The 288358-nt window shown below is 43.6% G+C and overlaps 1 protein-coding gene across 3 annotated transcripts; it reads left to right on the forward strand.

Moving 5' to 3' along the window:
- The first annotated feature begins 18252 nt into the window (after window positions 1-18252).
- MYZAP (myocardial zonula adherens protein) lies at window positions 18253-172754 on the forward strand. 3 transcript variants are annotated; one of them, XM_077473102.1, is made up of 17 exons: window positions 18253-18396; window positions 77388-77477; window positions 131102-131185; window positions 133576-133737; window positions 137219-137311; window positions 137818-137931; window positions 141118-141270; window positions 143891-144016; window positions 146535-146663; window positions 146812-146906; window positions 148355-148460; window positions 150192-150275; window positions 150898-150998; window positions 163003-163050; window positions 164223-164261; window positions 169300-169387; window positions 169467-172754. In XM_077473102.1, exons 1-17 carry the CDS (start codon window positions 18331-18333, stop codon window positions 169470-169472), a joined length of 1584 nt encoding a protein of 527 aa, XP_077329228.1. In that variant the 5' UTR covers window positions 18253-18330; the 3' UTR covers window positions 169473-172754. The 3 variants fall into 3 exon arrangements, with proteins under 3 accessions (XP_077329228.1, XP_077329227.1, XP_077329229.1); XM_077473101.1 differs by lacking the exon at window positions 169300-169387; XM_077473103.1 differs by lacking the exons at window positions 77388-77477; window positions 169300-169387 and having other exon boundaries at window positions 18261-18396.
- Window positions 172755-288358: the final 115604 nt, after the last annotated feature.

Here is a 288358-nt window from a genome sequence, read left to right on the forward strand (position 1 = left end):
GTACCACTTTCCCATGTATATTAAGTCCACAGCATTTAGCTTCCATCACCAAGTAGGATCAAGGTGCCCTCATTAGTATACACATAGTATATATCTTCTATAGCTCAGCCTAGCCGAGCACGCCCTCAGATGGCACACTCATCCCCAGGCTTCCACCATTACTCACATCAAAGGATTCTGTGCAGACCTCCCAGCCCTTAAACAGCTCCCTGCAGGATCCAAACAAGATAGTGAGAAGAGACAGAGCTATTCCTCCCATGTTATGTACCACCTAGCCTGGAACTTCAGCCCCTGCACAGGGCCCATTATTTCAGCTCTGCAGGAGACTACATCTTAGAAGCTCTGGGCATTTTGCTCCCATGCCCAGACTACTGAGTACTCCCACAGCTGGCCTTAATATGGGCACTCGCTATACCACTAGAGGAGGGACTTCTCCAAAAAGAGAGCCATTACCTGCTTATAACTTTACCCTTTCTTTAGATGGCAACAGAGCAATCTAGTGGCAGGCAAGCTAACTGTACTTGCCAACACACGCTCATTCTTGTCCTTGCACATCTTGTTAAGCTTATAATCACATACCTGCACATGTGCATGAACATGAGATCTTGCTACATGGGAATAAGCATTTACTGTATGAGGTTCCTGAAACTTAGGCACAATCAACATTTCTACATGTTCCCTATAAGGTAGCAGATCAGTTCAGTTCCAATCTAGCCTGTAAGTATACGCTTAGAAGTCAGACTTCTGTAATGTCTGGAAGAGACCAAGGGGGAACTACCAGAGTCGTGTTCCACCATGGGGTCCTCAAGACAGTATGAAGGGGGCCTGCTGCAGAACATGGACTCAGTTCACAGTGTTGTGACCCTAAAGTCAAGCAAATTGCTTGTGATTTCCTAGCGACTTTCTTGTGATTTTCTTGTAACTACTTTGATTTAACATTTGCAATCAATGGCACTCAAATCGCACCAAAGTCGCACAAAAAAAGGTCCCCACAATGGGAGTAAAGGGCCCCGGAATCAGTGGGAAGGGCCTTCATTCTTTCTTGCACTGGAGTCCTGAAGGTTCTAGTTATGACTCTGAGCAGATAGCTTCTGAGGCCGCGTACACACGGGCGGACTGTTCGTCCAACTTTGTCCGCTGAACAGTGTTTGGGCGGACAGTCCGCTCGTGTGTGGGCTTTCAGCGGACAGTTTCAGCGGACAGTTGGACGGACAAGGTTTTTCGGAAATTCCGTAAAACTGTCCGCTGAAACCTTGTTTCAGCGAACAGTCCGCTCGTGTGTAGGCTTGTTCGTCAAACAAAGTTGCGCGCATGCTCAGAAAGGATTTTCACGCCGAAAGCTATAATGCAGTGTATAGGACGTCGTATTTTTCGTCCCGTCGTACGTGCCGTTCACGTCATCGCGCACGGTTTCAGCAAACTGTTCGTCCGTCGTGTGTGGCCATGTCCGTCCATGCTAAGTTTGAGCGGACTGTTTGCCGAAACTGTTGGACGGACAAAGTTGGGCGAACAGTCCGCGCGTGTGTACGCGGCCTGAAGATGTATCCAATGATTGTCATATTCTGGCAGGTATTTTCTAACCATATAGTGGATTGCCTGATTTCTGGTACAACCTAGGTGGGTAACAAAGAACATAGTTTATCATTGCTTGTGTTCATATGGATTTGAATTTCACCTGACCTTCCCTCCATCTAAACAGATGTAAACAGATATAGAATGTCTATACTGTCTCATAGACAAGGCTAAGTGAAATACACAATACTGCACTAAATAGTTGATGTGCATGTTGGATGTATAGAATATCAATTGGAGTAGCTTGTACTTGCACGTGGGTATTTAAAATGTCCAGTTGAAGATTTAGGGCTGTTTTCATAAAAAAATTGCATGCAAAACTACATGTACATTTGTTATGTGGGAATGCTGATTAAATCAAATGCTACTAAGCTTTTTCACTCAAGCTACAATGTTATTAACACTTGACCTCCGGAAGATTTACCCCCTTCATGACCAGCCATTTTCTGCAATACAGCATTCAGTTACTTTAACTGACAATTGTACAGTCATTTAATGCTGTACCCAAATAATATTCACACAAATAGAGCTTTCTTTTTGTTGTATTTTATCAACTCTGCATTTTTTTTGCGCTATAAACAAAAAAGCCCAACAATTTGGGGAAAAAAACAAACAACATTTTTTTACTTTGTGCTATAAAACCTATCAAATACATTTTTTTTTTAATTTAAAAATAGGCCAATATGTATTTTGCTACATATTTTTGGTAAAAAAAATCCCAATAAGCCTATTTTGATTGGTTTGCGCAAATGTTATAGCATCTACAAACTATGAAATATTTTTATTTATTTATTTATTACTAGTAATGACGGCGATCGGCGACTTATATCGAGACTGCGATATTGCGGCAGACATTCTGACACTTTTGACACTTTGTGGGAACCAGTGACACTAATCCAGTGATCAGTGCTAAAAAATGTGCATCGTCACTGGCTGGGAAGGGGTTAAGATCAGAGGCGATCAAAGGGTTAACTGTGTGCCTAGCCTGTGTTTTACTACAGTGTGGGAGGTGCTTTTACTAGGGGATTCCCTGCATTTCCCTTTGCAGGGCCACAAACTCCATGGGCAGCATGCACGTCTACAGAACTTTTTCTGGGGGGGGAGGGGGGAGCAGCATTTTAAGGTTACCCATTCTCTGCCCCTTTTTTACAGTGTCATGAAGGGGAGGTGCTTAGTCCCATTATCACATAAAGCGCAGGTCAGGGCCCCCCATATAGATCCCCTTTAGAGCAGGCCAGGGCAGGTCCCCCATAGAATAAACCCCTCTTTACTTAATCTTCTTACTCTTACCTTTTTTCACCACTCCGCATTACATGGTGGGCACAGTACATTACACAATGGGATCATCACACCACATGTGGGCACAGCACACCACATTACATATGGGTACACCACACCACATGATATGGTGGGCACAGCACATTTCATATGGGTACACCACACCACATGACATGGTAGATACAGCACATTACACAGAAGGCACACTACAACACAGCACATGACATAGTGGGCACCAAACATTACACAGAGGGCACACTACTCCGCATTACATGGTGGGCACTGTACAGCATAGCAGATGACATGGTGGGCACAGCACATTACACAGATGGCACTCTACTCCGCATTACATGGTGGGCACAGCACATTACACAGAGGACACTCTACTCCGCATTATATGGTGGGCACAGCACATTAAACAGAGGGCACACGACTCCGCATTACATGGTGGGCACTGTACAGCACAGCAGATGACATAGTGGGCACAGCACATTACACGGAGGGCACACCACCCTGCATTACATGGTGAGGACCGCCCATTACATGAAGGGCATACCACTCCACATTACATGGTACGAACAGCACATTATATGGAGGGCACACCACTCTGCATTACATAGTGGGCACTGCACTACACATGGTGGGCACAATACATCACATGGTGGTCACTGCACATGGTGGGCACAATACATCACATGGTGGTCACTGCATTGCACATGGTGGGCACAATACATCACATGGTGGTTACTGCACATGATGGTCACTGCACATGGTGGGCATAATACATCACATGGTAGTCACTGCACTTGTTGAGCACAATACATAACATGGTGTTCACAATACATCACATGGTTGTCACTGAACATGGTGGTCACTGCACCTGGTGGGCACATTAAATCAGATGGTGGTCTCTGCACATGGTGGGCACAATATATCACATGGTGGTCACTGCACATGGTGGTCACTGCATATGGTGGTCACAATACATCATATGGTGGTCACTGCATATGGTGGTCACAATACATCACATGGTGATCACTGCACTGCATATGACATGGGGGGGAGCAGCAGCCTGCCCCCCAGTACAATCATTTCACCCCCAAAGGTCAGTTTCTGCACAATCCCTCCTGCTTACTGAGCTCTTTTTAGGTACATCTTCTTTCTCCCAGACTCCTGCAGGATGACATCAGTGCCCCTCCCCCACACAGCTGCCTGAAGCTCCTGAAGACTGAGAGGATCTGTATGTGCAGATCCTGTGATAGGATCCGGGCAGCACTGACAGCTTCAGCGCCCCTCCTCTGCCTCAGATTGTGGCGCCTGGGTGTAGTGCACATGCTTTCAGGGGGGCACTTGCCCCCTCTTGCCCCCTCTTTCAGACGCCCATGATAGGCAGATCACAGTCCTGTGTCTCTGCCTGACAATCAGCACTTTGTGTAACCACAGTGGAAGCTAGCTACCAGTGGTTTGCATGCGTGTCCCCTATCCGGAAGTGTTGGATCTCTCTGGATTTTATTTCCATCATTTACACTTTCAAAATTACAGAAAACAAAAAAATGGCATCTGCAAAAGTTTTGGCACTCTGCAGAATTTATAGCATGCACTGCCCCCCTTTGCAAATCTGAGACCTGCCAGTGTCATGGATTGTTCTCAATCATCGTCTGGGAAGACCAGGTGATGTCAATCTAAAAGGTTTTAAATGGCCAGACTCATCTGACCTTGCCCCATCAATCAGCACCATGGGTTCTTCTAAGCAGTTGTCTAGAAAACTGAAACTGAAAATAGTTGATGCTCACAAAGCTGGAGAAGGCTATAAGAAGATAGCAAAGCGTTTTCAGATGTCAATATCCTCTGTTCAGAATGTAATTAAGAAATGGCAGTCATCAGGAACAGTGGAAGTTAAAGCAAGATCTGGAAGACCAAGAAAAATATCAGACAGAACAGCTCGCAGGATTGTGAGAAAAGCAATTCAAAACCCACGTTTGACTGCACGATCCCCCCAGAAAGATCTGGCAGACACTGGAGTTGTGGTACACTATTCCACTATAAAGAGATACTTGTACAAATATGGTCTTCATGGAAGAGTCATCAGAAGAAAACCTCTTCTACGTCCTCACCACAAAAATCAGCATTTGAACTTTGCAAATGAACATATAGACAAGCCTGAGGCATTTTGAAAACAAGTTCTGTGGACCGATGAGGTTAAAATAGAACTTTTTGGCCGGAATGAGCAAAGGTAAGTTTGGAGAATAAAGGGCACCGAATTTAATGAAAAGAACCTCTGTCCAACTGTTAAGCATGGGGGTGGATCAATCATGCTTTGGGGTTGTATTGCAGCCAGTGGCACAGGGAACATTTCACGGGTAGAAGGAAAAATGGATTCAATAAAATTTCAGCAAATTTTGGATGGTAACTTGATGCCATCTGTGAAAAAGCTAAAGTTAAAGAGAGCATGGCTTCTACAAATGGATAATGATCCTAAACACACCTCAAAATCTATGGGGGATTACATCAAGAGGCGTAAACTGAAGGTTTTGCAATGGCCTTCACAATCTCCTGACCTCAACATTATTGAAAATCTATGGATAGACCTTAAAAGAGCAGTGTGTGACAGACTGCCCAGAAATCTCAAAGAACTGGAACACTTTTGTAAGGAGGAATGGGCAAAGATACCTCAAACAAGAATTGAAAGACCCTTGGCTGGCTACAAAAAGCGTTTATAAGCTATGATACTTGCCAAAGGGGGCAGTATAAGATATTAACTCTGCAGGGTGCCCAAACTTTTACAGACACAATTTTTTTGTTTTCTGTAATTTTGAAAGTGTAAATGATAGAAATAAAATCTAACTTTTTTGACATATTATAAGAATGTCTAATCTGTAATTTGATGCCATTTGGAGATTTTTCCATCTTTCCTTGGCTTCGTTATGCACATTAATACACATTTTTACCTGGGGTGCCCAAACTTTCGATCCCCACTGTATATATATATATATATCTATATATATATATATAGATATATACAAACACATGTGATCCAGTGCACAGGTGTTGCCCTGTAGCAGTAAAACTGCTAAAGGGCGGACTTAAAGCAGGAGTCCGCCGGGAGTGTGCCGTTTAAAAAAAAAAAAGCCAGCAGCTACAAATACTGCAGCTGCTGACTTTAAAATAATGACACTTACCCGCCCAGCGCGCCCGCGATGTCGGCACCCGAAGCCAATCTCTCGATCGTCTCTCGGGTGCTGCCGCCACCATCTTGGGTATGGGAATCAGGAAGTGGAACCTTTCGGCTTCATTTCCCGGTTCCCTACTGCGCATGCGCGAGTCGCACTGCGGAATAAGGATGGTTCCCGCTGTCTCTGGGATCCATGTGTTTCCCAGCAGGCAGCGGGGGACCTTCGGAAAGGGGCGTAGATTCTGCGGAAAGGGGCGTACCTTCTGCAGAATCTACGCCGGAAGTGGGTGCAGATACCTGTACTGTAAAGGTACCTGCACCCCCCTCCCCCCTGAAAGGTGCCAATTGTGGCGCCGGAGGGGGGGAGGGTTCCAATGAGCGGAAGGTCCACTTTAGGGTGGACCTCCGCTTAAGGCCCGGTTCACACCACTGCGGGGGGAGATCCGGATGTGATTCGCACAGCAAATCACATCCGATCTCCGTAGCGATGCGAGTTCAGCCATACAGATAGTATGGCTGAATTCACAGCGCTCCCGCAGCAAACTCGCACGGGACCCTTTTTTGGGTCCGCAACAGAATCGGATCGCATGGGGATTCACACCATGCGATCCGATTCCTGTGCGAGTCGGCTGATCGCACTGCGATATGCGGACGGATCTGGGGGTGTCATTAACATAACATTGACACTCCCAGCCGTCCGCATAGGGCAGTGTGAACTGCCGGCGGGAGGTGTGCGATGCGGGTAAACGCCGCAGATTCGCGGCGTTCCCGCATCGCAGCGGTGTGAACCCAGCCTTAAAGTAGTTAATTCATGAGAATAGCATAAATCAGTAAATATTTATTTACTACGATTGTTAGCTCCATCTAGTGGCAATAATGCATCAAACCTGGAGAGAGAATAGCCTAGAAAGATTTTATTCAATACACCTCTTAGTGCAAATCAGCTTAATACATTTCAAATGCATATCAGGGCCTTGCAGAGAGACCTCTGCTTCCACACACAGAGCAAGGGTCCTTCTATGTAGTATGCTGGCAGGGGCCAGGCTTTTATGCTATGGCTTGAGCTGCTTTATAAAGGAAACATACTGTAATGGCGCATACACACGACCGGACTTTCCGGCAGACTAGGTCCGACGGTCTTCCCGACAGATTTTCGGCGGAGTTCCGACGTACTTTCCGAACGAACGGACTTGGCCACACACGAACGGACTAAGTTCTTTCGAAAGTCCGTTCATTTTGAACGTGATGATGTAAGACGGGACTAAAAAAGGAAGTTCAATAGCCAGTAGCCAATAACTTCTCTTACGTCGTATTTCCATCGGACCAGCATACAGACGAACAGTTTTCCCGATAAGAATTGAGTCCGTCGGACAGATTTGAAACATGTTCTATTTCTAGTGATTGAAGACCTACAGTTGGATACTGTGAGATAAGAGAAAAACTATTCTGTGTTACCAAGAATTATGTAGGATTACCTTTAGTGACTGTTACAAGTTCAGTTTCATAGGAGACAGCGGTACTACCTATACAGATATGGCATCCAGCTGGAGGCCTTTCCCTGTATAGCTGTCTACCTATAGTGTCTCTGACTCTGCGAATTAACATTACATCTACCTAAGGGTGTCCTGGCCCTAACCCGCTCTCCCCCAGTTCTTGCTAACCCACTCTACAAGGAAGGACTTCAGCTCTCCATAACTCTTGGGGTCACCATCAGGCTCCTAGAGGTTTGGGATTTTGCTACACTTTCTGAAAATACAGACTTCAGTAGTACCTCTGGGAGTATTGGAATTGAAACTGACACACATGTTGTGGATCCCTATGCTGTAGACAATGTCGCTCATGTGTCAACAACACAATTAATAATTGAGCGAGTCACTATTATGTCTTGTCCGTAATTTGTCATGCATATGGTTTAGCTTGCAGTTGACCATAATTAATGCAAGCTGTCCTGAAACTCAATCATATAAAAATAAATATTTTGTGTTTGAATAGTTACATCATGTCAGCAGTGACTGTACACATACACAAAATTTCTAGTAATCCAGGCGAATGTTCTTATGTGTCCGAGTTTGAGAAAATCTTAATTACTGAAATTATCTTTCCTATGCTCTGCATTAAGAGGCATACAAGATGATTAATGTAGGATGATCATCATGGAAGTCAAATAAATTATTAAGTTATATAATTATAAGAAGCAAAATTGTCAGAACGAACTACAAACTGGCCCTTGAGGGGAATGCTTGCTGGGGGGGGGTTTACCGCATGCTGGAGATCAGGCTGGCCTGGGAGGATTCTGGCAGCATCATGGTCCGGAAGGAATCTTGCCTAGGAAGCAGCAAGAGCAAAGAGGGCAGTGTGAGACTGAGTACATCAGCACAGTCAGTACCTTACAAGGGGAAAGACTGTCACATATAGCAAGCCTTTCTGGTAGACAGCATTGGGCTTGTATCTTTCCTTTTATCCTAGGGGCGTGTTTCTAACTGTGGGGGGCGTGACTGTGATTTACAGATCACTGATCTCTGCTTCAATCACCATTCTCCCTCCCCGTGAGACGATCGCAGGTATTCCCACGGCGATCGGGACCCGCGGTCAGACTCACGGGGGTCCCGACCGGCATGCGTGCACACTGCCGGTGGCACTCACAGAATGGCATGGCAGCAATTTTAAATAGATGTACCTGTACGCCAATTTGCCTGTCCATGCCATTCTGCTGACGTACATCGTCGTGCGCCGGTCGGGAGGCGGTTAAGGGGCTTTTGCTTTTCTATAAGAGTTTGTCGGGAGTGAGATCAATCAGAGTTGTACATAGGGAGGAAGTTGTCACTGATTTTGTTGCTATCAAGTTGGGCATCCGATAATTCATATTCCCCATCCAAGGCATTACACCTAATACAACACAAAAACCAAGCTCAAAGACTGTTCCTTGTATCTGAAGAAAGCGTCTAGAATACTTGTTGCCTGGCTAGGCAGGAGTGGGGAACCAGTGGCTCATTCGGGGGTGAGCGCTACACTCAGGTTGTCCAGAGGGGAAGACTAATTTCCTCAAGTTGCTACTACAAAGCCCAGTCCACTCTTTACTTGTAAAAGGGCTTGGATCACAATTTTATAAGAGAAAGAGGAATAAGTCCTCTATTTTTTTTGCTAGGGGTTACTGGAATATCCTAATATAGCCCACTACCTATCCAAGTTCTTAATATAGCATCAGAAAAAAACTGCTCCTGTACTGGTTGGTGAGCCTGAACAGTGATTGGAACTATGTGTTTTGCTGCATGTAAACTACTGGGAAAAGGATCTGGGCAATCTACTTACCGGCTCCTATGGGGGTAGCATTACAAACAAGAAAACTGACACAACAAAATATCTGAATACTCAGCCATTTGGGCAGCTTGGTACACCTACCGAGAATCCCAAGCCTACCAAGAGCTGATACAACATAGCAAGTGACATGTCCCATGAGTAGCAAAGGATCCTCCTGACCACTCGCCATGAGCCGTAAGATATGAATTGACATGTTAGAGATGGAAAGGGTAGTTGGTGGTGGCCCCCTCTCCCCCCTCTTCTTCTGTACTCCTACCCCCCTGCTCCGCTCCCCCCCCCTTTTTTCTCTCTCTGCTCTTTCTCACTCTTTCTCCCCCGCCCTTCCCCCCTTACCCTTCCCAGCGCAACATGAAAGGGGAAGACGGGTCCAGTACCAAAAAAAGTGTTGACCGATTTTGCTTCCACTCCCCTTTGGGATATCTCAAACGACCTAACCAGTAGTGCTCCTATGTACCTTGTTCTTACATTTTGGACAGCTTATGGCTACTCCCTACAATAACCTTGAATGAAGGATACAATAGTGGGAATAGCTACCCAAACATTACAGGGACAGGATGACTCCCTCAGATCTTAATGTATATTTTAGGCTTTAGGCAGAGTTGTTTTTGTATGCCATATTTGTTACATTTTCTGTATGTACTAGTATACCTGCAGTGCTGTCTATGAAACCATTTACTATATTGTACGTGAAAAACTTTAATAAAATCTGTATGAAACCAAAAAAAAAAGAAAACTGACACAAGTTTGGCCAGACTTAGCCCCTGTACACACGGTCGGACATTCCGACAACAAAATCCATCTGATTTTGTCCAACAGATTTTGTCCGAAACTGGTGTTGCATACACACGGTCAGACAAAGTTGTCGGAATATCCGATCGTTCGTAACGTGATGACGTTGTTTCGTTACGACGGGACTACGTTCAGGCTAGTAGCCAATAGATTTGGTCTCGTAATTTGATCTGAGCATGCGTGGCACTTTGATCGGAATTCTCTACAAACGATCAGACAAAGGCTGCGTACACACGGGCGGATTGTCTGCCCAACTTAGTCCGCTGAAACGTGTTTCAGCGGACAATCCGCTCGTGTGTGGGCTTCAGCGGACTTTTTCAGCGGACAGTCTGGCGGACTAAGTCTTTCGGAATTTCCGTAATTTTGTCCGTCCAAACTTGGTTTCAGCGGACAGTCCGCTTGTGAGTAGGCAAGTTGGACGGACTAAGTATGGCGCATGCTCAGAAAGGATTTACACGGCCGAAGGTTGCATTGCAGTGTATTGGACGTCGTATTTCTAGTCCCGTCATACGTGCTGTACACGTCATCGCGCAAGCTTTCAACGGACTGTCTGTTCGTCGTGTGTGGTCAAGTCCGTTCATTTAAAAGTTGGACGGACTGTCTGTCGGATTGTCTGACGAACTTAGTTGGGCAGACAATCCGCCCGTGTGTACGCGGCCATAGTCTGATCGGATCATGTTGTTGGAAAATTTTATAGCCCAGCTCTAAAACTTTGTTGGCCGGATATTCCGACGGAAACAGTCCAATGGAGCCCACACACGGTCGGATTATCTGACAACACGGTCCGATCGGACATTTTCCGTCGGAATGTCCGACCGTGTGTACAAGGGCTTAGAGAACCTGGGCAGTATTGGAGCTGGCCACGACCTGGTGGCTGAAAACCACTTGTACAAATGAATGCACTAGGTAAGTCTTGTTCACATGACTGTTTAGCTACAGCCCATCTGTTTTTATAGTCAGATTTCATTCTGGCAAGCAAACAGGGCCTGTTGATATCATACTCCAGTACCCCTCCTTATTACTACACAGAGGTGCTGCAATCTAGTAAACAATTTCCCAATTTACATAACAGATGTAAATCTATTTTTAAATATGGTAGCATTAAAAAGATTATAATTTTCTTAATATATAGCTACTAACATAATAAATAGGTGTGTTCTTTTACTGTGAGCCCAGAAACAATATACTGTATGTTTCATGTAATTCCTATACTGATAATAAAATTCTATTCTTCTAAATTGAAACCCTATCATTTTGCAACAGGTTGTTGTATGCCCACATTAGTGTCACAATTATTATTATTCAGTTTTTCTGGTTGTTTTTATGCTTATATAATAACATGATAGAATACATTACGTCCTGTCACTTAATTTAATAATTAGAGAATTGTGGAATGAATAGAATGACAGCGTTCTCTATTTTCCATTATGAATCATCCTTTTTTTTTAAATACAGTGGATAATTGTGCCAGGAACTCAGTAACAGCGATCAGCCATGCACTTGCCCCTGGCATAGAAAGGGTTTGGCCAATGTGTCAGCTGTATGAACTCCTCCTTGTATGAAAGGGAAGAGCTCAGTAACAGGAGCTGGCCGCACTATCAGCTGTCACTGTGTATTGTGTGTTTGCTCTTTAGTGCAGCATGCACGCTCAGGATCCCATGTCAATAACTTTAATAAGGGCGTGTATGTTTAAAGTGGTGGTGATGCTTCAAAAGCTCAATTTGTCACGATGAAATGTTGATCATTCCTATTAATATACATTAATCACTTGTAAACGTAAAAAATTAATAATGTAATGCCGTTAAAAATTTTTTGGAAGCAACTTCTACGTAATGTCATAAAAACACATAATTTTTATAAACAATCATTCAAAGAATGTTAATATTCACTATACAGTAAAATGCAGTCAGTGCTTTAACAATGGTGTTAAATTCTATTATGCTGGAGTGTTAAATACAAGCAATCTGCAATAATCTGAGTGCTGCACCTGCCAGGTATCAACAGTACTTATAAAATAGGATATGAGGTGCAAAATTTAGCAAAATATATAAAAAGGGTATTTGCTATCTAGGGAATTTTATCTGATAGGTCAATTGCACCATCATCCCTAATGATGTGAATTACACAACCAAGAAAGAAAAGACTGGAGACTTTAAAGATGCCAAGTAATATATATATATTGTATAAACATAACATAAATATGGAAAAAAAGAGAGAATATTTATTCAACAACATTTTCCATCAATAAAAGCAGTATTTATTGCTAAATATTAATCCTTTTTTTTAATGATTGATGGGAAATATTGTTGAATATATAACAAAGGAGAAAACTTTTATAAGAGCTAAAATACTGAAAAGAACTTTTTGCGCCACATCCCGTTGTCCATCCAATAAATACCACATTTTTATGGGACTTTTAAAGCGCAACTACACCAAATTATATAAAAAATATATAAATTTGAATATAAATTACAGAATTGAAATTTGAAACGACATATATTTAGATTGGGTACTACCCTACATAAAATTCAAACCCCAAGATCACGAGGGATTAAATGGCATTGTTACCTGGAAAAATCCTGTTCACCGCACCCCTAATCCAAGGGGAGGTCCGAAATGAGGGGGGAGCCTGCCAATATGAACATACCGGGGTACCCACACTAAAAATAAAAAATGAAAGGAGACCAATCCATTGTATAAAAAATGTAGGTGTACTAAAGATGGCGAAACATGTTGAGATATATCCGCATTGCAATTGTATATATCGATTCTGTGCTATATTGTTGTATCAAATTTCAATTATGTATTCTGTAATTTATATTAAAATGTATATATTTTTATATAATTTGGTGTAGTTGCGCTTTAAAAATCCCATAAAAATGTGTTATTTATTGTTGAATATATAGTTTTTATTTTTTGCTTATTATTATGTTGTACACTATATTTTTAAAAGTATTGGAACGCCTGCCTTTACACGCACATTAACTTTAATGCCATCCCAGTCTTAGTCCATAGGGTTCAATATTAAGTTGGCCCACCCTTTGCAGCTATAACAGCTTCAACTCTTCCTGAAGAAGCCTTATGATGTACGGTGAAACATGTTGAGATATATCCGAATTGCAATTGTATATACTGATTCTGTGCTATATTGTTGTATCAAATTTCAATTATGTATTCTGTAATTTATATTAAAATGTATATATTTTTATATAGTTTGGTGTAGTTGCGCTTTAAAAGTCCCATAAAAATTTGGTATTTATTGTTGAATAAGTAGTTTTTATTTTTTGCTTATTATTATGTTGTACACTATATTGTTAAAAGTATTGGGACGCCTGCCTTTACATGCACATGAACTTTAATGCCATCCCAGTCTTAGTCCATAGGGTTCAATATTAAGTTGGCCCACCCTTTGCAGCTATAACAGCTTCAACTCTTCTGGGAAGGCTGTCCACAAGATTTAGGAGTGTGTCTATGGGAATGTTTGACCAGTCTTCCAAAGGCGCATTTGTGAGGTCAGGCACTGATGTTGGACGAGAAGGCCTGGTCTCCGCTCTAATTAGTCCACTCCAAAGACATGCTGGTAGGTTGATTGGCTTCTGTCAAAAAATTAGCCCTAGTGAATGAATGTGAGTTGGGGGACTTTGGATTGTGGGCTCCTTGAGGGAGGGTAGGGACCGACGTGAGTGTGCGATGTATGTGTGGAGCGCTACGTAAAACATTGATGGCACTATATTGGTAACTTAAAGCGGGAGTCCGCCGGGACTCCGCGTTTTTTTTTTTTTTTAAAGTCAGCAGCTTCAAATACTGCAGCTGCTGACTTTTAAAATAGTGACACTTACCTGTCCAGCGCGCCCGCGATGTCGGCACCCGAAGCCGATCTCTAGATCGACACTCGAGTGCTGCCGCCGCCATCTTGGGTATGGGAATCAGGAAATGGAGCCTTTCGGCTTCATTTCCCGGTTCCCTACTGCGCATGCGCGAGCCGCGCTGCGCAATGAGGACGGTCCCAGCTGCCTCTGGGATCTGTGTGTTTCCCAGCAGGCAGCGGGGCACTTGCGGAAGGGGGCGGGCACTTGCGGAAAGGGGCGTAATGTACGCCCCTTTCCACAGAGAGCTAGCCCGGAAGTGGGTGCAGTTACCTGGATTATCCAGGTAACTGCACCCCCCTCCCCCCTGAAAGGTGCCAATTGTGGCGCCGGAGGGGGGGAGGAATCCGATGAGCGGAAGGTCCATTTTAGGGTGGACCTCCGCTTTAAATAAATAATAATATAGATGAGCATCTTAATGAGACACAAAGTACAGGTATAGGGGAAATTGTAGACACGCATCCACATTCACTCAGGTTGAACTGGATGGACTGGTGTCTTTTTTTTAACCTTAATAACTATGTAACAGCTGTTATAGCTGCATAGGGTGGGCCAACTCAATATTGAACCCTAGTGACTAAGACTGGGATACCATTAAAGTTCATGTGCGTGTAAAGGCAGGTGTCACAATACTTTTTTGGCGCGTTCCAGTGCTTTTTTGATGCGTTTCTGATATGTTTCCGGATACATTCCTGATGCTTTTTTATATTATTTTTTCACTATACCGGTGTCCAGTGTGTTTTGGATGCATTTCAGTACATTCTTGTGTGTTTTTTATGCGTTTTACTGAGTTCCAGTACAGTCCTCTACAGGAAAAATGCAGCATGTTCTACGTTTTTTTCCTGGAACTGGAAAGCACTGGAACTGACCACACTGGTGTGAGTTATGCCATTGGAAACCATAGAACCTACTTTAGATACTTTTTTGATGCAGAAAAAAACCCGTACTGGAGTGCATGTGGTGAACTGGCTAGATTTAGATATGTGGGCAGCCCTTGATGCGCCTCTGAAAAGTGATTTGCACTGGATCATTTTTAAGAGGCATTTGACAAGCAGTGAAAGAGGTGATATATCTCCTCGGTTCCTGTTTCAATCCTGGAAATCACAAATACAAGAGAAACTGGCACTCCTGCTTGAACTTTTTTTTGGTTCTCCTTCCGTTGTAGGTGCCAGCTCCTCCAAGGGCATGTTTCAATCCCAACAGAAAACTTAGGGGAACACTCAACTACAATCAGCTGCATCCACTGGTAAACACACAAAGACTGTAGCTACAGTCCCTGCATCTTGGTCATGCTCTTGAGTAGGGATGAGCTCAGGCGTGTTCGCATGGACCACATCCAGAGCCCGCCAGGAAGTTGGTGCAGCTCTGCGCTAATCACAGGCACTGAGACATTGCCCGATCTCTGCAGCCGCGCATTGGGGCAATGTCTCACTGCCTGTGATTAGCGCAGCACTGTGCTCACTTCCTGGTGGGCTCTGCGCGTGGTCCATGCGAACACGCCTGAGCTCATCCTTACTCTTGAGCTCTGTGATTAAGCCCAATCATGATGAAACCCATCAGAGGGATATGGCCAAGATGTGGGGACTGTAGCTAAAGCCTCTTTTTTTTTTTCCAGTCAGTGACGTTGGAGTTTGGGGGGGGAGGACTTCACCCGAGTGACACCCTCAAGAAGGGTGACCCCAGTAGGGACCCACTCATTAGGGGTGCAGGGGTGCTAATCCATGCATACGGCCCCTAATCTTCATGCAGGGCACTGGATGCATGGATTTCATTGTGAGTTTTTTTTCTTTGAAGCACATGATTAGAGCCTGAGGCTCTAATTGGATTAAAAAAGGGTGTGCTCGGGGCGCAGAGCCCACCCACTTATGTGACAGTAGCAAGTTAACATTCACTAATGTATTTTTGCTTCTCTTCCCGGGCAATCAGGAAGCGGGTCCCAAGACCCCATTCACCAGGGAGTCTTAGGACTTGCCATTATTTGAATTCAGCGCAGCTGTGCGTGGCTCCTCCCATCATTTGTTCCTAGAGACTGTGAATTAAAAAAACACCCCCATGGTAGAGGAACTATACATGTCAATGGAACACAAGTGCGGTTACATCACTTGTCCATTGATACTTCCTCCCGCCCTGTAACTGTGATGTCTGTGTGATGCAAATTCAGCCAGACAATATGTGTGGCTGAAATCGCATCACATACGCACCAAAATGGTGCTGGACCCTTTTTTAGTCTGCACTGGAATCAAATTGCATGAGTGCTCACTGCAGCTGGAGGAATAGTCTTCAGGAGCAAGAGTATTGCATCCACGGTCCACTGATTATGGTTGGAATGCTTTGCTGGCAGGCATAAAATTAAATAAATGCACTTTTTTTTTAAATAAGCATTTTTTTGCATTTCTTTATTTTTCCATTTATTATATATATTTTTTTTCCATTTACAATACAATTTTATTTATTCATTTTATTTGTTTTTTTTGCATTTAATACTTTTGTATTGTATATATTTATTTTGCTTTCTTGTGCAATTATTATTATAATTTATTTTTTTGCAAATGGTGGACAGTTATACTAACTACTACTAATTAAGCTTTAAAAAATCCCCCATGCACAAACTTGCATTGCTGGTCTTTCACTGAGCTGCTTTCTAACTCCGCCAGGCTGTTTCCCAACATGTGGAGAGTGACAGGTTAACCTGGGCCAGGTCTCTGTTGTCACATTGAAGAATGACAGACACCACCCTCCTAGCTGTGACGGGTTGGGAGGGAGTTGCCTGACGTGCTTTCATGCTTCTGTCCAGGTAAGCAGCACAAATATCTGCCATGAATGCTGCCTGACAAGTCTAGTAGGAAGCTACAGGTGAGATGAGCCAGAGAAGAAGCTGCACCTGAGTTTGTCCTTGTGTTGGGTTAGTGCAGGCAATCAGAAGAGAGCTGCCATCCAGAGAGGAAATCAGAGGGGGGGCTGTCATCCAGAGAGCAGAGTAAAGGGGAGCTGTCACTCACAGAGCAGAGTAAAGGGGAGCTGTCACTCACAGAGCAGAGTAAAGGGGAGCTGTCATCCAGAGAGCAGAGTAAAGAGGAACTGTCACCCACAGAGCAGAGTAAAGGGGAACTGTCACTCACAGAGCAGAGTAAAGGGGAGCTGTCACTCACAGAGCAGAGTAAAGGGGAGCTGTCATCCAGAGAGCAGAGTAAAGAGGAACTGTCACCCACAGAGCAGAGTAAAGGGGAACTGTCACTCACAGAGCAGAGTAAAGGGGAGCTGTCATCCAGAGAGCAGAGTAAAGGGGAGCTGTCACCCACAGAGCAGAGTAAAGGGGAGCTGTCATCCAGAGAGCAGAGTAAAGGGGAGCTGTCATCCAGAGAGCAGAGTAAAGGGGAGCTGTCACCCACAGAGCAGAGTAAAGGGGAGCTGTCACTCACAGAGCAGAGTAAAGGGGAGCTGTCACTCACAGAGCAGAGTAAAGGGGAGCTGTCATCCAGAGAGCAGAGTAAAGGGGAGCTGTCACCCACAGAGCAGAGTAAAGGGGAGCTGTCATCCAGAGAGCAGAGTAAAGGGGAGCTGTCATCCAGAGAGCAGAGTAAAGGGGAACTGTCACCCACAGAGCAGAGTAAAGGGGAGCTGTCACTCACAGAGCAGAGTAAAGGGGAGCTGTCACTCACAGAGCAGAGTAAAGGGGAGCTGTCACTCACAGAGCAGAGTAAAGGGGAGCTGTCTTTCACAGAGCAGAGTAAAGGGGAGCTGTCATCCAGAGAGCAGAGTAAAGGGGAGCTGTCACCCAGAGAGCAGAGTAAAGGGGAACTGTCACCCAGAGAGCAGAGTAAAGGGGAACTGTCACCCAGAGAGCAGAGTAAAGGGGAACTGTCACCCAGAGAGCAGAGTAAAGGGGAACTGTCACCCAGAGAGCAGAGTAAAGGGGAACTGTCACCCAGAGAGCAGAGTAAAGGGGAACTGTCACCCAGAGAGCAGAGTAAAGGGAACTGTCATCCAGAGAGCAGAGTAAAGGGGAGCTGTCACCCCCAGAGCAGAGTAAAGAGGAGCTGTCATCCAGAGAACAGAGCAGAAGGAAGCTGTCATCCAGCTCTTCTGACACTTGTGGACAAAGAAGGATTACTCCACCAGGATATCTCCAGCTACAGGAAAAGGGAGGAGAGATTTAACAGCACTTCCACTGTCAGATCATCAGAGCTTAAACCCCTTCTTAGTCTGTCTCAGGGACATGTGTGCGAATGAGTAATCTTACTACATGGAGCAAGCCAACTGACTGAGTTCAACAAGAAGAGACTGGAGGAGCATACATTTCTGTAATCCACAGACAGATCTCTGCTGAATGACAAGATGATGAGATACAAAACTGCGTCCACCGTCACAACAACATCAGAGCCAAGCGCTGCCCCGAAATCTGTAAGTACAAAGTCAACCGCCACAAAGTTTTTCTTCACTATTTCTATTTTCAGTTTAGCAAATCACCTATCATTTCCCAGAGCTGAGACTGTTCCCAAGCTTTTGTATCAGATTAGCAGGCTGTGTTATGGCTGTTTTCTCTTTACATATATATTTGACCTTTTTTTTTATTTTTGTTTGTTTTTAAATTAAGGATACAAAATCATTTTATTCTTGTCCTGTATATATGTATGTTTGAAACAATTGTACTTCAGCTTTACATTTTATTAATAAAATGAGATAAAAATGAATAGTACTTTTTTTTAGATCTACTACCCACGTGTCTCTAAAGTCCATCTTGTTTTGCATCAAAATTTTTAAGGATAAGAAATAAAATTGCATGCATTACCTTCCAGTTAAGGTAAAAAAACTGAAGAAAAATACAGCAGTATGTTCTATAGCTTTTTAGCGTGCATTGTAAACCTGTTGTGTCTAGTCGATAATGGGTTAAGAGGGATGTAGGTTAACCCTTAATCTTCTGTTCATCATTATATATATATATATATATATATATATATATATATATATATATATATATATATATATATATATATATATAAATTGTGTGTGTGTCATTTATACAATTTTTTTTTTGTCTGATTGGAAAAGACAAGAATTTGGAGTATGGTTTTATGCACTTTAAATCCTTAAGCATGATTGTATTGAACCAAGCAGCTAAATGCATAGTAAATGATTGATTAGTTATATGGTGTCGTCATAAAAGCAGACTTCCTGTTTATTCCTCAATATTGGTGATTAGGGATGAGCCGAACATACCTGGCTTCATCTCGGGGTGTGTTAAACATTACTTAAGTTTTAATGCAGAACTCCACTGAAGGTAAAGCGAGCCAAATATAAAAAACAAAAAATAAACTCAGTAAGGGTAATTTTCTAGGTTAAGGCAGGCCATGGTGAAAGGAAAGAAAATTGCTTGATTTTTTTTTTTCCCCCCATCAAAACAGTGTACGGCTGGGTTCACACAAACGATGCGAGAACCAGCGCTATTTCTGTGCGGGTTCCCGCATCACATGTCACTCACAGGCAGTTTACACTTCCCTCTGTGAACCGCGGCGGGTGTCAATAGAAAGGAAATGGTACAGGAATCAGATCACATGGGTGTGCGGACCGTAAAAAGGGTCTTACACCATTTTGGTGCGAATGACTGAATTTGCATCGCATAGAAATCGCCTGTGATCTGCACAGCAATGCGAATCCCATGCAATGTCTGTGGTTGCACCAGTGTGAATCCAGCCTCAGTGTTGACAGGGGGATTCCCTCCCGCAGTGCTATTGCTCTCTGCCTTTAGGGAAAGTGGGAGCCTTCCCCACCTGCAGAATACACTGATCACTGCTGGCAGTGATTGGGCAATTGGAAAAAAAAAAATTTGGCTGGTTCCTGCTGAACTTAACAGGCAAGAAATTGGGATCTTAATAATGCAGTGATCTTAATGCTTAAAAGGTCAACAATAAAAATGCAACATTTCTTAAAAGAACATGTCTGGGGGTGCCCTTAACCTGCATGTGAAGTGCCACATCTGTACATAAACAACCTACGACCTCTGATAGGTTTTACCCCCTATAACCAGGCCATTGTTTTTCTATTTAATACTGTGCTACTTTAATTGGTAGTTGCACGATCATGCAACGCTGATTGCAAATTGAATTGATATAATTTTTCCACGCAAATAGAGCTTTCTTTTGGTGGTTATTGATTGCCGCTGTTTTTTTTTAATTTTTGTTATTTAATTTTTTTATATAAATAAGAAAAGGTCATAAATATGGAAAAAAAACTTTTTTTTTTTTTTCTACTTTCTGTATTTTGTATACTTGTAATGGCGGAGATCAGCGACTTATAGTGGGACTGTGATGTCAGCGGACAATCTGACACTAACTGACGCTGCGTGGGAACTGACATCACCAGTGACACTAAGACCCCTTTCAGAATGGAGGTGTTTTTCAGGCGCTAAAGGGCTAAAAATAGTGCCTGAAAAATTCCTTCCCTGCAGCCCCAGTGTGAAAGCCCAAGTACTTTCCCACTGGGGCGATGTGCTTTCAGGACGTTAGAAAAAGTCCTGCAAGCAGCATCTTTGGAGCGGTGTATACACCGTTCCTCCACTGCCCCTGTCCATTGAAATGAATGGGCATCAGCGCCAAAGCACCTGCAAAGCGTTTCGGCAGAAACGCTTTTCGGGCACGTTTAACCCTTTCTTCAGCTGCTAGTGAGGGCTAAAAGCGCTCTGCTAGAGGCTGAAGAGCGGCTCTTTACTGCTAACACGGCCATACTGTGGGTTGAAAGGGGTCTAATGCAGTGCACTGTCTCTGTACTAATGACACTGGCTTGGAAGGGGTTAACATCTTGGGGGGGGATAAAGGGGTTAATTGTGTGCCTAACATGTGTTGATGTGTGTATTATGTGCTTTTTTATTTATTTATAAATTTTTTGTTTTTTTTATAAAAATTAGCTTTCTCTTTGCTAAGAAAAAAATAGATTGTTCCCTGCACAGAGATCTGTGTTGTTTGTCAACACAGGGTTCTGTGCAAAGATTGGACACAGCCGATCAGCATGTCTCAGCCATGAATCATTGGTCAGGGCCTACTGACAAAGTCCTGCTGTGTCCAATCACAGCTAGAGTGGGGGGGGGGGGAGGAGGACTCGGAAGCAGTGATGCATAAGTACATCACTGTGCCTGTAGGAGTCATCTGTCCGCAGTACAATACGGGAGGGCAATCCTGAATGCTTAAATTGCCAGCAAATGACAGCTAGCGGCAGCTTTGTTCTGTTTGTTGACAAAGCGCCTGGGAATGCCCTTCATCTATACCAGCCCCATATTCTAATTGAGGGTCTGGCATAGCTTTTAGGGGGAACCCCATATAAAAATCAAGGCATAACAAGTGTGGGGTTCCCCTTAAATATCCATAGTGTAGGCCAGGAAAGAAGGAAAAGAGTGCCTCAAATATCCATAGTGTAGGCCAGGAAAGAAGGAAAAGAGTGCCTCAAATATTCATAGTGTAGGCCAGGAAAGAAGGAAAAGAATGTGGGCCCCCCCCCACCTTTCCTGAACCAACACTGGGGGGGTTGGGTGGTTTCTGCAAGGGGGGACCCCCTGGGAAAGCACCCAATGTTGATGAGGACATAGGGCCTCAGCCCCACAACCCTAGCCCAGTGGCTGTGGGGTTCTGCAGATGGGGGGCTTATCAGAATCTGGAGCATCCAGATATGCCCCCCCCTCCCCATATGAGTAAGGGGTACGTTTTTTTTTAATTTTAAAAAATGTCCCATGCCAATAGGTGATGTCACTGGTTGTGAAGGAAAACCACTGACAACAGAGGACAGAAACTGTTATATATATGAGGGAGAAAACCTCACTATTGTATACTATATGATGAAAACAGGATAAAAGTCCGGTGATCAGACAAACTCGGAACTAAATTCAATACAGACTTGTGTTTGGACTGAACTGAGAGCTCAACCCTTGCTGATACCTAGCCGTTTACAAAAAAAAACAAAAAAACATTTGGATGGCATTATCCCAAAGGATTGTCACTTAAAGGTGTAAAGACTGGCTTGGAATGGATTATTTGCATGATATATAGGTCTGTACGTGACCTGTGGCTACCATACCTTATGACAGGTACATCATCCTAAAGGGAAACTGTCATGACAAAATAATGATTGCCATTCATGACCTCTGTATTTAGGAATGCTAGTTCCAGCCATGATGATGCATTGGCTTCATAATGATACTGTCTATAAAAAGAGATAAGGAATACAGAGACTCGTTTACAGTTTTCATGTATGTGGCATTTACAAGAGGTCTCACTCATCCTGTTGAATATTCATGTTGAATGCAACAGTTTTATGACTGTTCTTTCTGCTAAAGCAGGAGGAGTGAGACTCCTTGATCTTGGTATTAAAAACCATAGGAGATGCTCTATAATAGAATTGGTTCTCAACCTTAGTGACACCAGGGTCCGGTAACATTTTCTAAAACTTTCCATTTCTCTCTCTTTCTCGCGCCCTGTCTCACGCTCGCTCTCTTTCGCGCTCGCTCTCTTTCGCGCTCGCTCTCTTTCGCGCTCGCTCTCTTTCTCGCACTCTCTTTCTCTCGCTTGCTCTCTCTTTCGCTTGCTCGCGCTCTTTCTCTCTCGCGCTCTTTCTCTCTCTCGCGCTCTTTCTCTCTCTCGCGCTCTTTCTCTCTCTCGCGCTCTTTCTCTCTCTCGCGCTCTTTCTCTCTCTCGCGCTCTTTCTCTCTCTCGCGCTCTTTCTCTCTCTCGCGCTCTTTCTCTCTCTCGCGCTCTCTCTCTCTCGCGCTCTTTCTCTCTCTCGCGCTCTCTCTCTCTCGCGCTCTTTCTCTCTCTCGCGCTCTTTCTCTCTCTCGCGCTCTTTCTCTCTCGCGCTCTCTCTCTCTCGCGCTCTTTCTCTCTCTCGCGCTCTTTCTCTCTCTCGTGCTCTTTCTCTCTCTCGCGCTCTTTCTCTCTCTCGCGCTCTTTCTCTCTCTCGCGCTCTTTCTCTCTCTCGCGCTCTTTCTCTCTCTCGCGCTCTTTCTCTCTCTCGCGCTCTTTCTCTCTCTCGCGCTCTCTCTCTCTCGCGCTCTTTCTCTCTCTCGCTCTCTCTCTCTCGCGCTCTCTCTCTCTCGCGCTCTCTCTCTCTCGCGCTCTCTCTCTCTCGCGCTCTTTCTCTCTCTCGCGCTCTTTCTCTCTCTCGCGCTCTTTCTCTCTCTCGCGCTCTTTCTCTCTCTCGCGCTCTTTCTCTCTCTCGCGCTCTTTCTCTCTCTCGCGCTCTTTCTCTCTCTCGCGCTCGCTCTCTCTCTCGCGCTCGCTCTCTCTCTCGCGCTCGCTCTCTCTCTCGCGCTCGCTCTCTCTCTCGCGCTCGCTCTCTCTCTCGCGCTCGCTCTCTCTCTCGCGCTCTTTCTCTCTCTCGCGCTTTCTCTCTCTCTCGCGCTCTTTCTCTCTCTCGCGCGTTCTTTCTCTCTCGCGCTCTCTCTCTCTCGCGCTCTTTCTCTCTCTCGCGCTCTTTCTCTCTCTCGCGCTCTTTCTCTCTCTCGCGCTCTTTCTCTCTCTCGCGCTCTTTCTCTCTCTCGCGCTCTTTCTCTCTCGCGCGCTCTTTCTCTCTCGCGCGCTCTTTCTCTCTCGCGCGCTCTTTCTCTCTCGCGCGCTCTTTCTCTCTCGCGCGCTCTTTCTCTCTCGCGCGCTCTCTCTCTCGCGCACTCTCTTTCGATCGCTCGCGCACTCTTTCGCTCGCTCGCGCTCTTTTTCTTTCTCTTTTTCTTTATTCTTTCTCTCATTTCTCTCTATCCATTTTTCTTTTTTCTGGTTCCATCCATTGGTGTGCACCCCAAAGCTCAAATTCTCTCAGTTTTGAGACAGTGAAATGGACTGAGAACAGAGATTCCCCAGTCCCTTTCTCTGTTGCCTCAGCTGCACTGGACAGGGAAGGCACGTGAAGTGCTCTGTGCTAAGCAGCTTCCTGTTTATTCGCAAACTGAAGCGTAGTAAACACAGTTTCTTATGCTTCAGCACACGCTTCAGCTTCGGACACATAGAACACTGCAATAAAAGGAATAACAGAAATGTTTACAAGTTCTGTGAAGACTTATTCTTATTCTGTTCTTCTTGATGCTAACATAAGAAAGTACACCATAAAATGTCCAACAAGCATTATTGGAATGTATGATGTATTGGAGTTCTCCACAGCAACATCAGGCCTTAATATAGCCATGTATATGTATTCCTAATGGAAAGTTCATCACAAGGAATACATCTGTTTAGATTACATCGCTATATGCAATTCTTTACCAGTGCAGACTTTTCTTGCTAAATGTAAGCAAATAATTCAGAGCCTATTCAGAGACAGCTAAGGAACAGGAAGGAAACCCTGTTTAATATATGTGTGCACCAGTAATTCAATGTCTTTTCATTTGGTATACTGCTAAATTTTCATAAAGTTATTTTCTGTTTAAAGCGGAGTTCCGACTAAACAAAAAAAAAGTCAGCAGCTACAAATACTGCAGCTGCTGACTTTTTATAATCGGACACTTACCTGCTCCAGGGTCCAGCGATGCGGAGGAACGAAACCCCATTCATCTCCTCCTCCTCTCTGCAGCGCCGGCATTGTGGCTTCACAGCCAGGCACCTACTGCGCATGCGCTTGCCGTGCTGTTACTGGCCGGGCAATCATCTGGGACCTGTGACGTGTCCCAGATGATAGCCGAGAGGGAGGGGGGAAAGGTGAACTTGCTAATGCGCAGCGGTGCCCTGGGAGGAAGTGGGAGCTGGGTCCCTCTAAAAAGAGGGTTTTCACCCACCCCCCAAAAAAATAACATGCCAAATGTGGCATGTCAGGGGGTCACCTTCCCTTAAAGCGGAAGTTCCATTTTTGGCTGAAACTCTGCTTTAAAGTCTTCTACATCTGCCACCCTAGCGACATGCCATCATTTTTACAATTTTCTTATTAAATTTCCTTTAGATTTACCATCAACCAGGGCTCGAGTCCTGCGGGAACGCATTGGGAACGGCGTCCCTGCACTTTTTTCACAGCAGGAACGACGTTCCCTTTGCAGGACTAGAGCCACCCGACTCAGGGCCAGATTCCCCACAAGGCCACCGAGGCCAGGCTTAGGGGCGGCAGTGGTGCAGGGGTGGCCCCGCTTCTGCGGCGACTTCTCGGCTTTTGCGGTAAACTTCCGCCCGCTAGCCAGCCCGTTTCATCAGCACTGCTGCTTATTTCACGGGGACTGTTTGAGCTAGTGTACTCCCACTGGTGACTGGAACACACGATACTGTGGATGTGACGTCATCAGCCGGAAATGATGGGCGCGTTGCCTCCCATGTCTTGCATCATTTCCAGCTGATGACATAGTCCGCCCTATCGCAGGTTCCACCGCTACCAGGAAGTGGGAGTACACAAGCCCGATCGGTCCCCATGAAATAAGCAGCGGTGCCAGCGAAATGGGCTTGCTAGCGGTTTGCCGCCCCCCTGAATGTCCCCTGTCTACAGAGTTCCTTCTTGGTCCAGACATAACAGCCACTAAAGTGGGCATCAGGGCTGCTGTTTGAAATCACTTTTCTACCACTATGTGGCCGGGTAATTGGTAGTACTAGATATGAGAAGGGAACACAAGGTCAGGTTATGGGTATATGGGGTATCTCAGCCAATGGGCAGTGGTTTTCTTGCATCCCTTGGCCTGCTGGGAAAGCCTGTATATATTTGGAGTCAGGCGATCTGTGTTCTTTGCCACCTAGGCATCTGTCTGGGTGTACATGTGTCGTGTGCCCCAGCTGCTAGGCTGGAGATTGGGCCTATCCCGGGGGGCGTCTGGCTACCGGAGAACCTGTCAGTGGTCGGCAGTAGAAGTGAAGCTGTCACCACTAAGGGACTAACCACCTTATTACCAGGGACCACAGTGAGTAACTGAAGCAAGTAACAGAGCAGTATTCTCACCGAATGGGCACGGTGGAGAATCTGGAAACTTCAGGTGATTATCAAGTCAGGGACCCAGCTAGTGGAGGTGACACTTGCAGAGCAGCCTTGTGTGTCAAGCCAGGGACCGAGCAGGCCAGTGGGGTGAAACTTGAGCGGTATCTTGAGTACCAAGCTAAGGACCCAACCGAGAAGCGGAGGTGACGCTTGAGGAAGATGCCACCATGAAGATTGGAGGAGCTCAAGGGATTCAGTGACAGTGAATAAGTGGGTCTAGTGAGAGGCTGGGAGCTCAGCAGGCTGAAGAACTGCAAGGAGAAGTTGTAGTGAAGGTGAAAGAACTGTTACGCTTTTTGTTAAGAACTGTTAAAGACTATTGCCATAGGAGACAGCATTGCTGCGCGTGCAGATGTGGCTTCTCGCTGGAGGCCTTTTCCTGCATGGCTGTCCTCTTATTGAAGTCTCAGAGTCTGCTAATTGAATTTGCAACTACTCAAGGGTGTCCTGACCCTAACCCTCTTTTCCCTAAAAAAAAAAAAATGTTAAGAGAAATAAACTTTCTTTTGCATTCAAGAACTGTCTGGCACCCAATAACTTTACTCTGCAACCACCATGCCTCACAACCCACTACATTCAGAAGGATGTCGGCTATCCCTGGCCCTAGAGGTTCTCTCAGACCTGGGACCTTGCTACATTAATATAGACCAAAATCTCTGAGAAATGCTTCAAACACTTTGTTGAATCTACGCCATGAAGAATTAAGGCAATTCTGTTTTGTGTGTGTGTGTGTGTGTGTGTGTGTGTGTGTGTGTATAAGAGAATATTAATATTGTTTTGATGGTGCACAATGGGAGCAATTGATGAGCACAGTGGCAGCAATTGATGGGCACAGTGGCTTCATTTTATGGGGCACGGTGGCTGCGTTTGATGGGCACACTGGCTGTGATTGATGGTACAGTGAGGTTGCAGGTGATGGGGGTTTTTTCTAAACTTTTCAGTTTGTTTGCAACCCCCCCCCCCCCCCCCCAGAAAAAAAAAATATTGAGCACCAGCCGCCGCTGCAATGGATTGTTTGTTCAGGAACGCAACTGAGCCTGTCTCTGCTTCTGTGGCTGGGAGCTTATCCATTGCAAATAGCTTCAAGGTATGCCCCCAATGAGCACAGGGGCAACAGAGTGGCCTGTAGCAGTAGCCATTCCTTCCTCGGTATTTACGTGAGATGTATATCATAGCTTGATGTAAAAACCAGATTGTCTTTCATCACTACTTGTATCCTAAGATCCTGGATGGGGATATGTATACGATTGAGACATTAGACAGCCACAGTGTTTAAATTTGTTTGTTTTGAATTGATATTAATATAACTGTCATTTTTTTTAAGACCTCTATAAGTCTTTGGGCACCTGAAAAGTCCTTTTTCCTCATTCAAAATATTTTTATTGTTTTCACAAGACAATAAAAAGCATTTGCAAGTCAGCATAGCACAGATAGAATCATCTGTCTTGGCGTGAAATGCATTAAAGAGGAAGTAAACCCTCCTAAACATGTTTAGCTTGTTAGATAATACTTTTCTCAGGCAGCTGATCGCTGCCTGAGAAAGTGAACTTACTTGTCACATTTTCGTAAAAACCGCCGTTTACATTTCCGTGACGTCAGCCGCGCTTGCGCAGTGTGGTCGTGCGAATGCGGCGTACACTGTATTGCCGACTTTCATCTTCCTGCCTCTCTGCCTTTTTTTAATACGAGGCATTCTCCTCATTGCGGCAGAGGAGAAGTCTCGCGTTGTAAAGCTATCCCTGCTCTTCCTGACACTCCCCCTTGTGACTGAAGACGTCACGCAGGGGAATAAATCATAGAGCAGAGGAGAGGAGAGCAGAGCAGAGCTTGTTGTGACTGTTTACTATATTGGTCACATGCTTTGTTGCCTTAGTAACGGCAACCGAGATCGAGGCTTGGTTAGTATTTCTATTGACGCTACGGCGCATGCGCGAGATTTCTGGAGTGAAATCTAACTAAGGGCGGAAATGACGTCCGGAAAGGACGTCAAAACCAGAATTTGAAATGGCGCGGGCGATACCGGGAAGGGAGATAGTTTGGAAACGATAAAAAAAGGTATTTACAGCGCTCGTTTTGAGAAATAACATATATAGGATGAAGGCTGATGTACAGTATTAGAGTAACAGTAGAAAATTGGAATTTTTTTGGGCGGGTTTACTTCCTCTTTAAGTAGAAACATTGACAACAGCATCAAAGCTCCATAACATAGGGCAGTGGAGGATGAGCAGGTTTACTGCAAAGGTGTTAGATTAAACAGTAGCCATGGTAGAAAGCAGGAGTTAATAAAACAGTAAAGAGTCGGTATGGAGAGAGAAGGGAGGATAGGGAGGAAAGAGAGTCCTGAGGGTATGCCCCGGAGGGGTAAAATGGGTGAGCCAAAGGCATCATACCATGGTATATTTGCGCACCCTATTTTGTAGTGTGGCCATGGCTTGGGTGTTCCTGTTTTTTGGCCTCCTCCATAAGGCAAAGCCTAGTGGTCTTCCTGACTTTGGATACGGTTTGTTTTACATCAGTTACTTGAAGAAGCAACTTAAATTGTGTTGACGTGAGTTCTGGAGTTGCCTGTAAAGGAGAGCTACAGTAGGGTGAGGGATAAAAGGCTTATCAAACAAATTTGAGAGGATGTAGAAAATTTCCATCCAGAATTTACTAACCATAGGGCAGAACCACCAAATATGATGGTGCATCTTTGGAGTCCTGAAAGGAAGCTAGTGAGTAAGTAGATACAAACGTATTGATCCTAGCAGGAACTAAATACCATTGCAAAAAGACCTCAACAGGCAGTTCAAACTGCCCTCTGTGAATCGCTGCAGGTGTCAATACACCAGATCTTTAACAGGTCGCAGTACAACCTGTGAACTTACACAGGATTTGGATCACATGGGTGAGAAAACCCATTCAATCTGATTTCAGTGTGGGGAAAAAAAAAGCCCCTGCACTATTTTCCTACGAATCCAATGCAAGTTCAGCCATACAGTGTGAACCCAGGCTCAAGGTCATTTCCAGGGCTGCTGCACTCTGAGAGCAGGATTTGGTTGCTATCCTATGTCTCAAAAATGAAACAGTCAGTCATTTTTCATGTCTTCTCATTCTTGGTAAACAACGTCATATGACGTCTGGTCAGGATATCGCAACCACTTTGCCAACGTAATTTTGTTATATAGCGGGCGGCAAGTGGTTGAATGCAATTCCAGGACCTTCAGTACTGAACGTACTGTATGTAATGGCAAGAGGTGCTGGGGTGTGCTGGAGGGTCTATTAATGCAGACTGCTGGGGATTTATTGTTGCTGGAGAAGATATATTTTTACATTGTGGTCTATTGTTGCTGGGGAGCTAGGCCAGAAGAAGGAGCTGAAGCTCCCAGTGCGTAGCCTGCCTATTCAGTACAGTGTTCCCAGCTATCTCTCCACTTCCAGTGATGCCATTTCCGTGTGTTCCATGATGCATCAGTTTGACTTCCTGGTGGCCCCAGGGGTGCTACAGACCTTTCTCTACCCCAGCGGCCCATGGATGTAGTTTGAAAGACACAAGGAGAGACCAGAGTGATGCTAGCCTGTGAGTGTTCTGCAATTTGCTATTAAACATTTTACACTAATACTACACCCAGGTGGCACTTCCTGTGTTTTTCCTTTCTTGCTTCATCCCGCAGAGCCGACTTTCCCTGAGGATAGCTGTCACAATTACACATTATACAATAATTTAAAAAATAAATTTTTAAAAAAAATATTTTATTGACAAAAAGTAAATGTACAGACAATAGTCCGAAAGATACTGTACATGAACCTAACAAATTGTGCAAAATCAAGAAGAGAATAAAACCTTTGGTGTAGGAGGGCCATCCTCCTAACAGGCCGAGAAGGGTGGGCAAATTCCAGAGCATATTGAACAAAATAACAAAAGTGATAAAAAGTTTGGAGGCTGATGCCATGTACACACGACCAGACTTTCCGTCAGACTAGGTCCAACGGTCTTCCCGACTGACTTTTCAGCGGAGTTCCGACTGACTTTCCGAACGAACGGACTTGGCCACATAATCAAACCAAAGTCTGAGGGATTCGAACACGATGACATACAACCGGACTAGAATAAGAAAGTTCATAGCCAGTAGCCAATAGCTGCCCTAGTGTCGGTTTTTCGTCCGTCGGATTGGCATACAGACAAAGGGATTTTTCGAACGGACTGGAGTCCGTCGGAAAGATTTGAAATATGTTCTAAATCTAAAATCCGTCTGATTTTTAGACGGCAAAGGTCCAATGGAGCGCACACACGATCGAATTGTCCGGCAGATTCCTTTCCGTCATATCTTTGCTATCAAAGTCTGGTCCTGTGTATACGGCATAAGCGGTGTATAGGTACAGGGACACCCCAAAACAAGCTCTAAAGAAATTTAGTAGCGGCTGTTTGGCACATCAACATGGTTGTGTACCAAAAAGAATACTGGGAGACTGTAGTTTGGGTGGATGGTGGCATCTTGCGTAAGGGCTGGCCTATAAAAAAAAATAAAAATGTGTGTGTGTGTGTGTATATATGTATATATATGTGTGTGTGTGTGTGTGTATATATATATATATATATATATATATATATATATATTTATTAATATAAAATACAGGGCTTTTTTCTCAGAGAATAGGTGCAGGTACTCCCTTCTTCCAAGTCACCCCTAACCACCTCTGAGCATCCTCCCTTGGAACCACGTGGTGCTAAGTAATTTGTATACAATGTGGTGATGATAACAATAAAATAGATCCCCTGCAGCCAGCAACAACAGCCCCCCCAGCAGCAATGGACCCCTGCCAGTAACAATAGATTCCCCAGCAGCCAGCATCAATAGACCCCTCCCTCAACAGTAGATCACTCCCAGCAACAACTGACCCCCCATCCCCAGCAACCTAAGACGCTCCCGGAAACATTAGATCTCCACTGGCCACAATAGACACCCCTGCAACAAGAGATCCCCCAGCAGCCAGCAACAATATTACAACATTATAATATAGACATCCCAGCACCCCTTGCCATTGCATACATTCAATGCTGGAGGTGCCAGAACTGCGTTCCTCCATGTTCCCGCTGAAAAAAGGCCCTGTATATATGTGTGTGTATATTATATTTTATATTTTTATATATAATATTAATATAATATAATTATTATTTTTTTTGTCATATGGACTTGTGGACTTTGAACTCTATTTGCATTGCCTATGGACTTTATTATTTCTTGTTTTATATTTTTATATGTGTCTTATTATTCACGATTGCACCAGTAATCACTGTAATTATTGTTGCTGGGAGATCTGTTGTTGCTGCTCAGGGTCTTTGTTGCTGGGGTGGTATTTTTTTGCAGGGGTCCATTGTTTCTGGGGTAAATCTATTGTTGCTAAGGAGTCCATTGTTGCTGGCTGCAGGGGATCTATTTTACGGCTTTTCTTGTTTTCATTAACAAATTCCATACAAATTACTTAGTACCACAAAATGCAACTTGGCTCCGTATTTTCTAAAAGGGGCAGCACTGAGAGGTAGGAGGGGGGTGGGATTAATAAAGGGTGCTCAGAGGTGGGTAGGGGGCAGAGACATGAATTGCCTAACAAAGGGGGAGTTCCTGCACCTATTCTCTGAGAAAAAAAGCCCTATTAGTGTCTATGCAGAGCTGCACTAGATTTTTCACTCTTCCGTTTTAGTAAATCAACCGTACATTGAATCTAACCAAGGATATATTTCATAAGTACATGTATATCTGTTTTGTGTACCTTTATTATTGACAATGTAGCCATACCCATTAAATTTTTGCGGTTCAACAATGCCTTAGCCTCTTTTTGTATGCTTTTTTTTTTTTTTTTTTTTCTAATTTTGAAAAACACATTTAATAAACATTGATTACATGTAAAATTGCCCATGTAGTTTAGCTTTTAATGTGTCTGTAACAAAGGCCCACTGTGATTCTGCTGCCAGGTTCAGCTAGTGGTTGATAGCATTATCGGAGTCCCATCACTTGTCATCTCCAGTGATCGTCCTTACAGGAGTGGCACATTTTTACAGTAGTAAAATAACTACTTGCGAAGACATTACCGATCATTTTTGCTCTACATTTGTACACAAAATGCCACATGCCAAACACAAGTACTATGCTCTCCGACCTTTGTCAGTAAATTTATGTTGGCAAAGACCGTTTGAGAATGTGACTTTAACACCTGTTTTCAAGTAGTTCTGCATGCACAGGTCTGGCAAAAGCCTCTACTGAGAAGCAGAAGTTGGGTGTTAGCTCAGCATTGTCTAATTTTTGTATTCTTGTCAGTAATAGTACTGTATATTATCCTGGATTAGTTGCAGTTTAATGTGGATGATGAAATTGAAGTGTTAAGAGTGGGACACAGTGTAGCAGCATAGGTATTTTACATAGTGAGTTGTTTGTTGTGTGCTACACCAGTTATGCCTGAGGCAGTGCATGATGAATGCAGACTTACAAGCTTGTACAAAGCAGTTATTTTAGTATTATTCAATGTAAGTGATTTTGTGTTTTCCTACTTAAGAGTTTAACTCACAGAATTTACCTTTTTTTTGAAGTTCGGATATAATATCATGGCAAATGTTAGCTTAAGTTACTGTATATACAGTATGTTAGGCCACTATACACACCAATGCCTTTCAACTTTCTGAGATGGAAAAGAGGAACATAATATAACAACGTATGTGTAGGCAAATGATACACCCCTGACAAGCCTCCTATACACAGACCATGACAAAAAATGATATTCAATAAATGACTGGTTACACTCACAAGTGCATTTTTGATGTAGAGATATGGACTGTTACCAGAAAGCTTCATAACTTTCATTGTTCTAAACATTTTTTGTCCTCGATTATTCGTGCAGCCAGTGACCTCCTATCTGTGTACTAACAGAGTGAGTTATGGGGCATATAGTCCCTCTTTTTATCTGCTGCTATGCATCCATGTACCCTAAGACTACAAATTCCAGGGACCCTTGCAGTGGCCTGAAGGTTGCTGGGAGAGATGATAAAAGGATCCGAGAAGCCCGCACACAATCTCTTCCTCCTGGGCCTGATGCAAAATGGACGGAACGATACTCCCACCACGAGGCCTAAGAGGCCTACTCCTGTTACCCGCTGTCAGACATCCTGTTACTAGCATCACTTATAGTGCCTACCCATCGGTGCGGATGTGTGGGGAAAGTCACTACAGAAGGCCAAGACAGAGAATCAATTTCCGGAGTGTTTCCATCCGTGTTTCTGTCTAGAAGACCTTGGATGGATTTTGGGTCATTGGTGAGAGAGCAAGCTGCATAATCTTTATCTATTCATTACCACCAGAACAGAACACCGTGCAAACACAACTCTATCCAAGAACAATTTACTACATTGCTGGAAGACTGTGCTCAGATGCCTTAGGCCTTCACCACTTGGAACCTATTGTTTCATCAACATCCAAATAGATTACAGTTAACGAGCTCCAACTAGCTAGCGAAGTATGAGGCCGCGTACACACGGGCGGATTGTCTGCCCAACTTAGTCCGCTGAACCGTGTTTCAGTGGACAATCCGCTCGTGTGTGGGCTTCAGCGGACTTTTTCAGCGGACAGTCTGACGGACTAAGTCTTTCGGAATTTCCGTAATTTTGTCCGTCCAAACTTGGTTTTGTCCGTCCAAACTTGGTTTCAGCGGACAGTCCGCTCGTGTGTAGGCAAGTTGGACGGACTAAGTATGGCGCATGCTCAGAAAGGATTTACACGGCCGAAGGTTGCATTGCAGTGTATTGGACGTCGTATTTCTAGTCCCGTCGTACGTGCTGTATACGTCATCGCGCAAGTTTTCAGCGGACTGTCTGTTCATCGTGTGTGGTCAAGTCCGTTCATTCAAAAGTTGAACGGACTGTCTGTCGGATTGTCTGACGAACTTAGTTGGGCAGACAATCCGCCCGTGTGTACGCGGCCTAACAGATCTGCAACGTGGAATTCTACTCCCATTACTTATAGGAAGCATATATATATATATCTATATAATATATATATATATATATTATATGTGTGTGTGTGTGTGTGTGTGTGTGTGTGGGGGGGGGGGGGTCTTTAGGTGGATGCTAGTAGCAGGAGGTATGTGCTGATCTTACACCTACCTCAGGTCTAGTGCAGGGGTCTCCAAACTTTCTAAACAAACGGCTAGTTTACTGTCCTCCAGACTTTAGATAGCCCAGACTATGGCCAGCGGGAGTAGAAAATGCCCTAGTGCAAGTGGGAATAAACAATGCCCTATCATTGGTTTTATTGGGTTAGAAATAGAACCTCATCATTGGTGTCTGTGGGAGGAACAATGCCCCACCACTGGTGTCAGTGGAAAGAATGGTGCCCCATTTTTAGTGTCAGTTGTGAATGGAATAGTGCCCCAAGGGCCATATAGAGGCAAGCAAAGAGCCACATCCAGCCCCAGGGCCACAGTTTGGAGACCACTTGTCTAGAGCAAAGGAAGGGAGCCTCTGTCTTTATGGTGGCTGGCTTAGCAAACATCTGCAGGTGTCTGTGGGTCCAGTGTTGCTAGGCTTTGTGGTGATGGCAAATTTGCTAAAGACAAGGAAAAAAAAAAAGGGGGGGGGGGGGATGAGGTGGTGGACGGGAGGCAAGCCTTACTATTCTATACAGTAAGCACTGCTGCTATGATCTCCTCTGCAGGTAATGCAGCCATCTTGGTGCCAGCCTGTGCACATGGGTGTCTTGAAGAAAAAGGGCCTTAATGGAATTCGGGGGCTCCTTGAGCTTCCTGCTCCTCACAGGAGCTCAGAAAAGCTATTGTTCTTCTGAGGCCATCTAAGCCTTTTCCCTGGAAAATGTAAAGGGAGCAAAGGATGGTGAGCGTAAGTCTTTTTTAATGGGGTCATTTTATCGAGATTTCCTCTCCCTTTCGGTTGCATTTGAAATCAATGAAGGAAAATCTCCACAGCAGGACACAGACAGCAAAAAACTGTTATATTACACAATTTATATTATATGTTTGAAGTCGCAAAGAGGGACAAGTGAGGAGGAAAGAGGGACAAAGGGAATTGGTTCCAAAGCCAAGATAATGCCTCAAAATGAAGGACAAGGTGCTATGTGCACATTGGTTATTGTAGGTTGGCCTCCACCATAGGTAAGCACTACAGTGCTTAAGCGGAAGCAAAGTTTTCAATGTAAACTAACAACTACAGTCACAATAGTCACAGTAGGGTTGATTGACTAAAACAGTAGAATGCAAAATCTGGTGCAGCTGTGCATTGTAGACAATCGGCTTTTAACTTCAGCTTGCTCAATTAAGCTTTGACAAAAAAAAAAAATGGAAGATGATTAGTTTCTATGCAGAGCTATACCAGATTTTACTCTCTCTCTCTCTCTCTCTCTCTCTCTCTCTCTTTCTCTCTCTTTCTCTCTCGCTCTCTCGCTCTCTCGCTCTCTCTCTCTCTCTCTCTCTCTTTCTCTTTCTTTTTCTTTCTTTCTTTCTTTCTTTCTCTCTCTCTCTCTCTCTCTTTCTTTCTCTCTCTCTCTCTCTCTCTCTCTCTCTCTCTTCTCTCTCTCTCTCTCTCTCTCTCTCTCTTTTTCTCTCTCTCTCTCTTTCTTTCTCTTTCTCTCTCTCTCTCTCTCTCTCTCTCTCTCTCTCTCTTTCTTTCTCTTTCTCTCTCTTTTTCTCTCTCTTTTTCTCTCTCTTTTTCTCTCTCTCTCTCTCTCTCTCTCTCTCTTTCTCTCTCCATGTAAAAATGAACACGTATTCAACAGCTAAAGTTTACAGAATTATAAAATCTCCAGTAATGCCTTTTCTTAGATTTTAGGGGACAAAATGTAAAACACTTGCAGTTAATACAGTTCTCTAGGCATTAGGAAACACAACAGTGATCCTTTGTTTTGTAGCATTAGAGTTGCACGGACAAGGTCACATACTTTGTAAAGTTAGACAGTCATGTTAAGATTTTAGCTACATAAACACTGTAGCATGGAATGATGGTTCAATCCAAATAAGTTGGTTAATGCAGAAATCCAGACATTTAAAAAATCACTATTGCAGTTATGTATTGTATATTCTTTAACTATATTATACTGTACATATTCCTAAATTCAGATATCATAGGTTTTTTACTTTGTTTTGATACTGGTTTCTTATATGCCCCTGCACAACAGGAAGCTGGAAGAGGGAATGTTGGCAATAGAAGCCGGTCAAGCTCTGTTGCAATGCAAATTATGTGAGACAGTCGGTGAGAACATTCTGACAGGAGGAGAGAGCAGAATGATGACCCATGATGGTGCAGCTGCTCTATCTCTGACCAGATAGCAGATTAGGGAATTCCTAACCTAGCTTTGCTGCTGTAGTGGAGGTCATGGTGCTTTCTCTGCTGTTTTGCAAAGATGTCTGGATCATGATTGCTAAAAAAATGTTTTGGTGGGGTGCTTGGCCCAGATGTTTATGAGCGCAGGTATGAACTCCACCTTTTGGAGGCTGCCCAGGGTGCTCCTGGAGGTTCCTGGAGCAGTCTAAAGCTGATGATGATCTATATATAAGGATGTGTGCGCCGCAGTAAACATTTATTATCCACAACAAGGGATTTTTTTTAGGGGACTCACAAATGCCCCTTTATCAGAGCTTGTATGCTGCCAATGATTGACACTATTACTGGACAGGTAATTATAGAACAAGCAACTTGTGCTGTGATTAATCATCTGCATTTCTCATAATTCCCAGCATTATCGCCCATTACCAGCATACAAGCCCTTATGAAGGAGGATTTGCGAGCCCCTGAAATGCACTAGCTATACTTTCCGGCCTCTGGCCCTGGAACTATGCAGGCACCAACAAATCGGAGGTAAATCCAGCACAGCTCAAGAAACCCCCAATATTCTCTGGAGTCTTATAGAACTCTGGCTGATAGTGGCTATTATAAATCAATTGTGCCAAAGCACAAACACATTGTTTTGGCGTGTTTTATATAGTGTAACTACTTTTGGTGACAGGCCAACACTTTTGTGTGATTCCACCAAATTCCTGTGTATTTCAAGGATTTTATAAAGCATGATTTGATTCAAGGGCATAGTGCATCCATGTTTTCTCTGATTCCCAAAGCCTATTGCTATGCTTACTTGTTAAATAGAAAGATCTTGCATGGATGTAAAGTTTAGGAAATATTGCATGGGGTGTTGGTTCTGATTTTTGAAAGTTTATGGTTTTGTAATATATCCATGGGCTCCCAGTGGTGTAAGAATTGTGATAAGCCAAGGCAAGCAAAGAGCTTTGTTAGTCACCTTTTACATGAATAAAGGTAAACTAATCACCTTTACTTGGTCCAGCTGCACTAAGCTGAGATGAATATGCTTGCTTTGGATTAACAAACTTTATCATTGTTGATTACTACTTAAAGTATTACTAAAACCAGGACCTTGCATTCACTATATCTGGTATCCCACAGTATACAGAACATGGAAATGCAATTATTTTAGAAAATCTAAACTGCTTTAATACCCTTTCTTATCAGCAGTAATACAGTGCCTTGAAAAAGTATTCACACCTCTTGCAATTTTCCAAATTTTTGTCATGCTACAACCAAAGATGTAACTGTATTTTATTGGGCTTTTATAGACCAACACAAAGTGATACATTATAGTGAACTGGAAGTATAATGATAAATGGTTTTACAAATTTTTTACAAATAAATATCTGAAAAGTGTGGTGTACATTTGTATTCAGCCTCCTTTACTCTGTTACCCCTAACTAAAATCTAGTGGAACCAATTGTCTTCAGAAGTCACCTAATTGGTAACTAGAGTTCACCTGTGCTGTTCTGCGAAGACCTCAGAGGTTTGTTAGAGAACCTTGGTGAACAAACGGCATCATGAAGGCCAAGGAACACACCAGACAGGTCAGGGATAAAGTTGTGGAAAAGTTTAAAGCAGAGTTAGGTTAGGTTATAAAGAAATATCCCAAGCTTTGAACATCTCGCGAAGCACTGTTTAATTCATCATCCAGAAATTGGAAATAGTATAGCACAACTGCAAACCTACCAAGACATGGCCGTCCACCTAAACTGACAGGTTGAACAAGGAGAGCATTAATGAGAGAATCAGCCAAAAGGCCCATGGCAACTCTGGAGGCGCTGCAGAGATATACAGCTCAGGTGTCAGAATCTGTCCACAGGATAACTATTATGCCGCGTACACACGACCGGACTTTCCGGCAGACTAGGTCCAAAGGAATCATTCCGTTGAATAGTCCGATCGTGTGTGGGATAGTCTGGTCATTTTTCTTAAAAAAAAATCAGATGGACCTAGAAACAGAACGTTTCAAATCTGTCCGACAGACTCAATTCCTATCGGGAAAACTGCTATTGGCTACTGGCTATTGAACTTCCTTTTCTAGTCCCGTCATACATCATCACGTTCATAATGAACAGACTTTCAAATGGACTTTAGTCTGCTCGTGTGTGGGCAAGTCCGTTTGTTCGGAAGTCCATCGTAACTCCGTCGAAAGTCTGTCGGCAAGACCGGCGGACCTTTTCTGCCGGAAAGTCCAGTTGTGTGTACGCTGAATTAGTCATGCACTCCACAAATCTGGCCTTTATGTAAGCGTGGCAAGAAGAAAGCCATTCCTGAAAGAAAGCCATATAAAGTCTCATTTGTGAGAAGCCATGTGGGGGACACAGAAATCATGTAGAAGAAGGTACTCTGGTCAGATAAGACCCAAATTGAACTCTTTGGCCTAAATGTGTGTGGAAAACTAACACTGCACATTACCCTGAAACATGGTGGTGGCAGCTTCATGTTGTGGGGATACCTTTCTTCAGCAGGGATCTGGAAGCCGGTCAGAGTTGATGGGAAGATGGATGGAGCCAAATGCAGCATATTCATTTATTAGAATGGCTCAGTCAAAGTCCAGACCTAAATCCAATTGAGAATCTGTGGCAAGACTTGAATATTGCTGTTCACAGACGCTCTCCATCCAATCTGACAGAGCTTGAGCTATTTTGCAAAGAAGAATGGGCAAAAATGTCACTCTAGATGTGCAAAGCTGGTAGAAACATCCCCAAAAAGACTTAGGCCGCGTACACACGAGAGGATTGTCCGTCCAACTTAGTCCGCTGAAACGTGTTTCAGCGGACAGTCCGCTCGTATGTGGGCTTCAGCTGACTTTTTCAGCGGACAGTCTGGCGGACTAAGGCCGCGTACACACGCGCGGACTGTTCGCCCAACCTTGTCCACTGAACAGTGTATGGGCGGACAGTCCGCTCGTGTGTGGGGCTTCAGCGGACAGTTTCAGCGGACAGTTGGCCGAACAAGGTCTTACGGAAATTCCGAAAAACTGTCCGCTGAAACAAGGTTTCAGCGGACTGTTCGCTCGTGTGTAGGCTTGTTCGGCCAACTAAGTCTCGCGCATGCTCAGAAAGGATTTCCACGTCGGAAGGTTGCATTGCAGTGTATAGGACGTCGTATTTTTCGTCCCGTCGTACGTGCCGTTCACGTCATCGCGCACGGTTTCAGCAAACTGTTCGTCCGTCGTGTGTGGCCATGTCCGTCCATGCTAAGTTTGAGCGGACTGTTCGCTCAAACTGTTGGACGGACAAAGTTGGGCCAACAGTCCGCGCGTGTGTACGCGGCCTAAGTCTTTCGGAATTTCCGTAATATTGTCCGTCCAACTTTGGTTTCAGCGGACAGTCCGCTCGTGAGTAGGCTAGTTGGACGGACTAAGTATGGCGCATGCTCAGAAAGGATTTACACGGCCGAAGGTTGCATTGCAGTGTATTGGACGTCGTATTTCTAGTCCCGTCGTACGTGCTGTACACGTCATCGCGCAAGCTTTCAGCGGACTGCCTGTTCATCGTGTGTGGTCAAGTCCGTTCATTCAAAAGTAGGACGGACTGTCTGTCGGATTGTCTGACGGACTTAGTTGGACGGACAATCCTCTCGTGTGTACGCGGCCTTACAGCTGTAATTGCAGCAAAAGGTAGTTCCACAAAGTATTGACTCAGGGGCTGAATACAAATGCACGCTACAAAAAATTTAAAACCATTTATAATTTTTCTTCTACTTCACAATTATGTACCACTTTGTGTTAGTCTATTACATAAAAGCCTAATAAAATACATTTACATTTTTGTAACATGAAAAAATGTGGAACATTTCAAGGGGTATGAATACATTTTCAAGGCAATGTTGCAGTATTGTGACTACTATCAGTGTCTGATTAAAACTTTAACGAGGAGTTTTCATTCTCCCCTGATTGTCCTATGAGGCTGCAGGACCCCTGACCCTCTGGACAGTGCCGATTGGCCCTGTACCGATCATATGCACTCTCCCAAGAAAAAAAAAAAACTCTCTAGTAATGCGCACCAAACTGAGCATATGCAGAGTGCCCCAAGACTCGGGGACAGTGGAAGAAGGGGATGATCAGAGAAGACAGGATCAAACAGCCTTTTCACACAATGTGCAGGATTAACCCCTTAGGTTCCACACTGAGTATAAGAAGCATTCTTTACTGCAAATACAGACTGATTTTACTGTTGTGGGTTTAGTAACACATTACGTCTGTCTACTGCAAAGTACTGTATAGTCTGGTACATTCTCAGATGCAGTTACAACTGGTGGGATAGTTTTGCAAAATCAGGGGAATTCATTAACACTCTTTAGAATTCTTATGTGCCTTTTATGTGACACATGGTGTTTTAGACAGGCATCTGAATCTGGATCATACATCAAGTATGGAGTAACAGCAGGCAGTGGGTGGATCCTTAGATTGCCTATAGATTCTGCCCCCTATTTGCTATCAATTACAAGGCGGGAGCAGACCTGATGGGGAACTAGCCATCTCAGCTTCCCCATTGGGCTCCACTCACTGCAGCATCCATGGTTGCCAGGGGGCTGCTGGCTATGAAGCCAACAACAACATCCTTACCAACCAGTGGCAGGGAGAGGTCCTTACCAACCAGTGGCAGGGAGAGGTCCTTAACAACCAGTGGCAGGGAGAGGTCCTTAACAACCAGTGGCAGGGAGAGGTCCTTACCAGCCAGTGGCAGGGAGAGGTCCTTACCAACCAGAGAGAGGGTAGCAGGCACAAATCTGCCACTGCACTACACTGCATACAGACGCAGGTAAGTCAGGCCTACACTAACTTGGCGTGCAGAGACAGCCAGAGGAACTATTTTGAATTGGGTGCATTAATAGCGCCCAAAAGTGGCTCTATTAAGAGCTACCTGAATCTGCTGCGCGGTTTGTCAAAGTTACTGAAACAAACAGGATTTTGGAATCTGATGAAGGCCATTTTAAAGGATCAAAGCACTAGAAAACCTTCCAGTAACGCTTTATTGAATTCCTCTGAATATTCTTTCCAGTTATAATATGGTAACTTTCAGTAATGTCTTTCCTAGTAAGTAACATGAAAAGACGTCAGTCACAGATAACCAGATCTTTATTCTATCAATTTCCTCCAATTAGCTTTAGACGTAAAACTTGTTACAGTTTATAGACTTTTTAAACTGTGCAAATATAACTACTGAGGGAACAGAAGGAAACTTGTGATTGTTAATCTAATAATGTGCAAGTCAGCTGCTGTGATCATCTGCTCTGAGTTGTAGCTGTTTACATGATAGATTTCCCATCTAGACAGATAGAGCCTCAGTGAGTAACTGGATGAGAACCTCAATTGTCTGCAATGTATTTCAGCATTCTAGGGTAATGTGATTTCTGTCACAAGCCAGAATAATCATGTATTTTATTGTTACAATAAAAATGCAATTAAAGAGGGGTTCCGTCTGGGGAAAAATACTGTAGTTGCTGACTTTTTATATATGGACACTTACCTGTCCAGGGAGCCCGTGATGTGGGTACCCGAGCCGATTTTCAGACCGACTATTGGGTACTGCCGCCATTCCTGGTGAGGGAAACTGACAATGAAGCCTTTCTAACTATCCCAGTGTTGGAGGTGAGGGGCTGAACTTCCAAGGAACCGTGCCATGGTGCCGTCTCCCAGAACTTCGGAAGGGTGCCTCATCTATGCCCTGCATTTCCACCTTGTCCAGTCAGAGAACCCATTGCATTGTGCACCTGGTTGAGTAGATTGTCCTTCTCTTTCTGTTCTAGAGTCACCAGAAACCTATTATTAGGAAAGGTGTCCCCATTAGAAGGTTTCGCCTCTCGTCTTGTATGAGTAAAAAATGTAAAATAAATTGTTCACTTTCCCATCACAAATGTCAATGGCTAGCAGGAAGAAGACCTCTTGATCCCCTTTAGGGAAAGAGAGCCTGATGGAGGCATGGCCAGGAGCTGGCAGTATACTGTATAGAAGTGGCCAAAGGATTGGTGTAAGTGCAGGATGATGGGGTTGGGCCTGAGCTCAATAAAAGAACTTCCCCCAGGGAATCCTTTTTTGAAGAGCACGTGGCTAGAAGAGCTGCCCACCCCCCGCCCCCCCTTTTTTGGATAGTCTGTCACAGCTTTAGCCACTTTTTTTGACCTCGCCAGCATTTAAAGTTGCTGTAATAGGCTAAGTCCTTAATGAGAAATTGGAAATAGTCTGTCTGTCCAGCACTTATGGTAAGGACAGACCCCTCTTTGGAATTTGACTTGTTAATGGTAAAGCGTGCTCACAGTACAACTGTGACTGGCACTGGTTTAAAGTGTTTACATGTTCTGTGTTGGAAAATTCAATAAAGCTTGCCCCTTTTCCAACTTAACGGTTGTAAGTGTAGTTTCTTATACGGGGGCCAAGGGGTTGTACTTATGTTAATAGTTGACTTTATGCCTAGGCCTATGTGCCTCAGCAGTCATGACTAGAGGCGGGCACATGTCTACCTATTTGAAGCAAACTCATTACAGGGAAACGAGTTAAAAATATTTATTCAGTATTGTTATAGATTTCAACTTCCCAGTGTCCTGCTTTTCATTGAGACCTGAGTTCTTTAAATGTTGTCAGACACACGGCCAACATATTTTCCAATGTCCTATGTATTATCCTTATGGACTTGTACAAGGGAAGTAGTCTCTGTTTCCTACATGTAAACAGTACCAAGGATCAAAGAGAATGAGATGTTGTGGTAAGATGACAGAGGAACAGCAGTTCCACCCTAGCTAGCATGTGTATGCCTAAATAATAATATTTAGTTTACTGATTTTAAACATAAACAATACAATTGTATCTCATATATATTAGATAAAATATAAAATTGTATATGTTTAAAATCAGTAATATAAATATTTAGGCATACACGTGCCAACTAGGGTGGAACTGCTGTTCCTCTGTCATCTTACCACAACATCTCATTCTTTTTGATCCTTGGTGTGTATGTATGTGTATATATATGTGTATATGTGTGTGTGTATATATATATATATATATATATATATATATATATATATATATATATATATATAATCACACATATATGTGTGTGTGTGTGTGTGTGTGTATATATTATATAAACTATATTCTAATGTAAAAATTGGAATTTAGGTCTATCAGTGTTGGCATAAAATGTATTATTCTAGTGTATCAGCTTAGGGCTCAACTCTAGGTATGATCTTTATTGCTTATTACATTGGTTTAGCTAGGCACAATGTATGTACGGTATATTCTATAACTGATGGACTGCTGGGAAAGCTGACAATCACTGCAATGCTGACACATTGATAACCACAATCTTCCTGGTACAGTACCGAGTAGCTTGCCCTCTGTACACTGACCATAGGGCCGCTCACTTGGCAGTGCTGCCATTCATAGAATACCTTGACGCTGCATTTTTTTTCAAAGCGTACAAAGAATTCCTTGATTAGATGAGGTGGAGATTGCGATGTCGCTACCCTCATCTCCACCATGCAATCAGATAATGCTTGTATTCATTAAAGAAATACAAGGCATTCTGTGAATGGTGGTGGTGCCAACCGAGTGCCCTCCCTCTGGTCAGCACAAACAAACAAGTCTCCCAGCACACTTACCAGCCAGCCTGCAAATATATGTGGAAGCTGCAGTGCCCACATCAAGGCTTCTCTGTATACTACGGTCCTAACGCTATAGTTTTGATATATGAGATATTTGTGAGATATGCATACTTACATTGTGCCAAGCTAGACTAATGTATTTATACAATAGAGACCATTCTTGAAGTTCAACTTTCAATTTCTGACAGTGATAGAATACTTCTCTGTATCATTTTACAAGATTCTGCACCAGGATTAATGTGCAAGAGCATTATGGTTACAATAGAAGGCAGTGGAGGAATTCTGGTGGGAGTGATCCTACTGGAATGCTAAGGAATTGTAGAGCGAGCCATACACAACTTTAATGGCTATAAAGGCTCAAGCTTTTTTACCGTCATGCATTCTATGCATGAAGGTAAAAAACCTTCTATGTGCAGTGTCCCCCCCCCCCAACACTCACCTAAGCCCCCTCTCTATCCAGTGATGTGCACGAGAGCTAAGCCTCATTGGCTGAGACAGCCAGCAGCAGGAGCCATTGGTGTCCACAGCATGTGCCCAGAGCCGATGCGTAAACACACAAATCCCGGTATTAAATATTGTATGTCAGGGGAGTAGAGAGAGTAGAGAGAGTATGAAAATCTCTCTCTCTCTCTTCCCACCCCCCTACAGTTAGAACACACCTAGGGAACACATTTAACCCCTTCCCTGCCAGTGACATTTACACAGTAATCAACGCTTTTTTATAGCACTGATCGCTGTATAATTGTCAATGGTCCCAAAATTGTGTCAAAAGTGTCCAATTTTTCCACTGCAATATCACAGTCCCGATAAAAATCGCAGATTGCCACCATTACTAGTAAAAATAATAATAATAAATGCAATAAATCTATTCCCTATTTTGTAGATACTATAACTTTTGCACAAACCATTCAATATACGCTTATTGCAATTTTTTTCTTTTTCTTTTTTTTTCCAACAAAAATATGTAAAAGAATACATATCAGCCTAAACTGAGGAAAAAAAGTGGGATATTTATTATAGCAAAGTAAAAGATATTAGTAGTTTTTTTTTTTAATTGTCACTCTTCTTTTGTTTATAGCGCAACAAATAAAAAAATGCAGAGGTGATCAAATACCACCAAAAGAAAGCTCTATTTGTGGGAAAAAAGGAAGTCAATTTTGTTTGGGTACATCGTCGCATGACCGTGCAACTGTTAAACGGACGCAGTGCCGTATCGCAAAAAATAGCCTGCTCATTGAGCAGCCAAATCTTCCGGGGCTGAAGTGGTTAAAAAAAATTAAGCCTTTTAATGTCACTTTACTTGTTGGCCGGTTCCTGAAGAATTGACCAAAATTCAAGCTGCGGGTGGCCTTGTTGGCACCACCTGACTCGACAAAGTTGATTTACAAATCCGCTAGAAAATGTCAGCCAAATATTGATTGTGTTCTACCAGATCATTGTATTCTGCCAGCAGGGAGAGAACACAATCGCGCCGCAGGAGAGATTCCCCCATCAGAAAAACAAGAGAAAAAAAAATCTACATGCCAAATATCTGATGTCCGCTGTGGTCCTAAAGGCAGAATAAAAAATGACATATATCATACAGTCTGATATGTAGCATTAACACTGCAGTCTTTTTTTTCTGCTTTTATGCCGTAACATAGTTTATTATTATTACCTGTTGATCCAAAAGTTAGATAGATGAGCTACCCTAAGACAGCAAGTGTGTTACTGGCCTGACTACAAGGTGAAATAAAAATAAAAACAAAAGAAAACGAATGCAGCCACCACATGTAAGGATTGGTAAGCTGTAATATATAACTTTTTTTGTTTTGGGGTTTACATACACTTTAAAGTGGTTGTAAAATCAGAAGGTTTTTTTTATCTTAATGCATTAACCACTTAAGGACCGAGCCTCTTTTTTTAGATATGTTGTTTACAAGTTAGAAACTGTTTTTTTTTGCTAGAAAATCACTTAGAACCCCCAAACATTATATCTTTTTTTTTTCTAACACCCTAGAGAATAAAATGGCGGTCGTTGCAATACTTTCTGTCACACCGTATTTGCACAGCAGTGTTACAAGCACACTTCTTGAAAAAATACACTTTTTTGAGTTAGAAAATAAGACAACAGTAAAGTTAGCCCAATTTTTTTATATTCTGATAATGTTATGCCGAGTAAATTGATACCCAACATGTCATGCTTCAAAATTGCACCTGCAACATGGCGACAAATTTTCACCCTTAAAAATTTCCATAGGCGACGTTTAAAAAATTCTACAGGTTGCATGTTTTGAGTTACAGAGGAGGTCTAGGGCTAAAATTATTGCTCTCACTCTACCGATCGCGACGATGCCTTACATGGGTGGTTGTAACACTGTTTTCATATGCGTTTGTTTCTGCATGCGAGCTTGGCGGGATGGGGTGCATTTAAAACATTTTGTTTCCTTATTTATTTTACCTTTTTTATTTTTTTATTTTTACACAGTTTTTTTTTTAATAAAATGGTGTCACTTTTATTCCTATTACAAGGAATGCAAACATCCCTTGTAATAGAAAAAAAAGCATTGAAGAACCTCTTAAATATGAGATCTGGGGTTAAAAAGACCTCCACTGCCGACTGCTCCGGTAAGCAGCAGAGGGCACCGAAAAAGTGATCTTGCGGCAAATCTGCCACAGAGACCACTTTTATCTTGAAGTGGACTGCTGGTCGAACAAGAGGATACCGGGGTTATGGTAACTAGCTGCTGTCATAACAATGATATCCTCCTTAAGTAAGGACATAGATCGGCGTGCGGCTGTCCGGAAGTGGTTAACCCCTTGCTTACTGGGCACTTAAACCCCCCTCCTGTCCAGACCAATTTTCAGCTTTCAACGCTGATGCACTTTGAATGACAATTGCGCAGTCATGCTACTCTGTACTCAAATGAATATCATTTTTTCCCACAAATAAAGCTTTCTTTTGGTGGTATTTGATAACCTCTGTGGTTTTTATCTTTTGTTAATTTTTTTTTTAAAAAGACCGAATTATTATTATCATTATTAATTTTTTTTTTTTTTTTTTTTATATTTTGTTATAATATTTTGCAAACAGGTAATTTTTCTCCTTCAGTGATGTACGCTGATGAGGCGGCCCTGATGTGCACCGATAGTTGGCAGTGATGGGCACTGATTGGTTACACTGATAGGCAGCACTGCTAGGTGGCACTGATTGGCACCACTGGTGGGCATTGATAGGTGGCACTCATGGGCATTGATAGGTGACACTGTGGGCACTAACAGGAGGCAATGGCAGGGTGTACTGGTGGCATAGATGAGGCATAATTGCCTCTTCCTCTTTGGGACCAATGTCCCTTTCAGATAAGACAGTAAACGGCTTTTTTTTATTCTCACGCTGTCAGCTTGAGGAGAAAAAAAAGCAATTACCGCGCTTTTGTTTACACATGTGATCAGCTGTCATTGGCTGACAGCTGATCACATGGTAAGGGGCCGGGACCAGCCCCTTACTCAGATCTGTGATCACCTGAGTCTCAGTGACTCGTGATCACAGCGCGCGCCGCGCACACCCTACAGGGTGTGCGCAGGGAGCATGCAAAGGGGAGGCAGGCATATGATGGCCTCCTGGAAATTGAGGTCCGCGCTGTGGCCGTCATTCGGCTATAGCTTGGACGGCAAGTGGTTAAAGTGGATGTAAACCTGATTCATGAAATTTTGAAATGGGCACATACATCTGCAGTGTTTTTTTTATCTCTCTTCAAAGCACTAAGTCCTGTGTCTGTCTCCTTCTCTTTTCTTCTGTTATCAGCATGATAACTTCTGACAAGCTCTCTGACACGTGTATTAAAACCAGCCTGAAATTGGTGTCAGGGCAGGTGCTATAAATCGTTTTGCAAATAGCTGGTTAGTTCACAACACAGTTCTGCAAGTCTCTCCCTATGAGGAGAGGGGGTGAGTGCCTTTCCTCCAATCAGCTGTCTTACAGTGTATGCCAAGACTTTCTGTGTACAGCAGCCCCTACCCCCCCTAATACTTACCTGAGCCAGATCTTCCTCCAGCGATGTGCACGGGTGCTTTGGCCGTCCCTCCTGATTGGCTGAGACACAGCAGCAGTGCCATTGGCTCCCGCTGCTGTCAATCAAAGTCAGTTAGCCAATAAGGAGAGAGAGGAGGCAAGGCCAAACCGCAGCTCTGTGTCCGACTGGACACAATGATCTGCAGCTCGGCCTGGGTGCCCCCATAGCAAGATATTTGCTGTGGGGGCACTTGACAGGAGGGAGGTGCCAGGAGTGCCAGCGAGGGACTACTATATGATTCCCAACCCTCTGATTTCTTGTTCTCAGGGTCATGTAAACCATTGTGCTATGCGGTTTAGAGAAGCCAGGATAGGGGATATCAGAGTAGTGTTAGTGGGTCCTGGATTGCTGTGTAAACTTTTTTTTTTTGTTCTATAACATGGTTAGGGATGAGCTTCGAGTTCGGTGAACAGTGAACAATTTGGGGTGTTCGCAGAAAATTTGAAAAGCTGTGGAACACCCTGTACAAGTCTATGGGAGAAATCTAAAGTGATAATTTTAAAGGCTAATATGCAAGTTACTGTCCTAAAAAGTGTTTGGGGACCTGGGTCCTGCCCCAGGGGACAAGTATCAATGCAAAAAAAAGTTTTAAAAACTGCATTTTTTTCGGAAGCAGTGTTTTTAATAATGATTAAAGTGAAACAATAAAAGTGTAATATTCCTTTAAATTTCGGACCTGGGGGGTGTCTATAGTATGCCTGTGAAGGGGCACATGTTTCCCATGCTTAGAACTGCCCCTGCACAAAGTGTAATTTCTGCAGAAAAAAAAGTAATTTAAAATCACTCGCGGCTATAATGAATTGTCGGCTCCCGTAATACAGAGAACACTCATTGAAAATCGTTGATATAAAAAAAAACGTGGGGTTCCCCCAAATTTAATTACCAGGCCCTTCAGGTCTGGTATGGATATTAAGGGGAACCCCGCGTCAAAAAAAAAAAAAAATTGATGTGGGGGTCCCCCTAAAAATTCATACCAGACCCTTTATCCGAGCACGCAACCTGGCAGGCCGCAGGAAAAGAGGGGGGGGACAAGAGAGCGCCCCCCCTGAACCGTACTAGGCCACATGCCCTCAACATTGGGAGGATGCTTTGGGGTCCCCCCCCAAAGCACCATGTCCCCATGTTGATGGGGACAAGGGCCTCATCCCCACAACCCTGGTCGGTGGTTGTGGGGGTCTGCGGGCAGGGGGCTTATCAGAATCTGAAAGCTCCCTTTAACAAGGGGACCCCCAGATCCCGCCCCCCCTGTTTGAAATGGTAAGGGGGTACAAAAGTACCCCTACCATTTCACAAAGAAAGTGTAAAAAATTGTTAAATAAGGCAAACACGCTTTTGAAAAATTCCTTTATTAAAAATAAAAAAAAAGATTCCAGCGGTGGTAATCCACTCTTGCGTGGCACTTTGTCCGTCGGAATTGTGTACACACGATTGGAATTTAAGCGATCGGATTTTGTTGTCAGAAAATTTAAGATCCTGCTCACAAACTTTTTCCGTCTGAATTTCCAACACACAAAGGGGGATATTTACGAAAAGCAAATCTACTTTGCACTGCAAGTGCACTTGGAAGTGCAGTCGCTCTAAATCTAAGGGGTAAATCTGAAATGAGTGGAAGCTCTGCTGATTTTATCATCCAATCATGTGCAAGCTAAAATGCTGTTTTTTATTTTCCTTGCATGTCCCCCTCAGATTTACAGTGACTTTACTTCCAAGTGCACTTGCAGTGCAAAGTGAATTTTCCTTTAGTAAATAACCCCTAAAGTCCGATGGAGCCCACAGACGATCGGATTTTCCAACACGATCTGAACGCACATTTTCCATCGGAAAGTCCGACCGTGTGTACAGGGCATAACAGCATAACAGTGACAATAATATGCATCATTACGACTAAGCTTTATAGGCCAGCAAATTCCTAAACACAAGAAAAACATCTAAGTAAATTACACAGAAATATACTTGAAAGAATACAAAGCATATTTAAGATTTCTCTCTCTTTAGTTGTCATTTCTTTGAAAGAAGCCTATATTTATAGAAATTGGTAAGCTGACATTCCTAACCTGTGTTTTTGAAGCTTTCATTTGATTTGTTATTTTGACCCCACGGGCTTCAATACTTTCAGATCTACTGACACAGGTAGCAGGTATGGGGTTCGGATGTCTTAAGCTTACTGAAAAGCCCCACACACACTATCAGATTTTCTGCTGAGTTTTTCCTTCATATTTACCAAAATCATATAATATGAGGTCAAACCTTAGGAGTTTCAATGTGTATGCAGTCAGGCAGGTCCTTGCACTACATGATTTTGGTAAATCTGAAGACAAAAATCTGCAGAAAATCTGATAGTGTGTATGGGGCTGAAGTCTACATTCACACGGCTGCACAGCTGCATCCAAAGGTGGCCACTGGCAAGAATCGGTAGACTGTTGCTGGAGGTTATAAATGCTGCCTACACATACTGTAGCTGTCAGATATGTACTCTGTACTAATCAATGGCTGGCGTTGCTGCTGTTTGTGCGTAATCCACACATCGGAGTGGATACATGGGAATAGAGCCTTTGATCGACTCTGGGTGCAGAGAGTGTGTGTCCGGGGGGCGGCGTTTCTGCTGAGCTTTGGCTGCACATAAAATTCAAAACTATCCTTGCAGTGGGGTGCTGATCCCAACCACCCCCTTTTTCACTGTACTCGGACAAATGCTTGCTTTTGCCTAGGGTACCTTACCTTTTAAACAAAGTTTTATTAACCACTTAAGGACGGAGCCTCTTTTTGAGATTTGTTGTTTACAAGTTAAAAACAGATTTATTTATTTTTTGCTAGAAAATTACTTCGAACCCCCAAACATTATCCATTTTTTTTTCTAACATCCTAGGATATAAAATGACGGTCATTGCAATACTTTATGTCGCACCGTATCTGCGCAGTGGTCTTACAAGCACACTTTTTTTTGGTAAAAATACATTTTTTGAATTTAAAAAATAGGACAACAAAAGTTAGCACAATTTTTTATTTTTATTTTACATTTTGAAAGATAATGTTACGCCGAGTAAATTGATACTCAACATGTCACGCTTCAAAATTGCGCCTGCTGGTGGAATGGTGACAAACTTTTACCCTTAAAAAAACTCCATAGGCAATGTTTACAAATTTTTACAGGTTGCATGTTTTGAGTTGCAGAGGAGGTCAAGGGCTAGAATTATTGCTCTCACTCTACCAATTGTGGCGATACCTCACATGTGTGGTTTGAACACTGTTTTCATATGCGGGCGAGCTTGGCGGGACGTTTTAAACATATTTTTTTTTTCTTCTTAATTTTACCTTTTTTATTTTTTATTTTTACACTGCTCTTTTAAAAAAAAAAAGTGTAACTTTTATTCCTATTACAAGGAATGTAAACACCTCTTAAATATGAGATCTGGGGTCAAAAAGACCTCAGATCTCATATTTACACTAAAATGCAATAAAAAGAAAAAAAACAAAAACAAAAGACAAAAGCAAGCATTCAACCCTTGCCATGCAGAGGAAACCCCACTGCCAGGGTAGTTTTGAATTGAAAATCTGGCTGAAAACGGGTAACAGAAGTACAGAACAAAATGCACTTTAAATGAAATCTGGAGTCCAGACACCTAGTAATTGCGGCTTAGAGGTATCAGTCAGATCCAGAGGACGAGCAGCTGCACAGACTGGATCCAGCAATCGCCGGATAGGCCCCTCTCACTTGACCTAGCAGCCGATGAGATGCTCAACAAAGTTTCTGCCACAGACTTGTCAATTGAACTTAGAGATTTTGAGAGTTTTAGGAAGAACTACCATACAGTACCAGATTCTTTCAGCCAACCCGGCGATACTGTAAGGGTATTGATCCGGGTTGTGTCCTCCAACTGAGTTTCCAGGCTCCTCCCAGAGACACCAGCCTAGCGCTCAGTCTTCCACCTGAGAAGTCCAGTTTTCTTGGCTTCTCCCCGCAGGCAAGACAGCACAGGACCACCCCTGGATCAGCAGGCCCCAGGATATTCCTGGGCCTACCCTCTTAGTTGCAAAACCTCAGGCCAGCCAGCCCCGAGGCGCAGAACCATGCGACACAGGCCCCAGGCCAGGAGGGCCATGAGATCGGGATAGCAGACCCCAAGACAGGGACCCGGAAACAGAACCATAAAAATGGTGTCCGTACCTTAAATACCCTCTCCCAGAATGCACAGTAGGGAAACCACACCCACTGAGCTATATGCAAGCAAGAGGTGACATTCAATGCATCCAGCCTGCTGCTGTTCCACACCTGGCGGTGACAGCGACACCCACGATCAAGTGGGAATCAGTGCAACCCAGCTGGACTGGTACAGAAGCCAGAACTTTTAAAGCGAATAAGTCTGAGCCAAACTACAGCTTCAGACAATTTAATTTGAAAAAAATAATAGCGTCTGCCCATCAGGAGCAGGGCGATATATATATATATATATATATATATATATATATATATATATATATATATATATATATATATATATATATATATATATATATATATATATATATATATATATATATATATATATATAAATAAATATAAATTCATTTTAATATATTTTTTTTCTTTCGTTCATATCACAAAAAACCCAGTGATCAAATATCACCAAAAGAAAGCTTTTTTTTTATTATTTATTTTTTATTTTGTGTAAAAAAAAATGTGTATAAATTTTGTGTGGGTACAGTGTTGCATGACCACTCAATTAGCAGTTAAATAAGTGCAGTACTGAGTAGCCAAAAATGACCTGGTCATGGAGGAGGTATAATCTTCTGGAGCTCAGGTTGAAGGCTTAGTCCACCTTTAAAAAAAATTATAAATGCAAATATTTTTGCAGGAATTCATTTTTTTTCACAGGAGCATGCAAAGTATTGTAACCACAATCAATGGTGCAATGCCATGCTCCTGGAGACTCTTTCTCTCGCTATATAGCTAGCTATAGATGGATCGAAATTTGGCCAGCTCAGCACGGACTGGCCAAACTTCAATCCATTTGTAGCTGTTCCCATTCAACAGCAGTTAATTGTTAGATTGACTTCTAGCGAGCAGACAAGCTGGAAAACCTTTATCGATCAGCTCTTGAAGCTGCTGATCAGTGCATTCTGACAGCCGAGAGTCCCCGCTGCCAGAATACAATGTCCCGGAGAGGAAGATTCCTCCAGCCACCATGCTTGCTTGGATGGAGGAATCTGCATTTTTTTTTTTCATTCAGCTTACTGGCTGAACATAAAGGAAAAAAAATGAACCATGCATGGCCAGCTTTAGTCTGTACCAAGGTACAGGTTTGAGTTGGAAAGATGAAGGAAGGGTCAATGGTCTGCAGCTGCTGTGATCAGTGCACTTGTATTCTGTTAAGAACTACAAGTCCATCATCCATGGTGGGAGATCCCTTGAATGATGTGGCTGTGATGGTGGAGGGGGGGTTCTGGGAAAGGAAGGTGTCTGTTTGGGATAATGATACAAGGTAGTTTCTAAATACTGGTGTAATATGATGTAAAAGATGGAATTCGCCTTTAATTTTCCATGGCCACGTTCTCCTTTCTACAAAGAAAATTGTGGCTCTATTTATAATGTACAGTGTTAGGTATATTGGAACAAGCTGGTTGTATGTCTGGAAACCGCTTCCTCTTTGTGTACTGATTAGAGTAGAGGTGAAATCCTGGGTGTGGAATGGAAACACTACAAAAGGCTTAACAAGCCACAAGTAAAGAATGAACAGAACTGATAGAAATTAAAACCTACATACATACATATACACATTATATATATATATATATATATATATATATATATATATATATATATATATATATATATAATTATTATTATTATTATTATTATTATTATTATTATTATTATTATTATTATTTTTTTTTTAAGTCATAACAATAAATAACATTTTCTTGCACCACACAGTATTAATACCCAACTATAGCTACATGCAATAAAATAATGTTGTACAATAGATCGCATGAAGAGAAGTTATTGGGAAAAAAAAGAAACTTGGAGGAGTATAACATTGTCTAGGCAGTATGAGAAAATGGATTATAATTATGATCATTACATTTGCTTTGTACCACTTTTTTTTTTTGATCTTTTAATAAAAAACTTTTGTAAACAAAAAAAAAAAAAAAACCCCAACTATAGCCTAAGCATTTTTGTTGTGTCTTTTTTTTTTTTCTTTTTTTTTTCCATTGCCACCTCAGTAAACTCGTTCTGGGAACACAAATCAACTCTAATGTTCATCGTTGTCCCAACTCGTTACAACACCATTGTAGCATTCTTCTCTCCAGTAATTGTAATATATATATATATATATATATAGAAAGGCCAGTATGGTGGCCTGAAATTATGGGTGGAGCCCGGTGGTATATAAGCAGCCGTTCGCCCATCCTTCCTCGTCGGTTCCAGTGCGCGATATCTGATACGTCAGATATCAAGGGCCGACTATCCAGACCAGACGCAGTGAGCCTGTTCGTCAGCTCCCGCGTTATTCGTCTCCAATTTTTGACAAACCGTCTCTCATCCATCAGCACCCGTAGGTTTTCGCCGTCGGAGTATCGTTGTACCCGTCGAATTTGTCGCTACGCCTCGGGCCGGCTGTCGCAGGTAGGGCTTCGGCACCCTCTTTTCATTATGTTTTCGATGTACCGTCATCATGCTTATACTCACGAGCCGCTCGGTCCTTTCATATCGAATGTTTTCGGTGGCCTCGTACGCATGTCACTATGTTCTACTTTCGATGTAGTCGTTATCATCATTCGACACGTTCGATTTTGCCACGTCAGGCGATTCATTCGCAGGTACGGCAGTCGAAATCGTTCGACTGCCCGAGCATTTCTATTTGTAGCGGTCGAATCGTTCGACTCACAGCCGACTGCTTGTCACGACAAGGCAAACAGTCCGCACGTTTCGCTTGGTCCACTCCAGTTCGAATATGTCTCTTCATTTATGCAATTGTGTTATGTGTCTCATTTGTCATCTCGTTTCATTCATTTCAGTCCCAGTCATTTCTACTGTCTCAAAATCATTTCTGTCACTAGTCGCGCTCCGGCGCGAATCCTGTCGCACCTCCGGTGCACCGATTCGCTTTGAAGTGCCCCAGGGTTCGGCCTCATTTCTGTACATGCTCCAGAGACTGAATCACTCGCAGGATCACGCACGGTCCCCGATTCTTGTCTTTGTCATGGCATACCATTTCTGTCACTTATTACGCTCCAAATCGAGTCTTGTCGCATTTCTCTATGCACTGATTCGTCCTGGTGCGCCCAGCTGCTACGCCTCATTTCGGTACATGCCCCAGAGACGGATTCTCTTGTAAACCTACAGATCAGTCCTTGAATCCTGTCTCTGTCATGGGACAGCATTTCTGTCACTTATTACACTCCAATTTGAATCCTGTCGCATATTGTTATGCACCGATTCATTCTGGTGTGCCCAGCTGCTACGCCTCATTTCAGTACATGCGCCAGAGACGGATTCTTTGTTGCTACCATCAGTCCAGTCGTTGATTCCTGTCTCTGTCATGGGATATCATTTCTGTCACTTATTACGCTCCGATTCGAATCTTGTTGCATTTATTGGATGCACCGATTCGTCCCGGTGTGCCCAGCTGCTACGCCTCATTTCAGTACATGCTCCAAAGACAGGATTCATCTGTTAGGTGCATGGGCTCGTCTTCTGACTCCAGTCTTTGTCATGGGTTTCATTTCATTTCACCTATCACGTTCCGGTACGAATTAATCACATTTTCGATCCAATTCGTCCCGGCGTGCCCCAGGATTGGCCTCATTTCAGTACATGCTCCAGTTTCCGTTTCGTGCTCGGTCGCAAGTCTGTGGCATGGCGATTCGGATCTCTGTCATGGCAGATTTACTCATTTCACGGTCACGTATCGCTTCCCGCTTCGAGTCCAGTTGATTCTTCAATGTTGGATTCCTATCGGGGGGCCCTTGCTCGTCAGCCTCATTTCACAGAAAAAAAAAAAAAAAAAAGGAAAAGAGGGGGGAAAATATATATATAATAAAGGGGGTAGGGGGAAAGAGAAGAGAAATTTCATCTGTTTCTTTCATTGGTGTCATTTTCCATCTCATGTCTGAAGTCTCACCTCCACTGTTAGCTAGCCTTCATCAAGTGCGAGTCTCAAACAAAAAAATTCACCTTCATCTCCTCAGGTCAGTCGAGTTCAGTAGGTCCAGCCTGCACCTGGTCGGACGGTGCCTCCTTCGGTAAGCATAAATCATCTAGGGGGAAAAAACGCCCTTCAGCAAGCATCCTTCCTTAAAACAGGTATTTTTGTAGGAGTCTCCAACCAGTTATAATCCATGTCACCCCTTGTAGGTCCGTATTAGGAGAAAACCCGGATCAGAGGGCGTAGCCTCATCAGACCCACGTTCTGTTACCATGTCCCAGGCTGACAGCGAGGACCTCACGGCTCCATTATCCCCATCCGTTTCAGAAAACGGCAGTCAAAGGGCCTTCAGAGCATGGACCATTCCCAGGCTGACAGCCGAGCTGAGACGCAGGGGCGTCCCCTTTCCAGCAACAGCCAGAAAGGCAGAGCTTTTCCGGCTCCTGTTTCCTCCCCCCGCGGTGGTGGAGGCTTCGGCTCAGCAGGCCTCATTGGGCTCCATCGCCTCCTCTATCTCGCAGCTCCACACCCTGGTGTCGTCCCTCACTACCTCGATGTCTGATCTACAGGGCCGAGTGGCCCTCCTCGAGACCCACCCCTCTGTTTCTCCGCCAGAGCCAGCATCCCAGCCAGCTGTTAGTCTTCCCGCAGGTATCTCCGGAGGTGCACCAATAGTGTACCCATCTCATTTGGTGTCAGCAAACATCAGAAAAGATATATTAGAGGGCAAGGACGTCAACTTGGCTTCTCTTCTGATCTCGATTCACGAGCTGGCAGAGAATAAGGCATATACTTGGGGGGACGTATCAGTGGTCCTCAAGGCCAAGGATCCCAGACTAGACAGGAAACTCTCTATCACCGAGTTTTCCCTGGCCTTCGGCATGATGAGGGATATCATTTGCTCAGCCTCCCCTGGCAGAAGGGAGGAGCTAGATCGGTACCTCCATGTGGTAGTTGACCTGGGGTACAAGTACGGTGGGTTTTCATTCTATGACTATCACCGCTCCTTCTCCGCTAGAGCAGCTGCCAGGCTCTCCCAGTTCCAGACCCCTACGGACTGGAGCACCATGGACACCGAACTGTTTTGCCGCCACTTCGCGGGGCTACGGTCTCCTCTGTGTGCAATATGCCAGTCAGCAACACATACTGCGGCCTGGTGCGCTACCTCAGTGGCAGCCTCTCCCTTCGACGGTCCATCTACCTCGGGTACCGCTCAGAGCCTGCAAGCACCAACTCGCCCGCCACAGACCGATAAGCTAGGGCGCCCAGTTAAGACCATGGGCGGTGCTCCGATCTGCAACAACTACAACAGCGGGTCGTGTAACTTCAGTCAGTGTAGGCTGCTCCATGTGTGCACCCAGTGCCATAGAGCTCACCCCCGGCTCATGTGTGAGGTCAAGCAGCTCAAAAGGTCCTGACTGAGCCGGCTCAATGTCGCATGGCTTAGTGTCTACCTTTCCAGTCATCCTACCCCCTCACTGTCCACCTTCCTCGTCCAGGGCTTCACAGACGGCTTTCACACTGGACTTGTCTCTCTCCCTCACTGCACGCATGAATGCCAGAACCTACGGTCAGCAGCCACGGATGAACTAGCCATCGACCAACTACTGCAATCTGAGCTAGATCAGGACTTTGTCATCGGCCCTTTTGAACAGCCCCCTTTCAGCACCTGGCGAGTCAGCCCTATTGGGCTTGTCAAGGGCAAGTTCTCTAATAAACTCAGATTGGTTTATGATTTGTCAGCGCCTCATTCCTCCACGGTTCCCAGCCTCAATTCCCTTATTCCCTCTGAGGAATTCTCCCTTAAATATGCATCAGTAGACATGGCCATCCAGGCCATTCTTAAAACAGGCACAGGTACCTGGCTTTCCAAAGCCGACATCTCAAACGCTTTTAAACTTCTTCCCATCCATCCGTCCCTCTGGTGCTGGCATGGAATCAAGTGGAGGCAGCGGTACTACTTTGCCACTAAACTCACGTTCGGGTCCAAAAGTAGTCCTTGGCTCTTCGACACCTTCGCGCAGGCTCTTGCTTGGATCCTGTTACACGTAGCCCAGTGTCAGGAAGTCATTCATTATCTGGATGACTTCCTGCTGATAGAGCCACCCGGCTCTCCTCCACGAGATCTGGGTAAGTTGAGGGTAGTCTTCAATAATCTTAATGTCCCCATCGCCGAGCACAAGGTGGAGGGTCCGTCGCAGGCTATCACCTTCCTCGGGGTCAGCCTAGACACCAACACTATGCAGGCCAGCCTTCCCCCGGATAAACTGACCCGCATCAGGATGGTCCTGAGGGACTTCACTCATGCCAGAACTTGTACCAAGAGACAACTTCAGTCCCTTCTTGGTATGCTTAATTTTGCTATGCGCATCATCCCCCAGGGGCGCTCGTTCGTGTCACGCCTGTTAGCCTTGTTATCCCACTCTCAGGACCCGGAGCAAGTACTCAGCCTGGATTCCGCGGCTATGGCAGACCTAGCCATGTGGGAGGAATTCTTATCTTCTTGGAACGGAGTGTCCCTGTTCGTCCCCTCCGTGTCCGCCCTTTCACCTCGGGTGGTGACCGACGCGGCGGCCTCCACGGGCTTTGCAGCGATCTTTGGCAACCTCTGGCTCGCAGCCCCCTGGCCTCCACAGATACTGGCTATTCCTGGCTTCACTGAGACGTCCTCCCTGTTTGAGCTATATCCCATTGTAGCCGCTGCACACACCTGGGGCCGCAGCTGGTCGGGCCAGACGGTGGTCTTTTCTACAGATAACCTGGCCACTGCGGAGATTGTTAATAAAGGCAGGTCCAGGTCTCTACAGATTATGTCCTTCCTGCGGCGACTGACTCAGCTCTCATTATTGTTTCAGTTCAACCTTCATTGTTCCTTTGTTCCCGGCAAATTTAATCAGGCGGCGGATGCTCTCTCCCGCTTTAACTTTGTTTCATTTTTTAATCAGGTACCCGGAGCCGAACTAACATCAGCAGCTATCCCGGACTGGTCTCAACTGATCTTGGATTAGCCCCACACTTGTCAGCAGCAACGCAACTCATCGATCACTCCCTCTCAGACAATACCCGCAAGGCCTATCAGTCGGCCTGGAGGGCCTTTAGTCGCTTCACATCATCTCACAATACAGAGTCCTCCCGGGTCAAACAAGTCCTTGCCTTCCTTTCCTACTGCCATTCGGACTTGGCATTATCCTTCAACACAATCCGGTTGTACTTGGCCGGGGTACAACACTTCACGTCCCTCCAGGACCCTACCAAACCCTCCTTATTTACCTTTCACGCCGTCCGGGCTCTCATGCGCGGCATTCAGAAACGTCGGCCAGTTTCCAGCGTCAAACGGCTGCCCATCACAGGCGAAGTGTTCAGGGACATGTCAGACATTTTGGCCTCTTCACCTTTCGGTCTCCATGTCAGTGTCGTCCTGCAAGCAGCCATACATCTGGCCTTCTACGGCTTCCTGCGCCCAGGCGAGTTTACCTGCAGTAGCCCCTCGGCACGTATGCTGTGCAAGCACCATCTAGTCAGGTTCGAGGACCACTTCATCTTGCACTTAGCGGTTTCCAAGACACAGCAGCTTGGCCCAGGGACGGACATACATTTCTATAAGACCTACAACCGCTGGTGTCCGGTTACTGTCCTCTCCCGCTTGTTGACCCTTTTGGCCGATCAACCAGGGACTGGCCCACTTCTACCCTTTCACTCAAAACCTCTCAACGCAGCCCAGTTCATGGAGCATGTCAGGATACTCCTGGGCATCCTTCACCTCAATCCTGCGCACTACTCAGGACATTCGTTTCGCATCGGGGCAGCTTCAACAGCCTCCCGCCAAGGGGTCCCGGTCCATGTTATTAAAAAGTTGGGTAGATGGAAGTCCTCCTGTTTTGCACGTTACGTACCCAATCCGCAGATTGAGATGGCCCAGGCCTTTGTCAAGCTTACCCAGTAACAGTCTGTGTTCAATAAAATGCTTCCCCTACCTGAGTGTTTTGCCCCCTTATTTTGGTATACCGTACGTTAGACCAAGGCACACTTTCAGGTCCATTTCAAGTAAGCGAGTTTATGTTATCCTTGTCTGTCATCCTTATCCGTATCGGTCAGAGGGCTCTACACCATAAATAGAAAGGCCAGTATGGTGGCCTGAAATTATGGGTGGAGCCCGGTGGTATATAAGCAGCCGTTCGCCCATCCTTCCTCGTCGGTTCCAGTGCGCGATACCCGCCCACCCGCCCCTTTTATCAGGCCTTTACTCCAGCACACTCCTCATATGAGTACTCATTTCACCCATTTCATATTTATTTCATTTTAAGGTATGCCCCCTTATTTTGGTATACCGTACGTTAGACCAAGGCACACTTTCAGGTCCATTTCAAGTAAGCGAGTTTATGTTATCCTTGTCTGTCATCCTTATCCATATCAGTCAGAGGGCTCTACACCATAAATATATATATATATATATATATATATATATATATATATATATATATATATATATATATATATATATATATATATATATATATATATATATATTTTCTGCCCCACAAGGAGCGTTATTCTTCTTTCTTTAAACATATCTTAATAAATCTTACCAAAATTTTCTCCCATCTACCACCAAACCCCAACAACAGCCCCCCACCCCCTCCCCCCTGTGGTCTCTCCTCTATATCCAGTAACCGACATAATCCGCCTATATGCAATCTATAATACTTCTGCCATCCTAACGAGATATCTTGGTGTTAGTTTTGTGTTAAAGTGTTGGTGTTAAATTGGTGTTAAATTTTTGTTGTTTTTCTATACAGTGAGAAAGGGCTAGAAAGTCTGCCAGGTTTTCAAACATAATATTGTCATTTTCAAGCAATACAAAGTAGGTTGAACATTGCAACATTGTAGCATAGGACAAACAGTAAAATACAAAGTGACTGCATAATCGCTTGTTGTGCTTAGGAGTATCAATCAAAACCAACCAAAATGTAGAAGGGTGGGTGAAAATTACTCAAAATACATAGTGAGGTGTAGATGTTAACCATGTAAATTCAAGCTCTGGATAGTAGCTCAGACACCTGGCCCAGAAGAGCGTACTCTCGTGGGACTAGCAACTTGGGATATAAATACAAAGCTTCCAGCAGTAAGCATGGAGATGCTTAAGCATCGTCTGTTAGGCTGGGTTCACACCGGAGCGATGCGGGAACGCCGCGAATCCGAAGCGTTTTCCCGCATCGCATGCCTCCCGCCGGCATTTCACACTGCCCTATGCGGACTGCTGGGAGTGTCAGTGAAATGTTAATGACACCCCCAGATCAGTCCGCATATCACAGTGCGATCTGCAAACTCGGACAGGAATCGGATCGCATGGTGTGAACACTCATGCGATCCGATTCTGCTGCGGACCAAAAAAAGGGTCCCGTGTGAGTTTGCGGCGGGTGCGATGCAAATTCAGCCATACTATCTGTATGGCTGAACTCGCATTGCACAGAGATCGGATGTGATTTGCTCTGCAGTGTGGTGCGAATCACATCCAGTTCTCGCTTCCGCAGCGGTGTGAACCCAGCCTTAAGGCTGGGTTCACACTGGAGCGATGCGGGAACGCCGCAAATCCGCGGCGTTTTCCTGCATCGCATGCCTTCCGCCGGCAGTTCACACTGCCCTATGCGGACTGCTGGGAGTGTCAGTGAAATGTTAATGACACCCCCAGATCAGTTCGCATATCGCAGTGCGATCTGCAAACTCGGACAGGAATCGGATCGCATGGTGTGAACACTCATGCGATCCGATTCTGCTGCGGACCAAAAAAAGGGTCCTGTGTGAGTTTGCGGCGGGTGCGATGCGAATTCAGCCATACTATCTGTATGGCTGAACTCGCATCGCACAGAGATCAGATGTGATTTGCACTGCAGTGCGGTGCGAATCACATCCGGGTCTCCCAGCCGCAGCAGTGTGAACCCAGCCTAAACTAGAATATACTTGTTCAGGTTTGGGGCCTGAGCTACAATCTAGTGACCCCAATCTCTATGGAATTGGCTTAGCCTTCCAAATTGGAGAGCTCAGCACTGCTCGTGGGTGGCTGTAAGGTCCATCTGAAACTTAACATCTGAAATATTGGGAACCAAGGAGCCTCTCCACTATCTAAATATTAGCAATCTAGCAGTGAATAGAATGTGGAGGACCAAGGACCTGTACAGTGTTGGAAAGCCATCTACTCCTATACTGATCAATGCCAGTGCAGTGTTGGGTTTGGTCAAACACCCTGCGACCTCAGAAATGAGAGTGGATGTCTTGTTCCAGAAGTTTTTCAGGTGCGGACAGTCACACAAGGTATGTATCAGGGAACCCACTCTTTGACAGCCAGGTTGTTATCTGTGTCCCATCTGGGGAGATTTCCCCTCACTTCTTGTTCCAAAATTAAAAACATGTAGTTGTTTGAAGGCTCAGATGCTGAAACTTGTGGGCACTAAAGGAAAAAAAAATTGGAGGTGCTTCTAAGTACAGTAATAAGAGTATTCATAAAAAGTGGTTAAAAACACTTACAATGTATTAGATCAAATGAGCATATCGGTCAGCATAATAGGCATCCTGTAGACTTCTTCACCTCTAGGGGGAGGGAGAGCTGACCTGCAGCTGTGACAGGAGAGGGAGAAGCGAGGAAGCAAGATGGCCGATGGACTTGCGCAACCACGCTGGAACGTATAGACCGGAGTTGACGTCAAGGGGGTGGTAACGCATTTCGGACCATGCACAATTCGCTCCTTCGTCAGCTATTTGTTGGCAAAATACAAATAATAATTATCATTATAACTGTATAAACCAGGAGTAAAAATATATGAAGTGAGATTGTCCCAAGGCTGCCCATACACAAATAGACTTTTTTCTTTCAGCCTGCAGGCTGAATGAATGTATATATAGCACCTACTGTGGCTCTTGTGGTACTTTACTTGAGGGAATACAACATACAGTCCTCCAGGTTTACACCTATCGACCCTCAGTGGGTCTTAAGCCCTTGTACACACGGTCGGAGAATCCGTCGGAATGTGTCCTATCGGACCGTGTCGTCGGATAATCCGACTGTGTGTGGTATGCATCGGACTGATTCCGTCGGAATATCCGTCGGACCAATTTTCCAACATGTTGGAAATATTTACCGACCAACTGGGCCGATCAGACATACTCCGATCATGTGCAGAGAATTTTGATCGGACCAAGTGCCACGCATGCTCAGATCAAATTCCTACATCAAAGCTATTGGCTACTAGCCTGAACGTAGTCCCATCGTAACGAAATTACGTCATCACGTTCTGAAAGATCGGATTTTTCGCCAACTTTGTCCGACCGTGTATGCAACAATTTCAGAAAAGATCCAACGGACAAAATCCGACGGGCAAAATCCGACGGATTTGGTTGTGGAAATCTCCGACCGTGTGTACAGGGGCTTACTCATTGCCAATCCGAGCCTGTGGGCTGACCCCCCCAAAAAAATCTATGTGATTCTTCCAGGCACAGTATACAGTAGAGGAATCTCCCGCTGTGGCTGTCAGAACCCTCGAACAGGACTGCAGTTGAATGGATGCAGCTGCTGTTTGGAAGATGGTTTTCTGCCTTGCTTCTTCACTTTTCAACTGAAGGTAGTCGGGCAGAAAGGTGCCAACAGGGTTGCCTACAAAGCAAATTTCATCCAATTCATCTGGAACTAGACAAAATGTGAGCAGTGTATGGCTTGCATAATTGCCGGCCAGTCTTTAGGTAAGCACCAATAGATGAATGATATTGATCAGAGCAATATGACTAGAGGGATGCTTATTTTTTATAACTTCATAACTTGAAGACCAGTAGACCTGGGTTGGTGAAATGCTACCCCATTTATGATTTATACAGGTATTTTATATAGCACCAACATCATGTAGGGCTTTACATATTGAATATTCCCACCAGTCCCTACCCTCAAGGAGCATACGATCTAAAGTCCCTACTTCACATATGACATACACAATTTTTGTTGAAAAAATATACTTTATTTTATATAGAATATATAAAAAATAGACTTTATTGGGGTACATTCCACCCTGTACTGCAACGTAGCTCATGAATACATTACAATACAGTGCCAATCGCACAATAAGATGCATTCACTCTGCAGTATGATGACTAACGTGTTGTGTGGAGCAAAGTTCCCCAAACCATCATGTTATGCATTACCCTGAAAACATAGTGTGTCCCCCTAGGTACCACCGAAATACCTAGCGGCATAATGTCAGACGTGCAGTTCCTGAGTTAGACCCCTGTCCCACACATCCTACATGGCACCGCAACTAAAACAAACCATGCAACATTTCAAAAACAGATCTGGTTCAATAATTCTTAATGCGGATATAGCATTGAAACATACAATAATGTTGGAGGCACTTAGGCTACCCACGCAGGGGCTAGGAGGGACACATGGAAAATATGGAACATACAACATAAACAGTGGAGGGAAGCCTCCTAACTGAATGATCACAGAAAACCTGAATGCAACATTTTGTATATTTGGGGGTTAACTCAAAAACAGTTCAATAAGCAACGAGTGTGATGGGGGATAGGGAAGGGGGAAAGAGTCCACAGGCTCCAAGTTTTATTGAGAAGACAAAGACACATAAGGGAAAGTGGGGAAGTCTGCAGAGATCTCCTCTTCCTCCATAAAGCCCATAAGATTATAGTCTCTGAGCAGACTGTGGACCAGTCTGCAACAGTCTTCAGTGAACATCCTCTCCCTCTGGTGGATGAGGCACTTTTCTGGTGCACCACAAAGCGATCTTATCCCCTTCAGCCCCGGAAGATTTTACCCCCTTCCTGACCAGAGCACTTTTTGCGATTTGGCACTGCGTTGTTTTAACTGACAATTGCGCGCCGGTCGTGTGCGATGTTGCACCCAGACAAAATTGACGTTCTTTTTTTCCCACAAATAGAGCTTTCTTTTGCTGGTACTTGATCTGCAGTGTTTATTTTTTGCTCTATAAACAAAAAAAGCTACAATTTTGAAAAAAACAATATTTTTAACTTTTTGCTTTACTAACTATCCCCCAAAAATATATTTTAAAAAAACGCAATAAGCATATATTGATTGCTTTGCACAAAAGTTATATCGTCTACAAAAAAGGCAATAGTTTTATGGCATTTTTATTATTATTTTTTTTTTTTCATTAGTAATGGTGGTGATCTGCGATAATTATCATGACTGCGACATTATGGCGGACACATCGGACACTTTTGACACTATTTTGGGACCATTGTCATTTATACAGCGATCAGTGCTATAAAAATGCACTGATTACTGTGTAAATGACACTGGCAGGGAAGGGGTTAACCACTAGGGGGTGATCAAGGGGTTAAGTGTGCCCTAGGGAGATCTTCTAACTGTAGGGAGGATGGGCTACCACTGACATGACAGCAATCACTTCTCCCGATCACTGGGAGCAGTAGATCCCTGTCATGTCACTAGGTAAAACAGGAAAATGTCTTGTTTACAAAGGCATCTCTCTGTTCTTCCAATCCGTGACACGATCGCAGGACACCAGCGGACGTCGAGTCCGCGGGGACCCGTGAGCACAGTTACGGAGTATGCGGCAGGTGCGTGCCCACCATGCCATGATTTAAAGGGGGCGTACCTGTATGGCAATTTGCCCAGCCATACCATTGTGCCGACGTACATCGTCATGCCATGGTCGGCTAATGGTTATACTTACCTGAGCCCTCACTCCATACAGCACTATGCCCATCTGTAGTGGCTCTCCCTGCTCTCACAGGCTTGGCTCTCGTTGCCGTCAATCAAATGCTGCCAAAGGAGAGGGAAGCAGGGCCCAGCCATGCTGTCTGTGTCTATGGACGCAGGCAGCATGGCTCAGGGCTGAGCCCGCAAGTGTGCGACAATAGGAAATGGCTTCTTTTGATGGCACACCAGGCAGAGGAGGAGCCAAGAGCACCAGTGGGGGACCCCCAAAGAGGAGTTTTGGGCCGCTTGTGCCATGTATACAAATGAATGGCTGCACATGGCTTTGCGCAAGTAAAAGCTGATGGCTTCTGCTTTGGCGTTTACCCACGTAAGTGCATATGGCACTTTTTCCTGCATGCGCCACTTTTGAATTCAGGGAGAAGTGCTGTATTTGCATGCCTGTATAGGCAGGTTGAATAATGTGTACAGTTTAATTATCCACCAGCTGGCCACATCATGTTCAGGTACAGCGGAGTTCCATGCAAAAGTGGAACTTCCGCTTATCTGTCTCCTCCCCCACCCCCCTCCAGTGCCACATTCGGCACCTTTCGGGGGGGAATGGGTACTTTTTTCGAGCCTGGTCTGAAGTTACTCAGAGGGGTGCATGTTGGTTCTGGCGTATTCCAAAAGAACCTGGGTCTGTAAAGCACAACAAGGTATGAAGTAACACTGCTATGAATGGTTAACTCGGCAAGACAAGTAGAGGAGTGTAGTTGCTATGGGTAACCAAGTAAAGGAACAAGCTGCAATCAACCAGTTGTTAAACATGGTAACTGATAAAGGTGAAAGGTGCTCCGGTAGCGAGGGGGTTGATGTTCTGGCTCCCTCCCTAGCGGGTAGTATCCAATAGCAACCAAAACCGAACCCACATTATGGAGATCTGTGGCCTGGTCACGAGGTACGAGAAAAGAAGAATTAAGTGAAAGCACGCATGAGGTCCGCTCTATGCGCTCAGCGGGACCCCATTCTGATACTGGGACTGAGGTAACAGAGGTACACTGGATTGGTGGAGTGAGCACAGGCTCTGCACATCCCTCCTTATGCAAAGTAAGTTACAGTGTGGACAAATCGCTTTTTAGAGGAACTCTGTACGTTTATTACCGCACACAGTGAAGGTTCATCTTTAAGTTTAGCAACTGTTATGCCGTGCACACGAGCGGAATGTCCGACAGAAAAAGTCAGACGGAAACTTTTCATCGTATATTCCGATCGTGTGTATACCTCATCTGACTTTTTTTTTTTTTTAAATTCTGATGGACCTAGAAATAGAACATGTTCTAATTATTTCCGACGGAACCAATTCTTATCGGGAAAACCGCTCGTCTGTATGCTGTTCCGAAGGACCCAAAACGACGCATGCTCTGAAGAAAGTACGAGACAGAGGCTATTGGCTACTGAACTTCGTTTTTCTAGTCCCGCTGTATGTCACCGCGTTCTTGACGATCGGACTTTGGTGTGATCGTGTGTACGCAAGACAATTTCAGCGGAACTCCGTTGGAAAAACCTTCAGAGTTTATTCTGATGGGAAAACCGGTCGTGTGTACAGGGCATTCGATTTTTCACACTATGGCAGTCTCTGCTTTGCCCCAAGCATTGATGAGCATGCTCTGCATGAGAGGTAAACCCACTTGCATGGGCACAGTTGGCCCTGCCCACACACTTGGCATAGGCCTGCCAACACATGGATAAAAGTTGATGCGGAAGCCACTGGCATTTACCCGAGCACATCCCCGTACAGCAGCTGTCTGTGGCATGTGAGGCTCCCCCATTGCCGGAGATCTCACATCTCAGCACAGGAACTCCTAATCATCCGTGGGTACGAGGCCTTACTACTGTGTCCACAGTGACTGCACCTCTATCAAGTTAGCTGTTGTAAAAAAGAGAAATGTATTACCTTGTGTTATAACATACAATTTAAAATTATATAAGATCTTAATAAGAAGCATAATGTTCAGGTTCAGGTAATTTATTCCTGGGTTATATTAGTTGTCACCTTTTATTAGATCACATTTTGATATATGCGGTTTTTATTTTTGAATGTACCTGTCATAATCTGTATTAGTCATGTGTGGTATGCAGCTCTTGGAACCAAGTTCACACCCTGGAATGTCCTGCTTACATAATTGTTCTTGTGGCAAACTTCACATTTCTTCCTGATTTAAAGCTGGCACTCCTGAATTCTTGGTTGTGCCCGATCTGATTTCAGTGGCTTCATTTTCTTACAGTTCCCATTGACATTTACTTGAGGATTATATTCTTAGAAATTTAGCTGGTTTGAGAGGCTATTAATTTTCCCCCATATTGACATTTTCTATGGTTGTAGCTTTTGTTAAACGCTGAAAGGCAAAACACAATACATGCACCATGTGAATGTCTCCTTTGCAGTGTGTGATTATTATTTCTGAATACATTGTGTTCCTGTAGGACCCTTCCACATTCCTACATGCTACTGGTTGTTAAAAGCTGAACATCAGACAAATGGCTAAATACACAGTTAAAATACATATACAATATGTTAATGAGCATGTAGGCAGGTGCTTAAATGTTGCTGGTGTTTTCCACTAAGGGTTAAAGTGTGGTTATTTGGGGGTTAATTGTGTTCTATGGTGTAACTTCCCCAGGGGCGGACTGACCATTGGGGCACTCGGGCACTGCCCGAGGGCCCCGAGCCACTAGGGGGCCCCATCAGGGTTGCCAGCCTCAGTAAAACCAGGGACAGTATGCAAAAAATCTGTGTTTTTTTTTTTTTTTTTTTTTTTTTTTTACATTTGTCTCTGAAATATCCCTTACCGACATCCTTTTGGTCTAAAAATCCTGAGATTATAGCTGCCCCACCTCTCCAATACCTTCTCAGCCAATAGAAACATGTCTGTGTATACTGCGTGATTGTATACTGTGTGTGTGTGTTTATACTGTGTGGCCTCATAATCTCGGATTGCCTGGGGGCCCCATAATCTCCTATTGCCTGGGGGCCCCATGAGTCCGCCCCTGAACTTCCCCTTGCATGGAGATGGCGGTGAAAGGTGACAGAGGTTCCGTAGGTAAGGGTGGCTTGATCTTGGTGCACCCCACCGAGCGGCTGGGTCTTTATCTTGGAAACCTTCTATGGACTGGCCCTGGAAGTCCTTGGGATGTAAGTGCGTTGGCGCCACTCTTTGCCTTTGGACTGGGCACAATAAAGTGTACACCATGAGAAGAGCTGGTGTAGGAAAATCGGTGCTCAACGCTATATCCCTTAAAGTGTCTATGTAGTAGTTGTTGGGACAAGTGTCACTGACAAGTGTAAAGGATGTTATCCTTATTTTGTATGTGGGTCCCGGTAAAGTTATTCAACCTCTGACCATGAGATGGTGCTAACCTACATGTGAATCTCACTAGACTGGAGGAGAACCTCTGGGGGAATCTAGGATTGCATCTAATAGATGACAGGCTCAGCAATGGCATGCAATGCCAAGCTGTTTCAAGCAAAGAAAAACAGAAAATTGGCATGCATGAAAAAGGGGATTAACTCCAGAGATAAAATTTATAATTCTCCCTCTCTACAAGACTCTGGTCCAGCCGCACCTGGAGTATGCCGTCCAGTTCTGGGCTCCAGTCATCAAGAAGGATGTGATGGATCTGGAGAGAGTCCAGAGAAGGGCAACAAAGTTAATAAAGGCACTGAAGAACCTTTGTTATGAGGAAAATAATGAGCACTTAACTTCTCTCTGGAGAAGAGACGCTTGAGGTCGGGATATGATTTCAATGTACAAATACCATACTGGTGACCCCACAATAGGGATAAAGCAAAAGGGAATTTTAAAAAGACATGCGGCCATTTACTAAAACTAGAAGAAGGGCAGTTTAACCTTAAACTGTGTAGAGGGTTCTTTACTGTAAGAGTGGTAAGCAGGGATTTTTTTCAGCGGGGCAATGCATTTCCAGCACCTCCAGCACTGAATGTATGTAATAGAATGGGGTGTGGGGTGTGCTGGATGGTCTATTGATGTTGGCTGCTGGGGGATCTATTGTCACTATGATTTTGTGTGAGGGTCTATTGTTGCTGATGGGGAATATGTTGTTGCTGGGGGGTCTTATGTTGCTGGAAGGGATCTTCTGTTGAGGGAGAGGTCTATTTTTACTGGCTGCTGGAGGATCCATTGATGCTGGCTGCTGGGAGATCTGTTGTTGTTGCTGGGGGTCTAATGTTGCTTGGGTGGATATTTTGTTACTGAGTGTGATATTTTGTTGTGGGTAGTTCACTGTTACTTCACTGGGAATCTATTGTTGTTGGGGTGGAGTCCATTGTTGCTGGGGGAGTCTATCGTTGTGTGGGGATCTTTTGCTGGGATTCTATTGTTGCTGGCTGCAGGGGATCTATTTTACTGCTTTTCTTTTTATCAACAACATGCTCCATACAAATGATTTGGCACCACAAAATTATACTTTGTTCTGTATTCTCGGGGCAGTACTGGTAGGTGGGTAGGGGGTGGAATCAAGGGATGGTGGTCAGAGGTGGGTAGGGGACAGAGACAAGGGGTGACTCAGACGGAGGGCGTTCCTGCACCTATTCTCCAAGGAAAAAAAGCCCTGGTGGTACGGATGTGGAAATCTCTTCCACAAGCAGTGGTTTCAGCGGGAAGCATCGATAGTTTTAAAAAACTATTAGATAGGCACCTAAACGACTACAACTTACAGGGGAATGCAATGTAATACTGACATAAAAGCGCACACACACACACACACACACACACACACACACACACACACACACACACACACACACGTTGGACTTGATGGGCTTGTGCCTTTTTTCAACCTCACCTACTATGTAACTATGAAACAGAAGTCTATCAGCATACAGTTCCCCCTATGTAATCAAGTGGACCTACCAGAGGATTTTTAATTCTATTCAAACAGTATTGTTATCCAGAGCTCTGGTTTTTTATCTGAGCATCTAGAGGGCACTCTAGAAGTTCTTTTCCACTCAACCCAGCGGGCTGAAAAAAAAACAAAAACTGAGAGATCACCTTACTAACAGATGCAATGTGGATGCGGCAATTCCCGCCCCCACTGTGCCTTTGTGTTCTGACAGGGGAACCCCCCCTCCAATCAGAACACACTGATCAGTGCTTGCAGCCATTGTCTGCCAGTGCTGATTGGCTGCTGGCTTTCCAGCATGTCCGTTCGGCAGAATCTGGTTGTGAGACCAGCTTCTGTAGAACAGACAGAACACGGGCTCAAAGTTGGATTTGTAAAAGGCTTTAGAAGCAGAAACTACCAGCATGTCTTTGGAGTTTGGGTAGAAAATAGAGTACCCAGAGGAAACCCACACAAGCACAGGGAGAAGATGCAAACGCCATGCAGATAGTATTCTGCCTAGTATTTGAACCAGGGACCCCTTATAAGGTGCTCACGTTACACACCCAAGCGTGTACTAGCAAAAAACACCACACTTTGATTGGATATTAAAAGTAAACAGAGCTACACCTGCTAACATCCATTTTGCAAGGTAAACATGCACTTCCCTGAGTAAGCATTAAAGTGTTCCTAAACCCAGGAACCTGCATTCGCTAAATCTGGTTTCCCACAGTAAAAAAAACATGGAAATGCAATTATTTTAGTAAATAAATTGCTACATTTTATCAGCAGTATATAGCAGTCTTGTGACTTGACTATCAGCTCCCGGCCAAGCACTGGTTAAAGCTTGTAGGAGGAGTTTTTGTTCTGCTTTGACTGTCTTATGAGGCTGCATGCTGATTGGCCCTGTGCTGATCACATGCATCCTCCCAAGAAAAAAGAAAATCTATCTAGCAATACACCTCAAACTGAGCATGTGCAGAGTGACTCCAAGGCTCTGTTCTATTAGGAGATGGATTGGAGACAGTGGAAGAAAGGGAGAATCAAACATCCTTTTGTCACAATGCAGAGGATTAACTCCTTAGGTTCCACAGTGAGTAAAACAAGTATGCTTTACTGCATATACACACTGATTCTACTGTTGTGGGTTTAGTAACACTTTAACAGCACTAGAATGCATAAGTACATTTTACATATATTAAAGCTGGTCTCCAGGCATAAATACTTTTACGCAATGTTTTCCTCAATAGCAGGACTGCTGTTAGAAACCACGGTGCCCCATATAGACAAACTTACAGCCCCCCCCCCCCAAATAAACACCAGTTACTATGCTGGAGTTATGAATGAACACAGTGAGTGATCAGTACTGATCACTCATTGTGTTTATTTAGGAAAAGAAGGGGCTGGTAAATATGATATATTTACTGGAACCTTCTCCCATTCTCCATCCTGAAGGACCCAATTGTGTGCTTGCAGCTGCAGGAGAGAAGGATAGCGGGGAAACCAGCAGCACTGTGAATGAGGGGAACAGGTAACGGGGAAAGGTATGGTACTCAGGGAGGGTGATCGGTGTAGGAATCAATTCCCTTTATGGCTCTCGCTGTAGCAGCAGAAAGCTGGTGGGAGTGAGCGTTGAAGAAGCCAGCTTTCAGCTGCTGCAGAAAGAGCCATATAGGGGGTCAGTTCCAGTAACTGCCTGCCTGCCCATATCCAATTCATCCTGCTGCCTGGACCCCCTTGCTTGCCTGGACAGGAGGACCAATGGTACCCCCATATCCATGGCCCTGCTCAAACTCCCAATAGCCTTTGTAAAAGTAGTGGTGACAATATCTTGTGACTACCAAATACTACAGACTGTCTGTTAAAAACTTCAGGAGGAGCAGAGACAAGACCAGTCATACTTGCAAAAGGAGAGAGCAGCAGTGACTGGTCCTTATTTTAGGAAGCTCGTGCAGAGAGGTAAGGTTTCACAGCGCATTATCGTACAGACCTAGAATAAATGCACAAAGCAAGTCAAGATTCAAGTAAGAATACACAGACCCTTTGCATTTAGACCCCTTTCACACTGGGGTGTTTTTCAGGCGCTTTAGCATTAAAAAAAGTGCATATAAAGCGCTCGAAAAGAAGCCTCATCTGCAATCCCAATATGAAAGCCTTGTAAAGCGCAGCTTAAACTAGCAGCGCTTTACCAGCGTTTTTCGAGCGCTATTGGGGCGTTTTTAACCCCTGCCAGTGGCCAAATAAAGGGTTAAAAGCGCTGCTGCCAAAAGCGCTTTGCAGGCGCTTTTTTCAGGCATTTTGCAGGTGCTTCCCTTTGATTTCAATGGGAAGGGGTGGCGCTTTTGGAGTGGTGTATTCACCGCTCCAAAAGCGCTGCAAAGAAGCTGCTTGCAGGAATTTTTTTGACGCCCTGCCAACGCAGCGCCTCAGTGTGAAAGCACTCGGGCTTTCACATTGGGATTGCAGATGAGGCTTCTTTCAGGCTCTTTACAGGCGCTTTTTTTTAACGCTAAAGCGCCTGAAAAACGCCCCAGTGTAAAAAGGGTCTTAGACAAAATTTGCTTATCGCGTAGATCAGCCTTAATTAAAAAATGTCTGCTTATAAAATTGCTGTTTACTGAGAAACATTTTGAAGTTCGCTGTCAGGTTTGTTTGGAATTATAATTAGTGTAAAGAAACAAGTTTATTTAGAAGGGCTGAGTAAAACGTTGGTGAAAAGGTGGATAAAGAGGGTGCACTGGCTCCAAGCTATGGAGGTGACATAAAATTGTAGGCGGAGTGTCTACCAGAGAGTGTTCTCCTATTCATACTCTTAGCTCTATTTCCTGACTGTCCTTGTGTGATTATAACTAGTATGTCTTCAAATATGTCAACGGGGTTGTACTAACTACTGTTTAACAAATGTGCAACTGTACAACATTTCTAGGAATCAAAGTCCTGTATATGCTAGAACATCTAGGGATCATGCTAAATATTTGTAGCTCGTCAGTGAACCATGACATCTAAGTACATGCAGCAGATTCTTAAAGGGCTTCTTCAACGAATTTCACTGTTTAATAGAAACTTCATGACCACTTAAGTCTCTTATACCTCTGGTGAGGTCACTCTGCTGGAATTCCTGGCCCTGTAACCCCTACCACCGCCATCATTCAAGGGCCTACTGTCCTTGTTGAATTTTTATGACACTGGGGGGGCGATTAAAGTGGAGGTCCACCCTAAAGTGGACCTTCCGCTCATTGGAATCCTCCCCCCTCCGGCGCCACAATTGGCACCTTTCAGGGGGGAGGGGGGTGCAGGTACCTGTACAGTACAGGTATCTGCATCCACTTCCGGCGTAGATTCTGCAGAAGGTACGCCCCTTTCCGCAGAATCTACGCCCCTTTCCGAAGGTCCCCCACTGCCTGCTGGGAAACACACGGATCCCAGAGACAGCGGGGACCATCCTTATTGTGCAGCGCGACTCGCACATGCGTAGTAGGGAACTGGGAAATTAAGCCGAAAGGCTCCACTTCCTGATTCCCATACCCAAGATGGCAGCGGCAGCACCCGAGAGACGATCGAGAGATCTGGGCGGGTAAGTGTCACTATTTTAAAAGTCAGCAGCTGCAGTATTTGTAGCTGCTGGCTTTTAAAAAAAAAAAACGACGGAACTCCCGGCGGAACTCCCGGCGGACTCCCGCTTTAAGGAGTTAAGTGTGTCCTAGGGAGTGATTCTAACTGTGGAGTGGATGGGCTTTAACTCACATGACAGCAATCACTGCTCCCGATGACAGGGAGCAGTAATCTCTGTCATGTTACAAGGCTGAATGGGGAAATGCCTTGTTCACATAGGCATCTCCCTGTTCTCCGGCTCTGTGACACGATCGCCGGGAGACCAGCGGACATAGACTGCGGGTCCTGAGGGCACGGTCATGATGTATACACCGGGCATCACGCACGCACGCGCTAACCCCGCCAATTAAAGGGGACGTACGGGTATGCCCATTTGCTGCCATTGTGCCGACGTAAATCCGAGTCCATCGGTCGGCAAGTGGTTAAGCCACAAAGGCAGAGGATGTGGGTCTACACATGCTGCGGCTGTGATGCTTTGTAATGTGACACAGCAAAGATGATCCCCCAATTGCATTTCAGCAGGTGGTACTGAATGGGGCCATGCCAACATATTGCCTCCTCAACACCTGTCAAACACTCTCTGAACTTTGGAAATACTAATACGAATGTATACATTTATTTTATAAAGCTTGCTTGATAACATACCAAAATATATTTTCCATTTTTAAAATGCTAATCAGATAAAATCTTAAGTTAATACACAGTATAACACCAATATCTGCACCACTCATTTCTATTAGGTTCCACTATTTTGGGCATTTTTGGTGGTTAGGTTTGTCAGCTTTATTATTGCTTTCTCTGTCCTCAACAGGGACATTTGCCCTATCAGTCATGGTGGTCATTGTCTGAACAGTTGGGGGGAGATATTCCAATGGTGACAATTTTCCCAGTGAAAATTAAGAGGAGATTTTCTCTTATTTTGGATACATTTCCTATTAATTCCTGTACTGTCTCTTGGACGAAACGTGAAGGGAAACCTCTCTACAGCAAAATACAGAGGGGTTTTAAAGTGGAACTAAACTTTCTCAATCAACATGAACTATTTTTAATTCTTTTCCTGCTAGCATTAGTAAATAGATAGGAAGGTATACTATATTCACTGGTTTTAAACTTTTCTTCCTGGTTTGTGGCCTAGGCCAAAATGATGTCAAAATGATGTCATACATCCCTGGAGTCTTCATGGGCAATTTAGAGGAGGGGCTTTCTCAGCTAAGCACCCCCCCCAGACTGAAAGCCTGAGCTAAGGGCAGGTGGCCTGAGCTATTCCAGGAAGTAAATGCTACATGAATTATCTGCCCTTCAACATGGCTGCGGTTGGGATGCCAGGGGGTGTTTTTAAATTATGAATTTTTTAACAAAATAAAAGCATAGAGACTTGGATGGATGAGTTTTCTGCAAATATTAAATATGAACTACCATATTACCATACCATATTACCATACTACCATACCGTATAACACACACTTTTTCCCCCTGAAAATCAGGGGGAAATCGTGTGTGCGTGTTATACACCGATCCCTGCTACTCGGAGTGGAAGGAGGGGGCGAGCGCTGCTGGATGACAAAGAACCGCGATCTCCTGTGTATCCAGCACTGTCGCACACAGTCCCGCCCCCCTGGCCCGGCATTGGACCATTGCTCTGTCCATATGAGCCGGGCGGGACTGTGAGTGACTGAGCGCCGTATACACAGGAGATCGCGGATCTGTGTCATCCAGCACTGGCGCGGCTGCAGTCATCTGCAAAGGCAAGTCTGCAGATGTATACCATAGAGGCCTCAATCATGGACATGTTAGAGGCTGCAGATAGGCACTAAACAGGGTGCATTAATGGGCATATTAGAGGCTGCAGATGGGCATAGATCAGGCTGCATTGATGAGACTGCAGAGCACTGACCCTTATATTAAAATGTAAGTTTTTTTTCTGAACCTTCCCTCTTAAAGTTAAGGTGCGTGTTATACGCCGATAAATACTGTAAATAGCTTTTTCAGTTTGCCGTCCTCAAATACAGTTTTTTTTTTTTTCTAAATTATTTATTTATAACAGGGACAGGGCCCAATCGACCCGGCAGGTTACATGGTATCACATGAGGCAGACAACGAGAGAAAGGATGAACATACAAGAGAAAGGATAAAACGATATAAAACAAGAACCAGATATGACAAAGTAGGACAAGGGAGCAATATGTGTAAAAGTCCAACAAATCGCCTTATGACAAAACATACATAATTGTAGTCGTAGCCTTCCATCTACTTGTCATGAGGCAGACTCAAATATTCCTTGCTCCGCGCAACTCTTATCCTAGGTCTGGTGTTTGCATGTTCTGCTCGTTCTTCGTCCAACGTGTGTCTATACCCACGGGCGCACTTCCCTCACGGAGAGGGCGTCTGTACTCAAGTGTGCTGCATGGCATATCGACGGGGGCGTGTGCCCGGTCCCAACTTTTCATTTTATCTGCCCTCCCTACTCCCATCGGAGGGAATCCTCCAGCATGAGGGGGAGAGCGTGGTTAGAGAGAACAGTAAGACAAAGCAAGAAAAAGAAAAAGGTGGGGGAAGGGGGGAAGGAGGGAAGGGGGGGATGGGTGGGGTCCCATGAACATGGGGTGTCGGAAGGCGTACATGCTACTCACATTCGTGTATGCGTGGGGGGGGTCAGCCCCGTGCGTTTGCGGTGGTCTCCCTCAGAGCTTGGCCCTCCACTGAGTATATAAAAGTGATCCACAACTGCCATGTGTTGGAAAATGTTTCCTGTCTCTGTTGCGCCGTGAGGACAAGGTCCTCCATGCGTCTTATGTCCTCTACCTTAGAAATCCATGAGGCTATAGTCGGTGGGGTAGTAGACTTCCATTGAAGTGGTATGCAGGCTTTGGCTGCGTCCAGCAAGTGTCTAATTACAGATTTTTTGTATACTTTCTGTGGGGTGTTGGATGCGTGTAGAAGGAAGTACGCAGGGTCCTCAGCTCAAATACAGTTTAAGCTTTAGATATACTTTACTAAAAAAATACTTCATACTAATGAAATTCCTAACTAGCTATGTAAAGAGTTTTGTAGGCTAACAATATTTTAACAGCAAGCTGGTATAAGCTATTTTTTCTTTCCTTAACATATAATCTACTAACATAGTAATTTTATTTTCTCTCTAGGGGAACATTTGTCGGCTGAGACTCACTTTGCCCGCTGATGGCAATGTACGATCAGAGCAGAAAGAAACCAAGAATGAAAATCAAATACATGTAAGTGGAAGACTTAAATGGTAATGCGTTTCGGGGAGCGCACCCCCTTCCTCAGATCTAGGCTAGGTAGAAGACGTGTTGCAGAAGCCTAGATTTAATTTTGTCCTAAAATCTAGTATAGTCATTGTTTGCAGTTTTATTCTGCATCTCTCTATAGAGTATAATTAACCAGTAATTTGTATGGCCAACCACTGATACAGAATGACATACAGTATACGACTAAAACTGGAGAGTGCAAAATCAGGTGCAGCCAATCAGCTTCTAATTTCAGCTTGTTCAACTAAGGTTTGACAATAAAACCTGGAAGCTTTCTCTGCAGAACTGCACCAGATTTTGTACTCCTCAAGTTTTTGTAAGAGTCCATTCACACAGGGGCAACTTTGGACCCGACTTCAAGTCGTGCTACATGAAAAAATGAATGTAAGTGAATGGATCCGTCTTAATGCACACTACTGCAGTTGCTATGACTTCAGAAAAGATTCCTGTACTACTTCTAGGCGACTTGTACCCATAGAATTCAATGGAAGTCTAATCCAAGTTGGATCTCCATCTATATTGAAGCGACTTTACAGGAAAAGTCGCCTCTCTAATAATGAAAACTGGCATGGGTTCCCCTTCAGGGGCAAACCAGGCCTTTAGGTCTGGTATGGATTTTAAGGGGAACCCCCTACGCTGAAAAAACGGCGTGGGGTCCCCCCAAAATCCATACCAGACCGCTATCCGAGCATGCAGCCTGGCCGGTCAGGAAAGGGGATGGGGACGAGCGAGCACCCCCCGAACCATACCAAGCCGCATGCCCTCAACATGGGGGGTGGGTGCTTTGGGGAAGGGGGGCGCCCTGCAGCCCCCCACCCCAAATCACCTTGTCCCCATGTTGATGAGGACAAGGGCCTCTTCCCGACAACCTTGGCCGTTGGTTGCTGGGGTCTGCAGGTGGGGTCTTATCGAAATCTGGGAGCCCTCTTTAATAAGGGGGCCCCCAGATCCTGGCCCCCCACCCTATGTGAATGAGTATGGCGTACCCTTACCCACTCACCTGATGGGGAAAAAAAGTGTCAATAAAAAACACACTACACAGGTTTTAAAAGTAATTTATTAGGCAGCTCTGGGGGGTCTTCTTCCGATTTTGGGGGGTCTCTTCTGACTTCTCTGCTCTCTTGGGCCTCTTCTCCCGGTGTCCGGTTCTTCTGCCGGGCTCCTCTGCTATCTTCTTCCAGCTCTTTTGCTAGCGTTGGCCCTGTCTTCTGCGTCGTCTTCTTCCCTCTTCTCTGCCTCCAATGTTGACATGGTGCTCTCTCCCGCTGTAATGCTGAGTAAGCGGTGCGCAGCGACTTATATAGGCATGGGACGTGGTCACCGGGTGATGTCGCCCGGTGACCCCGTCCCTTATGACGTCCCAGTCCCAGCATGCCTCGGGACTGTGACATAAGGGGCGGGGACACTGGGTGACATCACCCGGTGACCACACCCCATGCCTATATAAGTCGGCGCACACCGCTCACGCGGCATTACAGCAGTAGAGAGCATCGTGTCAACATCAGGGGAAGAGAAGAGGGAAGAAGACAACGTAGAAGACCGGGCCAACGCTAGCAAAAGAGATGGAAGAAGATAGTGGAGGAGCCCGGGAGAAGAACCGGAAGAACCCTCAGGTGAATGGGTAGGGGTACGATGTACCCCACACTCATTAACATAGGGTGGGGGGTCGGGATCTGGGGGCCCCCTCATTAAATGGGGATCCCGAATTCCGATAAGCCCCCCGACCGCAGACCCCGACAACCAACGGCCAGGGTTGTCGGGAAGAGGCCCTTGTCCTCATCAACATGGGGACAAGGTGCAAAGCACCCACCCCCCCATGTTGAGGGCATGCGGCCTGGTACGGTTCGGGGGGGCTTGCTTGTCCCCACCCCCTATCCTGACTGGCCGGGCTGCGTGCTCAGATAAGGATACTGTATACGTCATTTCCAACACCCATGTCCCTGAAATGCCTATAAAATTGGAAGGTTCACACAATTGCGCTGTCACAAACGTGTTCCTATAACATATCTATAGCTTGGTTGCTTAATGTTTTTTTTTTTTGTATTTATTTGTATTTGTGTTTTGTTTTTATTTGGGCTAAAATTGATTTAATTGTCATGAAGTATCAGTTGGCGTCTTCATCAGGAACTGTTTTCCCATATCTATTTCCTTGAATCTATTTTTATAGACTGTTTAAGTAACATTTCACACCCACCAGTGTTTTCAGACACAATATTGATGCAAGTGCAGAGTGAGAAATAACACATAAATACAACAACCCATAATAAACCATTCCACAGTCATGCGGAACCATTCCTCAGCACGTGGTACCTACTGGATTATGATGCCAACCAGTATTGCACCAGTTATTATTATTATTAATATTATTTTGCAATAATTTATTGATATATTTTACATCAGAGGGGAAAGGAACAATGCCCCTTTCTACAGAATCCACGAAAAAATGCAGATACACTCGTACATATAGCTTTTGGACTCATTGGATTATAGAGTCTAACACAGGTCCCTGCCATGGTCCTGATTTAATGGGCCACAAAGATCTAATATGCAAAAAATGATTGGCTTTTTGACCTCTATTTTTCCTTTTATATTTTATTATCTTTTATATTTATATTTTTTACTTCCTAATTTTCCTTTAAATTTACTGTTTTTTAAATAACACATGCAGTACTATAGAGGTATAACTGAGGCTGCATTAGGAACAGAAAGTTATGGTCCCAAAAAAAGGGACTGTCCTTCCAAATGAGGGAAAGTTGGGAGCTTTGCCATAGCGGCAGACGTATTTTGTGCCAGATCCTGCACCAGAGAGCTATGATGTTTGCAGTAACCAGCAGTGATCCAAACCTAGGACAGCCTTAATTAAAGGTAATGTCGCTCATCTACTGGGCACCTTTACCCCCTTCCTTGCCCAGGCCAATTTTCAGCTTTCGGTGCTTTTGCACTTTGATGACAATTGCGTAGTCATCCAGCGCTCTACCCATATGACATTTTTTTACATTTTTTTCACACAAATAGAGCTTTCTTTTGGATGTATTTAGTCACCACTGTGTTTGTTTTTTATTTTTTGCTAAACAAACGAAATTAGACCTTCACTGATGTGCGCTGATGAAGCTGCACTGACGGGCACTGATAGGTGCCACTGGTGGGCACTGATGAGGCGGCACTAGTGGGCAATGATGAGGAGGCACCAATGAGGCTGCAATAATAGACAGCACTGAAGGGCATTGATAGGCGGCACTGAGGGGCACTGATATGTGGCACTGATTGGCAGCATTGATTGGCACAGATTTGCAGCACTGATTGGCATCTCTGATGGCCACTGATTGGCACTGATAGGTAATACTAATGGGCACTGTTGGGGCGGAACTGATAATCGGGACACTGTCAGTGCAGATGTCCCCTTTCACACTAACCAGTTACCGACTCTCTCCTCTCCCTATGCTGTGACAGCGTGAGGAAAGGAATGCCAATATCCGGCAAGTGTGTTTACATCGTGATCAGCTGTAATTAGACACAGCTGATCATGTGGTAAAGAGCCGCTGTGATTGGCTCTTTATTCCGATCTGTGATCAGCTGTGTCTGGAGGACGTATCGATCACAGAGCTCGTCACACGCACGCTGCATATGACGCCGTCCCTGAAATGGCTGACCGTGCTGTATCAGTGATTTTGCTAAAGTGCGGTCTGCAAGTGGTTAAAAAACATTTCAGCTTTTATGTCCTGTTTATGATAAGAGTTGGGAGGGCAGTAAAACTCTGTGGTTGAGCTATAGTGTTTACCACCCCCCCCCCCCCCCCCCAAAACTGCTCCCCTGTATACTGCAAAGGCAACAGCTGGCGGTAAACACATGTTTTGACCACGATGCTTTGCAAAAATGATCCCCTACCCTACCTCTTTCAATTGAATAGGAGTGCCCCATAAATTATCCCCACATTTGCGTTCCAACAGTCAGTACCACCTGTGGAATGCAACTCATTCTATGGAATGGAAGCACCCCAAAAACCTTTGCTTACCATCTTGTTTAGCAGGCAGTACAAGTGGTTGCAGTGTTCTAGTGTAAGGAGGTGATATAAAACCACCTCGCTGCTTGTCAACTGCCCTCTGAAGAGCGATCAGAAAGCAGATCACTCTTTAGGGAGCACTGCTAGTGTAGACAAGGCCATATGTTAACACTACAGCCAAAACTTTTTTTTTAAAATGTGCCCTATTGGTGAAATTTCCCTTCCCTTTCTGCACCACAGCCAATAAAGGAAATACCTGGTTGCCACTATAAATAGTGCCCCCCACTGGAAGATTTCTGAAGATCTGACAGGAGTTACAATCTCTCCCCATTCTGTCCAAACTTAAAAAAAAAAAGTGTTGCCTTTAGTTTTACTTTAATTGACAGAATGATGATCTTTGGGGTGCCTGTGTATCCACTTTTGCACTGAAATAGTATGTGCTAATCAGCTTGTTGAGCAGAAAATGTATGATACGCTCTACTTAAAGAGGAACTGCAGTCTGCTCACATAATTTGTAATAAAAACACCTTTGCCATTCTGAAGCTTCCCTCCAACCACTTTGCATATTATTTAATATACTGTGATTTTGTACTTGCCAAATATGCTGCAGAAATCTCCCTCCACCTTGCAACCATTTTAACTGTGGGCAGCTGAAGCTGCTGTCTGTTCACTTCCTGGATTTACACAGACACACACACACACACACACACACACACACACATACAGAAGAACAACTCCTGCATACCTCCCAACATTATGAGATGGGAATGAGGGACACCTACTAACAAACCTATGTAGGCATAGGACACACCCCCTGTCACACCCCCTTAAATGAGAATTAACCCAAAAAAAAGGTTCATTAAATCCACAAAGGCTTTTTTTCACCACTACTATTCCTTTATATTGGCCTTTAAAATGTACAAATGTAGCAATTTAGAAATTGGATAAGAGGTTTAGTACTGGGAAACACCTTTTGAAAGATATAAAGTGCATTTTATATATAACTATATGGATCAGACCAAAATGAGAGACAAATGAGGGGGGACAGGGGGACATTGCTCCAAATCAGGGACAGTCCCTCAAAATCAGGGACAGTTGAGAGCAATTGTCCAGCTCTGCAGCCCTGCAGCTCTTATTGGCCCTCCTATGACTCATCCCCCCTCCCTTCCTGGCAAACTCTCAGGAGAGTGAGAGAGAGCTGTGCATGATGTCATAAGCCTAGACTAATGACCGGACAAGACACAGGAAGTGGGCTGTATAAGGGATTTACTGGCAGAAAATATTTTTTTACTATCCAAAGTTAAAACAACAAGGGCAGAAGATTTAATAAAGGGAAAGTTGAAAAAATAACTGAAGGTCCGCTTTAAGGTGCTTCCAAACATGACAAGAGATTTCTACTGGAATTTCAAGCTGCTGTGTGGATACGTTTTCATGTACCGAAGCTGGAATAGTGTCATCACAATGTGTGCGCTGTAAGCTAAAGTCTCACAATGAAATTCTCATGCAAGCACTTTTAACTGATAGTTAAAGCAGCTAAAATGCAAGGTGAAGCTAAACTAAAAATAACCTCCCAAACCAAGAACAAAACCTGCATTTAACCCTGCTGTAATTATACAACTTCTCATCGTGTCACACTGTCAGCATATAAAACATTTACAAGTTAATAACACATTTCCCAGTTATGCCGCCAACAGTTTTATTGAAATATTCAGCTTCTGGTCAACGCAAAGAGGTTTGATGACTTGCATGCCATTGTTGGTTCAGCAGTGAAAGAAGCCAAGTACACATATTTACGTACAGTATTTACGAAAGGCAACTCCACTTTGCACTGAAAGTGCACTTGGAAGTGCAGTAGCTCTAAATCTAAGGGATAGATCTGAAATGAGGGGAAGCTCTGCTGATTTTATCATCCAATCATGTGCAAGCTAAAATACTGTTTTTTATTTTCCTTGCATGTCCTCCTTGGATCTACAGCAACTGCACTTCCAAGTGCACTTTCAATGCAAAGTGGATTTTCCTTAAGTAAATAACCCCCTATATTACCAAAAGTATTGAGACACCTACCTTTACGTGCACATGAACTTTAATAGCATCCCAGTCTTGGTCCGTAGGGTTCAATATTGAGTTGGCCCACCCTTTGGGGCTATAACAGCTTCAACTCTTCTGGGAAAGCTGTCCACAAGGCTTAGGAGTGTGTCTATGGGAATATTAGACCATTCTTCCAGAAGCGCATTTGTGAGGTCAGGCACTGATGTTGGACAAGAAGGCCTGGATTACAGTCTCTGCTCTAATTCATCCCAAAGGTGTTCTATCAGGTTGAGATTAGGATTCAGTGCAGGCCAGCCAAGTTCCTCCACCCCAATCTTGCTCATCCATGTCTTTATGGACCTTGCTTTGTGCACTGGTCTAAATCATTTGGTGGAGGGGGGATTATGGTGTGGGGTTGTTGTCCAGGGGTTGGGCTTGGCCCCTTAGTTCCAGTGAAGGGAACTCCTTAAGGTGTCAGCAGACCAAGACATTTTGGACAATTTCATGCTCCCAACTGTGTGGGAACAATTTGTGGACATGACTGCACACCAATGACAGTAGTATGAGGAGAAATTCCCGTATTAGCTGTCTCTTTTTGAAATCAGTGTGACCTTGCGGGAAAGAACTACAAGACCCGACACCCTTTGTTTCCTGTGGGCTTGTAGTTTTCATTGAGCTACCACGGCACTGCGGAGCGCTGTGGTAGTTTATTGATTAATCCTGCCAGTGTATGAGCTTACACGGATTTACAGGCACACAAATACACTGACAGATCTGCTAATCATTGGTGCAGTGCTTTACAGGCTCAAAAAATAAAAATAAAATATATGTATATGTGGTGTGTGTATGTGTGTGTGTGTGTGTATGCATGTATATATGTATATGTATATATATATATATATATATATATATATATATATATATATATATAAAATATATATATAGTTGTGCTCATAAGTTTACATACCCTGGCAGATTTTGATTTCTTGGCCATTTTTCAGAGCATATGAATGATAAAACAAAAAGTTTTCTTTCACTCATGGTTAGCGTTTGACTAATAATGGCAACAGAAACTACCCAACCAAGATGACCCTGATCAAAAGTTTATTACCCCAGTTCTTAATATTGTGTATTGACCCCTCTAACATCAATGACAGCTTGAAGTGTTTTGTGGTATTTGTGGATGGGGCTCTTTATCTTCTCAGATGGTAAAGCTGCCCATTCCTCTTGGCAAAAAGCCTCCAGTTCCTGTTAATTCTTGGGCTGTCTTGCATGAACTGCACGTTTGAGATCTCCCCAGAGTGGCTCAATGATATTGAGGTCAGGAGACTGAGATGAACACTCCAGAACCTTCACTTTATTCTGCTGTAGCCAATGACAGGTCAACTTGGCCTTGTGTTTTGAATCATTGTCATGTTAGAATGTCCAAGTACGTCCCATGCGCAGCTTCCTGGCTGATGAATGCAAATGTTCCTCCAGTATTTTTTGATAACATACTGCATTCATCTTGCCATCATTTTGACCAAATTTCCTGTGCCTTTGTAGCTCACACATCTCCAAAACATCAGCTGTTCACCTTCGTGTTTCACATTAGGAATGGTGTACCTTTCATCATGGGCCTTGTTGACTCCTCTCCAAATGAAGCATTTATGGTTGTGGCCAAAAAGCTCAATTTTGGTCTCATCACTCCAAATGACTTTGTGCCAGAAGATTTGAGCCTTGTCTCTGTGCTGTTTGGTGTATTGTAAGCGGAAGCGGGATAATTTGTGGCATATTTCGTAGTAATGGCTTCTTCTGGCGACTCGACCATGCAGCCCATCTTTCTTCAAGTCCCTCCTTATTGTGCATCTTGAAACAGCCACACTGCATTTATTTAGAAAGTCCTGTATTTCACCTGAAATTATTTGTGGATTTTTCTTTGCATCCCGAACAATTTTCCTGGCAGTTGTGGCTGAAATTTTAGTTGCTCTACATGACCATGGTTTGGTTTCAACAGAACCCGTCATTTTCCATTTCTTGATTAGAGTTTGAACACTGCTGATTGGCCTTCGCAATTCCTTGGATATCTTTTTATATTCCGTTCCTGTTTTTCCCTGTTTGTGTCAACTTGTGTTCATGTTATCAGGCCAAAATCACAAAACTTTTGATCAGGGTTATTTGAGTAGTTTCTGTTGTGATTATGATTTTAAAAAAGAGTAAACACAGCTGATTGATAATAAATGGCTTCAGCCAAACACTAACCATGAGTGAAAGAAATGTTTTTTTTATCATTCATATTCTCTGAAAAATGGCCAAGAAATAATAAATTCTGCCAGGGTATATAAACTTATGAGCACAACTGTTTGTGTGTGTATATGTATAATATAATATATAAACTATATAATATATTAGGGCTGTGGAAATTAAAGATTAATTCCTCCATTAATTTTTTTGATTGATCAAAATTCTTTCGATTGGTACTCACCTCTCCACCGGCTTCCGGGTTGTCAGAGATCCGGCGACGTCACGGGCATCAACGTCACTGGACTCCTCCCTCCTTCCCCAAGTGCCTCCGTCTGCTAACAAAGGGAAGGGGGGGAGGAGTCCGGTGACGTTGAAGTTCTGATTGAACGTAACAGGTACGGGGGAGGAGCTATGCATGACGTCACCCGCTGCTGCCCTGCAGAACTAACACGGTTGTCGGCTTTACACGCTGAGTAGTTTGTGTTTGAACACAAAAATTAAATCTTATACTTAAGCGGTGAGCACTTGGATCTTTTCTTTCTACCCATGACCTGGCGTCCTTGCTGAGATCTAAGGAGACGTGAGAGAAGTTTATGGTCCGTGTTAACCCTTTTGATACCTGCTTGCATGACCACCTGTTTGCACAGGGGTCCATGCCATAAGGTGTGTGGGATTAGTTAGACCGGAGGTGGAGGGATTGTCGTGCTACTGTGTAAAAAAAAAAAGAAAAAAGACTTGCGTCAGTGCTGCAGTTTGAATTTAAACGTATTTGTGTGAACTGTGAAGTTAAGTCATGGATTGTGGAAACTAACTAGTGTTACATGATTGTATATAGTGTATACCACATTTACCACTGACTAATGCAGAGTTGCAATGCAATGAGATCAGATAAAAGTAGTTGGATCTGTATGTGCATTATAATTGATCAAAATTGGTCAATTAATCGATTTAAAAAAACGATTAATCGAACACGAAAATTAATCAGTAACCGCCCAAATTATATATATATATATATATATATATATATATATATATATATATATATATATATATATATATATATATATATATATACAATTACACACACTTTTTTTTTTTACCTGGAAAAAAAAATGTGCATTTATCTATTTTAAAGTGAACTTTTCCTTAAAAGTGAAGCAGGTTTACAGGGTTGTAGAACGATTTGTAATCTTATGGGAATTTCCTTTACTTAATTTATGTGCTTGTTGCTGCCTTTACTATAAATCTACAAACTTTTCACAGAATGCTCCCCTGAGCGTAGACATTTCAAATTATCATTCAAAATGGTAGTCTCCTCACCGTCAGAACACAATGGCACAGCGGGAGGATTCGAAAATGTGGATGGGGGGATCGGATCATTTTTTTTTGTTCAACCCGCTGGGCTGCTTTAAAGAGAGCAAAAAAAAAAAAAAACAGACGGTGGTTCCAATCTTTCTCCATTCAATCCTACAATAAAAAAAAATATTGGCTGGACATACATTCTTATTTACATCTCTATAGAGGGACTGCAGGTTAATTACTTACAGCTTTTGTAGGGTTGGATGTGGATTATAGGCTAGTCTTTATTATGTAAATCGTGGCATACACAGAAGCCTTTGTTTCATTTTTGGCATTACGGTGTTTTGCTTTTCTACAGTTTTCTTCCTGTGAAATATTTGCTTGTCCTTGCTGCATTGTTTGCTATTGTTGGCATCTATTGTATTTGATAAATTACTATGAAGAGAGAAGGATCCTTCCATTTTCTTAGGTAATGTGGATATCTGAACTCTTTAGATGGATTACCATTATATATACACCAAACCATATATAATTTATTGTGGCGTTGGCGCTTCACAAATCTATAAATACTAACAATAAACCAGTTCTTTACTCCTGAATATACATCATCTGATATATACATTTTAATCTATCTCCATTGGTCAAGGTCTGGCCCCTCTAGTAATAGGCTAGTTGTGAGGTTCAGGAGGCAAAGCCAGGTGCTCGGTCATGGGAAATAAAATGAATTTTGCATAATACGGCACTTCAGGTATTGGGGGTTCCAGGGATTGTAGGGCCCTTTAACAGTGGGTCCCATCTTGGTGGTTGCTCAGTGTCCATCTTTTTTGTTTACTTGGGGTAGTTTAAAGCATAACTAAAGCAAAAGCTTTTTTGTTTTTGTTTTGGATAGAGTGAAAAGGAATTAGAACACCTGAATATAAGAACAGTAAAAAAAAAAAAAAAAAAAAACACATTTTGGGCTGTCCCCAGAACTGTAATGAAAGGGAAATCGTCCAATGGTGACACAAGTTCTGGTGACTCTGAAGGGATTGCCTCACTTCCTGTTTTGGCTATGGGACAGGAAATGAAGGGAAGCCTCCCCAATGGGACACAGATGGCAAAAAAACATGACAGGGTTTATAACCCATCTCTTACTGTATCTAAAATGGGGGGGAAAAAAAGCTTTGCTTTTACTTCTACTTTAAGTTTGTTGGGAGTGGTCTGGGTTGGTTAGACAACCGTTTTGAGCCCTATGAGCAGTTTAGGGCAAGATTTTTACTTTCTTGCATCCTATCATGCAAATAAGATGTGGGCTGGGGGGTATACTCCCTGTGGACCTAAATGCTTTGGATCTGAGACTTTGATTTAAGGACATTTATGCCGCATACACACGATCGGAATTCCCGTCGGAAAAAGTTCTGATGGTTTTCTCGACGGAATTCCGACGGAATTCCGATGGAATTCGGCTCAAGCTGTCTTGCCTACACACGGTCACATCAAATTCTGATCGTTTATAACGCGGTGACGTACAACACGTACGACGTGACTAGAAAAAGGAAGTTCAATAGCCAGTAGCCAATAGCTTCTGTCTTGTAGTTGAATCTGAGCATGCGTGATTTTTGGCGTGTCGGAATTGCATACACACGATCGGAATTACCGATAGAAAGTTTTTCTGTCTGGAAAATTGAGAACATGCTATCAATTTTTTGGCTGGTGGAAATTCGGACAGCTAAATTTCCGATGGAGCATACAAACGGTCGCATTTTCCGATGAAAAGCTCTCATCGGTCTTTTTCTGGCCGGAATTCCGATCGTGTGTACGTGGCATTACGGTACCTTCAGTTCAGGCTTTAGTGTTTCCCATGGAGGAGAAATAAGCTATTTTTGATATGGAGACAAGACGGTTACAGTTAACAAAGTTGTCTCCTTGAATGGACCGAGCAGTTTCCTTTAGGTTGGAGTAAAAGTTAATGGTTTCAAGACTAATCCAGTAAGTAAAATATGCTTCTTTCTAAGAAATATGCGAGTGTGCTGATTGCTAGACTGAAGTGAGAAGAGAGAGGGCTCTAGAAGAAATTTAAAGCTAACTGACCTGTTACACTCCACAAAATTGCAGTGGACATACAGTATGGCTGTCCCATCCCCCGTCCGGTGACCTTAGTCCTCAGACTTGGGCATAATTTTAGGAGTTCAGATTTTCGGCCTGGGGACTACCTGTACGTGAGTGGCCTGTCATGGGAAGGTGTCCTTCCTTGGGACAGTGGCTGAACAGGAACCATCAGGACAGGATCAGAATGCATTATATATTGAAAGCACCAGGTTTAAAAATAACAAATGACTTTTCATATGACATTAACACGCTACTTCTTATATGAGATTTTAGCAATTAGGTTTTGATCTTGTATTTGTGTGATACAGACTGAGTCTTATCAAGAACACTATGTTAATTTACTCTTGTCCAAGTTGGGCCTACTATGTATTCATGTGTGTATACTGTGGTACAGCTTTTCGCCAGAATGTTCACGTTCAACAACTATGGTGAATCACATAAAAGTGCTGAAAATCATCCTAAAAAAAAATCACATTGGTTAGTGAAAATTACCCTTTCAAAATAATGTTGGATAAAAATACCAATTCTACAGGTGACCTATGTGTACAGTGCCCTTGTCATTTCATACGTACGATCGTCTCAACCCCCAGCTCTTGCCTATGAGCATCATCTGTAGTTCTCTGATGCCCGTTCAACCAGCTAATTTCCATACTGTAGCTAAATTTATATGAATAATTCAATGTAACGCAAATTAAAACGTTGGCACTGGCTCCAGATAAGGTCACAGTCAGTCAAATGAGGAAGTATTCATTACACATTCAATATCCATGATACAAAATAAGCTCTTGTGATCACGCCTAAGATCATGTAACATCATGTAACCCCGAGTCATGTTGGAAAAGGTTCTATCTGTTAACAATGGTAGGTGGTAAATAAGCCTTGACCATTTCCCAAGTAAAAGTGTGATAACTAGAAGATGTCTGATACGGGGAGCTTCAGATATGGAAAACTCATTACAGGCATACCCCACTTTTAAGTACACAATGGGGTTTATTTACTAAAGCTGGAAAGTGCAAAATCAGGCTCACTTCTGCATAGAAACCAATGAGCTTCCAGGTTTCATTACCAAAGCTTAAAGGGATTGTAAAGGTAAACATTTTCTCACCTTAATGTTGTGAAAAAAACATCTGACAGTGCTGTCCCCCCCAGCCCCACTGTTTTACTTACCTGACCCCTCGAAAGTCATGCGCTCGCCTCCGACATCCTCTTTTTGGCGCACAGCCTGGCCGTTGATTGGCTGGAGTGGATGGATTGAAAGCTGCGCGGCCATTGGCTCGCGCTGCTGTCAATCACATCCAGTGACCTGCGAGGGAGCTTGCATGAACGTGAGAAGTACTTGCGGGGGGAAGCGGAGACAGCCGCCGAGGGACCCCAGAATACCAGGTTTGGGGCCACTCTGTGCAAAACGAGCTGCACAATGGAGGTAAGTATAACATGTTTGTTATTTAAAAAAATAAAATAAATACAACCCCTTTAATTGAACAATCTGGGGTTAGAAGCTCATTGGTTTCTATACAGAAGTGAGCCTGATTTTGCACTTTCCAGCTTTAGTAAATAAACCCCATTGTGTACTTAAATGTGGGGTATGCCTGTATTTAATATTTTAAAAGTCAAGTACAAATGTTCCCATATACTTGAGAAAAAGCATGTCTCCATGTAGAGATTAACGGAAAAAAATAAAAAAACCTTCTTGTGCTCACACCCACCAAATAACCCAAATGAGCCACCTCCTGCAAAGGATTTCCTGATGAAATAAACCGAACTTTAGCCCACAGAACAAAGCAACCAGCCTGCACTTCACCTAACATTCCAACCATTGCTCGTAACTTCTCACCTACACTACACTGAGCTACTTGAGTACTGTCAGTAAACTTTTTTTGCATTAGAAGAAAATATGCAAGTATACTGTATGGAAAAATCTGATGTGGTGTGTTGCCTATTATTATCAATGGAACCCCAATGCATATGAACAAAAACAAACCAAACAAACGCACTTGCCCCTCAGCACATTGCAACACATTTTATGCACATTTTATTTAGTTAAAATGTTTTCTAAATTATCAGTACAAGGGATGGTAATTACATTTAATTAGAAGTATCCCTTGTGTTGGTTGTCCTAGTCTAAATATTTTACCCCCTCCAACCCCCCCTATACTCCTGTAGCCATAATCTACTGGTGCTACAATGGTTAATACAACTGCTGGACCTGTCACAGGCACTTGTCAAGCGTGTCAGCTATGCCTACCCTTTCTGCCCCCTTCCTCTATTCATAAAAACTATACTATAAATTCCATCAATAAAAAGCATTCCAGAGAGAGCTTTTCAATGGTGGAAGCTATAGTACAGTTTTTATGAATGAAGGAGGGCCACAGAAAGGGCAGACATAGTTGGTAGTCTTAACAAGCACATGACAGGTCCAGCAGTTGTATTAACCTGTGGATCAGTTTAAAATGACTTTTTTTAGGGTGTGGGGGCAGAAAGATAAAAGATTTAACCTAAGAGAGCAGTCACCATCACAAGGGACAAGTCTCATTAAATGCTTGTGCTAATAAAAAAAAACTCTTTGGCATTTATCACTGTTGAGACTGATGTATACGGGTATATCTCACTGCATGCTGTGGTTTCATCCTTTTCACCCCTATGTCACTACAGGACACAAAAACATTTTAGTTACATTTTTATAAGCAACTGACAGGGTCACTAAGTCCTAAAGTCATGCAGCCCTTCTTTAACCACTTCAGCCCCGGAAGGCCCCCTTAAAGTGGTTGTAAACCCTTACAAACCACTTTGACCTAAAGGTAAGCCTAGATTAAGGCTTACCTGTAGGTCCAAGAAATATCTCCTAAACCTATACGGTTTAGGAGATATTTACCTGAAGACAGCCATCGCTGTCTACGGCGCGCAGGCGCACTGGGTAAGCCACAGATCGCGGCGATATGCCGCGGGTGCTGGCTCTCGTGTGCATTTGTGGGAGTGACGTCATCGCTGCTCCGGCGAATCACAGCGCTGGAGCAGTGAGACCCACGGAGACCCACCAAGAAGATGGATGCTCGGAACTACAGGGGACAGCGGTGACTTCGCTGGCTCCTGTGCCAGGTAAGTGACACATAATGGACTACTATGAGATGCATAGTTGTCCATTATGCTTTACCTTTGCAGGGAATCAAAGAGGAAGTAAACTCATCAGGGTTTACTTCCTCTTTAATGACCAGGCCATTTTTTGCGTTAATTTAGCTGACAATTGCACTGTGGTGCAATGATTTACCCAAATAAAATCGATGTTCTTTTTTTCCCACAAATAGAGCTTTCTTTTGGTGGTATTTGATCACCTCTGCGGTTTTTATTTTTTGCAGTATAAACAAAAAAAGACCATCAATTTAGAGAAAAAAATAAAAAAACAATATTTTTTATTTTCTGCAATAAAACACGCCCAATAAAAAAAAAATATATATATATATATATATATAATTTCTTCATCGATTTAGGCCAACATTTACTCTGCTACATATTTTTGGTAAAAAAAAATCCCAAAAAGAATTTGGTTTGCGCAAACGTTATATCGTCTACAAAATGGGGGATAGATTTATGAAATCTTTATTATTTCTTTTTATTTCTTTTTTTACTAGTAATGGCAGTGATCAGCCATTTTTAGCGGGACTGCGACATTGCTGCTGACAGATTGGACACTTAACTGACATTTATGACACTTTTTTGGGAACCAGTGACATACTACAGTGATCAGTGCTAAAAATATGCACTGATATTGTACTAATGGCACTGGCAGGGAAGGGGTTAACATCAGGGGCTTTCAACGGGGTTAACTGTGTTCCCTCAGTGTGTTTCTAAATGTATGGGGGATGGGCTGCCTGGGAAGACAAACAGGTCCATCTTCCTGCATAGCAGAAAGACAGGATCTCTGTGTGATCCCTTGCCAGAATGAAGATCTGCCTTGTTTACTATGGCAGATCCACGTTCTGTCACTGCGGGGAATGATCGTGAGCAGCTGGCGCACATCAAGTCCGCCGGACCCGCTGATTGGCTCTCTCACTGGCCAATCAGCGTGCGCCCACAAATCGATGTGTACGAGCCAACAAACAGCTATGGCGATTCACGCAGCCAAGCCAACCTGCCACAGTATAACTGTGGCTGCTGGTCGGCAAGAGGTTACTAAAGAGATTTATATACTGTATGAGGGCTGTACCTTCAATCATTTTTTCAACTTTCCCTTTATTAAATCTTTTGCACTTGCTGTTTTAACTTTGAATAGTAAAACATTTTTTTTTCTGCCAGTAAATCCCTTATACAGCCCACTTCCTGTTTCTTGTCTGGTCATTAGTCTAGGCTTATGACATCATGCACAGCTCTCTCTCTCACGCTTGTGAGAGTTTGCTGAGAAGGGAGGGGGGATGAGTCATAGGAGGGCCAGACTTTGTGGAGGGAGATTTCTGCAGCATATTTGGCAAGTTCAGAATCACAGTATATATAAAATAATATGCAAAGGGGTGGGAGGGAAGCTTCAGAATGGCAAAGATGTTTTTATTACAAATGATGTAAGCAGACTGCAGTTCCTCTTTAAAATATATAAATTGACCCCATATGCTAATGTTGCTTCTGCTAAACAAAACCTGCTGGGCCCTCCTCATCAGGGCCGTCTTTAAGGCAGGGAAAAAGGGGGCAGCTGCCCTGGGCCCTGTCATTTTTGAGGGGCCCAAAGTAGCTGCCTCATACTTGCCAACTATCCCAGTTTAAATTCCATTGTTCCTTGAAGTTTTAGTCCCGTGCTGTGTCCCGATATCTCAGTGTGAAGTGCTGGTACTAATGCCCAGCTTTACCCTATTGTTGTGTACAGATGACTCACCTGCAGATCCTGGGTTTACATGTAAATAACCAGCATTCATATGTAAATAATGGCGGCATTACTAAGTAGCCTGCGGCATTGATTGCAAATGAAGGTGGCAGCCATATGTGTATCATGCTCCACTGCAGTGAGATGATGTGCTGTAACCTCTAGCAACTAATCAGTGAGCAGTATTACTGTACAGTAATCTCTAGCAACCAATTAAAGCAGAAATCATTTGCTGTAACCGCTGGCAACCAATCACAATTGCTGCCTGATCTGACACAGTATACTGATTTTAAGTCTAGCTGCTATTTATTGTATGTCTCAGAGCAGGTGGAGAGTGAAATTGCATTGGGCGGGGGGGGGGGGGCCCAAGAAAATTTTTGCCCAGGGTCCAATCAGTATCAAAGATGGCCCTACTCCTCATTATATGTCCACATCTTCTTCCTGCCTGGGGATCCCAACCTCTTGGGCAGACCATACACACTGAAAATGTATTTCCTGCAACTTGGAAAGAAATTTGCAGGATTCCCCCATCAACACAGACAGGGAATCCCTCCTGCCAAGCAATTCTTTGCTCCGTGCCGGGGGGGGGGGGGGGTAGTTGGGTTGTAAGTGGTCCGTCCCTGCCAGGAGAAAACAGTGATTATTGCTAGCAGCTATAGCAGCTTCTAGCGATAATCGGAAAAGAATCAGGCAGGCTGGTTGTACCCAAGTTAATCGATTTGATCAACTTGGTATATTTAGCCTGCCCATTAACGGTTCAAATCTCAGCTGGTTGCTCTGGCCGGTTCCTGCTGAAACGTCCAAGTTTAGAACAGAGTATGGCCAGCCTTAGCATTGGTACATAACAGTAGGTTTCATTGTTATCCTTCTGGATATGCATTTTCCACTTCATTCACCAATATATTAATGCTGCCTAATGATGTTTTCCAGCTTCATAAGTAAGTTAAGGTAACTTGAAAAACGGCAGAGAGCAGTATATGCAATGGAGGGAAACACCCAACCACCTGATATTTTTCACCATTTTGTTCAGTTCAGCCTTTTACTCTCTAGTTTAGGAATACATAAATGACTTGGGTCACTTCCAAGAATAATAATGCTCCTCTGTTTTCCATGGCCGGAATATCAGCTGCAGGTTTGAGGAAGTGACAAGCGCTGGATTAATATCACCGCTGTGTTTTGCTTTCAAACCTCTCCATGACCATGAGCATATCTATGTTCCCACAATGGAAATCCCAGATCTGATAAAGAGTGTGTAAATGCTGCTTGTTTCTTCCCATTAGTTTGATATCAAGACATAAACAAGTTGAAAGTGATATAATCTATAGCATCTATCATGCTTTCCTGGGAAAATTACTGCAGCACTTAAGCTAAAAATTTGGCTGGGGGTGGGGAGTATTTTACTGTTTTATATGTACTAGATCAACCTTTCTCAACCTTTCCAGCACAGAGGAACCCTTGAAATAACTTTCTGGTCTCAGGGAACCCCTGCTAAAAATGACTATATCTACAACTCATAGTACATTAGTGTGATGGTCAGTGGGAAGAATGCTCCTTACACTTGTGGACAATGAGAAGAATTAGCTCCTTACAGATAGCTAAAAAGATCAATGGTGTAATTGGGAACTTATCTGAAAGGCAGAAATTACTCATTGCTCAAGGAACCCTTAGCAACCTCTGGAGGAACCCTGGTTGAGAAACCCTGTGCTAGATATCGTATTTATCAGGGTATAACACGCACTTTTTCCCCCTAAAATCAGGGGGAAATCAGGGGTGCGTGTTATACGCTGATCCCCCGCTGTTTCTAACCCATTCTGCCGTTCTCTGCGGCTTCCGGGTACTTTCAGCCGCACTCGGCCATTCTCAGCGGCTTTCGGAAAGCCGAAAGCTGCCGAGAACAGCCGAGTGTGGCCGAAAATAGCCGAGAACGGCTGAAAATAGCCGAGAACGGCCGAGTGCGGCCGAAAATACATGAAAGCCGCCAAGAACTACCAAGCGCCACCGTGATACACAGGACATCCGCTCTTTATCTTGGCGGCGCCATTTTTAAATGGCAAAGACACTAACAAGACTGCAAATAACTGACAAGGCTAAATGCAAGGCTGCAAATGACATGGATAAGGTTGCATTGATGAGCATTTAAATGTAAGTTTTTTTTCCTTAAACTTCCCTCCTAAAATTTTTTTCTTTTTAAATTCCCTCCTAAACTTGGGGTGCGTGTTATACGCCGATAAATACGGTACTTGACAACACTGCCCGGTCTGTGCCAACTTTACAGCATACGGAAGAAAAATGTTGCAATTAAAAATATTTGTCCACTCGCTGTTATTATTGAAATGTCCCAATCGAAGGCTATCCAGGGAAAATATGGAAAGATATCATTTATATAATCTTAATTTTTTAAATGGGATATCAGGAGGACACAACAACCTTTTGACTTTGTTACTTGCAGTATTATCTATAGTAGGGGTCTCCAGATTTTGTAAACAATTGTGACTGTTCACTTTATTTCAGAATTGGGGGGGAGGGTAGACTATGACCAATGGAAGTAGAAAATGCCCTGACATCAAAGGGAGTAAGCAAAGCCTCAGGCTTGGTGGTCAGTGGCAGTTACATAGTTAGTCTTTCTGAATAGAGGCACAAGTCCACCCAGTTCAATCAATAATTGAAAAACCAAGAGTTAGAAAAAAAAAAATGACATAGCGCCTGTGGTCAGTAGGAGGGGAAGAGTGCCCGATAACTGATATTAATGGAAAGACACTGACACCATCAATAGGACAATAATTCACAGGACCAGTACAATGCAGTTGGTATTGAGAGTCTGCATTTCATAATCTTAAAGCTGTTAAATTAATGTAGTTGTAAAGGTAGAAGGTTTTTAACCTTACAGTAAGATAAAAAACTTTCTTCATGCAGCTCCCCCTTACAGCCCCCCCTAAATAAATACACACCTGAGCCTGATCTCTATCCAGCAATGTGCACAAGAGCCAAGGCTCCCTCTACTCTCTCCCTCCTCATTGGCTCAGATACAGCAGCAGGAGCCATTGTCAATCACAGCCACGGCCCTAAGCAGAGCAGGATTGGGTCTGCTCTGTGCAAAACCATTACACAGAAAATGTATTGTAACATGTTTGTTATTTTAAGCAAAAAAAAAAAAATCATGCCTATTACATTAACCTCCCTGACGGTATGATTATGTCAGATTTTTGATGCTGAAAGTGGCACAATGTTTTGCATGGAAATTTGTCATTTTATATTGTAGGCCTGTAATTCTTAGGAATAACTCACTTAAATCTGTCCAAACAAGAGTCTAGTAGACATTCCAGGTATGATAAAGTTTGAAACACGAAATCATAACTTATAAATAACTATAAATAATTATAACAAATAATAATAAAATGTATTCAATAATGTAATCAAACCAAAAAACTGAAATTTGCTCAGTTGCTGAATTGTCGCTGTCGTCTCTTTCAGTGTTTGGTGAATTTCCCCACAAATCACTATCACTCAATTCTGCAAGTCGTTCTAATTTGCTATTTTCTAGCTGGTCTAAAACCGCTTTTAACGTAAAGAGACACTTTTTGGTTGCTATGGACAATCTCCAGTTTTCAGACAGGAAGAACAGTATATATAATATAAAACTGCAGGCAGGGCACTGGACAAACCACGGGGGACAAAAGGGATGTGAAATAATGTGATACAGTAATGTAATCAGTAAAGATTACAGTGTACTGTATATGTATTGTGTGTTTTTCACTCTTTGAATTTGACGTCGGCTCCGTCCCCAATGCGTCACGGCGCTTGCAGGGAACGGAGCTCGGCACTGTGATGGATCGAGCAGAGACACGGCTCGCACACAGAGCGGGGAGACATCACAGGATCCTGGGGGCAAGGTAAGTAAGCTGTACATGGATCCTGCGATACGATCCCGAGTGTGACTCGGGGATACCGCTTTTGGTAATGAAAATTCCACCTTCCCCCTCCCCCACCCCCCCGAGCCACACTGGGGAATACCACCAGGGAGGTTAAATGGGGTTGATGTACTCAAGGCAAATAGTCTGTTCACTTTTCAAGGGATTTTTCCTTGGTTTGGAGAATGAGGTGACGCTCTACTGACTTCCATCATCTAAGCACGTGGAAGCAAAACTACGTTTTATTTTTTCTTTACCTAAGATTGCGTATTCTTTCCAAAGTAAAATTTCACCTCATTTACTAAACTCTGGGGAAAATTCACATGCAAAGTGCAACATCTTTTGCACAGTGAGCAGCCTATCTATAGTAAATCGAATTCTGTGTTCACAGCAATAGAGACAAAAGGAAAACATTTTTTGAATGGCTTTGCATGCAGAGGGACTACGTGTTAATGATAAAAGGCAGAGCATTTTTGACAAATTATACTGTTGCGGTACATACCAGCTGTGAATGTCAGGAATTTATTCATACAGTAGTAAAGTTACTTTACTGTCCAATTTTCATTCAGTAAATTGTACATCATCATAAAACTAATAGGTGTCTTCTAAAAGTATGTTAGGCTGTACCTCCAGGTTGAATATATATAGCTTGTTAACTACATTGCCAAGTTATTATTCATGAATCTTAGAATTACACGTATTACATAAAATGCCTTATTGGCATCCAGCCCTCTTGTACTGTTCATATGCAGCTCACTGACTATGGAGAGTTTGGAGATGGATTATATGAATATGAAGGTATCTATAGTCACCTCTCTCAAGCCACTGTCATTAAAGTGTTTGTAATGGCAGAAGTTTTTTTTTACCTTAATGCATCCTCTAAATGAATGCATTCTCTAAATTAGGGTAAAGAAATCTTCTCCACAAAGCCAGCTCGGGAGTGAGCATGCATCAGTGCCCCCATAGCAAGTGGCTCCTCAGCAGTTGCTTGCTATGGGGACATGCTCTCTCTTCTCTGGCTGTGATTGACAGCAGCAGGAGCCAATGGTTCCTGCTGCTGCTTCCCTGTCCAATGAGGAGAGAGAGAGCTGAGAGAGACACTGCTCTCATGCACATCGCTGGAGTGGACCGAGATCGGTCTCGGGTAAGTATTTAGGAGGAGCGCCGTAGGTAACTGTCACTTGTTTGTTGGTTTTAACCACTTGCCGATCGCTGTCAGCACATATACGTCGGCAGAATGGCACAGCTGGGCAAAGTAACGTACCTGTACGTTACTTTGAATTTCCCGCCGTGCACGCAAGCACCGCCAGCTCCGTGACCGTGCCCGTGGCACCTGCAGACTTGATCGCTGATGGGATACCTGCGATCGTGTCATGTAGTTGAAGAACGGGGAGATGCCAATGTAACCAGCATCTCCCATCTCACCAGCATCAGCATCGATTTGCCTAGTGATAGGACACTGATCGTCTGCTCCCTGTCATTGGGAGTAACGATCAGTGTCATGTCACTGCTAGCCCATCCCCCAGACAGTTAGAATCACTGCCCAGGACACACTTAACCCCTTTACTGCCGGTGACATTTTTACAGTAATCAATGCAATTTTATTGTATTGATCGCTGCTGTAATGCCAATGGTCCCAAAAATGGGTCAAAATTGTCAGATGTGTCTGCAATAATGTCGCAGTCACGATAAAAATCGCTGATCACCGCCATTACTAGTAATAAAAAATTATTAACAAAAATGCCATAAAACAATCCCCTATTTTGTAGATGCTATAACTTTTGCGCAAACCAATCAATACACGTTTATTATGATTTTTTTTTTTTTTTTTACCAAAAATATGTAGAAGAATACGCATCGGCCTAAACTGAGGGGAAAAAAACTTTTTTTTATATATTTTTGGAGGATATTTATTATAGCAAAAAGTAAAAAAGAATGCGTTTTTTTTCAAAATTGTTGCTCTTTTTTGTTTATAGCGCATAAAATAAAAACCGCAGAGGTGATCAAATACCACCAAAAGAAAGCTCTATTTGTGGGAAAAAAAGAACGTAAATTTTGTTTGGGAGCCACTTCGCACGACCACTCAATTGTCAGTTAAAATTATGCAGCGCCGAATCGCAAAAAGTGCTCTGGTCAGGAAGGGGGGGTAAATCCTTCCGGGGCTGAAGTGGTTAAAAAATAAACATTTTGCCTTTTAGAATCACTCCACTGGTTGTTTAGTTTATTAAAAGTCAGCGGCTTCAAAAAGTGTAGTTGCTAACTTTTAATAAACCAACACTCACCTGTCACACGGTCCAGCAATGTGGCCGCCCAAACGGCCTCCGTTCTCTCGCCCTCCTCTTTGCGGCACCGACATTGTAAGTGTGACAGTTGCAGTTTCACAGTCGGGGGCGCACTGCGCATGCACAAGTCACGCAGTGCTCTGTCAATGGCCAGACGATCTTCCGTGACATGAGTCCCAGAAGATTGCAGAGAAGGAGGGGCCTCCTAGGGAGAGAGGAGGAGTCACCTAGGTGGCCAGAATTCAGAAGGAGGAAGTGGGGTAGGAAGTCCCACTCCAGACCAGGTACCCAGCCCCCCCCCCCCCTCCAAAAAAAAAAAATGACATGCCAATTATGGCATGTCAGGGGGCGAGAAGTACTTAAAGTGGGAGTTCCACTTTTTGGCGGAACTCCGCTTTAGGCAGTTAATCATTTTAAGAAACACTAAAGTTGTTGGCTTTCCTGACCCTTTGGAGTTGATTTTTTATTTTTTTTTTAAAAGGGGCTTTTCACAGTGCAAGGAAAGTTGCAAATTCCCAGAAAGCAAAGTGAATGTGATGAAGTGCCAAAAATACCCAATCGCATGCAAGGAAAAAAAAGCAGCATTTTTGGTTGCATATAATTGGATGGTGGAAATCATCATAACTTTATCTGACTCGCTAAGCTCTGGTGCCTATTACCCTGCAAAGTGCAACTTCCTGTGCAACGTGAACAGCATATTTGTCTTGTAAATCAAGCTCTATGAATCTAGCCAGAGGGATCTAGGATACCAAACCTGACACATATGGGCTGATTTACTAAGAGCAAATAGGCTGTCTACTTTATGAGGGCATTTACCCCAGAGCTTAGAGAATTTGGTGAGGTTACACTTTGCAAAGAATACCCAATCACCTGCAAGAAAAAGAAAAACTGCATTTTTTCCTGATTGGATGATGGAAGTCATCAGAACTTCACTTCATTCATTAAACTTTGGAGAAAATTCCCATCCAAAGTGCAACTTCCCTTGCAAAATGAACAGTCTATTGCCTTTAGTAAATCAACCCCACAAAATGCGTGATTTGTACCTTTTTTATTACAGTAGCTAGATTTATTTCTGAGACATTCCCCTGCGTTGCTGGCAATCACAGGTACGGTGATTATGTTAAATGATTAAACTGAAGTTATTTGTGGCATGTAAGAAATCTGCCTTTGTCTGGTTGCTGGCTAGCAATCATTTATAGGAAAGATGTTGGTGATTGAGTCATTTGTGTAGTAAGATAGGGACCAGAATGTGAGGACTCTAACCCCTGACACCTTCATGTTGGAATGAAAATGTATACAATTTGGGGTCCTCCTCATTAATGGCTGCCATGATGGAGTGTTGCCACTCTGCAAACCCAAAATGTGGAGGACAGGGGCATTGAATCCTGGTGTCCCCTGCTGTGCTCTGTGGCTTTCTCCACCGGTCCCTATTTCACTACAGGACACAGTAGTGACATGGGGGTGGCAGTAGGAATGACAATAAATGGTTGGGAATAAGGCATCTGACACATTTAGACATGTTATCGGATTTTCCAATCATGTGTACACAAGTCCGTCAGACAAAAGTCCAAAGTACAAACACGCATGCTCGGAAGCAGAAGCGGTCGGTCTTGTAAACTAGCATTTGTAATGGAGAATTAACGATCGTGACGTGGCAAATTATGAAATCTCCAAATGCAGCGCACATTCTCTTCTTCTTTAATGGCATAATAATGAAGCTGCTTTGCTGGTGATACTGATGGAGTTATTGCAAACAAATTTTAAAAGCTTTTTTTTTTTCTAGTGATATCAAGAATAATAATATTATGTTTTATTTATTTATTTATTTATTTTTATTTTGGCAAGTTACCACAACACCATTATCCCCTCGTTTATAAGATCAAAGATACAACTATGTTGGTGTCTTTTGTTAATTTTACATTGTATTTTTAAAAATGTAACTGCCTACTCCCAAACTGCCATTTGAAGTAAAACACATAGTATTATTCTCCACAATTTGTTTTATTGTGCATTAAAAAAAAAAAAAATGAACATTCTATCTGCCAATAGATATTAACCAAAGGGTGCATTCTATGCATCCAAAAATATATAAAATATACCAAATCAAATCATTATTCAACCAAAAAGATAATGTCAATGCAATAACTCCATGGCGAATAATAAATAACACGTTATCTCCTCCGATTCTGCAACATGTCTGGTTGACGAACGGCCATTCAGAAGCCAACTGAAAAGCATGAAATGAAAAACATGAAAAGAAAAGCACAAATCAACACTTTTCAACTTCTACTAACACGAAAATAGCAAGGAACCTAAAGGGTGGCGCTAAAGAGCTGGAAAACCATGTAGTACGTCACTACGTTCGTAATTGTTGGCCAACATTTGTATGACCGTGTTTATGCAAGACAAGTTTGAGCCAACGCCCTTTGGATAAAATTCCACGGTTTTGTTGACCAACAATCCGATCATGTGTACGAGACATTAGGCTAGCTTCACACCTAAACGGATCTGCGAGATGCATTTTTGTGGGCACATCAGCCCTAGTCATTTTAATGGTTCAAAAGCAGCATGTGATTTCCCACAACCGAAAAGGCTCTGCGGTTTACATGGGGGTACCATTAAGAATGAATAGCAACCCAACATGTATGCAATGGAGTAGCATGTGTTGGGTGCGGGTGGTTTCAGATGCAGGAGCAGGTGTGATTTACATGCTGTCCCGAACACACAACCACCCACACACGTAGCCTTAGGACTGGTTCACACCATGGATGCAATCGGGGTGCCATGCAATTTCAGCCCATTCATTTGAATAGGCTGATATTTCACTGGACCACATCAAAAGTAGTGCATGCACTACTTTATAAGACACACAGGAACCAGATTGCATGGTACTACTGTACCTAGTGATCTGGTGCAGGCAAAAACGCACTGTGTCTGACTTGTGTTTGAAGTGTCATTAAGTTAACAATGACACCCGCCGCAGATTGAAACTGCAGTATGTTTGTATGCAGTTAAGAAAGTCGCATGGAACGTGGATTTCCCACACTGCGTGCTGGTGTGAGCTGGCCCTTAATAACTTTATAAGGCTGTACAAATACATTCCTCACATGTCACAATATACGGAAACACTTATACATTTTGTTTCTTTAAAAAGATCTCAGTCAATCTTGATTTAAGGTTATATCTTTGGTAAGCGATGCGCAAACGTTTGGCGCTATATAAATCCTGTATAATAATAATAATAATGTCATCGGCCTATTGCGGGCAGGAGGGAGCAGTTCCTTGGTCTCTTCCCCTGGACATCAAACTGTAACATTGTAACTTTGTAGCAAGTCTTAAGGAAAGAGGCAATGGACAGGAGCTGATCTGTATAAGGCTTTGTCTACATGGGTGGCAGTAAATAAAGGTCGTCTGGACATTGTTTTACTGCCCCCTCAACCACCAAGCCGCAAGCTATAATGGGCAGTGGTGATATTACTACTCACTGCCACTGGTTTTGGCATGGCTAAATTACCACAAATGTGAATCATCCAATACTGGTGTGGTATTTCAATAAAAAATTCCCCTTTTTGTTGGGAAAAAAAGTACATTCAGGAGGTGGCAGTATCACCATCTGAATGCCTGGCAGCCCTTGCTCTACCACCCTCGCAAAAGTCCCCCCCCTCCCCCAGAACACACCAGTGAGCACTCTCAGCCATTGACTGAGAGCTCTGATTGGCAGACTTTTTTCGGGCATGCCCCTTCGACAAAAGCCAACTGAATGGCCGGCTTCTGTCGGACCAGCTGCAGCAGACACGGGCCAAATGTCAGCTGGTTTCTATTGAACCAGCCGCCCAGCATTCGCCCTGTGCGTACTAGGCTTAAAGTATAATCAAAGGCAAAACCCCAAATTTTGGGTTGTCCCCAGAAAAGTAATAGATGGGAAATCTTCCTATGGGGGTATTAGTTCAAGTGAGCTGGGGGTTGCCAAGAAATTCCCTTAATTTCCAGAGATTTCCTCCCACTTCCTGTTTGGCTATGGAACAGGAAGTAGAGGGAAATCTCTGCAATGGGACATAGATGGCGAAAAAAAAAAAATCTAACAGGTTATAACCCTCCCTTGCTCTATCCTAAATGAAGAAAAAAAAGTGTTGCCCATAGTTCTACTTTAAGTGTTAGCCCTTGTACACACAGTCAGACATTCCGGCAACCAAATCCGACAGATTTTGTCTGACGGATTTTGTCCGACGGATTTTCTCCGAAACTGTTGCATACACACGGTCGGACAAAGTTGTCGGAAAATCCGATTGTACATAACGTGATGACATTATTTTGTTAGGACGGGACTACGTTCAGGCTAGTAGCCAATAGCTTTGGTCTAGGAATTTGATCTGAGCATGCATGGCACTTTGTCCGTCGGAGTAGGCTACACATGATCGGAGTATGTCCGATCGGAGCATTTTGTTGGAAAATTTTACCGGCAAGTTGGAAAGGTTAGTCCGTCGGATATTCCGACGGAAACAGTCCGATGGAGACCACACAGTCAGAATATCCGACAAAACGGTCCGACAGGACACATTCCGTCGGAATCTCCGACCGTGTGTACAAGGGCTTACATTTGCATCCATGCACATGTTTTGCAAGGCCCCAGTTCAGACATATATTACGTATGCCCCTTTGTCTCTGGGCGGGGCTATCTGTGGACTACTGACTTTTGGCCCCTGTGAAAACCCAGTTTACATCCCACTATAAAAAGATTGATGCTTTTGTGTTATGTAAGCTAGAAAGAAGGAAATCCACTAAGAACAAAGGTTTTCTGGGAAAATGGAAATGAAATCAAAGCAAAGCGTTTTGTTTTGACACGGTGCTAATCTCCCATAATAAAAACTCACAAATAGCTGTATATAGGTTTTCAGTGTGGGTTCAGAGAAGATACATTTGTGTTTGCCAATGGCTGGTATGTCCATTCATATCTTATCATTGTGCAAACATAGTGAGTTCTCTATTATACAGCAATACAGAAAAGTAAGGAATCCGCCCTGATCTTGGCCAGGTATTGGCATGAGAGTCAATGTGATTTAAAGGAGTAACATAAAAAGAAAAACAATGGGAATAAAGGGTGCTGCCCATTCACCTTAAAATGCCTACTTTTGGATGTGCATAATTCACTAAAAGTGACACTAAATGATAACCTTGTACTCCAAAAATAATTCATACACACGCGCTTAAAGCGACAGATTTTAAAGCAAAGTCTTTTTTTTTTCTAAAATAACAAACATATTCTACTTACCCGCTCTGTGCAATTGGTTTTGCACAGAACATCCCGGATCCTCCTCTTCTCCAGTTTCTCGCTGGTGCTCCTGGCCTCTCCTGGACAGCACTGGATTGAGAAGGAGGTAAGTATTGGGGGGGGGGGGGGGGATGCACCACACAGAAGGTTTTATAAGGTAAAAAACCTTGTGCGTTTACAACCACTTTAACAGTCCTTTTAATATATTTTTCATTCAATTGTTTCTTACTGTGTTTTTCTGTCTTGTAATGCCCTCTGTGAGCCTCATAATCTATCCTTTACCCCCTCGCTTGCATTTATTTGGAATGAGCTGTATGTGTTGGTTATGGTCATGTGCACTGCTCTATGCACATATCCACACTACAACTTCTCTAGTCCCATAGGGAATTCAGGAGGCTGAGAGTAATACAAGGTGTTTTTTTTTTTTTCGTTTTTTTTTTTTTAGGATAAGAATACACACTTGAATAAAATGTTTAGTGTCACTTTATGGGGGGGTGAGAGGGGAGAGATAATAAGAGGAAAGGGAGGAAAAGGAGAGGATAAGGGTAGTAAAGGTGAAGCTGCAGCAAACACCTGTGTGGGTCAAACCGTGTCCACAAAATGTATACTATAGCAGAGGATGGTGTTGCGCTGCTTAGAGGGGATATATCTACTAAAAAACAGTAATATGCAATTTATCTTATGTAAATAACCATAAATAAATCTACCATAAAATGTGTAAAGCCAAAAGTGTACAAACCAACAACAATTTGAAAATGTAAGATAACTGATGGTGATAATCTTCAATCTTAAAGTGAATAGATCCTATAGGCAATAATCCTTATATCTATCTGGTGATATTAAAGTGCTCCGTGCAAAACAAAGCTGATGTAATAATATCATAAACAGGAATATACGAAGTCCCCTTCTGATACAGTGCTAGATATTGCTACATATATCTCAATGTATAGCTCATATATCTGAATGTGAAAAAAAAAAAAGGTACAGAATATATATATATATATATATATATATATATATATATATATATATATATATATATTCTGTACCTTTTTTTTCTTTTCTTTTCCACATTCAGATTTCATATATATATATATATATATATATATATATATATATATATATATATATATATATATATATATATATAATATATATATATATTATTTTATTTTTTTAAACCAATATATATATATATATATATAAACTCAAGCAATCATATGAAGTAATATTTAGTCCATATATATCCACCAATTGATATGGTAATCCAGTGATACTTATAGTATGTATTTGAGAAAATTTTTCCAGGATGCAGGATCAATGCATATATCTGCCACTAATCCTCATATAAACCAAATTTACGTATGTGCAAAACAACCTATAAAAGTGCACGTGCTTTCAAGTGCAAAATTGTTTGATGTGCCAAATATTCCACTTGTGCAACCGTGTCCGTATCCTCTTCGTGCCACAGCACACCAGTAAGCAATGGCCCCTTACCTTGCGGTAAAGAGGTAACCGCATATAAGTATACTGGCTATTCCCCTTCTTTTTCTTCTCCTTGTCCTTGGTAATGAATAAACCTGGACCCTCAGGGTTGGCTATATCCCATCTTTGTTTCTAAGCAGCAGCAGGAACAGCTCAAAGGAAGGAGGAGTGCCACATGGTGTAGTATGTTTTAGATCCACAAATGTGTTTATTAGTAAAAAAGGTACTCGCATAAAAACAAACCAGCAGAGCGCCGAGCTCGTATTGCCTGTATCGGTTTAGAACGCCTATCCCGTCCCTACGCGTGACATCACAATCATGTGACTTTATCAGGGAGGAATAGTGCCTAGTTGTTCTCAGTAACAGGAATTATGTCCCATTGTTGGTGTCAACGGGAGAAATTGTAACCTATTGTTGGTGTCAGTGGGAGGAATAGTGCCCTGCTGATATCAGTAACAGGAATTATGTCCCATTGTTGGTGTCAGTGGGAGGAATAGTGCCCTGCTGATATCAGTAACAGGAATTATGTCCCATTGTTGGTGTCAGTGGGAGGAATAGTGCCCTGCTGATATCAGTAACAGAGGATAAAATAAGGGAAGAACACTGCGCTATAACCAAATATAAACAAAAAACAGCAGCCAACACTAAAACAAACAAAGTTCAACAATCAAAAAGTAAAAGTAGTGTAGCGCTTCTATAATGGTAAATGTGATCAACACATGTACAAAAAGATGGTCGCATAACAAAAGTCATATAAATAAAGCAAAGTCCAATTCGAGTGGGTATAGACTTCTGTAGTGTAACTGGTGCAAAGATGGTTAGGCCGTTTCAAGGTAAGAGAGGGATCTTACTGAACGAATATGTCCGTGTAAAACAGCTTGTCTGTAAACATTTAGGAAAGTAGATAAATACTTCTTACCAACTCTGTTGGACTCACACGGTCATACAACGGTTGAGTCTATAAAGCTTGAGGTCCCAATCTAGGACCAAGGAGTGGATCGATGAGGGTCCGCTGAACCGGTGAGGAAACTCCAAACGACTGTGTGCCAAGCGATGTATTTCACGGGTGGAACACCGGGATGGTCTCCAATCCAGCTCAGACGTGGCCCAGTACACACCAATACTCCAGTCACCCCAAAGTAAGGTGGAAGATGTTAGAGATTTAGACCAAAAAGGAAAAAGAAAAAAAGAGCTCCACATGGTGCGGGTCAGACGGTATAAAACGGCAATTTATTAAAAGTCAGAAAATTATTTAAGTAATTAATGACTTAGTGATCACAAAAAGATTGAATAAAAATGAGGGTAAAAGCAATGTAGGGTGCCAACAGCTATCCCGACGCGTTTCGACACATGTCTTCAACAGGGGCATGTTGAAGACATATGTGTCGAAACGCGTCGGGCTAGCTGTTGGCACCCTACATTGCTTTTACCCTCATTTTTATTCAATCTTTTTGTGATCACTAAGTCATTAATTACTTAAATAATTTTCTGACTTTTAATAAATTGCCGTTTTATACCGTCTGACCCGCACCATGTGGAGCTCTTTTTTTATTTTTCCTTTTTCCTTTTTGGTCTAAATCTCTAACATCTTCCACCTTACTTTGGGGTGACTGGAGTATTGGTGTGTACTGGGCCACGTCTGAGCTGGATTGGAGACCATCCCGGTGTTCCACCCGTGAAATACTTCGCTTGGCACACAGTCGTTTGGAGTTTCCTCACCGGTTCAGCGGACCCTCATCGATCCACTCCTTGGTCCTAGATTGGGACCTCAAGCTTTATAGACTCAACCGTTGTATGACCGTGTGAGTCCAACAGAGTTGGTAAGAAGTATTTATCTACTTTCCTAAATGTTTACAGACAAGCTGTTTTACACGGACATATTCGTTCAGTAAGATCCCTCTCTTACCTTGAAACGGCCTAACCATCTTTGCACCAGTTACACTACAGAAGTCTATACCCACTCGAATTGGACTTTGCTTTATTTATATGACTTTTGTTATGCGACCATCTTTTTGTACATGTGTTGATCACATTTACCATTATAGAAGCGCTACACTACTTTTACTTTTTGATATCAGTAACAGGAATTATGTCCCATTGTTGGTGTCAACGGGAGAAATAGTGCCCTATTGGTGTCAGTGGGAGGAATAGTGCCCTGTTATCAGAAACAGGAATTATGTCCCATTGTTGGTGTCAATGGGAGAATTAGTGCCCCATTGTTGGTGTCAGTGAGAGGAATAGTGCCTAGTTGTTGATGTCAGTAACAGGAATTATGTCCCATTGTTGGTGTCAACGGGAGAATTGGTGCCCCATCGTTGGTGTCAGTGGGAGGAATAGTGCCCCAGGGGCCGTATAAAGGCAAGCAAAGGGCAGCATCTGCTCCCGGGCCCCAGTTAGGAGACCACTGACCTAGAGTGAAAGTGAAAGAAAATCCCTCATTTTGGGCTGTCATTATTTCTCATGTGCTGTTATTCACCGGTATTCTCCGCTTGCCAAAGCAAAAGTGTTTGCTCAGCACCAGACTGCAAAGCTCCAATGAAGTCTGACCTTTTGCCTGTCTGAGCTCAGGGCTGATTACTCTCTGGGTTACTGTAGGAAGTTAAGACTCTCAAGAATTTAGATTTTTCTTTATGGAATCCTGATGACACCTTTGTCTGTTATCTACACTAAGCACAGGCAGGAAATAGGTTTGGCCTTATAACCTGACCCCTCAGTCTGACACATTCTCTCCCTGTTAAATAGATGTAATTAAGTAAGCGAAGCTCACATAATCCCTGATAGGAAAAAGGCATCATTCTTCAAACAGTTCACAAATGTAGAAAATGACATGTACAGTACATATTGGTGACGGGTATTCTTTATAGCAAAACTCCAGGAATACATTGAAATACACATTGGAAATACATATGTGTGAACCCTTTATACATAGGTCTCTTTATTGGAAACCATGTTTAATAGGATTATATGTACCTACATGGTTTTAACATGAGTTTGTAAGATAAATGCTCATCAATGGAACATGGCTCGTGTCTGCTTTGTTTTATTTTTGTGATATTATTGGATGTAATATTTAATGGTTAATTTATTATTTCTCAATAATTAAATCCATAGTAGTTCATTAAGAGTAGCTTCTGCTTGTTGTGTTCTGTTTTTACCTATACCCTCATTTTTATTTTTATTTTTATTTACTGTGTTATGCAGTGCTTTGAAAAAGTATTCATAACACTTGAAATTTTCTGCATTTTGTTATGTTACATCCACCATTGGGATTTTATGTGATAGACCCACACGAAGTGGCACATAATTGAGAAGTGGAAGGAAAATGATAAATGGTTTTCAAAATGTTTTATAAATAAATATGTGAAAAGCGTGGCGTGCATTTGTATTCAGCCCCCCTGAGTAAGTTCTTTTTCTGGAACCACCTTTCACTGCAATTACAGCTGCAAGTCTTTTTGGGGATGGCTCTATCAGCTTTTGTGAACAGCAATTTTCAAGTCTTGCCACAGATTCTCCATTGGATTTTTTGACTAGACTCGAGTCCGTCAGAAAGATTTGAAACACATTTTAAATCTAAAGCTGACGAAAAGTCCGGTCGTGTATACGCGGCATTACATTTTTTTTTTTTTTATAAGATTGCCCTCTATTTGGCTTCATCCATCTTCCAATCAACTCTGAGCAGCTTCCCCATAACTGCTGAAGAAAAGCATCCCCAAAACGTGATGCTGCCACCACCATATTTCACGGTGGGGATGGTTCAGGGTGATGTGCAGTGTTAGTTTTCCCCCACACATATCGTTTAGCTTTTAGATCAAAAAGTAATGTTTTAGTCTCCTCTGACCAGAACACCTTCTTCCGCATGTTTGCTGTGTCCCCCAGATGGCTTCTCGCTAACTGCACACGAGACTTCCTATGGCTTTATTTCAACAATGGCTTTCTTCTTGGCACTCTTCCGTAAAGGCCAGATTTTTGGAGTGCCCGACTAACAGTTGTCCTCTGGACAGCTTCTCCCACCTGAGCTGTGTATCTCTGCAGCTCCTCCAGAGTCATGGCTGCTTCTCTGATTAATACTCTCCTTGCCCGACCTGTTCGTTTAGGTAGACGGCCCTGTCTTGGTAGGTTTGCAGTTGTGCCATACTCTTTCCATTTTCTGATGATGCATTGAACAGTGCTCTGTGAGATATTCAAAGCTTGGGATATTTTTTTTTTCTAACCTAACCCTGCTTTAAGCTTCTCCACAACTTTATCCCTGACCTGTCTGGTGTGTTCCTTGGACTTCATGGTGCTGTTTGTTCACAAAGGTCCTCTAACAAACCTCTGAGGGCTTCACAGAACAGCTATATTATTACTAATATTAAATTACACACAGGTGGATTCTATTTACCAATTAGGTGACTTCTGAAGGCAATTGGTTCCACTAGATTTTATTTAGGAGTATCAGAGTAAAGGGGGCTGAATACAAATGCATGCTGTTATTCAAGCTGTACACTCACTACTTTACATTGTAGAAAAGTGTAATTTCTTCAGTGTTGTCAAATCAAAAGATATAATAAAAGATTTACAAAAATGTGAGGGGTGTACTCACTTTTGTGAGATACTGTATGTAATGACAAGAAGTGCTGGGGTGTGCTGAAGAGTCTGTTGAGGATCGCTTGCTGGGGGATCTATTGTGGCTCTCGGGTATCTATTTTTGTGTGAGTGTTTTAGTGTTGCTGGGGAAGTGTATTGTTGCTGGGGGGTCAGTTGTTGCTGGGCTGGATCTACTGTTGAGGTAGAGGTCAATTGTTGCTGGCTGTTGGGAGATCAGTTGTTGCTGCTGGGAGTCTATTCTGGCTAAGGTCGTATTTTGTTGTGGGGGATTTTATTTTTGCTGGGGGGGCTATGGTAGCTTGCTGTAGGGGATCTATTTTACTGCTTTTCTTGTTTATCATTAACAAAGGGATGACTCAGAAGAGGGGGGGGGGGGGGGATTCCTGAGAAAAAAAAGAAAAAAAAGCCCTGAGATCTTCCAACTATGTAATGTATAGTGTATGGCCAGGGTTAGAGTGATTTCCCAATAAGGTGGTTGATTGAATTAACATACAGATTGGTGTACATGTTCTAAATTTTGTATGTGGCATATCTTGAAACCGATGCTTTATTTGTCAAACCTTGATGTATTGTATGAAAATGTAAGCTTAACAGCAAATAATAAAAAATGTACAAAATCCATACATATACCGGTAAATCTATATATATTCTGGACATAATACATGTTTCAAAATTGTTCTGAAGAGCTTCATAGACCGGTAAAGCAAGTTGTGCAATTATTGAAAAATTACTGTAATTTAACCACTTAAATAAGTAGACTATGAACTCATCATCTATAAATGTTTTAATCCGGCCATCATTTTTCTCATGAGTAATACAAGAAAGACATATGGAACCTAAAGAAATACGTTGCCTGCACTTCTGTTTTAAAAATAAAAATATATACTGTATATCCACTATATTTTGAAGTATGAGTTGAAGGCCTTTCTGTGCCCCCATTGTAGAAGGCATTGTCAGGAAGGTTGGAGTTGGAGCAGTTTTGGGGTTAGAGGATATTCTAGGAGGAGGGTGAGGGATAAAGGACACTTTGGCTGGGCCCCTCGGCCACAAAAAAATCCTTTATTATATAGAGGACATTTATATCACTTCCTCCTCCCCCAAAAAATTTAACATTGTTTCTGTATCGTACATCATGGGACACAGAGCATTATTCATGACTATCTGGGTTATACGCTACCTTTAGGTGATTGGACACTGGCAACCAATAGCAAGAAGGTTCCTCCCATATAATCCCTCCCATACAGGAATTACCTCAGTCTTTTCGCCAGTGTCTTCAAGGTGATGGTCACAAACGTTGAAGCTCTTCAATTTCTTCAATAGATGTCCCAGTGAGGATGTTGTAATCGGATCCATTCGGATGACACAAAGCTAAAGTGGATGGTACCCGAGCCTCAGTGCAACAACGAGGTTTTGCTTGTATTGTGTCCTTTATGGCGCTGGACCCTTGTGTAGTGGTATTCTGGTCATTAACTTGCCCAAGATAACCAAAAGGGTGCTTTACAGGTCCAAGAGTGTGGACCCCAAGATGGGGGACCCGGTCCTTGAAGGTCCACAGAGGTGCTACTCGCCGTGATGGGGGAAGATTGGGCCTGATATTCCAGGTCCTGCAGCGTGGAGTGGGGAGTACTCCCTCTGGGATGGCTGATTTATATTCCCCTCTGACATTTCCTGGTGCGAAGGGAAAGGATGGAACCCTCGTAAGTATACAATTGGGAAAATCCTTGCCTTTCTTCAGGCAGGAATGGACTTAAAATTGGCTTTAGGCACAATTAAGGGTCAAATTTCAGCCTTATCAGTTTTTTTCCAGAGACCGATTGCATCCCATTCTTTGGTGCGTACCTTTGTTAAGGGAGTAACGCACCTAAGGCCGCCAGTTAAACCGCCCTTATGCCCCTAGGACTTGAAGTTGGTGCTGTCAGCTCTTCAGGGTCTACCTTTGAGCCTGTTAGGCATATTCCCTTAGTCCTATTGACTAGAAAATTAGTCTTTTTGGTGGTCATAACCTCAGCCAGAAGAGTGTCAGAGTTAGCCGCCCTTTCATGCAAAGAGCCTTACTTGGTTCTACATCGAGACAGGGCAGTCATGCTCCCTTGTCAGGATTTTTTGCCAAAGGTAGTTTCCAATTTTCATTTAAATCAGGATATCATTTTGCCCTCCTTCTTTCCAAATCCCAAGTCTATTCAAGAAAGGTTACTTCATTCGCTTGATGTAGTGAGGGCTATCAGAGTCTACTTAAGTATGTCAGCTCCATTCAGGACTGACTCTCTCTTTATTCTGCCAGAGGGTCCTAAAAAAGCACAGGCAGCTACGAGTTAAACTATCTTGAGGTGGATTCGCCAGGCTATCATCAAGGCGTATGAGTTGAAGCACAGGATTCCACCTAGAGATTTAAAGGCACATTCCACTAGAGGGGTTCGTGCATCATGGGCAGTGCATCAACAAGCGTCTATGGCTCAGGTCTGCAAAGCAGCCGCTTGGTCTTCGGTTCACACGTTCACCAGGTTTTACCAGGTGGATGTTCGATCTCAAAAGGAGACTGTTTTTGGCCACAGCATGTTGCAGGCAGGAAAAATCCTGCCCGCAACACGATTTTTGGCGATTTTTCCAGAGGGCAGCAAAAATCGCCAATATCAGCAAATATCACCAAATGTTATATTTCCTCTGTCCCAGTCAGAGATGCTGGAAGGTGTACAGATGCGGACAGACAAATTAAGTCAAAGAGGGGGAGGCCCCACCCCCAAGCCACAACAACAAACTAAGAACAAGGAACACTGAGTTGTTAAATCAGGGCCACACAAGAAAAATAGCACTCCTGTATGCTTCCGCAGCACATGCTCGCACAGAAAGTCCCACAGTGGGTAACCAGGAATCCCAGGTCTGCAGCCAAAGAAGGCTGTCACTAATGGGTTCCCACAATACCACAAGATGCATGCCTCCGTGTCGATCGCCACATCGTCCGGCGATATACATTCCGAGAGGAGGTTTTTTTAAATTCCCACGTATGCATTGTTGTTCTTCAGTTACTATAGGGATGTGGTGCTAACTTTTCAGTCAAGCTCATTTTGAAAAAATCTTTGTAATAGATAATTTTTAGCAGAGACCCTAGGTAATAAAATGGCGTTTGTTTCTATTTCCTATGTCATATGGTATTTGCGCAGCAATTTTTTAAAAATCTATTTTTTGGGGGAAAAAAAAACACTTTAATGCATAAAAAAACCCCCACAATATTTACCCCATTTTTGTGTATAATGTGAAAGATGATGTTATGCTGAGTAAATGAATACCTAACATGTCACGTTTTAAAAATGCGCACGCTCGTGAAATTGTGACAAACTGCAATAGCTTAAAATCTCCATAGGCGATGCTTTAAAAATGTTTACAGGTTACCAGTTTAGAGTTGGGTTCGAATTATTGCTTTCGCGCTAACCTTCACAGCTATCTTGCACACGTGGTTTGGACACACACATATATGGGCGTGACCTACATATGCACACAAGGGGATGGGGGCGCTTTATTTTTTTCTTTTTTTAATGTTATTTTTATCACTTTTATTCCTATTACAAGGAATGTAAACATCTCTTGTAATGGGAATAGGGTATGACCGGTCCTCTTTACGGAGAGAGCTGTGGTCTATAAACCCCAGATTCAGATATCTTCACTTACAGCTCAGGACATCATATGATGGCCTACGGTGGGCAAGTGGATAAGAAAATTACATCAACGTTATTGTATCTCAATGGAGACTGTCCCTTTATACACCCAACAAATTGTGCAACTCCAAACATTGGGACAAGATCCTTAACATCCAAGGTATAAATGTCAAAGTGAACTCGCCAACAGCCTGCTCTGTTTTGTCCACATCCTGACACCATTAAATATTTACTATACATGAAAAGTCTATTGCTTGATAGCCAGGGATTAAAGTCCTGATTGCCTACTGTCTCCTCTAAAAGTAATAGGGTTTATTTACTAAAGCTGGAGAGTGCAAAATCAGGCTCACTTCTGCATTGAAACCCATGAACCTCTAACCTCAGTTTGTTCATATAAGCTTTCGCAATAAATCGTGGAAACTAATTGGGCTTTTTTTCAGAAGTGAGCCTGATTTTGCACTCTCCAGCTTGACTTATGCCACGTACACACGATCGGACTATCCAGCGGATATGAGCGGATACGAGCGGACCTGCCCACACACACGACAGACTTTTCAGGCAGGCTAGGTCCGGCGGACAACCCGCCGGACTATGGCATGAGTCTGCAGGACTTTTCAAATGAACGGACTTGCCCACACAAATGAACGGACTTGCCCACACACGTGGGGACGAGGGAGCACCCCCCCTCCTGAGCCGTACCAGGCCGCGTGCCCTCAACATGGGGGGTGCTTTGGGGAAGGGGGCCCCCCACCCCAAAGCAACTTGTCCCCATGTTGATGAAGACAAGGGCCTCTTCCCGACAACCCTGGCCATTGGTTGTTGGGGTCTGCGGGTGGGGGGCTTTAATAAGGGGGCCCCCAGATACCCGCCCCTCCACCCTATGTGAATGAGTATGGGGGTACGATGTACCCCTACCCATTCACCTGGTGAAAAAAGTGTGACCTCATCCGGTGGCCCCACCCCTTGTCCCTATATAAGTCGCCGCACAACGCGTCCCTGCCATTGCGGCCAGAGACAGCATTGCGTCAACATTGCAAGGAAAAAGAAGAAGAGAAGAAAGCGACGGCGACAGACGACCGGGCCAACGCTAGTAAAAGAGCTATAAGAAGATAGCAGAGGCCCGGCAGAAGAACAGAAGAGTGGAAGAAGACTCCCGGATGGTGGCGGCGACGATGAAGAAGAAAGCTGGGCTCCTCCACTAGTAAAAGAGCTAGCAGAAGATGGCAGAGGAGTCTGGCGAGAAGACCCCCCCAAGATGGAAGAAGACCACCGGAGCTGTCTTATAAATTATTTTAAAAACGTGTGTTGTTTTTTTATGTACACTTTTTTCACCAGGTGAATGGGTAGGGGTACATGGTACCCCATACTCATTCACATAGGGTGGGGGGGCAGGTATCTGGGGCCCCTTATTAAAGGGGGCTCCCGGATTCTGATAAGTCCCCCCTTCCCCAAAGCACCCCCCATGTTGAGGGCACACGGCCCCATCCCCTTTCCTGAGTGTGTGCCCGGATAAGGGTCTGCTATGGACTTTGGGGGACCCCCATGCGTTTTTTTCGGTGTAGGAGGTTCACCTTTAAGTCCATACCAGGTGACAGGGCTCGCGAGGTGGTACACAGGCGGCGACATTCACTTCTTTTGCTAGTCCCGGCTACCTAGAGTCACGTTGAAAATTAACAGACTTTTCTCCGTGTGGGCAAGTCCGTTCATTTCAAAAGTCCGGCGGACTAGCACACAGACAGGCGGTTTGTCCGCTTGACTGTCGAGTCCAGCGGACAATTTTGAGTCAAAACTTTCTAAGTCCGCTGGACTTTTGGAAAGAAAAAGTTCGCCGGAGCCCACACACGGGCGGATTGTCCGGCGGACTCTGATCGGTCAGACCAAGTCTGCCGGATAGTCCGATCGTGTGTATGTGGCATAAGTCATACCAGAGGTAGTGCCAAATGTACTCCTGTAGACTGCTATAGCCCTCTGAACCCCACTTCCAACTTATAGCTAAAAATATACGAAAAAAAACCTTTTTGGAGTAAAATTGGCCATTGCGGCCATTTATTAACCATAACAACATATAAGCATTACTTAGAACAGAAATCTAGAACAATAACAGTAATGACCCCCAGGTTGCTGATCCTTGGAGTCACTACTGAACCAACACAAAATTGTATCAGCGGAACCACTTAAGGGTCCTCAGCCGCAGAACATCGGCTCGAGGACAATACCAAATTTCCCGCTGACACCTCCATTTCCACAAATTCCGATTAAACCACCGTTAACTGGGATTTACCATAGGACGCCATATCATAAACGGCTCCTTACTCTGATATTACACAGAATATTTTGGACGCCTCCAAGCACCCCAACGCCCATACCACTACAATTCCCATACAAGTGCAACATCCACAGCGGCAGGAGGGTGGGAAGCTTCTTGTTTGTCCGTTTCTTCCAAGTGTTCCACCTACTTAAAGACCCTACCTCCTCACCTACGTTGCCCCTCCCTACCTTACATTTTACCCAATCACTGTCTCCACGCGTCCCACTCATGATGATATTCTATTAACCCTCTATCTGCCAAGCTACCCCGCTAGCCTAGTCATGCCTGCCCGTTAGCTATTTTTTATTTTTTTTTGCTTCAGGCTTTTCTTTAGTAAATAAATCCCAATGTCTTCTTATCTGAAACAATGGTCGACATACATTTTAAATATTTCAGCATTAAGTTTCATAGCATAAATAAACTTTTTGCATTTTATATTTTGGCATATATCATATGTCATTCTCTATGGTTTCTGCATGCAACACCTGATTCCATATTCGGAATTGTTTACCTGAAATTTTATTTTAGATTGCTGCATATAATTGTCAATTCATTTTAATATAACACCAAATACTTTATTATTCATTAAGACATTACAGAAAATTTTCTTGTGGAGGTCTCCCGGTTCAGATTACTTTTTGTTCCTAGTCACACTTCATGTATGAGAAAATCTAAAAACGACAATCAATGCACGTGCAACCAGAAACTTTCTCAAGGTAAATGGGACAATAGTAAAAGGTGTCTGATTCACCTTTAAGAAAGTGTCTGATTGCACATAAAACGTTTGAGAGAAATACCAACATTCCCTGCATAATAAGCAAAGCACTCATTGCACATTTTGTCAATTGTCTATAAAACCTGTTCAATTTTTTATTTATTTTTTTGTCGCTTAAATCTCTCTCTAAAGTGGAACCTGCAGCCTCATTTTCTTTTGTACTTAGATTGTAAGTTCAAACTAAAAAATGCCACCGACACAGGACCAAATAAGAAAGTCCTGGACTTTCTTATGAGATCAGTTACACTATAGTGTCAAAAGTATTGGGATGCCTGCCTTTACCACACATAAACTTAAATGGCCTCTTAATCCGTAGGGTTCAATATTGAGTTGGCCCACCCTTTGCAGCTATAACAGCTTCAACTCTTCTGGAAAGGCTGTCCACAAGGTTTAGGAGTGTGTCTATGGGAATGTTTGACCATTCTTCCAGAAGCGCATTTGTGAGGTCAGGCACTGATGTAGGACGAGAAGGACTGGCTCGAAGTATCAGCTCTAATTCATCACAAAGGTGTTCTATCAGGTTAAGGTCAGAACTCTGTGCTGGCCAGTCAAGTTCCATTACCCCAAAGTCACCCTTCCATGTCTTTATGGACCTTGCTTTGTGCAGTGGTGTGCAGTCATGTTGATACAGGAAGGGACCATCCCCCAAACTGTTCCCACAAAGTTGGGAGCATGAAATTGTCCAAGATGTCTTGGTATGCTGATGCCTTAAGAGTTCCCTTTACTGGAACTAAGGGGCCAAGCCCAACCCCTGAAAAACAACCCCACACCATAATCCCCCCTCCACCAAATGATTTGGACCAGTGCACAAAGCAAGGTCCATAAAGATATAGATGAGCGAGCTTGGGGTGGAGGAATTTGACTGGCCTGCACAGAGTTCTGACCTCAACCCAATAGAACAACTTTAGGATGAATTCGAGAGGAAACAGCAAGCCAGGCCTCACAAATGTGCTTCTGGAAGAATGGACAAATATTCCCATAGACACACACCTAAACCTTGTGGACGGACTTCCCAGAAGAGTTTAAGCTGTTATAGACGTTATGGGTGGGCCAATTCAATATTGAACCCTACAGACTAACACTGGGATGCCATTAAAGTTCATGTGTGCAAAGGCAGGTGTCCCAATACTTTTGACAATACCGTGTATGTAATGATGGTGGCAATGTTGGTCAGTGAGGAAACAGTTTGAATGACGCTGCTTATGTAACAATAAAATTGGCTGTGCCATAGGTAATTTATAAACAGAGATGTATATATGAATAATAGTCTAATTTAGTACAGATACATAGAATATAATAGATGTCTAAGCAAGGCCTGCACTGGGCTAGTACTTCACGCTTCCTTTAGTTAGGAGGAAAGTCTGGCATTATGTCTATAAATAGTATGTTGATGACTATGTTATGAGTATTATGTAGTATTTGCATGGCCATTGTGGAATATTTGTCATCCTGGAGGTTGCACTGTGTTCTCTCTATGTATACACTATGGCTCAGTACTATATTCCACGTGCATTTTGAAACATTATTTATGAACTATAATTACTAACGTAATTTATAGTGCATCGTCATCATCTTTGTTATTGTTATTATTATTAGTGTGCTCTAATAATTCTGCTTGTAGGGAAATAAATACAGGCATACTCCACTTTTAATTACGCAATGGGTTTATTTACTAAAGCTGGAAAGTGCAAAATCAGGCTCACTTCTGCATAGAAACCAATGAGCTTCTAACCTTGGCTTGTTTAATTAAGCTTTGGTAATAAAACCTGGAAGCTCATTGGTTTCTATGCAGAAGTGAGCCTGATTTTGCACGTTCCAGCTTTAGTAAATAAACCCCATTGTGTACGTAAAAGTGGGGTATGCCTGTATCCATCTAGTAAACTATTTTAAATTACTTTACTAAGTAAACTTTGAAGTCAAGGCAAAGCAATACCATAAACGTAAAGATTTAAGCTGGTGATGTGTACTGCATAATCTGTGAATAGTAAAATGCATATTACAATAAAAGTTACTGCACACACTATAAATATGTTAGAATCCTTACATGCCTGGTGTCATGGTAAAAATAAACAATATGCCTCAATGTCTTCATAGTGCCAACATCCTAGCTAACCTATATTAAGTTAACAAACAGTCCAACATCCAAAGTCCACGCTTGGTTATCAGCTTTCCACTTTGGATACAGGCCATCTCTCATCACGGTCCACCAAACAATAACGAGAAAACGTTACACACCAAGTTTAGTTAAAACATCTTTATTCCACATGAAAGATCACACCACCTCAGATCCTCACTCTTGTTTCGACCAGTAAGACCCTAATGTGTCAGCCAGTAGGGATCCTAGGTGGGGTGGTCATCCTACAATAAGCCCTTGTTGGATAAAATGCATCAGCCAGTAAGGATCCTTGGTGGGCTTATCATCCTACGATTGAGCTCCTGTTGGGTAAAATGCGTAAGCCCTTGTACACACGGTCGGACATTCCGACAACAAAATCTTTTGTCCGAAACTTGTGTTGCATACATACGGTCGGACAAAGTTGTCGGAAAATCCAATCATACGTAACATGATGACGTTATTTCATTACGACGGGCCTACATTCAGGGCATCTGAGCAATGCGTGGCACTTTGTCTGATCGAAATTCTCTACACACAATCGGACAATGTCCGATTGGATCATGCTGTTGGAAAGTTTTATAGCCCAGCTCTAAAACTTTGTTGGTCGGATATTCCGACGGAAACAGTCCGATGTAGCCCACACACAGTCGGATTATCCGACAACACGGTCCGATCGGACATTTTCCGTCGGAATGCCCGACCATGTGTACAAGGGATAAGAGTGAGGATCCTAGGTGGGGTGATCATCAGACTCTTCCATGAAGATTTATCTATATGTTAACAGAACATGCTCCATAACTGCATTCAGGCATGTATGATCAAAAACATACCTAGAAAATGAGTAATTGGGTACAATATGCCATTCCTTGTCCACAACAATTCTTCTTTTTTTTTTTTTTTTTTTTCCTGAAAGAAACGATTGGCAGTCCCCTGTGTATCACTAAACCCTAATGCTGGAAATGTAACCACTTCATGACCTGGCCATTTTATCTATTTGGCACTGCGGTATTTTAACTGGCGATTGGGTGGTCATGCAACACTGTAATTTATATATTTTTTTCACACCTTTTTTTGGTGGAATTTGATCACTACTGTCTTTTTTTTTTTTTATTGGCAATATAATTGAAAAAATACCAAAATTAAAAAAAAAAAACAAAAAAAAAAAAACAATATTTGTTTGCCTTCTGCTATAAAACGTATCCAATAACATTTTTAAAAAAAATCGAATTTCTTCATAAATTTTGTTTCTGCTACATGTCTTTGATAAAATAAATCCCAATAAGTGTATATTGATTGGTTTGCGTTAACGTTCTAGCGCCTGCAATTTATGGTGTATATATACTGGATTTATTTTTTATATACTTATTATGGTGGTGATCAGCGACTTATAATGGGACTGACGCTGGGGGGGGAACTGACTAACTGCCACTGACATCACCACCAACGCTAATAAAGTGATTACAGGCATACCCCACTTTTAAGTACACAATGGGGTTTATTTACTAAAGTTGGAAAGTGCAAAATCAGGCTCACTTCTGCATAGAAACCAATGAGCTTCCAGATTTTATTACGATAGTGATTCAATTAAAATGCTTAGAAACTGTGGTGCACAAGTGGGGGTGAAGGTGGAGGGGGCCACATACTGGTTAGTGTTAAGGGCTTAATTTGGGCATTAAGGTTAACCATTTGCCAACCGCCCCACGCAGATATACTGCGGCAGGGTGGCCGCTCTGTGCTGGATCACATATCTGATAAGTGATCTGCGCTTCTGTATAGGGTCATTAGTACAATGTATAGTGTTAGCACTGATCCCTGTATTAATGTCACTATTTATGTCAGTCAGTTAGTGTAGTCCCCCCCCCCCCCCCCCGCCAGTGTCAGCTAGTGTCAGACCACCATACTATCACAGTCCCACTATAAGTCATTGCTCACCGCCATTACTAGTATATATAAAAAAAAATCAAAATTCAGTATGTATACTATACGCTATAACATTCATGCAAGCCAAATAATACACACTTAGGATTTTGTTTTACCAAAAACATGCAGCAGAATACATTTTGGCCTAAATCCATGAAGAAATATGTTTTTTTTTTTTTTTAAATGATTGGACATATATAATATATTTATATTTATATATTTTTTTGTTTCAAAATTTTCCATCTTTTTTCATTTATATCAGAAAAAATAACCCATTGATAATCAAATACCACCAAAAGAAAGCCCTATTTGTCTGAAAATAAGTGTTGCATGACTGCACAATTGCCATTTGAAGCAGCACAGTGCAAAAACTGCCCTGGTCACGAAGGGGGTAAAATCTTCTGGAGGTCAAGTGGTTAAAGCGGTATTGAATTTATTATATTGCAGCTTACTAATGTTTAGATGTGAGAGAGAGTTCTCTTCTTCAAGCTTTCTTTCTTCTATTGTCATCTGGTGATCCAGTAATTAAGTCTGTGTTTTTTTTTGTTTTGTTTTGTTTTGTTTTGTTTTTTTAAAGAACCACCTCTCTTGCAGATTATGAGTTACAGTGATAAGGCAAACCATTTAACAGTGGAAGAGGTGCTTACAATGATCAGCTTATATTTGTTTATGTTAAACATTTAACCCAAAGGGAAAGAAAAAAAACTGTAACTGCTTATAAAGTATTACTTGGAGCTTCAATTTGGTAGTGTATTTAAAGCTGATAGTACATTAAACAAGCCCCTACCTCCACACTGACAATGCTGCTGTTCAAGGTGCCCCCTGTTATCCTTTATCCAGAGTGGGGGCACTCTAATGTAGGAAGTGTGTTACTGGCCAGATCACCAAGTAAAAACAGAGGGGGGAAAAGCCTGAAAAAATAAAAGTAATGCAGCCACCACATTTAATGATTAGTAAGCTACATAATATTATATTTTTGGATTTTGTTTTAATGCCGCTTTAAGTGTTAGGGTGCCTAAGCAAATGAGTTAAAATAGGCCCCTTCTATTCATCGGGCGCCCCCAGGGAAAGTGGCTTTCCCTGGGGGCACCCATGTGTGCTCGACCCTGAGTCCTGATCCTATGGACACAGACAGTGGGAATCGCCCCCCCCCCCCCTGCTCCCATGTCACCAGATGTGATTGACAGCAGCAGGAGCCAATTACTTCCACTACTATCAATATGTCCAATGGGTAGAGACACCGCAGCGGGAGCTGCTGCGCTCATGCACATCACTGGATCAGATGCGCTCAGATTAGGAGAAGGGGGGGATCTGGGGGGCAGCTATGGCACACACAGCACACATAGGAGCACCAGGCTCTGTCAGAAAAAATTAAGTCAGCAGCTACAAATACTGTAGCTGCTGACTTTTAATATTAGGACACTTGCCTGTCCATGAATGTCTTCACCCAAGTTGATTTTTCAATTAGCCCTCGGGTGCTGCTGCCACTATTTCAGGTAAGGGAAACCAGCAGTGAAGCCTTGCAGCGTCACAACCGGTTCCCTACTGTGCATGCACGAAGTGCGCTTCGCTTTGTGAATGGCCCGGCGACAGGAGAAGGACTCTCGGATGACTTTGCCATGGCCGCAGCGAAGTCACCCGGAAGTGGGTACCTGTCAAAACCAGAAAGTTGCCAAAATTGGCAGCAAAGGGGGGGGGGGGGGATAAGCAGGGCTGCCCCTTTTGGGTGAAGCTCCGCTTTAAGGATAAAAATCTAAACGAAACTAAAGGCAACATTTTTTTTTAATTGGATATAGTAAGGGGGGGGGGCGGGGGATTATAACTCTCCATTGTGGAGATTTCCCTTGACTTCCTGTCCCATAGCCAAGACAGGATTTTAGAGGAAATCCCACTAAATTCAGGGAGTCCCTGATTGTTATCAGGGTCACCAGAACTAGCGTCCTTATTAGAAGATTTCCAGTTCTAGTGACAACACAAAATATGGGACCACCCTGTTTCTGTTCTTTGCCCCTTGCTCATCTGCGCCCGGGGCAGCTCATCCTCCTGCTCACCCCTTGTCCCGGTCCTGATAATCTCTAAAATTCACTGACCGCTAACATTTAATAAATATGGTTGTTTGAACTAGACTGACTCACTTCAGTATAATTGTTAAGCTTCAACCAAGGTCACTACACCGGTAGAGAACTATTTTTTGATTTATTGTCATCTGAACAAATCACTGTTTCACACACAATTAAAAATGTAAACTAACTTCAGATCCAAATCCAACCAGCCAATCCTAAGCAATAACATCCTGACCGTAGTTCTACAGAAATGTTTTATTGCAGCCTCGTATAGAGGACTTCCCTTCACTTCCTGTTCTGACATTTGACAAAGGTACAGGAGAGATTTTTTCCTTTCACTTTCTGTTCTCTCAGACACCAATCGAGTAGACAGGAACACAAAGTTGAGTTTATGTTTACTGAGTAAAGTGGTTGTTCAGAACATTTCTGTAAAAAAATAAAAATAAAATAGTGGTTGTTAAGCCACTGTCATATCTTCATATAATCCTCTGTTTCCAATTCCTAATCTTGTGTGCCCATGTTTTATAAACAAAATGCCATTCCGTACCCAATTTGCAAGCGCCCCTCGGTGCTCACGTGACTGGCTGCCTTTCCCCTCTGTCATTCTGACAGCTACAGTGGGAGGGGTTGAGAAACCCCCGCTAACATCAGTAGGGAGGAGAGGGACAGCTGGTCATGTGAATGCCGAGCGGCGATCTGAAATCATGTATAGAATGGCATTTTTTTTGTATAATACACAGAGACATGGGCACACAGCATTAGGAAACACAGTGGATTATATGAAACATTAAAAGTAATTTTAACAGCAAGAGAGGGAGGGGAGCGCACTGTCGCAAGCTGACAGGCAGGGAGGGAGGGGGGAGAGGACAGAGGGGAGGTATGGGTGATGGAGGCACGTAAACTGACCACTGTGTCAAGTCTCAGCAGCCATTATAAACTGTGGTCAGTTTACAGGGGGGAGGGCAGAACCAGGCAGGATCAGCCAGGTATTTCGGGTGATGCAGCTGGCAAATTACACAGCACAGGCACTGTGATGTATAACATGCTTTAAAGGAACAGGATCTTTTTTTTTTTTTTTTTTTTTTTTAGGGTAACAAAAGCTTTAAGTTTGACCTGCAGTTAGGGATTTCTTATCTACTTTAAATTCAATGTACATGTTTTAATTATATAGTTATTTAAAAGAAAATGAAAGCATGATGTGAAAAAAAAATGGATGGAACTTAATGCGGAGTTCCACTCAAAAGCGGAACTTCTGCTTATCCATTACCACACCAGAACCCCCCCCCCCCCCCCCGGTGTTTTTGACAGGTACAGTTCCCCACTTCCAGAAGACAGGGCCGCAGCCCGATCTCTTGTAAGTTTTGCCCCCTCCTCCGCCGTTAGACCAATTTGAAAGTGCAGCGCGCTTCGTGCATACTCAGTAGTGAAGCCTTACCAGGAATGGCGGTGGCTGCACCCGACCCAAAGATCGGCTGGGATGCCGACATTGCGGGCTCCCTGGACAGTTAACTGTCCATATATTGAAAGTCAGCAGCTGCAGTAATTGTAGATGCTGACTTTTATTTTTTTGTGGGGGGCTGAACCTCCTCTTTAATGAAATGAGAGTGCAGAGAAGGGTGACCAAATTGAGGACCTTTCCTATGAGGAAAGATTAGTTGATATTTTAGTTTATTCGCTCTTGAAAAAAAGGTGATTAACAGGAATATGATCACCATGTACAAAATGCATAAGTGGTCCCTATAGTGAACGTTTTGTAGAGTTATTTACTCCTCGTGAAGAGGACAGGGGGTACTATTTACATTAGGAGGAATAGAGCTTTAATCCTCCACATACAGTGCCTTGCGAAAGTATTCGGCCCCCTTGAACTTTTTAACCTTTTGCCACATTTTAGGCTTCAAACATAAAGATATAAAATTTAAATTTTTTGTGAAGAATCACCAACAAGTGGAACACAATTGTGAAGTGGAACGAAATCTAAAAAGCTGAAAAGTGGTGCGTGCAAAATTATTCGGCCCCTTTACTTTCAGTGCAGCAAACTCACTCCAGAAGTTCAGCGAGGATCTCTGAATGATCCAATGTTGTCCTAAATGACTGATGGTGATAAATAGAATCCACCTGTGTGTAATCAAGTCTTTGTATAAATGCACCTGCTCTGTGATAGTCTCAGGGTTCTGTTGAAAGTGCAGAGAGCATCATGAAGACCAAGGAACACACCAAGGAGGTCCGTAATACTGTTGTGGAGAAGTTTAAAGCCGGATTTGGATACAAAAAGGAGCACTGTGCAAGTGATCATTTTGAAATGGAAGGAGTATCAGACCACTGCAAATCTACCAAGACCTGGCCGTCCCTCTAAACTTTCAGCTCAGACAAGGAGAAGACTGATCAGAGATGCAGCCAAGAGGCCCATGATCACTCTGGATGAACTGCAGAGAACTACAGCTGAGGTGGGAGAGTCTTGTCCATAGGACAACAATCAGTCGTACACTGCACAAATCTGGCCTTTATGGAAGAGTGGCAAGAAGAAAGTCATTTCTCAAAGATATCCATAAAAAGTCTTGTCTAAAGTTTGCCACAAGCCACCTGGGAGACACACCAAACATGTGGAAGAAGGTGTTCTGGTCAGATGAAACCAAAATCGAACTTTTTGCCCACAATGCAAAACGATATGTTTGGCGTAAAAGCAACACAGCTCATCACCCTCAACACACCATCCCCACTGTCAAACATGGTGGTGACAGCATCATGGTTTGGGCCTGCTTTTCTTCAGCAGGGACAGGGAAGATGGTTAAAATTGAGGCGAAGATGGATGCAGCCAAATACAGGACCATTCTGGATGAAAACCTGTTGGAGTCTGCAAAAGACCTGAAACTGGGACGGAGATTTATCTTCCAACAAGACAATGATCCCAAACATACAGCAAAATCTACAAAGGAATGGTTCACAAATAAACGTATCCAGGTGTTAAAATGGCCAAGTCAAAGTCCAGACCTGAATCCAATCGAGAATCTGTGGAAATAGCTGAAAACTGCTGTTCACAAACGCTCTCCATCCAACCTCACTGGGCTTGAGCTGTTTTGCAAGGAAGAATGGGCAAGAATTTCAGTCTCTCGATGTGCAAAACTGATAGAGACATACCCCAAGCCACTTGCAGCTGTAATCGCAGCAAAAGGTGGCTCTACAAAGTATTAACGCAAGGGGGCCGAATAATTTTGCACGCCCCACTTTTCATTTTTTTATTAGTTAAAAAAGTTTCAAAAATCCAATAGATTTCGTTCCACTTCACAATTGTGTTCCACTTGTTGGTGATTCTTTACAAAAAATAACATTTTTATATCTTTATGTTTGAAGCCTGAAATGTGGCAAAAGGTTGAAAAGTTCAAGGGGGCTGAATACTTTCGCAAGGCACTGTACAAAGGCTTCTTGAAATGTGATATAGAGTCCCTCATGAACTTGATCTGGGCAGCTCCATGGATTGTTTTAAAGGTTAAGTTTGCCTTAAAAAAAGAAAAAGGACATGTTTTTGGAGCAAAAAAAGGCGCATTTATTTTTATTTTTTTCTTAGGAGTCTGCAGAGCATTGCACCCCCGATAAGTGGATCATGGATACAACGTCAGGCTTTTGCAGACACTTATTCCAGCTTTCTATCCAAACCTCTGTACGGGATTTCTGTTAAAAAGCTGGGGGTAGTATCAATGAACTACAAGGTTGCTTATCAGTGCCCTTGTAATTCATTGAGAACTTAAAGCCATCTGTCGCAATGGAAGACGCGGCTTGTAGTTTATCCATTTACAGATCTCTGTGAATGAATGGTGATGCTGTGTGGGGGCGGAGTTCTACACAGCTGCGCTGATTTTAAAATGTGACAGCGGCCAGGGGGAGAGGAACCCCCAGAGTGGTGCATAACATGCCTTTTGCCTACTGTGGGTATAGGGTTCTGTGTATGGAGGTTTTCTATATAATGTTCTATATATTTTATTTATTTATTTTTATATTAGTTGAATGAAATAGACCATGTGTCTTTTTTCAACTTAACTTACTATATAATATATACTGTTTGCATCTGCTAAACATTTGTATTACATGGTGTGAAGACAAATGGATAATAATTAAAATTGTTTAACTTTTGCAAATGTTATTTGCATCGTTTTAACAAACCAAAAGTGTGTTGACACGTTCTAACTATATCGGGCTGCACTGCATTTTTTAAACAATTGTTTTAATGTGAATGGTAAAATGCAGTACACAGGAACTTTTTTCCTAAGTGAAAATGTTCAAATTGGACCCAATTAGCCAAGGTATCAGGTGTGAATGGGGAGCAGGTGTGTTAAATTTGGTCATATCACTCTCACTCGCTCATACTGGTCACTGGAAGTTCAAGATGGCACCTCATGGCAAAGAACTCTCTGAGGATCTGAAAAAAATAATTGTTGCTCTACATAAAGATGGCCTGGGCTATAAGAAGATTGCCAAGACCGTGAAACTGAGGTGCAGCATGGTGGCCAAAACCATACAGTGGTTTAATAGGACAGGTTCCACTCAGAACAGGTCTCGCCATGTTTGACCAAAGAAGTTCAATGCACATGCTCAGCATCATATCCAGAGGTTGTCTTTGGGAAATAGATCAGAATTGCTGCAGGGATTGAAGGGGTGGGGCCAGCCTGTCAGTGCTCAGACCATACACCATACACTGCATCAAATTGGTCTGCATGGCTGTCATCTCAGAAGGAAGTCTCTTCTAAAGATGATGCACAAGAAAGCTCAAGAACGGTTTGCTGAAGACAAGCAGTCTAAGGACATGGATTATTGGAACCATGTCCTGTGGTCTGATGAGACCAAGATAAACATATTTGGTTCAGATGGTGTCAAGTGTGTGTGGTGGCAACCAGGTGAGGAGTACAAAGACAAGGATGTCTTGCCTACAGTCAAGCATGGTGGTGGGAGTGTTATGGTCTGGGGCTGCATGAGTGCTGCGGGCACTGGGGAGGTACAGTTCATTGAGCAATCCATGAATGCCAACATGTACTGTGACATACTGAAGCAGAGCATGATCTCCGCCCTTCAGAGACTGGGCCTCAGGGCAGTATTCCAACATAATAATGACCCCCAACACACCTCCAAGATGACCATTGCCTTGCTAAAGAAGCTGAGGGTAAAGGTGATGGACTGGCCAAGCATGTCTCCAAACCTAAACCCTATTTAGCATCTGTGGGGCATCCTCAAATGGATGGGGAAGGAGCAAAAGGCCTCGAACACCCACCAGCTCTGTGATGTCTTCATGAAGGAGTGGAAGAGGGCTCCAGAGGCAACCTTTGAAGCTCTGGTGAACTCCATGCAAAAGAGGTTTAAGGCAGTGCTGGAAAATAATGGTCACCACACAAAATATTGACACTTTGGGCCCAATTTGGACATTTTCACTTAGGGGTGTACTCACTTTTGTTGCCAGCGGTTTAGACATTAATGGCTGTCTGTTGAGTTATTTTGAGGGGACAGTAAATTTACACTGTTATACAAGCTGTACACTCACTACTTTACATTGTAGCAAAGTGTAATTTCTTCAGTGTTGTCACATGAAAAGATAGAATAAAATATTTACAAAAATCTGAGGGGTGTACTCATTTTTGCGAGATACCGTAGGTCTTGTTGAAAACAGTGGCTTTTCTCTTGTCCATGCATTTTGCTTTCCCTTGAAAATGTGGCACAATAGTTGACAACACATCCAGTGTGAATATGCCTTTCATCTTTTAGTGTAGTGTGGTTCATAAATAGATTCTTTTGTTATTGTGCAGTGTTCACAGGCAACGCTTCTAGAAGGACATACACAACACATCCAAGCTTGACATTCATTTTTTTTTCATTCATTGTAATCTGTTACAATTGTTCACATATCGTACAAATACCAACAATTAAAAGAATGGTTCAGAGTCGTCATTATCTATCTGTGTTTCATCCTAGGTAACTAAATGTCACACTGTTTAACCTGATATTTTTGAGTAATCCTGTTCGCCCTTTTAGGCCTACATGCACACGGATGTTTTTATGCATAAAATATGTCTAGTATAAAAAGCAAAGTATTTTCTCATGCCCAAGGAGCTGCAGGTGGGGTGTACAGCAGCCATATTGGTGAAAGTCTATACTCTTCTGTACCTGCCTGAATGCCGATGCTTCTGCACACCGGCTTTTACCCATTAATAAACACGCATTCTGCATTTAGCAAAATATTTTTTTCTTCTGGTAGCTTGCTTGAGCTGTATTTCTAATCGTCATGCAATATTTACATACAGCACTTTGTGTTCTAGAAACAGTACACTGTCAAGAATAGAATGGTGTGCATGTCTGTTATTGTCTGCAGGATACCAGACAAAAGATGAGCTGGAACGTCTAGCCCCCTTCAGTCTAGGACCTAGACCTTCACACACACCCATGTCTTGTGAGGAACTGGGCTGACAAGGTGGACAGAACATAATGTACTATTATATGTATTTGATTATTCCTCCATCTGTCATGGCCAGGCCCCAATCCCTCTGTATCCATTGTTCCTCATGTAAAATCCATCTGCGTTGCTCATTTAGTGGTTGTTGTGTTGGTTACTAGAGGATACAATGTGTTATTTTCTGTAACTGCCTAAAAATACAGTAATTCATAGTGACCAGTTATGTGTCTTCATTGTCAGCACTTTTTCATTCAAATGTAATAGTGCATTATATAATTTCTCCTTTTTTTTTTTCTTTTTTTCTTTTTAAGGTTGATATTAAAAACACAGCAGAAAGGAGGAAAAAAAGAAATGGCTATATATCTGAAAGGACCCCATCTGAACCGCCAACCCTTGTAAGACGAATGCTGTACATTGTTGTAGTAGATTATAATCTGGCCTGTAATTAGATATGATGTTGACCTAGGCACACCTGAATGATGAACCCCTTTGTATAAGCTTTGCCAATTGTGTGTTGTAATTATTTTAGCAAAAGCTTCTGCTAGTGATGTAATGTGCTGATGGTGGCAGAAGACAATCTGCTTTATGTGCAGAGTTTTTTTCACTTTACAAAGTACTAAATAAACCAAAGTAAAGGCGGGTTTATACTTCCTGAGCAATAATTACATACTTCTAGCTGCACCTACGCCTCCTTCCTTTATAAATCAAATTTATTTATTGGAAAAGTTTTGAACTGTACAGAAGATAGAAACAAAATAAAGAAAATGTAATCACAATCTGTAAGGCTTGGGACCCTGCCCCTTTACCCTGTAGTGAACCTAGGGCAGTGATGGCGAACCTTGGCACCCCAGATGTTTTGGAACTACATTTCCCTTGATGCTCATGCACTCTGTAGTGTAGTTGAGCATCATGGGAAATGTAGGTCCTCAACATCTGGGGTACCAAGGTTCGCCATCACTGGCGTAGGGTGCCATCATAGTAAATACAGCATGCAATGCAATTCTTCATAAAGACTAACTCCAGGAAACTTGAAAATTCTCCCTTGTGTAGGTGGGCAGGGAAAAGAAGAATTGCTTACCCATTCCTCTGCTCCTTCATATTGCTAGAACAGTCCCAGCACCATCTTCTGCCCTATGCTCTGGCGGTCTAAGGTCCTGATGTCATCAAGACCATAGTCTTGATAAACCTTCATAGTCCTGCATTGGATGTGAGGACTCCAAAGGTACAGTTCCCTGCAAAAGAATGGGGGAGCGCCATCTGCCAGTGGAGGATTGGGTAATTAAAAGCGCTTTTACTCTCCCCAAGACTGAACGAACAGTTAAAACTTGAGGTGTGGGCACAGCCCCACTGCACGGAAAAGAGTTTTCAGATTTCCTGGAGTTGGATGTTAAGGGTGCCATCCTGCCTCCAATCAGATGTGAGAAACCCAGCAGGGTTTTCTGAGATTAGCTGTGACAGACAACCCTATTAAAAAAGCAATGGGAGACTACTGGCTCCCACAACTAATTGCAGCCACTTTTATGTAATCTCTCATGCAGCGATCACATGTGAATGAATGGCCCTGAATACAGGTAGTCTTCCTCCAGGACTGATCAGTGATCAGGGTGATGCTTTTAATGGGGCTGCCTCCCACAGCTATTCACCAGGAACCCCCGCTGGAATTCTTGTATCTAAATGCTACTGGACCCATTTGCAGGTCTGAATACAACTTAAGGGAGACCCAGCTTATTTTAACATGGCCATCACGCACAGCTGGGCTTCTCCTGTACAAGCAGGGTTGCAGGGTGTCACAAGGCTTTCAGCCCAAACCACATATTGTATATGCATAGATGTAGGTCCTAGAATTCCCCTCCCCATCATCCAGGTCCCTTCACCTTTAACCCCTTTCCACCTGCAGTACTCACACTCATAGGCCTATGTTTGGCACTTGGTCCAGACAGAAGCTTCAGAATTCCAGCTGACAACCTGGGGCCCATGAGACACCTGATGCATGCTGCATGAGGAGGTTCTTTATCACTGTCTGGCAGGGGACTTCTTTTCCTCCATCATTGCCCACTCCAGCGCCAACCTGGTTTACGCCAGTAAATGTATAACTCTCTTTCCACTTCCCAGGTAATAACTTATCACTTTACTCTATTAGATCATCACAACTCTTGGTAGCAATGAAAATTCTTTACTTGCATTCAAAAGCAAAACAGTACAGTCCACATAATGGTTTCAGAAGTTTCCAAAGCATTACCCTCATCGGATCAGCATCCACTAGTTGAGTTGGCATACAGGAGCATTGTAGTACTAGTACCACACTGTCCCTCTTTCTATATACTCCTTTCAGGTATATTTCAGAAATGTGTCAACAACAACGGGAGAGCAAAGCAAAAAACCTCAGCACACCACCTGTTCTCGCAGGTCACCATTTCCAGCCTTAAAGCTAAAGCTCCTTTCCACCTTATATAGTGGCATCCACATAAATACTCCTTCAGTAAGAGGAGCGACCCTTAAAGGGGACCTGTACCTGAATACATACTATCTATAAATTGTCTTCTACTTTGGAGTGTAGGAGGACAACACCTAGTGTTGACAGAAGACATAAACAATAAGAAGGTGCAATAATTAGATATTGCTTTTTTTGGATGGTATATAAGGCATATCAATTCCACAGAATTAGGGAAAATATCATACAAGAACTAAGAAAAATGGTCAGGAAGCAAAGAATAGTAAAGAGATATGAATATATAAAGTATACTGTGATTATTTTTTTTTTTTTTTTTTTTTTTTTACTTTTCAGCACCTTTATACTGTGCCTAGAAACACTCCATCTTCAGGAACGCCTCCTCATGGTGTCGTTTATGGAGTCGTGCAAAGGTCTGAAAACAATCATCAGAATGAGGTGGTTGTTTATGAATGGTCATCCCATCAGCTGAAAGAAGAAATGAACTACATTAAAGATGTACGTTACCATTTTTGTTAGCATTTTATACTTAACACCAAGTTTTTAAAGGTTCTGTCAGTACTATACGCTATTAGCTTACAATGTTCAGATACATTTGCCATCCTGCATTTCACAGGTTATTGAGATGTCTATGAGCTATGACATGTCCTATGTTTCCCCAAAAATAAGACTGGGTCTTATATTAATTTTGGCTGCAAAAGACACATTAGGGCTTCTTTTCAGGGGATGTCTTATTTATTTATGTACAATAATCTACATGTAAATGATTTATATAAAATATAACTGTAACTTCATATTTTGCCATTAGATTTAACACTCTGCTCTTATTTTCCAGTTTCTGTGTCTCCTGTCTTCTCTCCCCCTCTCCCCCTTCCCCCCTCTCCTCCTCTCCCCCTCTTCCTCTCTGCCTGTCAGCTCAAGAGTCATTAGCATTTAGCATTAAGGAATCTTGTAATTCGCTCTATTACAGTATTATATAATGTTCAATATGTGTTTATGAAACATTATTGTGCAAAATACCTTCTTTACAGTGCCACTGGGCACTTAAGTGACCCCCTGGAGCTCTCTTCCCCAGAGGGAGCGGCCGAGATCCCCTGTTGATGTCAGCTGGGAGGAAATGAGGAGAGCATCGGGAGGTCACATGAGTGCCCGGCAGTGCTGTAAGGAAGGTATTTTGTACAATAATGTTACAGAAACACATACATTGCTATAGAATATAAAATCCTTTAACAGAGCGGATTTTACACCCACCTTAACTAGGTGTTGTTTTCAGGGTAGATCTTATTTTTGGGGAAATAAGGTAGTATAGTGCATAGCTGTCTGCTGCACCACAATTGATATTAGTTTCAGCTATACAATCCTGGGTTGTCGTGGATTTTGATTGAAATCTCTTTCCTGGTCCTTTGCAGCTCTGGATTGTCTACTGTATTTTGCAATAGGCCTATAGGGAGTGATTTACTAAAGATAAATACACTACTCACTTTGCAAGGGAAGTTACTCTCTGCAAAGGAATTTCCCCAGAGCTTAGTAGATGTGGTGAAATTTCATTTTACAAAGGATACCCAATCATGTGCAAGGGGGAAAAAAAAAACAGCATTTTTGTTTGCACATGATTGGATGATGAAAGTTAGAAGAGCTTCACCCCATTTACTAAGCTCTGGAGAAAATTACTTTGCAGGGTGGAACTGCAAAGGGAACTGTGTTTTTGCCTTAGTAAATCAATCCTACAGTTTAATAACAGCCTCCTATCTTAAACCTCCTCACACCAGTATATTTATAAATTGTTAAATATTCATCCTTAAGGTGATTAAATGCTGAGGCACTGGTCACCTAATCTCAACTAAACGGGCTTAAGCTACCGATGTTCAGCCTGAACCAGCAATTCATTGTCTGCCTGAAGAGCGCTCCTTTCCTTTGAATATAGTCTTATAACCAGTGCCACTACGGCCCCAGAGCCATAGTATAATTAGGATTACGTAAGTATTTAATCTGCTATACTGTGACAGGACGTTGAGGCTGGAGGCAGAGGACTTGCTAGGCTATGGGGCTAATTTACTAAAGTCAAATACGCTGCTCATTTTACTAGGGAAGTTGCACTTTGCAGAGCAATTATGCCCAGAACTTAGAGAATGAAGTGGAACTCGGCTGACTACCACCATCCAATCAATTGCAGATGAAAATGCTGTTTTCTTTTGCAACGTGAAATTTCACCACATTCATTAAGCTCTGACTAAAACAGGTTGTGCATTTGGCTTGCAAATTGAACAGCCTGTTTGCTTTTAGTAAATCATGTCTATATTGGTTGTGGAGCCTCAATGGATAGTGGCCTACATCAGCAGAGTTTTGGATGATTCGGGACACCAAGGACCACAACAGAGGAGGATTTTAGAATGGGATATGGATATTTAGGAATGTCATCTGATTAGCAAAAATTGTTTGATTAAAGTGTGTTAATCCCAAATTGTGGGAGCTTTGTCTAATCAGGACAGCCTTGCATTTGGGCAAACTAAAGGATACTGAAAGCACTTCTGAATGTGTGGTCTTCATACCGGTTAGCAGCTTTAAGTGTTTTTTACAGTGACATAATCTGTTTAAGTGCATATATTTATTATTTATTTCATTTTTTTTACTAATGTTTCCAGCAGAAATGAGCCTACTGACTGCAGTATTGAATGTAGCTGATTGCCTGTATGTAATTTAGCATATAGAAAGTGATAAATAGTTTCATTAGATGTACTTTAAATAAGAGAAACATAGGTTAATATAAAAATCTTGCAGAATAAATTCAGGGCTATCGGGGGCTCCTGGGCAATCTTTCAAGCCGTAATAGTGCATTATCGGCACTGGTTAGGATTCTCTTAAAATCCGGACAGAATTAGGCGTCATGATAAATTTGTTACTGCTAACATTCCCGCTTCTTTATATTTCTCTGTCTATGGGAAGCACCAAACTGGACATCTTGAGAAAAAAAATGAAGCGTTGTGTTATCTTGTGCGTTTTATATCCAGTATGTGTTAACAGTACAGTGAATATGAGTTACATGATTGTACAATTCCATTCTATGAATTACATAATGACATGATAGTCTTTAGATTTTACACAAAGTCTTTCTTGTTTTTAATCAGTTTATTTAAGGGTGACCCAAGAAACAGCAATTTCCCAATGCAGGGTAGTGCATTGCTAGGTACAGGTTTCATCAGATAAAGAGTAATGTTTGGGCAAAGTTTGGAGGCAGGTATTACGTTATCCATTGGGTCCAAACCTTTGCAGTTTAGGCATAGAGTCATGTACCATCACAGAAAGGTTCCCATTTATCAAGTAGCAAGACATCTTCTGCTTAACTTATTGTATCATTGGGGTCACTTATTTCCATACTTTTGATCAGATTTGCTTAACGGTCATGACGACATAAGTTGCAAGTTTAAATTGGAAACCAGGGCAACCCTCTGATTTTTAAGTCTACACAAAATAAATTTTTATTGTTATTGAAAATTAGCAGTGAAATTATACCAAGCAGCTTTATAAGTAGGCTGAACACTCTTAACATTCGCAAAGTAGCAAACTATTGATTTAATCCTTTAGAAAGAGCCCCTTAAGGTGAATGTAAAGCCAAAAGTATTTTTAACATTTTGGGAAAAAATATGGACGTATTAAAACCTGTGTCAGGTTTTTTATTGCTGTCTGTGTCCCCACTGTGGAGATATACCATCTCTATCTGTCATAATGACCACTGTCTCTTGTACAAGAAATGATGAAAAATCTAGATGAAAGTGAGAGGAACTCTTCCTATCAGGACGCAAACAGGAAAAAAGAAACTTGACAGCAGTCTTAACCATTCACTTTTATCTCCAAAAGAAAGGTTTGGGCTATACGTACACTTTAAATTTTCTTATGATCGGGGAAGAGCAGTAATCTCAAAAAACATGGACCAGTACACAACATGTATTACCAACATCAATATATTCCAATTTTATTACAGGTGAGAGTAACCCTGGAAAAAATACGAGAGAAGATGTTTGGAGAATATGATGAAATGAAAGAGAAAATGAAACGTCTCACACAAGAAATGAAAGTAAATATTTGTGTTTTTTTTCACGTGTATTGGGAAAGAAAAGGGGGCAACTAGAACATTTATACTGTATTATGTAACATGTTTTAAGAGCAGAAAAGCAGTAAAAAAAAAAAAAAAAAGTGTAAATAAAATATAATAAAAAAAATCAACTTTAAGAAGGTTAGCTTAGTGCTCTTAAGAGTTCATGAAATTTGGGTATTAAGGTAAGGAGATAAAAATATTCCCTTTTTTTGGGGATCCGTGAGCAATTTTATAAGTAAAAACCACTTAATCTCACAGATACTGAATTTTATCTTTTGGGAACTTGTTAGAAGACAAATATAGTAGCCACCAACGTGTTGAATGTGCATGTTTAGGGGCTGTCATTCTGATCCTTTCTTAACTACTTAATCTAAAATCTGTAGTTTACCATTTTGCTCAAGTTTTCTTTGTTCTAGTTTTTGTAAAGCAGTACAAATCATTGCATGTATATAGTTTTTCTTCTAGATTATTTTCTTTTATTTCAGGTTTCAACAGCAAAGCAAGAGTTGATAGAGCATCATTCCCAGACTCAAGCATCTGCCATAGACAGTCTCGATTCCATTAATAGCTCTTTAAATGCTTCCTCTTTGGATATGCAGGTATGTGAGTGTCACAGAAGCAGATCACTTTAAATGAAAGAATTCACACTAAGCATCAATTCTATTTACAAAAATGACAGTTAGGCTCCATTCGAACCTGAGTGTAGCAATTTACTGGCCTTTTTTGGGACATTTTTTTTAAGTGTTTTTGCAGCTTTTTACAAGCATTTTTAAAGCATTTCAGAAGTGTATTACATGCGTTTTACAGCTTCAGGCTTTTGTTTAGCCAATAGAAAGCACTAGGGAGAGGAGAGGGAGAGGAAATTATAGGTGAAGAGCTGCTATGTGAGCAGAAAACGCTTGTAAAACGCTAAAATCAGGCATTTTTATTGAAGTCTATGGGACAGAAAACACGTGTAATCTGTCAAAAATAAGCTTATGTACTTTTTTGAGTGACAGGTGTTTAGCTACAGGTGACAGAGTGCTCATTTGTGAACAGGGGCCATTGGAACGAATGGGATTTGTCTTGTTGAACATTTTAGAGCTTCAAGCTTCAAGCAGAAAATCGTTCAGATGTGAACGGGGCCTGAAACATTGGTGTCATATGTTATGTCTACTGCTTAAGTCAAAGCCATTGCCAAACTGTAGATCGATAAGCTCTTTTAGACTTTCTTCACGCTTTGCAAACATTCAGCTTTGGAAACCATTGCTTTTTCAATATGGTCAGATGTCCTCCTTTCCACTTTTCAATATATACAGCCACTGTGTTTGTTTTAGAGAGAGTATGTATGAGGATGGTATTCGATCATCTCCCTCCTGACGTATGTTTTTTTATTTTTATTTTATTTTTGTATAAACTCATTATTTCCTAAATCTTGTGTAGGAGAGATTTATGCTTTCACATGCATGTATTAAAGTGGTTATATCATTTCATTTTGCGTCAAGATTTGTGTCTTTTGAGCTAGGGCATTTGATATACGATGGCGTTCCTTTTTTCCATATTGGATTCTACCATTAGTATAGTGCTTTTGTCATGGTTAATTCTATGAACTATCCCCCTTTGTTTGGGGCTATGAATGGACATAATAACTCTAACGTTTGTACACAAATTGAGAAGATGTTGTTTGGTGTATGTAAATATGTATATTGCTCTTTGCACAAAGAATACATTAGATGCCAAATGAGTTTCCTTTTGTCTTTTTCCCCTCTCTTCTTTTCTATTTTTGTATTCTATTGTTCTAGAAATGTCAATAAAAATAAATTAAGTTAAAAAGAAAGTCCATGTGGAATCTGCACATCATGGTGGAGTGAAAAAATCCTTAGAGGATAAGGCCAACTTATTTTCCATCGTTCCAAATATCTTTTGTAGAATTAAAATCTGAGACAAACTAGATGTTAAAATATTTAGAATCCATTTTCATAGATTTCAATTATTAAAATCATCTTTTAGATGTTTCAGTTTAATTCTAGTTTGCTTCACATGAAAGTATGTTTGGGTAGCCAAAGTGCTTTGGATCATTGCTGAAGTGTATTAGAAAATCTTTTTTTTGTAAATGACACTCTTCCCATTTTCCAGGACGAGAGGGGAATAAGTATTTTGTTGTGTGGGCGCTCTATCCACCAGTCATAATGCTGAAGAAAAAGGATTACAGTGGGTGCTTACAGTAGAGTAATAGAATATTTACTATCGCTAAAGCTACGCTCCCACCTAAGCTAAATGTTACCTAAACTTTGCTTATTTCTGCTGCATACTCCTCCAGGGTTTCCAGCCTGTCGGACAAAAGCAGCACTGGTGTTCCCATTGACTTAAATAGGGCTGTATACAGAGGGTTTCTAGGTTAGGTATAGCTTATGAATCCATTAGAGTCATAGTGGATGCAGCGTGTAGATGTGGCCAGAGGCAGCAGAGGGAATTTTCACTCAACTGGTTGGAAAACCTTGAGGAAGGTCATGGCTCTGCAACAAAGGTATGTAAACAGATGCGAGGGTGAATGAAGGATATTTCTTTCTTTTTTTTTTTTTTTTTTAAATAAATGTTTATTAGAGATAAACGACAAACATATACTGTAAAATGCACATACAATGCCCAATCCCACAAACCAGGGGACATGATTATCAATTAGCATCAGAGCATCTTGGAGCCAATACAGTAAAGCAATAACGGAAGTGCCAGTGAAGAAAACATTCTAGAGAGTATGAGCAAAGTGCACAGCACTGATTCAAGGACCGGGTATCATGTTGTCTATCACAGAAACTGAGAGATGTAATTAAATAACAGGAAGAGGCAAGAGAGTGTAAAGGGGGGGAAAGAGAAGAAGAGGAGAGTCAAGGAGGGAAGAGAGAGGGTGAGGGAACGGTGGCTTGCGTGGTAACATGTAGAGGCTTAGCTTGTGCTGCTCAGTGGGATTGTGCTAATATATCTTTGTAGAATGTAGTGGAGGTAAATTTCCTCCAACAAGACCAAGTCAAAAGGGTTTTTTGTGAGGTATTCCTCTTGGTATGAGTAATATCCTCCATGAGGTGAACTGCCACAATTTTATGCATCCAACTTTTCAGTGACGGGATCTTGGGTTGGCCCCAAAGGGCAGGTATTTGTGTCTTAGCTGTGTTTAGCAGGTGGGGGATGATGGAGCGCTTGTACCGGCCCACAGGATCTGTAGTAGCATGGAAGAGAATGGTCCAGGGTTCGTTAGGGAGGAGAGTTCAGCAGGTGGAGGATAATGGAGCGCTTGTACTGGCCCACAGGATCTGTAGTAGCATGGAAGAAAATGGTCCAGGGTTCATTAGGGAGGAGGATGTCAGAAATACGTTGAATAATCTGGATGACACTAGACCAGAACGGCTTGATAAGGGGGCAGGACCACCAGATGTGTGCATGAGTGGCCTTAAACCCACAGTTCCTCCAGCATAGCAGGGAGTTGTCGGGGAACATCTGGTGTAATTTCGCTGGGGTGTAGTGCCATCTGGTGAGCAGGATATCTCATTTAAGCTGGGGAGGGTGTATTTAGCAATAGTTAAAATGAAAGTACAGCTGTCCTTTAAATGCTGATGTATAAGATTTCTTTTATAGTTCCATGCACTCCACTCCTACCTTCGCACTTTAAAAATTATGTTACAATTGAGCATAACATAGATTTAAACTTCAATAGACAGACAAAGAAATGTAGGAATAATTCCAAAACACTTCTGGTTCCATAAATTCAAATCCTTACTGCAATATTCAGCATGTTTTTTTGTCTGTTTCAGAAAAAAGTGGTGGATATGACCTTGGAAAACTGCAGCATCAGAGATGAGGTGAAGAGCTTAAAACATTCCTATGACATGTCCTTAGATAAATTAAAGGAAAAACAGAAGCTGCTGGACGCTGCACAAGCAGAAAATCAGCAATTAAAAATCAAGGTAAATGCATACAGTAAACCGCAATCATACTACGTAGACCAGCCCTTTCCCAACCATTTTAACATGAAGAAACCATTAAAAGTAACTTATCAGTCTGAAGTAAACACCTGATTTTATATTTAGCTTACTAGAGATATTTCCTGTAATTGTGAGCTCCATCTAGTAGCCATAATGCAGTCATTTTTCTGAAATACCTCAATCAGGAAAATACCAAATTATAGGCATTAGTTGGAGCTGACTATCATATGAGATCATTGTATTAAAGTAAATACAGTCAGAACTCATCACAGCTGGGTGAATGCTTGTCACGTGTCCAATTTTTTTATATATATATATATATAAATAGATCCCATAGTGTTACTCAGGAGCGGCCGGTCCATTAGGGGTGCAGGGAAGCCGCCCCCCCCAGTTTGGGTTTACTTCCTCTTTCATTCCCTGCAAAGGTAAAGCATAATGGACTACTATGCATCGCATAGTAGTCCATTATGTGTCACTTACCTGACACAGGAGTCAGCGAAGTCACCACTGTCCCCTGTAGTCCGGCGCATCCATCTTCTCGGTGGGTTTCGCTGCTCCGCCGCTGTCATCCAGCGAAGCTGCAATGACATCACTCCTGCGCATGCGCACTCGCGGCATACCGCTGTTGACCGTGGCACGCTCAGTGCGCCTGCGCACCGCTGTCTACAGCGCATGCGCCGTAGACAGCGGTGCCTGTCTTTCGCCAAATATCTCCTAAACCGTGTAGAATTAGGAGATATTTCTTGGACCTACAGGTAAGCCTTAATCTAGGCTTACCTGTAGGTCAAAGTTGGTTGTAAGGATTTACAACCACTTTAAAGGAATGATCTACTCATAATAACACAGTTTTAGAAAATACAAGAATTAAAATGACAAAGAATCTTAAAGTGGTATTAAACCATAAACCAAAATAATTGTAGCTTACAATTCCTAGATGTATTATTTATTACAGCCACTTCTATAGCACTGTCGATTTACACCAGAAGTGCCCAACCTTTTGAAGAGCAAGGGCCACCTAAGCGACTTGGTATTCAGTCACAGGCCACAATGAGCAGGGACGGATCCCCTTAAAAAAATGTTTTTAAGCAGATTGAATTGGAGGTAGGCGGGTATAAATGGATACAAATCCGTTTACATCTGCAGCTCCATAAATGTGAATAGAGGATTCAATTGGGTCCGCCTGAAGACTGGACCTGTGGTCTGTGGCACTGCACCTGTGGATCAGTTTGAAAGCAGCCCAGTAACTGCAGGACAGATATGCCATTATATACACTGTGATTTTAGAAATAAACTGACCTTTAAAAATAGTCTACTATTCAGGTATCAACAACTGTTGCTGTTCCAGGCGGAGTACATTTGGTATCACTCCGCCAGTGACAGGAGCCAGCGATATACAGCAAGCTTCAGCTTATGTGGTTCTGCTCCACAGCCGCTTGGTTCCTCTACCACCAGATCCATTCAGAACACTGATGCTTTGGCGTGCTGGGTTGGCAACCTGCTATCTGGGCTTGCCAACCTGCTATTCCAGAGCAGGAGGTCACAGGGCACATCAGAGGGCTCTGCGGGCCACTGGTCGGGCACCCCTGACTTACACAGTGCTGTAGAGATATATATTTATATTGTACATTCACATCAGTGCCTGCTCTCAAGGAGCTTACAATCTAAGGTCCCTAGGCCACATTCATACATACTAAGGCCAATTTAGACATTATCCAATTAAGCTACCAGCATTTATTTGGAGTGTGGGAGGAAACATATGCACTTACAGGGAGAACATGCAAACTTCAGGCATGTACTGTTGTGGTTGGGATTTGTACCGGCAACCCTATTGCTGCTAGGCAGAAGTAAGTGTTAACCACTTAGCAACCCTGCTGCTTGAAGATGTAATAGGTGGCCATAGATCAAAAAACAAAAAAAATAATGCTAGTTTTATTTTTTTTCACCTGGTGATCTGGTCAGTAATTTTTCTTCCTTTAACAGACCAAGCTGTCCAGCAGAAGTGGTAGTTAGAGGCTTGAGACAAACCATTTAACACTGACAGGGAGGTATTTACAATGGCCAATTTTCTGTTACAATAGTTTTTATTGAAACATTTTTTATGAACATCACAAAATAGAGCAGCAAACAATCCTTGCCATGCTCACATCATTTAACAATACAAATGCATCGGGAACAAAAGAGAGGGGATGTGGGGGGAATAAACCTTTATTCCAAAAGGTTGAAGAAGGAGAAGAAACTGTAGCTGTAACTGCTTATAAAGTGTTGGAGTTCAGCTTTAATTTTTTAGCCATGTTCATTTAAACCTGCGGGTTTAAAATTACCCTCTCCCCAAATTTACATTGCTCCTATCCACTGGTGTCTCCGTTGTTCACCAGTAGAGTGGAGACACCTTTAGACAGTGCTCTACTGGCTGAAATACCAGGTGAAAAGAATGAAAAAGAGGCCTAAAAGCTAATGCAGCCACCTGGACTAGTAATCTGCAGTATATACATTTTTTTTGTTTTTTGGTTTAATGTCACTTTAAATATCTCAGGCAAGAAGTTTATGTCTTTATCACCACAAAATGTTAAATATTGTTTTTTTTTTTTTTTTATTTCAACAGATTGAATCCTCTCATGAAGCCAATGCTAATGTCTTAAGAGAGATGACAAGAAAAGTGTACAGTCAATATGAACAAAAGCTCCAAGAAGAGGAACTCAAATATAACGCAGATAAAGAAGTTCTTATTGTAGGTTCTTAAACAGCAATGGCTAAATTGCATTTTCAATAGATTTTATCACCACGCATTATACCCACTGCTGTACAGCAACATCGCCCATTAAATTTCCTTTTTTTTATATTTCAAATAAAGTTTGTTGAAGAAAAAAAAGAAAGGGAGCTGTGTAATGCGCTGCATCACGCATCACACTGCCCCCTACCACAGTCGGAACAGACATCCGCCGGAGAGGTAAATAGTTTCGGCAGCAGTCTGTTCTAGTATGAATTCACCCTTACAGTGATTTTGTAGGTTCCACAGCGATCGCTCAGGTATCAGATCAGCATATGCAAAACAAGGTGAAATATTATAAGGAATAATCAAATAATACTCCACAGTAGCGCACCCATAAGGATAACCACATGTAGAGGAAATAAATTTAAGTGGCCAATAAGGCGTTTCTTATATCAACATATAAGTGTTATTTCCCAGTCATAAGAATGAATGACCATACCATCTGGTAAGTGTTATTCTTATGGTGGAATCTTGTGGTGGATATGTGGTGTATGATTTCAAAGTTAGAAGAAGTAGAATAATATTTTATCACACCTTAATGCACTTTATTTTTTATTTTGGATGGACTTTTTTCCACTTACTGATCTTTCTTTGTGAGAAGATTTCTGATTTGTGTTTTTTGGGCACGCTACTGTGGAGTATTATTTGATTATTACTTGTAATATTTCATCTTATTTTGCATTTAATATAATTAAGTATCGGCAAATAGTGGTAAAGGTATCAAATGATGGTTTCATTTATTTATATGAGTACAATGCACTTATTTATAAGATAGGCATACCTACATTGCGCCAAGCTGAATCCAATGTTTCCATTTAATAAAAATCATATTTAGAATTCAGCTTTTATGCCCTGTACACACGGTTGGACTTTCCAACGGAAAATGTGCGATCGGATCGTGTTGTCAGAAAATCCGATCATGTGTAGGCTCCATAGGACTTTTTCCTACGGAATTTCCGACACACAATGTTTGAGAGCTGGATCTAAAATTTTACGACCACAAAATCCGATCGTTTAAATTCTGATCGTGTGTAGACAATTCCGATGGTCAAAGTGCCAAGCATGCTCAGAATAAATTACGAGGCGAAAGCTATTGGCTACTGGCCCATTTTATAATTCCGTCGTACGTGATCTACGTCACCGTGTTCAGAACGATCCAATTTTCTGACAACTTTGTGCAACCATGTGTATGCTAGACAACTTTGGGCCAAAATCCGTAGAAAAAAAATGATTTGGTCATCGGAAAGTCTGACCGTGTGTATGGGGCATAAGGAATAATAGGTGTGTTTTGAGATATAGTAACCACACAGTTATTTTTTAATAATTATTCATATACAAGGTGCATGAATAGGAGGCGGCAAAACTATTAAAACATTTTACTAGAAAAGCAATAAATGAATAAATATCATAAATGATAACATTCTAATAAATATATATATATATATATATATATATATATATAGATATATATATATATATATATAGATATAGATATAGAGCAATAAATGAATAAATATCATAAATTATAAAACTCTAATAACTAAATATATATTCTTTTCTAGTAAAATGTATTTTTTTGCTATATTAATGTATTGCTTTATTATAATGTATAATTAATATTTATGTTTTAGTATTAATACATAAACTATTAAAATATATAATGCTTATAGTATATTATAAAGTAAATGTTAGTGTTATAATCATATTTAAAATGAATAATAATTATAATCTCTCTCTCTCTCTCTCTCTCTCTCTCTCTCTCTCTCTCTCTCTCTCTCTCTCATTCATATATATATATATATATATATATATATATATATATAAAATCATTTTAAATATGATTATAATAACATATTTACGTTATAATATACTATAAGCATTATATATTTTAATCGTTTACATATGAATTACTTAAAACATAAGTAATGATTAGGTCCGGTTCACACTGAGGCAGCGCGACTTGCAGCGCGACTGCCTCAGGCGACCTGGACGTGACCACTGTGGCGATTTTCAAAACGACTTCTGTACAGAAGTCAATGCAAGTGGCCTCAAGTCGCCCCCAAAGTCGTACAGGAACCTTTTTCTAAGTCAGAGCGACTTGTATCGCTCTGATTAGAGGGGTTCCATTGTACAGAACGGGACGCTACTTGTCAGGGGGCTAATTCGCCTGACAAGTCATCCCAGTGTGAACCGACCCTCATACATTATAATAAAGCAATACTTTAATATAGCAAAAAAATAAATTTTACTAGAAAAGCAATTAAGAATCTGCAAAACAGAGTGGGTCTGGTGAATGACTAGCTTATGTCATCTGGAAATACAGTTGAGGTGCATCTAAATGCATAATATCAGACCTCAGATCAGCTCTCACCCCATTTTTAGGTTCTTTGCACTCAATCACTAAATATCAGATTCTGGAGCCTGCAGAAAGGTCTGAGGCCTCATTCAATAAAAACATGTTCACATTTATTCAAAGGCTCAGGCAAAACAGTACATAAAGGCTGTTGAAGAGGCCACCGAAAAGGTCCAAGTAGCAGAATCCAAGATAGAAGAACGTGATGCAAAGATTGCTGAACTTGACAGCTTAGTCCACCGAATGCAGCAGGTACCAGAATGATTTTTTCCTAGTCATCCATACTTTTTATTGGTAGTATGTGTTTAATTTACTTTGCATATAGTACATTAATATAAGTGATATCATATTGTACAAAAACATTGTTTTTTAAAATGTGATAAAATGTACCCATTCACAGGAAAGGGAACATCTACAAGTGCAATTAACAAGCCACGAAGAGCGAATACAGAGGCTTGATGCTAAAATGGAGATAACAGCATCAGAGAGAGCAAGGTAGATATATGTATACATGTCAGAGATTGTTATAGACAAAAGGGAAAAAGTAATTAATTTAGCCTTCCCGTATTTTACTTAATTCTATTGTCTACACATAGATCTAGGTTGGTCCAGGGAGTACTTCGGTTAATTTACTAATGAATTTCATGTTACAGTTGTTAAAACTTGATCTTACAACTTTTAGTCATCACCCCTTTTAATAGAGATCAGCTTATATTTGAAAATAGTAGCAGAGGTGATGTTTGCGACTTAAAAGGAATGTGCAGTCAGGAAAAGGTAATGAAGTGCTAGTGGTATGACATAGCGGGCACCTGCGGGTGTCTATACCTCAATCTGGCATGTCTAGATCCCTTAATCAGGGCTTCCTAGGATGTAAATTTCACCCTGGCCCTGTCTCCTCTACCTATTTTTTCCATCACGTGATTGGTTGTGTCACAGGCAAGTATTAAAATTATAGGATGAAGTAGATGAGAAGGCCAGACTTAAGTATAAAACCAAATGGAAATTTACATTTAGATTTATAGAAAAGGTTAATATAACCAATACGTCCCAAGTATTTTATTTGTTTTATTTTATTTGACTTTTATATTGGAATTTTATTTGGTTTAGACGTAATTGTTATGTTCTGCATTGGTGTCTATGTATTATGAGCTTACTGATTTGTATTCAGTTATTCACTAGCAGCACTGTCTCCTTACACACTTATATGGTTGATCAATGTGTATGTTTAGCACATTTTAGAGACTGCAGTTGCCTCACTCACCTTTGGAAATAGCATTACAAATTTACATTTCTATATTTTTTTCCTTTTTCAGTGGTGCAAAGTACATTCATATATATATATATAAAAGAAAAGGTGTCTGATATGTCATATTCATGGGCATTTCATTACCATTTTCAGGTTCATTAGATCATTTATTCTATTTACATTTTTTGCTAGTGTTAGTTAGTACTTTGGACATTTGCTGCTTCTTATAAAGTTGCCAAAAATGGTTTGATCACTAAATTATTATTGATGTTGTTTACTACAGTTATTTTAGATAGTGCCAACAATATACATGCTGTATTTTCACATCAGTCCTTGCACTCAAAAAGTACCATATACAATCTGAAGTCCCTATCTCACATGGATGTACACCCATACTAAGGTCAATTTAGACAGGAGCCAGATAACCTACCTGCATACACTGTCATACAAGAAAATTGGAGTACCTGAGGAAATCTATGCAACCGCAGGGAGAACATGAGAACTTCATGCGGATAGCATGCTAACCGGGATTCAAACTGGGGACCCCTGTGCTGCATAGCAGATTCGCATTTATTATATATTGTACCTGCAATGTGTGGGTTATCATAACTTGATACATATCATCATAATTGTAGAGTCCCCTGTGTGTGATCTTTAGTTGTACTGTAAAATATAATTCCTGGCTTTGTTCTTCCAGGACACAGAATTTAGAAGAGGCTGCGACAAGTTTACGAGAGAGAATCAAGCACCTAGATGACATGGTTCACTGCCAACAGAAGAAAGTAAAGCATATGATTGAAGAGGTGATGTTTGCTAATCTTTTAATAGTAGAGCTCATTTAAATTCTATTTCTCTCCTTTTGCCTACAAAGACACATGTTATGGAACCGAGGTACCCCCCCCCCCCCCTTGGGGCAAACAATTAACCATGATCGCAAAAAATTATTATTTTTTTGTTCAAAGTTCTGATTTAGCTTGAAATCTTTATTTGAAAAATATTTCCTTCAGATTCTTCAGAATTTTTACATATTCATACATAACTGTTTCTAAAACTCCTATTCATAAACAATCTAGTAAGTTGCTATTCATTCTTCCTTGAAGTGGTTGTAAACCTCAGACATGAAATTCAAACAAGGCATATCCATCTATAGTGTGTAATTTCTGTATGCTGCCTATATCACAGCTTTGTTTTTGTTTTGTATTCCAAAAAAGTCACTTATTGATGTTTGCAGGCTTCTTTTATGTCTGTGTACCAGTGGCGGCCGCTCCATTAGGGGTGCATGGGCACCACCCTCCTAATCCATGTTTCCAGCCCCCAATCTCCCTGCAGGGCACCGTACACATGGATTTCAATGGTTTTTATTTTTTTAAAGCGCATGATTAAAGCTTGAGGCTCTAATTGGCTTAAAAAAAAGTGGGCTCGTGGCACAGAGCACTGAGACCTGAGTCTACCCAGTTGGGTGACATTAGCGAATTTATATTCGCTTATGTCTTCCTGCATCTCCTCCAGGCCAATCAGAAAGCAGGTCCTGAGACCCTGTTGGCCAGAGAGTCTTAGGGCCCACTTCCTGAAGAGAAGCAATGGCACTGGTGATCCGTCAGAATTGGTGACCCGTCACCAGCTGGAGCGAGGAGCAGCAGGCAGAAACAGGCGCTTCCACGATCCAGCACCGCCTCCTCATCGGAAGGTAAGGCATGGATCGCCAGGGAGGGAGGTTGTTTGCTGTCACCCGACCTGCCTGAGGGGGGTGTTTGCCACCCCCCAAAATATTCAGCACCAGCCGCCACAGCTGTGCATGCTCCCAATCCTCTGCTGAGGCACCTCACTGCTACTATTGTAGAGCAAGCAGTGACTGTTATGTCTGATCACATTGTGTATGTTCACATACACAAGGAGGCAAAGGGGGCACGAAGAACATACTTGGCCACCCTGGAGCAGGAAGTCTGAGAATAGCAGAAAAAAAGTTTTCATTTGAGAGGTGAAATGAAGGAAGACAGAAGGTACATTTGTAATTATATTTAAACATGTTGGATATACTTTGTTTTATAAAAAATATATGAGTTTAGTATCACTATAACTTGCACATTGAAAGCTGGCCCTTTAGTTCATTGGTTCATTAGTTACATAGTTAATCTCTTTGAAAAAAATACACTATCCAGTTCAACCAACATAACAAAAACAAAAAAAAAACAACAATATAGTAAATATGTTTTACATAAAATAGTATAAATACCTGATTCTGCCTTATACTTAAGCACTGATCGGAGTGTTCTGGTGGGGGCATCCCCCTGTCAGAACACAATAGCACAGCAGGGGGGATCGCTGTATTAACATCGCATGGTTAGTACAGTGGCTCCTCCGGAGCTGTCAGTTTTTTCTTTTTCCGTTCAGCCCTGCTAAGTTGAATGAAAAAAAAAACGAATATTGTGTAGTAGGCTTTACAGGCCAATGGAGCTGGTTATATGCTCTGATAAAGCAATATATAAAATAAAATACAGAATTAATACTGAAAACTGATTTTCTATTTAATGCAGATCGAGCTTCTAAGGAAAAAAGTCCACTACAAAGACTTGCTTATTCAACAGCTGCTGGAAAGGATAGCACTTTTGGAAGGAGAGGTATGATGAAAAAACGGTTTTACAGTTTTTGTTTATAAATGATTCACTGGTAAACTGGCCACAATGAGGAACCTCTGGTCTATTTGAAGATGACTTCACTTGCAGGCCAATAGCAGTCATTTGTAGCTTCTTAGTGCGTCACATCAATAGGCTTTATTATGGTCTATTTGCTTTGGATAAGGTTAGGCTTCATGGTGTTTTTCTGGTCATTACTACTACAGTTTTGGGTCTATTCTCTCAAATTAGCAGCAGTGTTGTAATGCGTGACAAGTATAAGCTGGTGTACAGTGCTGCCTTTGTTTGACTGAATAACTGTACACCTCCCTTTCTTGAAGTGTAGCGACGGAAGCCTATTATTGGGGCTGTTCTGGCTGTCTTAGTCTAAATACATGATCATCAGCAGTATAAAGTGACTCATGTCATAAAGCATTGTCTTGTTTTCAGATTTTTAATTTTAACCTGTACATTTAGGATTAATCACACTACACTAGTGCAACTTCGAACAAAATAAACTAAATCTTGTATGCAGCAAGGCATGTTTGACTTTATTTTTTGTATGGATAAAACAAAACCGTGAATGCAGGCTTAAAACTTTTCTGATGCAATTTACGGTCTTATTTAGAATAATGAATTACAAGACAAGATGGAGTACTTAATGGCAAATCAGCCAAAGGAAATACCGGAGACCAAAGATGCGGAGACATCCTGTGATCTCCAACAGAGGTAAACAATAATAATTTATTTTCGGTAGTGGTAGAGAAAATTGGTCAAGAAATCTGTATTCTAGAGATCAGAACCAAAGGGGTGGCCACCATTAACGAGTCCATTATGCAAGGTAAGAGGTATCCCAGGTTGCTTGATAACTAGGACAATCACAGTGGAACTAGGGCTGGCCATGGGTGGATTGTTTTCTGTTCATTCAGCCAGCAGGCTGAACGAAAAAAGATGAACAGATTCTTGCATCCACACAATTGAGATGGATAGAGAAATTCCCACTGAGACATTGTATTCTGACAGCGGGGACTCACTGCTGTCAGAATACACTAATCAGCAGCTGTAGCCCATTAGCAGCAATTGTTGACTGAGAACATTTTTCTAACAAGCCCATTGGACAATATTCATTAGATCGGCTTTCATTCAAGCCGGAGCAGCCACACATGGTTCAGCAGGGACCGACCAAATTTTGATCTATCTATGTCCAGCTTGTCCTGTCTCTTTTAGGGCCAGTTCACACCAGATGCAGTTCCGTGGGCTTTATTCCATGTATTCCAATGGCTCTAGTTCACACCATGCAGTCAGTTTCCGGGTTGGTTTCTGGTGCAGAAACTGACCGGAACTGAGTGTATTGGTGCAGAAAAAAACAGGTGGGCATCTGGTGTGAACTGGCCCTTAAAGCAGATCCTGCTGGGGGAAAGCAGCAGGAAACAATGAAAGTTGAAGCAGCAAGTCCTGTCTAAGGCCCAAGTTGTTGGGTATGTGCACAGTGTGTTATCCCAAATCCAATTGTAGCATTATTTGAGAACCTGAGCAACCTCGTGATCAGAGTATGTGAGGTAGTGTTCCTCAGAGAGCTCTGAAAGGCTTTACCAGATTTAAAATATCTCACAAAAGTGAGTACACCCCTCACATTTGTGTAAATATTTTATTATTGTTGCCAACGATTTAGACACTAATGGCTGTGTGTTGAGTTATTTTGAGGGGACACCAAATTGAAACTGTTATACAAGCTGTACACTCACTACTTTACATTGTAGCAAAGTGTATTGTCACATGAAAAGATATAATAAAATATAAATGTGAGGGGTGTACTCACTTTTGTGAGATACTGTATGAATGGTAATCTTTACTGCCAAAAACAAAGAAATGAAAAAAAACCTGACTTTTAGCCCCTGTGACAATGGAACCCAGGACATAGTGGGGTGGACTTACTAAAACTGGTGCACGCAGAATATAATGCAGCTGTACAAAATATACAATGTGCTTCTAGGTTTTAGGGTCCTTTCACAAGGGGCGGATCAGTTCTGGATATCCGTTTGCTCAGCGGGGATCGCTCCGTCGATCCCCGCTGAGCAGGGAGATGACAGGTCCGTCTCTGCACACTGCGCAGGGACAGACCTGTCACAGCGCCGCTCTCCCCTATGGGAGATCGGATGACGACGGACCGCAGTGCCCGTCGTCACCCGATCCGATCCGCAGACGGATGGAAAAATAGCTTTTTCCTCCGTTACACTTTTTCGGATCGGAGCGGGTCGGATGTCAGCGGACATGTCACCGCTGACATCTGACGCTCCATAGAGCTCTATGGAGCACCCGTTCAGGTCTGCCTGAAAAACTGACAGGCGGGCCTGAACGGAACGTCAGTGTGAAAGGGGCCTTATTGTCAAAGCTTAATTAAATAAGCTGAAGTTAGATGCTGATTGGTTACTATGCACACCTGCACCAGGTTCTGTGTGCACCAGTTTTAGTAAATCTCACCCACTGTGTCCTGGGGTTCATTGTCACAGGGGCTAAAAGTCAGGATTTGTCTTTGGCAGTAAATAGTTAATTTGAACTCTTTCATAGCTCCCTGAGGAACACTACCCTAATTTTCCCTGACTGATACAAAGACAGCAATAAACACCTAAAGGGGATCCCGTGCACTCACCACTTTCCAGAACTAAAAAATGTTTTGGCTTTAGATACACTTCAAGTGTTTATTGCATGTTTTTCCCTTGGGGCTCTTATTGTTACATGGTTGCAGATTCATGCAGATTCCATAAAATAATCTTTAAAGTGTAACTCTTCTTTTGTTGAGAAAAAAAAACATTCCCCTATGGGTGATCTATGTACATTGCAAGAATTTTAACAAAGTTTGATGCAGATTCCTACCTTTTTGTTATTCTGAAATAATCACTGTTTGTTCCTCTGTGCCCCTGTGCCAAGTGAGTCTAATGGGAGTGGTTTCTTAATTATCAATCAGTTGCAGCAGCTGCAGGGTACTAATGAGGAAAGCTGTTGGGCCTGCATCCCTTAAGACGTGTTCCTATTGGAAATATCCAGATAGATATTTCCAATAGGAACAATAGATAAAGATATTTTTTAATAACCTTCAATTACAATATGACTTGTGTCACAATTGTATATGCTATATTATTTTTTCTTTATTTGCTATTTTTTTCCCCCCACGAAAGTGGAGTTATCCTTTAAGTAATACTTGAACTACATGTGTTTTTATATTGATTTGTTGTCACATGGACAGTCACATTAATTGTTCTAGTAGTCATGACTGCCGGTAGTCAGTAATGACTGACATACATGATTAACCTGAAAAACATGTAAACTGTTTCGTGTGTATCATGCTGACATAAAGCCTCATATTTTGAAACAAACTGGACTTACCAGCTTTTGAAATCTACTAAAACGTGTTTTCTTTTGGATTGCATTCCTTTCTACACACTGATATGTGTTGGTTATTACAAACCTCTCATCTGCCTATATAAATGGGTTTAAAATAGCCATTGTTTTATCATTTTTATTGTCAGTGATGCATTTGTGTAGAACACAGGAAGAGGTGTGAACATTTACAAATGACCTGAAAAAGAACTATAGGGCTAAACAAAAAAATACATGTAAAATAGACTAATATATGCATAATACTATACTTAAAAGGTTTTTAACCTCCCTGGCGGTACGATTATTCTGGATTTTAGGTGCTAAAAGCGGTACAACAACAACCTATAAGCATTACTTAGAACAGAAATCTAGAAAAATACGGGTAACAATAATGATCCCCAGGTTGCTGATCCTTGGAGGCACTACTGAACCAACACAAAATTATATCAGCGGAACCACTTAAGGGTCCGCAGAACATCGGTTCGAGGACAATACCAAATTTCCTGCTGACACCTCCATTTCCACAAATTCCCATTAAACTCCCTGGCGGTATGATTATTTCCGATTTTAGGTGCTGAAAGCGGTACAATTATTTTGCATGAAAATTTGGTGTTTTATATTGTAGTCCTGTAATTTTTAGGAATAACTCACTTAAAGCGGGAGTCCGCCGGGAGTTCCGCCGTTTTTTTTTTTTTTAAAAAGCCAGCAGCTACAAATACTGCAGCTGCTGACTTTTAAAATAAGGACACTTACCCGCCCAGCGCGCCCGCAATGTCGGCACCCGAAGCCGATCTCTCGATCGTCTCTCGGGTGCTGCCGCCGTCATCTTGGGTATGGGAATCAGGAAGTGTCGCGCTGTGCAATAAGGATGGACCCGCTGCCTCTGGGATCTGTGTGTTTCCCAGCAGGCAGCGGGGGACTTTCAGAAAAGGCCGTAATCTACGCCCCTTTCCGCAGAGAGCTATCCCGGAAGTGGGTGCAGATACCTGTACTGTACAGGTACCTGCACCCCCCTCCCCCCTGAAAGGTGCCAATTGTGGCGCCGGAGGGGGGGAGGATTCCAATGAGCGGAAGGTCCACTTTAGGGTGGACCTCCGCTTTAAATCTGTCCAAACCAGAGTCTAGCAGACATCCCGGGTATGATAAAGTTTGAAAAATGTAATCATAAATAACTATAAATAATTATACCAAATAATAATATAACAATAATACAAATTATTCAATAATGTAATCAAATCAAAAACACTGAAATTTGCTCAGTTGCTGAATTGTCACTGTCATTACCTTTCAGTATTTGATGACGGATCTCCCCACAAATCACTATCCCTCATTTCTTTGAGTAATTCCAATTTATTATTGCTGTTTTCTAGCTGGTCTAAAATCATTTTTGATGTAAAAGGACAGTTTTGGTTGCTATGGACAATCTCCAGTTTCCAGGCATAAAGAACAGTTTTTATAATATAAAACTGCATGCAGGACACTGGACAGAACACAGAACACAGAACACAGAATATATATATACAGTTGTTTCTCTGAGAATATGAATGATAACACAAAAAACGTTTCTTTCACTCATGGCTAGTGTTTGGCTGAAGCAATTTATTATTAATCAACTGCTCTACTCTTTTTAAATCATAATGGCAACAGAAACTACTCAAATGACCCCGATCAAAAGTTTACATACCCAGTTCTTAATACCATGTATTGCCCCTTTTAACATCAATGGCAGTGTGAAGTCTTTTGTGGTATTTGTGGATGAAGCTCTTTATCTTCTCAGGTGGTAAAGCTGCCAATTCCTCTTGGCAAAAAGCCTCCAGTTCCTGTAAATTCTTGCATGAACTGCACGTTTGAGATCTCCCCAGAGTGGCTCAATGATATTGAGGTCAGGAGACTGAGATGAACACTCCAGAACCTTCACTTTATTCTGCTGTAGCCAATGACAGGTCGACTTGGCCTTGTGTTTTGGATCATTGTCATGTTGGAATGTCCAAGTACGTCCCATGCGCAGCTCCCTGGCTGATGAATGCAAATGTTCCAACATTTTTTTATAACATACTGCATTCATCTTGCCATCTATTTTGACAAAATTTACTGTGCCTTTGTAGCTCACACATCCCTAAAACTTCAGCAATCCACCTCCGTGTTTCACAGTAGGAATGGTGTACCTTTCATCACAGGCCTTGTTTACTGCTCTCCAAATGTAGCATTTTTTTTTTTTGCCAAAAAGCTCAATTTTGGTCTCATCACTCCAAATTACTTTGTGCCAGAAGGTTTGAGGCTTGTCTCTGTGTTGATTGGCGTATTCTTTGTGGCATTTGCGCAGTAACGACTTTTTCTGGCTACTCGACCATGCAGCCCATCTTTCTTCAAGTGCCTCTTTATTGTGTATCTTGAAACAGCCACACCACATGTTTTCAGAGAGTCCTGTATTTCATCGGAAGTTATTTGTGGGGTTTTTTTGCATCCCGAACAATTTTCCTGGCAGTCGTGGCTGAAATTTTAGTTGGTCTACCTGACCGTAGTTTGCTTTCAACAGAACCCCTCATTTTCCATTTCTTGATTAGAGTTTGAACTTGCTGATTGGCATTCTTAATTCCTTGGATATCTTTTTATATTCCTTTCCTGTTTTATACAGTTCACCGACCTTTTCCCGCAGATCCTTTGACAATTCTTTTGCTTTCCCCATGGCTCAGAATCCAGAAACGACAGTGCAGCACTGGATGAAAGATGCAAGGGTCTGTCTGGAGTCCAGAAACTCATTGACCTTTTATATACACACACACTAATTACAAGCAAAAAAGATCACAGGTGAGGATGGTTACCTTTTAAAAGCCATTCAAACCCCTTTGTGTCAACTTGTGTGCATGTTATCAGGCCAAAATCACCAGGAATGTAAACTTTTGATCAGGATTATTTGGGTAGTTTCTGTTGTAATTATGAATTAAAAAGAGTAAACACAGTTGATTGATAATAAATGGCTTTAGCCAAAAACTAACCACGAGTGAAAGAAAAGTTTTTGTGTCATCATTCATATTCTCTGAAAACGGCCAAGAAGTCATAAATTCTGCCAGGGTATGTAAACGTATGAGCACAACTGTGTCTGTGTGTGTGTGTGTACATATCTATATCTATAATAATGTCACTGATCCCCAAAAAGTGTCAGTTAGGTGTCCGATTTGTGCGTCACAATGTCGTAGTCCTGCTAAAAATTGCTGATCGCAGCCATTACTAGTAAAAAAAAAAAATCCTAAAAATATGCCATCCTTTGCAGACATGATAACTTTTGTGCAAACCAATCAATATACGTTTATTGGGATATTTTTTACCAAAAATATGTACTGTAGCAGAATACATATTTACCTAAATTGATAAAGAAATTTAATTGTTTACATTTCTTTTATTGGATAAGTTTATAGCAGAAAGTCTTTTTTTGTTTATAGCACAAAAAATAAAAACTACAGAGGTGTTCAAATAGCACCAAAAGCTTTATTTGTGGGGAAAAAAGGACATACATTTTATTTGGGTACAGCATCGCACGACCACACAATTGTCAGTTTAAGCAATGCAGTGTCGTATCGCAAAAAATGGCCTGGTCAGGAAGGGGGTGAAACCTTCCGGATCTGAAGTTGTTAAGCTGGCCATTCACACAGTAGAGTTTCATTAAAAATATTTAAATTTTAAGAAAGTTTTTTGTTTTTGTAATCGTTAGTGGGGTCAAATGGACGTTTGTTTTCAGTGCCGAGCAAACTAATTTCTAACCCTGAATGTGTTTTTTGTTAATTTCATTCTAAAACGGAAGGTTTTTGAAGTACTGTTGAACGACATTCAAATGCTTGTTCAAAAGTCTACTAGTGTACGGCCAGCTTTAAGCCTGGTATACAATAGTAGTTTTTTTTTTTTCCATTCAACCGAACAAAAAGAAACTGAAGGGCTCCGGAGGAACCGCTGTACTTACAATTCAATGTTAGTACAGCGATCTCCCCTGCTGAGCTAATATGTTCTGACAGGTTGACAGACCCCCCCCGCCAGAACACACTAATCAGCTGAGAGCGATGATCAGATGCCGATCAGAAGACCTTTTTTGGTCATGCCCCATACACACGGACCGAATGTCGGCCGGTTTCTATTGAACCGGCTGATGCCGCACAACATTCGGCCCGTGTGTTCTGGGCTTTAGTCAAACTTTTAGATTGTGTGGGGGTCGAAAAGGATCAGTTGCATGATATGCAGATGTGATTATACAGCCAGACTTACACCATGCCATTTGGCAAACACATTTTAATTCCTGTTTTATTTTGTCTTTCCAATAGATGTTTATAAAGGGATTTTTGTACAGGGTACAAAGTCTGGTGAACTGTTTATTCTATCTAACACTTTTTTTAAACTAAAGTGGAAGTAAAAGTCTTAATACTCACCTTTTCAATTGTCATCTTCTCTTGCTTGCAAATATTTGGCTGTCTTCATTGGCTAGCATAGAACAACATCACTCCTGCATATGACATGCAGAGGTTGGCACTGTAAGCTGTGCTTCACAGCGAACAGGCAGGTAGGGACATTTTATTGCAGAAGAGACATTGCAAGTGTATTCTGCAATAAAAGCCTGCTCATTATCTGTTTTTGCAGCGCTCACTCCCACAGGAGCCTACATTTTAAGGTCCCTATGGTCTTTTGCCATGGTTGCCCCACAACCAGGCACACAGTCACAATCACTCCTTTGGTTCAATGAACAGTTAAGGGGTATGCTTTTCTGATGATTTAATGTAGAACTTGAACTTGGATAGTTTCAAGGTAACTGTGGGATACTCCAACTTTTAAAAGTAACTTGAGGACACAAATTTGCCTGTTAAGATCTGAGCAGAGTATGCTAGCTTGAGGATGCTAAACTTCCTTCTAAAATTTTGAGCACAAGCATATGCTGGACCAAGCTTTTGAAGAGCATTTTAGTAGTGTCCCAAGTCTTTTAGTAGTGTCCCAAGTCTGTCACACTACCTTTAGGTAGTGTGGCAGACTTGGGACACCCTGTCAGGTATCTCCAACAAGAAACTGCTTCCCAAGTTCTGGAACACAAGACCAATGGATCTGGCTATAGTTATCCCAAGAACCAGGCAACCCCAGTTTTGGAGTACACATGAATAGGAATACAGCTTATATACACTTGAGAAAGACACTCCCCCCTTTGTATCACATTACCCTAATAATACAACTGTAACCAGAAACATAAATTAACATGAGCTAATTAACTAGTCAATTACCCAGCCTAAGTATAAACACTGACCACACGGGTAGTGTACAGAAGACAATAGCTCAGTTAGCACAATAAACCATGGGTGGAAAACCCTTAGTAGGTTCAGTAGACCTACTTGCAATAAACACATTATAGCAAACAACCCCAGACAGGTAGCCTGCTGATGACATCAGCATCTGCTATGAGTCCCAACAGTATGAAGCAGTCACTATTTTTAATATGGCAGCTAGGCCCTATACAGGGATCCCAGAGTTTGTGTGTCTTGGGGAGACATGGACTTGAATCCAAAGTAATATTACTTGAAGGGTCCCCAGACATACACCTCAAAAAGAGTATTGTTCTCTTAAAATCCAGGGCCCATAATCAGTTTACAGGAGGCTAGCATTCAGTTCCCTCCAGAAGCCTCTGTCCCGGGTGAATCTATCACAGGCACAACTGAGTCTGTTGCAAGTGATTTAGGAAAAGAGAGAGAGACCATGAATTGCAATACATAGTTGATGATCAATCTAAAGGAGCTTGCATAATGAGCTTAAAGCAGAATTGAACTCAGAAATAAAAAAAAGACTGACAGGAGGGGTTTGTATTGGTCTCTTCTTTCATAAATGCTTCTCAATGCCTGACTGCTTAATTGTACACTGAGCGTATGCAGATCAGCTGAAGAGTCCAAATGCAGAAAGAAGACCATGGCCAGTGCAGTGCAGCAATGGAGGGCATTGCTTGGTACATGAGTCTGCAATTATATGCAGTGCATGCTAGCTCGTTTGGCAGCCCATGAAAATAAATAAAAAGAAACAAACCAAAAAAAATTGCTAGCAGATGTTCTGTTCTAGAGGTTCAGTTGTTGCCTATTGACAAGCTGAATAGGCAGCATAGTGGCTAAGTGGTTAGCACTTCTGCCTAGCAGCACTGGTGTCATTGGTTTGAATCCCAACCACTGCACTACCTGCCTGGTGTCTGCATGTTCTCCCTGTGCCTGCGTGGGTTTCCGCCCACACTCCAAAGACAAGCCGGTAGGTTGATTGGCTCCTGTTTATGTCTAAATTAGCCCTAGTATGCGTATGCAAGAATGTGGGTTAGGGACCTTAGACTGTAAGCTCCTTGAGTGCAGGGACTGATGTGAATATACAATAAATGTAAGTTCTGTGTAAATTGATGGCTCTATATAAGTACCTGTAATAAATAAAATGACTAAATAAATGAGTATATCCAATGTTTGACAGTTTGTTAGCACTCTGGTTGCTGCAGCGTGCCAAGATTCCACCAGGTGGCCAGAACACATCTATGCTGCAAATGCACAGTAGGTGCCTGCAAATGCTGCTGAGCCACGACAGCTTCAGTGAGGGTACACTGGACTGTTAATAGGAGCTTTAGGAAATCCTTGTTTTGATGATGGTTGTGATGCAGGAGAGGCGGCCAAGAACACCTTAGATGTGCCTGACAATTTGTCATCCTTTGTAAGTGCATTGGATGTGTTGTTTCTAACTTCATTTAATAAACTGTGTTACTATGAAAGTAATGGGCTGACAAAAATGGAATGTATAAGAACATGTGTGCTCCAGTGTGAACCACCTTGATTTTAATCACCAATGTCACTGGGAATGAAGGTGAGGGTAAATCCAAAATTTTGAATTGCAACCAGAACAAGAAAGGAAAATGGGGAAATCTTCAAATGTGGACACTTTTTCCCAGGACAACTGTCTAAGGGGATATCCCTCACACTGGAAAGATATCTGCTAACTTCCTGTTAAGACTACATGGACAGGAAGTGAAAGAAAATCCTCCAAATGAGACAAAGCTGTCTGGTTTTACATATACTGCAACATCAAGGCCGTCATCCAATGTACATTGGTCTTTAAAGCTCTTGACGGTCCATTTCATGTACTTGGTAGCAGAGCCTGATATGATAAGGAAGGCCTCTCTTACACCTTTGACTCAGGGCCCCCGATAGTCTGAACAGAGGGTGTAGGAGAGCAGAGTGGCATGAGTGCCTGTAAGTCATGTGAGCAGAGCAGGTGTCCACGCCTGGCAGGGGTAGTCTGCAGCAGTCTTCAGTGAAGCAGGCAGGCTGGGTGGCAGCTGGTGAACAGCAGACTGAAGCAGGCTGGTATTGGCAACAGCAGGCAGGCGAGGCGTATACTCGTAGCAGGCAGTGTATAAGCGGACACAGCCAGGTGGCAGGCAGATCCCAGTGGCAGCAGGAGGAATAGCAGAGTTAGGCAGGCCAGGTCATACACTGGCAAGACAGATTAGGTACAGGGGCACATTCAAAAGCGTGGTCAAGATATTAGCCAGGTCAGGAGCCGATCAGTGAAACAGCAGCAAATTAAGTAGGCAGAACCGGTGGTCAGAAGACAAGCTGAGGTCAGTACAGGTAGAGTTCAGGGAGTAGTCAAGACAAGCTGGGTCAGTAACTGGAGTCGGGATACAGGATCACAGGTTCTCAGTACACACAGAAGGCAGAAGACAAAGCAGCACTGAACCTGAGCACTTGCCCAGTTTAGAGCACTATCTGTCACGGGTGCACGTGAGCATGCTTGGATGCATGCATTGGTGCACACACGTGCATTTATGTGCACATAAGCATGTGCCTAATTCCTACGCACAAGAGAAGGAATATGGATTAGCATGTGAAGATACAGAGAAGTCCACCTAGAGGAGCCATCTTGTTTACTGGCATGCCCCCCTGACAGTCCAAGAGTGGTTTCAAAATGTCATATACTGGTCAGCCCAGGTACAATAAAATATGGTACCACTACCCTGATGAAGTGCTCTTAGTTATAACTAGTTTTGTGATGCAGGGGATAATTCATAAAATCGGGAGGACAAAAGCAGAGTTGTCAAACTGAAATTCATAGCCCTGTAAGCTTTAAGGGCTTGTTTACTCCATAATCACTGCATTCAGTGTTTAGTTCTGCATGGACATTTGCACTGTGTTTTTATCATGTTCGCAGTGTGTTCAGGTATTTTTAAAGAAAAACTGTTTGAAAAAATGCAGAATTCTATACTTTTGTAAAAACACACATATATACACCACAATAGTGTAATACATTCATTTTTCTTGTACCGTACATGCTCTTTTACTATATTTAAAAATGGGCTCAACTGCATCTGGTGTAAATAAGCTTGGTTACACCCTGGGCAGACTGACGCATGGCAACACGGGATCCTTGACACCAACAGATAGATCCACTTTGATTCCACAAGACCCCCCCCCCCCCCGTAAGCACTTGGAGCCCAGGAGAGACAAGACCAACTGATTGGAGCTTTTCTATATCTCTTTCCCTTTCTTTTCTCCTCTTCACTCCCCCCTTTTCCTTATTTATTTTTTTTAATCTCTGGAAAAGCAGGGCCACGCAATCTTAAATAACAGAACATGCTAATGGAATTTCTGACAGAGAAGCTCTTACTGCTATTTCTCCAGCATTCTGTCCCTCTCCTCTATAGTGCTGTAACCTGGCTAACTATGCCATTAGACTTTGTGTTAATCACGATGTATCATGGCTGCCTATACCCTCTCCAGAGTTGTTTGTTATCCCCACCTCTCTCTCTTTCCTCCCTCAAATATGTTTTATACCTTTGTATTGAAAATGCTAAAATCTAATAAAAATTGTCAATTATAAAAAAAAAAAAAAAAAAAAAAACTTGGTTACACCACGATCCTCGCATTTGATGTGCATTTCTTCATTTGTGATTACATGCATTTGCAATGCGTGTGCATACATAGGTTTGCAGTGTGCCTTTTCAAATACTTGTATTTTTTTTTTTTTGCACTGCGTGTGCATACATTTGCGTGCATTTTCAGTGCATTTATGTGCATTTATGCATGCTTGCAGTGCGCTCTGTTCAAAATGCAGCATTCTCTACTTTTTTTAAATGCACATAAAAGCACTGCAGAGGGATAAACTAGGCTCTTTGAAATGCATTATTTTTTTTTGTGAATTTGCGTTCATACTGCGTTCATACTGCGTTCATACTGCTTTTCAAACACACCCAAAATCATTTGGTATATAAGAGTTATTTTTAGACAACTATATACAATTACAGCAATGTTCTGTAGTTATCAATGTTTCATATAAAGCCAATCACTTATACTACTTTTTTCTCCTTTAGTGAACCCGTGAACATACCAAAAACTCCTACAGCGCCAATCACTGCAGAGTAAGTTTATTCTTCTTTTTTTATTTTTTTTTATAAATAAGATAATAGCAGTGCTCCCTTCAGAATATGACATCCTTGTCCAGCCTTCCCACCTTGTCCAATCAGTGAACACTTTACATTAATTGAGAAAGTACAAAGCAATCTCTGAATGGAGCCTGTGCCGAGCAAGTGACCTCCTGTGTTCAAAATGCAGCCAGGCAGTTGCTTAGCGCAGGATCTGAAATCAATGGAGATCACTGGAGTACCTTTGTCTACTTCCTTGGTTTCCAGATTCCAGGGGCATCACCCAGTTATGTTTTTTTTATTTTTTTAAAGTCAGCAGCTACAAATACTGCAGCTACTGACTTTTAAAATATGGACACTTACCCATCCAGCGCGCCCGCAATGTTGGAACCCAAAGCCGATCTGTCACACGGCTCTCGGGTGCTGCCACCGCCATCTTGGGTATGGGAATCAGGAAGTGAAGCCTTGCGGCTTCACTTCCCGGTTCCCTACTGCGCATGCGTGAGTCCCACTGCGCAATAAGGACAGTCTCTGGGATCTGTGTGTTTCCCAGCAGACAGCGGGGTCCCACAGGAAGTGGCATAAATACCTGCGGATATCTATGCCAAGAAGTGGGTGTAGATACCTGTATTATACAGGTATCTGTACCACCCTCCCCCCTGAAAGGTGCCAATTGTGACACCAGAGGGGGGGGGGGAGGGTTCCGATGAGCGGAAGTTCCACTTTAGGGTGGAACTCCGCTTTAAAGAATCCCACAGTAATCAGTGAAGACAAAACAATATATTGCGGGTTATTTACTAAAGGCAAATCCACTTTGCACTGCAAGTGCACTTGAAAGTAACGTCACTGTAGATCCGAGGGGGGGAATGCAAGGAAAATAAAAACAGCATTTTAGCTTGCACATGATTGGATGATAAAATCAGAAGACCTTCCGCTCATTTCAGATCTACCCCTTAGATTTAGAGCGACTGCACTTCCAAGTGCACTTGCAGTGCAAAGTGGATTTACCTTTCGTAAATAACCCCCAATGTTTCCTATAGACACTGCTTAGCATTGGATAGAGTATGTGATTAGGTGGTCCATTGTGTTTTTATTGTATGGCTATTTTGAAAAATGAATAACACAGTTAAATAGCATGATTCTGATTGTTAATTATTCCTCCCATGCAGTGTATCCATGAACACACCAGCAAGTCCAAGCAATTCAGAGTAAGTTTATTTTTATAAATAAAATAAAAAAATGTGTCTGTAGTTTTCAGATGCAGAAGCTTATATATTTGACAGATTAATATAATGTGTTTTCAGTAAGCACACATTTTACATTTTGTATTGCTAGTTTTTACCTTAATTTTTTACTTTATTTTATTGTTTTTCCCTATAATTACAAACTTGATCTTCCATATTTTTGTTATTGCACTGAACAAACAGAACAGCCACTAGGGTCTGCACTCAGTGATGCAGTACAGTTACTTGGTTTCTTCCGCTTGTCTGTTGAGATAAGATATTGACCACTTAGGGCTTAATGTACACGGGACGCTAAGGCAACCTCCTCAGAATGATTTTTTTGACAGCTTGAAACCGGCGTTTAAAAACACCCGTTTTTCCTTGTTTGCATGATGTGTTTAGCCACATTTGCATCTAGGAGTAGCAGCAGCTGAGAGAGCAGCAGTGTACTTGTATCTACCTCAATTTCGGTGCTTTTACTATGGAGCCCATAATGAGCATATGTGAGGAAATGCTCCTAACGTTGCTGTTGATAAGGCTGGAAAGACGTTGGAAATCGCATGCGAGGACCAGAAACCCTAACCCTTACCAGAAACCTTAACCCTAAGCAGAAACCCTAACCCAAACCCTAACCCTAACCCTAACCCTAACCCTAAACGTTTTATTCAAGGGGAAAACCCTAACCATAACACGCTAATAGGAAACCCTAACCCTAACTTGTTCTTAAAGGGGAAAACCATAACCCCCTAACCCTAATGGGAATTCCTAACCCCAACCCCTAACCAGAAACCCTAACCCTAATGGGAAAACATAACCCCTACCATAACCTTAAACTTGTTCTTGTAACTTGTTCTTCAAGGGGAAAACCCTAACCATAATCCCCTAACCCTAATCCAAACCCTAGCCCTAACGGGAAACCATAACCCTAAACTTGTTCTTGTAACTTGTTCTTCAAGGGGAAAACCCTACCCCTCAGACCCCATTCACACCTGAGCGTTTTGTAGCTTGAAGCCTGAAGCTACAAAACGCTAGAGGGGAAAAAATCTATTATTCTCAATGGAGATGGTTCACATCTCCACTCCATGTCGCCTGAAGCCAAATGCCTGAAGCTCAAACAAGTTCTGGACCCTTTTTTGCTGCTCGAATTGAGCAGATTTGGGCGTTTTTCTTCTTTTAACATTGGTGACCTTTTGCCCTGCACAAAATTGCTGCAAATTGCGGTAAAAAATGCCGCAAATCACGGTAAAAACCGCTGCAAAATTGCGGTAAATTCACGCGATTTTCTGCTTGAAAACGCTACGCTCAGGTGTGAATGCAGAGTAATCATTGTCGAAGCTACCTAAAATTTAACATGAGGGAAAAATGTAATTAAAAAAGCCAGATATTAAATTTCAATTATACTTTGGCTTACAGCAATGGTAGTGGTCTATTGGATTGGCTCATGGGCTCATTAAAGTGGTTGTATACCCACATTTTTTACTTTTACCTACAGGAAAGCCTATAATAAGGCTTACCTGTAGGTAAAAAAAATATCTCCTAAACCTGTACGGTTTAGGAGATATTCCCCTCGGTATGCGCCGCTGACTGCAGCGGCGCATGCGCACAAGGGGTTTCTCGCCGTCAAAATCCGGCAGCGGCCGGACTGAAATGACGATATCGCGGCTCCGGCCACTCACAGCGCCGGAGCCGCGATACCCGGAAGAAATGCCGAGGGAGCATGTCAGCTCCCTCGGCGTGGATCGGGCCAGATGTCGGGGCCTCGTTCTAAGGTAAGTATTTCATAATGAGCTAGTATGCGGTGCATACTAGCTCATTATGCCTTTTTCTTTGCAGGTTTAAAAAAAAAATAAAAAAATGTGCGGGTTTACTACCGCTTTAAGGGTATATAAATGGTCTATGAAGCATAGCAAGCAATTACAAGTTTTTTTTGGTGGTTTTTCATAATTTGCTATCATTTTAAATAGGGCAACTTTAAAACGCTTGTAAACGAAAACGCGGCTAAACTCTGGTGCCGTGTTTTGCATCTGAAACGTTGGAAACTTTAGCATCTGAACTCATTTTTTGCCTTCAAATAAGAACGCAACTGCCTAAAAACGACATTAAATGACCCTGTGTACATATTCACATAAGATAACATTGGATGGGTTCAGGGGCAGCTGAAAAAAGCAGCCAACTGCCTCTGAACGTCTGTTTACCAGCAGCAATGTACATGAGGCCTATGTGAATCAGATAACACTCTGGGATTGATGTACTAAAGGCAAATAGACTGTGCTTAGTAAACGAGATAAAGCTTCACTTTGCACAGAATACCCAATCATATGCAAGGAAATATAAAAAAATAAATTTTTGTTTGTACATTGGATGATGGAGGTAAGCAGAGCTTCCACCCATTTACTAACCTATGGAGAAATTGCGCTTGGAAAGTGCACAGTCTATTTGCTTTTAGTACGTCAACCCCTGTGAGAATGAGTGGTAAAGCTCAACCACAGCGTATAAATGAAATGCAATGAGAAAATATGGCTGTCCCTATGTATATACAGTATATATAAATTCAAATGCAAACAACATTTTTCTTTTAAATATTAACTCTTATTTATATTTATTATTCATACAGTTTTTTTTTTTTTTTTATACAAAGCTATAGCAGTATAGGTTACAGAAAAATTGTAAAGCCAGTACAAAAAGGTTGAAAATAGTATATTTGTAAGAGGACAAAAAACAAGTTTAATAGTGATACTTCAGTGTAATTCATATACTTATTCAGTGTGTTCTAGTATACTAGGTATCATGCATATTCACTAAGGCCTGGTTCACACCTATGCATTTTTTTAGTGCATTTTCAGTTATGCAGAAACACACTACATTCCATTTTCCTATAAATATAGTTCACATTTGTGCATTTTATGGAAAGGGCCAGGGACTTTTTTCAGTTTTTTTGTTCCAGACTTTAATGGATCAAAAATGTGTATTGAAAAACGCAAAATGCACCTGGAATATGCAAACTGGAACTTGCATAGGTGTGAATCATTAAACACTGACAAGCGCTGTAGTAACAAAGTAAATGTCACATAATTTAGTGTGGAATTATGGGGAAAATAAAAAAAAACACATGTGCTGTAGTCTTTTACTAGAATTTCGTGTATAGAATGTGTGGCGGTGGGGTAGAGAATGCTTTGGCCATTTATGTTTGACAGTGTGCACTGACAACTTCCTAGCAGGATACAGTAGCCCAGCTAGGTTTGGATTAGGATCCATACACACTAGAGCTCATCTCTGGTAATGAGCACCCCTAGTGACTAACAGGAAGGCATGAGAGGCAAGAGGAACAGGGAAAACTTTGATTTGTATAAGAAAAGCCAGTCATTTCATAAAGGTTCAGCATCCCATAGCTCTAGTCCAAAACTGTGGCCCATGGGCCAAATATGGTTCTTTGCTTTTTTTTTATTTGGCCCTTGGAGCACTATTCCTTTCACTGATACAATTCTACTGATTCTAACAATGGGGTACTATTCCTCCAACTGACACCAACAATGGGGCATTATTACTTCTACTAATTCTAAAGCTGGGTATACACATATTGAAATTCAACCAGTTCAGCAGGAACCTGCCAAATTTCAGTATGTGTGTACCCCTCTCTGTTCAACAGAGGCATGTCTAACAACAAGCCTCTTTCAATTCTGATGGATGCAGATCCTCACTATCAGAATACAATAGAGCAGCAGCGGAGAACCTTGCATTCACATCACTTGTGTGGATGCAGAGATCTGTGAGGTTTTATTTTTTGCATGTATACCCAGGTTAACAATGGGGCACCATTCCTCCAACTTACATCAAGATTGGGACACCATTCTTCCAACTGATACCAAGAATGGGGCACCATTCCTCCAACTTACACCAAGATTGGGACACCATTCTTCCAACTGATACCAAGAATGGGGCACCATTCCTCCAACTGACACCAACAATGGGGCACAATTTCTCCCACTACAACCAGAGATGGAGAACTATTCCTCCTTCTACCAACTGCAGCCATTATGTATTTTTTTTTATTCCCACTGACTACCAAGCCAAGGCATTTCCTACTCCCAGTAGTCACTCCCCAATAGTCCTGCCCCCCAAAGTTAGGAAAGTAAAGTAGTCCTTTTTTTAGAAAGTGTAGAGATGCATGGCCTGGATCTACTGATTTATTTTATTGGTTTCATATAAGGTTACCTCCGCTTTTGCATTTCTTTTAATGAATTGACCATTTTGTGACTGGTTTGCTTTGAAGAATATAATTCTATTTTCCTCTAATTATTTAAAGGGATCTATGCTTATATTTTTATTTTTACCTTGTACTTGGTTTAAATATTAGAAGATGTGTATGAACATTTTCTCTGACTTTTCATATTTTCTAGGCTAAAGGCTAAAAGGCTAGCATGGCTGCTATTAGAGTTCATAGTTGCACGTAACTTCAATGTTTCATTGCCTTTTTAGCTATAAAACCTTTTCTGTTCCGGGATGCACCTTTTGCAGGTTAACTTCAACTTTATCTTTTTTTTCAGCTTTCAAGTATGATAATGCTCTTCTTTTAGTGCTTTGCTGCCTGTCCTTCTAAGGGGTGGTAATCCTCATAATGCAGTATACAAGGAAAGTAGTCAGCTGGTGGCCAGGCTCTGCTATAATGCATATATGTAGGTGGAGTGAGTGGAGGGATCTACAAGTCCTGAATTTGTGCATACACTATACAGGGGGTTAATGTAAAAATATAAGTAGTACATACAGTATCTAATGTTTACATGTAGACTTGGTATTTTTATATTGATCATTGTTAATAGTAATTTTTTAGAGTTAATATTTTTACAATTTATATTATAATTAGTTTATTAATTTCAATAAGCTAAGATAATACTTATATTTATACTCTTGTACTTTTAGTAGTAAAGACATTAAAATAAAATTAGAGTTACATAAGGCCTAAGTCCATTTAGACATTCAAGCGTCTAGAGGTTTGTTTATATCTATTTATTTTATTTTTGTTCAGCAAAGGAAACCTCATTTGGCTTTGTAAAATACAGGAATGCACAAGACGGACCAATTATGGCCTAGAAAATCTAAGTCCGATGAACTATGTAAGAGGCGGATCCACCAAGGTTTGTGGGTAATCCATGTCTAGTAATAGGGATCTGACGTTCTATTTGTTTTTAATAGGATTAATGGTTGCAGAGAAAATGGCATTGAAGTTGATGGAAAAGCACCTTATCAGAGAGCATGCACCCCTTACATGAGGGTCTTGCAACTGAGTATGAGGAACAAGGTGACCTAAATTGAAGATATCCGAAGACGAAAAACAACTTTGCTTCTGCTAATTACTCAACTTATACATTCAAAGACTGCTATGATGAGAGATCCAAAGAGTTTTTTTTTTTAAAAGACTAAAGAACTTACAAGTATATGGCCAGTGCAGATATGTCAGGGAAGAAGTATCTTTAAATGTATAGTATAAGTGCAGTTTTCGGTCACATGCCATGCTGAAATAATTATATACATAGCAAAATATCAAATGCAGTGCAGTATATTTTTGTTGCACAAACCACTTTACACTGCTAGGCTTGCACAGGGCTATCACATGAAAATGTTTCCATCAGCTCTGTATAACGTTCAGTGGGGTGGGAGTCTACTGGGTGAAAATGATGGGGTAAATTCTGTATTTGGCTGGCCATTATTCACAATGAATCTGCTTTTTTAAATTGGCTGCCCACCACTTGTAACATAGGGATGAGCTTGGGTTTGGTCCGAACCTGGCAGGAAGCTGTCAGTGCCAGCCCAATCAGCTTCAACCAGGGTATTAAGTAAACTTGGTCATGTGGCTGTATTAGATAAATGATTATGTTAACGGCATTAAACGAATACAGTATGGCTATGTGGTCATACTAGGTCCATGATATTATGAGCTTCCCCATCTCTTTGTTTATGTGCAGGGCAGGGAATGCCCCAGCCTCAGCTGATTGGGCTGGCACTGACAGCATCCTCCCGGGTTCAGTCTAAACATGGGTTTGGCTCTGAATCCTGTCATAGCTGGGAAGAGCCTGGGTTCAATCCAAAGAAAACCCTGCAACACCTAGCAGTGATTAGGAATAGTATTGCATCACAAAATTATATTTACCATTTTGCTGTGAATTAGTTATTTTAAGCTTATAATTTGGCCTGGCACTGTACTTACTAAATGCTGTCATTTTTGTATCTGGTGCCAAGCTAACAAGAAATAAGCCAAAAAGGTGTTAAAGACTGCCCAGCATTATGTACCTGTTGCTTTAGCAAGGGCTACCAGCTGTATAGCCTTCTTTTTTATGTCACTATCCTATTAGTGTTGTCCTCTGGTCCAATTGTTACCAACCAAGCTGATAACATGCTGGTTGGAAGGCAACCCTGGCTTCAGCTATGCCTTGTTGACATTCTCACCTTGTTTTTGCTGCACTCCACTGCATGTCTATAAGATAAATCTCTGCCAACAGTTCAGGAATTCATTCATTGTAAATAAAATGCACTTCATTGTATTATAACCATGAACAAAAATGTATTATTGTACTTTATGCAATTTTATTCTGCCAAACAAGGTTTCACGAGTGCAACTAGGTCAAATTGAGGCTCACCAATCCTCTTCCTTTCCCTTCATAAAGAAGTAAGTTTGCTCTGAAGATGCAGGACTAGAAACAGACATAAATGTTTCTGTTACATCTGTTAAAATACATTAAGAATGTTAAAAGAGGATGTCATACAAAAAACACCTTCTTGCAGGTCTGCAAAGATGAAAGTAGTGCCGCTTCTACCCAGTGAGTAGGGTAATAGGGGGTTTCGATATAGAAGCCATGTACTTGGGGATGCTTCTAATGACCACCATGGTTTTTATAGGTGATTGGACATCCTCCTCAGAAAGGTCATTATTGAAAATGTTGACTGCGTGGAATACAAACACCAATTGTAAACAAGAATCATTGGTGGAGCAAGATACTGGTTCATGTCTAGTACTGACCAGACAGAAAGGCCTTGTACAAAGTAACCAGACTCTATAATCTTCACAGTCAATGCTAGTCTTATGGAGTTTATCATGTAAAGTACAGCTTGGAAGGAAGGACCTTGACTGTTTGGAAACAACCTATCGTTGGACTATTGGAAACGCCTTATTATGTGTGCTTCATCTGTGTTCTCTACAATCAGCATTGTAAACATTGCTCTGTATTATACTTTAAGGAATGGAAAAAATATATTTATGCAACATCTCTACTAATTATTTTCTGTTCATTTTTTTGCATCAGAACTGCTTTTTCCCACATATGTCAATGGGAATGCAGAAGGGTCATGAAGTATCTTAATATAGCTTAGAAGTAGGTCACAAGCAAGTCAAAAGAAGGTCGGATGCAGGTCAAGTTAAAGTCGGAGGGAGGTCATTCTCTTTCAGGAACATGTCTGATGGAGCTCAGAAAGATTTCTGGAACTTGATAAATTATCAAATGAAAGCTGAATGTACCCGAAAGTAGGCTGCATTTGCCCAACTACATAAGCCCCAACAGGGAACTTGCTAACCCTCTTTATAGTTTCACTTTTCTACTTAGAATCCAAGCTCAATTTAGGTTGCATTCACACCCGAGCGTATAGTTTTCAGGCAGAAAGTTACGCATTCTTTGTCGCGATTTTGTACAGGTCAAAAGGTCACCAATGTAAAAAGCAGAAAATGCCTCTAATATTCCAAAAAAGATGCTCCTGTACTTTTTTGGGCATTTTGCTTCAGGTGACAGAAAGCTCAGATGTGAACATGGGCCATTGAAATGAATGGAATTTGTTTTCTTGGGTGTTTTTAGAGCTGAGGCTTACGGCAGAAAAATGCCCAAAAATGTTTAGGTGTGAATAGAGCCTTTAGTGAAACTAAAATGTCAAACCAGCCTGTAGCTGTAATAAGTTTTTGCCCACTAAATTTATATACACCACCAAATGTCCTAAAGCGGCTTTTCTCAATCTATTTATCTGTTCTTGTCTCAGAGAACTCCTGCTAAAATATTTTTACCCTAAAGTTTTTGGTACAACATCAATAAATTGTAACTTTTATAAGAATAACATTTACTGCATATTTAGCACATTTGACAGTGAGGGCAGATCATTTTTTACATCCTCCATACATGCTCTGTACAACATTTTTAGTTTAGTTGGTGTCCCCCAAAATTGGTGGCCAGTGTAGAAGTGCCATCTTGCATTGGTGATCATTGGTTGAGAAGGAGGAGATCAATTCACCATTACTCAAGGAACCCCCTAGCATCCTTGGGAGGATCTACAGGACCCGGATTGAGAAAGGCTGCTTTAAACACAAGTTGCATGTTTCATGAGTGCAAAAACTTGTTCTATCCTGTTCTACTATGTGCACTGCCTGAGATTCAGTTAACTTTGAACAGTTTTGTATTTGTCATTAAAGTTGTCTACTAATTAAATGGACATTCATTAACAGTGTTTATATTGTTTATATTTTGAGTATATTGTTTGGTGAAATCACAAACTTATGATGTGCAAAATAGAAGAGAAAACGGGTATGCAGAATTTTGACAGCACCAAAAATTACACACAATAGAATGGATACAATTTACATAACTTTATTATTAACAGCATAAAAAACATCCCATAGAAATCAGGCTGAAAAGATAATGTACTTTTCATCCAGATCACTGCATTAGCCCAGACATAAGTAGATGTAAAAATGTTTGTCCATATACCAGTAAACATAACGTAAGCCCAAGTTTCCAAAGTGTTTTGAGTCTTTTTCTTCCACAGGGGAAATCTGTTGGACAACAGTAATGAAGACATTTAAGATATTTAGATTGCAGTAATTTGTGGTGCTGTCAAAATCCCACACACCCATGTTCTCTTCTATTTTGAGTATGTATTGGAATGTTTGCACAACACATGGTATCATGTCACCCTTGTCAATTGTAACTTCTGATGTGGCAGATGTTTTTTTTCTTACCTGCCTAGTATAAAGCATCCATGATGTGGTCATACTGTTGCTGATTGTTTCACAGTACCTATGGCTTACAACTCTTACACAAATTTTTCCCTGTATGTAATGTAAAAGATAGTAATCACAGACCTTGGGGGACCAACATTCCAAGACTTATTTTATGAATGTTTCATCCATATTGCTGATAAATTGTAGATGCTGTGAGATGACCTGGCTCTACTTGATGCCTCAATAGACTACAATGGAGAAATCATCTGACTTGCAGTGAACAGTGAATATCCATGTTGAATGAAGAGTGAAAAGAAGATTGTCTGTGGTTCAGAGCATTTTTCCCATAAAAATATAAAATCATGCAGTGTGTGGCCAGACTGCTGATAAGGTAGTATAGCCAGCCCTCGTGTACTGGGCCCAGGCCCCAGAAGTTCAAAAGGGAGGCCCAGGTACCCGTTGAGCAGGAGGTCTGGCTGAACTGTCTTATTGCTTACACCGATCCTCTTCTGCCTTCCTTTGCAGTGCTCCTGGCTTTTCCTCTTCTTTCACCCTCTGGCAGCACTGCAGGGGGATTGGTTCTAGCACATGCTGCCCTTTCATCTGCTGTCCAGGCCCCCTGTGTGCCCCTTTCCCCCGCAGTGCTGCCAGCTTCCCTCCTCTCTTGCCGGCAGCTGCTGTGAGCACACAGGGGGAAGTTTCAAGATAGGGAGTGGGGGAAGGTACCAGTAAATCTGTAATTTACTTGCCCTTTCTTTCTTGAATAAACAAAGTGAGCGGTCGGTACCAATCACACCTTTGTCTATTCATCACTGAAGCATAGTAAATCATTGTTCCCATCATTGCCCAGTCCAACTATTATTGATTTTTTTTTTTATTGGGCAAAGTTGAAATTATGTTTGTTGATGCTTATTTAAACTGTATCATGTATCTAAACCTAAACAACTTAAAACAAAGAATGAATATATTGCAGCTTACTAGTCCTTAGATGAAGAGGCCTATTTATTTTTCTTTCTTAAAGTGTATCAATGGTAAAATCTAAAATCGTATATATTTATTTCCACATCGTATTTCAATTATTTCTAACCTACTTTTAGTTCCTGAAGGGTCTTGAAGCTTGCAAATTTATTCTGTGAAAATTCCCACGCATTTACTTCTTTGAATTCTGTGACATGTATTCCCTGTTCACTGGGAGTAGGCACTGCTGTGTCACAGTTCAAGTTTAGCTTGCCTTCTGATCTACAGAGGTGCTGGGAGAAGTAGTTTCCAAAGGCGGAGTCAGTACAGGAATCATGGCTTGTAGGCAGCAAGGTACCATGGGATATGTAGTCCTTAGAAATTGAAAGTAAACCGCAGAAAATAAGCTGCAAAGCATTCAGGAAATCCAGGAAGTTGCGGAAAGAGATGGCCAACAGACAGGCAGCACTCACAACATGAAAGGAGATTTTGCAAGCAAGCATATTGCATATTGGATTATATAAAAGACAGTGCAGAAAGTGCAGCGCTAATATTAAAAATAGACAGGGTCTGACAAAAAGTGAAGTGCAAAACAATTAAAAATGAATGGTTAAGTCCATAAAGTCCTTGAATTAAATGGTGCTTAGGATGTGTGACATAGAGACCTTCATCCTCCAACCACATGGACAGCCCCTTGCCAATTAAATTTGACCTGGTAGTCAAGAAGCGCAGCCAAACATCTCCTTCAGAAATGGAACATCTCAACTTCTCCATTAAGCAAAAAAATTCAGTGGCTGTTGCTACCTTGATGACCATCAGAGCTCCCAATGGGTAGTAGTCAAAAAGAAAGGCAGAGGTATCTGCAGTAAACTTGTTAAAAATTACTATTTATTTTAAGCACTCACATTTAAAAACCTAAATCTGCATTAGAGTAGGAAAATTTCAAACCAACAAAGTAGCCGCTGCGTCTGGTGCATGATGACATCACCCACCGTCACTCCGTCCTACATGTTTCATCATCCATTACAATTTCAGGGGTGTGATTAGTGGATTGTCAAAAATAACTATGATTTTTATTACTATTGCGATGCTGATGCTATAAAATTGTGTATGCTGTGTCTATAGATATCCTTTAAAACCCAACAAACTGGGAAATTAGAAATGATCTCATGTCGCGGGGCTGTGCCCGCACTGGATGGGTCAATAGCTTGTTTTGTTTAGGGGAGAGGAGAACAAGTTTTACTTACCTGGTCCTCCAATCCCCTGGCAGGTGGTGCTCCCCCCCTCACGATATGGCAGTGGACTGTCCCTTTTTATTTGCCCGGAGGCATTAAGAATTTTTCCTTTTATTTTCAACTGTTAATCCTACAAATAACCACACTTTCTGTCCCTTCATAGCTACTCTAATTTCTCCATTGTATCTATGGAAGGAGCTGTGGTTGTCACACAGGCTGGACTGTTTGCGTTTAGATATGCTTTAACCACTTGCCGACCGCCGCACGACGATGTACGTCCTATTTTTGAAGAGGGATATCTCGGTAACGGCAGCAGCTGCTGCCGCAACCGAGATATCCATCTCTTCAGGCGGCGGTCGGCTGTACGATAACGGTGGTCTCCGCGGCGGATTCGCCGCGAGATCACCGTTATCGGCGGCGGGAGGGGGGGTGGGGTGGCACCTTCCGCCGCTTACCGGAGCCGTCGGTAGCGGCGGAGGCGATCGGGTCCTTCCGTCTGCTGGGCATAGAGACAAGTGAGGCTAAGATGGCCCCCACTCGTCTCTATACCATAGGAGGGCGGAAGCGACGTCAAAACGTCACTTCCGCCCATACCTCTTAAAGGTATATATTTTTTTTAAATGTCAGATTTTCTTTTTTTTTTTTTTTTTTTTTTGCATTTTAGCCCAAATATGAGATCTGAGGACCTTTTGACCCCAGATCTCATATTTAAGAGGACCTGTCATGCTTTTTTCTATTACAAGGGATGTTTACATTCCTTGTAATAGGAATAAAAGTGATCCATTTTATTTATTTTTTTTAAAAAGTGTAAAAATAAATAAAATAAATTAAAATAAATAAGAAAAATTTTTTTTTTTTTTAAAAACACCCCGTTACGACGAGCTTGCGCACAGAAGCGAGCGCATACGTGAGTAGCGCCCGCATATGAAAACGGTGGTCAAACCACATATGTGAGGTATCGCCGCGATCGGTAGACCGAGAGCAATAATTCTAGCTCTAGACCTCCTCTGTAACGCAAAAAATGCAACCTGTAGAATTTTTTAAATGTCGCTTATGGAGATTTTTGAGGCTAAAAGTTTGACGCCATTCCACGAGCGGGCGCAATTTTGAAGCGTGACATGTTGGGTATCAATTTACTCGGCGTAACATTATCTTTCACAGTATAAAAAAAAATTGGGCTAATTTTACTGTTGTCTTATTTTTTTATTCAAAAAAAGTGAATTTTTTCCAAAAAAAGTGCGCTTCTAAGACCGCTGCGCAAATACGGTGTGAAAAAAAGTATTTCAATGACCGCCATTTTATTCTCTAGGGTGTTAGAAAAAAAACAATATAAAATGTTTGGGTGTTCTAAGTAATTTTCTAGCAAAAAAAACTGTTTTAAACATGGAAACACCAAGTCCGAAAAAGAGGCCTGGTCCTTAAGTGGTTAATTGTTAGCACACATGAGTTACTTTGTTTTGCTTTTCACAAATGTGTGTCCAACATTTTTGAAAGATCTGGAATGTGTTATATGAATGTTGCACTTGATTGTATGGAGCAGTGCTCACTTTTATTGTTGCTTTTGTCATGCATTGTTTATATTCCATGTTAGATGCATCTCAAACATATCTTAAATATAAGCCATTTTTTTTCCTGTTAAAGATTGCTGTATTTGACTTGCTTCCGAGTCGGCTACTCCCGTACGTTACAACCCATGGCCAGAACATGGAAGAAAATGTCTAACTGGCCTTGACTGCAAATCTTTGTATACTTCTTGTAAATAAACCTTATTATGATTATTATTTAAAGAATATCCTTTAATTTCTATAACATGACATTTTCATAGGTTTATGATGTAAAGTTTTAGAAAAAAAAAGTTATATTACTTTGATAGCGTTACATAAAAGATATATATATATATATATATATATATATATATATATATATATATATATATATATATATATATATATATATATATATATATATATATATATATATATTACGTATATATATATATATATATTACGTTTATAAAATTCCTAAAAAGGTCTCTGGTGAATGAATTGTACCAGTCTGAAAATCTATACCTTAAAGGGATTGTAAAGGTATTTTTTTTTTTTTTTTTTAAATAACAAACATGTTATACTTTCCTCCCCTGTGCAGCTCGTTTTGCACAGAGTGGCGCCAAACCTGCTCTTTTGGGGTCCCCCAGCGGCTGTCTCTGCTTCCTCCTGCAGGTACTTCTCACGTTAATGCGAGCTCCCTCACATGGTGAGCAGCACCTACAGGTGCGCTCCCGTGATACAGCCAGCGGCTATAGCTGCTGGCTGTATCACACGGCCCACCCCACGCACGCCGCGTCATTGGATGTGATTGACAGCAGTGTGAGCCAATGGCTGCGCTGCTTTCAATCCATCCACTCCAGCCAATCAGCGGCCAGGCTGAGTGGCGAAGAGGACGTCGGGGGCGAGCACGGGACTTTTGAGGGGTCAGGTAAGTAAAACGGGGGGGGGGGGGGGCTGGGGGCGCCGGCACTGTCAGATGTTTTTTTACCTTAATGCATAGAATAGCATAAAAAACATTTACCTTTACAACCCCTTTAAATATATGTAGTTACAGAGGCTGTCAGTTTATATTCTTAAAAAGAACCAGGTGGTTGCATGATAAACTATTGTAAGTTCATGTACATATATAAAAAAAAAAATTGTAGGTTTCTTAGAAACAGAAACAGAACAAAAAAAATACAAGTTGCTTATGTAAAAAAACTTGATAGATGAATAGAAACAGATTTCATGCTATAATAAAATCTAATTATTAACCCCTAGCTCACCATCACTGTAGCTGTATGTCGGCTCGCTCTTTAAAGAGCTAGAGCAGGAGAGCTGTAAGGTGCGGGGGGGGGGGGGGTCACGATGACTGACGGCCACGAGTGATTGCAGGTAGGAGAGACAGTAAACACACAAATCCCGGTTCTGTCAAGAGAAGAGAGACGGATCGTTTGTTCCTACTAGCTAGGAACAATGATCTGGCTTCTCCTCTAGTCAGTCCCTTCCCCCCACAGTAAGAAACACACTTAGGGAACAAACTTAACCCCTTGATCGCCCCCTAGTGTTAACCCCTACCCTGCCAGTGACATTTACACAGTAATCAGGGCATTTTTATAGCACTGATCGCTGTATAAATGTCAATGATCCCAAAAATGTGTCAAAAGTGTCCGATCTGTCCGACTCAATGTTGCAATCCCGATAAAAATCGCTGATCACCACCATTACTAGTAAAAAAATAATAATAATAATAATTATAAAAATGCCATAAATCTAACCAATCAATAAACGCGTATTGCGTTTTTTTGGGGGGTTTTTTTTTTTAACCAAAGATATGTAAAATAATATATATTGGCCTAAATTGATGAAGAAATTAGTTGTTTTTTTTTTTAATTTCTGGGATATTTATTATAGCAAAAACTAAAAAAAAATGTTTTTTTTTTCAAAATTGTCGCTCTTTTTGTGTTTATTATGCAAAAAATAAAAACCACAGAAGTAATCAAATGCCACCAAAGGAAAGTTGGGAAAAAATGTTGTTTGAGTACAATGTCACATGACTGTGCAATTGTCAGTTAAAGCGACGCAGTGCCGTATCACAAAAAATGGCCTGGTCATTAAGGGGGCAAATCCTTCCGGGGCTGAAGTGGTTAAATTAAAATTGGAACACCAGCTTTGTTCAACAAGATGTGCAGTTTTAAATGAAGCTTTCCTCCCAGGTATAGTGACTTAACGTACTTCATATGTATTAAACTTTAATGTGGAACCTTGCATTGCTCCCAATTCTCTCTCTCCTCACGCTCAATCCATACCCTTTATTCTTATTCACAAATGGTTTGTTCTAATGAAAAAAAAAAGAGATTTTAATTACCAGTAACATCACTAGAAGTTGCTGAAATGCTTGCTGTGGCCAGGTTCAGAGAGGAGGGTCCAATGTGGCATTGAGTGGCAATTTTTATGAGCACTACACAGCCTACCGGTTCCTGGTTATTAGTAGCTCACCATAAGCTTTGGTGACAGCATTGTCACAGATCTAGGTGCCGGTGGAGTGTGCCCCTGCAGCTGCGGGCATCATCCCGTTATGACCCCCAAAAGCTGAGTATGTACATCTACATACGCTCGGCAGGAATGGGTTAATTAGCAGGGGTTTTCTCTGACTTTGTGTTTTGGCTATGGGATAGGATGTGAAGGTAAATCTCCCCAATTGGCCGCAGATGACAAAAAAAACTGACATGGGTTATAACCTTCCATTACTCTATCCAAAATGAAAAAAAAAAAAAAGTTTTACTTTAAAGTGGTTGTAAACCCTTACAGACCACTTTGACCTACAGGTAAGCCTAGATTAAGGCTTACCTGTAGGTCCAAGAAATGCCTCCTAAACCTACACGGTTTAGGAGATATTTGCAAAAAGAAAGGAACCGCGGAACATGCGATGTAGACAGCGGTGTGCAGGCACACTGAGCATGTCGCTGCTAACGGCGATGTGCCGTTAGTGGAGGCTCCCGTGTGCAGGGCCGTTTTTAAGACAGGGCAAAAGGGGCAGCTGCTGTTGTTGTGGGGCCCAAAGCAGCTGCCTTATACTTGCCAACTCTCCCAGTTTAAATTTCCTCGTCTCTTGCTGTGTCCTGATATCTCAGTATGAAGTGCTGCTACTAATGCTGCCCAGCTCTGCCCTATTGTGAACAAATGACTCACCTGCAGACCCTGTGTTTACATGTAAATAACCTGCATTCATATGTAAATAGCAGCAGCTTTCATATGTAAATAGCTGCATAGACATGTAAATAAAGGCAGCATCCATATGTATAGCATGACCCCTGGAGTGAGGAGATTATGTGCTGTAACCTAGCAACGAATCCTTAAGTAGTATTACTGGACAGTAATCTCAACAAGCAGAAATTATGTGCTGTAACCTCTAGCAACTAATCAATGAGCAATGTGTGCTGTATCCTCTAGAAACCAGTCAGTGAGCGGTACACTGTAACCTCTGGCACCCAATCGCAATAGCTGCCTGATCTGATTCAGTAAACTGATTTTGAGTCTAGCTGCTATTTATTGTATGTCTCAGAGCAGGTGGAAAGCAAAACTGAATGGGGGGAGGTCCCAAGAAAAGTTTTGCCCAGGGTCCAATCAATATTAAAGACGGCCCTGCCCGTGCACATGTGTGGGAGTGACGTGATCGTGGCTCCGGCCAATCACAGCACCGGAGCCATGATACCCAGAAAGAAGATGGACGCTCCGTGGAAGAGGGGACAACGGTGACATCCCTGGCTCCTGTGTCAGGTAAGTGACACATAATGGGCTACTATGTGATGCATAGTAGCCCATTATGCTTTTCCTTTTCAGGAAAACAAAGAGGAAGTAAATCCATCAGTGTTTACTTCCTGTTTAAGCCATGTGTGTTTTTCTATTTTCATCTCCATTACGAGCAGTTGATTTTTACATAATCTTTTCTTATGCTATTCCTAATTTACATGTATTTTAAAACGGCTTTTCAGCAAAAGTTTAAGCTGGGTTCACATATGCTGCGACGGTGGGTCCCAGGAGGGGGTCCGGTGCATCTTCACTCACCGATTCAAGTGCGAATGGGGTCAGAATTTTTGAATTGGAACCGGCTCCATTGAGAGTTGTCATGTGAATTGGATGCAGGGAAACCTACATCCAGTTTGCATACTGTATGTGTGAATCCCGCCTCAGTTGAGTAATGTTATGTAAGCAAAAAAAAAAAGTGTGTCACCGGCGCAAAAATTTATAATAATCACAAATAATAAAAAATAAAATTGGAATATGATCTGCTGCAGTTAAAAAGACCCATACCATAGATTAGAAAGAAGTATACATTTGAAATGTAACTGCACTGATCCAAAAGTGCTTGTATAATATTACCACTGAAACGGTGTCTGCACCACGTGTACAAACCTTAAAACTAAAAACCTATAAAGTGCAACGTATCAATATGTCAAGCTATAGTGCAAATTTATCAAGTGCAAAATATCAAAAACCCAGGACATAGGTATTTTACATTAATCCCCAAAGTCCACTTCCATTTAACATTTAAATTTCATGTGCATAGTGTGCACCAATTCACATCCTTGTTCTATATTAGGGTTGAGCTTCGAGTTTGAGTCTAACATCGGCAGTTGGACCGTTCGTTGAATTGCGAAAATTATGGACCCTTCACGCCAAATTCGAGTGGCACATCACGGCCTATAATTCACTGTGACATTGCAGTGCATTGCTGGCTGATGATTGGCCAAGCATGCACTATGACTCGCATGCTTGGCCAATCACAGCGCCGTCTGTACAGCGAACCGTAATTGGCCAATGCCTGGAAGTTGGCCTTGTGTAGTTTATTCCAGCGTGCTGATAGAGAGAGAGAGAGAGAGAGAGAGAGAGAGATAGACAGACAGTGTCATTTCATTTGAGTTAGAGCAGGCAGGAGGTGAGTCAGCTGCAGTGAGTGTATTGTGTGTATATATATATATATATATATATATATATATATATATATATATATATATATATATATATGCATCCTAGGTGTTGTGTGTGTGTGTGTGTGTATGTGTATGTATATATATATATATATATATCTATCAGTTTAGCTTGATTCGTTCCTGTGTACTGCGTCCTTTGCACAGTGTGCACTTAAAGTTACCCCAATTACTGATGGTCTTCTTATCCTATACCACAGGCAGGCAGCTGTAGTAATTACAGTTGGTGTAATGTGTACTCTGCACAGTGTGCATCTAAAACTACCCCAATTGCTGGTGCTCTTCTGATCCCATACCGCAGGCAGCTGCAGTAATTACAATTGCTGTACTGTGTACTCTGCACAGTGTGCACTTAAAGCTACCCCAATTGCTGGTGTTCTTCTGATCCTATACCACAGGCAGGCAGCTGCAGTAATTACAGTTGGTGTACTGTGTACTCTGCACAGTGTGCACTTAAAGCTACCCCAATTGCTTGTGTTCTTTGGATCCTATACCACAGGCAGGCAGCTGCAGTATTTACAGTTGATGTACTGTGTACTCTGCACAGTGTGCACATAAAGCTACCTGAAGACAATTGCTGGTGTTGTCATACTAATAATACTACAGGCAGGAACTTGATTCTGCTAGCTGCAGTATAATCAGTATATACATCCCAGCTTTGTGCAGCTACATCTCCCTGCAGGCCATTAGTATGTATGGAAGGCCAACAAGGAGAGGCAGACAGTCACGAGCCAATAAAAGAGGGCAAGCAGGCTCTGTGTCTAGAGGCAACAGTGCTGGTCGTGGACACGGTGCATCCTTATAAGCACGTGGTCATGGGACACACTTGTCCTTTTTTTTTTTGCCAGCTGGCCGCATTGAGCTGCAACATACCGAAGACTTGGTAGAGTGGATGACCCTCATCCTCCCCATCCTCTCTCACCCAGGCTCAGGGTACTTTGGCAAAGCCGCTGCAAACTCGGCCTCTTTCCGCGGCTCAATGGCATCAGTCACTCCTTCACTAGCCCCACCATGCCCTCCTGAAGAGTCCCCCAAACTGTTTGACCACAGTGTTGGGTATATGCTCCATGAGGATGCCCAGCGTTTTGAAGGCTCTGATGATGGTACCTAGCTACTGGAAGGCAGTAACGTGAGCACAGAGAGAGGGGGTGCCCAAGAAGGACATCAATCTGGCAGTCATCTTCCCCCAGCTGCAGCATACTGCCATGTTTGCTCCAGTGATGAGGAGGGAGGGGATGATGAGGTCACTGACTCCACGTGGATGCCTGATAGTAGAGAGGAGGAGGAGGAGGTACATCTCCAACGAGGCAGGATGCCCTCCAGGGGCCAGCTTAAGGGCAGCACACTGACTTCATCACACCGCAGAGTTCCGCATGTGCAGGGCGCTGCCTCTGCGCGCTATTCGAAAAGTTCTTTGGTGTGGGCCTTTTTTGAGACGAGTGCATCAGATCGCACCGCTGCTATTTGCAACATATGTCTCAAGCGTATCTCGCGTGGCCAAAACATCAGCCGCTTGGGCACCACATGCTTGACCAGGCATATGTCAACCTGCCATGCAGTTCGTTGGCAAGCGTACCTTAAAGACCTACACCAAAGAACAAAGTGGACCTCTCCTTGCTCCTCGTCAGCTGGGATCTCCAGCCCCACTATACCTTCAGTCCTCTCTGAAACCTGCACTGAGAGGAATGAAGGTGTAGCATTAGGTGTGTCACAGCCAAGTACTTGCGGGCGACACCGACGTCCGATTGTAACAGGCAAATTTCCCTGCTGCTGGACCGCTGAAAGAAGTTCACTCCCAGCCATCCACATGCCCAGTGATTGAATGCTAGCTTGGTTAAATTACTAGCACTTCAACTGCTGCCTTTTCAGTTGGTAGACTTGGCCTCTTTCCGTGAGTTTGTGCAATGTGCGGTTCCTCAGTGGCAGGTTTCCAAATGGCACTTTTGTGCACGGAATGCGATTCCGACTCTCTACTGGTATGTGGAAGGCAATGTCTTGGCCTTACTGGATAGGGCGATCAGCGGTAAGGTGCATATTACTGCTGACCCATGGTCCAGCAGGCATGAACAGGGACATTACTTATCTTTCACGGCGCATTGGGTGACTCTGCTGGCAGCTGGGAAGGATGCAGCACAAGGTGCAGTAGTGTTGGAGGTTGTTCGGCCACTACGCCTCCAAAATGCTATTACTGGTGATTCTGACACACCTCTCTCCTCCACCCCTCTCTCCTCCACCCCTCCTCTTCTTCTTCCTCCATGGCCTCTTCCTGTGCTTTGCCTACGGAGCATCACAGGTTCCGAGGACATTCAAGGGGCTACGCAAGTACGCAGGCAAAAAGATGCCATGTGGTGCTTGCACTGGTGTGCTTGGGGGACAGGAGCCACACTGAGGCAGAGACTCTGTCAGCTCTGCAGGGGCAAACTGAGAGGTGGTTAATGCCATGCCAGCTTAAGCCAGGGATGGTGGTTTGCGACAATGGCACCAACCTCCTCTCCGCCCTCCAGCAGGGACAACTGACCCATGTGCCCTGTTTGGCTCACGTCCTTAACTTAGTGGTGCAGAGGTTCTTGGGCAGGTACCTGGGCTTACAGGATGTCCTGAGGCAGGCCAGAAAAGTCTATGTGCATTTCCGCCGGTCATATAATGCCAGTGCTCAGCGGGCTGACCTCCAAAAGGAATTTAACCTGACCAAGAACCGCCAATCTGTGACATGCCCACCAGGTGGAATTCAACGTTGGCCATGCTGCAGCGGCTGCACACACAGCAGAGGGCCATCAATGAGTACCTGTGTGACTATGGCACCAGGACAGGGTCACAGGAGCTTGTTTTTTTTCCCCTACACCAGTGGGCCATGATCAGGGATGCATGCACTGTCCTGTCACCATTTGAGGAGGCCACGAGGATGGTGAGCAGTGACAGTGCATGTATCAGTGACACTCTCCCCCTTATCCACCCGTTGAAGCACATGCTGCGTGGAATAATGGACAGGGCACTTGAGGCAGGAAGGGGAGAAGTTCCTTCCCTCTCGAGGCCCCCTTTATCCAGACAGTGTTCCTGTTGGCCCGCCAATCACACAAGAAGAGGACGAGGAGGAGGAGGATTGTGTCAGCATGGAGATGGAGCCTGGCACTCAGCATCAGAGCAGTCTTTATGGAATCATTTACAGTCCCAAAAAACACATGGACTTGTACATGGCTGGGAGGAGGTGGTTGCGGATCATGTCATCCTTAGTGACCCAGAGGACTGCGGACCGAATGCCTCAGCTAACCTTTGCTGCATAGCCTCCTTGATCCTGCAAAGCCTGCAGAAGGATCCTCGTATTCGTCGGATCAAGGAGAGCGATCATTACTGGCTGGCAACCCTCCTTGATCCACGTTACAAGGGTAAAGTTGCGGACCTTATCTTGCCATCGCAGAGGGAGCAGAGGATGAAACCTCTTCGGGAGGTCTTGCAGAAAGGTCTGTACAACGCGTTCCGAGAGGCTGGGAAGTTACAAATTCCTGTTCCTGGACAACGTGTTGCTGAGGCTTCGGTCAGTCAAAGAAGGAGCGGTGGAGAAGGTGGCCGGCCGTCTGACCGATGCGCTCAGACAATTTTTTAGTCTGCAGCCCCAAGGTATGTTCGGTTCCAGCAACCATCGCCAGAGTCTGTTTTACATGGTGCAGGAATACCTAGGGGCAAGATCAGACTTGGACACCTTTCCCACCGAAAATCGTCTGGCTTACTGGGTCTTGAGGATGGATCACTGGCCACAGCTTTCACAGTATACAATTGAGCTACTGGCCTGTCCTGCATCCAGCATTCTTTCGGAACACACATTCAGTGCTGCTGGAGGCTTTGTAACCGATCACAGGGTGCGCCTGTAAACCGACTCAGTTGATCGACTGACCTTCTTAAAAATGAATCAGTCTTGGATCACCACCAGCTACTAAGCACCTGATGCTGATATAACCGAATAATTTTTTTTTGAAATGTCAGATCCCTTCAAGACTGCCTATGCTGATGTTGAGTGACTACCGTGTTATGCTGAGTGACAATCCTCTTCCTCCTCAATGATCATGCTGATAGTTTGCAAGAACATTTTTGATTCTGGGCACCACCACCAGTGCCTAAGGCCCAATTTTTCAGCCCCTGTTTAACAGGGGCGTGTAATTATAATTTTTGATGCAATACTTTGCAGCAGGGCTCATTCCTGTGCTCCAACTAGAGTTTGTGAGGTGTTGTAGTGTTGTGGCACCAGTGCCTAAGGCCCAATTTTTCTGCGCCTGTTCAATAGGTGCATGTAATTACAATTATTGATATAATATTTCACAGCAGGGCCCGTTCCAGCTCCCACCAAGAGTAATTGTGAGGACTTACAGTGTTGTGGCACCAGCAGCACCACCACCAAAGGCCCAGTTTTTCTACCACTGTTCACTGTTCAACAATGGCATGTAATTACAATTCTTGATATAATAGCTCTCAGCAGGGCAACACCAACACCTGTTGTGGCAACACCAACACCTTAGGCCCAAATTTCTGCAGAGCATATAGGGCAAGCCCCTACTTTCAAACATCCAACTTACAAATGACTCCTACTTGCAAACGGAAGGAGACAACAGGAAGTAAGATGAATCTACCCCTAGGAAGGGAAATTCTCTCCTGTACACGCGGTCTGACATTTTTCTTTTTGCGTCGGGTTTTGTCTGAAACTGGTGTTGGATACACATGGTAGGACAAAGTTGTCGGAAAATCTGATCGTTCAGAACGTGATGACATTTGTTCGTTGCGACGGGACTACGTTCAGGCTAGTAGCCAATAGCTTTGGTCTCGTAATTTGATCTGAGCATGCGTGGCACTTTGTCCGATCGGAATTCTCTACAAACGATCGGACAAAGTCCGATCGGACCATGTTGTCGGAAAGTTTTATATCCACCTCTCAAACTTTGTTGGTCGGACATTCCGACGGAAAAAGTCTGGAGCCCACACACGGTCGGATTATCCGACAACACGGTCCGATCGGACATTTTCCGTCGGAATTTCCTACCGTGTGTACAAGGGCTAAGAGTTGATATGGGAAAAACATGTCTCCTCTTCACTGATGCTTTATCACCAATCCTTGTTTCACTAAAAACCCAACATTTTCTAAAAACATTTGTCATTGGGACAGAAAGTCAGGTGAAATCTTGTGAAGAGGTGCACAGACAGCAAAACAAATGTTACAGGGGGGATCCCTGTGTCCCCATGTTTTCCAAAAAGCTTAAAAATAGATTTTTTTTTTTTGAAAAACAGGAGTGCTTTATTGCAAAAATATCATATCAGAATACAAAACAACATAAGGCATAGGAACAACTCAATCGTACCGACAAGCAATTACAGATTAGTATGGTAGTTCAGAGTGTCATACAATAGAAGAAGGATATTCGGATACCCTTACAATGGGGCCCAGAGCATATCATTCATCAATATACATAACACAGAAGTTATACCCAAACCTATAAGTTTAGAACAACCCAGTAGTCATCATTGGAAGGAAAAAGAGGGGGGGGGGGCGAGGGAGGGAGGAAGCAACATCCAACCCCATCCTCAAGTGGCTGCCCCGGAGGTCCACGGGAGCCAGATCTTGTCAAACTTCCACGGACAACCCCGATTAAGGTACGTTAGTTTGTATAATGGGAGGGCAGCATCAACTGCGCGTTCCCATCGGGCTACACTAGGGGGGCGCTCCGAGAGCCACTTGCACAAAATCGCCTTCTTCGCATAGAAGAGGAGATAGGAGGTTAATAGTTTAGAGTAGTATGGCGTGAGTTCATCCGGATGAATTCCCAATAGGGCAAGTTCAGGGGTCCGAGGGACCCCCAACCCCAGCCGTATATTCAAGTGGTCAAACACGCCTAACCAAAAGTCCTCCAGCCGCCGACACTCCCAGAACATATGCAGGAACGTTCCAACCTCAGTTCGACACCTGGGGCAATAGGGGTCCCTAGTGGGATATATTCTGGACAAACGTACAGGAGTGAGGTACACCCGATGGAGAAATTTTGTCTGGATGAGTTTATCACTCGCTGATATGGCCAGTTTGGTGCCCCTCTCCAAGCATTCCTCCCAGTCCTCCCTCTCCAGAGCAGGGATATCGGCTTGCCATTTGGACCAAAGCAAAGTCAGCCTCGCCGGTTCAGCCGGGAAGACCACCCGGTACAGATCCGAGAGAGGTTTTTTTGGGCCCTCCCCTGTGAATAAATCCTCCAGGGGAGTAGACTGCAGGGTTGGGGACACAGGGAACTGAGCTCTAACCGCATGCCTCAGCTGGAGGTATCTGAAATACATCCAACCAGGCAGAGCGTGCAATTCAGCCAGCCGAGCAAAAGAAGGCAGCCCTCCCGACGACAGGATATCGCCCAGCGTAGAAATTCCAAATCGCACCCAGACCTGCGGATCCGGGATTGACCTAAAGTGCGGCAGGGTTGGGTTATCCCACAGTGGCTGATCCGGAGACCAGCAGTCCGGTCGCACAAACCTCCTCCCCGCTACCCGCCAGACCCTGAGCGTCGTCCTCGTCGGGGCGGGGAGTGCCGTGTTTACCGCCACCCCCCTGTAAACTAGCCCCTGCAGGTCCGTAAGCGAGCCCACAACAGCCGCCTCCAGCCTCACAGCCCCGTTCGATCTCGACGCCACAAACCACCACGAGACCGTAACCAGTATGGCCGACCAGTAGTAAGCCCTTAAATTGGGGAGAGATAGGCCGCCCACACTCGTTGGAGACTGTAGAACAGATCTAGCCAGCCTGGGGGACGATCCGTTCCATATAAAAGACCCAATGAGCTTATCCGCCTCCCTGAAAAAAGACCCCGGAATCCAGCTGGGACAATTACGAAAAATATAATTAAATTTAGGGAGGAGTACCATTTTCAAAAGATTTATGCGCCCTATGAGATTCAACGGGAGTCCGGACCAGGATTGGCACCTCTCCCGCAGAGTGCGGAGAAGAGGGAGGACATTTAGAGCATAATATCGGGCAGGATCCCTAGTCACCGTCACCCCGAGATATTTGAATTCGGTAGCCCTCTGTAAAGGAATACCACTGGCCGGCGCGGACACCCGGTCATCCACAGGGAACAAGATTGATTTGGACCAATTTATACAAATTCCCGAAAAGGAACCAAATTTGTTAAAAATCTCGAGAGCCTCCGATAGCGACGGACCCGTATCGTTTAAATAAAGAAGGGCGTCGTCGGCGTACAGGGAAATCCGTTCTTCCAGGCTCCCCGTCCGAAAACCCCTAATAACCGACGACTCTCTAATGAGGATTGCCAGGGGTTCCAGGGCCAGGGCAAACAACCCCGGCGAAAGAGGGCACCCCTGCCGGGTACCCCTCTGCAGGGAGAGGGGCTCCGATAGCCAAGCGTTAGTGCGCACCCTGGCCCTGGGAGCCCTGTAAAGCAATCTGATCCATCTCGTAAATACAGGGCCGAACCCGAAGCAACCGAGCACCTCCCAAAGGAAGCCCCACTCCACCGAGTCAAATGCCTTCTCGGCATCGAGAGAGGCAATTGCACGGAACCCCGGTGTCTCATGAACTATAGAGAGGTTAAGGAACAAACGCCTAATATTGATATCGGTGCCTTTCCCAGGCATAAAACCCGTTTGATCGGCGTGGATCAGGGTCGAAATCACTGAGTTCAATCTAGTGGCCAGAATCTTCGCTAATAACTTGGCATCCACATTTAAAAGAGATATTGGACGGTATGCCCCACAATCCCGAGGGTCCTTGCCCGGTTTCGGAATGAGGACAATAATAGCATCCCCCATAGAGTCCGGGAGGAAGTCCTCATCTCCAAGCCCGTCAAGGAGGCGCTTAAATTTGGGAGCCAGCACATCACTATGTTGGGAGTAAAACTCCGCCGGTAAACCGTCAGCACCCGGAGCCTTGCACGCTTGAAGGCCTCCAATCGCCAATTGGATCTCCTCCAGCGTGATCGCCCCGTCCAGCATCTCCCTCTGCTCTGCAGACAATACCGGAAAGGGGATACCCGCCAGATAGTCCGTCAGTGCTGCATCTGAGTAACCCCGCCTAGACTCATACACCCCTTTAAAGAATTCGTAAAATCTATTATTGATGTCTTCAGGGGAGGTGAGCTCCCGTCCCTGAGCATCTCGAATACTGGCAATGTGTGTGGAAGCCGAGCGAACCTTCGCCAGCCATGCCAACAGCCTACCGTTCTTGTTGCCATGTTCAAAGATCCGCTGCTTAGAGTGCAGCAGCGAATCCTGAGTCTGAGAAACAGCCAGTAGGGACACATCTCGGACCGCCTCCTGCCACTTCCGATAGGCCTCCTCCCCTCCCGTGCGAACATACTCTGCCTCCCACCTGCCACACCGCCCCTCCAGTTCCGTAAGGGATCTAGACTCTTCCCTACGCTGTGAGGCAATACTGGAGATGTAGTGTCCCCGGAGCACCGCTTTAAATGAGTCCCACACAATAGAACCCTTCTCAAAGTCAGCATTATGCTGCCAAAAATTACTGACAGCCTCTTCTGTACTCTCCCGCAACCGCTCATCAGTGGCCCAGAACCCGGACAGACGCCACACCCTCGAGCTAGGCGGGCGGGACAATGATAAAGTAAGCATGAGTGGGGCATGGTCAGAGATTCCCCTAGGCAGGTGTCGCACAGACCTGGTCCATCTCAGAGCCCCAGGAGAGGCATAGGCCAGGTCTATGCGAGACATCGCCCGGTGGGTAGCAGAGTGGCAAGTGAATTCACGGTCACTGGGATGAAAGTGGCGCCAAAGATCGGTGAGAGTGAAGGTGTCAGCCCAACTCTGAAGTTCCCCACTAGCCCGGGAGGCAGAGCGCAGTCTGTCCAGGTCCTGCTGAGGCACCAGATTAAAATCCCCGACCAAGAGAATCTCCGAGGTGTGAAACCCCAAGGCCAAATGCATGATATCATATAACAGCTGCCCATTTGCCGGGGGGGGGAGGTAAAGGCCCACCAACATCATATCTTTATCATATACAGACAAGTGTAGAAGCACAAACCGGCCCCCAGGGTCCGTCCGCACCTCCTTAACCTGGACCGGGAGGGACCTGTGGATCAGGACACTGACACCTCTAGCGTAGTTGGAATAGGTGGCATGGTAGTGAGTGCCCACCCAGGCCCTACGGACCCCAAGTACTCGTGAGCCAAGCAGGTGCGTTTCTTGAAGTATACAAATGTGGGGGTTGAATCTCTGCAAAAATTTGAACACCAAGGAACGTTTAGTCGCCGAGTTGAGGCCTCGGACATTCCAAGAGATAAGCGAGATCTCACCCATCAGGCCAGGGAAGCATAGCAAGTGTCACAATCCACAGGATCCCCCCCCACCCCAAACCCCCCCCAACAGACCCCCAAAGAACAGTGCACGTTGAACATATCCATACCAAGCTATATAGAAAAATGAGCATGTCCCCTTGAGCCACAAAGACACTCCAACCGTAAAAAAAACAACCAAAAGAAAGAAAAGAAAAAACAGAAACACAGCCCCATCTGCAACGGCAGATATAAACAATCCCCCCCTCCCCGCACCCCCCCCCAAATTCAGGGGCACCTTAATCCCCCAAACTAATAACCAAAGCATCTGCTATGGAGGGCACAGAAACATAGCGTGAGGTTCTGTGCAAAGGCACCAGTGGGCCATAGAGATGCTGACCAAGTGTAACAAAGCTCCCACCACCTGATGGGGTTCCAAACTTTCGTTGTAACAGATAGTCCCGGAACAACCTCCCGAACGGGATGTACAAATATATAATTAGAGGGTACTAGTGCGCTTCACCTTACTAATCTAAGTGTAACAAACCAAAAAGAAAAAAAATTTTTAAATCATATTAAAGTGTGGAAGCAGCCTGCAAGAATAGTGATCTCCACACTACTAGTGAAACAATAAATAATAAATAAATTGCGGCGCTCACCATAAAAGAATAACTAATCAATAGTAAACTGAAAAATATATATAGAAAGTGCAATGAGTGTGAATCACCTCACAAAGTGCAAATAGTGCAATTAAATAAATGCAATTAAATAAATACAATTCAGGTAATTGCTGCAATAATCAATGTGCTCATATAATATATATATGCCCAAAAAGAAAAATGCAAAATCAGAGGGCATAAACAATGTGCAAAAAACAATATTAAGAGACACAGTGAATCTGTAAATCATAAATGTTCATAAATTCCCGTTCGTGCAGATGCTTTGTGAGCTATAAACAAAGTCCATGCATAAAAGTGCCTTCCGCAGTGTATACTAATCCAGTGATTCAATTCAGTGCCAAGCCAGTGCACCACCTGTTTCCCCAGCCTCTCACCTCCAATACTTGATACAGAAGCACAATTTAAAAGCCAGAGCTATTTCCTCCACAATCATCCAGTGGTTAGTATCCAGCTGACTTTTTCTTTCCCTGGTTCTCCACCTCTCACATAAGTAAAGAACAGAAGGACAAGGGGGCTCTCATGTGTAGTATCCAAATAAAGCGATTTTAATAACAAACAATAGTAACTTACAGTTCAGTAAATGACAACGAGTAGATATAGCAACAATCCGAACTTCCGGTCTCGGCCGCGACCGGAAGTAACAAGTGCAATACCACAGCTCCTTCCCTGACGCGTTGCGTCACGATCACATGACTTTTTCAAAGGGTAATGGGAGTGTGGTAAGTACGGAGCTATTTATTCGATCAGCGCCGTCGCCATGGTAATCACGGCGGCGCCGTCGCAAGTCAATGACGAATGCCCATCTTAATACCAATAGATAATAATAATATCTTATTCTAAACAACATTCGACATTGCAACAAATTAAATATCTTATATTCTAGACATTTCAGATTACTAAATAACAATTTAAAAAATGACATCTAGTGTTAAAATTATAGATCATATTATCTCCCATATACTATTAAATGGAGAGTGACATCTTGTGGTTAAATTCCGAATTTCACTTTTTATATAATTCTACATGGGAAAAAATTCCAATCCATATAGACATTTAAATAAAATTTGCTAAAATACATGTATATAAAAAGGATACTTTTAAAAAATCTATAATAATAATTCTCCTTTAATATATAAAAATATAAAAAATATATATATAAAATGTGATTAAAAAATATTGTCAAAGACGGGTTATCAGAAAGAAAAATCATCATTTTATTTATATTTGTTTCGGTAAATATGTATAAGGAGACACCCATATAAGTGATGATGGTAATGGAAAGGGGAAAAAAAATGGGGTGTTGTTTTTGAATTATTTCTTCTTCCTTTTTGATGATTTTTCTTTCTGATAACCCGTCTTTGACAATATTTTTTAATCACATTTTATATATATATTTTTTATATTTTTATATATTAAAGGAGAATTATTATTATAGATTTTTTAAAAGTATCCTTTTTATATACATGTATTTTAGCAAATTTTATTTAAATGTCTATATGGATTGGAATTTTTTCCCATGTAGAATTATATAAAAAGTGAAATTCGGAATTTAACCACAAGATGTCACTCTCCATTTAATAGTATATGGGAGATAATATGATCTATAATTTTAACACTAGATGTCATTTTTTAAATTGTTATTTAGTAATCTGAAATGTCTAGAATATAAGATATTTAATTTGTTGCAATGTCGAATGTTGTTTAGAATAAGATATTATTATTATCTATTGGTATTAAGATGGGCATTCGTCATTGACTTGCGACGGCGCCGCCGTGATTACCATGGCGACGGCGCTGATCGAATAAATAGCTCCGTACTTACCACACTCCCATTACCCTTTGAAAAAGTCATGTGATCGTGACGCAACGCGTCAGGGAAGGAGCTGTGGTATTGCACTTGTTACTTCCGGTCGCGGCCGAGACCGGAAGTTCGGATTGTTGCTATATCTACTCGTTGTCATTTACTGAACTGTAAGTTACTATTGTTTGTTATTAAAATCGCTTTATTTGGATACTACACATGAGAGCCCCCTTGTCCTTCTGTTCTTTACTTATGTGAGAGGTGGAGAACCAGGGAAAGAAAAAGTCAGCTGGATACTAACCACTGGATGATTGTGGAGGAAATAGCTCTGGCTTTTAAATTGTGCTTCTGTATCAAGTATTGGAGGTGAGAGGCTGGGGAAACAGGTGGTGCACTGGCTTGGCACTGAATTGAATCACTGGATTAGTATACACTGCGGAAGGCACTTTTATGCATGGACTTTGTTTATAGCTCACAAAGCATCTGCACGAACGGGAATTTATGAACATTTATGATTTACAGATTCACTGTGTCTCTTAATATTGTTTTTTGCACATTGTTTATGCCCTCTGATTTTGCATTTTTCTTTTTGGGCATATATATATTATATGAGCACATTGATTATTGCAGCAATTACCTGAATTGTATTTATTTAATTGCATTTATTTAATTGCACTATTTGCACTTTGTGAGGTGATTCACACTCATTGCACTTTCTATATATATTTTTCAGTTTACTATTGATTAGTTATTCTTTTATGGTGAGCGCCGCAATTTATTTATTATTTATTGCTCCCGAACGGGATACCTACGAGGAGAGAGTAATCAGTTAATAGCAAAGCATACAATAGAGACATTATATCCCCGGGCTCCAAGCTGCCTCAAGTCCAGGGCAATAAAGAAAGTACGTCTCGTGTGTTACTCTCTGCCAAAGCCGCGCGTATCGTCCATGGGTCCACGTCTTCTAAGCACCGCCACCGAGTCCAGACCGTGCAAAAAGGCTCCAGTAAATCCAGCGGAGGTAAACCATCGCAGGCTACGATCCGAAAAGGAGGGCCCACGGCTGCTGCATTGGGTATGAACATCAACTGTTCGAGTCAGCGACAGACAATAACTATCCAGGCGTGCGGTTCCAAAAACGTTCGTTCAAAGCAAATGTACAGTGGGCAAGTCACGAATACAAGTTGTAATAGATCCCCTCGGAACTCACGACTAACAGGAGAGTCGCACACATGAGGTAAGTGAGAGAGGCCGGGGAGAAGAAAAGTACAGGTAAACAAGGACAGAGATGACATCGGACGCGTACCTCCACCACTGAAGCTCACCGACGCGGAGGGAGGGAGTCCAGCCAGACTGCAGCCTCACGCGGGTCAGTAAAGAATTTGGTAGTCTCTCCATCTTGCACCCGCAGCCGGGCCGGGAAGAGAACGCTGTACTTGATATTACGAGCGCGCAGACCGGCCTTCACATGATCGAACGATCTTCGCAGCTTCTGCGTCTCCAGGGAGTAATCCGGGAACAGCATTAAGGTAGCATTCTGATATTTAAGATCTCCCGTCCGACGGGCCGCCCGGAGTGCTTCATCACGATCCCGAAAATGCAGGAGCCGAAAGATGAGTGTGCGCGGCCGCGCACCCGGAGGACCCGGGGTGGGGGGAACCCGATGCGCCCTCTCCACGGTGAAGTAGGTCGAGAATTGCGCCTCAGGAAGAAGGCCTCGCAGCAACTCTTCCACAAAAACGGTAGGGTTCCTTCCCTCAACTCCCTCAGGCAGGCCAACGATACGGAGATTGTTCCGTCGGTTCCTGTTCTCGGCGTCCTCCGCCTTATACTCCAGGGCCCGCACTCGCGTGTGGAGGGTGCGTATGGACTCCACGTGTTCCGAGGCAAGGTCCTCCACTCTGCTCACGCGTTGCTCTGTCTCCGTCACCCGCGACCTCAGCTTGTCCAGGTCCTGTCTGACCAGGCCAACATCCAGCTGCACAGCCTCAATTTTGTTAGTCAGCGCCGCCTGACAAGAGGCAATAGCCGCCATGACCTCCCGGAATCCAATCTCGGCGTCCACCTCCCGGTCCTCCATCTCAGTTTGGGACGCCATATTGCGCGCCTGCACGAGGGGAGCCGCCGCCTGCAGGGCCAGAGCCGGGGCTTGGTCTAAGTAGGAATGCCGTTTCCCCTTGCGTTTCGTCCTGCCTGACATCCGGAGCCCAGTGATGCAGGTATCGGGTGGTTTTAAAATGCAGAAAGTAGTAGCCGGATAAAAAGGGTCAGCAGAGCTCTAGCAACCACAACCTCTCAGGTCGCCATCTTGGACACGCCCCCAAAAATAGATTTTTGGGGGCGAACTACACTTTAAAAATGCAAACCTACAGTCCCTGTCTTGTTTGCACCACCTGTATACTGCTGTTCAGAGTATACAGGGCCTGGGGGCCCCATGCCTTTTCTTTTTTTAATTTGGGTGCGGGGTTCCCCTTAATATCCATACAAGACCCAAAGGGCCTGGTAATGGACTGGAAGGGGGGGTACCTAAGCTGTTTGTCTCACTGATTTTCATCCATATTGCTGGGACCAGACATTGCATTAAAGCCGCAAGCAGTTTTAAATGACTTTTATTCTTTTAAAAATGTCAGTTTGTGCAGGGACTGTTCTAAGCATGGGAAACACGCGCCACTTTACAGGCATACAATAGACACCCCCCAGGTATGATATTTAAAGGAATATTTCACTTTTTTTCCCCTTTAAGCATCATTAAAATCAGTGCTCCCAAAAAAACAGCAGTTTTTAAAACTTTTTTTTGAATTGATACATGTCCCCAAACCCTTCTTAGGACAATAACGTGGATATTAGCCTTTAACATTAGCACTTTTGATTTCAAATGTTCGAGTCCCATAGACTTTAACGGGGTTCTAAAGTTCGTGCAAATTTTTGGTCCGTTCGCAGGTTCTGGTGCAAACTGAACCGGGGGGTGTTCGGCTCATCCCTATTCTAAATAAAGGCTTTTCACCACTTCATGTGCCACCACCACCTTCTGAAATGGGTACTCACCGGAACGTAGAAAAAACTTTGCCTTTGGTTTATATTGGGATAACCACTCCACTTTGCTGGCATTTTTCCAACTAGGTTGCCACTAGTTACTCCTCATATCTCCATGCCAATCTTGGTATCTCACAAGAAGTAAACATACATCATTGCGCAATGTGCTTTTATAAAATGTATTTGAACCAATAAGATAACATCCAAATGTATAAAATGTGCACTCACATTTAAATTGCCTCTATGACCCATACACACGATCGGAATTTTGGTCGAAAAAAGCTCTGATGGTTTTCCCGACGGAATTCCGATGGGATTTCGCTCAAGCTGCCTTGCATACACACAATCACACCAAATTCTGACCATTAAGAACGCGGTGATGTACAACACTTATGACTTGACTAGAAAAATGAAGTTCAATAGCCAGTAGCCTATAGCTTCCGTCTCGTTGTTGAATATGAGCATGCGTGAGTTTTTGCGCGTTGGAATTGCATACACACGATCGTAATTTCCGATTTTTGAGATCCTGCTCTCGATCTTTTGCTGGCAGGAATTCGGCCAGCAAAATTCTGATGGAGCATACTCACGGTCGCATTTTCCGATGAAAGCTCTCATCGGTCCTTTGCTGGCCGAAATTCTGACCATGTGTACGCAGCATTAGACCAGCACTGAATCTTTCCAGCAGTGTGTTTTTGGGTTTCCCAGGATTGGTGTGCGTTCCAAGCCTCGATCTTTTGGACCGTTTCTGAGTTATATTTCAAATGAGTGTTATGTAAGTGCAGAGAATACAATGTAAAAAAAGATTCTTTAAAAAAAGAATTAAAGCGGGAGTAAACCCAGTTTCAAAAAACACTTACATTCCCGGCATGCCGGAAATGCTAACTTTCACATTGGTTGTGCTCTCAGCCAAACTTTCAAACCATCCAATGGCTGGTGTCATAACTGATCAGATGTCATAACTGATTAGAGGCCAAGATGGCAGCTTCCTTGACTGAAAATTATAGAAGGGTTTACTTCCACTTTAAGACAACAGTATATTTTTTATTTGTGCCCAGTTATCCTGATCTTCTCTAATCACGGTCCTGTTTTATGGGAATTTATACAAATCTTGATATTTTTCAATTTACAGTTATACCTGGAAAATGTAAATGATGAGAACGACACTTTATACATACATACAAGCGGGGAAGTAAAGTTAAAAGCGGTGTTTGTTACTCCTGCAGCTTCTCTCTGCGGTATAGTTATTGGTGAAGTGTGTTGCACCACATGGGAGGTAGTCATCTACAAAGGACCATTGATTGTGTTATGAAGCTTGTCTTCTGTGCATGTGAAGCCCCCTTAGGGGTATTCTATCTTGTGGTACTCGCAGTATTCCCAAGACAGAAAATTAAATTTTACAGCATCCATAAAACTGGCAAACTGCCTCTTAGTTCTTTAGCCTTAAACCAGATTATGTGATTCCCCAAACAGCAATGGGGAAAACAACGGTGACCCAGCATTAGCTGCCATACACTTGAATGAGTGCTAACAACATATATAACTAGCTTACTTAACACTTCTGTCAGTGGCTCCTGGGAAAATAAACTGCGAGAATTACCATCAACATGCTTGTTATTTAATGTGCACTGAGCAGATATACAGTATTTATATGTATGAAATAAATGTATTTTTTCTTTATCTATAACATAGAGCAAGCATGAATCTAATGGTGCCCATACACTAGACAAAAAAAAAATCTGTAATTCGTTCATTTTTCATCCAGTTAATGAGCACAAATTGAAAATCGGTTGTGATGTTTTTGAGGCCAAAAACAGAAGGAAAAGTGTGGAAAACATCTGCTGAATGGACAATAAATTGAAAGGTTAATGTTTTTCTCGCCCCTTAAAAGTTGAACTCTGGGTGCTACAGATATGTGACCCAGAAGCAAAAAAACTAACGATAAACGGATCCATTTATGTCCATTGAACGAGTCATCATTCAAATTCGCATACTTACCAACATATTTACCTGCAAAACTCTACACACTTACTTACCTATCTTATCTTTAAAAAATTATATATTTTTTAACTATCTTACTAGTATATCATCTCTATAAATACATACTTACCTGCAAAACTCTACAACTCCACTTATCTATCTTATCTTAAATTTTTTTTTTTATGTTTTTTTTTTATTCCGGCCTCCAACATCCCCTTATAGCTGGCCAAGATCCCTCCTTTCTTGCTAGATGGTAAAAGTGTATCTATATAAATCCATACTTCCCAACATACTTATCTGCAAAACTCTACAAACTTACTTGTATATCTTAGCTTTAATTATTGTTTTAAACTATTTTCTTAGTACAGTATATCTACCGTATATACATTTTTTTTTATTTTTTATTAAATTTTTTTATTATTTTTACAATTTAACCTTTTCAATGTTTATTTATTATAATTCTATATATATATATATATATATATATATATATATATATATATATATTTATATATATTTTTTTTTATTAGCCCTGTTGGGGCGGGGCTTTGGTGAGATATCAGGGATATCGGGGATCTTAACCCCTGACATCTCCCTTTTGAGACAGGGAAAGGGACTGAGGATAGAGATTCCACTGTCCTTTATTCTGCAGCCTAAGTTGCACTGAAGATGAATGGACAAGAGGCAGAGGCTCCTCTCTATTCATAAACTGAAGCATCGTAAACAAGTTTACGACACTCAGTGACAGTCATAAATGGACAGCGTCAGTGATCACTGGCTCTGTTCATTCGGAAAAGGTAGCCCGGAGGGGGACCGGAGCGCAGAGGGGGACTGAGGAGCATGGAGGGGGAATGAGGAGCATGGAGGAGGACCAGAACACTGAGGGAGACCAAGGAGCACTGAGGGGACCGGAGCACGGAGGGGGGATCAGAGGAGCATGGAGAGGGACCGGAGCATGGAGGGGGATCAGAGGAGGTCAGAGGGAGACCAAAGAACACAGAGGGGGACCAGAGCATGGAGGAGGATCAGAGGAGCACAGAGGGGGACACGAGGAAGAAATGGGGACAGTCGGGACTGATCGGTCCAGTGCTCGGGGGGAGTTAAAATCACCGATATCCCTGTATAGATTTCACTTAAACAACTGAAAGCCATGGGGGTAGAGGAGGAGATGTGGCTGTCAGATGCTTTATTGAAATTTATACAGGGAGATTGGTGATTGTAACTCCTCCCCAGCGTCGCACTGATCACCCCTGACTATCCAGGTAGAGGATTAAGCATCAGAGCATTTGCCCGAGTAATATTGTCACATACCTTATGGTTTTGAGCCCGAATTGCAGAGGAAGGTCTCCCTTACGGCTCACACTCTTGGTCCCCTGGTGACGTAACAGAAGACATAGGAGTAAGGAGGGACACGGGTGCCTGGCAGGATCAATAGACCAGATCGGATTAAAAGACTGAGACTGGATCAGCTCAGCAGACAGGATCAGCTCAGCCAGGTCAGATATCAGGCTGGCAGCGTAGATACAGAGTGGCAGGCAGGAAAATAGTCACAAATAGGCCAGGGTCGGATATCAGGCTGGCAACAGAGGTACAGAGAAGCAGGCAGGAGAGTAGTTACAAACAGGCCAGGGTCGGGTACAGGTGGATAACAGGTTAGTCACAGGAAAGCCATGTCTTATCACAGGTAAAGTCTCAGATCAGGTTTTGGGCACACAACGCTGTAGAGCAGACAGTGGGGACCGTCTGCAACAGGCAGGTTTAAGTAACCCGCCTGGCGCCAACAGAGGCGCATGCACACGACGCCCGTGATCGCACACCATGGGAATTGGAGCACTGGGTACTGGCAGGATCTCCATGACAAATATGCTCGGTATCAGCATCGGTGCAACCCTAATACTTACCAACATACCTGTAAAACTCTACACACTTACCTATCTTATCTTTGATTTTTTTTTCACTATCTTATCAGTATATTGTCTATATACTCAATGTTGTGGAAATTCCACTATAATCTGCACGTAATCCATGCCTTCTGCTCTAATAGAGCGCCCTTTCAGCTTCTTGGTATAATGCATCTTAGTAAACCCCTGTTTCCCATATCTTCCCAAGAAAACAGACATAACCACCATCCTTATATCCTTAGCTCCACAGGTTGACTGTCCCTCTAGAGCCTGTGCTTATTTAGAGTACTTAACAATAGAGCTTGATGGTTTCACAATCAGCCAATCAAGCACAGGCATTCCTTCAAACAGGAGGAGTTATACAAATCTCAACCAATGAACCATGACTAGGATAGTCAATGGGCCTGTCTGGGCAGGGGCCGTGTGTATGATTTCTCGCCCCCTGTACCACCTGTAAGCAATCATCTTCAGCTAGACAAAGGAAGCCGCAGGGCTGGCCTTAAAATCATGGACGCTGTCCCCGACTGTAACAATTCAATGACTGCCGTTTTCACTGTTGGCGTGAATCCTTATTCTGCAATATTCAGAGAACAATGGATTATTCTACCATTCCTGAGGATGGGAGATTATCTGCAGGCCATAGCCTCCCTACGTGTTGATCAGACACACAAGAGACACAAGCGCACATCCCCAATAACCGATAATGTCTTTGCAAAGTAAACATATCCCCCCCCAGACGATCGTCTATCCATGGCACAAGGTCCCTTCGCTGGCGGACATATCCCCATTCTGCAAACACTTCTCTGCATCCTCAAGAAGCTTTCCACTACCAAAATGGGTCTCAACCACCATCGGTCAGCCCCAGTCTGCTCTTTAGAGAGAACCAACACTGGGAGACACTGTGACAATACATATTAAATACATCTTCATAAAATTTCCACAACAATACATACTTACTAATATACTTACCTGCAAAACTCTACACACTTGCCAACTTATCTATAAGTTTTTGTTTGTTTTTTGTTATTTCAGTCTCTAACCTCCCCTTAGCCCTTGTACACGCTGTCGGACATTCCGACAACCAAATTCGACGGATTTTGTCCGAAACTGTTGCATACACACAGTCGGACAAAGTTGTCAGAAAATCCGATTGTACTTAACGTGACGACGTTATTTCGTTAGGACGGGACTACGTTCAGGCTAGTAGCCAATAGCTTTGGTTTAGGAATTTGATCTGAGCATGCATGGCACTTTGTCCGATCGGAATTCTCTACACACAACCGGACAAAGTCCGATCGGATCATGTTGTCGGAAAATTTTATAGACAAGTTGGAAAACTTGGTCCGTCGGATACTCAGAAGGAAACAGTCCGATGGAGACCACACACAGTCGGATTATCCGACAACGCGGTCCGATCGGACACCTTCCGTCAGAATGTCCGACCGTGTGTACAAGGGCTTATAGTCAACCATGCACACTCCTTTATTGCAAGATGGTAAAACAGTATACCTATATACATAGATACAAACATACTTACCTACAAATGTACCTATCTTAGGTTTAATTATTTTTTTTTTTAAACGATCTTATTAGTATATCTTGAGATCCGCGCTATAGCCGAATGACCGCTACAGTGCGGACCTGCTTTGCCGGGACTACGTCTATTGACGTCGTCCCGTGCATGAGCGGCCTGCGCGCCCCGATCTGTGATCAGCGAGTTGATGAGACTCGCCTGATCACAGATCAGAGCAAGGGGTCGATCCCGACCCCTTACCACGTGATCAGCTGTCAGCCAATGACATGTGGTCACAACAGAGCCGGTAATCAGCTATTTTTCCTGCTCGCGCTGACAGCGCGAGGAGAAAAAAAAAGATCGATCACCGGCGGCCATGAGAGGGACTTCAGTCCCGATCACCGCAAGCTGGAGTCAGCTCATCAGTGCCCACCTGCCCCTTGCTAGTGCCACCTAAAGATTGGATAAAAGTGCCACCCGTCAGTACCCATAGTGCCACCCATCAGTGCCACCTATCAGTGCCCACAGTGCCCACAATCTGCTTCAACAGTGCTGCACCTCAGTGCCACATATCCGTGCCCATCAGTGTCATCTACCAGTGCCCATCAGTGATGCCCATCAGTGCCCAGCAGTGCCACCTATCAGAGCCACCTATCAGTGCCCATCAGTCCCGTCTATCAGTGGTACCTATCAGTGCCCATCCGTGCCACCCATCAGTGCCACCCATCAGTGCCATCTTATCTGTGCCCATCTTTGCCCATCAGTGCCGCCTTATCTGTGCCCATCAGTACTGCCTTATCTGTGCCTATTGGTGCCACCTTATCTATGCCTATTAGTGCCGCCTTAACTGTGCCTATCAGTGCAGCCTATCAGTGCCCACCAGTGCAGCCTATCAGTGCCCACCAGCGCCGCCTCATCAGCGCATTTCAATGAAGGGGAAAAATTACCTCTGCAAAATTTTATAACAAACTTTTAAACATGATTTTTTTTTTTTGCATTTTTTTTGTTTGTTTAGCAAAAAGTAAAACTCCTAGCTGTAATTAAATACCACCAAAAGAAAGCTCTATTTGTGGGAAAAAAATTATAAAAATTGAATTTGGGTACAGTGTTGTATGCCCGCGCAATTGTCATTCAAAGTGCGACAGCACTGAAAGCTGAAAATTGGTCTGGGCAGGAGGGGGGTTTAAGTGCCCAGTAAGCAAGTGGATATACAATGTTTTTTTAAAAATATATATATATTATTTTGTAGAATTTAACGTTTTCAATGTTTATTACAATTCTTTATATATATTTGTTTTATTAGCCCTGTTGGGAGATGGCTTTGGTGAGATATCAGGGGTCTTAACAGACCCCGACATCTCCCTTTTGAGACAGGGAACAGGACTGAGGACACAGATTCCCTAGTCACTTTTTCTGCAGCCTCAGGCCGCGTACACACGGGCGGACTGTTCGCCCAACCTTGTTCGGCAAACAGTTTCATCAAACAGTCCGCTCAAAATTTGCATGAGCGGACTTGCCCACACACGAGCGGACTGTTTGACGAACAAGGTTGGGCAAACAGTTCGCTCAACTTTTGAAATGAACGGACTCGCCCACGTAAGGCGGAGGCAAATCCGCCCATTTCGAGCGCGTGTACAGGTAGGCGGGGCCCGCGAAGGAGACGTCGCGGGCTCCGCCGCCTGGAATGGGCTTAAAGGGGAACCCCAACGCCGAAAAAAATCGGCGTGGGGGTTCCCCCCAAGTCCACACCAGACCCTTGTCCGAGCACGCTACCCGGCCGGCCAGGAAAGGGGGGCGAGCGAGCGCGCCCCCCCTCCTGAGCCGTACCAGGCAGCGTGCCCTCAACATGGGGGGTGCCTTGGGGAAGGGGGGGCCGCGCGGCCCCCCCACCCCAAAGCACCTTGTCCCCATGTTGATGAGGACAAGGGCCTCTTCCCGACAACCCTGGCCGTTGGTTGTCGGGGTCTGCGGGCGGGGGGCTTATCGGAATCCGGGAGCCCCCTTTAAGAAGGGGGCCCCCGGATACCGGCCCCCCACCCTATGTGAATGAGTATGGGGTACAATGTACCCCTACCCATTCACCTGTGAACTAAAATACAATAAAAAACACAACACAGAGAAAAAATATTTTATTGCACAGCTCCGGGGGTCTTCGGGGGTCTTCTCGCCGGACTCCTCCGCTATGTGTGTGTAGCTCTTTTGCTAGCGGAGGAGTCCGGCTTTCTTCCTCCCCGCCGCCGGCCTCTTCTCCCGACTTCGGGGGTCTTGTCCCCCTCTTCGGTTCTTCTGCCGGGCCACCGCGCCTGGTCCGGTGGCCCGGTCTTCTGTCGCCGTCTTCCGTTCTTCTGTCGCCGCCTTCGGTTCTTCTGCCGGGCCACCGCGCCTTCTTGTAGCTCTTTTACAGGCGGTGGCCCGGTCTTCTGTCGCCGCTGTCGTCGCCGCCGCCGCCGCCTTCCGTTCTTGTTCTTCTTCTTGTTCTTCTTCTTCTTCTTCTCCTGGAGATGTTGACTCGACGATCTCTCCGGCCGGAATGCCAGAGCCGCGCTGTGCGGTCACTTATATAGTGACAATGGGGCGGTGTCACATGGTATATGTCACATGGGTTGGTCACATGGTGACCCCGCCCCCTTACGATGTCATAGTCCCCATGTGACATCAACCCATGTGACATATACCATGTGACACCGCCCCATTGTCACTATATAAGTGGCAGCGGAGCGTGTCCCTGGCATTCCGGCCGGAGAGATCGTCGAGTCAACATCTCCAGGAGAAGAAGAAGAACAACAAGAAGAAGAACAAGAACGGAAGGCGGCGGCGACGACAGCGGCGACAGAAGACCGGGCCACCGCCTGTAAAAGAGCTACAAGAAGGCGCGGTGGCCCGGCAGAAGAACCGAAGGCGGCGACAGAAGAACGGAAGACGGCGACAGAAGACCGGGCCACCGGACCAGGCGCGGTGGCCCGGCAGAAGAACCGAAGAGGGGGACAAGACCCCCGAAGTCGGGAGAAGAGGCCGGCGGCGGGGAGGAAGAAAGCCGGACTCCTCCGCTAGCAAAAGAGCTACACACACATAGCGGAGGAGTCCGGCGAGAAGACCCCCGGAGCTGTGCAATAAAATATTTTTTCTCTGTGTTGTGTTTTTTATTGTACTTTAGTTCACAGGTGAATGGGTAGGGGTACATTGTACCCCATACTCATTCACATAGGGTGGGGGGCCGGTATCCGGGGGCCCCCTTCTTAAAGGGGGCTCCCGGATTCCGATAAGCCCCCCGCCCGCAGACCCCGACAACCAACGGCCAGGGTTGTCGGGAAGAGGCCCTTGTCCTCATCAACATGGGGACAAGGTGCTTTGGGGTGGGGGGGCCGCGCGGCCCCCCCTTCCCCAAGGCACCCCCCATGTTGAGGGCACGCGGCCTGGTACGGCTCAGGAGGGGGGGCGCGCTCGCTCGCCCCCCTTTCCTGGCCGGCCGGGTAGCGTGCTCGGACAAGGGTCTGGTGTGGACTTGGGGGGAACCCCCACGCCGATTTTTTTCGGCGTTGGGGTTCCCCTTTAAGCCCATTCCAGGCGGCGGAGCCCGCGACGTCTCCTTCGCGGGCCCCGCCTACCTGTACACGCGCTCGAAATGGGCGGACTTTCCGAGCGGGAACAGTCCGCTCATTTCGAAAGTACAGCGGACAAGCCCACACACGGGCGGACTGTTCGCTCAAACACAGTTTCAGCGGACAGTTTTTCGGAATTTCCGAAAGACTTTGTCCGTCCAACTGTCCGCTGAAACTGTCCGCTGAAAGCCCACACACGAGCGGACTGTCCGCCCAAACACTGTTCAGCGGACAAGGTTGGGCGAACAGTCCGCCCGTGTGTACGCGGCCTCAGTTGCACTGAAGCTGAATTGACAAGAGACAGAGGCTCCTATCCATTCATAAACTGAAGCATCGTAGACTAGTTTACGATGCTCAGTGACAGTTATGAATGGACAGAGTCAGTGATTACGGCCACCCCAATCCCCTCTCACTTCCTCCGCCTTGGCAAAGCTGCAATGTAGGACAATGTAAGGCTGCAATGGGGGAAATGTAAGGCTACACTGTAAGGCTGCAATGAGGGCAATGTAAGGCTGCAATGAGGCCAATGTAAGGCTGTAATGTGGGGCACGGTAAGGCTGCTATGGGGGCACAGTGAGGCTGCAATATGGGGCATGGTAAGGCTGCAATGTGGGGAACAGTGGAGCTGCAATGTTGGGCACAGTCAGGCTCCAATGTGGGGAACAGTGAGGCTTCAATTGGGGCACAGTCAGGCTGCAATGGGGTACAGTCAGGCTACGATGTGGGGCAGAGTGAGGCTGCAATGTGGGACACAGTGAAGCTGCAATGGGGGCACGGTGAGGCTACAATGTGGGGCACAGTCAGGCTGCAATGTTGGGCACAGTCAGGCTGCAATGAGGGCTGCAATGAGGGAACAGTGAGGCTGCAATGGGGGCACAGTGAAGCTGCAATGGCGGGGGGAAAATGAGGCTGCAATGTAAGGGCATAGTGAGGCTGTAATATGGGGTACAGTCAAGCTGCAATGTGGGCACAGTGTGGTTGCAATGGGGGCACAGTGAGGCTGCAATGTGGGGCACAGTGAGGCTGCAATGTGGGGCATGGTGAGGTTGCAATGATGGGCACGGTCACGCTGCAATAAGGGCACAGTGAGGCTGCAATGGGGGCAAAGTGGGGCTGTGCTGAGGGGAACTGATAAAGTTGTTAAAATTTATTTTTGTAACTTAATTCTGCATACATTTAAGTGTTAAGTGCGAGTAACCCTGAGACCTGGCTAGTAGCTCTGGACTTGAAATTTTGAGCCCTGCGACCAAGCACACTCCTCTTTTGCTAGATGGTAAAGCAGTATACCTATATACAGTACATACATACTTGTCAACATATTTACCTGCAAAACTCTACAAACATACTTATCTATTTTATCTTTATTATTCTGTTTTTTAAAACGATCTTATTAGTATATCTATATACAATGCCTTATTTTTTTGGGGGGGTGATGTCAGTGTGTTTTTTATTTGTATTTTTTTATTATTTTGTACGAGTTAACCATTTTAATACTTATTTATTACACATCTTTCTTAGGGATGAGCTTCGAGATCGAGTCGAACTCATGTTCGACTCGAACATTGCCTGTTCAGCGAACAGTGAACAATTTGGGCTGTTCACTGCAAATTTGAAAAGCCTGAACACCCTATACAAGTCTATGGGAGAAATCTAAAGTGCTAATTTTAAAGGGTAATATGCAAGTTACTGTCCTAAAAAGTGTTTGGGGACCTGGGTCCTGTCCCAGGGGACATGGATCAATGCAAAAAAAAGTTTTTAAAAAGGCAGTTTTTTCAGGAGCAGTGATTTTAATAATGATTAAAGTGAAACAATAATAGTGTAATATTCCTTTAAATGTCGTACCTGGGCGGTGTCTATAGTATGCCTGTGAAGGGGTGCATGTTTCCCGTGCTTAGAACTGTCCCTGCACAAAGTGTCATTTGTGCAGGAAAAAAAGTCTTTTAAAATCACTTGCGGCTATATTGTCGGCTCCCGTAATACAGAGAAGACTCAATGAGTGTTCTCTGTATTAGCCGACAATTCATTCATTCATTGATAAAAAAAAAAAGTGTGGGGTTTCCCCTAAATTCAATTACCAGGCTCTTCAGGTCTGGTATGGATATTAAGGGGAACCCTGCATCAAATTTTAAAAAACACACTTTTGAAAAATTCCTTTATTAAAAATAAAAAAAAGATTCCAGCGGTGCTAATCCACTCTTGCTATCCAGCGATGGATCTACGGGGTCCAGCGATGGATGGTCATATCCAGCGACAGGGGATCTCACAGTCCAGCTCTGTCCATACATGCATCCGTCTTCTGTCTGCACAAAGAAAGTGTAAAAATGGTTAAATAAGACAAACACACTTTTGAAAAATTCCTTTATTAAAAAAAATAAAAATAAAAAATAAAGATTCCAGCAGTGCTAATCCACTCTTGCTATCCAGCGACGGATCTCCGGGGTCCAGCGATGGATGATCATATCCAGCGACGGGGGATCTCTCAGTCCAGCGCTGTCCATACATCCGTCTTCTGTCTGCATTGCGGAGACACTGTGGGGATCCCAGCGCTGACGTTTCTTATATTAGGAGGGCGGTGCCACCCGTCACCTGACCCTGCCCCTCTGACGCTGGTGAGGGGAGCCAGGGATTCCCTAATGACGTATGGTTGACCCCGCCCCCTCTGATGTAACGGAAACCTTACATCAGAGGGGGCGGGGTCACCCATACGTCACTGGGGATCCCCATAGCTTTCCTCACCAGCGTCAGAGGGGTCGGGGTCAGGTGACGGGTGGCCCCACCCTCCTAATATAAGAAACATCAGCGCTGGGATCCCCGCAGTGTCTCCGCAGTATAGACAGAAGACGGATGTATGGACAGCGCTGGACTGAGAGATCCCCTGTCGCTGGATATGATCATCCATTGCTGGACCCCGGAGATCCGTCGCTGGATAGCAAGAGTGGATTAGCACCGCTGGAATCTTTATTTTTTATTTTTATTTTTTTTAATAAAGGAATTTTTCAAAAGTGTGTTTGTCTTATTTAACCATTTTTACACTTTCTTTGTGAAATGGTAGGGGTACTTTTGTATCCCCCTTACCATTTCAAACGGGGGGTGAGATCTGGGGGTCCCCTTGTTAAAGACGGCTTCCAGATTCTGATAAGCCCCCCGCCCGCAGACCCCCACAACCACCGCTCAGGGTTGTGGGGATGAGGCCCTTGTCACAGACCCCCAAAGCATCCTCCCAATGTTGAGGGCATGTGGCCTGGTACGGTTCAGGAGGGGGGCCGCTCTCTCGTCCCCCCCACTTTTCCTGCGGCCTGCCAGGTTGCGTGCTCGGATACCCCCATGTCAATTTTTTTTTTTTAATTTGATGTGGGGTTCCCCTTAATATCCATACCAGACCTGAAGGGTCTGGTATGGATATTTAGGGGGACCCCCACGTCAAATTTTTTTTATTATTTGAAACGGGGTTCCCCTTAATATCCATAGCAGACCTGAAGGGACTGGTAATTGAATTTAGGGGAACCTCCACGCTTTTTTTTTTTTTTTTTTTTAATCAATGAATGAATGAATTGTTGGCTAATACAGAGAACACTCATTGAGTGTTCTCTGTATTACGGGAGCCGACAATATAGCCGCAAGTGATTTTAAAATACTTTTTTTCCTGCACAAATGATACTTTGTGCAGGGACAGTTTTTTTAAGCACGGGAAACATGCGCCCCTTCACAGGCATACTATAGACACCCCCCAGGTACTAAATTTAAAAGAATATTACACTTTTATTGTTTCACTTTAATCATTATTAAAATCACTGCTCCTGAAAAAAGGCCGTTTTTAAAACTTTTTTTTTGCATTGATCCATGTCCCCATGTTAGGACAGTAACTTGCATATTAGCCTTTAAAATTAGCACTTTAGATTGTGAACGTACGAGTCCCATAGACTTTAATAGGGTTCTAAAGTTTACACGAAGTTTAGGTCTGTTCGCAGGTTCTGGTGCGAACCGAACAGGGGGGGTGTTCGGCTCATCCCTAGTCTTTATATATTTTTTTTATTAGCTGTGTTGGGGGGTGGCTTTGGTAAGATATTAGGGGTCTTAACATCTCCCTTTTGAGACAGGACACAGATTCCCCAGTTCCTTTCTCTGCAGCCTCAGCTGCACTGAAGATGAATGGACAGGAGACAAAGGCTCCTGTCCATTCATAAACTGAAGCATCCTAAACACAGTTTACGATGCTCAATGACAGTTATGAATGGACAGTTATGAATGGACAGTCAGTGATCACTGACTCTGTTAATTCGGAAAACGAAGGAGGCTGTAAATGTAACGGAAACCTGCGTTACATCAGAGGAGGGTGGGGTCACCCGCACCTCACTGGGGAAGCTCTGGTTTCCCCTTGTGTCAGAGGGGGGCGGGGTCAGGTGACAGTGGCCCCATCCTCCTCAGTTAAGACATTGTACCCCTACCATTTCACAATGACGTAATTTCGTTACGATGGGACTACGTTCAGGCTAGTAGCCAATAGCTTTGATGTAGGAATTTGATCTGAGCATGCGTGGCACTTTGTCCGATCGGAATTCTCTACACATGATCGGAGTATGTCCGATCGGAGCATTTTGTCGGAAAATATTTCCAGCAAGTTGGAAAATTTGGTCTGACGGAAACAGTCCAATGCATACCACCCACAGTCGGAATATCCGACAAAACGGTCCGATAGGACACATTCCGACGGAATCTTCGACCGTGTGTACAAGGGCTAAGTGTGGTTCAATCCCAATAAAGGATTAATAAATGGTTACCAAATGCGGCATTTGAGAGCGGATGGTATGGTTGCTGTCCAACAACTCCAAAATATAAAATTTCTTATAAAACATATAATAATAATAATAAATAAATAATAATAAAAAAAAAATATATATATATATATATATATCTATATATATATATATATATATATATATATATATATATATATATATATATATATATATATATAACATGTAAAACACTTCCAAGTGTGCAGAGTATTCCAGATAGGCAGCTATTTGTGTAATTTAAGGCGTGCATGATGACATCGTCATCCTGAATCTCTGTTTTGTTAATATTGATTGACGTCCTCAGGGGCTCTGGACATGGATTTTACATTGCTCTTTAGGAATGCTAATGGGTGGACAAAAACAGTCGACCAGTAAGGAATACCAGACCCCATTCTATAGCTTATTCAATATACTGTATTTGCTGTCAACAATGCCCCCCAGTGGTCAAAATGATGGTATTAAAATGGCATAATCATTGCTAAGCTGCAAATGACACAGGTAGCCCACTCTGTTAAAATATAACTAAAGGCATAATGTTCTTGTCCAGTTGCAGATTAAGTTCAGAGGGATCAGAACAGATTTTCCCCATCACCCACTTCCTGATTGGGTGGGAGGAGATTTAGTGTGAAAAAAGTGAATGCTTTGCACCCCGGGTCCACCCTTTTTTGAAGCTTATTAGAGCCTCTGGCTTTAATCATGTGCTTCAAAAAAACACTATTACCATTGGAATCCGTAGTCCAGCGCCCTATATGTAGACCAGGGGGCCAGACCCATGGATGGGTCACTGTGCGCCCCTAATGGACAGGACCTCCACTACATTATATTACTGTGGAAAATTTTAGGCAGGTGTTAAAGTTATCAGTTAAAAAAATGGAAAGTAAATGAACAGAAGAAAAATCAAATCAATAACTGGTGTGACCACCCTTTGCCTTCAAATAGCATCTATTCTTCTAGGTACACTTACACATAGTCTTTGAAGGGACTTGGCAGGTAGGTTGTTCCAAACATTATGGAGAACTCACCGTAGATCGTCTGTGGATGTAGGCTGCCTCAAATCTTCCTCTAATCCCAGACTGACTCAATGATGTTGAGATCTGGGCTTGTGGGGGCCGCACCATAACTTCCAGGGCTCTTTGTTCTTCTCTACACCGACGACAGTTTTTAATGACATTGGCTGCATGTTTGGGGTTGTTGTCTGTCTGCAGAATAAATTTGTGGCCAATCACATTCCTCTCTGATGGTATGGCATGATGGATAAGTATCTGTCTGTATTTCTCAGCATTGAGAACACCATTGATCCTAACTCGGGATGAGCCGAACACCCCCCTCGGTTCGGTTCGCACCAGAACTTTCGAACGGACCGAAAATTCATGCGAAATTTAGAACCCCATTGAAGTCTATGGGACTTGAACGTTCGAAATAAAAAGTGCTAATTTTAATTGCTAATATGCAAGATATTGTCCTAAAAAGGGTTTGGGGACCTGGCTCCTGCCCCAGGGGACATGGGTCAATGCCTAAAGTGTTTTTAAAAACTGCAATTTTTTCGGGAGCACTGATTTTAATGACGATTAAAGTGAAAAAAACGTGAAATATTAATTTAAATATCGTGCCTAGGGGGTGTCTATAGTATGCCTGTGAAGTGCCACGTGTTTCCCGTGTTTAGAACAGTCCCTGCACAAAATGACATTTAACGGAAAAAAAGTCATTTAAAACTGCTTGCTGTTTTAATGTAATATCTGGTTCCGGCAATATGGATGAAAATCATTGAGAAAAATGGCATGGGTAGCCCCCCCTGCCCATTACCAGCCCCTTTGGGTTTTGTATGGATATTAAGGGGAACCCCGTACCCATATTAAAAAAAGGAAAGGCGTGGGGCCCCCAGGCCCTATATACTCAGAGCAGCAGTATACAGGCGGTGCAAACAAGACAGGGACTGTGTAGGTTTCTTGTGTTAAGTAGAACCTGTTTGTAATTTTGAACTGGTACATTTTTAAAGTGTAGCTCCAGTCAAAAAATCAATTTTTAAAGCTTTTTGGAAAGCATAGGGAAGAGTTATCACCCCTGTATAATTTGTTTGCCGTCCATCTTTTTTCATCTCACTTCCTGTTGTCTCCTTCCGTTTGCAAGTAGGAGACGTTTGTAAGTTGGATGTTTGAAAGTAGGGGCCTGCCCTATATGCTCTGCAGAAATTTGCGCCTAAGTGACTCTTGGTAGGCGCTGGAGAGCCCTGCTGTGAACAATTATATCAAGAATTGTAATTACATGCCATTGTTGAACAGTGGTAGAAAAATAGGGCCTTTGGTGGTTGTGGTGGTGGTAGCGGTGCTGGTGCCACAACACTGTAAGTCCTCACAATTACTCTCGGTGGGTGCAGGAATGGGCTCTGCTGTGAAATGTTATATCAAGAATTGTAATTACATGCCCCTGTTAAACAGGGGCTAAAAAATTGGGCCTTAGGCACTGCTTGCTGGTACCACAACACTGCAACCTCTCCCAGATACTCTAGTTGGAGTGCAGAAATGAGCCCTGCTGCAAAGCATTGCATCAAAAATTGTATTACATGCCCGTTAAACAGGGGCTGAAAAATTGGGCCTATACACTGCAACCTCTCCCATATACTCTAGTTGTAGTGCAGGAATGAGCCCTGCTGCAAAGCATTGCATCAAAAATTGCAATTACACGCCTCTGTTAAACAGGGGCAGAAAAATTGGGCTGGTGGCATCACCCAGAACCAAAAATGTTCTTCCAAGATATCAGTGGAGGAAGAAGAGGATAGACAGTCAACATAACAGGACAGTCACTCAGCATCCGCATAGGCAGTCTTGAAGGGATGTGATATTTCAAAAAAAAATATTCGGTTACATCAGCTTCAGGTGCTTGGTAGCTGGTGGTGATCCAAGACTGATTCATCTTTATGAAGGTCAGTCGATCAACCGAGTCGGTGGACAGGCGCACCCTGTGATTGATTACAAAGCCACCAGCAGCACTGAAGGTGCGTTCCGAAATAACGCTGGATGCAGGACAGGCCAGTAGCTCAATTGCATACTGTGCAAGCTGTGGCCAGTGATCCATCCTCAAGACCCAGTAAGCCAGAGGATTTTCTGTGGGAAAGGTGTCCAAGTCTGACCTTGCCCCTAGGTATTCCTGCACCATGTAAATCAGACGCTGGCGATGGTTGCTGGAACCGATCATACCTTGGGGCTGCGGACTAAAAAATTGTCTGAACGCATCGGTCAGACGCTCCTTCTGACCGATGCCTCAGCAACACGTTGTCCAGGACCAGGAGTTTGTAACCTCCCAGTCTCTGGGAACGCGTTGCACAGACCTTTCTGCAAGGCCTCCTGGAGATGTCTCATCCTCTGCTCCCTCTGCGATGGCAAGATAAGGTCGGCAACCTTACCCTTGTACCGTGGATCAAGGAGAGTGGCCAACCAGTAATGGTCCCTCTCCTTGATCCGAGGAATACGAGGATCCTTTGCAGGCTTTGCAGGATCAGGGAGGCCATGCAGCGTAGGTAAGCTGAGGCATTCAGTCCGGAGTCCTCTGGGTCACTAAGGACAACATGATCCGCAGCTACCTCCTCCCAGCCACGTACAAGTCCACGGGTTTCTTGGGACTGTAAATCATCCCTGTAAAACATCCTCCTCCTTCTCGTCCTCTTCCTGTGTGATGGGTAGGACAGCAGAAACACTGCCTGGATAAAGGGGGCCTTGAGAGGCAAGGAAGTCCTCCTCTTCCTGCCTCTGTTCTGCCTCAAGTGCCCTGTCCATTATTCCACGCAGCGTATGCTCCAAGAGGTGGACAAGAGGTACAGTGTCACTGATGCATGCACTGTCACTGCTCCCCATCTTTGTGGCCTACTCAACCGGTGACAGGACAGTGCATGCATCCCTGATCATGCCCCACTGGCGTGGTGAGAAAAAACCAAGCTCCCCTGACCCTGTCCTGGTGCCGTAGTCGCACAGGTACTCACTGATGGCCCTCTGCTATGTGTGCAGCCGCTGCAGCATGGCCAACGTTGAGTTCCACCTGGTGGGCATGTCACATATAAAGCGGTTTTTGGGCAGGTTCAACTCCTTTTGGAGCTCAGCCAGCCAAGCACAGGCATTAAATGATCGGCGGAAATGCACACAAGACTTTCCTGGCCTGCTTCAGGACATCCTGTAAGCCCGGGTACCTTCTCAAGAACTGCTGCGCCACACAGGGCACATGGGTCAGTTGTCCTTATCGGAGGGCGGAAAGGAGGTTGGTGCCATTGTCGCAAACCACCATTCCTGGCTTAAGCTGGTGTGGCGTCAACCACCTCTCGGCCTGCCCCTGCAAAGCTGACAAAATATCTGCCCCAGTGTGGCTCCTGTCCCCCAAACAAACCAGCGCAAGCACGACATGGCATAGTTTTGCCTGCATACTTGCGTAGCCCCTTGAATGCCTACGGAGCACCGCTGGTTCTGAGGACAGAGCACTGGAAGAGGCCATGGAGGAAGAAGAAGAGGAGAGGATGGAGGAGAGAGGTGTGTCACAACCAGTAGTAGCATTTTGGAGGCGTGGTGGCGGAACAACCTCCAACACTACTGCACCTTGTCCTGTATCCTTTCCAGCTGCCAGAAGACTGACCCAATGGGCCGTGAAACACAGGTAACCTCTCTGTCCATGCCTGCTGGACCATGAGTCAGCAGTAATTTGCACCTTACCGCTGACTGCCCTGTCCAGCGAGGCAAGAATATTGCCTTCCACATGCCGGTAGAGAGCCGGAATCGCCTTCCGTGACAAAAAGTGGCATTTGGGGACCTGCCACTGAGAAACAGAACATTGTACAAACTCACGGAAGGGGGCCGAGTCTGCCAACTGAGAAGGCAGCAGTTGAAGTGCTAGCAATTTAGCCAAGCTAGCATTCAACCGCTGGGCATGTGGATGGCTGGGAGTGAAATTTTTTCGACGGTCCAGCAGCTGGGGCAGGGAAATTTGCCTGCTATAATCGGATGTGGGTGTACTGCTAGCAGAGTGCCCGGAAGCACTTGGCTGTGACACACCTAAGTCTACACCTTCATTCCTCTCAGAGCAGTTTTCAGAGAGGACTGAGGGTCTAGTGGGGTTGCAGATCCCAGCTGATGAGGAGCAAGGAGAGGTCTGCTTTGTTCTTTGGTGTGGGTCTTTGAGGTACGCTTGCCAACGAGCTGCATGGCAGGTCAACATACAGTATGTCTGGTCAAGCATGTGGTGTCCAAGCGGCTAATGTTTTGGCCACGCGAGATACGCTTGAGACAAATGTTGCAAATAGCAGCAGTGCGATCTGATGCACTCGTCTAAAAAAAGGCCCACACCAAAGAACTTTTAGAATAATGCGCAGAGGCAGCGCCCTGCACAGGCGGAGCTCTGCGGTGTGATTCAGTTGGTGTGCTGCCCCTAAGCTGGCCCCCGGAGGGCATCCTGCCTCGTTGGACGTGGAGTCAGTGCCCTCATCATCCCCTCCCTCTTCATCGCAGGAGCAAACCTGGAAGTATGCTGCAGCTTGTGGAACATGACTGCCAGATTGCTGTCCTTCTTGAGCATCCCCTCTCTCTGCGCTCACGCTACTGCCTTCCTTTAGCTGAGTATCATCATCAGAGCCTACAAAACACTGGGCATCCTCCTGGAGCATGTACCCAACACTGTGCTCAAAGAGTTCCGGGGACTCCTCAGGAGGACGTGGTGGGTCTAGGGAAGGAGTCACTGATGATGACATTGAGACAAGGGAAGGGGATAAGTTGGCAGCTGCTTTGCTAGTACTCTGAGCCTGGGTGAGAGAGGATGAGGAGGATGAAGAGGGCTTGGTCATCCACTCTACCAAGTCTTCGGCGTGATGTGGCTCAACACGTTCAGCTGCCGAAAAGAAGGATAAGCGTGACCCACGGCCACGTACTGATGATGACGATGCACCGCGTCCACGACCAGCACTGTTGTCACTGCTGGCGGCCTTATATAGTGTGGGGCATGTACACAGCCTGAGCTATGATTGGCCCCAGGCATCCTGTGATCCTCCAGGCATCCTCCTGCGGGGTCACAGTGCATGCTTGGCCAATCATGAGCCAGCAATGCACTGCGATGGCGCAGTGCATTGTGGGCCGTGAGCGCCACACGAATTTGGCGATAACGGCCCATAACATTCAGTATTCACCGAATGTGCGAACAGCCAATGTTCGAGTCGAACATATGTTCGACTTGAACACGAAGCTCATCCCTAGCCGCGGGTTAGGCAGACCACACAAAGAGAGCCTGGCAGTGGGCGGCATTACAGGGTGGAGTGACACCTGTCGGCTCAGTGATCCAGGACCCGGTGAACAATCCCCTTCTCTCTGTGGTCACGTCGCCCCGTTCTAATCAGTCTCGGCAGCGACTGTCACTCACAGCTGAGCAGAGTGAAGCTGCCTCCTCCTCCTCCTCCTCCTGCATGCACAGCACTGTGTAGACATAAAGGAGGAGGGGAAGGCGGCTTCACTCTGCTCGGCTGTGAGTGACAGCCTCTGCTGAGAGTGATCAGAACGGCACAACGCGACCACAGATAGAAGGGGATTGTTCACCAGATCACTGAGCCAACAGATGTCGCTCAGGTGCTGCTCGCACCTCCCCCCTGCAATGCCATTGCCTTGGGCTCTCCGTGTGTGTTCCAAGGTATGGGTCTGTAGGGGGGGCTGTATTATTAGGGGGGTTTGTGCACTGTAGGGGGGTTCTTTACTGTAGGGGGGTCTGCACTGTAGGGGGATCCTGCACTGTAGGGGGGTCCTGCACTGTAGGGGGGTCTGCACTGTAGGAGGGGTCCTGCACTATAGGGGGGTCTGCACTGTAGGGGGAGGGGTCTGTACTGTAGGAGAGGATTCAGCACTGTAGGGGGGTCTGCAGTGTAGGGGGTATGCACTGTAGGGGGGAGGGGTCTGTACTGTAGGGGTGCATTCTGTACTGTAGGGGGGTCTGTACTGTAGGGGTGCATTCTGTACTGTAGGGGGGTCTGCACTGTAGGGGGGTTCTGTACTGTAGGGGAGGATTCTGCACTGTAGGGGGGTCTGTACTGTAGGGCAGGATTCTGTACTGTAGGGGGGTCTGTACTGTAGGGGAGCTCTTATTGTAGGGGTGGATTCTGTACTGTAGGGGGGTTTTTCACTGTAGGGGGGAGAAGTCTGTACTGTAGGGGAGTCTGCGCTGTAGGGTGGAGGGGTCTGTACTGTAGGAGGGTCTGCACTGTAGGGGAGGATTCTGTACTGTTGGAGGGTCTGCGCTGTAGGGTGGAGGAGTCTGTACTGTAGGAGGGTCTGCACTGTAGGGGAGGATTCTGTACTGTAGGGGGTCTGTACTGTGAGGGGGGTCTACACTGTAGATGGGGGGTCTGTACGGTAGGGAGGGGGGTCTGCACTGTAGGGGGTCTGTTTAACATGCAGGGGGTCCAGAGTTGTGAGGGGCTGTGTAATGTAAAGGGGTGCAGAGCTGCAGGGTACTGTGTAATGTAAAGAGGTCCTTAGGTGCAAGGTCCTGCGTAAAGGGGTCCAGAGGTGCAGGATGCTGTGTAATGTAAAGGGGTCCGGAGGTGCAGGGGCTGTGTAATATAAAGAGGTCCTTAGGTGCAAGGTCCTGTGTAATGTAAAGGGGTCCAGAGGTGCAGGGTGCTGTGTAATGTAAAGGGGTCTAGAGGTGCAGTTGTGGAGAGGGGTGGTACACAGTAGTGACAAAAAAATATTGAAGGATGCAGAGGTATGCAGGGGACACAGTGGGGTGTTTTTACAGTTTAAGGTGGGGGGTGCCAGATATAGGATCCGCCCCAGGTGCCAAATGCTCTAGGTACGCCCCTGGCGCCACAGCCTTGGCAAAGGAACTCCCCCTCCTCTGAGTCACCTAGCAACCGTCTCCGCTCTCCTTTGTCCGGTGTTCCATCAAAACAGCCAGTTCATTGAGATCTTCAATCACATCACTTCCAGTTACTGTAAACCATCAATAATTGGAGATTTTGAAGAGCTGCTGTTTTGATACAACACCCGCAACCATATAAACTCTGATACACGATATTATGACCGGACATTGTTAGTCCGGCCGATACTAACCAACAAAATGGTTGCCTTACCTGCTGTTCTCTCAAAACAGTAAACGGTTTGTGTACCGGAGTGTACGCGCTTCCCGGTGTTGTGTGAAAACAGCAACTCGTCACAGTCTCCAATTACTGATGGTTTACAGTAACCGGAAGAGACGTGATTGGAGATCTCAATGAATTGGCTATTTTTACACAACACCGGATGCATTTCCTGTATAAACACATTTCTAGCAAGCATGATTTAATTCCTTGCAGGTGTTTCATCAGATTAGGTGACCCATAAGAATGTGTAACTGAAGTGACGTTTCGTCACTGCCATCTTGCTCCACCCCGCACTCGTCCGCAGTAAGGATACAGTGAGAAGGGGACAAGCGGACATCTCGTTACACCCACCGGAGTTTTGCGATATACAAGTTTTTTTTTAACAGGAAACTGAGTTTATATAGTGAAATACAGTACTTTGAACTCCCTCTTACTGCTTAGATGTTGAATTTTAAAAGCTGCGGCAAGCCTGCTGATCTCACAGGTTTGCTAATCTGACAGAACACCGCTGCTTTTAAAATTCATCAAGTAAACATTCACACAGAGTTCTAAGTACTATATTTCACTATATAAACTCAGTTTCCGGTTAAAAAGAAAAAAATGTGTAAAGTGCAAAACTGCGGTGGGTGTAAAAAGATGTCCGCTTCTCAGTCGATTCTTACTGTGGACGAGTGCGGGTTGTAGCAAGATGGCGGCGATAAAAATCACTTCTGTTCCACATTCTGACGGGTCGCTTAATCTGACAAAACACAGGCAGAGTAGCTGGTTTTTGAAAAAAAGATAAAACTTTATTTACACGATAAAATGACATACAAAAGTAACATTACTGTATTTAAAGATTTGTACAATGCACATTTTATATACACATTTTCCATACCATATTGAAATCATAATACATTGGCAAACCAAAATTTCCATCTACAGTAGTTGAATTATGCCGCTCCTCTGGCTGGTCAGTAGGGATTAGTGCAGCACTGCGCCGACTTCCTGGCGGGCTCTGCACGTGGTCCATGTGAACACGCTTGAGCTCATCCCTACTGGCCAGCTACCAAATAAGGTTCCTTTAATGTAACAAGCTCATTTATTATATTTACCCCTATTTATGATGGCCGACTTGGCCTCAGCAATCCCCCCCTATTGCTGTCTCTGCACTGGACACGTTGCTATACAAACATTAGGGATGGGCGTGGATTATTTTCGTGCAAACTTAAAAGCCAAAGGATGGGCTCCGCTTGGTGACCAGCTTCTAACTGCGGCTCTGAGTGACAGTGGTCAGAGCAGGCTTCGCCCTCTCAGTTCTAAGTGTTCAGCATGTGCGGGCGCGTGGCTCAACCTCTCACCAGAGCAGGCCCCGCCCCCTCAGTTTTTTCGTTCCCCATTGGATGTAAAATATATAAGAATAGTTTGTCATGTAATCTCTGTCTGATATGGAGAATGTGATAACATGGGGGTCCGTTCTATCAGATGACCACCACACATCAGATAATCCAAAAGAACGCTTCCCAGCTGCGGACACGTTACTATGGAAACACACGGTGGGCGTGGCCTGACAGCCTTGAAGCCAAGCCCCCAGTTTTCCATAGAAGAGCACGATGATATGATTGTTGTCCAGGGTACCTGACATTCACTGAGACCGCCTACGATCCCATATATAAAATGGCTGATTTGGCCTCGGTAACGTTCCCGCCCCTTCCGTGACTCACCCCTAGAGTGACGCTGTAAACACTGTTATCAGTGGGCGTGTTTCCGTGTAAGCAGACTATCCAATGCGATGAGCTCCTCTCGCTGGCCACCTCCCCGTTGTGCCCCTGAGGAAATGACGCACTTTCGTACACGGTGATCCCCCACACACTGCCCTAACGTCACCAGAGCAGACCACGCCCCCCTCCATCATATGCTCAGCCTGTCAGAGAGCAGGCCCCCTCCGTCCTATGCTTAGCCTGTCACAGAGCAGGCCCCGCCCCTCAAAGTTTTCCCCTTCACTTTGGCATGTACATTACAATATATAAGAATAATGTGTAACGTAATTACCATCTGATATGGAGCATGTATGTGATAACGTGGGGGGTCTGTTCTAACAGATTACCACTACCCATCAGATAATCCGATAGAACGCTTCCCAGCTGGCGAGCGCGTTGCTATGGAAACACAGGATGGGCGTGGCCTGACAGCCTTGAAGCCCCTCCCCATCATGTAATATTAGTTGCCCATAGAAGAACACGATGACATGATTGTTGTCTGCATTTATAGTGTACCTCTCCTACGATCCCATATCTAAAATGGCCGATTTGGCCTCGTAACATTCCCGCCCCTTCCGTGACTCACCTCTAGAGTGACACTGTAAATACTGTTATCGGTGGGCGTGTTTCTGTGTAAGCAGACCATCCAATGCGCTGAGCTTCTCTCCCTGGTCACCTCCCCGTGTTGCCTTTGAGGGAATGACGCACTTCCGTACATGGTGATCTCCAATGTTCTGCCCTAACGTCAGCAGTGGAGACCACGCCCCCTCCGTCCTATTCTCAGCCTGTCACAGTGCAAGCCACGCCCCCTCCATCCTTTGTGTTTAGGGCGCACTCTCAGCCTGTCACTAGAGCAGGCCCTGCCCCCTCCTATGCTCAGCCTGTCACCAGAACAGGCCTGCCCCCGAAGTTTTCTCCATCACTTTGGCATGTACATTCCCAGGGCTTTCCTTCTTTCGGCCACCTCTGGCAGCCCTGTCCTCTCCCTCTTGTCAGTAACACAGAAAAGTAAAGAACTCACTTCCTCCACCAGCGCCTGTGTAGTAGTGTCGGCACTGCATCCAGGGCACATGATGCTGGATGTTTACCAATAGATGTCCCGGGTCTCAATCACCCACATTGATTGTAAATATGGTGCATGGAGAGGCAGCTTTTTTCTCCACCTGCAGCCTGTTACAACTGTGTGTAGCACAGAGAGGAGCAAAGTGTGAAACTCCTCCCCTGCTCTGTGCTGCATTGCTAATAGACAGAGCTGCAGGAAGGTCACTGTGTAGAAAATAAAGCCCGGGCACAACTAACCGAGCCATGATGGCTGCATTCTGCAAGAGGTGACAGAGAGCTGTGGGGGAGGGGGACAATCTGTGACAGGTGAGATAGCTTTGTGTGTGGGGGTGGGAGGATTTGGGAGAGAGCTGGAAGGAGGGATCTGTGAAAATAGGATTTTTTGTACTCACCGTAAAATCCTTTTCTCTGTAATTCACCGATCGACACAGCTCCTCTCTGTAACTAAATGGGTTGTATAGCCTGCCATTAGGAGAAACTAGGCAAAATTGTAACACAATACACAGAACTTTAATCATGCCCGGGGGGGGTGTGGGCCCCGTGCTATCAACCCTTCCCACTGCTCCTAGCAGCTTCAGTACATCAACAAGCAGTATAACGTAGAAAAAAGGAGGGGTGGCTGCTGTGTCGAGCAGTGAATTACAGAGAAAAGGATTTTACGATGAGTACAAAAAATCCTATTTTCTCTTATATTCACCGACTGACACAGCTCTTCTCTGTAACTAAATAGGACGTCCCCAAGCAGTGCCAAACGAGATGTGGGAAGAACAGCATAAAAACTTCATCCACCATGGCAAGTGGGAACTAGTGAACCTAATCCCACAAAAAAACAGCAGTGTGTGGAAAAACACCACTATATAACTGGCTATCCTCAACAGGAGTGATCCCCAAGACCGCAACATTGCGGAAGTAATGCAACAGTGCATTAACCAAAAAGTACTGCATTTTTATTGAAAAATCAGGAAAAAATTCAGTTGCAACTACACGGCCGCCTGCAAAACTTTGCGGCCAAAACAGGCATCAGCCGATGCACTGATGTCTACCTTGTAGAACTTGGTAACCGTATGGACAGATGACCAGGTCGCTGCCTTACACACCTGAGCGACAGACGCTTGGTGTCGGAAGGCCCAAGACGTTCCGATTGCTCTTGTAGAGTGGGCCGTGACTGGAAAGGGGGGCGCTTACCCCTTCAAGGCATAGGCCTGGACTACAATCTGTCTGATCCTGGAAATGGTGGCCGACGAGACCGCATGCCCGTCTTAGGACCAGCCACCGAAACAAACAGTGAATGTGACTTCCGAAAGGGAGCCGTGGCAGACAAGTACACCTTCAGAGCCCTAACCACATCTAGAGTGTGAAGGACCACCTCTTTGGGGTGCTTCGGCTTAGGACACAATGATGGCAATACAATGTCCTCATTGATATGAAAGGCCGAAACCACCTTCAGTAGAAAGGATGGTTGCGGACACAACACCACCTTATCCCTGTGTAAAACCAGATAAGGCGACTTGCAGGACAAGGCTGCCAGTTCCGAAACCCTCCTGGCCGATGTGATGGCCACTAGAAAGACCACCTTCTGTGAAAAGGGTCAGCAGAGGAATCTCCCTGATATTTTCAAACAGCGGCTTCTGAAGCGCCGACAACACCAGGTTCAAGTCCCACAGAGGTAACGGAGGACGCACCGGAGGGACTACATGTCGCACCCCCTGCACAAAGGTACTCACTAATGAGTGAGATGCCAGGGGTCGGTGAAAAAGACAGCCAGAGCTGAAATCTGCCCCTTGATGGTGCTCAACGCCAACCTCTGGTCTACACCTTGCTGAAGAAACAGCAGGATCCTTGATATAGAGAAGGAGCGCGGATGCCACTCTTTCTCCTCACACATGGAGATGTAGGCCTTCCAAGTACAATGGTATATCTTCCTGGAAGAAGATTTCTGCGCCCTCAGCATAGTTGGAATCACCGATTCGGACAGACCCTGGCTACTCAATACCTGGCTTTCAGGGTGAAGGATTGGACCTTGAGATAGGAGGTCCTCTCTCAACGGCAGTCGTCAGGGAGCGTCTGCCACCAGGCGCACCAGGTCTGCGTACCAGGCCCGCTGAGGCCAATCTGGGGCAATCAGGATTACTGGAATCCCCTTGGCTTCCACTCTGCGAAGCAGACGTTGCAACAGTTTCAGCGGAGGAAAGGCGTAGATCAGCTGGTACTGATCCCACGGAGCCACCAGCGCGTCTGACGCGTCTGCCCATGGATCTCTTGTCCTGGACATGAATCTCGGCACTTTCCGATTGAGCCGGGAGGCCAATAGATCCACACCTGGTGTGCCCCATTTCAGGCACATCAGCCTGAATATCTCCGGATGCAATGCCCATTCTCCTGGCTCCAGCATCTGTCGACTCAGATAGTCCGCCTACCAATTTTCCACCCCCAGGATGTAAATGGCCGTCAGTGTCGCTCTGCCAACTGAAGTATGTGAGCGACCTCCCGAGCAGCAGCTGAGCTTCTTGTCCCCCCTTGGTGATTTATGTACACCACAGCCGTGGAGTTGTCTGACTGTATCCTGGTCGGACGCCCTTGAAGACATGTCGACCACGTGTGGAGGCACAGCCTGATCGCTCTCAATTCAAGCAGATTGATCGGCAACCTGGATTCTTCCATCGACCAGAGGCCCTGAGCCAACTGAATCCCCATCACTCTACCCCAGCCATACAGACTGGTGTCCGTAGTGACCACCGTCCATTTTAGAGGGAGGAAAGATTTTCCGGCCTGAATCACCGGGAACCTCAACCACCAGATCAGGGAGTCCCTGACTGGCTGGCTCACCTGGATCTACCGATCAGGGACAACGGAAATTTGTCCCATTTTGTCAAGATCTCCATCTGCAGGACTCTGGTGTGGAACTGGGCATAAGGTACTGCCTCGAAGGGGGCTACCGTGAGTCCCAGCACCCGCATGCAAAAGCGGAGTGATGACCACTTGCGGTTCATCAGTAGTTTGACCGCAGATCTGAGAGTCAGCAATTTGTTTGAGGGGAGAAAAACTCTTGCTTCCCTGGAGTCCAATAGTAACCCCAGGTACTCCAGACGCTGAGTCGGTACCACCACTGGCTTCTTTAGGTTCAACAGCCACCCAAACGCTTGCAGGGACTGCAAAATGATCGCCACATCCTACTCTAATTCTGAGACAGGGGAGGCATTCTGCTCTCCCAATTCACAGTGCAAAAGTTTTTCCCACTAAGTCAGTGTCTGTGACACCAGTGTGGATGCCAGTACAGGTCGCACGGCTGAACCCACAACTGCAAACAAGGAACGAGCCACTGCCCTTCCTGTCCATGGGATCTTTGAATGCAGGAGTCCCCTCAACCGGGATTGTGGTTACTTTATTTAACCTAGATACTGGGGGGTCCACGATCGGATGAGCCAACCACTTTTTGAGAAGGCTTTCCTCAAAGGGATAATGCACTGCCAATTTTTGGGGACCGAAAAGGTCCGTTGCGGGTGACCCCATTCTCTGTAGATGAATTTGTCAAAATAAGTCAAATACGGGAACACCTTAGGTGAACGTGCTGGCTTGCGGGACCCAAAAGGGACCGGTACATCAGCAGAGGAATACGCTGGCTCCTGAATCTTCAGGGTATCACACACAGCTGTGATAAGTGCTCCAACAAGCACCTTGTCATGCCCGGACCTGGACGGGGAATCATCCTCACTGTCCGAACGGTCCTGGTCAGCCACATCTGATAGGTCAGAGCAGGGGCCTCCAGCCGCAGCAGGGCCCGAGCCTGCATCAGAGCTCTCCCCAGAGGACGGGGGGGGGGCAGGGGTCTCTTATGTGCACCTTTCCTGCTACGTGCCGCCTCTCTTAGCAACATAGGAGTCAAGGACCGCCGTCAGGGTGTCCATGTGCACCGCGCTAACTGCAGGTGACCCGGTTGCTATAGCCTGGATTTCGGGGGAAGAAACACCAGTTTCTGAAGCCATGCTGACCTAGCCTGTCTGTCACCTGCAAGGGGACTTAGGACAGTGAAGGTCCCACCCTCCTGCTGCTGCCACATGGGGGGGGGTTACTTAGTGCTAGACTCACCACCCTGGGGCATTCTTTGATAGTCACAGCATTGCCTGTAGTCCCTAGGAGGTTCCCTGTTGCAGAGAGGAGAAAACTGTGTCAGCAGCAGCAACTCCCACCAGCGGTGCAACGATCTGCAGAGCAGCTTCAGCGTTCAGCAAGAGCCACCCAGCGTTCTGCACACACACAGTGGATACAGGAAGCAGCTAGAAGCACATGTAATGCTGCCACAAGAGGCCAGCAGTGAAAAAAGCTCTCAGGCTTTAAGAAAATGGCCGCCAATGTAATGAATAGGAATCCTAAGCAAAATGGCTGCTGAAGCTCACCAGGGGAATTTATAGCTTTCCCAAATCCAAGATGACCGCCGGAATGGCGCTATGCGGTGACAGAGCAAAAAATAAAAACGTGCTGCCTGCTGACAGTCAGAACAAACTCCATAAACATGTTTTGGGACCCCCAGACCTGGACCAGAACCAACGCCAGCTGCACAGACCCCCACAGGTGAGAAACAGCGACACACACACACCGCCTGCAGCACATGCAGCCACCCCCCTCAGTGGGGGGAAGGAGGGGTGATAGGGACTTGGGAGAGAAGATAGGGAGGTGAGGTGGCCCCTGAATCGACCCTCCAGGGAATGCCCAGCTGCCCACCCCACTGAAGCAGGGAGAGCCGTACTTAACAGTACTGAAGAGCTGGGAGACATTCCATCACAGACCCATTCCTGCGCAGTTACAGGGTGGCTGCAGGCCTCGGTATACTGTGATCCAGATATCAGTAGCCCGGTCATATGTATACCCGGAGCATTGAAGCTCACCGACCACCTCTGGAGCTGAGGCATGTCGTGGCCTGCCCTCACCCAGCCGGCAGTTGATAGAAGATCTCAGGATCTTTCATCTTGCGCAAAAAGCAGCAAACCTGCAGCAAAAGTATGGACCGAGAGGCCCGCAGGGTTTCCTAGGTCATTCTCCTTGCTAGGCAAAATAAAAACTGAAGCTGCTAGGAGCAGTGGGAAGGGTTGATAGCACAATTCCACATGCACAGCAAACCCAACCTCCCTCACCTACTCTTCCCAAATCCACACACATTGACACAGCATATCCACACCCCACCTTCTCGAATCCAGACACAACCCAAGTATAGATCTGGAAAGGTCCTACCTTTTGAAGAAGATCAACTTCCTTGCTTGTGCAGAGAAGATTCTTCTAGCTCTTCTGAGGAAAAATCTCAACTTCTCCTTCATGCTCTGATGAAGGGGTCTGTGTAACACTTTTCTCATTTTCTGTCTTTTTCTTGTGTGTGCACATTTGATGCCCCCGATAATCCAAAGCTTAATGTCTGAGCCATTGGTCGCTCAGCCGCCACATTCAGCTGGCCAGTGATACACACAATTTTAATGAAGTGCTGGCTTCACTCCTCTGCAGAGTAGGGGTACACAACACTTCCTTGTCCTCCATTTTCTTTTATAGCGCAACAATGTGCTATCAGACAGGAAAAATACTTTGTGGCCTATAGCCCAAAGTCAGACACAAAGCAAACCCACCCTTCCCCCCAAATCCACACACACAGTAAACCCAACCTCCTTCACCTCCCCTCCCTAAATCCACACACTGACACAGCATATCCACACCCCACCTTCTCAAATCCAAACACAACCCAAGTATAGATCTGGAAAGGTCCTACCTTTTGAAGAGGATCAACTTCTTCCTTGCTTGTGCAGAGAAGACTCTTCTAGATTCTTCACACCTCCCTCACCCTCCCCCCCCCCCCCCCCCAAATCCACACACTGTCAGAAACCAGAGTCAGAGACAGAAGTACAATTAAATCACACCTGTTTATTAAATAAAAATAAAAAGGTAAACTACAGGCCCACTGCACTGCTCAATTCCGACTACAAAATGTTTACAAAGATTCTGGCTAACAGATTATCCCATTTAATACCCCAGCTTATTCATAATGACCAAGTAGGTTTTGTGTTGGCCAGACATGCAGGTGATAATACAAGGCGCACCATAGATTTAATCGATTTACTAAATAAAACAAACTGCCCAGCTCTGATATTGAGCCTCAACGCTCAAAAAGTGTTTGACAGGCTTAGCTGGCCCTTTATGTTTGCCATGCTCTCCAGCTTTGGCTTTGAAGGTCCCTTTGTTGCTGCTTTGCATGCTCTGTATTCCCGACCCTCTTCACAGGTCCAATTATCCTCCTACCTATCGCCTTCCTTCTCTTTAAGTAATGGTACTAGGCAGGGCTGCCCATTGTCTCCCCTACTTTTCATTCTTTGTCTGGAACCCCTGGCTGTGCCATCCGCAATCACCCTGATATCCGGGGAGTGACTTTACGTCAAAGTGAATACAAGCTATCCCTATATGCAGATGACATTTTGCTGTCCCTGACCAGACCCCACACTTCCCTTCCCAACCTGCATGCCCTACTGCAGCAATTCAGCTCCCTATCCGGATATAAGATCAACACTAGCAAAACGGAAGCCCTCCCTATCCTTATTCCGCCCTCAGATCTTCTTACCCTACCGCAAAACTACTCTTATCACTGGTGCACAGACTCCCTTAAATACTTAGGGATTTATCTAACGCCCTCCTATTCAAGCCTTTACCAGGCCAATTTTCCTCCACTCTTCCGGGACATTGACCGACTCTTGCGACAATGGGACCTTTACCCCATTTCTCTCTTGGGTTGCATCAATGTCTTGAAGATGTCTGTCATGCCAAGACTTCTCTACTTGTTTGAAACTTTGCCGATCCCTGTTCCCATGTCCCAACTTAAAGCGACCCAAAGGTAATTTCTTAATTTTATATGGCACTATAAAGCCCATAAGATAGCCAGTTCGGTTATGTTCACTCCTAGAGCCAGGGATGGATCGGATGCCCCTGATCTCCTTAAATACTACTCTGCTACACATCTGAAACCGATCATTGTTTGGTTGCACAGGATGGCGTCCAGCGTTTGGTCAGACATTGAAATGAGTATTACTACCCTGGTCCACCCCTGCTCGATGGTCTGGGCAAATCTAGACACTTCCATAAACCAGCTTAGAAATCTTTGCCTACAGCCTATGCTCTTCTCTCTTTCCATATGGAAGAAATGTTCCCAGCGTTTCTCCCTGTCTTCCCCATGTCCACCACTATTAAGTGTGTTGTTTAACCCTGATATCCCAGATAGTTTGTCCTACACTCGAATGCTCCCCTGGACGCAAGCCGTAATCTTCCAACTCCGTAACACGGTGCACCCAATCACTCATACACTCCTATCTTTTGAGGACATCCAACGGAAATTCCAGGTTCCCAAAGGCCTATTCTACTCCTATCTCCAATTTAGACACTATTTTAGCTCCAAAACTCCTACCCTTACCCTGGACAAACCTACCCCTTTTGAACTCCTATGTGCCCAAGGCCCATACCAAACTCACCTCATCTCCGAAATTTACAAATACCTGCATGTCATTCCTTCTCTCCCCACCATGAGTCACTCCTATATGCACAAGTGGTCCCAGATCATTAAGCAGACCATTCCCATTCCCCAATGGCAGAAAATATGGGAAGTTGCTTCCAAATCTTCACGTTGCATGGAGCAGAGGAAGACAATACATAAGATTTTAATGTTTTGGTACAGAACCCTGGAGGTCCTGCATAAATACGATCCTGGTGTCCCCCCCCCCCCCGTGCTGGAGATGCCAGGATAATATTGGCTCCCCTTTTCACATCTTTTGGGAATGTCCCATCATTCAACCTTTCTGGTCCTCTATTCATACATATTTACAAATCCTTTTCAACACTAACCTCCCTCTGACCCCGATCCACTTCCTTTTAGGTTTATCCTTTCCTGATATCTCCACAAATGCCCGGAAACTAGCAGGTTTCCTTATTTTGGCGGCGAAGCGAGCCATACCTCTGCGATGTCTCCGCAGAATGGAGCACCTTACAGCTACTATCCATGACACTCTGCCTAGGTTTTCCAGGGTTTGGGACCTATGGGACCATTTAAATCTTAACCCAGGGTTCCCTCAAGCCCCCTCCAGCAGTGCACTCTTGAATAGATGTGTGGCTGGAGTACATCCCCTGACCCTGCCTACATTCCTCATATGGATCCCTTGGTGCTCCCTTACCTTTCTCCCCCCCCTGCGTGGGACCCCCCCTAGGTGCTTCTGTCTGGTATAGGCGCTTCTGGGACCCCATGTATCCCAGCTCCAATGGGTGACTATTCTTATGATGTGATATGTTAATACACTTGCCCCCCCCCCCCTTTTTGCTGCTACATCTCCCTGATCCCCACCAACGTTACAGTGTAAATTTGTGCAACTGGTGAAATTGTGACCTGATTTTGTCTGGCTCCGGCCTTTGCTTTCTTTGCTTTTTTTTGTTTTTGTTTTTTACATCGATGACACTGACAACTGTTTGATGTTGCACTTTTCTATGTCATTTTGAAATCTTTCACTAAAACATACAATTTAACCACTTGCTTTGCCGGGACGACGTCTATTGACGTCGTCCCGTGCACGAGCGGCCTGCGCGCCCCCTGAGGGGCGCGCGCGGCGCACTCTGTGATCAGCGAGTCTATGAGACTCGCCTGATCACGGATCGGAGCAAGGGGTCGATCCCGACCCCTTACCACGTGATCAGCTGTCAGCCAATGACAGCTGATCATGTGACACAACAGAGCCGGTAATAAAAAAAAAGCCAATCACTGGCAGCCGTGAGAGGGACTTCAGTCCCATTCACGGCAAGCTCATCAGTGCCCACCTGCCCCCTGCCAATGCCACCTACATATTAAAAAAGTGCCCCCCATCAGTGCCACCCATCAGTGCCCACAGTGCCACCCATCAGTACCCACAGTGCCACCTATCAGTGCCCACAGTGCCACCTATCAGTGCCCACAATCTGCCTCAACAACAATGCTTCACCCCAGTGCCACATATCCATGCCCATCAGTGTCATCTACCAGTGCCCATCAGTGCCCATCAGTGCCACCTATCAGAGCCACCTATCAGTGCCACCTATCAGTGCCCATCAGTCCCATCTATCAGTGGTACCTATCAGTGCCCCTTAGTGCCACCCATCTGTGCCACCCATCAGTGCCATCTTATCTATGCCCATCTTTGCCTATCAGTGCCGCCTTATCTGTGCCCATCAGTACTGCCTTATCTGTGCCTATCGGTGCCACCTTATCTGTGCCTATTATGTTGCCTTAACTGTGCCTATCAGTGCCCACCAGTGCAGCCTATCAGTGCCCACCAGTGCCGCCTCATCAGCGCATTTCAATGAAGGAGAAAAATGACCTGTTTGCCAAACTTTATAACAAACTATGAAACATGATTTTTTTATTTTTATTTTATTTTGCATCTTTTTTTGTTTGTTTAGCAAAAAATAAAACTCCCAGCTTTAATTAAATACCACCAAAAGAAAGCTCTATTTGTAGGAAAAAAATGATAAAAATTTAATTTGGGTACAGTGTTATATGGCTGCGCAATTGTCATTCAAAGTGCATCAGGGCTGAAAGTTGAAATTTGGTCTGGGCAGGAGGGGGGTTTAAGTGCCCAGTAAGCAAGTGGTTAAAATAAAAAATAAAAAGGTAAATAGAAAAAGCGTAGTCAAAGCTTAGCCAGAGTACAGTAACCGGATCGAGTAGTCAGCCAGGCCAGGGTTCAATAACCAGATCGGGTAATCAGCCAGGCCAGAAATCAGGGATCCAAGTAAAGCAACAGCAAGCAGGATAAGGAGCCAGAAGAGATGTCAGCAAGCCAGTTTTTAAACAGAACCGCAGGAGATGGTTTCTTGTGATGTGACCAATGCGAAGGCAGAGGTGAAGTGAGCTGGACAGCTTTAAGTAGGCAGGACAGACAAGCATGATCAGGAACAGCTGGTAACTGTGGAGAGAAATGAGAGCTGGCAATTAGCCGACAGCTGAGCAGCCAACCCAGAGAAGGAAGGACTAAGCCAGCCCTGAAACACACAGCAAACCCAACCTCCCTCACCTCCCCTCCCAAAATCCACACACATTGACACAGCAAATCCACACTCCACCTTCTCAATTTCAAACGCACCCCAAGTATAGCTCAAGCAAGGTCCTACCTTTTGAAGAGAATCAACTTCTTCCTTGCTTGTGCAGCGAAGATTTTTCTAGCTCTTCTGAGGGAAAATCTCAACTTCTCCTCCATGCTCTGATGAAGGGGTCTGTGCAACACTTTTCTCATATTCTGTCTTTTTGCTAGTGTGTGCACATCTGATGGCTCCGATAATTCAAACCTTAATATCTGAGCCAATTGGTCGCTCAGCCGCCACATTCAGCTGGCAAATGATACGCACAGTTTTAATGAAGTGCTGCCTTCACCCCTCCACAGAGTAGGGGTACACAACACTTCGCTGTCCTCCATTTTCTTTAATAGAGCAAAAATGCTCTATCGGACAGGAGAAATAATTTGTGGCTAGCTCTTCTGAGGGAAAATCTGCTATCAGACAGGAGAAATTCTTTGTGGCCTATAGCCCATAGTCAAAGACACAGCAAACCCACCATTCCTCACCTTCCCCACAAATCCACAACCCACACAGCAACCCCAACCTCCCTCACCTCCCCTTCCAAAATCCACACACATTGAAATAGCAAATCCACACCCCACCTTCTCAAATCCAAACGCAACCCAAGTATAGATCTGGAAAGGTCCTACCTTTAGAAGAGGATCAACTTCTTCCTTGCTTGTGCAGAGAAGATTTTTCTAGCTCATCTGAGGGAAAATCTCAACTTCTCCTCCATGCTCTGATGAAGGGTTCTGTGCAACCCTTTTCTCATATTCGGTCTTTTGCTTGTGTGTGCATATCTGATGGCTCTGATAATTCAAATCTTAATGTCTGAGCCATTGGTAGCTCAGCTGCCACATTTAGCTGGCCAGTGATATGCACAATTATAATTAAGTGCTGGCTTCACCCCTCCGCAGTATAGGGGTACACAACACTTCCCTGTCCTCCATTTTTCTTTTATAGCGCAAAAATGCGCGATCATACAGGAGAAATACTTTGTGGCCTATAGCCCAAAGTCAGACACTCAGTAAAACCACCCTTTCTCCCCTTCCCCCCCCCCCCCCCCAAATCCACACACACATCAAACCCAACCTCCCTCACCTCCCCTCCGAAATCCACACACATTGACACAGCAAATACACACCCCACCTTCTCAAATCCAAACACAAACCGAGTACAGATTTGGAACGGTCCTACCTTTCAAAGAGGATCAACTTCTTCCTTGCTTCTGCAGAAAAGATTCTTCAAGCTCTTCTGAGGGAAAATCTCAACTTCTCCTCCATGCTCTGAAGAAAGGCTACAATTTTCTCATATTCTGTCTTTTAGCTTGTGTGTGCACATATGATGGCCCTTATAATCCAAAGCTTAATGTCTGAGCCATTGGTCGCTCAGCGGCCACATTTAGGTGGCCAGTGATACACACAGTTTTAAAGAAGTGCTGGCTTCACCCGTCCGCAGAATAGGGGTACACAACACTTCCCTGTGCTCCTTTTTCTTTTATAGTGCAAAAATGCGCTGTCAGACAGGAAAAATACTTTGGGGCTTATAGCCCAAAGACAGAAACACTGCAAATACACCCTTCCTCACCTTCCCCCAAAATACACAAACACAGCAAACCCAAGCTCCCTCACCTCCCCTCCGAAATCCACACACATTGACACAGCAAATCCACACCCCATCTTCTCAAATCCAAAAAACAACCCAAGCCTAGATTTGGAAAGGTCCAACCTTTCGAGGAGAATCAACTTCTTCCTTGCTTCTACAGAACAGATTCTTCTAGCTCTTCTGAGGGAAAATCTCAACTTCCCCTCCATGCTCTGGAGAAGGGGTCTGGGCAACACTTTTCTCATATTCTGTCTTTTGCTCATGTGTGCACATCTGATGGCTCTGATAATTCAAATCTTAATATCTGAGCTATTGGTCGCTCAGCCGCCACATTTAGCTGGCCAGTGATGCACACAATTTTAAAGAAGTGCTGGCTTCACCCTTCCGCAGAATACGGGTACACAACACTTCCCTGTCCTCCATTTTCTTTTATAGCGCAAAAATGCGCTATCAGATCGGAGAAATACTTTGTGGCCTATAGCCCAAAGTCAGACACACAGCAAAACTACCATTTCTCCTCTTCCCTCCAAATCCATACACACATCAAACCCAACTTCCCTCACATCCCCTCTCCAAATCCACAAACATTGACACAGCAAATCCACACCCCCCTTCTCAAATCCAAACACAACCCAAGTATAGATCTTGAAAGGTCCTACCTTTGAAATGGATCAACTTCTTCCTTGCTCGTGCAGATAAGATTCTTCTAGCTCTTCTGAGGGAAAACCTCAACTTCTCCTCCAGCTCTCATGAAGGGGTCTGTGCAACACTTTTCTCATATTTGGTATTTTTGCTTGTGTGTGCACATCTGATGGCTCCGATAATTCAAATCATAATGTCTGAGCCATTGGTCGCTCAGCAGCCACATTTAGCTGGCCAGTGATACGCACAATATTAAAGAAGTGTTGGCTTCACCCCTCTGCAGATTAGGGGTACACAACACTTCCCTGTCCTCCATTTTCTTTTATAGTGCAAAAAAGTGCTATCAGACAGGAGAAACACTTTGTGGCCTATGGCCCAAAGTCAGACACACAGCAAAACCACCATTTCTCCCCTCCCCCCCAAATCCACACAAACATCAAACCCAACCTCCCTCACCTCCCCTCCGAAATCCACACACATTGACAAGGAAAATCCACACCCCACCTTCTCAAATCCAAACGCAACCCAAATATAGATCTGGAAATGTCCTACCCTTCGAAGAGGACCAACATCTTCCTTGCTTGTGCAGAGAAGATTCTTCAAGCTCTTCTGAGGGAAAATTTCAACATCTCCTCCATGCTCTGATGAAGGGTTCTGTGCAACCCTTTTCTCATATTCTGTCTTTTTGCTCATGTGTGCACATCTGATGTCTTCGATAATTCAAATCTTAATATCTGAGCCATTGGTTGCTCAGCCTCCACATTAAGCTGGCCAGTGATACGCACAATTTTAATGAAGTGCTGGCTTCACCCTTCCGCAGGGTAGGGGTACACAACACTTCCCTGCCCTCCATTTTCTTTTATAGCGCAAAAATGTGCTATCAGACAGGAGAAATACTTTGTGGCCTATAGCCCAAAGTCAGACACACAGCAAACCCTCCCTTCCGCACCTTCCCCCCAAATCCACACACAAAGCAAACCCAACCTCCCTCACCTCTCCTCCCCAAATAATCACACATTGACACAGCAAATCCACACCACACCTTCTCAAATCCAAACACAACCTATGTATAGATCTGGAAAGGTCTTACCTTTTGAAGAGGATCAATTTCTTCCTTGCTTGTGCAGGGAAGATTCTTCTAGCTCTTCTGAGGGAAAGTCTCAACTTCTCCTCCATGTTCTAAGGAAGGGGTCTGTGCAACACTTTTCTCACGTTCTGTCTTTTTTTCGTGTGTTCACATCTGATGGCCCCAATAATCCAAAGCTTAATGTCTGAGCCATTGGTCGCTCAGCCGCCACCTTCATCTGGCCAATGATATGCACAATTTTAAAGAAGTGCTGCCTTCACCCCTCCGCAGAGAAGGGGTACACAACACTTCCCTGTCCTGCATTTTCTTTTATAGCGCAAAAATGCGCTATCAGACAGGAGAAATACTTTGTGGCCTATAGCCCAAAGTCAGACACACAGCAAACCCACCCTTCCTCGGCTTCCCACCGAATCCACACACAAAGCAAACCCAACCTCCCTCACTTCTCCTCCCCAAATCATTACACAGCAAATCCACACCCCACCTTCTCAAATCCAAACACAACCCAAGTATAGATCTTGAAAATGTCAGGCTAGGTGCAGATAACAAGTAACAGTTCAGGTGTGCTGATTATACAAAGAGTTCAAAGCACATACCATGAGCAGGTCTAAGCAGAGCAGGTCAGCTGGGACTTGTAGTACACCGCTGCAGACGAAGGTAGATGATTGCTGGACCTTGTAATTCACTGCTGTAGATGAGGATAGATGATTGCTGGACCTTGTAGTTCACTGCTGTAGATGAGGATAGATGATTGCTGGACCTTGTGGTTCACTGCTGCAGATGAGGGTACTAGTAGAATCAGGCAAAGCGTAGTCTAGGCAAGCTGGGTCATACACAGGTAGATCAGAATCCAAACGGTACAGAATCAGAAGTAAGGAGGGTCAAACAAGCCGGGTCAAACACGAAAGTCACAGAGCAAATATCAGCTGGATCAAACACGAGTGAACTCTAACACGAGCACTGACTGAATGCTGATACAGGTGATTTAAACGTGAGCTGGCCAATCACTGTTGTTTCCCAGACACAGGCTGTGTCAGGTGAGTTGTGCTGGGTCCTAAAGGGATTCTAGTACGGACAGAAAGGTCCTACCTTTCGAAGAGGATCAACTTCTTCCTTGCTTTTGCAGATAAGATTCTTCTAGATCTTCTGAGGGAAAATCTCAACTTCTCCTCCAATTCTGATGAAGGGGTCTGTGCAACACTTTTCTCATGTTCTGTCTTTTTCTCGTGTGTGTGCACATCTGATGGCCCCGATAATTCAAAGCTTAATGTCTGAGCCATTGGTCGCTCAGCCGCCACCTTCAGCTGGCCATTGACATGCACAATTTTAATGAAGTGCGGCTATCATGCACTATCATACAGGAGAAATACTTTGTGGCCTATAGCCCAAAGTCAGACACACAGCAAAACCACCCTTTCTCCCCTCCCTCCCAAATCCACACACACATCAAACCCAACCTCCCTCACCTCCCCTCCGAAATCCACACACATTGACAAGGCAAATACACACCCCACCCTCTCAAATCCAAACACAACCCAAATATAGATCTGGAAATGTCCTACCCTTCGAAGAGGATCAACGTCTTCCTTGCTTGTGCAGAGAAGATTCTTCTAGATTTTCGGAGGGAAAATCTCAATTTCTCCTCCATGCTCTGATGAAGGGTTCTGTGCAACCCTTTTCTCATATTCTGTCTTTTTGCTCATGTGTGCACATCTGATGGCTCCCATAATTTAAATCTTAATATCTGAGCCATTGGTTGCTCAGCCTCCACATTAAGCTGGCCAGTGATACGCACAATTTTAATGAAGTGCTGGCTTCACCCTTCCGCAGGGTAGGGGTACACAACACTTCCCTGCCCTCCATTTTCTTTTATAGTGCAAGAATGTGCTATCAGACAGGAGAAATACTTTGTGGCCTATAGCCCAAAGTCAGACACACAGCAAACCCACCCTTCCTCAACTTCCCTCCAAATCCACACAAACAGAAAACCCAACCTTCCCTCCCCAAATCCACACACATTGACAAGGTAAATCCACACCTCAACTTTTCAATTCCAAACATAACACAAGTACAGATCTGGAAAGGTCCTACCTTTCGAAGAGGATCAACTTTTTTTTGCTTGTGTGTGCACATCTGATGGTCCAGATAGTTCAGATATTAATGTCCGAGTCATTGGTCAGCCGCCAAATTCAGTTGGCCAGTGATGCGCACAATATTAATGAAGTGCTGGCTTCACCCCTAAGCAGAGTAGGGGTACACAATACTTCCCTGTCCTCCTTTTCTTTTATAGCTCATGAATGTGCTATCAGACAGGAGGAAGACTTTGAGGCTTATGGCACAAAATCAGACACACAGCAAACCCACCCTTCCTCACCTTCTCCCCAAATACACACACACACAGCAAACCCAAAATCCTGCACCAACTCTCCCCAAATCCACACACATTGACACAGCAAATCCACACCCCAACTTCTCAATTCCAAACATAACAAAAGTATAGATCTAGAAGGGTCCTACATTTTGAAGAGGATCAACTTCTTTGCTTGTGCAGAGAAGATTCTTCTAGATCTTCTGAGGGAACATCTCAACTTCTCCTCCATGCTCTGATGAAGGGGTCTGTGCAACACTTTTCTCATTTTCTGCCTTTTTTCTTGTGTGTGCACATCTGATGGTCCAGATAGTTCTGAGCTTAATGTCTGAGCCATTGGTCAGCCGCCAAATTCAGTTGGCCAGTGATGCGCACAATTTTAATGAAGTGCTTGCTTCACCCGAAAGCAGAGTAGGGGTACACAACACTTCCCTATCCTCCTTTTTCTTTAATAGCTCATGAATGCGCTATCAGACAGGAGGAATACTTTGAGGCTCATGGCCCAAAATCAGACACACAGCAAACCCACCCTTCCTCACCTTTCCCCCAAATACACACACAGCAAACCCAAAATCCTGCACCCACTCTCCCCAAATCCACACACTTGACACAGCAAATCCATACCCCAACTTCTCAATTCCAAACATAACACAAGTATAGATCTGGAAAGATCCTATCTTTCGAAGAGGATCAACTTCTTCCTTGCTTGTGCAGAAAAGATTCTTCTAGATCTTCTGAGGGAACATGTCATCTTCTCCTCCATGCTCTGATGAAGGGGTCTGTGCAACACCTTTCTAATTTTCTGCCTTTTTTCTTGTGTGTGCACATCTGATGGTCCAGATAGTTCAGAGTTTAATGTCTGAGCCATTGGACAGCCTCCAAATTCAGTTGGCCAGTGATGCGCACAATTTTAATGAAGTGCTGGATTCACCCTAAAGCAGAGTAGGGGTACATAACATTTCCCTGTCCTCCTTTTTCTTTTACAGCTCATGAATGCGCTATCAGACAGGAGGAATACTTTGAGGCTCATGGCCCAAAATCAGACCCACAGCAAACCCACCCTTCCTCACCTTCCCCCCAAATACACACAGCAAACCCAAAATCCTGCACCTACTCTCCCCAAATACACACACATTGACACAGCAGAGCCTTACCCCAACTTCTCAATTCCAAACATAACACAAGTATAGATCTGGAAAGTTCCTACCTTTCGAAGAGGATCAACTTCTTCCTTGCTTGCGCAGAGAAGATTCTTCTAGATCTTCTGAGGGAACATCTCAACTTCTCCTCCAGGCTCTGATGAAGGGGTCTGTGCAACACTTTCTCATTTTCTGCCTTTATGCTTGTGTGTCCACATCTGATGGTCCAGATAGTTCAGAGCTTAATGTCTGAGCCATTGGTCAGCCACCAAATTCAGTTGGCCAGTGATGCACACAATTTTAATGAAGTGATGGCTTCCCCCCTAAGCCGAGTAGGGGAACACAACACTTCCCTGTCCTCCTTTTTCTTTTATAGCGCATTCATGAGCTATCAGACAGGAGGAATACTTTGAGGCTTATGGCCCAAAATTAGACACACAGCAAACCTACCCTTCCTCACCTTCCCCCCAAAAACACAGAGCAAACCCAAAATCCTGCACCTACTCTCCCCAAATCCACACACTTGACACAGCAAATCCACACCCCAACTTCTCAATTCCAAACATAACACAAGTATAGATCTGGAAAGGTCCTACCTTTCGAAGAGGATCAACTTCTTCCTTGCTTGTGCAGAGAAGATTCTTCTAGATCTTCTGAGAGAACATCTCAAATTCTCATCCATTCTCTGATGAAGGGGTCTGTGCAACACCTTTCTAATTATCTGCCTTTTATTTTGTGTGTGCACATCTGATTGTCCAGATAGTTCAGAGCTTAATGTCTGAGCCATTGGTCAGCCGCCAAATTCAGTTGGCCAGTGATGCGCACAATTTTAATGAAGTGCTGGCTTCACCCTAAAGCAAAGTATGGGTACATAACATTTCTCTGTCCTCCTTTTTCTTTTATAGCTCATGAATGCGCTATCAGACAGGAGGAATACTTTGAGGCTTATGGCCCAAAATCAGACACACAGCAAACCTACCCTTCCTCACCTTCCCCCCAAATACACAAAGAGAAAACCCAAAGTCCTGCACCTATTCTCCCCAAATCCACACACTTGACACAGCAAATCCACACCCCAACTTCTCAATTCCAAACATCACACAAGTATAGATCTGGAAAGGTCCTACCTTTCGAAGAGGATCAACTTCTTCCTTGCTTGTGCAGAGAAGATTCTTCTAGATCTTCTGAGGGAACATCTCAACTTCTCCTCCATGCTCTGATGAAGGGATCTGTGCAACACTTTTCTTATTTTCTGACTTTTTGCTTGTGTGTGAACATCTGATGGTCCAGATAGTTCTGAACCATTGGTCAGCTGCCAAATTCAGTTGGCCAGTGATGCTCACAATTTTAATGAACTGCTGGCTTCACCCTAAAGCAGAGTAGGGGTACATAACATTTCTCTGTATCCTTTTTCTTTTATAGATCATGAATGCGCTATCAGACAGGAGGAATACTTTGAGGCTCATGGCCAAAAATCAGACACACAGCAAACCCACCCTTCCTCACCTTCCCCCCAATACACACACACAGGAAACCAGAAATCCTGCACCTAATCTCCCCAAATCCACACACTTGACACAGCAAATCCTCACCCCAACTTCTCAATACCAAACATAACACAAGTATAGATCTGGACAGGTCCTACCTTTCGAAGAGGATCAACTTCTTCCTTGCTTGTGCAGAGAAGATTCTTCTAGACCTTCTGGTGGAACATCTCAACTTCTCCTCCATGCTCTGATGAAGGGGTCTGTGAAACACTTTTCTCATTTTCTGCATTTTTGCTTGTGTGTGCACATCTGATGGTCCAGATAGTTCAGAGCTTAATGTCTGAGCCATTGGTCAGCCGCCAATTTCAGTTGGCCAGTGATGCGCACATTTTTAATGAAGTGCTGGCTTCACCCTAAAGTAGAGTATGGGTACATAACATTTCCCTGTCCTCCCATTTCTTTTATAGCTCATGAATGCGCTATCAGACAGGAGGAAAACTTTGAGGCTCATGGCCCAAAATCAGACACAAAGCAAACCCACCCATCCTCACTTTCCCCCCAAATGCACACACACAGCAAACCCAAAATCCTGCACCTACTCTCCCCAAATCCACACACTTGACACAGCAAATCCACACCCCAACTTTTCAATTCCAAACATAACACAAGTATAGGTCTGGAAAGGTCCTATCTTCTCCTCCATGCTCTGATGAAGGGGTCTGTGCAACACCTTTCTCATTTTATGCCTTTTTTCTTGTGTGTGCACATCTGATGGTCCAGGTAGTTCAGAGCTTAATGTCTGAGGCATTGGTAAGCCGCCAAATTCAGTTGGCCAGTGATGCGCACAATTTTAATGAAGTGCTGGCTTCACCCCTAAGCCGAATAGTGGAACACAACACTTCCCTGTTCTCCTTTCTCTTTTATAGCTCATGAATGCGCTATCAGACAGGAGGAATACTTTGAGGCTTATGGCCCAAAATCAGACACACAGCAAACCCACCCTTGCTCACCTTCCCCCCAAATGCACACACACATCAAACCCAAAATCCTGCACCTACTCTCCCCAAATCCTGCACCTACTCTCCCCAAATCCACACACTTGACACAGCAAATCCACACCCCAACTTCTCAATTCCAAACATAACACAAGTATAGATCTGGAAAGGTCCTACCTTTCGAAGAGGATCAACTTCTTCCTTGCTTGCGCAGAGAAGTTTCTTCTAGATCTTCTGAGGGAACATCTCAACTTCTCCACCATGCTCTGATGAGGGGGTCTGTGCAACACTTTTCTCATTTTCTGCCTTTTTGCTTGTGTGTGCACATCTAATGGTCCAGATAGTTCAGAGCTTAATGTCTGAGCCATTGGTCAGCCGCCAAATTCAGTTGGCCAGTGATGTGCACAGTTTTAGTGAAGTGCTAGCTTCACCCTAAAGCAGAGTAGGGGTACATAACATTTCTCCGTCCTCCTTTTTCTTTTATAGCTCATGAATGCGCTATCAGACAGGAGGAATACTTTGAGGCTTATGGCCCAAAATCAGATACACAGAAAACCCACCCTTCCTCACCTTCCCCCCAAATACACACACACAGCAAACCCAAAATCTTGCACCTACTCTCCCCAAATACACACACTTGACACAGCAAATCCACACCCCAACTTCTCAGTTTTAAACATAACACAAGTACAGATATGGAAAGGTCCTACCTTTCGAAGAGGATCAACTTCTTCCTTGCTTGTGCAGAAAAGATTCTTCTAGATCTTCTGAGGGATCATCTCAACTTTTCCTCCATGCTCTGATGAAGGGGTCTGTGCAACACTTTTCTCATTTTCTGCCTTTTTGCTTGTGTGTGTACATCTGATGGTCCAGATAGTTTAGAGCTTAATGTCTGAGCCATTGGTCAGCCACCAAATTCAGTTGGCCAGTGATGCGCACAATTTTAATGAAGTGCTGGATTCACCCTAAAGCAGAGTAGGGGAACATAACATTTCCCCGTACTCCTTTTTCTTCTACAGCTCATGAATGCGCTATCAGACAGGAGGAATACTTTGAGGCTTATGGCCCAAAATCAGAAACACAGCAAACCTACCCTTCCTCACCTTCCCCCCAAATACACACACAGCAAACCCAAAATCCTGCACCTACTCTCCCCAAATCCACACACATTGACACAGCAGATCCACACCCCAACTTCTCAATTCCAAATATAACACAAGTATAGATCTGGAAAGGTCCTACCTTTCGAAGAGGATCAACTTCTTCCTTCCTTGTACAGAGAAGATTCTTCTAGATCTTCTGAGAGAACATCTCAACTTCTCCACCATGGTCTGATGAGGGGGTCTGTGCAACACTTTTCTCATTTTCTGCCTTTTTGCTTGTGTGTGCACATCTAATGGTCCAGATAGTTCAGAGCTTAATGTCTGAGCCATTGGTCAGCAGCCAAATTCAGTTGACCATTGATGCGCACAATTTTAATGAAGTGCTGGCTTCACCCTAAAGCAGAGTAGGGGAACACAACACTTCCCTGTCCTCCTTTTTCTTTTATAGCTCATGAATGCGCTATCAGACAGGAGGAATACTTTGAGGCTTATGGCCCAAAATCAGACACACAGCAAGCCCACCCTTCCTCACCTTCCCCCCAAATGCACACACACAGCAAACCCAAAATCCTGCACCTACTCTCCCCAAATCCACACACTTGACACAGCAAATCCACACCCCAACTTCTCAATTCCAAACATAACACAAGTATAGATCTGGAAAGGTCCTACCTTTCGAAGAGGATCAACTTCTTCCTTGCTTGTGCAGAGAAGATTCTTCTAGATCTTCTGAGGGAACATCTCAACTTCTCCTCCATGCTCTGATGAAGGGGGTCTGTGTAACACTTTTCTTATTTTCTGCCTTTTTACTTGTGTGTGCACATCTGATGGTCCAGATAGTTCAGAGCTTAATGTCTGAGCCATTGGTCAGCCGCCAAACTCAGTTGGCCAGTGATGTGCACAATTTTAGTGAAGTGCTAGCTTCACCCTAAAGCAGAGTAGGGGTACATAACATTTCTCTGTCCTCCTTTTTCTTTTATAGCTCATGAATGCGCTATTAGACAGGAGGAATACTTTGAGGCTTATGGCCCAAAATCAGATAAACAGAAAACCCACCCTTCCTCACCTTCCCCCCAAATACACACACACACAGCAAACCCAAAATCTTGCACCTACTCTCCCCAAATACACACACTTGACACAGCAAATCCACACCCCAACTTCTCAATTCTAAACATAACACAAGTACAGATCTGGAAAGGTCCTACCTTTCGAAGAGGATCAACTTCTTCCTTGCTTGTGCAGAAAAGATTCTTCTAGATCTTCTGAGGGAACATCTCAACTTCTCCTCCATGCTCTGATGAAGGGGTCTGTTCAACACTTTTCTCATTTTCTCCCTTTTTGCTTGTGTGTGCACATCTGATGGTCCAGATAGTTCAGAGCTTAATGTCTGAGCCATTGGTCAGCCGCCAAATTCAGTTGGCCAGTGATGCGCACAATTTTAATGAAGTGCTGGCTTCACCCTAAATCAGAGTAGGGGTACATAACATTTCGCTGTCCTCCTTTTTCTTTTATAGCTCATGAATGCGCTATCAGACAGGAGGAATACTTTGAGGCTTATGGCCCAAAATCAGACACACAGCAAACCCACCCTTCCTTACCTTCCCCCCAAATACACACACAGCAAACCCAAAATCCTGCACCTACTCTCCCCAAATCCACACACATTGACACAGCAAATCCACACCCCAACTTCTCAATTCCAAACATAAACCAAGTATAGATCTGGAAAGGTCCTACCTTTCGAAGAGGATCAACTTCTTCCTTGCTTGTGCAGAGAAAATTCTTCTAGATCGTCTGAGGGAACATCTCAACTTCACCTCCATGCTCTGATGAAGGGGTCTGTGCAACACTTTTCTCATTTTCTGCCTTTTTGCTTGTGTGTCCACATCTGATGGTCCAGATAGTTCAGAGCTTAATGTCTGAGCCATTGGTCAGCCGCCAAATTCAGTTGGCCAGTGATGCGCACAATTTTAATGAAGTGCTGGCTTCACCCTAAATCAGAGTAGGGGTACATAACATTTCGCTGTCCTCCTTTTTCTTTTATAGCTCATGAATGCGCTATCAGACAGGAGGAATACTTTGAGGCTTATGGTCCAAAATCAGACCCACAGCAAACCCACCCTTCCTCATCATCCCCCCAAATACACACAGCAAACCCAAAATCCAGCACCTACTCTCCACAAATCCACACACATTGACACAGCAAATCCACACCCCAACTTCTCAATTCCAAACCTAACACAAGTATAGATCTTGAAAGGTTACTACCTTTCGAAGATTATCAACTTCTTCCTTGGTTGTGCAGAGAAGATTCTTCTAGATCTTCTGAGGGAACATCTCAACTTCTCCTCCATGCTCTGATGAAGGGGTCTGTGCAACACTTTTCTTATTTTCTACCTTTTTGCTTGTGTGTGAACATCTGATGGTCCAGATAGTTCATAGCTTAATGTCTGAGCCATTGGTCAGCCTCCAAATTCAGTTGTGATGAACTTTCCAGTGATGCGCACAATTTTAATGAAGTGCTGGCTTCACCCCTAAGCAGAGTAGGGGTACCCAGCACTTCCCTGTCCTCCTTTTTCTTTTATAGCTCATGAAAGCGCTATCAGACAGGAGGAATACTTTGAGGCTTATGGCCCAAAATCAGATACACAGCAAACCCACCCTTCCTCACCATCCCCCCAAATACACACACAGCAAACCCAAAATCCTGCACCTACTCTCCCCAAATCCACACACATTGACACAGCAAATCCACACTCCAACTTCTCAATTCCAAACATAACACAAGTATAGATCTTGAAAGGTTACTACCTTTCGAAGAGGATCAACTTCTTCCTTGGTTGTGCAGAGATGATTCTTCTAGATCTTCTGAGGGAACATCTCAACTTCTCCTCCAAGCTCTGATGAAATGGTCTGTGCAACACTTTTCTTATTTTCTACCTTTTTGCTTGTGTGTGAACATCTGATGGTCCAGATAGTTCATAGCTTAATGTCTGAGCCATTGGTCAGCCTCCAAATTCAGTTGTGATGAACTTTCCAGTGATGCGCACAATTTTAATGAAGTGCTGGCTTCACCCCTAAGCAGAGAAGGGGTACCCAGCACTTCCCTGTCCTCCTTTTTCTTTTATAGCTCATGAAATCGCTATCAGACAGGAGGATTACTTTGAGGCTTATGGCCCAAAATCAGATACACAGCAAACCCACCCTTCCTCACCATCCCCCCAAATACACACACAGCAAACCCAAAATCCTGCACCTACTCTCCCCAAATCCTCACACATTGACACAGCAAACCCACACCCCAACTTCTCAATTCCAAACATAACACAAGTATAGATCTTGAAAGGTTACTACCTTTCGAAGAGGATCAACTTCTTCCTTGCTTGTGCCGAGAAGATTCTTCTAGATCTTCTGAGGGAACATCTCAACTTCTCCTCCATCCTCTGATGAAGGGGTCTGTGCAACACTTTTCTCATTTTCTGCCTTTTTGCTTGTGTGTGCACATCTGATGGTCCAGATAATTCAGAGCTTAATGTCTGAGCCATTGGTCAGCCGCCAAATTTAGTTGGCCAGTGATGCGCACAATTTTAATGAAGTGCTGGCTTCACCCTAAATCAGAGTAGGGGTACATAACATTTCGCTGTCCTCCTTTTTCTTTTATAGCTCATGAATGCGCTATCAGACAGGAGGAATACTTTGAGGCTTATGGCCCAAAATCGAACCCACAGCAAAACCACCCTTCCTCACCATCCCCCAAATACACACAGCAAACCAAAAATCATGCACCTACTCTCCCCAAATCCACACACATTGACACAGCAAACCCACACCCCAACTTCTCAATTCCAAACATAACACAAGTATAGATCTGTAAAGGTCCTACCTTTTGAAGAGGATCAACTTCTTCCTTGCTTGTGCAGAGAAGATTCTTCTAGATCTTCTGAGGGAACATCTCAACTTCTCCTCCATTCTCTGATGAAGGGGTCTGTGCAACACTTTTCTAATTTTCTGCCTTTTTGCGTGTGTGTGCACATCTAATGGTCCAGATAGTTCATAGCTTAATGTCTGAGCCATTGGTCAGCCGCCAATTTCAGTTGGCCAGTGATGCGCACAATTTTAATGAAGTGCTGGCTTCACCCTAAAGCAGAGTAGGGGTAAATAACTTTTCCCTGTCCTCCTTTTTCTTTTATAGCTCATGAATGCGCTATCAGACAGGAGGAATACGTTGAGGCTTATGGCCCAAAATCAGACCCACAGCAAACCCACTCTTCCTCACCATCCCCCCAAATACACACAGCAAACCCAAAATCCTGCACCTACTCTCCCCAAATCCACACACATTGACACAGCAAATCCACACCCCAACTTCTCAATTCCAAACATAACACAAGTATAGATCTGGAAAGGTCCTACCTTTCGAAGAGGATCAACTTCTTCCTTGCTTGTGCAGAGAAGATTCTTCTAGATCTTCTGAGGGAACATCTCAACTTCTCCTCCATGCTCTGATGAAGGGGTCTGTGCAACACTTTTCTCATTTTCTCCCTTTTTGCTTGTGTGTGCACATCTGATGGTCCAGATAGTTCAGAGCTTAATGTCTGAGCCATTGGTCAGCTGCCAAATTCAGTTGGCCAGTGATGGGCACAATTTTAATGAAGTGCTGGCTTCACCCTAAAGTAGAGTAGGGGTACATAATATTTCCCTGTCCACCTTTTTCTTTTATAGCTCATGAATGCGCTATCAGACAGGAGGAATACTTTGAGGCTTATGGCCCAAAATCAGACACACAGCAAACCCACCCTACCTCACCTTCCCCCCAAATACACGCACAGCAAACCCAAAATCCTGCACCTACTCTCCCAAAATCCACACACATTGACAAAGCAAATCCACACCCCAACTTCTAAATTCCAAACACAACACAAGAATAGATCTGGAAAGGTCCTACCTTTCGAAGAGGATCAACTTCTTCCTTCCTTGTGCAGAGAAGATTCTACTAGATCTTCTGAGGGAACATCTCAACTTCTCCTCCATGCTCTGATGAAGGGGTCTGTGCAACACTTTTCTCATTTTCTCCCTTTTTGCTTGTGTGTGCACATCTGATGATCCAGATAATTCAGAGGTTAATGTCTGAGCCATTGGTCAGCCGCCAAATTCAGTTGGCCAGTGATGCGCACAATTTTAATAAAGTGCTGGCTTCACCCTAAAGCCGAGTAGGGGTACATAACATTTCCCTGTCCTCCTTTTTCTTTTATAGCTCATGAATGCGCTATCAGACAGGAGGAATACTTTGAGGCTTATGGCCCAAAATCAGACACACAGCAAACCCACCCTTCCTTACCTTCCCCCCAAATACACACACAGCAAACCCAAAATCCTGCACCTACTCTCCCCAAATCCACACACATTGACACAGCAAATCCACACCCCAACTTCTCAATTCCAAACATAAACCAAGTATAGATCTGGAAAGGTCCTACCTTTCGAAGAGGATCAACTTCTTCCTTGCTTGTGCAGAGAAGATTCTTCTAGATCGTCTGAGGGAACATCTCAACTTCTCCTCCATGCTCTGATGAAGGGGTCTGTGCAACACTTTTCTAATTTTCTGCCCTTTTGCTTGTGTGTGCACATCTGATGGTCCAAATAATTCAGAGCTCAAGGTCTGAGGCATTGGTCAGCCGCCAAATTCAGTTGGCCAGTGATGCGCACAATTTTAATGAAGTGCTGGCTTCACCCTAAAGCAGAGTAGGGGTAAATAACTTTTCCCTGTCCTCCTTTTTCTTTTATAGCTCATGAATGCGCTATCAGACAGGAGGAATACTTTGAGGCTTATGGTCCAAAATCAGACACACAGCAAACCCACCCTTCCTCACCTTCCCCCCAAATACACACAGCAAACCCAAAATCCTGCACCTACTCTCCCCAATCCACACACATTGACACAGCAAATCCACACCCCAACTTCTCAATTCCAAATATAACACAAGTATAGATCTGGAAAGGTCCTACCTTTCGAAGAGGATCAACTTCTTCCTTGCTTGTGCAGAGAAGATTCTTCTAGATCTTCTGAGGGAACATCTCAACTTCTCCTCCATGCTCTGATGAAGGGGTCTGTGCAACACTTTTCTAATTTTCTGCCCTTTTGCTTGTGTGTGCACATCTGATGGTCCAGATAGTTCAGAGCTTAATGTCTGAGCCATTGGTCAGCCGCCAAATTCAGTTGGCCAGTGATGCGCACAATTTTAATGAAGTGCTGGCTTCACCCTAAATCAGAGTAGGGGTACATAACATTTCGCTGTCCTCCTTTTTCTTTTATAGCTCATGAATGCGCTATCAGACAGGAGGAATACTTTGAGGCTTATGGTCCAAAATCAGACCCACAGCAAACCCACCCTTCCTCACCATCCCCCCAAATACACACAGCAAACCCAAAATCCAGCACCTACTCTCCACAAATCCACACACATTGACACAGCAAATCCACACCCCAACTTCTCAATTCCAAACATAACACAAGTATAGATCTTGAAAGGTTACTACCTTTCGAAGAGGATCAACTTCTTCCTTGGTTGTGCAGAGAAGATTCTTCTAGATCTTCTGAGGGAACATCTCAACTTCTCCTCCATGCTCTGATGAAGGGGTCTGTGCAACACTTTTCTTATTTTCTACCTTTTTGCTTGTGTGTGAACATCTGATGGTCCAGATAGTTCATAGCTTAATGTCTGAGCCATTGGTCAGCCTCCAAATTCAGTTGTGATGAACTTTCCAGTGATGCGCACAATTTTAATGAAGTGCTGGCTTCACCCCTAAGCAGAGTAGGGGTACCCAGCACTTCCCTGTCCTCCTTTTTCTTTTAAAGCTCATGAAAGCGCTATCAGACAGGAGGAATACTTTGAGGCTTATGGCCCAAAATCAGACCCACAGCAAACCCACCCTTCCTCACCATCCCCCCAAATACACACACAGCAAACCCAAAATCCTGCACCTACTCTCCCCAAATCCACACACATTGACACAGCAAATCCACACTCCAACTTCTCAATTCCAAACATAACACAAGTATAGATCTTGAAAGGTTACTACCTTTCGAAGAGGATCAACTTCTTCCTTGGTTGTGCAGAGATGATTTTTCTAGATCTTCTGAGGGAACATCTCAACTTCTCCTCCAAGCTCTGATGAAGGGGTCTGTGCAACACTTTTCTTATTTTCTACCTTTTTGCTTGTGTGTGAACATCTGATGGTCCAGATAGTTCATAGCTTAATGTCTGAGCCATTGGTCAGCCTCCAAATTCAGTTGTGATGAACTTTCCAGTGATGCGCACAATTTTAATGAAGTGCTGGCTTCACCCCTAAGCAGAGAAGGGGTACCCAGCACTTCCCTGTCCTCCTTTTTCTTTTATAGCTCATGAAAGCGCTATCAGACAGGAGGAATACTTTGAGGCTTATGGCCCAAAATCAGACCCACAGCAAACCCACCCTTCCTCACCATCCCCCCAAATACACACACAGCAAACCCAAAATCCTGCACCTACTCTCCCCAAATACACACACATTGACACAGCAAACCCACACCCCAACTTCTCAATTCCAAACATAACACAAGTATAGATCTTGAAAGGTTACTACCTTTCGAAGAGGATCAACTTCTTCCTTGCTTGTGCCGAGAAGATTCTTCTAGATCTTCTGAGGGAACATCTCAACTTCTCCTCCATCCTCTGATGAAGGGGTCTGTGCAACACTTTTCTCATTTTCTGCCTTTTTGCTTGTGTGTGCACATCTGATGGTCCAGATAATTCAGAGCTTAAGGTCTGAGCCATTGGTCAGCCGCCAAATTTAGTTGGCCAGTGATGCGCACAATTTTAAAGAAGTGCTGGCTTCACCCTAAAGCAGAGTAGGGGTACATAACATTTCCCTGTCCTCCTTTTTCTTTTATAGCTCATGAATGCGCTATCAGACAGGAGGAATACTTTGAGGCTTATGGCCCAAAATCGAACCCACAGCAAAACCACCCTTCCTCACCATCCCCCAAATACACACAGCAAACCAAAAATCATGCACCTACTCTCCCCAAATCCACACACATTGACACAGCAAACCCACACCCCAACTTCTCAATTCCAAACATAACACAAGTATAGATCTGTAAAGGTCCTACCTTTTGAAGAGGATCAACTTCTTCCTTGCTTGTGCAGAGAAGATTCTTCTAGATCTTCTGAGGGAACATCTCAACTTCTCCTCCATGCTCTGATGAAGGGGTCTGTGCAACACTTTTCTAATTTTCTGCCTTTTTGCGTGTGTGTGCACATCTGATGGTCCAGATAGTTCAGAGCTTAATGTCTGAGCCATTGGTCAGCCGCCAAATTCAGTTGGCCAGTGATGCGCACAATTTTAATGAAGTGCTGGCTTCACCCTAAATCAGAGTAGGGGTACATAACATTTCGCTGTCCTCCTTTTTCTTTTATAGCTCATGAATGCGCTATCAGACAGGAGGAATACTTTGAGGCTTATGGTCCAAAATCAGACACACAGCAAACCCACCCTTCCTCACCTTCCCCCCAAATACACACACAGCAAACCCAAAATCCTGCACCTACTCTCCCCAAATCCACACACATTGACACAGCAAACCCACACCCCAACTTCTCAATTCCAAACATAACACAAGTATAGATCTGTAAAGGTCCTACCTTTTGAAGAGGATCAACTTCTTCCTTGCTTGTGCAGAGAAGATTCTTCTAGATCTTCTGAGGGAACATCTCAACTTCTCCTCCATGCTCTGATGAAGGGGTCTGTGCAACACTTTTCTCATTTTCTCCCTTTTTGCTTGTGTGTGCACATCTGATGGTCCAGATAGTTCAGAGCTTAATGTCTGAGCCATTGGTCAGCCGCCAAATTCAGTTGGCCAGTGATGGGCACAATTTTAATGAAGTGCTGGCTTCACCCTAAAGTAGAGTAGGGGTACATAATATTTTCCTGTCCACCTTTTTCTTTTATAGCTCATGAATGCGCTATCAGACAGGAGGAATACTTTGAGGCTTATGGCCCAAAATCAGACACACAGCAAACCCACCCTACCTCACCTTCCCCCCAAATACACGCACAGCAAACCCAAAATCCTGCACCTACTCTCCCAAAATCCACACACATTGACAAAGCAAATCCACACCCCAACTTCTAAATTCCAAACACAACACAAGAATAGATCTGGAAAGGTCCTACCTTTCGAAGAGGATCAACTTCTTCCTTCCTTGTGCAGAGAAGATTCTACTAGATCTTCTGAGGGAACATCTCAACTTCTCCTCCATGCTCTGATGAAGGGGTCTGTGCAACACTTTTCTCATTTTCTCCCTTTTTGCTTGTGTGTGCACATCTGATGGTCCAGATAGTTCAGAGCTTAATGTCTGAGCCATTGGTCAGCCGCCAAATTCAGTTGGCCAGTGATGGGCACAATTTTAATGAAGTGCTGGCTTCACCCTAAAGCAGAGTAGGGGTACATAACATTTCCCTGTCCTCCTTTTTCTTTTATAGCTCATGAATGCGCTATCAGACAGGAGGAATACTTTGAGGCTTATGGCCCAAAATCAGACACACAGCAAACCCACCCTTCCTTACCTTCCCCCCAAATACACACACAGCAAACCCAAAATCCTGCACCTACTCTCCCCAAATCCACACACATTGACACAGCAAATCCACACCCCAACTTCTCAATTCCAAACATAAACCAAGTATAGATCTGGAAAGGTCCTACCTTTCGAAGAGGATCAACTTCTTCCTTGCTTGTGCAGAGAAGAATCTTCTAGATCGTCTGAGGGAACATCTCAACTTCTCCTCCATGCTCTGATGAAGGGGTCTGTGCAACACTTTTCTAATTTTCTGCCCTTTTGCTTGTGTGTGCACATCTGATGGTCCAAATAATTCAGAGCTCAAGGTCTGAGGCATTGGTCAGCCGCCAAATTCAGTTGGCCAGTGATGCGCACAATTTTAATGAAGTGCTGGCTTCACCCTAAAGCAGAGTAGGGGTAAATAACTTTTCCCTGTCCTCCTTTTTCTTTTATAGCTCATGAATGCGCTATCAGACAGGAGGAATACTTTGAGGCTTATGGTCCAAAATCAGACACACAGCAAACCCACCCTTCCTCACCTTCCCCCCAAATACACACACAGCAAACCCAAAATCCTGCACCTACTCTCCCCCAATCCACACACATTGACACAGCAAATCCACACCCCAACTTCTCAATTCCAAATATAACACAAGTATAGATCTGGAAAGGTCCTACCTTTCGAAGAGGATCAACTTCTTCCTTGCTTGTGCAGAGAAGATTCTTCTAGATCTTCTGAGGGAACATCTCAACTTCTCCTCCATGCTCTGATGAAGGGGTCTGTGCAACACTTTTCTAATTTTCTGCCCTTTTGCTTGTGTGTGCACATCTGATGGTCCAGATAGTTCAGAGCTTAATGTCTGAGCCATTGGTCAGCCGCCAAATTCAGTTGGCCAGTGATGCGCACAATTTTAATGAAGTGCTGGCTTCACCCTAAATCAGAGTAGGGGTACATAACATTTCGCTGTCCTCCTTTTTCTTTTATAGCTCATGAATGCGCTATCAGACAGGAGGAATACGTTGAGGCTTATGGCCCAAAATCAGACCCACAGCAAACCCACTCTTCCTCACCATCCCCCCAAATACACACAGCAAACCCAAAATCCTGCACCTACTCTCCCCAAATCCACACACATTGACACAGCAAATCCACACCCCAACTTCTCAATTCCAAACAAAACACAAGTATAGATCTGGAAAGGTCCTACCTTTCGAAGAGGATCAACTTCTTCCTTGCTTGTGCAGAGAAGATTCTTCTAGATCTTCTGAGGGAACATCTCAACTTCTCCTACATGCTCTGATGAGGGGATCTGTGCAACACTTTTCTTATTTTCTGACTTTTTGCTTGTGTGTGAACATCTGATGGTCCAGATAGTTCTGAACCATTGGTCAGCTGCCAAATTCAGTTGGCCAGTGATGCTCACAATTTTAATGAACTGCTGGCTTCACCCTAAAGCAGAGTAGGGGTACATAACATTTCTCTGTATCCTTTTTCCTTTATAGATCATGAATGCGCTATCAGACAGGAGGAATACTTTGAGGCTCATGGCCAAAAATCAGACACACAGCAAACCCACCCTTCCTCACCTTCCCCCCAATACACACACACAGGAAACCAGAAATCCTGCACCTAATCTCCCCAAATCCACACACTTGACACAGCAAATCCTCACCCCAACTTCTCAATACCAAACATAACACAAGTATAGATCTGGACAGGTCCTACCTTTCGAAGAGGATCAACTTCTTCCTTGCTTGTGCAGAGAAGATTCTTCTAGACCTTCTGGTGGAACATCTCAACTTCTCCTCCATGCTCTGATGAAGGGGTCTGTGAAACACTTTTCTCATTTTCTGCATTTTTGCTTGTGTGTGCACATCTGATGGTCCAGATAGTTCAGAGCTTAATGTCTGAGCCATTGGTCAGCCGCCAATTTCAGTTGGCCAGTGATGCGCACATTTTTAATGAAGTGCTGGCTTCACCCTAAAGTAGAGTATGGGTACATAACATTTCCCTGTCCTCCCATTTCTTTTATAGCTCATGAATGCGCTATCAGACAGGAGGAAAACTTTGAGGCTCATGGCCCAAAATCAGACACAAAGCAAACCCACCCATCCTCACTTTCCCCCCAAATGCACACACACAGCAAACCCAAAATCCTGCACCTACTCTCCCCAAATCCACACACTTGACACAGCAAATCCACACCCCAACTTTTCAATTCCAAACATAACACAAGTATAGGTCTGGAAAGGTCCTATCTTCTCCTCCATCCTCTGATGAAGGGGTCTGTGCAACACCTTTCTCATTTTATGCCTTTTTTCTTGTGTGTGCACATCTGATGGTCCAGGTAGTTCAGAGCTTAATGTCTGAGGCATTGGTAAGCCGCCAAATTCAGTTGGCCAGTGATGCGCACAATTTTAATGAAGTGCTGGCTTCACCCCTAAGCCGAATAGTGGAACACAACACTTCCCTGTTCTCCTTTCTCTTTTATAGCTCATGAATGCGCTATCAGACAGGAGGAATACTTTGAGGCTTATGGCCCAAAATCAGACACACAGCAAACCCACCCTTGCTCACCTTCCCCCCAAATGCACACACACATCAAACCCAAAATCCTGCACCTACTCTCCCCAAATCCTGCACCTACTCTCCCCAAATCCACACACTTGACACAGCAAATCCACACCCCAACTTCTCAATTCCAAACATAACACAAGTATAGATCTGGAAAGGTCCTACCTTTCGAAGAGGATCAACTTCTTCCTTGCTTGCGCAGAGAAGTTTCTTCTAGATCTTCTGAGGGAACATCTCAACTTCTCCACCATGCTCTGATGAGGGGGTCTGTGCAACACTTTTCTCATTTTCTGCCTTTTTGCTTGTGTGTGCACATCTAATGGTCCAGATAGTTCAGAGCTTAATGTCTGAGCCATTGGTCAGCCGCCAAATTCAGTTGGCCAGTGATGTGCACAGTTTTAGTGAAGTGCTAGCTTCACCCTAAAGCAGAGTAGGGGTACATAACATTTCTCCGTCCTCCTTTTTCTTTTATAGCTCATGAATGCGCTATCAGACAGGAGGAATACTTTGAGGCTTATGGCCCAAAATCAGATACACAGAAAACCCACCCTTCCTCACCTTCCCCCCAAATACACACACACAGCAAACCCAAAATCTTGCACCTACTCTCCCCAAATACACACACTTGACACAGCAAATCCACACCCCAACTTCTCAGTTTTAAACATAACACAAGTACAGATATGGAAAGGTCCTACCTTTCGAAGAGGATCAACTTCTTCCTTGCTTGTGCAGAAAAGATTCTTCTAGATCTTCTGAGGGATCATCTCAACTTTTCCTCCATGCTCTGATGAAGGGGTCTGTGCAACACTTTTCTCATTTTCTGCCTTTTTGCTTGTGTGTGTACATCTGATGGTCCAGATAGTTTAGAGCTTAATGTCTGAGCCATTGGTCAGCCACCAAATTCAGTTGGCCAGTGATGCGCACAATTTTAATGAAGTGCTGGATTCACCCTAAAGCAGAGTAGGGGAACATAACATTTCCCCGTACTCCTTTTTCTTCTACAGCTCATGAATGCGCTATCAGACAGGAGGAATACTTTGAGGCTTATGGCCCAAAATCAGAAACACAGCAAACCTACCCTTCCTCACCTTCCCCCCAAATACACACACAGCAAACCCAAAATCCTGCACCTACTCTCCCCAAATCCACACACATTGACACAGCAGATCCACACCCCAACTTCTCAATTCCAAATATAACACAAGTATAGATCTGGAAAGGTCCTACCTTTCGAAGAGGATCAACTTCTTCCTTCCTTGTACAGAGAAGATTCTTCTAGATCTTCTGAGAGAACATCTCAACTTCTCCACCATGGTCTGATGAGGGGGTCTGTGCAACACTTTTCTCATTTTCTGCCTTTTTGCTTGTGTGTGCACATCTAATGGTCCAGATAGTTCAGAGCTTAATGTCTGAGCCATTGGTCAGCAGCCAAATTCAGTTGACCATTGATGCGCACAATTTTAATGAAGTGCTGGCTTCACCCTAAAGCAGAGTAGGGGAACACAACACTTCCCTGTCCTCCTTTTTCTTTTATAGCTCATGAATGCGCTATCAGACAGGAGGAATACTTTGAGGCTTATGGCCCAAAATCAGACACACAGCAAGCCCACCCTTCCTCACCTTCCCCCCAAATGCACACACACAGCAAACCCAAAATCCTGCACCTACTCTCCCCAAATCCACACACTTGACACAGCAAATCCACACCCCAACTTCTCAATTCCAAACATAACACAAGTATAGATCTGGAAAGGTCCTACCTTTCGAAGAGGATCAACTTCTTCCTTGCTTGTGCAGAGAAGATTCTTCTAGATCTTCTGAGGGAACATCTCAACTTCTCCTCCATGCTCTGATGAAGGGGGTCTGTGTAACACTTTTCTTATTTTCTGCCTTTTTACTTGTGTGTGCACATCTGATGGTCCAGATAGTTCAGAGCTTAATGTCTGAGCCATTGGTCAGCCGCCAAACTCAGTTGGCCAGTGATGTGCACAATTTTAGTGAAGTGCTAGCTTCACCCTAAAGCAGAGTAGGGGTACATAACATTTCTCCGTCCTCCTTTTTCTTTTATAGCTCATGAATGCGCTATTAGACAGGAGGAATACTTTGAGGCTTATGGCCCAAAATCAGATAAACAGAAAACCCACCCTTCCTCACCTTCCCCCCAAATACACACACACACAGCAAACCCAAAATCTTGCACCTACTCTCCCCAAATACACACACTTGACACAGCAAATCCACACCCCAACTTCTCAATTCTAAACATAACACAAGTACAGATCTGGAAAGGTCCTACCTTTCGAAGAGGATCAACTTCTTCCTTGCTTGTGCAGAAAAGATTCTTCTAGATCTTCTGAGGGAACATCTCAACTTCTCCTCCATGCTCTGATGAAGGGGTCTGTTCAACACTTTTCTCATTTTCTCCCTTTTTGCTTGTGTGTGCACATCTGATGGTCCAGATAGTTCAGAGCTTAATGTCTGAGCCATTGGTCAGCCGCCAAATTCAGTTGGCCAGTGATGCGCACAATTTTAATGAAGTGCTGGCTTCACCCTAAATCAGAGTAGGGGTACATAACATTTCGCTGTCCTCCTTTTTCTTTTATAGCTCATGAATGCGCTATCAGACAGGAGGAATACTTTGAGGCTTATGGCCCAAAATCAGACACACAGCAAACCCACCCTTCCTTACCTTCCCCCCAAATACACACACAGCAAACCCAAAATCCTGCACCTACTCTCCCCAAATCCACACACATTGACACAGCAAATCCACACCCCAACTTCTCAATTCCAAACATAAACCAAGTATAGATCTGGAAAGGTCCTACCTTTCGAAGAGGATCAACTTCTTCCTTGCTTGTGCAGAGAAAATTCTTCTAGATCGTCTGAGGGAACATCTCAACTTCACCTCCATGCTCTGATGAAGGGGTCTGTGCAACACTTTTCTCATTTTCTGCCTTTTTGCTTGTGTGTCCACATCTGATGGTCCAGATAGTTCAGAGCTTAATGTCTGAGCCATTGGTCAGCCGCCAAATTCAGTTGGCCAGTGATGCGCACAATTTTAATGAAGTGCTGGCTTCACCCTAAATCAGAGTAGGGGTACATAACATTTCGCTGTCCTCCTTTTTCTTTTATAGCTCATGAATGCGCTATCAGACAGGAGGAATACTTTGAGGCTTATGGTCCAAAATCAGACCCACAGCAAACCCACCCTTCCTCATCATCCCCCCAAATACACACAGCAAACCCAAAATCCAGCACCTACTCTCCACAAATCCACACACATTGACACAGCAAATCCACACCCCAACTTCTCAATTCCAAACCTAACACAAGTATAGATCTTGAAAGGTTACTACCTTTCGAAGATTATCAACTTCTTCCTTGGTTGTGCAGAGAAGATTCTTCTAGATCTTCTGAGGGAACATCTCAACTTCTCCTCCATGCTCTGATGAAGGGGTCTGTGCAACACTTTTCTTATTTTCTACCTTTTTGCTTGTGTGTGAACATCTGATGGTCCAGATAGTTCATAGCTTAATGTCTGAGCCATTGGTCAGCCTCCAAATTCAGTTGTGATGAACTTTCCAGTGATGCGCACAATTTTAATGAAGTGCTGGCTTCACCCCTAAGCAGAGTAGGGGTACCCAGCACTTCCCTGTCCTCCTTTTTCTTTTATAGCTCATGAAAGCGCTATCAGACAGGAGGAATACTTTGAGGCTTATGGCCCAAAATCAGATACACAGCAAACCCACCCTTCCTCACCATCCCCCCAAATACACACACAGCAAACCCAAAATCCTGCACCTACTCTCCCCAAATCCACACACATTGACACAGCAAATCCACACTCCAACTTCTCAATTCCAAACATAACACAAGTATAGATCTTGAAAGGTTACTACCTTTCGAAGAGGATCAACTTCTTCCTTGGTTGTGCAGAGATGATTCTTCTAGATCTTCTGAGGGAACATCTCAACTTCTCCTCCAAGCTCTGATGAAATGGTCTGTGCAACACTTTTCTTATTTTCTACCTTTTTGCTTGTGTGTGAACATCTGATGGTCCAGATAGTTCATAGCTTAATGTCTGAGCCATTGGTCAGCCTCCAAATTCAGTTGTGATGAACTTTCCAGTGATGCGCACAATTTTAATGAAGTGCTGGCTTCACCCCTAAGCAGAGAAGGGGTACCCAGCACTTCCCTGTCCTCCTTTTTCTTTTATAGCTCATGAAATCGCTATCAGACAGGAGGATTACTTTGAGGCTTATGGCCCAAAATCAGATACACAGCAAACCCACCCTTCCTCACCATCCCCCCAAATACACACACAGCAAACCCAAAATCCTGCACCTACTCTCCCCAAATCCACACACATTGACACAGCAAACCCACACCCCAACTTCTCAATTCCAAACATAACACAAGTATAGATCTTGAAAGGTTACTACCTTTCGAAGAGGATCAACTTCTTCCTTGCTTGTGCCGAGAAGATTCTTCTAGATCTTCTGAGGGAACATCTCAACTTCTCCTCCATCCTCTGATGAAGGGGTCTGTGCAACACTTTTCTCATTTTCTGCCTTTTTGCTTGTGTGTGCACATCTGATGGTCCAGATAATTCAGAGCTTAATGTCTGAGCCATTGGTCAGCCGCCAAATTTAGTTGGCCAGTGATGCGCACAATTTTAATGAAGTGCTGGCTTCACCCTAAATCAGAGTAGGGGTACATAACATTTCGCTGTCCTCCTTTTTCTTTTATAGCTCATGAATGCGCTATCAGACAGGAGGAATACTTTGAGGCTTATGGCCCAAAATCGAACCCACAGCAAAACCACCCTTCCTCACCATCCCCCAAATACACACAGCAAACCAAAAATCATGCACCTACTCTCCCCAAATCCACACACATTGACACAGCAAACCCACACCCCAACTTCTCAATTCCAAACATAACACAAGTATAGATCTGTAAAGGTCCTACCTTTTGAAGAGGATCAACTTCTTCCTTGCTTGTGCAGAGAAGATTCTTCTAGATCTTCTGAGGGAACATCTCAACTTCTCCTCCATTCTCTGATGAAGGGGTCTGTGCAACACTTTTCTAATTTTCTGCCTTTTTGCGTGTGTGTGCACATCTAATGGTCCAGATAGTTCATAGCTTAATGTCTGAGCCATTGGTCAGCCGCCAATTTCAGTTGGCCAGTGATGCGCACAATTTTAATGAAGTGCTGGCTTCACCCTAAAGCAGAGTAGGGGTAAATAACTTTTCCCTGTCCTCCTTTTTCTTTTATAGCTCATGAATGCGCTATCAGACAGGAGGAATACGTTGAGGCTTATGGCCCAAAATCAGACCCACAGCAAACCCACTCTTCCTCACCATCCCCCCAAATACACACAGCAAACCCAAAATCCTGCACCTACTCTCCCCAAATCCACACACATTGACACAGCAAATCCACACCCCAACTTCTCAATTCCAAACATAACACAAGTATAGATCTGGAAAGGTCCTACCTTTCGAAGAGGATCAACTTCTTCCTTGCTTGTGCAGAGAAGATTCTTCTAGATCTTCTGAGGGAACATCTCAACTTCTCCTCCATGCTCTGATGAAGGGGTCTGTGCAACACTTTTCTCATTTTCTCCCTTTTTGCTTGTGTGTGCACATCTGATGGTCCAGATAGTTCAGAGCTTAATGTCTGAGCCATTGGTCAGCTGCCAAATTCAGTTGGCCAGTGATGGGCACAATTTTAATGAAGTGCTGGCTTCACCCTAAAGTAGAGTAGGGGTACATAATATTTCCCTGTCCACCTTTTTCTTTTATAGCTCATGAATGCGCTATCAGACAGGAGGAATACTTTGAGGCTTATGGCCCAAAATCAGACACACAGCAAACCCACCCTACCTCACCTTCCCCCCAAATACACGCACAGCAAACCCAAAATCCTGCACCTACTCTCCCAAAATCCACACACATTGACAAAGCAAATCCACACCCCAACTTCTAAATTCCAAACACAACACAAGAATAGATCTGGAAAGGTCCTACCTTTCGAAGAGGATCAACTTCTTCCTTCCTTGTGCAGAGAAGATTCTACTAGATCTTCTGAGGGAACATCTCAACTTCTCCTCCATGCTCTGATGAAGGGGTCTGTGCAACACTTTTCTCATTTTCTCCCTTTTTGCTTGTGTGTGCACATCTGATGATCCAGATAATTCAGAGGTTAATGTCTGAGCCATTGGTCAGCCGCCAAATTCAGTTGGCCAGTGATGCGCACAATTTTAATAAAGTGCTGGCTTCACCCTAAAGCCGAGTAGGGGTACATAACATTTCCCTGTCCTCCTTTTTCTTTTATAGCTCATGAATGCGCTATCAGACAGGAGGAATACTTTGAGGCTTATGGCCCAAAATCAGACACACAGCAAACCCACCCTTCCTTACCTTCCCCCCAAATACACACACAGCAAACCCAAAATCCTGCACCTACTCTCCCCAAATCCACACACATTGACACAGCAAATCCACACCCCAACTTCTCAATTCCAAACATAAACCAAGTATAGATCTGGAAAGGTCCTACCTTTCGAAGAGGATCAACTTCTTCCTTGCTTGTGCAGAGAAGATTCTTCTAGATCGTCTGAGGGAACATCTCAACTTCTCCTCCATGCTCTGATGAAGGGGTCTGTGCAACACTTTTCTAATTTTCTGCCCTTTTGCTTGTGTGTGCACATCTGATGGTCCAAATAATTCAGAGCTCAAGGTCTGAGGCATTGGTCAGCCGCCAAATTCAGTTGGCCAGTGATGCGCACAATTTTAATGAAGTGCTGGCTTCACCCTAAAGCAGAGTAGGGGTAAATAACTTTTCCCTGTCCTCCTTTTTCTTTTATAGCTCATGAATGCGCTATCAGACAGGAGGAATACTTTGAGGCTTATGGTCCAAAATCAGACACACAGCAAACCCACCCTTCCTCACCTTCCCCCCAAATACACACACAGCAAACCCAAAATCCTGCACCTACTCTCCCCAATCCACACACATTGACACAGCAAATCCACACCCCAACTTCTCAATTCCAAATATAACACAAGTATAGATCTGGAAAGGTCCTACCTTTCGAAGAGGATCAACTTCTTCCTTGCTTGTGCAGAGAAGATTCTTCTAGATCTTCTGAGGGAACATCTCAACTTCTCCTCCATGCTCTGATGAAGGGGTCTGTGCAACACTTTTCTAATTTTCTGCCCTTTTGCTTGTGTGTGCACATCTGATGGTCCAGATAGTTCAGAGCTTAATGTCTGAGCCATTGGTCAGCCGCCAAATTCAGTTGGCCAGTGATGCGCACAATTTTAATGAAGTGCTGGCTTCACCCTAAATCAGAGTAGGGGTACATAACATTTCGCTGTCCTCCTTTTTCTTTTATAGCTCATGAATGCGATATCAGACAGGAGGAATACTTTGAGGCTTATGGTCCAAAATCAGACCCACAGCAAACCCACCCTTCCTCACCATCCCCCCAAATACACACAGCAAACCCAAAATCCAGCACCTACTCTCCACAAATCCACACACATTGACACAGCAAATCCACACCCCAACTTCTCAATTCCAAACATAACACAAGTATAGATCTTGAAAGGTTACTACCTTTCGAAGAGGATCAACTTCTTCCTTGGTTGTGCAGAGAAGATTCTTCTAGATCTTCTGAGGGAACATCTCAACTTCTCCTCCATGCTCTGATGAAGGGGTCTGTGCAACACTTTTCTTATTTTCTACCTTTTTGCTTGTGTGTGAACATCTGATGGTCCAGATAGTTCATAGCTTAATGTCTGAGCCATTGGTCAGCCTCCAAATTCAGTTGTGATGAACTTTCCAGTGATGCGCACAATTTTAATGAAGTGCTGGCTTCACCCCTAAGCAGAGTAGGGGTACCCAGCACTTCCCTGTCCTCCTTTTTCTTTTAAAGCTCATGAAAGCGCTATCAGACAGGAGGAATACTTTGAGGCTTATGGCCCAAAATCAGACCCACAGCAAACCCACCCTTCCTCACCATCCCCCCAAATACACACACAGCAAACCCAAAATCCTGCACCTACTCTCCCCAAATCCACACACATTGACACAGCAAATCCACACTCCAACTTCTCAATTCCAAACATAACACAAGTATAGATCTTGAAAGGTTACTACCTTTCGAAGAGGATCAACTTCTTCCTTGGTTGTGCAGAGATGATTTTTCTAGATCTTCTGAGGGAACATCTCAACTTCTCCTCCAAGCTCTGATGAAGGGGTCTGTGCAACACTTTTCTTATTTTCTACCTTTTTGCTTGTGTGTGAACATCTGATGGTCCAGATAGTTCATAGCTTAATGTCTGAGCCATTGGTCAGCCTCCAAATTCAGTTGTGATGAACTTTCCAGTGATGCGCACAATTTTAATGAAGTGCTGGCTTCACCCCTAAGCAGAGAAGGGGTACCCAGCACTTCCCTGTCCTCCTTTTTCTTTTATAGCTCATGAAAGCGCTATCAGACAGGAGGAATACTTTGAGGCTTATGGCCCAAAATCAGACCCACAGCAAACCCACCCTTCCTCACCATCCCCCCAAATACACACACAGCAAACCCAAAATCCTGCACCTACTCTCCCCAAATACACACACATTGACACAGCAAACCCACACCCCAACTTCTCAATTCCAAACATAACACAAGTATAGATCTTGAAAGGTTACTACCTTTCGAAGAGGATCAACTTCTTCCTTGCTTGTGCCGAGAAGATTCTTCTAGATCTTCTGAGGGAACATCTCAACTTCTCCTCCATCCTCTGATGAAGGGGTCTGTGCAACACTTTTCTCATTTTCTGCCTTTTTGCTTGTGTGTGCACATCTGATGGTCCAGATAATTCAGAGCTTAAGGTCTGAGCCATTGGTCAGCCGCCAAATTTAGTTGGCCAGTGATGCGCACAATTTTAAAGAAGTGCTGGCTTCACCCTAAAGCAGAGTAGGGGTACATAACATTTCCCTGTCCTCCTTTTTCTTTTATAGCTCATGAATGCGCTATCAGACAGGAGGAATACTTTGAGGCTTATGGCCCAAAATCGAACCCACAGCAAAACCACCCTTCCTCACCATCCCCCAAATACACACAGCAAACCAAAAATCATGCACCTACTCTCCCCAAATCCACACACATTGACACAGCAAACCCACACCCCAACTTCTCAATTCCAAACATAACACAAGTATAGATCTGTAAAGGTCCTACTTTTTGAAGAGGATCAACTTCTTCCTTGCTTGTGCAGAGAAGATTCTTCTAGATCTTCTGAGGGAACATCTCAACTTCTCCTCCATGCTCTGATGAAGGGGTCTGTGCAACACTTTTCTAATTTTCTGCCTTTTTGCGTGTGTGTGCACATCTGATGGTCCAGATAGTTCAGAGCTTAATGTCTGAGCCATTGGTCAGCCGCCAAATTCAGTTGGCCAGTGATGCGCACAATTTTAATGAAGTGCTGGCTTCACCCTAAATCAGAGTAGGGGTACATAACATTTCGCTGTCCTCCTTTTTCTTTTATAGCTCATGAATGCGCTATCAGACAGGAGGAATACTTTGAGGCTTATGGTCCAAAATCAGACACACAGCAAACCCACCCTTCCTCACCTTCCCCCCAAATACACACACAGCAAACCCAAAATCCTGCACCTACTCTCCCCAAATCCACACACATTGACACAGCAAACCCACACCCCAACTTCTCAATTCCAAACATAACACAAGTATAGATCTGTAAAGGTCCTACCTTTTGAAGAGGATCAACTTCTTCCTTGCTTGTGCAGAGAAGATTCTTCTAGATCTTCTGAGGGAACATCTCAACTTCTCCTCCATGCTCTGATGAAGGGGTCTGTGCAACACTTTTCTCATTTTCTCCCTTTTTGCTTGTGTGTGCACATCTGATGGTCCAGATAGTTCAGAGCTTAATGTCTGAGCCATTGGTCAGCCGCCAAATTCAGTTGGCCAGTGATGGGCACAATTTTAATGAAGTGCTGGCTTCACCCTAAAGTAGAGTAGGGGTACATAATATTTTCCTGTCCACCTTTTTCTTTTATAGCTCATGAATGCGCTATCAGACAGGAGGAATACTTTGAGGCTTATGGCCCAAAATCAGACACACAGCAAACCCACCCTACCTCACCTTCCCCCCAAATACACGCACAGCAAACCCAAAATCCTGCACCTACTCTCCCAAAATCCACACACATTGACAAAGCAAATCCACACCCCAACTTCTAAATTCCAAACACAACACAAGAATAGATCTGGAAAGGTCCTACCTTTCGAAGAGGATCAACTTCTTCCTTCCTTGTGCAGAGAAGATTCTACTAGATCTTCTGAGGGAACATCTCAACTTCTCCTCCATGCTCTGATGAAGGGGTCTGTGCAACACTTTTCTCATTTTCTCCCTTTTTGCTTGTGTGTGCACATCTGATGGTCCAGATAGTTCAGAGCTTAATGTCTGAGCCATTGGTCAGCCGCCAAATTCAGTTGGCCAGTGATGGGCACAATTTTAATGAAGTGCTGGCTTCACCCTAAAGCAGAGTAGGGGTACATAACATTTCCCTGTCCTCCTTTTTCTTTTATAGCTCATGAATGCGCTATCAGACAGGAGGAATACTTTGAGGCTTATGGCCCAAAATCAGACACACAGCAAACCCACCCTTCCTTACCTTCCCCCCAAATACACACACAGCAAACCCAAAATCCTGCACCTACTCTCCCCAAATCCACACACATTGACACAGCAAATCCACACCCCAACTTCTCAATTCCAAACATAAACCAAGTATAGATCTGGAAAGGTCCTACCTTTCGAAGAGGATCAACTTCTTCCTTGCTTGTGCAGAGAAGAATCTTCTAGATCGTCTGAGGGAACATCTCAACTTCTCCTCCATGCTCTGATGAAGGGGTCTGTGCAACACTTTTCTAATTTTCTGCCCTTTTGCTTGTGTGTGCACATCTGATGGTCCAAATAATTCAGAGCTCAAGGTCTGAGGCATTGGTCAGCCGCCAAATTCAGTTGGCCAGTGATGCGCACAATTTTAATGAAGTGCTGGCTTCACCCTAAAGCAGAGTAGGGGTAAATAACTTTTCCCTGTCCTCCTTTTTCTTTTATAGCTCATGAATGCGCTATCAGACAGGAGGAATACTTTGAGGCTTATGGTCCAAAATCAGACACACAGCAAACCCACCCTTCCTCACCTTCCCCCCAAATACACACACAGCAAACCCAAAATCCTGCACCTACTCTCCCCCAATCCACACACATTGACACAGCAAATCCACACCCCAACTTCTCAATTCCAAATATAACACAAGTATAGATCTGGAAAGGTCCTACCTTTCGAAGAGGATCAACTTCTTCCTTGCTTGTGCAGAGAAGATTCTTCTAGATCTTCTGAGGGAACATCTCAACTTCTCCTCCATGCTCTGATGAAGGGGTCTGTGCAACACTTTTCTAATTTTCTGCCCTTTTGCTTGTGTGTGCACATCTGATGGTCCAGATAGTTCAGAGCTTAATGTCTGAGCCATTGGTCAGCCGCCAAATTCAGTTGGCCAGTGATGCGCACAATTTTAATGAAGTGCTGGCTTCACCCTAAATCAGAGTAGGGGTACATAACATTTCGCTGTCCTCCTTTTTCTTTTATAGCTCATGAATGCGCTATCAGACAGGAGGAATACGTTGAGGCTTATGGCCCAAAATCAGACCCACAGCAAACCCACTCTTCCTCACCATCCCCCCAAATACACACAGCAAACCCAAAATCCTGCACCTACTCTCCCCAAATCCACACACATTGACACAGCAAATCCACACCCCAACTTCTCAATTCCAAACAAAACACAAGTATAGATCTGGAAAGGTCCTACCTTTCGAAGAGGATCAACTTCTTCCTTGCTTGTGCAGAGAAGATTCTTCTAGATCTTCTGAGGGAACATCTCAACTTCTCCTACATGCTCTGATGAGGGGGTCTGTGCAACACTTTTCTCATTTTCTCCCTTTTTGCTTGTGTGTGCACATCTGATGGTCCAGATAGTTCAGAGCTTAATGTCTGAGCCATTGGTCAGCCGCCAAATTCAGTTGGCCAGTGATGGGCACAATTTTAATGAAGTGCTGGCTTCACCCTAAAGTAGAGTAGGGGTACATAATATTTCCCTGACCACCTTTTTCTTTTATAGCTCATGAATGCGCTATCAGACAGGAGGAATACTTTGAGGCTTATGGCCCAAAATCAGACACACAGCAAACCCACCCTTCCTTACCTTCCCCCCAAATACACACACAGCAAACCCAAAATCCTGCACCTACTCTCCCCAAATCCACACACATTGACACAGCAAATCCACACCCCAACTTCTCAATTCCAAACATAAACCAAGTATAGATCTGGAAAGGTCCTACCTTTCGAAGAGGATCAACTTCTTCCTTGCTTGTGCAGAGAAAATTCTTCTAGATCGTCTGAGGGAACATCTCAACTTCACCTCCAAGCTCTGATGAAGGGGTCTGTGCAACACTTTTCTCATTTTCTGCCTTTTTGCTTGTGTGTCCACATCTGATGGTCCAGATAGTTCAGAGCTTAATGTCTGAGCCATTGGTCAGCCGCCAAATTCAGTTGGCCAGTGATGCGCACAATTTTAATGAAGTGCTGGCTTCACCCTAAATCAGAGTAGGGGTACATAACATTTCGCTGTCCTCCTTTTTCTTTTATAGCTCATGAATGCGCTATCAGACAGGAGGAATACTTTGAGGCTTATGGTCCAAAATCAGACCCACAGCAAACCCACCCTTCCTCATCATCCCCCCAAATACACACAGCAAACCCAAAATCCAGCACCTACTCTCCACAAATCCACACACATTGACACAGCAAATCCACACCCCAACTTCTCAATTCCAAACCTAACACAAGTATAGATCTTGAAAGGTTACTACCTTTCGAAGATTATCAACTTCTTCCTTGGTTGTGCAGAGAAGATTCTTCTAGATCTTCTGAGGGAACATCTCAACTTCTCCTCCATGCTCTGATGAAGGGGTCTGTGCAACACTTTTCTTATTTTCTACCTTTTTGCTTGTGTGTGAACATCTGATGGTCCAGATAGTTCATAGCTTAATGTCTGAGCCATTGGTCAGCCTCCAAATTCAGTTGTGATGAACTTTCCAGTGATGCGCACAATTTTAATGAAGTGCTGGCTTCACCCCTAAGCAGAGAAGGGGTACCCAGCACTTCCCTGTCCTCCTTTTTCTTTTATAGCTCATGAAATCGCTATCAGACAGGAGGATTACTTTGAGGCTTATGGCCCAAAATCAGACCCACAGCAAACCCACCCTTCCTCACCATCCCCCCAAATACACACACAGCAAACCCAAAATCCTGCACCTACTCTCCCCAAATCCTCACACATTGACACAGCAAACCCACACCCCAACTTCTCAATTCCAAACATAACACAAGTATAGATCTTGAAAGGTTACTACCTTTCGAAGAGGATCAACTTCTTCCTTGCTTGTGCCGAGAAGATTCTTCTAGATCTTCTGAGGGAACATCTCAACTTCTCCTCCATCCTCTGATGAAGGGGTCTGTGCAACACTTTTCTCATTTTCTGCCTTTTTGCTTGTGTGTGCACATCTGATGGTCCAGATAATTCAGAGCTTAATGTCTGAGCCATTGGTCAGCCGCCAAATTTAGTTGGCCAGTGATGCGCACAATTTTAATGAAGTGCTGGCTTCACCCTAAATCAGAGTAGGGGTACATAACATTTCGCTGTCCTCCTTTTTCTTTTATAGCTCATGAATGCGCTATCAGACAGGAGGAATACTTTGAGGCTTATGGCCCAAAATCGAACCCACAGCAAAACCACCCTTCCTCACCATCCCCCAAATACACACAGCAAACCAAAAATCATGCACCTACTCTCCCCAAATCCACACACATTGACACAGCAAACCCACACCCCAACTTCTCAATTCCAAACATAACACAAGTATAGATCTGTAAAGGTCCTACCTTTTGAAGAGGATCAACTTCTTCCTTGCTTGTGCAGAGAAGATTCTTCTAGATCTTCTGAGGGAACATCTCAACTTCTCCTCCATTCTCTGATGAAGGGGTCTGTGCAACACTTTTCTAATTTTCTGCCTTTTTGCGTGTGTGTGCACATCTAATGGTCCAGATAGTTCATAGCTTAATGTCTGAGCCATTGGTCAGCCGCCAATTTCAGTTGGCCAGTGATGCGCACAATTTTAATGAAGTGCTGGCTTCACCCTAAAGCAGAGTAGGGGTAAATAACTTTTCCCTGTCCTCCTTTTTCTTTTATAGCTCATGAATGCGCTATCAGACAGGAGGAATACGTTGAGGCTTATGGCCCAAAATCAGACCCACAGCAAACCCACTCTTCCTCACCATCCCCCCAAATACACACAGCAAACCCAAAATCCTGCACCTACTCTCCCCAAATCCACACACATTGACACAGCAAATCCACACCCCAACTTCTCAATTCCAAACATAACACAAGTATAGATCTGGAAAGGTCCTACCTTTCGAAGAGGATCAACTTCTTCCTTGCTTGTGCAGAGAAGATTCTTCTAGATCTTCTGAGGGAACATCTCAACTTCTCCTCCATGCTCTGATGAAGGGGTCTGTGCAACACTTTTCTCATTTTCTCCCTTTTTGCTTGTGTGTGCACATCTGATGGTCCAGATAGTTCAGAGCTTAATGTCTGAGCCATTGGTCAGCTGCCAAATTCAGTTGGCCAGTGATGGGCACAATTTTAATGAAGTGCTGGCTTCACCCTAAAGTAGAGTAGGGGTACATAATATTTCCCTGTCCACCTTTTTCTTTTATAGCTCATGAATGCGCTATCAGACAGGAGGAATACTTTGAGGCTTATGGCCCAAAATCAGACACACAGCAAACCCACCCTACCTCACCTTCCCCCCAAATACACGCACAGCAAACCCAAAATCCTGCACCTACTCTCCCAAAATCCACACACATTGACAAAGCAAATCCACACCCCAACTTCTAAATTCCAAACACAACACAAGAATAGATCTGGAAAGGTCCTACCTTTCGAAGAGGATCAACTTCTTCCTTCCTTGTGCAGAGAAGATTCTACTAGATCTTCTGAGGGAACATCTCAACTTCTCCTCCATGCTCTGATGAAGGGGTCTGTGCAACACTTTTCTCATTTTCTCCCTTTTTGCTTGTGTGTGCACATCTGATGATCCAGATAATTCAGAGGTTAATGTCTGAGCCATTGGTCAGCCGCCAAATTCAGTTGGCCAGTGATGCGCACAATTTTAATAAAGTGCTGGCTTCACCCTAAAGCCGAGTAGGGGTACATAACATTTCCCTGTCCTCCTTTTTCTTTTATAGCTCATGAATGCGCTATCAGACAGGAGGAATACTTTGAGGCTTATGGCCCAAAATCAGACACACAGCAAACCCACCCTTCCTTACCTTCCCCCCAAATACACACACAGCAAACCCAAAATCCTGCACCTACTCTCCCCAAATCCACACACATTGACACAGCAAATCCACACCCCAACTTCTCAATTCCAAACATAAACCAAGTATAGATCTGGAAAGGTCCTACCTTTCGAAGAGGATCAACTTCTTCCTTGCTTGTGCAGAGAAGATTCTTCTAGATCGTCTGAGGGAACATCTCAACTTCTCCTCCATGCTCTGATGAAGGGGTCTGTGCAACACTTTTCTAATTTTCTGCCCTTTTGCTTGTGTGTGCACATCTGATGGTCCAAATAATTCAGAGCTCAAGGTCTGAGGCATTGGTCAGCCGCCAAATTCAGTTGGCCAGTGATGCGCACAATTTTAATGAAGTGCTGGCTTCACCCTAAAGCAGAGTAGGGGTAAATAACTTTTCCCTGTCCTCCTTTTTCTTTTATAGCTCATGAATGCGCTATCAGACAGGAGGAATACTTTGAGGCTTATGGTCCAAAATCAGACACACAGCAAACCCACCCTTCCTCACCTTCCCCCCAAATACACACACAGCAAACCCAAAATCCTGCACCTACTCTCCCCCAATCCACACACATTGACACAGCAAATCCACACCCCAACTTCTCAATTCCAAATATAACACAAGTATAGATCTGGAAAGGTCCTACCTTTCGAAGAGGATCAACTTCTTCCTTGCTTGTGCAGAGAAGATTCTTCTAGATCTTCTGAGGGAACATCTCAACTTCTCCTCCATGCTCTGATGAAGGGGTCTGTGCAACACTTTTCTAATTTTCTGCCCTTTTGTTTGTGTGTGCACATCTGATGGTCCAGATAGTTCAGAGCTTAATGTCTGAGCCATTGGTCAGCCGCCAAATTCAGTTGGCCAGTGATGCGCACAATTTTAATGAAGTGCTGGCTTCACCCTAAATCAGAGTAGGGGTACATAACATTTCGCTGTCCTCCTTTTTCTTTTATAGCTCATGAATGCGCTATCAGACAGGAGGAATACTTTGAGGCTTATGGCCCAAAATCAGACCCACAGCAAACCCACCCTTCCTCACCATCCCCCCAAATACACACACAGCAAACCCAAAATCCTGCACCTACTCTCCCCAAATCCACACACATTGACACAGCAAATCCACACTCCAACTTCTCAATTCCAAACATAACACAAGTATAGATCTTGAAAGGTTACTACCTTTCGAAGAGGATCAACTTCTTCCTTGGTTGTGCAGAGATGATTTTTCTAGATCTTCTGAGGGAACATCTCAACTTCTCCTCCAAGCTCTGATGAAGGGGTCTGTGCAACACTTTTCTTATTTTCTACCTTTTTGCTTGTGTGTGAACATCTGATGGTCCAGATAGTTCATAGCTTAATGTCTGAGCCATTGGTCAGCCTCCAAATTCAGTTGTGATGAACTTTCCAGTGATGCGCACAATTTTAATGAAGTGCTGGCTTCACCCCTAAGCAGAGAAGGGGTACCCAGCACTTCCCTGTCCTCCTTTTTCTTTTATAGCTCATGAAAGCGCTATCAGACAGGAGGAATACTTTGAGGCTTATGGCCCAAAATCAGACCCACAGCAAACCCACCCTTCCTCACCATCCCCCCAAATACACACACAGCAAACCCAAAATCCTGCACCTACTCTCCCCAAATACACACACATTGACACAGCAAACCCACACCCCAACTTCTCAATTCCAAACATAACACAAGTATAGATCTTGAAAGGTTACTACCTTTCGAAGAGGATCAACTTCTTCCTTGCTTGTGCCGAGAAGATTCTTCTAGATCTTCTGAGGGAACATCTCAACTTCTCCTCCATCCTCTGATGAAGGGGTCTGTGCAACACTTTTCTCATTTTCTGCCTTTTTGCTTTTGTGTGCACATCTGATGGTCCAGATAATTCAGAGCTTAAGGTCTGAGCCATTGGTCAGCCGCCAAATTTAGTTGGCCAGTGATGCGCACAATTTTAAAGAAGTGCTGGCTTCACCCTAAAGCAGAGTAGGGGTACATAACATTTCCCTGTCCTCCTTTTTCTTTTATAGCTCATGAATGCGCTATCAGACAGGAGGAATACTTTGAGGCTCATGGCCCAAAATCAGACCCACAGCAAACCCACCCTTCCTCACCATCCCCCCAAATACACAGAGCAAACCCAAAATCCTGCACCTACTCTCCCCAAATCCACACACATTGACACAGCAAATCCAAACCCCAACTTCTCAATTACAAACATAACACAAGTATAGATCTGGAAAGGTCCTACCTTTCGAAGAGGATCAACTTCTTCCTTGGTTGTGCAGAGAAGATTCTTCTAGATCTTCTGAGGGAACATCTGAACTTCTCCTCTATGCTCTGATGAAGTGGTCTGTGCAACACTTTTCTTATTTTCTACCTTTTTGCTTGTGTGTGAACATCTGATGGTCCAGATAGTTCAGAGCTTAATGTCTGAGCCATTGGTCAGCCTCCAAATTCAGTTGTGATGAACTTTCCAGTGATGCGCACAATTTTAATGAAGTGCTGGCTTCACCTCTAAGCAGAGTAGGGGTACACAGCACTTCCCTGTCCTCCTTTTTCTTTTATAGCTCATGAATGAGCTATCAGACAGGAGGAATACTTTGAGGCTTATGTCCTAAAATCAAACACACAGCAAACCCACCCTTCCTCACCTTCCCCCCAAATACACACACAGCAAACCCAAAATCCTGCACCTACTCTCCCCAAATCCACACACATTGACACAGCAAATCCACACCCCAACTTCTCAATTCCAAACATAACACAAGTATAGATCTGGAAAGGTCCTACCTTTCGAAGAGGATCAACTTCTTCCTTGCTTGTGCAGAGAAGATTCTTCTAGATCTTCTGAGGGAACGTCTCAACTTCTCCTCCATGCTCTGATGAAGGGGTCTGTGCAACACTTTTCTCATTTTCTGCCTTTTTGCTTGTGTGTGAACATCTGATGGTCCGGATAGTTCAGAGCTTAATGTCTGAGCCATTGGTCAGCCTCCAAATTCAGTTGTGATAAACTTTCCAGTGATGCGCACAATTTTAATGAAGTGCTGACTTCACCCTAAAGCAGAGTAGGTGTACATAACATTTCCCTGTCCTCCTTTTTCTTTTATAGCTCATGAATGCGCTATCAGACAGGAGGAATACTTTGAGGCTTATGGCCCAAAATCAGACACACAGCAAACCCACCCTTCCTCACCTTCCCCCCAAATACACACAGCAAACCCAAAATCCTGCACCTACTCTCCCCAAATCCACACACATTGACACAGCAAATCCACACCCCAACTTCTCAATTCCAAACATAACACAAGTATAGATCTGGAAAGGTCCTACCTTTCGAAGAGGATCAACTTCTTCCTTGCTTGTGCAGAGAAGATTCTTCTAGATCTTCTGAGGGAACATCTCAACTTCTCCTCCATGCTCTGATGAAGGGGTCTGTGCAACACTTTTCTCATTTTCTCCCTTTTTGCTTGTGTGTGCACATCTGGTGGTCCAAATAATTCAGAGCTTAAGCTCTGAGCCATTGGTCAGCCGCTAAATTCAGTTGGCCAGTGATGCGCACAATTTTAATGAAGTGCTGGCTTCACCCTAAAGCAAAGTAGGGGTACATAACATTTCCCTGTCCTCCTTTTTCTTTTATAGCTCATGAATGCACTATCAGACAGGAGGAATACTTTGAGGCTCATGGCCCAAAATCAGACCCACAGCAAACCCACCCTTCCTCACCATCCCCCCAAATACACAGAGCAAACCCAAAATCCTGCACCTACTCTCCCCAAATCCACACACATTGACACAGCAAATCCAAACCCCAACTTCTCAATTACAAACATAACACAAGTATAGATCTGGAAAGGTCCTACCTTTCGAAGAGGATCAACTTCTTCCTTGGTTGTGCAGAGAAGATTCTTCTAGATCTTCTGAGGGAACATCTGAACTTCTCCTCTATGCTCTGATGAAGTGGTCTGTGCAACACTTTTCTTATTTTCTACCTTTTTGCTTGTGTGTGAACATCTGATGGTCCAGATAGTTCAGAGCTTAATGTCTGAGCCATTGGTCAGCCTCCAAATTCAGTTGTGATGAACTTTCCAGTGATGCGCACAATTTTAATGAAGTGCTGGCTTCACCTCTAAGCAGAGTAGGGGTACACAGCACTTCCCTGTCCTCCTTTTTCTTTTATAGCTCATGAATGAGCTATCAGACAGGAGGAATACTTTGAGGCTTATGTCCTAAAATCAGACACACAGCAAACCCACCCTTCCTCACCTTCCCCCCAAATACACACACAGCAAACCCAAAATCCTGCACCTACTCTCCCCAAATCCACACACATTGACACAGCAAATCCACACCCCAACTTCTCAATTCCAAACATAACACAAGTATAGATCTGGAAAGGTCCTACCTTTCGAAGAGGATCAACTTCTTCCTTGCTTGTGCAGAGAAGATTCTTCTAGATCTTCTGAGGGAACGTCTCAACTTCTCCTCCATGCTCTGATGAAGGGGTCTGTGCAACACTTTTCTCATTTTCTGCCTTTTTGCTTGTGTGTGAACATCTGATGGTCCGGATAGTTCAGAGCTTAATGTCTGAGCCATTGGTCAGCCTCCAAATTCAGTTGTGATAAACTTTCCAGTGATGCGCACAATTTTAATGAAGTGCTGACTTCACCCTAAAGCAGAGTAGGTGTACATAACATTTCCCTGTCCTCCTTTTTCTTTTATAGCTCATGAATGCGCTATCAGACAGGAGGAATACTTTGAGGCTTATGGCCCAAAATCAGACACACAGCAAACCCACCCTTCCTCACCTTCCCCCCAAATACACACAGCAAACCCAAAATCCTGCACCTACTCTCCCCAAATCCACACACATTGACACAGCAAATCCACACCCCAACTTCTCAATTCCAAACATAACACAAGTATAGATCTGGAAAGGTCCTACCTTTCGAAGAGGATCAACTTCTTCCTTGCTTGTGCAGAGAAGATTCTTCTAGATCTTCTGAGGGAACATCTCAACTTCTCCTCCATGCTCTGATGAAGGGGTCTGTGCAACACTTTTCTCATTTTCTCCCTTTTTGCTTGTGTGTGCACATCTGGTGGTCCAAATAATTCAGAGCTTAAGCTCTGAGCCATTGGTCAGCCGCTAAATTCAGTTGGCCAGTGATGCGCACAATTTTAATGAAGTGCTGGCTTCACCCTAAAGCAAAGTAGGGGTACATAACATTTCCCTGTCCTCCTTTTTCTTTTATAGCTCATGAATGCACTATCAGACAGGAGGAATACTTTGAGGCTCATGGCCCAAAATCAGACACACAGCAAACCCACCCTTCCTCACCATCCCCCCAAATACACAGAGCAAACCCAAAATCCTGCACCTACTCTCCCCAAATCCACACACATTGACACAGCAAATCCAAACCCCAACTTCTCAATTACAAACATAACACAAGTATAGATCTGGAAAGGTCCTACCTTTCGAAGAGGATCAACTTCTTCCTTGGTTGTGCAGAGAAGATTCTTCTAGATCTTCTGAGGGAACATCTGAACTTCTCCTCTATGCTCTGATGAAGTGGTCTGTGCAACACTTTTCTTATTTTCTACCTTTTTGCTTGTGTGTGAACATCTGATGGTCCAGATAGTTCAGAGCTTAATGTCTGAGCCATTGGTCAGCCTCCAAATTCAGTTGTGATGAACTTTCCAGTGATGCGCACAATTTTAATGAAGTGCTGGCTTCACCTCTAAGCAGAGTAGGGGTACACAGCACTTCCCTGTCCTCCTTTTTCTTTTATAGCTCATGAATGAGCTATCAGACAGGAGGAATACTTTGAGGCTTATGTCCTAAAATCAGACACACAGCAAACCCACCCTTCCTCACCTTCCCCCCAAATACACACACAGCAAACCCAAAATCCTGCACCTACTCTCCCCAAATCCACACACATTGACACAGCAAATCCACACCCCAACTTCTCAATTCCAAACATAACACAAGTATAGATCTGGAAAGGTCCTACCTTTCGAAGAGGATCAACTTCTTCCTTGCTTGTGCAGAGAAGATTCTTCTAGATCTTCTGAGGGAACGTCTCAACTTCTCCTCCATGCTCTGATGAAGGGGTCTGTGCAACACTTTTCTCATTTTCTGCCTTTTTGCTTGTGTGTGAACATCTGATGGTCCGGATAGTTCAGAGCTTAATGTCTGAGCCATTGGTCAGCCTCCAAATTCAGTTGTGATAAACTTTCCAGTGATGCGCACAATTTTAATGAAGTGCTGACTTCACCCTAAAGCAGAGTAGGTGTACATAACATTTCCCTGTCCTCCTTTTTCTTTTATAGCTCATGAATGCGCTATCAGACAGGAGGAATACTTTGAGGCTTATGGCCCAAAATCAGACACACAGCAAACCCACCCTTCCTCACCTTCCCCCCAAATACACACAGCAAACCCAAAATCCTGCACCTACTCTCCCCAAATCCACACACATTGACACAGCAAATCCACACCCCAACTTCTCAATTCCAAACATAACACAAGTATAGATCTGGAAAGGTCCTACCTTTCGAAGAGGATCAACTTCTTCCTTGCTTGTGCAGAGAAGATTCTTCTAGATCTTCTGAGGGAACGTCTCAACTTCTCCTCCATGCTCTGATGAAGGGGTCTGTGCAACACTTTTCTCATTTTCTGCCTTTTTGCTTGTGTGTGAACATCTGATGGTCTGGATAGTTCAGAGCCTAATGTCTGAGCCATTGGTCAGCCTCCAAATTCAGTTGTGATAAACTTTCCAGTGATGCGCACAATTTTAATGAAGTGCTGCCTTCACCCTAAAGCAGAGTAGGGGTACATAACATTTCCCTGTCCTCCTTTTTCTTTTATAGCTCATGAATGCGCTATCAGACAGGAGGAATACTTTGAGGCTTATGGCCCAAAATCAGACACACAGCAAACCCACCCTTCCTCACCTTCCCCCCAAATACACACACAGCAAACCCAAAATCCTGCACCTACTCTCCCCAAATCCACACACATTGACACAGCAAATCCACACCCCAACTTCTCAATTCCAAACATAACACAAGTATAGATCTGGAAAGGTCCTACCTTTCGAAGAGGATCAACTTCTTCCTTGCTTGTGCAGAGAAGATTCTTCTAGATCTTCTGAGGGAACATCTCAACTTCTCCTCCAATGCTCTGATGAAGGGGTCTGTGCAACACTTTTCTAATTTTCTGCCCTTTTGCTTGTGTGTGCACATCTGATGGTCCGGATAGTTCAGAGCTTAATGTCTGAGCCATTGGTCAGCCGTCAAATTCAGTTGTGATGAACTTTCCAGTGATGCGCACAATTTTAATGAAGTGCTGGCTTCACCCCTAAGCAGAGTGGGGGTACACAACACTTCCCTGTCCTCCTTTTTCTTTTATAGCGCATGAAAGTGCTATTAGATAGGAGGAATACTTTGGGGCTTATAGCCCAAAATCAGACACATAGCAAAACCAAACTTCCTTACCTTGTCCCCAAATACACACACAGCAAACCCAACCTGCCTAACCTAACCCCAAATCCACACATATTGACACAGCAAATCCATACCCCACATTCTCATATCCAAACACAACCCAAGTATAGATCTGGAAAGGTCCCACCTTTCGAAGAGGATCAACCTCTTCCTTGCTTGTGCACTGAAAATTCTGAGGAACATTCTCAACTTCTCCTCCATGCTCCGATAACGTTGTCTATGCAACACGTGACAGGTCCCAGATGACTGTGTGGCGCGAGGGGAAGTGATGTCACTAGCCCGGGCAAGGAAGAAGGCAGACTACGAGGGACCCCTTAGCAACAGGTATTTAGAGGTGAGTAAAAAAAATTTTTTCCAATTATTTTTTCTTATTTTTTTTAAAGATTTTTAAACACTGTTTAATTTTTTGGTGGCAACACCACTTTAACACCGGTTGCATTAAGGCAGCCCATTCATTTAAATGTTCTGCCTAATGCACTAAAATGCACAAATAAAAAAAGGATGTGTACAATTTGTAGTAACGCAGCAGACCATAATGTATGGAAGTACCTTTCTGGGCATTATGGCGTGCTGCAACATAAATGCATTGGCAAGGTACATTAGGGGTGCCATTAACAATGAAGAGCACCTCAGTGTACCAACTTGGATAATGCACATTGCTACTTGTTGCAGTAATATTTGTCTTACAGCAACACAGCAGTGACACCACAGCCTAAAAGTGATTATAAAGAGAATTTTTCTTCTAAATAAAAAACAGGTTATACTTGCTCTGTGTATTTGTTTTACACTGAGCAGCCCCCATCCTCCTATTCTTGGATCCCCCGCTAATGGTTGTGGCTTCTCCTCCTATCTAATTGCTCTTACAGCAAACCGCTTTCTATGGGGGTACTCATGCAGGATCACTCCCAAGCCACACTTTGTGTGTCCATTGACATATACAGCACAGCTTGACTCCGCCCCTCTCACCTTACAGGCTGCGATTGAAAGCAGCAGGAGCCAATGGCTCCCAATGCTGCATCCATGAGCAGTGAGGAGAGCGGGGGAGGAGGAGAGAACTGCCACTCTCGGGCACATTGCTGGATCGAGATCAGGCTCAGGTAAGTATAAGGGGGGAGGGGGCTGCACACAGAGAATGCATGGAATGAATTAAGGTAAAAAACCTTCTGCCTTTAGAGTATGTATTACTGTACACTGAATATGAATACTTCAGTTTTATTGCAGACAATGGGGTTGATTTACTAAAACTACTGAGTGAAAAATCTGGTGCAGCTGTGCATGGTAGCCAATCAGCTTCCAACATCAGCTTGCTCAATTAAGATTTGACAAAAAAAAAAAAACCTTGGAGGCTGATTGGTTTCTATGCAGAGCTGCTCCGGAGTTTTTCATTCTCCAGTTTTAGCAAATCAACCCCAATATGTTTCAGAATCACAACATTTGCAAACCACTTTGTAGCTGGAGGACCTACCATATTGGATATAAAGGTAGGTAATTGTTTAGGTGGTCCTCACACTACAGATGTTGGTAAATCGTGTTGAATAAACAGATGAAATGTAAAGAACTATTTGTGGGAAGCAGTAGAATAAAGACGAGAACTTACCGATGGATAAAGCCATTCTCATGGAACTGTTGGAGGCCAATGATGCATTCGGTAGCGTAGAATATATTGAAGAAACAACAAAAAATAATTTATAATCTTCCAATATATATATATATTCTAATACAGAAGTAAATAGAATGTATTTTCATGTGTATGTTCAGAAATACCCCTAGGTGCTCCCAGTTCACAATCAAAACCTTTATCAAAGCTGCTCTATTCAAAAACACACAGAGAGCTGCAAGAAGATTTTATATTTTAGAGAATGGATCGTGGGACATCTGAGAATTATTCCTCGCTGTGACTGCAGGGCTGGCTTGGTCAGTTGTGTTCTCAATTGTCTGTGAAGCCCTAAACTTCCCCCATATCTATTATAGGGGTGTATGTTGTTCTTTTGTATTGTGGTGTCCTACAGGTGAAGCCTTTGTTACCATGGAATGATGTAGCACAATGTGAGTCAGTGGTGCTTTCATTGTTAATGACGGTACCTACCTGATGGCGTTGATGTCAAAGTCTCCCTGTTCACCCAGGAGATGAAGATCCCCTCCGCTGGCGTTCTCCATGGCAATCCAGAAATAGTCCTAAAATAGCAAAAAGTTTAGAATATAGTCATTTACTTACCAATACAATTACATTCCACAATAATTCAAGTCCTAGATCATTTACAAACACTCAAAATTTTCTAGTAAATTATTCTGAGAAGACATAAATGGACATAATTTTGGGTACTGTAGATGGTGATAACGTTTTATATTTTTTGTGAAGAAATAGCTTCTGCAAGATACTAGATAAGGGACATAATAGCTGCACATTCATTTGGCAATTTACAAACTATTCTGTCCTTTTTTATTATCTTTGTTCGTTGATCTCCCCTTCCTGGTAATGACACAGAAGCGACATGTGAAACGTCATTTCCGGGTCTTGGGGTCACTTCATCCAGTGCATATGGTGGGGGAAGAAACAAATGGGGGTGATCTGCACTCCATTAGCGTCATTGGAGAGCAGGTGAGACATCAGGACTGCTGATGTCTTATTAAAGAGACCTTGTCACCACAAAATACACCACATAGTGGACTTTATGTCCCTTCTGTGATAAAAAAATGCAAACAATTAAAGTTACAGAAAAGCACTTACACCCTCCCCAAATTTTGAACCCCACCCCCCCCCATACACACACATGTGAACACAAATGCATGCGGCGGGGTTGCCTATTTAGAAAAGCATCAATGGTGCGACACATGTGAAATGCCGCCATGCACACCAAAGTGAGAGTAATATTTGGAGAAATGTCCCTTCATCCCTCATTCCTCCTCATTTGTCCCTCATTTTGATATGATCCATATAGTTGTATATAAAATGTACTTTTTATCTATCAAAAAGTGATTCCCAGGGCTAAACCTTTCATCTGATTTCTAAATGTCTGCATTTGTAAATTCCGGAAGCCAATATAAAGGAATAGTAGTGGTAAAAAAAAGCACTTGTGTGTTTAACCAATCTTTTTGTACAATTCTCCTTTAAGGGGGTGTGGCAGGGGGTGTGTCCTATGCCTGCATACTTTTGCTGATAGGTGTCCCTCATTCCCATCTCAAAAAGTTGGGAGATATGCATGTGTGATACTGTATGTTTAGTGGACATCACATTAAGGCAGCCTATTTAGTTATTGGTCTTGCAAATCATTAAAATGCAATACAAAATGTAACTGCACCATGTTTTTCATTGCAACACGCCACAGCATGGCACAGCATGGCAATGCATTGGCGGTGTGTTTCAATGCAGGGGTGTTGTGGATCCATTCAGTATGACACCTCATCATATCATTGTTCATAACATGCATTGCTGCAATACAATAGTGTATATGCATTGGTGCAACACTTCAGCGTTCAACAATAGTGTGAATGGGTCCCTACTCTTGGCTAAGTTTAGATGTGCGGCAAACATTACTGCCTCTCTGACAGAGATCTGTAGTGGATTGCTTTTCAGAGGCAGTGAGGAGGTGATGCGTCTGGTGAGTACACATTACTGCTATGTTTTCAATTGCAATGCAGCAATTTTAGCATGACATGGCAAGTTTGATGCAGGTCCACCTGTCTAATTCTCCCATGTAAGTGAATGTGACCGATCCACTACTGCAAGGTAAGAGCTTGTCTCACAGTTGCGGTGTGGGCTCGCTGTACAAAATCATCATCATCATCAGGAGGTGGCAGTATGAATGTTTGAAAATTTCCTTTCACCATCCTCTGAAAAGAAGTGATCTATCGCAAATCGCTTTTCGGGGGCCATAAACAGTGCTGCTATTCAGTGGTGTTGGGAGGGAGGGGCTGGAAACTCGAATGGGTCCCTGAAAATCCCCAGGCCTCAGGGATGCACAACTGTATTAGTAGCCCCGAGCGCCGCTGAGTGCCACCGAGTGCGTCTGAGTCACATAGCAGGTCCCGCCTTCTGGTACCTGCAGCGCCTATGATGGACATCCCACTGGTCCAATGGTGGGGCGGCGGGACGTGTGACGTCCATCATAGGTGCTGCAGGCTCCAGAAGGCGGGAATTACAATGTGGCTGCCATTCCACTGTGAGATCCCCGCTCGGTGCTCGGCTATCCTCTCTCCTCTCCTCCTCTGGCTGCCTGCTGTGATGATGGAAGCACAACCGTCTGTGTATGTAGGTCAGTGTATGTAGTCAGGTAGGTCAGTGCATGTGAGGTAGGTCAGTTTATGTCAGGTAGGTCAATGTGTGTATGTCAGGTAGGTCAATGTTTGTATGTCAGGTAGGTCAGTGCATGTCAGGTAGTTGGTCAGTGTGTGCCATATAGGTAGGTCAGTGCGTGACAGGTAGGTAGGTCAGTGTACATAAAAAGCTAATGTCAGTGTGAGTTTAGTGGTCAGCATTGATGGGCACCGGTAAGCCAGGCAGCAACCAGCAAGTGAGCTAATCCCCGCCACACAACCTCACAACCCCATCGCCCAGCCAAAAAACCCTGCGCCACTACCGTCACCACCGGGTTTGGACTTCGGGCTGAAGCTCCTGGTCTTTTTGCCACCTAACAACTCCCCTACTGCTATTGTGAAAGGAGACTTAGAGTGTTAGGCTGTAGTTACACAGACAGCGATGCCCATATACACTATATTGTTAAAAGTATTGGGATGCATGCCTTTACATGGATATGAACTTTAATGGCATCCTAGTTTCATAGTTTCATAGTTAGTAAGGTTGAATAAAGACACCAGTCCATCCTGAGCATCTACAACTGTCCCTATCCCTGTACATTGCACACTCACATTGGTCCCTACCCTCAAGGAGCCCACAATCCAAGGTCCCCATTCATACACCAGGGCCAATCTTGGACAGAAGCCAATTAATCTACCTGTATGTCTTTGGTTTGTGGGAGGAAACCGGAGTACCCGGTGGAAACCCACGCAGGCATAGAGAGAACATGCAAGCTCCAGGCAGGTAGAGTCATGGTGGGGATTTGAACCAACGACCCTTCTTACTGCTAGGCGAGAGTGCTAACCACTACACCACTGTGCCACCTGACTAGTCTTAGTCTGTAGGGTTCAATATAGAGTTGACCCACCCTTTGCATCTATAACAGCTTCAACTCTTCTGGGAAGGCTATCCACATGGTTTAGGAGTGTGTGTATGGGAATGTTTGACCATTCTTCCAGAAGCGCATTTGTGAGGTCAGGCAGTGATGTTGGTTGAGAAGGCCTGACTCACAGTCTCTGCTATAATTCATCCCAAAAGTGTTTTGTTGGCTTGAGGTCAGGACTCTGTGCATACCAGTCATGTTCCTCCACCCCAAACTCACTCATCCATATCTTTTTGGACCTTGCTTTGTGCACTGGTTCAAATCATTTCTTGTAGGGGGGTTATGGTTGTTTTTCAGGGGTTGTGCTTGGCCTCTTAGTTCCAGTGAAGGGAACTCTTAAGGCATCAGCATACCAACAAATTTTGGAAAATGTCATGCTCCCAACTTTGTGGGAACAGTTTGGGGATGGCCCCTTCCTGATCCTCCAACATGACTGCACACCAGTGCACAAAGTCCCACCCTGAAATGCATTACCAGACCCCCTCAATTTCCTGCAACGTGTGATATCATCCTCCTGAGTTCCAGACCTCCGGCTGTTTTCTTGATGAGCTTTGCCATTGAGTTGCAAGAGAACGATCCATCTTCAGTGCTTGTGCCCCGTGCACTTACCTGTCAAGCCCTGCAGAAGCTGATCCTTCTCCATTACATCAGATGCCGGCAGCAATCCAGACTGGAGGGATGGACACCACAGAGGCTTCTTAATATGCTTTCCATTTCTTCTTCTTCAGTCAGTGCATATAGTGTGTGTTTTTATTATCCATTTTTAATAAAATCTACAACTGTACACCTAATTAGTGGGACCCTATCCTTCTCTTCTTTATTACATGAATTGACCAGCGGGATGTACCCAAGGTCATTCTTTCATAGAGGTGCTGCAGGTGAGGAAAGTGTTCATATATATAGAACATCATAATAATATGGACTCTTGGGGCTGGTTCACACCAACCTCTGCATTACAGTGCAGCAGCTGGAGTGCAGTGCGATCCGGCTGAGCTCAGCACAGTGATGAAGAGCTGTGCTTGGTGCATTACGCTGTTTCCTTTTTTTTAATCTTTTTTTTTATATACAAACTTTATTGAGATGTTACAAAGAAATCTCACAAAGTTCAATCGCTGGTGACGCAGTGCAAAGCAGTGGATTGCCTCTCATCGTACTGCATTGATAAGAGGTAATACATGCCGTACCCTTTTCATTGCACACACCACCAAAATACAGTGCTGTAAAACTGGGCAAATAGGAGACAAAGAATTTTGTTTGTCCATAAGGTGGGACTGCACTGGAATAGCCGCCCAACACAGTCCCACCACATCTGATGTTAATATACCCTTATTGAGGTTGTAAAGTCAGAAGGTTTTTTATCTGTGTGCAGCAGCCCCCTTAGTGCCCCTACTACTTACCTGATCCCCATCTGTGTCCAGTGATGTCTACAAGTGCCTCAGTTGTCTGGGACTCTCCCTCCTGATTGGCTTAGACACATCAGTGGCGTCATTGGCTCCCGCTGCTGTCAATAAAAGTCAGTTAGCCAATCAAGAGTGAGAGGGAGCAGGGCTCAACCATGGCTCTGGGCTTGGGTTCCCCATAGCAAGCTGCTTACTGTGGGGGCACTCAACAGGAGGGAGGGGCCAGGAGCACAGAATAGGGACCCGAGAAGAGGAGGATCCGGGCTGCTCTGTGTAAAACCAACTGCGCAGAGCAGGTAAGTATAACATATTTGTTATAAACATCACTTTTACAATCACTTTAAGGATATTTTATTCTCAATTTATCATACAAGGGGAGGAATTTCTTTTTTTTCTGCAATTTTTTGTTTTAGTAAAGCTTGTTTTTTTTTTTTTTTTTCAATTAAACAGATGTTTTGATTTAGGGTACATATTTAAACTATTGGAAAATGTATATCGTTTTACTTTATTTTATAAGTACTGTAATAAACGGTATTATGTGATGAAGATTACCTTTGTTCTTTTTGCCCTGTATGGGTCTGTTGGTTTATGGAGAGATGTAAAAATGGAGAGCTCTGGTGATAAAGCACTTGTGACCCACTTATTAGGGTAAAGGGTAAGTTCACCTTTTGGGGAAAAAAATAAGAAATCAACATATGTCTTTAAGAAAAAAAAATTGTGTTTTTTTTTTCCCCCAAGGAGCCTGCAAAGCTTTACACCCATGATCAATGGCTAGAGAAAAAATTGTATTTCAGTATAGGATATGTATATTAGTATTAGTATATTATTAGTATATTAGAAAATGTCCTAAAAAAGTTAAAAAAAATAATCATTTTATATATAAATAGATATAAATAGATATAACTAACTAACTATATCTATATATATATATATCTATATATATATATATCTATATATCTATATATAGATATATATATATATATATATATATATATATATATATATATATATATATATATAGCCTGTTAAATTAACATAAAGTTACCTTCATATGTAAAAGTTATATTAGACTAGAATACACTAGAATTATTATGTGAAATAATGAGACTTTAACATATAGTGTAAAACCTTTATTTTATAATATGTCAAATTACACATTCTGTTAACACTGGAAGGTTTCTTAAGACATTTATCAATAACTTTATATTGGTTTTATAAATGAGTATAACAGAGTTGCATTTTTTAATGTCTATTTACAATAAAAATAAAATATGCCGGTTCTGACAACATTGTACTGTTTAAAATGTAAATATTAACCATTAAAGTATAGTAAGTATTACTGATCTATCTCTATGTGTAGTAATGGACACCTGTTCTGGGAGAAACCCATTGACTCTCATTACTGACCCCCTTTTAGAAATCCTCTTTCTGGCTGCCATAGTTTGGAGTCCCTGACACAGAACAAATGAGAAATACATATCTGGGACTTGTTCTTGTTCAGGGAGTCTGTATGAAAGCCAGCAGAGTAACATGACATGAGGTCACTAATATCTGAATCTATAAATACAGATGTCCCCAATATTTCTAATTACCAATATATAAAGGTCTATTTTTTTATCCAGCATTTTAATGTCAGTGATTAACATGAATGGCAGCAATACATCACAGATTTCCTCCCTGGTGTGTCAATCTACTCCCCCTCCCCCTCCCCCTTAGCCCCGCCCCTCCACTAGTCATGGCGGCCATCTTTTAACTGTCACTGAGAGCTTCCAGCCAATAAACCCTGACAACTAACAGAAAAGTTCTCACTATTTGTGATCATTCCTATCAGAAAACATGTATATTACTGCAAATGAGTGGATTACAATAAATTCTCCCATGTATTACACTTCGGGTGTCACTTAAACATAATATACATGATTTCTGGCTGCCTAACCTGTCTCCATGGCTACCTGACTCCACTGAGTGACCCCTAAATCTACCTAAATGTACTCTAAATGTAATTCCTGTATCCCAAATGGTATATATTAGAGTGTAAGCTCCTAGTGTGAAGTGTATATAGAGTGTAAGCTCCTAGTGTGAAGTGTACATGTCTGTATACAACTTACCATGCTTTGTCCCTCTGAACTTCAGCGATTGTTCAGCTCCCCGGCGTCTTCTCTTCCTCCTCTCCTCCTGGGGCTCGTCCTCGCTCATCTTCCTCTTCAGCTTGTCTGGCTGACGATGATGAGTCTTCTCCATCCTCTTCTTTCCCTCCATTTCTCTTCTTTCTGTAAAAGAAAGACTCTGCAGAGAGCACAGCACACCGTCTCCCTCTCTGGCTACACCACTGCAGAGTGACAGTTGCTAGGGTGCACCTGGTGAGGGTCCTGTTACTAGGACCCCAGAACTGAGCCTTGGTCTGTCCTTCCTGTGCCTGATATTAGTGCAGAATTGGACTGTAACTTTTTCGGATTCTTGGATTTTTGGATTCTTGGATTTTTGGATTCTTGGATTTTTGGATGGGACCTTTTAAATAAAGTTGATTTTCATATAAAACCTCCTCTCTGGTTATTTTTAGCACTTCATAAAGAAGGCAAAACAAATCTTGATACCTGAATATGGCTTTGTAGCTGTGACCTGTGTTAGTAAAACTGTACATTTCATCGCAACTACTTTGCGTATCCAGGTGAATTATACCTTGTTTTTTTTCAGGAGAAATTGGGCTTTCAGTTAGAGATAAATAGTAAAGTATATCTCCTAGTTTTTTCTTAATATCTTAGCAAAACTGGCACAAACTAAACAATTTTTTTTTTCTAAATGTAGCTTTATGTTTCTTGCTATTACTGTGATCTACTATTAAAGAGCGACCCAAAACGAATTCCCCTGCTCCTTACAATTGCAGCAATACTGCTTATGTACATGTTATTGTTTGTACCCATAGTAGGGCCCTCCAGAAACAATATTGCACATTTAGCTGTTTTATTATTCTACCTAAAAACACACCATCACTGACACTAAGACCCCTTTCACACTGATGCAGTCAAAAACTGCCGATAAGGGTCAGGCGCTTTTGCGGCGTTAGTAGTGAGCTAAAAACCTATTTTGCAGCACTTTTGGAAGTGCTTCCCATTCATTTCAATGGACAGGGGCATTTTTGAGGGGCTTTTTAAAACACTCCAAACATGCACCACAGATGCTGCTTGCAGGACTTTTTGCACCGCCCCACAGCGCATCGCCCCAGTGTGAAAGCATCCATCAAAATCTATGGGAAACAGTTTTGAGGCGCTATTTTAAGTGCAAAAGTGCCTGAAAAGCACCTCAGTGGGAAAGTGGTCTGATACTAAATTACAATAAAAGTAATTTTTTTTTTTCAGTTTTTTTAATTCGCTGACCCTGACCTTTGACCCTAAGTCTAATTATGACACTGATCTAGATCTAGACCTGATCTAGCTGTTTTAGATTCATTTATTTTTGAAGGGGTCCTTCACATGTGCAGTACTCTCTGAAGAGTGATGTGTGTTTAAAACACTCTTCAGAGAGCAATTGTATCACAATCTCACTGGCTGATTTAACCCTTAGATCCCTGCACTAGTGTGTCACACTGTCTTTCCAGGCTTTCTCTCTGTCTCCAATGCTGGAGAATGCTAAGTCCCACCCACTTCCTGTTGTGACTGTAATCCAGGGGTCTCAAACTGGCAGCCTTCCAGCTGTTGTGGAACTACAGGTCCCATCATGCCTCCGTCTATGGGAGTCATGCTTGTAACTGTCAGCCTTGCAATGCCTCTGGAAAATTCACAAAAGTTAGGAGCAAATCACTCCTACACCCCTGCTACCCCCATGCTTTGGCATATATGCTCTTTTTTTTAACTATGGTGGTGAAATCACCTCCAAGAACACTGGAGTCACGGCTTTATGCATCGTGGGAGCAAACGCTGTTGCTGTCAAGATAAATAAATACACTCTGCAAATGAATGGCGTACCTGCTAAGCAAATGATGGTCAACAATAAAGCAAAGTAACATTACAGTATAACAGTAAAACATAGAGTACCATACCTGCAAAGCAAATAAAAAAAAAGTAGCATAAAATAAAACATTTTTAAATGCAATCTGTGCCTAAAATATAAATATATATGCTGAAGCACAGGGGCATCCTCCCGCAAATGATACGCACAATTTTAATGAAGTGCTGGCTTCACCATTCCGCAGAGTAGGCGTACACAACACTTCCCTGTCCTCCATTTTCAAATACTTTGTGGCCTATAGCCCAAAGTCTTACACACAGCAAAACCACCCTTTCTCCTATTCCCCCCAAATCCACACACACATCAAACCCAACCTCCCTCACCTCCCCTCCGAAATCCACGCACATTGACACAGCAAATCCACACCCCACCTTCTCAAATCCAAACACAACCCAAGTATAGATTTTTGGAAAGGTCCTACCTTTCGAAGAGGATCAACGTCTTCCTTGCTTGTGCAGAGAAGATTCTTCTAGATCTTCTGAGGGAACATCTCAACTTCTCCTCCATGCTCTGATGATGGGGTCTGTGCAACACTTTTCAAATTTTCTGCCTTTTTGCTTGTGTGTGCACATCTGATGGTCCAGATAGTTCAGAGCTTAATGTCTGAACCATTGGTCAGCCGC

Source organism: Lithobates pipiens, unplaced genomic scaffold, assembly GCF_037356315.1.
Source record: "Lithobates pipiens isolate NorthernLeopardFrog02 unplaced genomic scaffold, aLitPip1_a1.2 Scaffold_8, whole genome shotgun sequence".
Lineage (NCBI taxonomy): Eukaryota > Metazoa > Chordata > Amphibia > Anura > Ranidae > Lithobates > Lithobates pipiens.

Excerpts from the sequence above, each read along its gene's own strand:
- MYZAP (XM_077473101.1), top strand. The coding sequence starts at position 18,331 with ATGATGAGATACAAAACTGCGTCCACCGTCACAACAACATCAGAGCCA. Across the intron at positions 77,478-131,101 it reads AGAATGAAAATCAAATACAT|GTTGATATTAAAAACACAGC; the intron begins GTAAGTGGAAGA and ends TTTCTTTTTAAG. Across the intron at positions 148,461-150,191 it reads TAAAGCATATGATTGAAGAG|ATCGAGCTTCTAAGGAAAAA; the intron begins GTGATGTTTGCT and ends TATTTAATGCAG.